The sequence below is a fragment of the Hirsutella rhossiliensis genome, assembly GCF_020360975.1.
Source record: "Hirsutella rhossiliensis strain HR02 chromosome Unknown scaffold00017, whole genome shotgun sequence".
Classification (NCBI taxonomy): Eukaryota; Fungi; Ascomycota; class Sordariomycetes; order Hypocreales; family Ophiocordycipitaceae; genus Hirsutella; species Hirsutella rhossiliensis.
In genome coordinates this window covers 654,997-928,062 of record NW_025408683.1, presented here as the reverse complement: position 1 = coordinate 928,062, position 273,066 = coordinate 654,997, and the positions used below count along the sequence as shown (strand labels likewise).

Genomic DNA, 273,066 nt, shown 5'->3' with positions numbered 1-273,066 from the left:
CGCTAACCGCCGCGCCTAAGCCTTAAGGGGTTTTAATAAGTAGTTTAATTATATAGGAATAAAGCAGAGCTCCTTCGAAACCTTAAGTTTAATATAGCCGCTTTTACTAAGTAAAAGTAGGATAATTATAGTATATATACTAACTACCGCGACCTCTTTACTAAAGAAGGATATAACCTCGATATAGGCTTAGTAAAAAACGGTATATACTACGCCCTACTATCTCTTTCCCCGTTTAAAGCCCGCGACCTACGCGACTATAACTAGCTATACTTTTCTACGCCTTATAGCGCCGCCGCCTATCGTAATACTACTATAACTCCCGTAACTACCTAAACTAATAAGAATATAACGTTAACTATCCGACTATAGTAGGTTAGCGCTTTCTATCGCTATAATCTTAGTACTCCTTTATATATTTACTTCGACGACTATACTTTATCGCTATCGAGCTTTAGTAATTCGTTTAGTAACTCGCTACTATCGGTCTCTAGTATTATAGGAAAAACCCCCGGCACCCCTTATAACGCCTATACGTAGTTCGCCCTATTATTTAATAAGGACGAGCTTTTCCCTCCGTCGCTATATAACCTAGACGGGGCTATCTTCCTTAATAAAACTAAGATAATAACTAGCGCCCTTAAAACCGCGTAGATCGCTACTATCTTAGCTAACGTCGTTAATAAGCTCCTATCTAAATAGGTCGCCTCTACGGACGCTAAGATACTCGAGATTATCGCTACTATTATTAGCGCGAAGTACCTTCCTACTTATTTAAAGATATTTAAGGCCGCCGCTATAGAGGAGCGCGAGGCTACTAGTATACTAAGAACCTATAAGTTTAAGGAGAGCCTTAAGCGTACCCCGGCTAAACCTAGAGGATCTAGTATAGTAGACCTTACCTTCGACGAGCTATTAAGAAACCTATTTACTAGACGCTTACTCGCCGCCGCCGCGGCCCCGCCCTCTACTCCTTTTAAACGGGCTAACCTATTCGCTAAGGAATAGGCCCCGATACCGGTCTAATAAAAGCTTAACCCCTTTTAGGTTCTAAGCTATAGAAAACCTAGACTATTCCTTATTATACCTTTCGTAGTATACTACGATAACCTAGCCGATATAAACGGCTATATAGGCATCGTTTACTTTAGGTTAAAAGTACTAGTCTATAGAGCCCTAGACGCGGCCGTAATTTAAGTAAATCTATTTACTACTATCTATAAGGAGGCTAACGCCGACCTCTCGCTCGGCTAGTACGCCGCCCTCGCTAAAGTGCCCGCTAGCTTTATCTATTAGTTTGCTTTCGCCGCTTACCTCCTAGATAACTCGCCCGAGCTCGCCGCGGTATACTAAAGAGCAGCCTATATCGGCCCCCTTCGTATACTAGTAGCGGCCCGCCCCTATATAGCTAACGTAATAGCTTATTTTAACTTGTTAGACTAAAAGTTTACTAATATATACCTAGGTAGGTTTTAGAACCTAGGCCTAACTATATAGGTACTAGTAGTAGTAATCTATAACTAAGTTCTAGCCTCTCGCGACGGACTAGCTATAATACTCCCGGTAAAACCAGCCCTAAATAACGCCTATAGCGTGCCTATCTATAGAGCCTCCGATATATAGGATGCCTTAGACGACGTGCCGGTAAGCCCCGAGGATCTAATAAAGGAGGAAGCTAAGAAGGAGATTACCCGCCCTACCCTTACCCCCGCGGCGTAAGACGGTCGGTTACTAGTTTAGCCTTATTATATCCTTAGTCTTAGTTATTTTTTCTACTAGCTTAGCTATAGAGCGCCCTTAGTTATAATTAGTTTTCCCTAGCTTAGCCGCTTTATACCCCTAGCCCTACTTATTTATTGCCCTAGCTTAGCTACTTAGTACCCTTAGTTCTAATAGTATTTTACTCCTAGATTAGCCGCCTCGCGCCCTTAGTATTAGTCGTACTAGGTTGCGTCCTAGATAAGTATAAGAAGGTATAAGTAATAAGCGTAGAATCGGGTAATCGATAACGTAAGTAGAAGGATCGGTCGAAGGAGTATAGGGTAGGATTTCGTCCGGAATTTATAACGAGTATATAAGGGGCTAAATAATATATTAAAAGAATAGCGTTATAAAAGATACTTACGAACTTACTTATTCTATCTACTACTCCTAGGGAAATCCTTTGTCTTTTATAGACTATTGCTCGCCTACTAGTAAACCAATTAGTTAGCTTTCTAGCATATTCTATAGTGCTTAAAAAGCTCTATCTATAGTATATCTTCCTAACTTAGTAGGTGGTCTAATTATAGCGTGATAGTTAACGTAAGACTATAGGTTCTAGCATAAGTAGTAGATTTAACTAGAATGTTCTATGCCCTACCTATTCTCGTATCGTGGATATCTTTGGAACCGCTAGTCCGAAATAGGCAATAGGGTATCCGTTCTGCTTATAATTAACTTATGCATTTTATTCATATTTTTGTTTATAAGGATAGGCTTATCCTAACCCGCTTTTCCTAGAGTAAGGTATAGATGTCTAGTAGAGGTCTTTATCTTTTAAGGGTTATTCCCTTAAACTATATTATAGAGCCTCTTTTTACTAGCTTATTCTATAAAGCCTCCCTATACCTATTATTTCTTTATAATAGTAAAATAGGAATATAAGGGTATATTCTTATAATAAGATATAAGTTATTCCTTATACTAACCTTAAAAATCTATATAACTTTACTACGATTCCTTATTAGCGCGACTCCCGCCTAAATACCGCGGGAGACTAATAAGGATATCGGTTAATTCTTTTACCCTAAGCATTTATTATAGGATACCCTATAGTCGATAATCTAGGTACCTATAACGATATTAGCCAACTCTCCCCTGTAAAAATTCTGTCCCCTGGAGGGCTGTTAGCGGCTTGCTAGCTGGGGCCAGATTTGCAGGCGACCCGACCGCGCTTCAGCTGCGGGGTCCATCGTGACCCTAACAACACAGAGGAAGACCTTAGGAGAGTTCATATTCCTCTGCGAAGCCGGTCTCGACAACACGTCCACTCGGACCTCATGGCTCTCTTCGGAACCAAGGAGCTGTGGGTATTGGAAGGTCCGCCCTTCTAAACAACGGTGGCCGGTCGCGGAGGTTTTTCTCCCTGAAGGCAAGCTGCGCGACAGCCTCTGATTCCTTCTGAGGGTTTTTCCCTGCCGCCGCTCCTCGCTATTTCCATCGCTTGGTTACTGGAGCATGGATGCGACAGCAGCCTTAGCAAAGGGCGAGAGAATTCTGACCGGAAAAACCAAGGGTTGACCATTGTGGCGATTGCCACGCGCCTGGAAGTCCCGCTGACGGGAGACAGGCTTCGACAAGGAGCGCCAAAGAGCCTATGAAATGCTGGATGGACATCTGGGAGGACTGGCCGCGGGGGCCCTGGTGGGTGGCCTTTCGGTGGCAGGAATTCTAGATAGTCTAGCTCAGCACGTCCTGTGCCCCGTCTCGGGGACCTGAGCGGCCTAAAGGCCGCTGGACGAAAAATACAACACACAAACACATAACGATATTAGCCTTTCCTAGGGAAGTTACCCCTAACTCCTTAAGGCTCCCTATAAAAGAAGGAACCTAGAAGCTACTAAGTAAACTCTAGGAAATTACCTAGAAATCCTAGAAATAATAACTAAGCGGATTATATAGACGTTTTATAAAGATTTCCCCTAAGGATATATTATATAGGGAATATACTATAATTTCCTAAGTAATAATAGCTCCTTAAGGATTATACTAATATTTCCTTAAGAAGTTACTATAAGAATATAGCGGGGAAATTATAGAGAAATACCTATGCCTACCTAGGGAAAATACCGGGAAATACCGCTAATATGCTATACTACTATCGTATAATTATAAGGTTAAGATATTACTCGGTTAAAACCCTAAGTAAGGTCTTACGCTTACTATAGTATATATAGAAGATAGAGAACCTACTAAATCTTAGGCGGGTAGAGAAGAATATAGATAGTTATTACTACTCTTACTTTAACTTATAAGACCGGTAGCTAGTCTATATTTAACGCGCGTAATAATATATAGTAGCTAGTCCGTATAATACGTTTAATTATATATAGAAGCTAGTCCGTTTAATTACCTATTAAACCTATATTAGATCTAGGTAGACGGTAAGGTTAATATACTAGCCTTATACTAAGGGACTAGTATATAATATAAGGCTTATAAGAATAGGTCCTTAAGCGTATAGAACGCTCCTTCCTATATAGGCCCCTAGTAAAAGGCGGTCTACTTTTTATTAATCTCGTTTAAGGGTATTATAATATAAGAGAAGCCCTTAATAAATATCCTATAATAGTTCGTAAACCTAAGGAAGCTTCGTATGCCTATCTACGTAGTTAGGGCAGCTTAGTCTTAAATCGCCTAGATTTTTATAGGATCCGCTTATATACCTATACCTACGTAGATAATAAAGCCTAGGTACTTAACCCTCTTAACCCTAAATTCGCACTTATCTAGGTTAAGGTAGAGCCTATAAAGTTAGAGGCGCTCTAAGACCCTCCGTACTTTTTATATATAGTCCTTATAGGAGCTACTTATATAGATAAGGATATTATCTATATATATAAAGGCGAACTTATCGAGGAAGTCCTAAAGTATATTATTAATATAACGCTAAAAGGTAGTAGGCGCTCCTAAGAGGCCGAAGGGCGTTATAAGCTACTTAAATAAGCTATAGCGTATATAGAACGCTGTTTTTTACTCGTTACCCTCTAAGATCTATACCTTATAGAACGCTTATTTTATATCTAGCTTTATAAACTACTTTACCTTTAAGAGGTTATAGAGCGTATCTAAGATTAAGGGTAAGGGGTAGCGGTCTAGCCTTATAATTACGTTTAGAGCCCTATAGTCGTAGTAGAACTATATCCCGCCCCTTAGTTTACGTATAAATAGGACTAGCGCTCTTACTTTAAAGCTACTTACTTAAATAAAACCCTTATCTAAGAGGTCCCTTAGCGTCTTCTTAAGCACTAGTAGCTCCGCGTATAATATATTATATAACGGTCCGAACGGTATAGGTAGTTCCTACCCCTTCTTATCGGTATAGAGTACGATCCTATAGTCTACCCCCGGCTTATATAGGTTAAGCTTATCCGCTTCCTAGGACTTAAATAGCGGTAAGAGGTCGTAAAAGCGCTCTAGGATTTACTACCGTAGCTCCGAGGGCGACTTTAGCTTTTTTGCCTAGAGAGCCTTATCGATATCCGCTAGGCTAACTACGTAGACCGCTACGTTAGCCGCTGCCCGGCCTTTCTCTTACTTTAACCGTCGTACGGTTCCTATAAAGATAAAGGCAAGGACTTCTTATACTAAGTATAAAGCTCGCACGCTTAGTCCTACGCCTATAGAACTATCGTCGTAGCGGACCTACTATTATATAGGCCTCAACTATAGCTTCTTTTAGTATAGAACTAAGTATAACTCTATATATAATAACTAGGGTTTCCTAAGTATTAAGGGAAACTTTAGTTAAGGGATTATATAGGCTACTATAAGCTTATAGTAACCGTCGACCTTTATAGCTAGCTACGTAATGCCCTTAATTACTATACCCTTTATTACGCTTAAGGCGCCCTTTACTTACCTTAAAGCGATCTTTTCTACTAGTACTTATATATCTTATATAAGCGCCTTATTAACTATAGCGTAGTACTAATAGCCCTCGTCTATAAGGGCGGCGATAGGTAAGGAGTTATTAACTATAACTTATATTAAAGTAGGCTCTTCTTCTATATAGGCGGATAATTCCTCCTTTTCCTTTACTAGTACTAGTAATTAAGGCTCTAGAGCCTATCTTTACTCCGGAGCTATGCTTTTTCCTCTAAGCCTATAAGAGCGGAATCCTCTTTATTATTTAAGGTAAGGAGCGGTTCTATCTTCGCTACTTAAACTACTATAGGCCGCTTAACTAGAAGGAAGGGGCATTTTAATATAAAGTATATAGACGCGCCGTAATATAAGCAGCGGCCGTTAGCCTTCTTTTTCCCGATTTCCTCGCTCGTTACTTACTTCGCCCGCTACTTAAAGGGCGGGATAGTATAAGGGATATTTAATAATAACTTCCTACCGCGTTTAGCTCGGTCTATATAAGTAGCTAATATTAAGGTATCTCCGTTAGTATCGATAGCTAGCTATTCCTCTTATAGAGGGGCGGTAATCCCGTTACCGCTATATAGCGTGCGCTTATAAAGCTTCTAGAAACGCGGCGTTTACTTATAGCCCTATACTACCTTTATTAACCGGCTTATATACTTACTATAGTTAGTAGGTATAATTATAGGGATAAGTAGCTCTTATAAGGCTAGCGTAATTAAGTTCCGTAACTATATAAGCTTTACGCTATCTTCTTATACTATAGTTCCCGCCGCCTATAAGAGCGTCTCTTTAAAGTTAAGGAGGAATTCGCTAAAGGTCTACCCGTCCCTTTACTTAAGGGTCTATAGCCTATCCTATACCTTCTCCCGCTCCTATATATTGCTAAACGTATATATAAGGTATTAAAAGAAGTCCTATAGGTCGCGTTTACCTCTAGGGCCGCCCTTATCTTAGAATCTAGAGATCCGCTATATCTAGGGCTCCGGTAGCATATAGAGGAGCGAATACCACGCTATATTATAATAGCTATTTAGGCCTTATTTCTCGTCTATTATAAACTTCGTCTATAGCCGGCTAAGGAAGAAATAGAAGGACTTAAGCTTACTATCCTAAGTCGGCTAGGGAAGCGGCTTCTATATTAATAGTACCGCCGCTATAACTAGTATTACTAAGGTCGTAGGGGTTAACGCTGGTCTCGTAGATAGCTCCCTTAGTATAGCGAGAACCTCGTTCTTCTCGCTAGCCGTCGCGCTTTTAATCGCTTCTAGGATAGCTATAATACTTCCTATCTACTTAGGAGGTAGCGGGGTGCTCCCTTAAGGGAGCGGCACCCTTTTTAAGGAGATATTTATTAGATCTATTAGTTAATAGCTTATACTATTACGGAGTAGGCAGAGGCGTATATATAGGTGCCGCCTATAAGATAATATTAATAAGCTATATAGAGCTCTTTTATACGCGGCTAGCCTACCTTTATACTTATAGGATCCGGCCCTTTATACGTAACTATATAGCTTAAGCCGCGGCCTAAGCTTATTACCTATAATAGTTAAAGACTCTTATAATTAGGAATAAATAGGATCTTATCTTTTATTTCTTTAGTTTCTTTTCCTACGTTAGCGGTAGTATTACTATCTTCTAGCCCTTTATCCTAGGTAAATAAGATCTAGTTTTATATTTCCTAGGAAAGATAGATCCTGCCTTAGTCGTTAGTTAGTACCGCTTAAAGCTAATAAGCGAGGTTAATAATAATTAGGTTTTCCTAAGAGCCCTCCTTTAGTTTCGAATCCTAAGGCTATAGTCTAGTTTAAGGACTAGTTAACTAGTTTAGTACTAGGCCTATATCTACCTAGTATAGATTATTCTATCTTAATATAGTTATTATATTTCCTTTCTATTAAAATTATCTTTATTCCTAGGGTTTCTAGCTAGTAGTTTTAGCTATAGATAGGGTAGAGTTTACTATAGTCTTATTCTTAGTTTTACGTAACCCGCTTTATATATATCCTTTTACTACGTTACTTATCTTCCCCTATAACCTAACCGTTAGCTTAGTTTCTAACTATAGGAAAAGTTACTTATAGTTATTAATCTAAGTATTAAATAATTCTAGACTAATAAGTTAGCGGAATAATTCTTATAGTAATATATTTAGTTATTAATAGACTAGTATAGTAAGGTACTCTTTTAAGTATAGTACTACTTTTGCTTTTTAGCGGAGCTTTAATATCTATTTATAAAAGTCGGCTCTATTTATAATATCTAAGGTAGTAAATCGTTCTATTTATAACGATCTTAAAGCTACTTCTAGCTAAATAGCGAAGCGTTTTTATAGTTTAGTATACTAGGTGGTATATCCTTAGTCTAGGGTATAAAATATAGGTTAGTTAGATTCGCTAAGATCGCTAGAATATTATTTAATAGCGGTTTTATAAAGTAAGCTAGGGATTAGTATTACTAGTTCGTTAGCGTATTTTAGTCCGCGAATAGCTACCTATTTTAGGGAATCGATAAATCGATTAACGCTTCTATATATAATCGTTTTCTTAGTTTCTTTAAGGACGTCGAATATTATATTAAAGGGGCTAGTAAGGTTAAACTTCCTTATATCTTTTAGTCTAATACGTACTAAGGGTACTTAAGGAGGGTTTATAGTAGTATTATCCTCGGTTTCTCTAACTATAGCTTTTACTAGTAGTCTTATAAAAGCTTCTTTTATAATTAAACTTATTAGCTAGTTTACTAGGGTTATTATTATAAACGTACTACTAAGGGTAGTATTATTTAAAGGTTCTTCCTTATTTTATTTATTATAGTTTAGCGAACTTCTTAGCGAACTTCTAAGGCTTTATCCTTTTAATAAAGGTAGTTAGGGCGGGGTAAGGGAAGCTATACTATACTAATTTCTATATAGCTCCGTTACTTATAGCTAATATTACCTTATTACTAGAACGTATTCTAGGTTATTAATTTATTCTTATAGGCTTTAACGATTAGCTAGGTAGGCTAGTAAGTTATATCGTAAAAGTTCTACTCTTAATTCCTCTAAGCGTCGTTCTTATTATTAGGGTAAGCGATCTAGCTATCTTTTATTTCTATAGGTACTTAATAGGAAATATCCTAGAAATAGGTATCTTTCTAACCGCTAATAAAAGCTCTATAATACTTTAGCTTTAATACGTTAAAGTTCTACCTTTATCTAGAGTTCCCTAAGTATTTCTTCTATAAAAAGAGATTAAAAAGCTAGTATTCGTTAGTATATAAGTAAGAGCTTTCTTCCTAAGAAGATATTAAGGTTTATAGGTCGAGGTTAACTTATCCCTTTCCCTATTCTTTATCTTTTATTCTACTAAATATAGACTTTAAGAGAATAAATAGTTAAGGGAATTAAAATTACTACTATTTATTATATACTAGTCCCTTAGTATAGGGCTAGTACGTTAACCTTACCGTCTACCTAGATCTAGTATAAGTTTAATAAGTAATTAAATAGACTAGCTACTATATATAATTAAATATATTATATAGACTAGCTACTATACGTTATTACGCGCGTTAAATATAGACTAGCTACTAGTCTTATAAGTTAAAGTAAGAGTAGTAATAACTATTTATATTCTTCTTTACCCGCCTAAGATCTAGTAGGTTCTCTATCTTCTATATATACTATAGCGAGCGTAAGACCTTACTTAGGGCTTCAACTAAGTAATATCTTAACCTTATAATTATATAATAGTAGTATAGCGTATTAATAGTATTTCCTAGTATTTTCCTTAGGTAAGTATAGGTATTTTTCTATAATTTCCCTACTATATTCTTATAGTAACTTCTTAGGGAAATATCGGTATAGTCCTTAAGGAACTATTATTACTTAGGAAATCGTAGTATATTCCCTATATAATATATCCCTAAGGGAAATCTCTATAAAATATCTATATAATCCGCTTAGTTATCGTTTCTAGGATTTCTAGGTAATTTCCCGGAGTTTGCCTAGTAGCTTCTAGGTTCCTTCTTCCGCGGGGAGCCTTAGGGAGTTAAGGGTAACTTCCTTAAGGGAAGTAGATATCGTTACGGGTACCTAGATTATTAACTATAGGGTGTCCTATAATAGTAGGGGTTAAAGCTAGTCCTATAGACGGCTCCCTTAGTATAGCGAGAACCTCGTCCTTCTCGCTAGCCGTCGCGCTTTTAATCGCTTTTAAGATAGCTATAATACTTCCTATCTATTTAGGGAGAGGCGGAGTACTTCCTCGAGGAGGTAGCACCCTCTTTAGAGAGATATCTATTAGATCTATTAGTTAATAGCTTATACTATTATAGAGTAAGTAGAGGCGTATATATAGGTGCCGTTTATAGGATAATATTAATAAGCTATATAGAGCTCTCCTATACGCGGCTAGCCCGTATATATATATATAGGATCCGGCCCTCCGTATATAACTATATAGCTTAGGCCGTAGCCTAAGCCTATAACCTATAATAGTTAAAGACTCTTATAGCTACGAGGGCTAGAGCGTTATAGGACTTAAGTATAATCGAACTAAAGCACCTTATAGTAATAGTAAGGGACTTTAATATCTATTACCCGCTCTAGGATAAATATAATAGAACCTTAGATAGTATAATATATCTTATAAGGCAATCCGCAAACAGTGTCTAGTCGCTTTCGAACGTGTTGGTCCGCTCCTATTTCCCATAGTGGCGACCGGGACCTGAGACGACATGGTTATCCAACTTGGTTCAATCTCACACCATGGCTTGACCACTAAATTCTTTTGCCCTCTCCTCGTGGCAAGCTCGCCCATCGCGCCGCAATAAGAAGCAATCCGCCCAAGACAAGGCATGCCCCTCCCCATATCTGTGCCCCCAAGTACGAGTGGCCGCCCCCGACCTCAATCAACTTGCCGGCCAGCGGTGGCCCCGTAAGCGCCGCGACGCTGACAATGGAAAAGACCATGCCTATCCTCGTCCCGTTCTTGCTCAAGTCCTCACTCAGCCCCGCCAGCGTCGACGGGAACATGCCCTGGATGGCGGCTCCGAAGAAGCCGTAGAAACACACCCAAACGTAGTCTGCCGCGAGAGAGTCGACGCCGACCCAGGAGAAGACGCAGATGGCGGCGCCGAAGATGATGGGGATGAAGACATTGACAGCCCCGAAGTAGCGGTCGGCCAGCAGCGCTGGCACAAGGCGTCCGGGGATGCCGACGGCATTCATGACGAGCAACATGGTCAAGGACGTGGACTGCGTCCCATCTAGAATGTCGAGAACGTACGACCGGGCCTAGAAACGAGGGAAAATGAGACCATCAGCCCGACACTTGATACCAAGTACGGCAAGTAGGTAGCTGGGTGACAGATCCTCGAGAGCTTACATAGTAGTATGCAAAGTACGTGGCCCACAGCGTAAAGAACATGCTGATGGTAAAGAGCAGGTAGCTTGTCTCCTTGAAGGCGGCCAGTTCGACAACAGGCCCGGCGCGGCGCGGCGGCATCCTGGTCCGGACAATGCAGAGGACGACGGCCGAGGAGGCGACAATCACGAGCCCCATGGCCCGCACCGTCCAGCCAAAGCCGATCCTCGGCAGCAGCTGCTGCGCCATGAGTGGGAATACGATGCCGCCCGTGGCGCCCCCGCAGGCCGACAGCGAGATGGCCATGCTGCGCTTCCGCGTAAAGTACGTCGACACGTTGGCCACGGTGGGCGCAAATACGATGCCGCACCCCAGGCCTTGGCACAGGCTCTGCGCCAGGAACAGCTGCCAGTAGGTGCTCGCGACGCTCGTCGTCATGATGCCAATGACCTGCATCAGGCAGCCCACCACCAGGGCCCTCCGGAAATAGCCCGCGTCAAAGGCCCGGCCTGCAAAGGTGCCGACGAGCAAGATGAGGCAGATCTGAACGCTGCCGATCCACGCGACGGCCGAGGGAGCGAGCGAGAGCCGTTGGGCATAGTAGGGCTGGAAGATGCCGAAGCTGATGATGTAGCCCCAAGTGCTGAAGACGACGAGGTGGCCAGCCAGCACCTGGAGCCAGGCCGTGAGGCCCCCGTCGGGGGGCACTTGCAGAGGCGGCTTGTCATCCCTCGAGCTGAAAGGCGAGGTTGGGGTCGGGTCTGGCGGGCTTGCAAGTTCGCTTCCGTCCGTCCTAGATGCCGCGGGCAAAGGCGACTTGACGGCGGCGGCATCTTGCGGCGACCCTGTGACTTTGTCTGCCGCGTAGCCTCTCGGCAGGAGATCTGACATGACGGCTTAGGGGCGTGTTCTGCCCGTTCAATGCTTCTGGGTTGAGCAAAGTATGCTGTCTAGGTAGCAACAGCAAGGAGATATCAAGATGCTTCGACAGACGGCATAGTTTTAAATAAAAACCCACTTGCTTCCAAGGCACCGCTCTGTTGCACTAGAGGGGACCGCTGGAAAACGACTGTGCCGGGACTTATAAGCGACCAACGAGTAGCCGAGTAGCCGAGTCGAGAGGCTCATAGGGCTCTATCGTGACGAATCACGGGCTGACTCGCGATCAACTTCGTGTATTGTAAAAACGTAAGAGTCACGAGAGAAAGAAAAAGTGCTGAGACTTGACTATAATGCGGGCCCCGACAAGCGGGGCCCCTGTTGCCGATCGAGGAGGGCCCGAGACCGGTGGCCGCGACTCCTCGACGATGATGCGGAAGAGCTGGGCCCGCGAAGCTTTCTTGTAGTTCCTTTGAGTGCGTGTGTTTGCAGGCAGCATGGATTGCTGGCCGATACGAGTGGAACCGGACCTCCGGCTCGCTCGGTCAACGACTCGAAGCGGCCATTGATGCCCATCACTTGCGGGATTCTCTCTGTATGCCCATTGAGCAGGCCCTAGCATTCATATTTACACTGCGACCTCCACGGCAGCCGCGTGGATGTGACTGTAGTCTATGCTAGGCGGCATTTGCGGCCTTTGCCCGAGCCCGACACCGGCGCGGCGACGCCCTTGGAGTGGATCAGTCAGGCAGTGGTTTGACTAGGCCACACGCAAGTGGTTAGAGGGCGTGGACATTATAAATCAACATTGATGTCGCGAATCTCACCTGCATCTAATAAGCAACTGCCGCAATGCAACACTACTTGCCTAGATAGTATACTTGCTTCTCTCCTCGGCACGATGCTGCTTTCCTTCTACTAACTACAGCATGTGGCCGTCGCAATGGGTTCGACTCAGATTGTAGCTGATCCGAAAGAAATGCCGAGGAACAGCTTGACCCTTTGGCCATGTTCACTCGTCTGGTTGCTGCTACACGCAAAGTAGAGAGAGTATTGCTGAAGGCCCTCCAGAGTAGAGACCGACTCAGCATGCAGGCTTTTCAAGGGAATCTTCGGGGAATCAGTCCGGGAGTGGCAGTGCGTGAATGATATCGGAAGTAGTATCTGTCGCCCGAAAGCACCTCGGACACCGTTAAGCATTGCAAACAGCGGCAACGAAAGAGAGCCCGACACTTAGGCCAAGCACAAGGTCGATTAGGCATTCAGCTCTCCCGATGTCGGGAAGCACTCTTGCCAGAAATGCAGTTGTAGGGGCAGAGCACCCGGACAATCATGTGCGCAGAGTCTCCTATGAGCATATCCGTAAAGCGTTCGAGGTGTCATTTTAACATGAAGTGGCAGTGCAGGAGGGCTGTGTGGGAAAATAGGACGTTGTCAAAGAGCTGCGTGAGCTTGAACCGAAGGGGTGACTTGAGTTTCTGCTCTTGCGGAACTAGCATATTGACCAAATGGACATGCGATATCTTCAAGTCGCTGCTTGGACCCGAGTCACCCGACATGCCAAAGACGCGCCCGCATTTGCCCTTCGTCTTCGACTCGATGACAGATCCATGTCAAAAACTGGTGGCCATCATCCGCAACACTGGCCAGGCGATAGTGTAAATTTTTTCAGCCTGAAGGGTAAAGTCGGCCCCGAAGCCTCGGCCATCTCGGGTCTGCACCCAGCCCTGCTGATGCGTGAGGGCGCCACTAGGAGTGGCCCAGCGCCACCCGCATCAGCCACAGCAAGGGCTATGGCTACCGCCTAAGAGAACGGATATTAGTTAGTCCGGGCCCTGGAGGCGCTATGTAAGAACAGCGCCCGCGATGGCCCTCTTTAATTAATCTATCCCTTTCTTTACTTTTTACTGACCCCCCAAGTGCACCACCTGCCTCCCCTCCAATCTTCTCGACACGGGCTGTCCGTGCTTCGAAGATTGCCGACCGTAACCGAGTATCATGATGAATGGTGCTACCGAGCTCAAGCTGGACGGCACGGCTTGCCAGTCTGGATTCGCCGACTGGCCGCCGTCCTAGTAGCCGGCCCAGGCATTCGGCGTTTGTAATTTCTCGTGGCCTATACCGTGGTGCTCGGGTGAAACAAAAGGTACCGCTGAATCAAGGCCGGGCAACTCGGAGACCTTCAGCGCTCGATCTTGATGTTCCCAAGGTAGGGACTAGGGAGTATGAATGCACAACTCATTGCCGCCACCATCAATGTCATTGCCATATTCAAGCTCCTCCCTCGACCTGTAAACTCTCCGCGGCGAAAGTTGTTTCTATAAAACCAACCAACAGCAGCATTAACCTCAATTTCCAGCCGAAGTCGCAGGACGTTGGTGATCTTGGGTGCAATTTTATCAGTTTCGTCTTGAGCTACAAGCTCCATAATCTCGAATGCGATCTCCACCCTTCCCCGATCAGCCAGCCGTTGATGCACGACGGAGGTCAAGAGGGTGTTGCGGCACCTGGAATCACCTGGGCACTGACCATACTGGCGTGCCTCGATATGTGCGAGACACAGCGCCGTGCTGGCGATGAAGGCTAGGAATTCGACGCCGCGGCAGTATATGGTTGCCGACCTGGATCTCCGGAACGATACAAACCGCGACAGAACCTCACGGCTGGCGTTGGCGGCCATTATCTTGTTATAGCTGTGAAAGGCTGGCCCGGAGTTTATTCAACAAGCAGGTGCCTAGGTGTTGTCTATCTAGAGCTAAGGAGGAAAAGAAGCTGAACTCGAGGCGTAGCCTCGAGTGCGAGCTTATATTACCCTTCTCGGAATGTTCTCGCAGCTTCTGGGTCCGCGGAGCGGGGCCGGTGTTGCCACCGGAGCACGACCCACCGGACCCGGTACAACCGGGTCCACCAGCCGGGCACAGCCCGTGACAATAGCCATATTTTTCATCGACGGGGAAGCGCAACAAGTATGGAAAATGCAGCCGCGCCTGCAAGTGGTGCTGAGTGAATAGCTCCATGATACGGACTGTCTCTCGCCCAAGGTCTCCACGTTGTCACTTGCACTGGGAGGAAGCCACCATATGGGAGGCATCGAGGAAGACGCTTCGTGAAGCATCCTATCAATCTCAAGAGTCGAGGTGATATCATCATTAGCCCCAGCTTGACTGGGCTGGAGGATGCGTCCGGCCGCGGCGCATTGGATGCGCTGCATGCGCTCTATGGGCGTACGGCGTTCCAGCGCCTTGGGTTCCGCGAAACCGTAGTCAAGAGATCCCGGCGCATTAGCAAGAGATAGTGATCCATTCGAACTAGACGAGACATGATGGCATCGTGATGGTTGGCACTCAGACCACCGACCTCCCAAGAGGAGCATTCCCGAGTTCCCCGAGGAAAAGAACTCGGAAACAAAAGTTTACACGCAATTAGAACCGGGCGGGATCCTGAAGAGGGCAGCCGCAACATGTCCCGTGAAAACGGTGCATTTCGGGTTGAGCATGGTGTGCAAGTGGAACATGATAGAAGCCCCGAAATATTGGCGGGAAGACTTGAGATGGACTCGAGGTCGCGTTGACCGGGCCACACTGCGACGAGCTGATTGGATGGGCCATGGTAGCCAAATGGTTCATGCGAGGGGGGTTGGGGTGCTTCTGTTGCTGCTGTTTGGGGTTTATCTTTCTGCAAGCTACTGTTGTTACTTGATGAAAAATCTTAGAGGTCGCTGCCATGCTTGGCATTGGTCGTCAGCTGCTCAATCATGGCTTCAACACGGCCTAGTCTGTCCCCAACCTTCTTCTGGAAATTCTTGGCTGATGCCGGCGGCTCCGCGGCATCTACAGCCGTCGCATGTGACGGCCGATGGTATTGCAAAGGTGCATTAAATCTTGCGTCGCTTGCACGCCCAGCAGCTTTGCGTGCCCTTGTGGGCCTTTCTTTGCTTGGGTTCCGGCTCACCAGCGGTGCTTCCGCGTGCCATACCGGTGCCTACGGATTCAAGGGGATGAAGGATCTGGGACTGTTGACCCGAGTCGGCGGAGACGGTGCTGCCAGGTTTAGGTCTTGGATGACTTGTGCCGAAATGCGGCGGACGAAAGTACACATTCCCGCGACGAGTCAGATAGCCGGAAGAGCCGTTCCTCCGCCTTGGTTATTCGGCGGCTGACAAGACCTAGGGCTTACCGCTCCAGGCCTCGGCCAAGAAGTCCTCGGCCTTTGTAAACTTGTAGTCTGGCAGCAGCCGATTCCATTCATCGGAGACATTCAAAGCCCCCGCTGATATGCCCAGCAAAATGCCAGACATGAGCATCGCCGAGATGGCGTCAAACTGCTCGCGCGGAAAGGCCGGGGGGCCGGCTTTAGGTCGCCACGAGGATTTGAGTTCCCCAGATGCAAGATCGTCGGCCTTGAGCCTCTCAACGGCAAACTGTCCGCCTGGTGATCCTCGTGTTAACTCTTGATACTTTTCTTGCGCCGGATGGTAGTAGAAGACGAACCACGGATCCTCTCGCCAAGAGAAATGAGTTGCCCAACCGTGAGCTCGGCGCCTTTGATGCCACCGACGACTGGCCACTCGCCATCATAGTCAATGGCTCGAGCTACCACATTGGCAAGATCTCGGACCGTCGTAAGGGTGATGCGGTCATTATCACCGCCTTCTACCACAAGGGCTCGGCGGTTGTTGAAGTCGATTGGGGTTTCGATGGGAGTAACGTGTTTGGCGGTCTTGTAAGGATTGGTGAAGTAATTCATGAACAAGCCCGGCTGGAAGAGCGAATATTCAAGAGCCTTGAGGTACATGTTGGTTGACTTGCTCGGCTCTAAAGTTGTGGATGCTACTCTGCTCTCAACTGACCTTTTTATCCTTATTCAACCTCTTGAGATATTTACGGATCTCAGTTTTGCCAGCATACCAGCTCATGTGCTCGAAAGATGATCTGCAAGTAGTGAGCAAGCATAATTTGAAGTCTTTGGCAATTGCTTAGCTCACGAAGCCCATTCGCTAGGCGCGAATCGCTTCACACCAGCCTGAACGGCAGCATCGATCAGGTGTTTCTGGGCCATGTTGCCTGTGTCCGAGTGCACAACGATGAATGAGAGCACCGTATGGACGCCCTGCAGTATTTCCGCCAGCTTCTGGGGGTCCTTGTAGTTCGTCTGGACCCATGTTACGGCAGGCGCCATCTCTTCAACGGAGGCATTCTGTGCGCGTCAGCGGTTTGAAGCGGGACGGTGTATGCGCGACTGAGAATCGTGCCCGGACCTTTCTGGAGAGGAGCAGAATCTCGTGCTTCTTGGTGGCAAGAAGTGTGTCAAGGATCTCCTGGCCAACGTCTATTGATATTCCAGTCAGAGCTGGAGCTGGGTGCAATGCGAGTAGTGAGAAGACGCACCGCCAGATCCGCCAGCGATCGCGATTTTGACCATTCTGCCTTTTCCTGGAATATGGGGGCTGTCCAGGCGCTTTTCAGCGACTGGAAAAAGATGCACGTGTCAAAATACAACGGCAGGTTGCCGTTGCCAAAACTTGATGAATACAACTGAAGCCGCTCGTTGACTGTTGAAGATTTGTGTGAACACAAGAGCTACTTATACACCAATCCATACAGTGTCCCCGCTTGGATCCTTCCTGTCTGCCCCAGGGATAGATTCGGCCGAATGCCATGTTCCCTCCTGACTGATTCGCCGAGGCTCGGCCCAATTCATAGCTTCTCCAACCGGGAAGATCTCCAGCCGGCGGAACACAAGCCGGGGTGGCATCAGCAGATGCGCCACGTCATGAAGGCGGGGGCGAAGCAGCCCAGGGCTTGCATGGCTTGCGGAATCCAATGAACGAATGATTTGCTTCGCCCGGTGAGGCTACTGTACTCTGCTTTGGTCAGCATTCGCCGGGCGGGCTCGCGACTTTCTGGTGTGCCACGCCTGGGCAACTTCATTAATAATTTAATACTGGTGCCCTCCACCACCGCTTCCCGCAAGGGCTGACTTCTTTGCGATGCCAAGGGCAGTCAGAACGGACCACTCCCGCTGTGACACACCATGTCTGACCCCGAATGATGGCTAAGTAAGGCGTAAATACATGCCTCCCGTTGTTCAGGTTAAAAAGTAGATGTATAGCCACAATTTTATCCCTCTTATATGTGGCCTTAAGAGTCTACGAGAGGAGAATCTTCGCATCAATAGTTGGTAAAGTTATAATCGAGATACATGCACTTAGTCCTTTTCCAATGGCTCCCATGTGCAACCCCTCCTATCCAGTTGAGCCATATCAGAGTGTGGAAAGCGAGGTGTAGAACACATGTGGTGACCTAGAACGCCTTCTCAGAGAGGCACCAACACTGAACCGTCCTCTTGAAGGTACTGCGCCACTTTATACCGCGTGGAGCTCGACATCCAACTTACCAAGCCAGCCACCAGCGCTCGGCAACTGTCAACGTACGTCCTCAGATCTCTCTTCAAGCTTTCGTGGTATTATAGAGGCCTCGAAAATTCCCTTCGAACGAATCAACCGATTGCTCGAAATCGTCCGTAAACTGTTACGTGATTACGTCGAGGTCTTTGCTGCTGCTGGCGAAAAACATGACCAGTATCATATTCTGGATCACCCCGTTTCTCTGTCACGTTGATGTTAGCTTCGGTGCAAGGTAGTTGATGAGCCCTTGGAGATGCAGACAGCCAACCAGTTCCTTTTGCAGAGAGCAAATGTCATTAACCCTTGGTAGTTCGGCATTTGTGCATAGGACTTGACGGAAGATGAGTCCCACATCATAAAAAGCTTTGTGGCTTCTCTCCGGAGATATTGTCTTCATTTCTTGACATTTGATGATGCTTTCCGGGAGCTCAACGTTGGTGGCGCATCTGCAAGCCTGAGCACCAAACCCCAATCCAAGGGCGGAAAAGGACCTGGGACCATCCTGAGGGTGCTTACTGCAAAAGTTCCATGGCTGGCGCTACGCTTGCCGTCCCGAAACGCATGTGCGTGTACTACTGCTCCAGAGTGGGGACAGCCTCTTGCCGTTGTCTGGCATGTTCGATTTGCACATGCAACATAAAATCTTCCAGCTGATGATAGAAACGCTGTCGCTGGACTAAAAGTTTCTCGGTGTCAGCTACACATATCGTCATTCCTGACTACTTTCTGGACCTAACCTGAGACGTACTATATGCTATCTTTTGAAGCGAGCTTTCAGCAAAACGGTTGAAGAGCCCCATACCGGGAACGGGGCACTCGGGAGGTTCCAGTCGAGGGACGTCTAGACCCAGTGCCCATTTGACGTAAGTTAGAGATTTTTCGACGTATGAGCGAACCATTTCGTCTGTCAGAGCGAGTTAGCTATCATTTTCGCCATGATCGACGTAATCATCCCACAGATAAATCCAAACCGTGTACGTTGCGGCCAAGTCGAGGTTGTCTCAATCCGAGTTCGGGTAGCAACTATTTGATGTATTAGTGAGAAATCTTTTCAGAGGTAGAGGGCTCAAATTCTGTACCAGGAAACCAGGAAGCCCTTCGGAAGTCACAAGCTTTAAGAGCTTTGAGTTTCTTCTCATCCTCGATGGTGCTATGAGAGGGGTAAGAATGTCCTTTCTGTAAGGTCTGAGATGACATTACCCTTCAAGCATCTGGTCCACGATAGCCCGGTCTTGGTTGATATGTTTATTCGGCCCTGTTAGCCAATCTGAAAGTATTGACTTGAAGTTGGGGATTCGAAGAAACTTGCCGCTCAACGCTGCGGCTAGGCTCTTTGCCCCCTTAACACTGACTGCGTCAGTCATCTTAAGAATTTATAGTCCAGCGCGAGAGGAAATGTTTGCAGCCAATGGGTTGAAATCTTCAACGAGAAGGTAATCGGTGCCTACTGCGCGACACTTTGCTTCCGCGCGCGTGTATTTTATCGCGGATATAGGGGTTCGGTCTATATACGCAGCCGCTTTATCTCTACGCGGCGACTGTTAAAACCTAGGTATATCTATTAATATATAATTAGCAATAAATATATATAGGGCAAATCTTTAAAGTTTTTTTCCTTTATATACTTTTATATAACTAATAATAAATATATATAGGGCAATTATTATTTTTCTTTTATATATATTATTATATAACTATATACTTTTATATTTATTTATTTTAGTTATATATCTATCATTAATATAACGAACTATAATTCAGCTATAGATCTAAGTATATCTATAGACGAAACAAAATCTAAAAATGCCTTTTTAACTTTAACATACCTATAGGCCGCCGTAGTCTTGGCCAGAATGGGCGCGCTACTAGACCCCCTCTGTTATGGAGGCCGACAGGATGCGATGTGACAAAGGAAACCAAATTCACTAAGCGACAGCTTTGTCAATTGATCACACATAAGAACGTTAGGTCTGCAACCAAACAACAACACAAGGGCTCGCCCCGTGACAGGTTTCGAGCAGATTTAGCACCTGATTGCCCGCCGTAGGCAAAAGGGAGACTCCAGTTAGTACCTAGAATGGTTAGTAAAGGTTATATTATAGGTATATGTCAGCTGCCACTGGCACCTCTACGAGTGATAGGATCTACTTGCTGGAGTGTACACTTCACTTTTGGCTGCACGCCATATTGGTCTTCTAGCAGGATATATATGGCATTTAACCTTTGCGATGGATATGAAGCCGATAAGTGCCTCGCCTGGCAGCTGAAATAGTAAAGACCAATAATGTTTAAGAGATAAGAGCACAAAGATGATAAATATATAATTCTACAAATATTAAGAGCCTTACTAGAAAACTTAATAGTCTAGGAAGGAATCTAGTCACGTGTGGAAGGCTGCTACCAGGACGCTCGTAAGACCAGGGAGACTTTCCCTCTGGCAAGCTTCAGTCTTGCTACAGAGGGAAGAACCTCCTACCATCTTTGCTACCTGACTGATCGTACCGTGACACGTGTTCCTTACAGCATTACGCCCCCCCTAGCCTCGAGTCCGACGGGAAGTAAGTCCATGTCACAACAGAAAGAGACTTTTAATACGGGTAAATAATAACATGTCTACTGGGGGTGACCCTATTTTTGCCTAATGTGGCGGTATTTTACTAACTTGGCAGTTCATGCTCCACCTCAACTGCCAAAGGGATCGTGGAGCATCTATAACGACCCACCTCCAGACATAACCCGTTGGCCTATAATAAATTACAGGCAAGCTCTGCCGATGAAGTCATTGATAATTAGTTCCCCGTCATAGTTAGGGATGGGTTGCGATAATTCCGGGTTTCAAAATATGGAATTACCAACGACTCTATGCTTGGACTGGGTGCTTATATTGGACGCCACGATAGGTCACAAGCGCTATGCACTCAGTATAGGTCGGGTGAAATTTTATAAATTCGTCGAAATAGAGGGTGTCAGGATAAGAAAGGGCCTATAATACGCGTTTGAAGCTTGCGTAGTATGTGGAGAGCATAAATCTTAAGGAATTGTAGAGTTTTTGCAGGGAATACACTTGGTTATAGCCGGGGGAGTTAAAACTTTGCACGAGTAATATATCTCTCACGTGCACGGTGGCCTATACACATATATTCCAAAACGTGGGTAAATAGGATTGGTGGCCCTAATTCTAGTAGACCTCGGTAATAACACTGCACAAGCGCTAATTGACCTATGTACAAATAATCGCTAGTGAATACTAGGGGTCTCAAAAGCGACCACTTCTCCCGCCCTTTTGGAACAGGGACGAGGGGTGTCTTGTTAGCAAAACCACGCTTGATTCGTAAATAACAAGCATGGGCTTCAGGCACCAGCGCGATTTTATTTTTTAGCGGGTTGTCGTCGTCGAATCACCCATCTGCTTAAAAGTTGGTCTTAGTAGGTATGACGACGAGGCCTTTGCGGATGTATGTCGCCTTTGACTTGTGGTGGCAAACGTGCGAAGTATAGCGTTTACCTTTCGCGAATTCACTCCGTAGCATGCCGGCCGGTCATTGCTGAAGCAATAAGTACCCGGAGTGACACGTGGGTGGCCTAGGCACGTTATGTCGTTGGCGAAGTATTTATCTTATAGCTGGTGATCGGCTCATAAGAGCTTCTCGCACAAACATAATGGTGAGGGTGGGATAGATTCATTACGCTATAGTCGCATGTCGTCAGAGGCCCTGTGCCAGGCGTGTATCCAGCAGGTATCTGGGTTACTGACGTGCATTTGCTATACCCGGCTCGGGTAAATCTGTGCCTATATCAAGAGCCAGCGATACTCAAGTGTTACTGGATGCATAATCCTCCAATTACCTTTACACGTCCCACTTTAGCTTTAACATGGATTCTTGATTCGGGAGAGAGCCGACGAAAACACTGCTGGATAGCAACGCATATATATTTAAGCAGGAACCGTGGCATTCTGTGGCTTGATTCATAAGACTGTTCATCTTCCTCGAAGCCTTTCAAGGTCACACACGCACCACACCGCCAACATGAAGTGCTTCACTGCCGTCATTCTCGTCCCAAGTGCGGTAAGCGCTTGGGAATTTCCATCTATTTTTAGTCCGGACACTAGCCTCGGGTCTACAACTTTCGGGGTCATCATGGTGGGACAAGAATGCCACTTCAACTACATTACCTCAAAGCCGCATGCTCGGAACTGGATCGGTATATACAAGACAGATGGTATCCCGGGCTCGGTGGACTCTTTAAATTGGAGATACGCACCCGGAGTGATGGGGACTGTGAAAATAGATTGCGTTGGGCGAGGGTCGGGCAACCATCGAGCGTATTTCCTAGAGGACGACGGAATGAATGTGCTGAGTGGCCCTATCGGTATAATTGGCGATTATGACCACAAGACATCGATTTCTTACTCGTCGACTTCTTATTCGTCGACTTCTTATTCGTCAACTTCTTATTCATTCACCGAACAAAATTGCGAATTTAGTTACTCTACCTCGAACCCGCAAACACATAACTGGATCGGTATATATAAAAAAGGCGATTCTCCAGGCTCTGTGTTGTCTTTGGTTTGGAGATATGCACCCGGAGAGACGGGGACAGTCAAACTAGACTGCGCCAGCCTGGGTTCCGGCGCCTACGAAGCGTATTTCCTAGAGAACGACGGATTCAAGGTGCTGAGTGGCCCTATTCCTCTGTAACGGGCTAGAGCCGAGGGGATTTCGGCTTTGGCCTTCGACTAGGTCCTGGACGGGCTCCCGAGCCAGGGTCGTCATTGATTTAATTGTATTATCTCGGCATTTACGTCGAGCTGCGCCGATGAGAATGACCGCCGGCCTTCTCAGCTGCATCGAGATGGTGTTCAGGGGTGTATATGGACGGAATCACGAGAAAGTCTGCCAGCAAAAGACACATAAAGGAGACAGGCGGGCCGGAATAACAGGGGAGACCTCATTAATATAGGCTGCCACGCTAGAATAAATCCGCTTCGCATAGTTAACGGACACTCGTAGAGCAGTGTTCCATAATTACCGGCTAGCGCGAGGCAGCTATTGGCAGTAAGTGCAGGAACGGCCGTGGTTTCGCATCGTAAACGCAATAGCAATTGACTCGCTACTAGCAACTGAAGAGGCGCGACATAGGTCCAATCCTCCCCCCAGAAGATCATCAGTAACCATAGCCTGGGCGCTTGCAGGATGCCAGCAACATCATCTCGTCACCTGATTGGTTGGTCCAAGCTGCTAAGCCATGAGCTAGCTCGGCGGTCTAGTTTACTCCCAGCCATAACACAACGCGAATGATCAGCCTCGTCATCAGTATCACGCGTCTCTGCAAATGAATCCAGCCGTTATTTCGGCATAGATTGAGGATACCGATAGCTTCACTGAGTGCGGTAACCGCTCAAAAGCCGCGTCTCCCTTCGAAGAACCCCCAAATTCAGCCAAGAGCCGACGTCTGACAAGTAGCGAAGATCGCGTCCTCCAGCCTGTTCACAGAAACCTCTGTGGAATATCAGATCAGCCACCATCATTACAGGCAGACACGGGAGTTTGGCAAAGAGAGCCTCGGAGAAATCAGAGGACAGTTAATCGCAAGCTTCAAGCGCGGCCTTCTAGCTTGTCCCCAACGAAGAAACATGGACTGGACAAAGGCACGCGGGACAGTGTGAGGGACGCGGGGGTAGATTACGGACTGGTCCGGAGTGATAGCGAAGAAAGGGAGGCTGAGGCCTTAACACCGACCCGGCTCAGTTCCAAAAGCGACGACCAACAGCCGCCCCGTGGTAGGACCCAACCGTCCCGAAGCGGACCTCCGCCCTCCCAGCGGTTCAGCGCTGCACTCCGGTCACTTCCCCCGACAGTCTCATCACCATCGCGCTCACAAGCCTCCTCTCAGGCAACCCCGAGCAACCGGTCAACAAGCCCTGTGAAGAACGCCCAGGATCTGTTGGTTACCCTCGAGAAACCTGTTGTCTTTCGGATGCAACCAGAATCCCAGGTCCGACATTTCATCCGCCGTTTGCACCAGCATGAGGCATTTCTCCAAGTTTTCGATCAAATACGCAGCATCAAACAAGGCATCGCCTTCATGCCGTCACGGCTAAAGGACATACTGGAGGACAAGCTCGAGCTGGGCCAACCTGAGCATGCGTATGGATGCGCCCTGCCAGCCTTGTCTCGCCTCGCAGTGGAGGACGACATCGTGACGTGCCAGCCTTCCAACTGGAGTTCGCTCAATTGGACGCTGAGTTGCATAACGAGCTCCGAGAGTTACAACGTGTTGTGCTGTAGACAAACGAGTTTCAGACAATTGAGCGCAACGAGCCGGCGTGGAACGCGCGTGTACACGATCCCCTGCTAGAACTAGCGGTACGACATTTCGACACTGTCGAGGCCGAGAACATCACCAAAGCAACGATTAACCGCGCGTGTGTCCCCGAGACTCGCGCTTCTGTGTCTCTGCCTGTAAGTGGCAAGATGGTGGATTATGCGTTGGTGTTGTGCCCAAGCACAGACGACCCCCTAAACCCATTGGCGGTTCGCCTGGCCGACTTCGTTCAATGCCAGATTGCAAGCAGCACGCTGCCATTAGCCAGCTTTAATCAGACCTCATACGCACCGCTGGCATACGCTCCAACCGCCGTCGTCATCGAGACAAAGGTCGACTCTGGCAGCCGCGCCGAGGGCCGTGTCCAGCTAGGCTTGTGGCTTGCAGCCTGGTGCAGGCGAATTTCATCATTTGGCCAAGGGTTATCAAGCTCCTTCCCGCCGCCAACAATCCCTGTCCTCCTTGTGACATCGGAGAAGTGGGAAATTAACTTTTCGTTTGACCTGGGTGATCGCATTGTAAGTCGCGCAAGCTCAACTCGTTCGCTCGTGCCCGACTGACACTGGGTCGCAGGATATAGTAGGTTCCATGGAGGTGGGCAGAACACGCTCACTGGAGGGAGCATATAAAGTGCCTGCTGTACTTAAAGTCCTAGCGGCGTGGGTAAAGGGGCCGTTTAAGAGTTGGGTTGAAGGAGTAGTTGCATAGTCTATCGACAAGGAATATAGGCTAACCGGCATCGTTCTGCTTTATAACAAAAGTGTAGGTTCACTATAAATTTGCTTTTATTTTTAGAGCAACTTAACTACGTAGGACTAATATATTAGCAGGGTATCGGCAGGGAATTATATATACCCCGCTCGCGAGTAATAGGTAACTTCTAAAGCTTCTTCTTTTTAGTTACCTAGTATAGATAGCTACTTAAAGAAGACTATATAACGCTCCTATAGCGCGACGTAGTAGTTAACTAGTTAAGGCCTCTTTTATAACGACCGGTGTTATTCCTAAGGGATAAACCTATCGAGGGGTTTATATTAGCAAATATAATAGGGCGTAGTCTAAGCAATAATAAGTATATTACGTTAGTAATAAGTTAGAGGTCGTAGACTATAGACTATAACTAAGTAATTAAGTAATCGGAATTAAAGATAAGATTATAATAGAGATCGTAATAATTATAATATATTAAAAGCTATCGAGCTATCTATCTAAAGGAGTAAAAGTAGGTAGCTATATATACCTATAAAGACTATCCTTAGATTATAGGCCTAGCTATAATCCCTAACGTTAGATTATATAGAGCGTAGTAATCTCGTTAATCCTAGATTACTTAGATCTCTACGATCCCCTCGATCCTATATCTATTAGATAGTCGTGCTAACTATTTATCTATTAGACCGTATTACGTGCTTAACGCGGACGACTATTAGCGGCCTAGTAGCCGTGGTCGTAATACGATATCTCCCCTCCTTTTAGTCTTATCCGTAAGACCTATTATAGCTACCTTAGCCGCTATATATAAATATACCCTTATCGTATTATATATAAGTATATCGTTTCTTATTTCTTTATCCTTTTAGGATATATTACTAATAGTATATTTAGTTATATACTAAAAAATCGTTCCCGAAAAGCCTTTAAGCGCGCTACTCTTACTAAATATATCGACTTAAGTAGAGATCCTACTAATATACCGTATACTTAATACTTTAAAGTAAAGAAGATAAATTATTAAATAGCCGAAAATTCTTTACGCTATAATAATTATATTATTAATAGTTATTCCTATTATAATAGTATTTTAGTAGCCTCTTCTTATAGGTATCTTTTAATTCTTTCTATACGTAGTAGCTAATATATTTCTTCTAGTAACTAAATTATTAACGGAGTAGCGTAGGCTATATTCTAAAAAGGAGGAAGCTAGGGAAGCCTTATTAGAGCTTTAGGTATAGCTTACGAACCTTTAGTCGTAAATATCTATTGCCGTTAATCGTTTAGCTTATATTTAGAAGATTTAGTATTATATAAAGGAAAAGAGTTCTAAGTTATTTCGTTATAGTATTTAAGAAGTAAATACTAAGGATAGCGTTTTACCTATGCTTAATATATATAAGCATTAGGTAGTAAATAACTAATAATTATTAGGCGTTCTTAATAAGGCGAATTAGTTCTTATTTAGTATTAGCGAGGAGTTTATAGATCTTAGTCCTTTAATCCCTTTTAAACCTTCTAGTAAAATTATCGAAGTAGAGAGCTATAGTAGGTTAAGTGCTTAAGTAGTTCCTAGGTATTTTCCTCTAGTCTATATCCCTTTTACTTAATAAGGTATTCTTATTACTAACCTTATTTTCTTATATCTAGTATTTATTTTACTTTATATTCTTAATCGTCGTTAATTTTAATTTTTTCCTATAGTTTAGTATTTTATAGCGCTAGTTTTAATAATAAGATATAAAATATTAGGTATATCTATATTATTATTAGTAGCGAAAGTTTATAGTTAACTTTTAAAATAGTTTTCTTAACCTTAAATAGTCTAAGTTTCTTAAAATCTAATTTATTACTTAGTTATTTTATTTTAATATTTCGTTATATAAGGTAGACTATATCTCCTCTTAAAAGATTAGTCCCTATAATCTTTTCTAATTATAGTAAGTAGATATTCGTTCTTTAATAAATTAAAGTTCTTATTATATTTCTTTATATAATTTTTATAGCTAATCTACTTATAGTATTACTCGTTTTACTTATAGTCCTTATTAAGTAACCTTAAATACTTCTAGGTTATATCTATAATTAGCGTATACTAGTAAGAGCTTAGTTATTTCTATAACTTAGCTATTATAAGCTAGTTACGCTATTAGTAGCTATTTAACTTAATCGTTTTATTTATAACTAATATAGTATTATAAATATTATTTAAGCGTTTAGTTAAGTCGTTCTATTTATCTATTTATTTATAGGTAATAAGCAATACTAAGCTTATATTTTATCCTTAATTATACTATAAGAGCTTACTAAAACTTAGCTATAAATATACTTCCTTTATTAAAGATAATCTTATTTAGTAGTCTATAATTACTAATAATTATTTATAGGAATATATATACTAGCTATTTTATATTACTTACTTCTTTATATAGTAAGAAGTATCTATACTTTATTAATTAGTCGGTAATAATAAATATACTATTATACTTAACGTTAGTTATATATTCTTTTAATTATAGTAGCTTTATAATATAATTAAAAGCTATTAAATCCTATAGTTTCTCTAGTACTAATAGCGGTTATAATTCTCTATATAGCTTATATCGTTTAGCTTTATATTTTATATAAAGTTTATATTTTTTAATAACTTATCGTACTACTTCCTTAAGCTATAAGAAGTTATATTATTATTTAATCCGTTTTATTATTCTTTAGATTCCTTAGTATCTATATATTAGATATTTATATATACTTTATATAACCTTATCTTATAACGCTAGTAGTATCTAGATTTTATTCTTATATATTAGAACTTCTAAATATTCTATATTATATCCCTTTAATAATTTATATTCTTTTATCTATTTTAGGATCTTTTAATATATTAAGTCGTTAGGTTATACTTTAAATATTATATTTAGCTATTATTACTAGTAGTTTCTGTTTTCGTTAATTTCTAGGAGCTATTCTTTCGCTATAGGTACTCTTATATTATAGTTACTTCGTCGACTAAAGGTCTTAGCTTAACCGTTTTCTATTCCTTTTTTATAGATTATTTTATAGTCGAATTTTAATAAATATTCGGCCTATTAGATCTATTATCTATTTAACTATTATATTATTATAAAGTATAAGATATTCTTATAATCTATATAGACCTTAACTTTATACTTACTTTTAAGAAGGTAGTATCGAAATTCCTTATAAGCTTAAATAATTATAAGGAATTCTTTATTATAGATAAGGTAATTAAGTTCTATACTATATAGCTTTTTTAAGTAGAATATAATTAGTTATAGTCTTTCTTTACTATCCTTTTATCCGATTTATACTCTTAGAGTAAAGTATAATATATTAGTTTTAAGTTTAATTTATTATTTTAGATAAAAGGTAGTTAAGACTAGTTCCTATATAATTATAGTCTTAATATATTTAAAAGCTTTATTAGCTTATCGTCCTATATAAATTCTTTCTCCTTTTTTATTAAGTTATATAATAGTACTACGATCTTTTTAAAATCTTTAATAAATCGTTAGTAGTAATATATAAATCCTAGGAAACTTTATATATCCTTAATATTCTTTAGCGTTAGCTATTCTTTAACTAAGTTAATCTTATCTTATTATATCTATATCTCTCTTAGTAAGATTATATATCTAAGGAAGTCTACTTCTTATATATAAAACTTACTTTTCTTTAGTTTAACTAATAACTTTATATTTTAAAGTATATAGAGTACCTTATATATATATTCCTTATATTCTTTTAAGGTATCTAAGAAGATTAGGATATTATTTAAGTATACTATTATAAATATATCTAAGTATTTATATAGGATATTATTAATTATCTATTAAAAGGTAGCTAGTATATTTATAAGTCTAAATAGTATTACTAGATATTTAAATAGTCTAAATTTCGTTTTAAAGGCTATTATTTATTTATATCCCTTTTTTATATATATTAAGTTATAAGCGCCTTTAAGATTAAGGGCTATAAACTATTTTTTACTATATAATCGATCTTATAGTTTAGATATAAGTAGTAATAGTATTTAGTCCTTTATTATAATATTATTTAAGCGTTTATAGTTAATAACTAGTTATAGCTTACTATTTTTCTTTAAAATAAATATAACTAGATAGCTTACTTTAGATATTAATATTTATATATATCCCTTTTATAGATTCTCGTTAAGGTAGTCGCATAGCGTTTATAGTTACTTTTCGTTTAAGTTATAGATTTTATAGAATATCGGCGTTAATCTATCCTTAAGATAAATTTTATAGTCTTATTAACTATATTTAAGTAACCCTATCTTAAGTTCTTCCTTAAAGAGTTTATTATATTTTTAGTATTCCTAGGGGATATTCTTTATTTTATCTTATAGGCTTTATTCTTTCTTTTAAGAGCTAGTTTCTCTTAACTTAAGCTCTTTATTAATTTATTTAAGGTCTTTCCTTTTAGTAGTAATAACTCTTTAAATCTTTATATTATATCCTTTATTCTATTTATATTAAATACTAGGTTATATAGCTATATTAGTTAGTATATAGGTCTTATTAGTCTATTTTATTATATCCGCTAATTTAGTTACTATTTTCGTTTATATCGCTAAAGCCTATAATAATTTACTTAAATAGTTATCCCCTTTATCTTATTTAATAGCTAAATTATTATAAAATTTTACTTTCTTTTAAATCTACTAGTCTTAGAAACTTATATCTTTATTTTAATATAGCTAGCTAGTTTTCTAGTTAATTAATAGGTTGCTCTCCTATAGCTATAAAAGTCCTAATATAAGGTTATATTCTTTAATATCTATAATATTAAAGTTAACTTATTTATTATAGCCTTAGATATTAATATTAAGGTAATTAATCTCTATATTAATAATTCTATTATTATAGTTAAAGGCCTCTCCTTTAATATTTATAAGTTTATATAGATCTTTCTTATATCTCTATATAAGTCGGTAATAATTAACGACTCTAGGTAAAACGTAATTACCTATTACGCTATAGTCTAAAAGTATATATATATAATATCCTACGATTTAGATATTTAATACTATTTAGTTACTATAGCTTACCGTTACTATATATAAGGTCCTTAGATCTTATTATATCGTACTAGTCTATAGCCCTTTTATAAATAGTATACCTTATTTTTTACTTAGTCTTTATTTATTTTATTTAGGTATTCTTCTTTAATTTATTATTAATATCGTTTCTTTATATTTTTATCGCGTAGTATTATATCGGGGCTTAAAAGACTAATTTCTTATAGCTAATTAAAGATTTTTTATTTCTTAACGCTATATCGTTTACGTTATACTACTTTATATTTAATTATATACTATACTTTATAAGTCTATTTATTTTTATATTAAAGGTTAAGTTTTCTTTTAATATCTTTTTATTTTTCGCGTAGTATTTCTATATTAATTCTTCCTTAATTAAATATAGCTTATAGCCTTTATATATATTACTAATAATCTTTTAGTATATTATTATATCGTTTATACTATACTTATACTTTTATATATTTATAAACTCTATAGTTTAGGTATATATATTCGTTATAATCTTCTTTATTATATTTAACTTATTATATAAGTCTTTAAATAATTAAGTGTTCGGATACCTTAGAGCGAGTAGCGTTATATTATTCCTTTATTTTAGCATATTTATAGATTTTATATATCTCTAGAAAGTATCTTATTAATAAACTATAATTATTATAGTATTTAAGTAGCGTGCTATAATTAGGTTCTAATAATATAACTTAGTTATTTAGGTAGCGTTAATTAATTTTCTAGTAGTTTAGTTCTATACTTAGGTAGGGTTTTAAAAGTACTTATCCCTTAAACCTAACTAAGAAAGCGTCGTATTATACCTTTATTTAAAAGTATATTATATAATCTAGTATTACGACTATAGCTACTAGGCCGCTAATAGTTAAACGCGTTAAGTATATAATACGGTCTAATAGATAAATAGTCGGTATAACTATTTAATAGATATAGGATTAAGGGGATCGTAGAGATCTAAGTAATCTAGGATTAATAAGATTACTACGCTCTATACGATCTAACGTTAGGAATTATAGCTAGGCCTATAATCTAAAGATAGTCTTTATAAGTATATATAGCTACCTACTTTTACTCTTTTAGATAGATAGCTTAATAGCTTTTAATATAAATCTTTATTACGATTCTATCTTTAATTTTAATTACTTAGTTATAGTCTATAGTCTATAACCTCTAACTTATTACTAATATAATATACTTATTATTACTTAGACCACGCCCTATTATATCTATTAATATAAACCCCTTAATAGGTTTATCCCTTAAGAATAATACCGGTTATTATATATTAAAAGCTCTTATTTAGTATAATACCGCGTTACTTTAAGTAATATCGTAACTATTAATATACCTATATAGTAAGCTAGATTAACTAACTCTAAAGCTACTATATTGCCTTAGGATATAATACGCGAGATTATTACCCTTTAATATAAAGTATAGTTACTTAAGAATAGAGAAGGTAATAGATAAGTTAGGGACCTTAGAAAAGTAATTAAACTAAAATAGCTAGGACTATTCGATAGTACCTATAGCACGCTTTAAGACTTTCTTACCTAACTTAAGGCCTACTATTAGTTTTACCCTATTAAACTCTTAGACCTAGTCGAAAAGGTACTTTATATAGGAAATTATTTATCTAGAACGGCACTTACTTAGTTTAGACCTATTATAAGGGACTTTCTTAATAACTAACTAGCGCGATAAGATCACGAGATAGATAAAGTCTTTACTAGTTTCTAAGGATTTAAAGAAGCTATTATATAGGTATTTAGAATAACTAACGAGGAATAAGAAGCTAAATAGAAACTTTAAGAACTCCGATAAAGGATCTTAGTATTAGATTATACTATAAAGTTCTATTAAGTTACCTTAAAGCTTAATTAGGATAACGAACCTCTTATATTACGATTCTATAATAAGCTTAAAGAAGAAGTTAAGGATAAGCTCTATAAGGAAAATCGACCTAATAACCTCTTAGACTATATTACTATAGTAGTATAAATCGATAATAAATAATATACGCGACGCTAAGAAAAGAAATAAGGAAAAGGAAACTAAAACCCTTTTTATAGGAATAACTTTAACTAACGCGCTAATTATAAGAAAAAGCGCGAAACTCCTATTACCTACGCCTATATAATTAACCTAGGTAAGATAGATCTAGATATAATATAGAAAAGTAAAGGAAAGTATTTTAACTATAGGAAACTTAGATATTACTTTAAAGAATATAAATAACCTTATAAGGAGAAGAAAACCTATTAAGTACTAGCCCTAAAAGGTAAGAAATACCTAAACGCTATTAATAGATAGGAACTAAAGTATAAACTCCTTAATTAGACTATATACTATAACGACGAATATATAGTATACTTAAGCGATAAGAACGGTACTAGATAGTTCCTAAAGCTATTAAAGAAGACCCTTATAATAATATAATAAAAGGATCTTAAAATATAGAAATAAGTTAAATTTATAGAACTAAAATACCCTTATCTTAAAGAAGTCTCTTAAAACTAGATTAAGAAGAACGGTAAACGATTCTAGGAAGATATATAAAATAAAAATCGATAATAATAATAAGTAGTCTATAAATAATATAGTAAAGAAGATATAAATATAGCCCTTATACTTATAAAACTTAGATAATAACCTAAGGAGGAATAACGAAGTATTAACGATATAAGCTTTAAAGGATAAGAAATACTTAAAGAAATAGAAGATAAGAACGAACTTATACTACTACCCTTATTACTAAGGGAAAATACTATAATTAAAGAATACGCTTTATACTTTAAAGAATTTAAAGAAATACTTAAAATTAGAACCTAATAAATACCTTAAATTCTTATAGAAAACTAATAAGCTATATTAATTCGATATTAACTAGTACTATATAAAGGAGACTATACTATAGCTATCGCTATAGTTAATACCTTTATAGCTTTATAATAAGAATAGTAACTATAAAGAGAATTTAAAGATAACCTATAAATACTACTTACTTATAAGTACTATAAGTATATTTTATAGATATTATACGTTTACCTAGATTATATAATATACTTCTAGATAAAGGCACGATATACTACCTTCTTAGTTAAGTTTAAAGGATAAGTACTTTTAAAACCCTACCTAAGTATAGAACTAAACTACTAGAAAATCGATTAACGCTACCTAAATAACTAAGTTATATTATTAAAACCTAATTATAGTATACTACTTAAATACCGCGATAATTATAGTTTATTAATAAGATATCTTTTAGAGATATATAAAATCTATAAATACGCTAAAATAAAGGAATAGCATAACGCTACTTACTTTAAAGTATCTAAACCCTTAATCTTTTAAAGACTTACGTAATAGGTTAAATATAATAAAGAAGATTATAATAAATATATATATCTAAACTATAGAGTTTATAAATATAAAAAAGTATAAGTATAGTATAAATAATATATCGGTATATTAAAAGATTACTAGTAATATATATAAAGGCTATAAGCTATATTTAACTAAGGAAGAATCGATATAGAAATACTATATATAAAATAGAAAGATATAAAACGAAAACTTAACCTTTAGTACGAAAATAAATAGAATTATAAAGTATAGTATATAATTAATAACGAAGTAGTATAATATAAATAATATAGCGTTAAGAAATAAGAAATCTTTAATTAGCTATAAGAAATTAATCTTTTAAGCCTTAATACGATACTATATAATAAAAATATAAAGAAATAATATTAATAATAAATTAAAGAAGAATACCTAAATAAAATAAATAAAGACTAAGTAAAAAATAAGGTATACTATCTATAAAAGGGCTATAGACTAGTATAATATAATAAGATCTAAGGACCTTATATATAGTAACGGTAAGCTATAGCGACTAAATAGTATTAGATATCTAAATCGCGGGATAATATATATATATACTTTTAGACTATAGCGTAATAAGTAATTACGTTTTACTTAAAGTTATTAATTATTACCGACTTATATAAAGATATAAGAAAGATCTATATAAACTTATAAATATTAAAAAGGAGGCTTTTAACTATAATAATATAATTATTAATATAAAGATTAATTACCTTAATATTAATATCTAAGGCTATAATAAACGAGTTAACTTCGATATTATAGATATTAAAGAATATAACCTTATATTAAGACTTCTATAGCTATAGGAGAGCAACCTACTAATTAACTAGAAAACTAGCTAGCTATATTAGAATAAAAACGTAAGTTTCTAAGATTAGTAGATTTAAAAGAAAGTAAAATTTTATAATAATTTAGCTATTAAATAAGATAAAGGGGATAACTATTTAAGTAAATTATTATAGGCTTTAGCGATATAAACGAAAATAGTAACTAAATTAGCGGATATAATAAAATAGACTAATAAGACCTATATACTAACTAATATAGCTATATAACCTAGTATTTAATATAAATAGAATAAAGGATATAATATAAAGATCTAAAGAGTTATTACTACTAAAAGGAAAGACCTTAAATAAATTAATAAAGAGCTTAAGTTAAGAGAAACTAGCTCTTAAAAGAAAGAATAAAGCCTATAAGATAGAATAAAGAATATCCTATAAGAATACCGGAAATATAATAAACTCTTTAAGGAAGAACTTAAGATAGGGTTACCTAAATATAGCTAATAGGACTACGAAATTTATCTTAAGGATAAAATAACGCCGACGTTCTATAAAATCTATAACTTAAACGAAAAGTAACTATAAATACTATGCGACTACCTTAACGAGAATCTATAAAAGGGATATATACGAATATTAATATCTAAAGTAGGCTATCTAGTTATATTTATTTTAAAGAAAAATAGTAAGCTATAACTAGTTATTAACTATAGACGCTTAAACGATATTATAATAAAGGACTAAATACTATTACCGCTTATATCGGAACTATAAGATCGATTATATAGTAAAAAATAGTTTATAGCCCTCGACCTTAAAAGCGTCTATAACTTAATACGTATAAAAAAGGGATATAAATAGATAATAGCCTTTAAAACAAAATTTAGACTATTTAAATATCTAGTAATATTATTTAGACTTATAAATATACTAGCTACCTTTTAACGGATAATTAATAATATCCTATGCGAATACTTAGATATCTTTATAGTAGTATACCTAGATAATATCTTAATCTTCTTAGATACCTTAGAAGAATATAAGGAATATATCTATAAGGTACTCTATATACTTTAAAATATAAAGTAACTAGTTAAACTAAAGAAAAGTAAGTTCTATATATAGGAAGTAAACTTCCTTAGATATATAATCTTACTAAGAAAGATATAAATATAATAAGATAAGATTAACTTAGTTAAAGAATAGCTAATACTAAATATAAGAAGGTATAAGTAATAAGCGTAGAATCGGGTAATCGATAACTTAAGCAGAAAGATCGGTCAAAGGAGTATAGGGTAGGATTTCGTCCGGAATTTATAACGAGCCTATAAGGGGCTAAATAATATATTAAAAGAATAGCGTTGCAAAAGATACTTGCGAACTTACTTATTCTATCTACTACTCCTAGGGAAATCCTTCGTCTTTTATAGACTATTGCTCGCCTACTAGTAGACTAATTAGTTAGCTTTCTAGTATATTCTATAGTGCTTAAAAAGCTCTATCTATAGTATATCTTCCTAACTTAGTAGGTAGTCTAATTATAGCGTGATGGTTAACGTAAGACTATAGGTTCTAGCATAAGTAGTAGATTTAACTAGAATATTCTATGCCCTACCTATTCTCGTATCGCGGATATCTTCGGAACCGCTAGGCCAAAATAGGCAATAGGGTATCCGTTCTACTCGTAATTAACTTATGCATTTCATGTATATTTTTGTTTATAAGGATAGGCTTATCCTAACCCGCTTTTCCTAGAGGAAGGTATAGATATCTAGTAAAGGTCTTTGTCTTTTAAGGGTTATTCCCTTAGACCGTATTATAAAGCCTCTTTTTACTAGCTTATTCTATAAAGCCTCCCTATGCCTATTATTTCTTTATAATAGTAAAATAGGAATATAAGGGTATATTCTTATGGCCTCCCTTAAAGAGTACTAGGTAAATAGTACTCTTTACTAGTTATTTCTTTTATAGTAGAATTATCCTTATTAAGAATAAGGTATATAATAGGAATATAAGGGAAAATTTTAAAACCCTTTCTAGGAAAAAACCTTAGTAGGAAAAATCCTAGTTATAGTTATAATTATTTCTCCTCTTTTTAGGTAAACCTTTATAAGGAAAAAGCCTTATAGAGTTATTATTATAGGAAACCTTTTAATAAGGAAAAACCCTATTTTTATAAGTTGTTTTTTACTAATAGGAAACCTTTTTAAAGGAAAAATCCTATTAGTTATATATAGAGGAAAAGCTAAGAAAGTAAAAGATAGCTAAAAAACCTCTATTAAGGGGATATAAGCTTTTCTTTTTAAGGCTCTTTTAATTCCCTAAGGGAAAGAAGCTCTTAGAACTTAAAGAATTTTTCTCTTCTTAGTTCCTTAGTAAATATATCGGCAATATTATCTTCGGATTTAATATAGAAAATCCGAATCTTCTTTTCCCTAATATTTTCTTAGGTATAGAAGTAGGCAATGTCTATATACTTTATCTTTTTATAAAATTCCGGATTTTTAGCTAATTTAATAGCTGCCTCGTTATCCGTTAAGATAGGAGGTATAGTATTAGGAATTTTAATAGATAAGCTATTATTTATCGTATAAAATAGCCGATTTAGATATAAAGCTTCTTTATTAGCCTCCCTAAGGGCAATAAATTTAGCTTCGTAGGTTAATAGGGCTATAGATTTTTGCTTCTAGCAGGCCTAACTTATAATATTTTTATAAATATAGAAATAGTATCCGGAAACGGATTTTCTATCTATAAGGTTAGACGCCTATCTAGCGTCGGAATAACCATTTATAAAATTATAAGTATAAGGGATATTGCAATAATAAATTATCCCTAGGTTAGGATATTTATTTAAATATTTCTAGATAGTATTTAACGCTTTAAAATACGTATTATCTAGTTTAGAAGCAAATCTAGCGTAGGAAATAATAGTATATAAAATGTCTAGCCTGCTTATTATAGCTAGATATAATAGAGCCCCTATTTCCCTTTAGTAAATAAGGATTTCTTTTTACGAAGGCGTTATAGTAGCCTTTTTAAGCTTTACTCCTACTATAATAGGCGTATTAAAAGTCCCTAAGTCTTCTTTATTATATTCTCGTATTTTATTACGAGTATATTTTTCCTAGGTTATAAATATCTCCTTTCTACTTTAGTTTATAATTATATATATTCCTAAGAAGTCTTTTAGTTCGCTTAGAGGCTAAACCTTTATATAATCTACTACTTTTTTAAGTAGACTATTTATTATACCTCTATTAGGCCCTATTATTAGGAGGTTATCTACGTAGATTGCTATCGTAATTTTATATTACGTATTTATAAATACCCCTTCGTCTATAGGAAGGGCCGAAAATCCTATCTTAGCTAATATAGAGCTAAGATAGTTATACTAGAGCTTTAGGCTTTATTTAAGGCCCTATAATACTTTCTTTAATTTTACTACTAGCCTTTTCTTTTTATATAGCTCTAGAAACTATAAATAGCTAATATTATACTTATACTAGTTTTTATTAAACCAGTCTTTAAGTATTAGCTCTTCGTAGCCTATAGGGATTTTTATATAAATATCTATATCTATTTCGGTATATACGAAGGCATTTTTTATATCGTATTATAGTAGAGTATAATTATTAGAAATAGCTATTATAAGTAGCATTCTAATAGATTCGGGTCTTACTATCGTAGAAAAGGTTTCTAAATAATCTAGGCCGTAGACCTAATTAAATCCTTATACTACGTAGCGGGCTTTATATTTAATAATATTATTATTATTATCCCGCTTTATTTTATAGACCTAACGGCCGCCTAGGGCCTCCCTATCGCTAGGAAGAGGCTTTAATTCCTAGGTATTTTGGTTTAAGAGCTCTTCTATTTCTAGAAACATAGCTCTTTTCTATTCTATAGCTTCTAAGCTATTTATAGCCTGTTTAAATGTTTTAGGCTCTATAGGATCCTTGTTTTCTAGTAAAGATAGAATAATCTCTTTACTTTTACTATTTAATATAGTATTTATTTCGGGGTATGCGATATAGTCTTTATAAAATCCGTTTAGCTTCTTAGGTATATTAATACGGATTTTTAGATCCTTATTTAATCCCTTTTCTAAAGAGGATTATTTCCTTTTATAAAAGGGTTATCTTCCTTCTCTATAGGAGGTTATCTTCCTTCTATAAAAGGGTTATCTTCCTTCTCTATAGGAGGTTATCTTCCTTCTCTATAGGAGGGTTATTTTCCTCTTCTAAAGAAGAGTTATTGCCTTCTTTATATATAGGTTCCCTTTATAAATAATTATCTAGGACCTTATTTATAGAAGGTAAGGTATTAAAGTCGAAGTCCTTAAGGTCTTCTTCCTTTTAATTTTCTATAAATTTATTTTCTAGGATAATAATATCTCTAGAAATTATTACCTTTCTTTTCGAAAAGTTATATATTTTATAAGCATTTTCGGTATAGCCTATAATAATACCCTTATAAGCTCTTATCTCTAGCTTATCTAAGGGGTCTTTATTTTTATAATAAATAGTACTTCTAAAGGTCTTAATTTTCTCTAAGTCTTCTAAGGCTAGAGATTTATTTTCCTTCTTCTCTATAGGAGTTTAAAAGCCTATTCGTAAGTAAGGGGTCCTATTATATAAATAGGCTGCTATTAGAACAGCTTCTTCCTATAGATATTTAGGCAGTTTTGCCGTAAATAAAATAGCTCGGACTTTATTTAAAATAGTCCTATTAATCCTCTCTATTACTCCGTTTAATTCGGGAGTCCTAGGAGGGCTAGTATAATATTTTATTCCCTTTCTTAAGCAGTAGGGTTTTATTTTATATAGGAATTCTTTTGCGTTATCCGAAAAGACTTCCTTTATAGTAATATTATCCCGGTTATTTTCAACTAAGGCTTTATATTCTAAGAATTTATCTAGGGCTTCTACCTTAGATTTTATTAAAGATATTTCTAAATATCTTATCCCTATATCTAAAAAGGATATAAAGGAGGTGTATTTATTATAAGTAGGGGTCTTTATAGGTCCTTAAATATTAATAGCAACTCTATTAAGGTAATTATATACCTTATTAGATAGGGATTTATTCCTCTTATTAGTTGCCTTTACTTTAATATAAGCCTCGCATTCTTTAATTTTTATAATATCCTTCTTAGGGATAGTTATATCTTTATTATATCTTTTAAAGGTTTCTAGTAAGGCTTTAAGACTTATATATCCTAGCCTTAAATGCTATAAATAAAAGTTAAGGTCCTTTATATTATTCCTTATATTATTAATATTATATAGGAATGTCTTCTTCTTTAAGAAAGGAATTTCTAAAGAGAAGATATAAAGGTTATCTTACTGTTTTCCTTTAGATATAATATTAGCCTAGTTATCTAGTAGGAAAATTTCCTTGCTATTAATAAAGGCATAAGTATTTTTAAAATACGATTGGCTTATAATATTTACCCCTAATTTAGGTATAAAAAGGCAGTTTCTTAAGATAAATAGCCTTTTATTTTTTAGAAATCTAAAAAGAAGATCTCCGTAGCCTTTAACAATTATATAGGATGCCTTTCCCTAATTAACCTTAGTAGAGATAGTTCGAAAATTAATAAGGAATTTCTTTTCCGATACTATATACCTAGTAGCACTAGTATCGTATATAAAATTATAGAAATTTCTATTCTCTAAGGTTTTATAAGGATTTCTTCTCTTTTCCTTATATATAAGGTCTTTAATTCGAGAGGAATTTAAAGGTCCTATTTGCCTATTATTAAATACGGCTTTTTTAAGGATATTCGAAGAGATATATACCTCTGCTTCTTCTTCGGAGCTTTTATAGCCTCTAGGGGTAGGAGGAGGAATAGAAAAATCGATTTCCGGTTCTTTATCCGTTTAATTATCGATTTCTATTTTTTCTACTTCCGATATATATAGAGAAGAGGGTTTTTTCGTCTTCTTATCGACGTGAGAGTCTAATTCGATAGGATTTCCTTCTATAGAAGTTTTTCTAGGCCTCTTAGAAGGTATTCCTTTCTTTTAATTTTTTAAATTTTTAGAAAAGCCTTTAGGGGCCTTTTCCGGGTAAAGATAGTAGTAATCTTTAACTAGATGCCCTTTCTTCTTATAGTAAGTGCATTGTAATGCAATTTTTATCTTTTTCTAGGGCTTCTTAGTAAAGAAAGCCTGCTTAGGAGGATTTTCTAGAGACTTAGTCCTCTTAAATTCGTCTATAAGACTACTAGAGAGAGACTCTAGATTTAAAAGCTTCCGAGTTATTTTAAAGAGCTTACGTTATATTAGTTGTATAGCTAGAAAACGAGCCCGAAAGGCTGTTTAAAATCTAAGCTATAATAACTACTTCCGGAATTATAATATTCCGTGCTTTTAGCTCTTTAAATACCTCTTTTACCTTATTTAGGTAGCCTTCTAGGGATTCGAAATCCCCTACCGAAGTATTAAAAAGCTCCTTTATAAGTAGGTAATTCGAGGTAAAGGAAATAGGGTTATATAGGTTTTTTAACCTATCCCACGCCTCTTTAGCATTTGTTATATGCTTTATTTAGGTTAAAGGACTATCTTTAATACGAAGAAAAATCAAAGTAAGTGCTTCTTCTATTTTCGAGTAATTTTCTTACTATATAGTAGTAGAAAGCTTCTCTCTAACTAGAAGAGCCTATATTCGAATAGCCTAGAAGGTATAGTTAGAACTACCCTTAAGTTTAGCAAATTCGAACTTGTCCCTAGAGCCTATTTTAGATAATTCGAGGTCGTATAGTTAGTATTAGAATTTCGAAGATTTTTCGAAGTTGTTACCTAACTTATAGAGAAGCTAGGCTTATAACCTATAAGAAGGTATAAGCAATAAGCGCAGAATCGGGTAATCAATAACGTAAGCGGAAAGATCGGTCGAAGGAGTATAGGGTAGGATTTCGTCCGGAATTTATAACGAGCATATAAGGGGCTAAATAATATATTAAAAGAATAGCGTTGCAAAAGATGCTTGCGAACTTACTTATTCTATCTACTACTCCTAGGGAAATCCTTCGTCTTTTATAGACTATTGCTCGCCCACTAATAGACTAATTAGTCAGCTTTCTCGCATATTCTATAGTGCTTAAAAAGCTCTATCTATAGTATATCTTCCTAACTTAGTAGGTGGTCTGATTGTAGCGTGATGGTTGACGTAAGACTATGGGTTCTAGCATAAGTAGTGGATTTAACTAGAATGTTCTATGCCCTACCTATTCTCGTATCGCGGATATCTTCGGAACCGCTAAGCCAAAATAGGCAATAGGGTATCCGTTCTGCTCGTAATTGACTTATGCAATTTATGCATATTTTTGTTTATAAGGATAGGCTTATCCTGACCCGCTTTACCTAGAGGAAGGTATAGATATCTAGTAGAGGTCTTTGTCTTTTAAGGGTTATTCCCTTAGACCGTATTATAGAGCCTCTTATTACTAGCTTATTCTATAAAGCCTCCCTATGCTTATTATTTCTTTATAATAGTAAAATAGGAATATAAGGGTATATTCTTATACTAAAGAACGTTAAGGATATATAAAGTTTCCTAGGATTTATAAATTACTACCGACGATTTATTAAAGATTTCGGAAAGATTATAGCACTATTATATAACTTAATAAAGAAGGAAAAAGAATTTATATAGGACGATAAATCTAACGAAGCTTTTAAATATATTAAAACTATAATTATATAAGAACTAGTCTTAACTACCTTCGATCTAAAACGATAAATCGAACTTAAAACCGATATATTAGACTTTGCTCTAAGAGTATAAATCGGATAAAAAGATAATAAAGGAAGACTATAACTAATTATATTTTACTCGAAAAAGCTATATAACGTAGAACTTAATTACCCTATCGATAATAAAGAATTCCTTATAATTATTTAAGCTTTTAAGGAATTTTAATACTACCTTCTTAGAAGTAAATATAAAGTTAAGGTCTATATAAATTATAAGAATATCTTATATTTTATAACGATATAATAGTTAAAACGACGATAGATCTAATAGGCCGAATATTTATTAGAATTTAACTATAAAATAATCTATAGAAAAGGAATAGAAAACGGTCGAGCTAATACCTTTAGTCGATAAAGTAACTATAATATAGGAGCACCTATAGTAAAAGGATAGCTCCTAGAAATTAACGAAAACGGGAACTACTAGCAATAATAGCTAAATATAATATTTAAGAATATAAAGTACTAAACGGATACGATATAGAATATTTAGAAGTTCTAATATATAAAAATAAAATCTAGATACTACTAAAATTACGAGATAAAGTTATATAAGATATATATAAATATCTAATATATAGATATTAAGGAATCTAAAGAATAATAAAACGGATTAGATAATAATATAACTTCCTATAGCTTAAGGAAGTAGTATAATAAGTTATTAAAGAATATAAACTTTATATATAAAGTAAAGCTAAACGATATAAACTATATAGAGAATTATAACCGCTACTAGTACTAGAGAAACTATAGGATTTAATAGCTTTCGACTATATTATAAAGCTACTACTATTAAAAGAACCTATAACTAATATTAAGTACGATAGTATATTCGTTATTACCGATAGACTAATAAAGTATAGGTATTTCTTACTATATAAAGAAGTAAGTAATATAAAAGAGCTAGTATATATATTCCTACGAATAATTATTAGTAATTATAGACTACTAAACGAGATTATCTCTAATAAAGGAAGTATATTTATAGCTAAGTTTTAGTAAGCTCTTATAGTATAATTAAGGACGTAATATAAGCTTAGTATAGCTTATTACTTATAAATAGATAGATAAATAAAACGACTTAACTAAATGCTTAAATAATATTTACGATACTATATTAGCTACGAATAAAACGATTAAGTTAAATAGCTACTAATAGCGTAACTAGCTTATAATAGCTTAGTTACGGAAATAACTAAGCTCTTATTAGTATACGCTAATTATAGATATAACCTAGAAGTATTTAAGGTTATATAATAAGGACTATAAGCGGAACGAGTAATACTATAAGTAGATTAGCTATAAAAATTATATAAAGAAATATAATAAGAACTTTAATTTATTAGAGAATAAATATCTACTTACTATAATCGGAAAAGATTATAGGGACTAATCTTTTAAAAGGGAGATATAGTCTACCTTATATAACGAAATATTAAAATAAAACGACTAAGCAATAAATTAGATTTTAAGAAACTTAGACCGTTTAAGGTTAAGAAAACTATTTTAAAAGTTAACTATAAACTTTCGCTACTAATAATAATACGGATATACCTAATATTTTATATCTTATTATTAGAACTAGCACTATAAAACGCTAAACTATAGGAAAAAATCAAAGTTAACGATAATTAAGAATATAAAGTAGAATAAATACTAAATATAAGAAAATAAGGTTAGTAATAGGAATACCTTATTAAGTAAAAGGGATATAAACTAAAGGAAAATACCTAGGAACTACTTAAGCACTTAACCTACTATAGTTTTCTACTTTAATAGTTCTACTAGTAAAATCTACCTTAGGTATTATAAAATCGCCTAATAAACTAATAGCATTCTAATTAATTATATTAAATCTATAAGAGTCTTTAACTATTATAGGTTATAGGCTTAGGCTACGGCCTAAGCCGTATAGTTATATATAGAGGGCCGGATCCTATATATATATATATAAGCTAGCCGCGTATAAGAGAGCTCTATATAGCTTATTAATATTATCCTATAGACGGCACCTACGCGCACGCCTCTGCTTACTCTATAATAGTATAAGCTATTAATTAATAGATCTAATAGATATCTCTTTAGAGAGGGCGCCTCCCCCTTAAGGAAGCACTCCGCCCCTCCCTAGACGGATAAGAAGTATCGCAGCTATCCTAGAAGCGATTAAAAGCACGACGGCTAGCGAGAAGGACGAGGTTCTCGCTATACTAAGGGAGCCGTCTACGAGACCGGCTTTAACCCCTACGACCTCTATAATACTAGTTACGGCGGCGATACTACTAATAAGGAAGCCGCTCCCTTAGCTAACTTAGGACGGTAAGCTAGAGTCCTTTTACTTCTTCCTTAGCTAGCTATAGATAAAGTTTATAACCGATAAGAAATAGGGCCTAAATAGCTATCGCGATATAGTATAGTATTCGCTCCTCTATACGCTACCGGAGCCCTAAATATAGCGGATCTCTAGATTCTAGGATAAGGGCGGCCCTAAGGGTAAATATAACCTATAAGACTTCTTCTAATACCTTATATATACGTTCGGCAACGTATAGGAGCGGGAGAAGGCGTAAGATAGGCTATAGACCCTTAAGTAAAAAGATAGATAAACCTTTAGCGAATTCCTTCCCGATTTTAAAGAGACGCTCTTATAGGTAGCGGGGACTATAGTATAGGAAGATAGCGCGAAGCTTATATAGCTATAGAATTCGATTACGCTAGCCCTATAAGAGCTACTTATCCCTATAATTATACCTACTAACTACGGCGAGTATATAAGCCGGTTAATAAAGGTAGCTTAGGGCTATAAGTAAACGCCGCGTTTCTAAAAGCTCTATAAGCGCACGCTATATAGCGGCGATAGGATTACCGCCCCTTTATAAGATAAATAACTAGCTATCGATATAAACGGGGATACCCTAATATCGGCTACTTATATAGACCGGGCTAGACGCGGTAAGAAGACGCCGTCGACTACCCCTTATACCGCCCTATACTTTAAGTAGCAGGCGAAGTAAGTAACGAGCGAGGAAATTAAGAAGAAGAAGGCTAACGGCCGCTACCTATATTATAGAGTATCTATATACTTTATATTAAAATGCCCCTTCCTTTTAGCTAAGCGGCCTATAGCGGTTTAAGTAGCGAAGATAGAACCGCTCCTCGCCTTAGACGATAAGGAGGACTCCGCCCCCCTAGGCCTAGAAGAAAAAGAGTAGCTCTAGAGTAAAAACGGGCTCTAGAGCCTTAATTACTAGTATTAGTAAAGGAGAAGGAAGAATTATCCGCTTATATAGAAGAGGAGCCTACTTTAATATAAGTTATAATTAATAACTCTTTACCTATTACCGCCTTTATAAACGAGGGCTACTAGTACTACGCCGTAGTTAATAAAGCGCTTACGTAAGAGATATAAGTACTAGTAGAAAAGATCGCCCTAAGGTAAGTAAAGGGCGCCTTAGGCGCGATAGAGGGTATAGTAATTAAGGGCATTACGTAGCTAGCTATAAAGGTCGACGGTTACTATAAGCTTATCGTAGCTTATATAATCCCCTAACTAGAGTTTCCCTTAATCCTTAGGAAACCCTAGTTATTATATATAGAGTTATACTTAGTTCTATATTAAAGGAAGCTATAGTTTAGGCCTATATAACGGTAGGTCTACTATAACGACGGTTCTATAAGCGTAGGACTAAGCGTACGAGCTTTATACTCGGTATAAAAAGTCCTTACCTTTATCTTTATAAGAACCGTACGATAAGTAGAGCGGGGGCAAGGCTAGGCAGCGGCTAACGTAGCGGTCTATATAGTTAGCTTAGCGGATATTAATAAGGCCCTCTAGATAAATAAGCTAAAGTCGCCCTTTAAGCTATAGTAATAGATACTAGAGCGCTTTTATAACCTCCTACCGTTATTTAAGTCCTAGGAAGCAGATAAGCTTAACCTATATAAGCCGGGGGTAGACTATAAGATCGTACTCTATACTAATAAGAAGGGGTAGGAACTACTTATACCGTTTAGACCGCTATATAGTATATTATACGCGGAGCTACTAGTACTAAAGAAGACGCTAAGAGACCTCCTAGATAAGGGTTTTATTTAAGTAAGTAGCTCCGAAGTAAGAGCGCCGGTCTTATTTATACGTAAACTAAGGGGTAGGATACGGTTCTATTACGACTATAGGGCTTTAAACGTAATTATAAGGCCGGACCGCTACCCCTTACCCTTAATCTTAAATACGCTCTATAACCTTTCGAAGGTAAAGTAGTTTATAAAGCTAGATATAAAATAAGCGTTTTATAAGGTATAGATCTTAAAGGGTAACGAGTAGAAAATAGCGTTCTATATACGCTATAGCTTATTCGAGTAGCTTATAATGCCCTTTAGCCTCTTAAGAGCGCCCGCTACCTTCTAGCGTTATATTAATAACGTACTTTAAGACTTCCTCGATAAGTTCGCCTTTATATATATAGATAATATCCTTATCTATATAAGCGGCTCCTATAAGGACTATATATAGAAAGTATAGAGGGTCCTAGAGCGCCTCTAACTTTATAGGCTCTACCTTAACCTAAATATGTACGAATTTAGGGTTAAGAGGGTTAATTACCTAGGCTTTATTATCTATATAAGCGTAAGTATATAAGCGGACCCTATAAAGATCTAAGCGATTTAGGACTAAGCTGCCCTAACTATATAGATAGGTATATAGAGCTTCCTTAGGTTCGCGAACTATTATAGGATATTTATTAAGGGCTTCTCCTATATTATAATACCCTTAAATAAGATTACTAGGAAGCGGACCGCCTTTCGCTAAGGGCCTATATAAGAAGGAGCGTTCTATACGCTTAAGGACCTATTCTCTTAAGCCCTAGTACTACTCTAGTAGGACTTCGACCGGTTTATATTAGTTAAAGTAGACTATAGCGGCTAGGCACTTAAAGGAACGCTCTCTTAAGAGGTAGATAAGTAGAAGTAACTAGTAGCGTTCTACTCTTATAAGCTAACCCTAGTAGAGCGGAATTACGCTATTTACGATAAAGAGATACTAGCGATTATTAGCTACCTTAAGTAATAATAAGTAGAGCTCTAGAGCTATAAGAGCTTCGAGGTTCTTATAGACTATAAGAACCTCGAGTACTTTATAACTCGCTAGTACCTCTTAGAGCGGTAAGCCCGCTAAGCGGAGTATCTCTTATACTTTAACTTCTCGATTAAGTACCGCCTTAAGCGGGACTCCGCGGTCCTAGACGCGCTTTCTTAAAGGGATTAAGACCGGCTAATAGGAGCGGATATCGAGGCCTAAGATCTATAGCTTATCCTATAAGAAGTACTATAGACTTATATAAGAGCTTCCCTAGTAAAGGAAGACGCGGTGCTAGCGAATAAGCTTCCCCTTACGCCCTTACCTCGGTCCGGCGAGGAGGGATAGACCGGCCTAAGGGCGCGCGCGGCGAGAGTATTCTAAGATAAGGCCCTTTAACGCTTATAGGATAGGATAGCGGCTCTAGACTATACCTATAAGGGCGTGCGCCGCGCTATTAAGTCCGGTACTCGACGCTTAGATCTAAAGCTAAAGCTAAAGGTATAGGTAGCCGACTACTATATCGACCTATAGGGGCATCTATACTAGCGGGGGAGACTATAAGTACTAAGCGCACCGTATACTATAGAAGCTAAGGAGAAAGAGGGACCGCCGGAGCTAGATAAATAGAACGAGCTCTAAAGGAGGCTAGTCTAACTTATCTATAACTCTAGCGTTATAGGTTACCTAGGTAGATAGGGTATAGTAGTAGGCCTTATAAGGGACTTTTACTAGCCCCTCCTATAGTACTACGTTTATTGCTTCCTCTATAACTATAATATTTATAGCTATATAAAGATCTAAAGGGCGTAGCTTAAGGGGCTACTTAAGTAGCTTTTAGTACCCGACTAGTTCTATATATATATATAGATAGACTTTATAATAGACCTCCTACTTATAAAGGGCGGCAACTATTATATATAGGTAATTAAGAACTAACTTAGTAAGTCTATAGTATTAAAGCCGATACTATCTATAAATATAGAGTCCTATATAGAGCGCTTCTTATAGTACTAGGCCTACTTATATAGCTAGCTAGCCTTTATTATAAGCGATAAGGGATCGAATTAAACTAGCTACTTTTAATAGCACCTATACTAGCTACTTTAGATTATATAGCTACTTAGTATAGTATATTACCTATAGACTAATAGAGGGCCTAAAAGGGTTAACTAAGAGGCGTAAGCTTACCTATAGGCTATTATAGCCCGTAACTAAGTAGACTAAGACCGGTAGCTCCCTATAGCCTAACTTATATTAAATAATAGACTATATACCTTTATTAAGATAGCCCCTTTCTTTATAACGTATAGCTTTAAACTACCTTTACTAGTTCCCTTTACTATAGATATAGTAGCGGAGTAGTATAGTAATTCGTTATTAAAGGGCTGCGCCTCTACGTTCGTATAAAAGCTATAAGAGACTATAGATTATTATTAATCTATAATAGCCGCCGCGGCGTAAGATTAAGAGCGGTATACTAATAAGACTAAGGCCCTAGTAGATAGGTTCGCGGTAAGAGATAAGGTATAGCTAGACCTCTATAACTATAAGTCGGTATAACTAAAGAAAAAGCTTAACTAGCTATACGCGAAGTTTATAGTACAAAGGGTTATTAGCTTATAGGTTATAGAGCTTAATAGTCTCCTAATAAGGGTTTATAATAAGATTAATATAGACCTCTTTTATAGAGCCTCCTTTAACCCGCTACTTAGATAAGAAGTAGCGGACGCTTAACCGCCTATAATTAAGGTAGAGGGAGAGGACGAGTTCGAGGTTAAAGAGATATAGGCCGCGCGCTAGAAAAAGGTCGGTAGGGGGAAACGCTAGAAGGTCCTCGTTAAGTAGCGCGGGTATCTTAACCCTATATAGGAACCTATATATAAGTTTATAGGAACTATAGCCCTTAATAAGTTTAAAGCCTTATTTAGAATAGTAAACGAGAATAATAGACTAATAAACTACTAATAGTAGCTTAAGCTAAGACTATAAAGTAGGTAAAGTAGAGTAGGTAGTTACGATAACGTAAGCGTAATTATATAAGCAGAGATAAAAATAGCGTTTATTTTAGGGCGGAGCCCTTAAACTACCTAGACCTACTCCTCGTCCTTATCGTCGTCCTTATCCTTATCCTTGTTATCCTCCTCTACCTTATTAGCGGCGGCGGCGCTCTCTAAGGCACTTAGGCGGCCCTCTAGGCCCGCGAGCTAGTCGGCGGCAGCGGCGGCTCCGGGGGCTTTAGGGGCGGGGGGGGCCCGGCTAGTAGTAGCGGCGGGGGCGGCGGCGGGCACGGCTAAGGGACCGCCGATAAAGCGACGGAGGTAGTATCCCTAGTACTAGGAGAGTTAATAGTAGAAGTAAAAGAGCTAGATAAGAGGAACTTACTTAGGGATAAGGCCCTAGTGCTCGAGGGCGCGGAGATTACGGTAGGCGGCGGCGGCGGCGGTAAGGCGCTTCTTAGTAGCCCCCTATACCTACCTATACGCGCCGGCCTTCTAAGCCGACGCCGTAGCGAGTAAGATAGGAGGCGCCGCCTTATAGGCGCGGCCGGCACGCGCGCACTAGTAATAACTACCGCTATAGCGGCGCCCGACTTAGTCGGTATAGGGGAGCTCCTATAACGCGCACCGTATATAGGGGGCCGCGCGGGCGGCTCCGGCCTATACTTAGCGTTTATACTTTAAAAAGTTAGCGGAAAATAGCTACTACGCTCGCTAGGTAGCGGACTTATAGGGGTAGTAGTAGCGGAGGTAGGGGTAGAGGGGCTAGGCGTTATAGCCGGCGGCGGGGACGGCGTCGTTACCTAGAAGGGCGACGTAAGGGCGGCTAGCGTAGTAGAGGCAGAGGCGGCGGCGGTAGGCGCGGTCGCGGGGGCGTAGGCAGGAGCAGCGGCAGCGGCGGAGCCGTTATCGGCCGTGCCTAGCACGGCGTCGATAAACGACTTTATACGCTCCGAAAAGGAGAAAGCGGGGGAGGGGGAGGTAGATATATCTATCGCGGAAGTTAGTATTACGGATTACGGCCTCCTACTTTATAGGGCGGAGAACTTACTAGTTAAAGTTATTATTATTAGGGCTATTATTACTACTATAGCTATTACTATAAGTATACGTTAATTAGGCGGCCTATATAGCTAGGAATAAACTAATGCCCTAGGTAGAGCGGAACTTACTTATTACTATTACTACTACGGTTAAAAAAGGAGGAGAAGGAAAGGAAAGAGGAAAGGGGGGATGCCGCCTTATATACCCCTAGGTAAAGGAGGCTACCTAAGGCCGAGGGGACGGGTAACCTAAGGCTTACGTAGGTCCGGGCCGGCCGCCGGCTACCTAAGGGCGTATATAATAGGTTACGCCCCTATTTAAACGGCTAGCTAGCTAATAAGTATAGAGCCCGGTTCTAGCTGCCTAGGCTAATAGGCGCGGGGATAATAGGGCTAGTAGGGCTAGCACGATTAACGGAAGCCGTTAATAAGGCAACGCCGCGCCGCGCTTAAGGGAGGGTATTATATAAGAGTCTTTAACTATTATAGGTTATAGGCTTAGGCTACGGCCTAAGCCGTATAGTTATATATAGAGGGCCGGATCCTATATATATATATATAGGCTAGCCGCGTATAGGAGAGCTCTATATAGCTTATTAATATTATCTTATAGACGGTACCTATATATACGCCTCTACTTACTCCGTAATAAAATCTACCTATAAACTAAATATCGACTACTACTTTAGATTCTTAGCGCTTAGCCTTATTAAGGTTATCTAAGGAATAAAGGCCTTAATAAACTATCTCGGTACCCTTTATCTTTAGCTAGCGCTTTTAACGGTAAAGCTATACTAAACGGGCTAAGGCTTTATTTAAGTCGGCTTAAGCTTTTAATATTCGCTCCTTAGTAATTTCTTCTTTTTTATTTAATCGATCGGACTTTAGATTTATTTAGGATACTAAGAAACACGTTAGCTATAAATAATAAGTAGGATAATAAAGTTACCTATAGGAGCTAATCGCTACGCCCGATATATTATAAGAACGACCCCGCTATATATATTCGGTATACTTAGAAGATTTCTCTAGTATTTTATAGTAGAAGCCGCGCGACGAATAAAAAGAATATAGTATAACGTCGAAACTAAGACGATTAATAGACTTAGCTAAACGAATACGCTTAAGGGTCTTATAAGAACGATCCTTTAATACGCGACTAGATATACTATTAGTAGTATATCCTAAGGGATAGAAAGGACGAAACGGGGAATATATATATACGCGATAAGGGTATATTTATATACGGCGGCTAAGGTAGTAGTAGGTCTTATAGATAAGACTAAAAGGAGGGGAGACATCGTATTACGACTATAGTTAGCGGGCTATAGGAGAGCTAGCTATATTTACGTAATAAGGCGGCTCGGAATAATAGTTAGGATAAGAAGTTACTTAGGCTTAGCTTACCTAAAGTATATATAAGCTAAGTAAGCCTTATATAGATAGATTACTACTTAGGAGCATAGCTTATAAGTAAGCTATAGTAAGCTATAAAGGGGATTACGGCTAGGACTATAATCTAAGGATAGTCTCTATAGGTATATATAGCTACCTACTTTTACTCCTTTAAATAGATAGCTCTCTAGCTTTTAATATAGACCTTTATTATAATTCTATCTTTAATTCTAATTACCTAGTTATAGTCTATAGTCTACGACCTCCGACTTATTACTAACGTAATATATATATTACTGCTTAGACCACGCCTTATTATATCTACTAATATAAACCCCTCGATAGGTTTATCCCTTAGGAATAACACCGGTCGTTATACTTCCTCCGTTTCCTTATCTAGGACCTCTTCTTAAGACTATTAAGAAGGGGGGATTTAAATCTTCTAAATTAGCTAACGTTATAAGAGTAAGAGGGGCTATTAATCCCTCTTTCTATCGAAGAAGCTAGATTCGTCGAAAATTATATCCCTAGTTAAAATAACCTTCTATAAAAAAGGAATCTAGATCTAGAATATATTTATAGAATTATAACTAATAAGGTAACTAATAAAGGCTCTAGGATTAAGCTTTCTTTTCTTCTTCCTTTTTAGCTATATATTAGTAGTTATAGCGTATACCTTATAGCTATAGGCACGAAGGTAGGCTAGCGAGGCCCTTTTCTTTATAAAGAGCTCGAGGGGGGATTTCTAGTCTATTCCTTAGTTTAGTTCCCTAGGGTCCTTAAGGTCCTTAGGGGTCCGGTTCTATAAGTAATAGGCGGTCTTAACGACTTCCCTTTAAAGGTCGTATAGAAGCCTTATAGTAAGTCTTATTATACGGGCCCTTTTTATTATAGCACCCCCTAATCTTTCTGCCCCTCCGTTCTAGGCCTAGGTATTTAGTACTAACGGGAGGGGTAAAATGCCCCTTTTTCGAAGCTAATTTAAGATATCCTTCGTAAATAGCTCTCCGTTAGACCGTATCTTCTTTACCTCGTAGCTAAAGTAGGATCTTATTTAGTTAACGAAGTCCTAGAGGGTAGACTAGTTATACTTACTTAGGTAGGTCTATAAGAAATAAGGGAAAACTATCCCTAAAAAAGCATCTATAAAAAACATTACTCTAATAAAGCTTTCCTAGTCCTTAGAGACGTCGGTCTAATCGACCTAAATTTCCTTATATAGCTAGTCCGGCCGTAAAGGCGTTTGTCTAGAAATTCGTCTCTTAGTCTTTCCTTAGCCGTAGTATTCGTATTCGACGGTCTTTAGGCCCTTTATTCGTATGCCTTATTATTATCCTAGCTTATATAAAGCTAGGGGGCCCGGGTAACTAAGTCGTGCGTGCTAAAGAATGCCGTCTCCTTAAGCTACTAGAAGAAGGTCCTTTAAACCTACCCTCCTTTAAGTAGGGAAAGCTAACTTCTTAAAAGATTCCTTCCTAAGGATAGGTCGGAATTCGAGAATAAATTAACCGAATTTCTCCTCGATAAGCCTAATAGTCTAATTCTTCTAGACTAGCCTTATAGGCTTAGACGTCGTATCTTAGAAGATTCCTTCCTCTCTAAGAAGGCAGAAGGAAATTAGGCTCGTTAAAAATCGAAGGCAAAAAGCTACCCTTTTTCGTCGAAGAATTCGTATAGATCCGTTAGGTAATTTTATCGTAAAATTCACCCTTCCGTATCCCTCTATCTATACGGTTAATTCCCCGTTAATAAGATATTCCCTCCGTGCCTTCTTAAAGGACTAGAATCGTAAGAGTATATTATAGATATTAAGGGAAGCACCGGAGTCGAGGATAGCTAATTTTCGTAGGGGATAGTTAAAGGGTCTTAATAGTTAGTCTTACTAATCCGTAGGGAAGATAAATACCGGATTTACTATACTAACGATTTTTCCTTAAATTTATAGCTTAAATAAGGGCAGCGGCGTTAGTTGCTATTTCTTAGTAACCCGAATCTCGTCTATCTTCTTCTATAATAAGGGGTCCTCCTTAAGAGACTATTATATCGTTTCTTATAGCCTCTTTAAAGGGTTAAATCCTTTAGGTCGGTTTTCCTCGAAGACCTACTAGTATTATAATAATCGATAACCTAGGGATTTATATACTAGGCAGCTGTTTCGTCGTCTAGTCTTCTATTTCTTCGAGGAATCCTCGTCCTAATCCGGAAGGTCTACTTAAAAACCCCCCCTTTTTACCCCTTATTGCTAATTTTAACGAGGTTCGATTTCGACTAGTTCCCTAATTTTTCGACTAACGGACTAAAAGGTCTATTAGGGGACTAGTCGGGCCGGTCTAACTAACGGGACCGGGGCCGGGCCCGGAGTAAGAGGCGGAGGCGGGGCCGGGCCTAGGGCAGCCGTTAAAGACGGTGTTAATGCTCTCGAGGGAGGAGGGGCTAGAAGGGCAACAGCCGCAGCAGCAGTAGCGTAAACCGTAGCAATAGGGGCTGCAGTAGCTGCAAGGGCAGTAGGTCGAGCCGTCTAGGTCGAGTGCTAGCTACGAAGGAATAAGACTACTTACTATTATACTCTAGTAGCCTCTTTATCTAGTTCCTAGCTAGCTTCTTAAAAGATAGTCGAGTAACCGTTACTAATAGGCTTTATTAGTAGAGATATATCCCGTAGCTACTAGCCGGAAAGAGCTTCTATAAGGAAGTATTAGTTAGCTTCCTCTAGGATTTCTTCCTACTTAGCTAGCTATAAAGAAGCTTATAGGTTCCTAGTAGAAAAGGCTCCTAGGTATACCGTATAGGTCTTCTTAATACGGTTAGTTATATAGCCCCTTAAGGGAGCTATTAAGGTCTCGAGCTTTAAAAGCCACTGCCTAGGAGTCTCTTCCTCTTAAAGAGTAATTAGCTTTACGGCACTAACGGATTCCGTTATCGCCGTACGTATAGTAGTTAGCAGCTTCGTCTCGTAAAGGTATTCCTTACGATAACTCTCGTAGTTACCTAAGGTAGTAGAAAACGCTCTCTATTATATAGAGGTTAGCTCGGAGAAGAGGGAAGCTCCCTCTATAAATTCCGTTGCCCTAGGACGAAGAGGGGGCTCGAGAGGGTCCTGCTTATTAAAGAAGACTAAATTATAGATAGTTCTATCTATATAAGCCCGTAGCTCCTTTACCTACTTATCCTAATCTTAGGGCTCTATAAGAATCGTCCTATAGACCGTAGGGACGGTAGAGGAGTCGGTTTTCGTTATTATTATAGGGAAGGGTAGAAAAGTTAGGTAAAAATCGGCTTTTTTAGTAAGAGGGGTAAAAGGAAGCTATAAGGGATATAAGAAAGGTGCCTTTTATAGTAGCCGGAAGGTATAGGAATTCTATTCCTCCCGGGCTTATAACTCTCGCAAAGAGAGATATAAGAAGTATATATAAAATATATAAAGGTAAAAGTAAAAGTAAAGGGTCCGATAGGCAGGGCAGAGATATTTAATTCTTATAGGAGTAGTAATTACGGTAGGGGAGTAATTATTATATTGCCTTAATTATCCTTCTTTCCTCTATCTAACGCCCTTCTTTATACCTATCTATTATCTTAATTAATAAAGAAGATCTTACTTAAAGAAGCTACTAATATCCTTTTAACTACTAAGCTTTTTGCCGGTTTTTCCCCTCCTTTCTAGCCGTTGCCGGTATATCTATCTTATCTCTCGCTACCTCTATAGGAAGCTATCGCTACTTTTGCTTCCCCTTATGCCCCTACCCTCTTCTCTATACCTCTTTTTAGCTCCTTCTTCCTTCTTCTATACCGGGTGTTTTTTAGCTTCCTAGGTCCCTCGTACTAAGGGATATCTCTAAGAACTACGAAATTAAGCTACGCTTCGCGATAGAATCTTAGCTATTAAGGTATCTAAAAGGGGGTTTCTCTATAATTATTAAGTAGCTCCTAAGTTATCTTTTTTAACTTCTATTACTAAAGCCTAAAAATAAATTTTAGGAGCTAGGTAGCTATTTCTTATATAGTTTCCTTAAGCTTTAGTCTTTTATATATATTTTTATTAACTATTAAGGTTATAGCTTAAAAGGATTTTACTATATTAACTTTATTTAAAAGCTCCTATTTAATAGCTCCTACTATTAGCGTAACTACTTAGATAGTACCGATTTAATATTTAACTTATATATTACTATTTTTTAGGGAATAATTAAATAATATACGTATAGCTTTAATAAATAATATGCTTAAGATAAAGGGGACTAAGACTTTATTTAGCGTAATATAAAGATAGATTAATATCTAAGTTATACCTAGATAGAGATTAGTCTTTACCTTTCTAACTATATCTATAAGGGACCTAGTATATACTATCGTTAATACTCTTATTAATAGGATTTTAAGCTTATATACGTTAATATATCTTTTAGTATTAAGGTTTTCTTTAAACTTAATATTAATTAAAGCGCTTAAAACTTTAGCTTTCTAGCTACTAAGATATACTTAAATATAAGGTAGGTTTTATATATACTTAAGCGAGCGGAAGGGTATAAGGACCGTATTTATATATATTATAGGAATTACTATAAGGTCCTTTAAAGTTATTTCTTAGTATCTTATTAAAAGTACTACTTCTTATATAATAAATTTATCTTTTCTTAGTCTTATTACCTTTAAAGTTTATTAATTAAATAGTCCTTAAGCTAATTATATTATACTAATTATATTAGTTATAAACCTAACTTTTTTTAGTACTTATTAAACTTTAAGGTACTTATAATCCGATTCTTTATAAGTAAGGTAAGTAAGCTTAATTAGTTTAACCTAGTATTCTTTATTTTATTCTTTAACTTATATTAAAGCTACTATAAGTTTTCCTTATAAATATTTAAGGAGGAGTAAACTACTCTATATATTATCTTTAGCTACTTTTATAACTATTATTATAGCTTTATAAGGTCTTATATTACTCTTTACTTTCTTTAAGGTCTAGAATTTAATATTTTCTATACCTTAGGCTATATTTATATACTTTATACTAAGTTTCTTACTTAGTTAAGGAATAAAGTTCATTAAGTAATTTAAAGGGATTAAGATTCTTTTATATATAACTTCTTTAACGATTTTATCTATAAGTCTATTAAACTTCTTATCTAGATCTACTTTATATCTATAGTATATAAGAATAATCTTTAAGCTAGTTTTTACTATTCTTATTATCTTAATTTCCTTTATATCCTCTTTAACGTTTTATCTTTTCCCTTTATAAGTATTAACCCTTATTATAGTTATATAGATTATTTAATTATATATATCGCTTTATTATATATTATCTATAATTATAATAACTAATATCCTTCTTACTTTTTTTCTTATATCGCTTACTTTTAAATTCCTTTGCTTTTACTTATATAAGCTTTTATATCTCTAAAACTAGTTTAAGAAACTAAATTCTCTTTTACTAGTAGCTTAATTTAAGTAAGATAGTATAACTATAGCTTTAACCTATTTTATAAGTAGTAATATAAAGGAGTTTAGCTATATATCTACTTAGTATATAATAAGCTTTTAAATATATATACTTATTTAAGAGAACCTATTAATAAGTACTAAGGGAATTATACTTTTATTATCTTTTCTTTTAAAGTAAAAATTCCTATTTATTACTTTATATATTATAAATCTAATCTTATAGTCCTAAGAGTATACCTTATACTTATTAAGGTAGTATCCTTCTTTACTATAATAAAATTATCTCCTAGGCCGGTTAAAAGTATTAACCTAAATCTATATTAATTAATTAGATAGGTAGTAAAATCTAATATTATTTACGCTACCTCTTTATCTATAACTTAAAAAGTAGCTTTTACTATTAACGCGTTTTTATTTCTTATTAAGCTAGTTAAATATCTACTCTTACTAGTAAGTAAGGTTAATCTTTATATCTTTAGAGGCTTTTATTAGGTCTAAGATCTTTTTTATAGGCTATCTAGGTTTCTTATTTATTTTCTTTAACTCTTTAAGAAGTTTTTCTTTACCTTTATTAGATTTAGCTTTCTTTATTACTTTATTAATTTCCCTAAAAAGCTAGTCTTTCTTTAGGTTCTTAAGCTTTTAATTATAAACTTTAAATACTATATCTTATCGCTTAACGTCTTAGCGAGGTACTAAGTAGTTATTAATTATATAGATAAGGCTTTTATATAAGAGTTTTAAGATAACTTTAGATATCTTCCTATTTCTCTTTATAACGTTAATAATAAGTTCCTTTAGTATTATATAGTAGATAAAGTATAACTAAACTATAAATTCTTCTTAGCTATTAATTTATACCTTATACTATAGGTATAAGTAGAGACTAGGCTATTCTATAACTTTTATAATAGTCTTAGGCTTTTTAGTATTATAATAGTTTAAGCGGTCGTTAGTAGTTTCTAGTTATTTAATATTATATATATAGTAATATTAAAGGAGTTTCTTTTTTTCTTTTTTTTAGGTAAGTCCGTTTATAAGAATTTTAATAGTAAGGGTTTATATAAAAGAGATATAAACTTTAAGCTAGTTTATTTTATCCTTATCGTAAATAATATTAACGTATATCTCTTATTTAAACTTCTTAAGGAATTTAGTTATATTTTTACTATTAAATTTACTAATAGGTAGGAGTTATAGTTAATAGAGTCTTTTTATAAAGTTATCTTAGCTTTTAGTAAGTATATCTCTAAGTCTATTAGTAATCTTATTAATATCTACTTTAATTCTTTTTATATTACTAGTAGTAAGATTAAATAATCCCTTTTAATAGCTAGCGTTTCTAAATATAATATACTTATAGATTATAAGGTTATAAAATTTAAAGTTAAAGCTTTTAAAGTTAAAGGATATCTTATTATAACTATCTTATTACTTACTTTCTTATTTATTAAAGGGAAGTAAGCGTTTTTTATAAGCTACTATATAAAAGAGAGCTAAGGTTAAGGTTATTAAGGTATCCCTTATTAATACCTATATTAGTATTATTAGTATATATATAAGTAAGAGGTCTTAGTAGGGTTCTAGAACGGTTTAGATTATACTATTATCGTTATTTATATCTTTTAAAGCATTATATAAGGATTATAGTTTCTTAACTAAGTCGCTAGTATTAAGGGTTATAAGGTTAATAATAAGAGCTTAGGGGTTTTTAGTATTAGCTTATTACTTTTCCTTTACTATTAGCGAAGGTATTATCTAATTATTTATTTCCTAGTAAGCCTATCGCCTTATTAGGTCCTTAACTCTAGCTATTAAAGTAGTTACTACTTTAATTATTAAATCCCTAGATTTTATTTTTTCTAAATAGTACCGTTATCCTCTAAGTATTCTTAGCTTTATAAAGCTACTCGTCGCCGTATAAATAAAACGGAATAACGAGTTTACGCCCTAGAGACTAGTTTTAATAGGGATAAGGGTATATACCTAAAGCACGCGTAGTATATAGCTAAGGATTAATAGAGCAATTAACTATATAATTATTTAATTATCGGTCCTATATATAGCTCTAAGGGTCTTAGGTTATTAATATAAGTCTTAGAGATTTCTTTACTCTATGCCTCTTTATCTTTACTAAAGTCGCGTAACTAACGACCTTTACTTTAAAAGGGAGAAATAAATATTTAAATTAACTATAATTAAAGAAGATATATAATTAGATAATTTAAGCTTTTATAAAGCCTTTAAGTATACTTAAGAGGGAAGTTAGATAGGGAGCGCTAAGGGTCTTATCCCTTTAATAGGCTAATATCTATAAGGGTACGATCTTACTTATTAAAGTAGCTTAAAAGTAAAGGGAGGAATAAATAATATAATAAAAAAGGATTATAGTAAAAGGGAAAAAGTTTTATTAATAGTTTATTTACTTATTTACTTACTTACTTACTTAAGAGAAGAGCCCTTACCTATTATTATCGCGCCCTTTCTATTAGTATCTTAGGTTAGAAAGCTATTAAAGAGGAGTTTAATAAGTAAGATTATACCCCTTATAAATATTAGCCTATTAAAGGGATAAGACCCCTAGCGCTTCCTATCTACCCCCCCCCCCCCTTAAGTATACTTAAAGGCTTTAGAAAAACCTAGATTATTTTATTAAGGTATCCTTTTTAATTATAATTAATTTAAACGTTTATTTTTCCCCCTTTAATAGTAAAGGCCGCTTATTATATAACTTTAGTAAAGATAAAAAGGTATAAAGTAAAAAAATCTCTAAGACTTATATTAATAACCTAAGATCCTTAGAGCTATATATAAGACCGATAATTAAATAATCGCGCGGTTAATTACTTTACTAACCCTTAGCTATATATTATATATACTTTAAGTATATACCCTTATCTTTATTAAACTAACTATTATATTAAATTATAATATCTCCTTATTATAGTAAAGTTAATAATTACTAAATCTTAATAATAAGAGTACTACTATATATACTAAGATTAAGGGATTTTAATAGTATAGTTAGATCTTAATTTAGTTAATAAACTATAAAGATCTAAGGGGTAAAAGTTAGCCCTATTTATTACTAAGAAGTAAAGCTATTACTAAACTACCCCTTAAATAGTATAATACTATAGCGCTTAAACTTATAATAATTATAATAGCTTTATTAAATTAAGACTTATTAATATAAAGAATATATTATTAAAAAGCTTACTTTTAGGATTATTATTATTAAGATTATACTAGTAGCCTATCTAAAGGTATCTAAAACTTTAGTATTAAATATAAGGGAAAAACTAAAGTACTTAAAGGAAAACTATCCCTTCTTTTATAGCTAGTCTACCCTTATACTAGGTCGCGGTTATAATATATAAGAATCTTACGCTAGCTATCTTAAGTATCGTTATAGTTAGTTAGAATTATATTAGCCCTACTATAAAGTAACCTTAGAAAGTAACTCCTTTATATATATAGGGTATATAGTATTAATTAGTAGTATAAGCGTTTTTAGTTAATAGTTAATTATATAATTATCCTTAACCTTATCTTATAATAATATCTTCCTAAGCTCTACCTTATTTTTCTATTATAAGGCTTAGCGGGCTATTTTTTATTAATACTAGCCTTTAGCTAGGCCGGTAGTCGGGTTATTATACTAGCTTCGCGCCGTACTTATCGAGTTACTAGTATCGGCCCTAGGTTTTTATTTTCCCGGTCGGGGGGCCTAGACCAGAGTTAAGGGGAGGTCCTAATAAATTTATAGCTAGGTCTAGGTAAGCGAGGTCTAGGCCGGCCTACTTATAGCGGGGCTAGACTGCTAGTATACTTATAGGCGCTTCTAGAAGCGCTAATTAGCTAATTAATAAGTAGGTTAGCGTAGTTTACTAGTCCGACTAAAAATTAATCGTGCCCTTAGCTAGATTTAAACCGACTCTAGTATTATAGCTAGTAGGCCTCCTAGGTATATAACTACTATACTACGAGGGTTTACTTTTAAGATTACTTTTATCTTAAAGGGTAATATTACTAGTAAAGGTATTATAGTACCTAGGCTACTTAAAGGGATGCCCTACTATACCCCTCCTTATAAGGAAAGTTATAAATATAACTTATAACTATTAGTTAAATAGTAAGAGTAGGTTATATAACCCTATTAATCGTAAGTTTAACTTACCTTAGGGTAAAAGAGTAGGTTATATAACTACGCCCTAGGGGGGGGCGGGCAATAAACTTAGGGACCTAAGGGGAGAGGAAATAAAGGGCTTCTCTTTATATCCTCTCCCTTAGGTCCTAGCTTTTATTTTTTCGCTAAATAAACTTTCTTTTTACTATATTTACCTTCCCTTTTTTATAGGATATAATTAGGAGCCTCCCTTATTTTTAGATAACCTCCTTAAATAGATAATAAAGTAGCCGAATTTAATATCGGAATAGCCTTATATTTATTAAACTAAACGCTCCTCTACCTATTGCCCTACTATCTAGAAGCTAGAGTAGTAAGGGGGTATATTAAGTAGAGTAGGTATAAGAGGCTATAGTTATACTTAATAGACCTAATAGTTATATATAAGGAAGCCTGCCTAACTAATATAACTCCCTTAGCCTAAGGATATTATATAGGCCTAACTTAGGTATAAGAATATATTAATGCCCTCTTTTAGCTAGCTATATATAGTTACTATACCTATATAAGCCCCTCCCTTATCCTAATATATAGACTAAGATATATATTACTAAATTTACCTTTCTATGCCTCTATTTCTTTTACTATGCTCTTAAGCCCCTACTTAAGACCTACCTTATATTCCTATTAGCTAAAGTTAAGGCTAATGCCTTAACCTATAATAAGGGTAAGTACCCTTATAGTATATAGACTTAAAAATAGAAAATAGTTTTATAGGATTTTAATAGCTAGTTTATATAGATTAATAAAGTTATTAAGATAAGGCAGCAGCTTAAGCGTATTCTTAAGCCGGCTACTATTACTATAGCTAATTAGGATATAGAATTTAAAGCTCTATATAGTAGCTAGTAGCTTAAAGAGCTAGAAAATACTATAATTAACTATCGTAACGTTAAATTACGGCTTTTATTACTGTTAGAAAGTGCCTGCCTTAGTGTTGTGGAGAGTGCTGGTGTTAAGGTGTGCCGGACTTTAGATAGGCTGACTTATAAGACCGTCTCCTTCTAGGCGCGCCGACGTCTCTTTATTGGGACAACATCCCGTTGGGCAAGAATATATCCCCGACTTCCATGTCTACATCGACGACGGCAGAGTCAGGCCAGGCGACGGGAAGGCGCAAAAACGCCGGCCCCCTAACGACCGCCTTTCACGCGCCCTCGCGATGCTACGACTTGACGCTAGACACAGGCGTCTTGAGCACGCTGGACCAGGGAGGATTCGAGTATGCCCAGGACCTAAGCATGTTTGTCACCGACTTTAGAAGGGCGCACTCCCTCTGCCCGTCGGCGCCCTTCATCCCGTGCTTGCCCCACTACAGCAAGATGCAAGGCCGGGACAATTTCTTCTCGCCGGGCCTGATGTGTCCAACGGGCTGGCAAACAGTCGCTGGGGCAATGAAATTAGGCATAACAGGCGAATACCTCTACGACTACGGCATCGATGTCTTGACGCTTCTGCCTGACGAGAGGGTCTATGTGTGCCGTCCCATGTAAGTTGCTTCGAGTTCCCAGCATTTAGCTGCCATCACCTGCCTTCTTTAGCAGCTCGCGTAGTAATTAACCAAGTGGCTCCGACTACATAGTTACCGTATCTCCGTCTCCGTCTCCTCTGTTCGGCTACTGCAGCTCAGTTATTAGCACATTTGGTGCTATGCGCAAGCAATGGACCTGCTCAGGCAACTCAACACTCGAGGAAATGCCCAATGCCATGATCTCTTCTACTCGGAATGAGCGCATGAAGCAAATGCCCTTCACCTTTAAGAACATAAGCCTACACGCATACGCGCCGACAATCCAGCTAAATTGCTGGCCTCAGGATAGCTTTGCTTCCCCAACGATATCGGCATTGGCTTCGACGACGGGAGGAACACAGAGTAAAGGCCCACACGGAAACAACGCGCAGGTACCAGTTCTTCAGGGAGGCGCGATTGCTGGCATTGCGGTTAGTCTCCTCGGGTTGAATTGTGTGCTAGGGGTAGCTGTTGCCCTTATCTGGAATAGGCGGAAGAAGCGCTACAAAGAGAAAAAAGCGGTTCCAGCTTAACACAAGCTTGGGTTTGATAGGCAGCAATACCACTTTCAAAATATTGTAAACGCTAGCTTTTACGGTATCGGCGCTGAGGATTGTCAACTGCTAGCATAATTCCTCTCTTTAATCTGGAGACCGACTAGAATTGGATCGCCGCTGTTCCACCTCCTCCGCCTGTCGGAGGATATCTTTCAGGAGCTCGGGGTCGTCTGAGTCCCATTGACGCTCACGTTCCTCGTCCTCTGGAGTTTGATAAACCGTACGTTCTGGACCAAATGAGACAGTTTGGCTCGGCTGAGGATCCGGGTCTGGCTTCCCCTTTCCTGGCTTCGTGCTGTCTGGGCTTGTTTCCGGCTCCGGGGGGCCAGGATAGCCGGGACCGCCGGGACCGTAATAGGCTTGAGAAGTACGGTAGTCCATGAATTGACGCATTATCGCCATTTGTCCCTTGGTGAAGTGGGTTCTGCAGTCACTATTTGCTTGACTTAGCACTTGGTCGGGGAAATAGAGGCAGGAAAGGACTTACTCGGATGTGTAGACCATGAAGTTGTGGACAGGGTCGAACCCGTCCTTGTCTGGGCAGGTGTCGAGATTATCGTTGCACTCTTGAGGCTTTTCCGAATCATAAGACATGGCAGGTGTGTCCGCAACCGAGTCGCCACCGGCTTCCTCTGCACAACCCCCTTGAAATGGATGCCGGAGGCCCATCCAATGTCCCACTTCGTGGGTTAGCGTCTTCCCTTTGTTATTGAATGTTTTGTCTTGACCGCCCAGCACGACCCTCGAATTGACTATACAGCCGTCGAGCACGATGGTGTCTGGGAGATTTGTATCATCTGGCACGGGACACCAGCCCCCGGTTTCTACGCCAGTTTCGTCTTTAGGTTGCGATAAGAAGTAAACGTTAAGGTCGTTGTAGGTGCCTTTGCGCAGCTGCCGCTTCATTGTCCGTTCCTCCTGGCTTCCGAGCCCGACCACCGACCAGGTGTCATTCACCGTCTGGTCAATGTCGACGAGGTTAAAACGCGTGTTGGACGGAGCAAAAGTCTCGTCTAGAACACGCATCTGCGCCCGGACAGTCTCGTTCTATAAACCAATTAGAAACTTTGGTCAAAATAAAGAGGCATTTTCACGCACGTTTAAAAACGCCGTCTCGGTTTTGTTGCCCACGACCACGTGCGCATAGACGTCGATGTTAACGGGGCTATTATCCGAGCCTGTAGGAACTTGGCCTTGGGAGAAGTTCTGCACCATGGCCAGGTATGCCTCACTAACATGCGATGTGCCACAGTCCCCAAAAGTCACGGGCGTGTTAGGATTAGGCTGAGCCGCGGCCATGGCGGCCAGGAAGCCGGCCAGCAGTGTATATCTTGAGCCATTGGAGCGAATGATTGGCAAGGGAGCGAGCGACTGGGCAACAGGATGCATTATAATAATGCGTCTTGGATTTACGCACCGGATTGTTCGAGGCAGAGGCATGATGGACATCTATAGGTTTTATAATTCGTTCGACTTACACTTGAGCACGGCTTCGCGGTCCCAACCTGGCTGCTGACATTCTCGTAATTCCATCCTCGGCTACTACCCTGACCCTGCAAGCACAGCCTGAGACGTTTCAGACACTTTATGCTTAATCTATAAATCATCAATCTCACTCCCTGACTCAATCCGTGATCTTTTTGTTCCACACATCAATCAGGGCATTAATCGGCCTAAAAAGGCATCACTCCCTGTTAATAATACACTACAAACTCCCCTACTCAATATCCTTTGTATATTGTTTGAAAATGACTCCGCATAGACAAGCGCATTAACGTCCTCCCCTGAGAGGAATATGCTCCGGACTTACAGTACTGTCTAAAAGATTCCAAAGCTATTAATTTATATGCCCGGGGTTTTGAATCGCGATTATACTGGGCTATGCTGACCAATGGGGCGTAATCGCGGAGAAACGCTGACTGACCTTGTCTTTTCCGGCATGGGAGAGGCTCGGTGGTTATAATGGTGTCTGACCTTGCTAGGCTAGTGACTGACTCTGCTTTTCTCACGTGTTGGAGCTCCGGTCTTGTCCTCAAGGTAAAACATCTACATCGGAAAGAGGCGACGGCAAAAATCCGGCTGGATCATGTGCCTCTTCCACGTGGTGATACCGTGCTCTGCCCACGCGTCTTTTATCCTTCCTCAACGCCACCGTCTCCAACTTAGCCTCCATCTAAGCTTCCCCGCATAAACCCCGCCGACCCCGCATCCTAGCCAACTTTGAGGCTTGAGGCCAAATGGCAGGCTTGGCAGAGGACTGGGTTCCCCGCCAACAGTCTGCCCGCTGAACATAAATGGAGCTGACTGATATAGATAATAAACTCGACAAGGATAAAGGCTACCTGGTGGACCCCAGTGATCCCCTCAACCATAATGTCCTACGGCGCCAGGCCAATATGATCGTCGATGTAAACTACGAGCGTAATAAACTCGTCCAGGCCTGCATCGAGGCAATCCTATTCTTGCTGCTTCACACCCTCTGCCACCACATAGGGAGCAATACTGCCGAGTTTCTCGCACGTTTCCATAAACTCACGCTCGGGATCAGACAAGGCCGTAATCCCAGCCCCAGCCTGCAGCCACCGACGATTTTGATCCTGAAATACGGTGCGGAGGACAAGTGTCGCTTCGAAAAACTCGGCGCCGTCCAGCATAAGCACAACCCCGCAATAGAGATCTCTAGGATACGGCTCAAATGATCGAATGGCATCCATGTTTGCCTGCGTCGGGAGACCCGGTACCGTGATGTTGGAACGGATAGAGTCCCAGCCGGTTTTGCAGAGTGATAGTTGCCCGGTGATGCGAGAGAATATATGATGCACGTTGCCGCGGGGTATAGTCGTCATAAAGTCCCTAACGGCGATGCTCTCTGGCAAACATAGACGTCGTAGCCTTCTGATTGATCCTTGCACCGCAATAGCATGTTCCATGACTTCCTTGGGGTCATTGAGCAGCTTTTTGCTGATGGTTGCAACGTCTGCTCCATCGGATAGCCAGGTGCCGGCCAGGGCATCTGTGTAGGCAGTCTGGTTGTCTATCGAAAGCACAATCTCGGGGCTGAAGCCCGTTGCTTGGACTCCCCGGTGGCTGAGTGTAAAGGCGCGCGCCGGGGTGTTTGCCCGGCGACCACGGAGGAGGGTAGCGAGCATGTCCACCCTGCTCGGGAGGCGTATTATGCGGGACGCTATGGCCTTTGTGTATTTGCCGTCTTGGATGTCGGCTATTGCCCTCGTCACCCGGGCCTTGTAGTCTTCCGAGTCGGCCTGGAGATTAATGGCCGGATACCACCAGGACGGGGCCGGGCTGGTGGCGACTTGGATCAGGTGGGCACCGATGAGATCAAATACCGCCCGAGCCTCGTCTTCTACATCACCTGTGACGGTGACTCTGCTGCGAGAAATGGCGGCGTGGATACAAGGTGTCATCAGACTCAGCATAGGCCACCGGCCGGGAATGTATGCCTGGCCAGAGATGTGAGCCGAGTAATTGAATCCGACCTGGCCAAACATCTTGCCGCGGGTTGAGTGTTCGGCGGCAAAGGCTCTCGCAATATCGCCCAGCGGTTCATTGGCTGGATAAGTCTGCTGCCCCCCGTGCTGGTCGAACCGAGTCACTGCCCTGCCGTCCGGGTCAACGACCAGGGAAGCATGACTCCGCAAGCCTATATACCAGGTATCGCCGTGCTCGTATGCGTAGTAGTCGTCGTCTCGGTAGCTGTTTAGCAACGCGACGGTGGCTTCTAATGGGTCTGCCGAGCCAGGAAGAGCTATCGACTTGTGAAATCGGACCATGGCGAGCTCTGGATACCGAAGAACACTGAGACAGACTGGATACCAAGTAGCCTACCGTGGTTGATATTTATGAGCGCAGCAACCAGCGTGGTCCACAATATCCTTTAGGCGCCTGCGTGCACCCCCATTGTCCGTACATGCAATGCTACGCACACGTCTGGTACTATTGAACCAGCCTCCGAAAGTGGAGGCACTTCGGCCGAGATAACTAGTGGACTTGGATGTGGCCGCTTCCTCTTCACGTGCTGCCGGTATCGGTGACTTTGAGTCGTATCAACAAAAGGCCAAAAGGGAGGAAAGGGGCCCCGGAGGCAGTATATAACCAAACTGCATTCCTCATCATCTCTCCGCACTAGTCTCTCCTCCACCTTGCTCAAGGCCTGGCTTTGCAGACACATCCGTTCTACGCCGCTTGAATCAGACACCGCCCCCCCGAGGGAACCAGCAGAACGTAAATCTTGGGCTTCATGTCGCTGTCTGACATGCCCTCAAGCGATGATACTCGTGCTTCTGGGAAGGCAAGGAAGAAGCGGGCCGTGGCCAGACGTAGCTCGATTTGCGCGAGATGCAGTCCGAGACAGACTAGAGCCGACATCAGCAAGGCTCGGCCCTAAACTTGAGAGATTCTTGCACAAGCCGAGTCTCACCCCGCGGTCCTCGACCAAATGGCATGTACGCGTTCCTCATGGCCTCGGTGGGCGATATCCAGCGCGAGGGTATAAACTCGTCGGGCTGCGGAAAGATGAGGGGATCCCGGTGCATGCTGAAAGCCTGAGCTGAGACAACTGTGCCCTCGTCGAACCAGTGGCCAGCAAGCCTCACGCCGCCGGGAGGCACAAGACGTGGCAGAGTAGACGGCGCCGCCGAGTATAGACGCATCGTCTCGTCGATGACATGGTTTAGGAAGGGCAGGTTACGCAGCTGAACCTCGGTGAAGTCCGGGGGGAGCGTCTGTAGCGCCGCGACCAACTGCGCTCTGATATCTGGATTACGGCAAACGGACCAGGTAAGATAGGTCAGGGAAACGGCCGTCGTGTCAGTGCCGGCGGTGATGTACGACTGGGCCTCATCTCGAACTTCGCAAAAGGCTATTTTATCCTCTCGTTCGGCTTTGAAGAGATTGGTAAAGAGCGTCTGCTGCACCTGGCCGGGATTGGCCTCGACGAGGCGTCGATAGCGCTGCAGTGAATCCACGGCATAGTGCCTCATGTTCAAGTCGTGCTTTAGCGCCTGCTTGAACATGGGCAACGGGATTAACCTGCTGACGTCCACCATGGACGGGAAGGTGGCACGGATGGCGCCGACGCGCGCGACCTGTTCTAGATCAAATGAGTAGTCGTTCTTCTATCGATTGCATCAGCGCATGTTGTCCGGGTTCGCGGTCAGCGGCACCAACATGGCCCAGCTCCAACATACGGAACGAGTCTCCAAATGTGAGTTGTCCGATGGCATCCGTCGTCATAAAGTGCCACCACTTGAAGACGTCTGCCGAGCCCCGAGACAGCATCTCCTGGGCCATGCGCTGGATGGCACGCTTTACGTGGGCGTCGATGGTGGGTATGGTGGATTTCAACGACGACTCCGACATGGGCCCGGCCAAGAGTCTGCGGTGCCGGCGATGAAAGTCGGCGTTGACGGTGGTGAAGAGCGATTCCTGGCCCGGGGTGGCCAGGCGCCGATAGAAGGGGGACTTGAGGAAGGGATTCTTGATGCCGTATATGACCTTGACGGCCTCGAGGTCCGTCACGTCGACCTCGTTGGGGCCAATGCGGACAAGCGGGCCTGCCAGCAAACCGTTAGTGTTTCCACCACAGGCCAGGGCGCCTAGCGACGGACCGTGTTGCGCATGGAGCGCATGCACGTAGTGGCTCTTGGTGCCGGCGAGGAAGTGGAAGTCGAGGACGACGCGCGTCCACCTGGAGTGCCACGGCCCCGGCAGTCGCCCAGTCGGCGCGCGAAGCACGCGGTGCGCAAGCTGCGACGACGGGTTACGAAACGCGGCAGTGCGTGCGCATGGGGGGACATGGGCTCACCCGGGCGAAGACGAGCGCGAGCCCCACGGCGACGGCGACGGCGACGACGCGGACGGCCATTGCGGCGGGGAAGTGGCCCGTCCTGGAAGAGGGTTGCGGTGCAGCAGGACGGTGGGCGACGGAGGTACGGTTTATATCGATTCTTGGCCGTGACGGACTTACATACGTACAGTCGGTTGACAAAGGTTCCGGCCGACCCCGCCCGCAGAGGAAGTCGCCGCCCTAGGGCACCCTTTTTAACAGCGCATTATATAGCTAAATAAAGGTTAATTATAAATCTAAAAAATGCATATTATCTAGTATTAAGAGGATATTCTTCGCATTATAGCTAATACTTAGTATACCCGTCGCGGGCGGCTATAACGGCCTAAAGGCACTAAGATATTAATTCTATTAGATAATTAAGGGTATTATCTTTAAGCTCTTCCTACGCCCTAACCGCTATATAATAAAGCTTTTACTTAGAGGTATAGTTCTTTAAAAGGTTTAAGAGCTTAGGGTAACTCTCTATAATACTCTCTTTAAGTAGCTTCTATATATTTTATAAGGTTAAGGTTAAGTAAATATAGTTCTCGCGAAGAGAGATGCGAGAAGTGCATGTAAAATGCACGAAGGTGAAAGTGGAATAAAGGGGTCGGATAGGCAGGGCAGAGATGTTTGAATCTTGCGGGGGCAGCAATTGCGGCAGGGGAATATTATTGTATTGCCTTAATTGTCCTTCTTTCCTCTATCCAACGCCCCTCTTTATACCCGTCTAGCATCTCAATTGACAAATAAGATCCTGCTTAAAGAAGCCACTAATGTCCTCTCGACTACCGAGCTTTTTGCCGGTTTTTCCCCTCCTTTCTAGCCGTTGCCGGCACATCCGTCTTATCTTTCGCCACCTCTATAGGAAGCCATCGCCACTTCTACTTCCCCTCTTGCCCCTACCCTTCTCTCTGCACCTCCTTTCAGCTCCTTCCTTAAAACCTGTTTTTCAGCTTCCTAGGTTCCTCGTGCTAAGGGATATCTCCGCGAACTGCGAAATCAGGCCACGCTTCGCGATAATAGTAGCTAGTTAATTAATTTTACCTTATTTTCTTTAACTTAAAAGCTAAGCTATACTAATATAATACTTACTATATAGGTTAAGGTATTATCTTAAGTAAATATATAACTAGGCTCTATAATTATAAGTAGGCTTTCTTATAGTATTTTAAGTATATAGTATATAGTAATACTACTATACTTTAAGTTAAGGTCTTTAAGTATTAGTATAAAAGAAGTCTATTAGTTAAAGGAAAAGCTACTTTAAAATATTTTATAGTAGTAAGTAAGCTTTAGTTTTACTTTTATATCTTTTAGCTTTAGTTTATCTTATTAAATATAATTAAAATAAGTATTACTATTTACCTAAAACTAAATCTTTATTTAGCTAATACTAATAAAAGTAGGGTACCTTAATATCTTATACTAATATCTTATAAGTACTATCTTTTTACTATTCCTTTAGCGAAAAATCCCTAAAAACCTCTAGATAGCTCTAACTATAAAATAGCGTACTCGAGCGCCCGAGCTAGTAAGGGAGGGGTCCCCCTTTAGGAGGGGCCCTACTATATAGGTTTACCCCCGCGCGAGGTAAGCGCGACGTATAAGACGAGTACTTAAAGATACTTAAGATTTTTCTTTAATAACTAAGACGTAATATAGCTAATTAAAAGAGGGGATTTTAAGAGACTCTTAGCTAAATAGAGATTTAGTCTTAGGTAAATAGTAATACTTATTAAAATTAATAGTTAAAGTTAAAGTATCTTAATTTATAAGCTTATAAAAAGCCTATTTCTATTTCTTACTATCTTTATTTATAATAAAAGTTTTCTATAAGAAATCTACTTATATTAAAAGAACGCTAGCTTTTAATAATACTATAATATAAATTTTAACTTTTTTATAATCTATTCTTTAGTTAACTTTAAGTATTAAAGAATATATATATATTAAGTATTATAGTATTAAAGGTATTATACTAAGATATATATAAATTAACTAAGAGAAGTCTAGTAATAAAGCTTAGTATTTAAGATAAAAGGTCTTTTATAATATATTAAAAGATATATCCTTTTATTAGGCTTTAGTAACCTACTAGATCGCGGTTAAGATTTAGTATTTAACTATATCTAGTAGTACTATATAACTCCCTAAATTACTTAGGGAGAAATATCCTCTTTAATACTAATAAGGGCCGCTAAGAACCCGCAATTAAAGAGGGTAATAATCTTTATTCTCTTATAAGGGCTTTAGTGTTTTTATAGTATAATTAAGCTTATTTTAAAGGCATAATAGTTGTTTAAAGAGGGAGGGTTAGAATGTGGAAGACGCGAGAACGCGCCGCGTAGGTGGGTCCGGCCGGAACTTTTGTCCTCCCACTGTAGTACAATACCACCCCCCACAATACAGGGCTGGCGCGGGGTCGACAGCGGAAGCGGGCCGCAGACAGCCACCATAAAACCTGGCTGCCACTTCTCCCCCCCCTCCCCCCTCTCCATCCATCCATCCATCACTCCGACGAATTCTTGAGCCAACCAGGATGGACGGGCCAGGCGACTGGCGCGCCATCTGGGCCAGGCACAGCCCCGAGTTCGTGTGGGTGTGCCACATGCCGTACAACGGCGCCTGCTGGACGCGCATGTTCCCCGCAGACGAGCTCGCCGCCATGTCGGAGCGAGGCGAACGAGCAAGCATCCCGAGCGCAGCCATCTTCGCCACACGGCAGTTCCGCCTGGCCAGCGGCGGAAGCCCGAGCGGCGCGCTCTACCTGCAGCCCGACTGGTCCTCGGCCTACGCCCACCCGAGCGGCGGCGCGCGCCGGGTCGAGGTCATGGCATCGTGGGTCGACGAGCAGGGCGAAGCAGCCGCCGAGTGCGCGCGCAGCACGCTGGGCCGGCTGGCTCGCAGCGTCGGCCTGGAGCACGGGCTGGCGCTGCTGCTGGGCTTCGAGGTCGAGCTGGTCTTTCGGCCCTGCGCCGGGCACGTCGCCTCGGACGAACAGACGCTCTGCATGGTCGAGGCGGCAGTCCGTGCCCTGCGCGAGGCGGGCGTGCCCGTGAGGCAGTTTCACGCCGAGGCCGCGCCCCGTCAGTGGGAGTTTGTGCTGGGCGCCGTGCCGCCTCTCGAGGCCGTCGATGGCCTCGTCCGCGCCCGCCGAGTCCTTGCCTTTATCGCCCGCGCCCATGGCGCTCAGGCAACCCTGCACCCGCGGCCCGTCGCCACCGAGTTCGGCACGGGCGCCCATGTCCACATCTCGGCCACGCCCCTGAGCCCGACGGCGACGTCGCCCGACAGCTTCTTCGCCGGCATCCTGCACCACCTCCGCGCCGTCGCTGCCTTCACCTTGCCGCTCGACGTCAGCTACCATCGGGTCCGGCCCGGCATCTGGAGCGGGGGCGAGTACGTCTGCTGGGGGTGGCAGAACCGAGAAGCGCCCCTGCGCCGCATCTCGGCCACTCGCTTTGAGGTCAGGACGCTGTGCGGGACCGCCAACCCCTATCTGGCTCTGGCAGCCCTCCTGGCCGCGGGCTTGGACGGCCTGCGCGGCCGCATGGCATTCACCACGGCCGACTGCCAGCAGGATCCCGCCAAGCTCTCGGATGCCCAGCGCCAGGCCCTGGGCATCCGCCACCGCCTCCCGACCAGCGTAGACGAGAGCCTCGAGGCCCTCGAACAGGATGCGCCGCTGCGTGAAATCATGGGCACGCGTCTGGCTGCTGGATACTCTGCCGTCACCCGCGAGTGGAACGACGACTTGCGTGCCATGGACGAGCACGACCGGCACGAGTTTCTACTGGCCAACTACTGATTGCTCACATGCACCAAGTGTCACACGCAGTCGGTACCCAAAAAGGCAGTTGGACGAGGCTCGGTTGTTTGCCCGCTGCAGGCCTCGCTGCCCGCGTCAATAGTCTGCCGGCTGCATTGGCCTCGGGAGGGGGCAGCCCCGAAGGCGAGAATAATCATGAATTTTACTCTGCGGATAGATGACTGCTTGGTCATGGTCAAGGCACCTTGGGGTTAATTACCAGGACACCTTCAAGGTAGGCCCGAGAGCCAGATGGACTGGCAAAAGAACCCCCTTTCTCGGATGCATCTTGGAAAGCAGATCACAACTATATTCTTGTTGCTCATCATCAGCCATAGCAGCCCGCCTCGGCCAACACTCCAAGGCCAGGGCATGATACAACTTGGCTGGGGGGGCTGCGGCATTTCACTCTCAAGGCCCAAGCCCGAAAGACACAATCATGTCTTCAGTGGCCGCTCTACACGTGACGCATCCTTACGACGCAGCCAGCCTGTCGCTCACAGACCGATTCATCGATGAGCCACGGCGTCTACGCCTTGCCGTCATTGGCGGTGGAGTTGCCGGCATTCTAGCTGGCATCTTGCTGCCGGCCAAGGTTCCTGGTTTGATGCTGACCATTTATGACAAGAATGAGGATTTTGTAAGTTCCGTCACCATGGGTCCAACCAAAACGCGCTGACGCTTCATGGCCAGGGAGGAACGTGGCTAGAAAATGTGTATCCGGGCGTGCGCTGCGATACGCCTGCTCATGTCTACCAAGCCACATTCGCTCCCAAGACGGATTGGTCCGAACCGTTTCCGCCGGGAATCGAGATTCGGAATTACTGGCAATCCGTCGCGCGCAAACACGACGTGTACCGATATGCCAAGTTCAAGCACAGAGTCGAGGCTGCTTCGTGGAACGCCCATCAAGGGAGGTGGCTCCTGAAAATACTCAACACCGACACGAATGGTGCCGCCTGCGAAAAGTTTGACCTTGTTCTCACATGCATTGGGCGGTTCAACGCTTGGAGGCTTCCGGATATTCCGGGCATTGCCGCCTATCGAGGCGTACTGCGCCATACTTCAAACTGGGACCCATCCTTCGATCCAAGAGGGAAAAGGGTCGCCGTCATAGGCAACGGGGCCAGTGGTGTCCAGATTGTTCCCAGTCTGCAGAAAGTCGTGAGTCGTCTAGACCATTACGTCCGAAGCAAAACCTGGGTAGGTTCGCACGACGACAAAACTCGCCAAGCTCGGCAGCTATGGCAAAAACACAAAGAGTCGCTTGATGATCCGGAGAGCTATGTAGCATTCAGGAAGAGCGTCGAGGACAAGTCCTGGCGCGGGTTCCGGTCTATCCTCCGCGGATCCGAGGAAAATGCGAGCCTCAGAGAGAGCTTCATGGGCATTATGAGGGAGCGCCTGGCGAAGAGGCCAGAATTGCGCGACGGCTTTGCCCCGGACTTCTCGCCAAACTGTCGCCGGCTGACACCGGGCCCTGGCTATCTCGAAGCCATCGTGGCGGATAACGTGACTTACACCCAGACACCCATCAGGCGATTTACTGCCACTGGCATCGAGACGCGCGATGGGATCCACCGAGAGGTTGATGCCGTCTTTTGTGCCACGGGCGCTGATACGGCCGTGGCACCCCAGTTCTGCATCTCGGCCAACGGGCAGAATCTGCGTGACCTGTGGAAACCAGGCGGCGAGCCCGGATTCCCATATACCTATCTTGGATTGGCCACTCCCGGCTTTCCCAATCTGCTCTTTGTCCACGGGCCGAACGGAATCAGTGCTTCGGGCACTGTTCCGCATGCTTTCGAAACCCAGCTGACATACGTTGCAAAGCTGTTGCGAAAGGTCTCGAGGGAAGGCATCAAGTCCATCGACGCCTCTTGCGGGGCGGCTGACGACTTCGTTGCGTATTCAGACGCCTTCTTCAAAGAGACGGTGCTTACCGATGGATGCAACTCGTCGTACAATGGCGGTCGCCCAGGCACAAGGATCCATGGTTTCTGGCCCGGCAGCGCGGCGCATCTGGCCATGGTGCGAAGAGAGCCGCGGTGGGAGGATTGGAACTATCGCTATCTATCCGACTCGGGAAACAGGTTCTTGTGGTACTTGGGCAATGGCTTGACCAAGAAAGAGGGCGATCCAGACGCGGACATGACGTCGTATCTGCAAACCCCGGAACGGACAGACCTAAGAGACATTCATGAGAGTTGGTGGCGGATACCGTAGCGTCTGTGAAGAGAGCCATCCTCTACGGGACCTTAGCCATGCAGGTATCCTTGCATTATCTTCAACTAGGCTTGCTTAACGTAGTCCAAGACGCTTGGATAATCCTTGTACGACCAAATACGTGCCGTCCCGTCGCTAGAGCCACTGGCAAAGCAGCCGCCGCGCGGGCTCGCCGCGACGGAAAGAACCAAGCCCGTGTGGGCTTGCAGCGACATCTGCTGGCGTTGGGTGTTGGTGTCCCAGAAATGAATGTCGCGATCCTGCGATCCGCATATGACCCAGCTCGCGTCTTGAATCACATCCACGCTGAGCACGAGGTCCTACAGGAAAAAGAGTGAGCGGCCATGCCGAGCATCGTCAGCAGCAAGACACGGTTCACGCACCTCGCAGCCTTGGAAAGTCCTGACACATCGACTTTCCAAATCAAGGACGTTGCGCGAGCAATTGAGCTCCCACATCTTGACCGTCATGTCCCAGCTGCCACTTACCAGGCGGTGGCCATCCGGCGAAAAGGCCACGCCGTACACGCTGTTCTCGTGGCCGCCGCCAAGGGCCGCCTCGTTGAAGTGCTCCACGATGGCGCCCTGTTGCATGTCCCAGACAGATATGCTGCTGCCAAAGGTGGCGACGGCGACGAATTTCGAATCGGGAGAAATGGCAACGGCAGTAACGCAGCCGCCGATGCTGAGGGTTCCAACGTGGACGCCTGCCTCGGGATCCCACAGCCGCACCGTGCCATCGCCGCCGCCGGAAGCAATAATGCGGCCATTGCGGGCAAATGCCAGTGCGTATATTTCCGCCTCGTGGCCGTATAATGTCCAGTGGGCTGCGGCCTGTTGAATGTCCCAGACCTGTAACCAAGCCTCGGTGAAAACATGCACCCGCAACGGGCTGATATGCCACTTACTCGAAGAACCTTGTCATCACCAGCAGTGGCGATATAGTGTTCATCAGGACTGAAGCAGAGGCTGCTAATATGCACATAGAAATGCGTCTCATGTAGCAGATAGCGATATACTTCTCCAGTCTGAACGTCGTAAATCTGGACCGAATGGTTGCTGCTGGTCGCGACGTATTTGCCGTCGGGGCTGAAGCAGACAGACAAGACCTCGTCATTGTGGTGAAACGTGTGCATCAAGTCAATGTCAAGCAGGCGGTGAGCGGCCGCGTCTAGCGTTACAGTCCATCCGTGGTCCTTTGCTGTGGTGCTCTGTGATGATTCGCTGCTCGGTTGCGCGGGCTTTCTTCCACTCACAAGTTTCTGTTCCGATGAGAGATCCCCGATGGCCTTGGCAACTTCGACATTGCCAGCTTTCTCTTCACGCCTTCTGCATTCCGCCAGGTCTAACTCGCTGAACCTCAGCTTCGAGCCAGACAGTATCGCCCTTGCTACCGAAGGCTGCCAAGCCACCATGGTCGTCATGACGAAGGAGGCCGATTTGATCTCGGTATTGCCCGTTGATAGGAGTAATTCAATAACCTTGGACCTGCTTTCACCTGTATGACGGAGGGCCGCGAAAACACACGACTGGTCAGCCAATCCATTGAAGCCATTTTGTAAAAGATATTCCACCAAAGCCACATGTCCGGAGGCGCAGGCTTTGCACAATGCGTTGGCATTTTTTGGGTAAATGTCGACCTTTCCAGAGTTAAGCATCGATCTGACTACATCGAGATGGCCGTGCTGGGATGCGAGGGTAAATGGCGTTTGGTTGTTTATGTTCGTCAAGTTTGGCGAGATTTCATCCTGCGTGAGAAGCAAGTTGACCGCATCCAGCTGCCCGGCACCAGCTGCAGCATGGAGTGCTGTCGGTGCCGGCCATCGCCGGTGACCAGTTTCGTTAATATTTGCGCCTCTCGAAATCAAGAGTCTGCAAACACCAACATGACCTTCCCCGGCCGCAAGATTTAACGGGGCCTTGGATTTTGTGCTTGGTTTGGTGATATCATACCCCGAGTCTAGAATGTCCCTAACGGCTTCCACGTCTCCTTTCAGGGAGGCCGAATAAATACTCGTACTCTTTGCTGCACCCATCCTTGGAAACCGAATACCATCGTCTTGCTCGTCGTGGTAGTTCTTTTTGTGCCGATTTAGGTTCGCAGGCGAGCTAAAACCTAGCTGCGACGCAAAGCAGCCGTCGGAAGTGCAATAGAATGGAAGATCATGGCGGCTGACGTGGTTTTTCCGTTCCTCAGCAGTTGCAATGCCTCCCATGAAGAATTTGCACCAGGGTTTGAAGCACTTGTAGTTTGATCCGACTCCATGGAGGTTCTCAAAGACATCATCCACAGCCGAAGTGGGAGGCCCGTCCTGGATCTTCTCGATTTCTCGACGGATCAAAGTTGTTCGGAATTCGATGCTGAGATGGCTATTTCGCTCCCGATCATCCTCCGAGAGACGTTTAATGGCTTCAGCTGCGCCGCCATGGTTCCCCGTTTCGTCGTTGCTGTTCATCATGTACGACTTGAGGAAGGTCTGTGCTGAATCAAGAGAGGTTTGCAACCAAACTGGATCCAGCATCTCAGAAGACTGCACACATCCGTGAAGATGGTGGAACCAATATTGAACCGTATAGTCTTGAAGGGCGTAGCAGCCCCGGGTTGCATGCAGCTTAATTTCATCCTGTTCGATCCCATTTTTGAATGGCTCCGAGGTAAGATACCGGGAGCAGAAGATTGAGAGCTTGGCGTTCTCAAGTCTTGTGTCAATCACGTTTCTCGAGATGAGATAGCTAGAGCAGGAGATTGATTAGTCTTCGATCTTCTAGGCAACCGGAAATATGTACCATGACTTACTGCCGAGCTGTCTCGTGCACAATGTGAATGACGGCCTCGGGCCCCGTAGGAGTGCCGCCGACATGATGCGCGTCGACAAGAGAGCCGCAAAGTTCCTTGAAGCCGACCTGTAGGCGCTCGTCATAATTGACCTCTCCCTTCACCGGATCGATGCAGAAGAACGCCTGGATCTCCCTCCACAAAAGCGCTCTCTTGGTACAAGTGACCAAGGCCAAGATCCTTTTCGAATCCTCACGCTCTGCCTCGGATGACTGCTCGAGGACGCGGGAAACGACTCTCTCGAAACTGCCGTATGCCGATAGCATGAGTATCAGCGCCCATAGCAGCTGCTGAAAGTCAAACATGGGTTCGTCAACGTACGCCTTTTCAAGTCCCTGTGGAAATGTGCCGGGTTCGAGCTCCTGTTTCAAACGAGAGAGCCTGGTTTGGTGTAAAAGATTGTCTAGCACCACCCGAACATACAAAAACATGCCTAGAACTACTTAGCGCTGCCAGAACTGGGGGGAGACTGAGTGCTTACCTTTTGCTTCGTTGATGACGAGAGAGAGGATCTCCTGCCTCATCGACGAGGTCATCTTGAACTTGTCTTGAATCTGATTGCACATCTGCTGGCAGTACTCTTGGATGTCTTCCTCATGAGCGGATGTCTCCAAGGAGATGGAGGCTTGAGACGAGAGCAACGCGTCCAGCACACCGTCCCGTTGACCAGAAAATATGATTCGCAGCTTTGCGTATTCCTCACTGAGACCCGAGTTGGTCATGGAAAGCAGCCACTCAACTGATCTCTGCGCCTCTCCCTTTGCACACTCATCCAGGCCGTCTATAATCAAGTACGTGGCGCGGTAGCCTCCCAGCGTTGTCTTTACCAGCGTCTCAAGTGTTTTCGTAGATCGGAGGTTGACTTCGGCAGAAGACGAAATGCTGTCGAAAAAATGGTTCGAAATGGCCGAGTCCTGGTTGATAAATTGTTCCAAAAGAGCACGCAGGAGACTGTTGAAGTCAGTGTTGCTAATAATATAAACAATACGTATATTGGCAATATGGACCCCTCGCAATATTATTGTACTGTCAAGAGGTGCGTATTGTATTGCGCAATATGGCATTGGTCCATATTGTATTGTATTGCCAGTGACCCAATATATTGCCAGTAAAACAATATATCCCGTATATCCCACGTGACCCTCATTATTCAACCGTCGTTGCTGAAATATCGTCACCCTGAAAATCCTGTATCCCAAACCATGACTTCAAGCACTCCAATGCCTGAATTACATCACTCCCAAGTCGATTTCGACGGTCTGTGATGGTTATTTTTGCCCCAGAGAAGAGTCTTTCGGGCTCAGCAGACATTGCGGAATTGACAGTATATCCACCGCCATTTTGCTCAGGTATGGGTAGTTCTTTTGCTGTGTTTCCTCCAGCCACCATGCGAGGGCGCTTGTGAACCCATAAACCCGTTCAGACTTACAATATCGCTCGTACTCGTCTGTGATAAGTGCTGGTTGTAGGTGCTTGTTTCTCCAATTCAAGAACTCGTTCGTGGTCGTCAACGGAACCTCAGATAGAAGGCGGCTCCACAGGTTTATAATCATCCCACAGTGTCTCCATCAGCTTCTTTGACGAGTCAGCCCACTCCTTCTTCCAGTTTTCGTGTATGTAGTGCCATTTATGCGAAGGGTGAAGCACAATCGCAGCGACGTAGGCAGGCGATTCGTCAGTAAGACAATAGTACTTATCCATCTTCGCCCAGCCCGAGTTATACATTGGTGCCATAATCGGATCGTCGATATGTGCCTCTTTTCCTGCTTCAAATTGCGCCAATACGAAGTCCATAGCCAAGAGAACATTGTCAAGAGTTGCAAACGATGACTCAAGGGCCTTTGTCGTCATTTTAAGCTTCTCCAAGAAAGACTTGATCTTCTCGAGGATGACCCACTCCTCGGGAGAGAGCTCGTCTCCGGCACAATCTCCTTCCACCCATTTGTTGAATATCCTCGACTGCGCCTCTAAGATGCAAGGCCGCTCGTAGCATGGTGTACCACGAACTCCACCTCGTGTCATTATCTCGCGCAAGCTTGCGATTATGGCTGATGGCCAGAAACTTTTGGCGACGCTGAACACTACTTTGGACGAAAACCACGAAGTTGTGGAGCTTGCCAAGGGACCCTTTTCCGCCACGCCTCGATCTCTTTTAGTGTCACATTATGCCCATCACGTTCGTCGTCTTTGAGCTTCTCATTATCGGTAACGAAGAGGAAAGCTTTGGCGGCAAGGTTGATAATGTGACCTTGGCAGCGGAGTCGGTGAGATTTGGGATCGTATCGAATGTCATATCGACGTAGAAGGCCTGTAGATGTTAGGGCCAGTCAGAAAAAACAGTGCGCCGTACTTACCAAGGAAAGAGATCTCATCATTGTATCGTTATTGCCTGCATTGTCCATCACAAAATATCCAAGGTTGGAAGCAAACCCCAGTCATCAACCACTTCCAAAATTGCCCTTGCCAGGTGATATCCGTCGTGCTCACTGTCGATGTCTTTCAAAGCCAAGACATGGTGTTCCAACTGACTGTCTTCTGCAACGTAATGAGCAACTACGCCTAAGATGGCCAAAGAGTTGGGGGAAGTCCATAGGTCGCAGCTGATATGAATTTTTGACTTTGCTGACTGGATGCGCTGCTTGACCTTCTCCTTCTGACCTTCGTACTGCCGCATAATCCATTTCTTGATGGTCTCGTGTGTATCTGGAAGCCAAGTATCGATATCGGCGTTGAGGTAGGCTAAGAATGCTCGGAATTCTGGGCATTCCACAAGCCTAAATGGGAGAGAACAGGACGTAATAAACCTTACGTATAAAGCTTCGAGCTGGTCTGGGTCGATCGAGTCTCCGGATTGATCGTTGAGCCGACGGCGTTTTCGGGGATGTTCTTTGGCCATAACACGAGCTATCTCGAGAATAGTTCGTATATTCGTGACTTTGGCTGTTCGTGGCGCGCCTTTTGGGAGGCCGTGACCGTCAGGAGGAGGATCCGTAAGGTGCTTGGCTGGGGCCGCAGTTCCACCGGAACAGCAATACGTTTTGTCACAGTGTTTGCAGCGCCATTCTTCTTTTCCGGTCCGCTGATTGTAGTATTTCGTCTCTATGTCCTCGTCTGGCATATGAGAAAAGACCCATGATGTTCTTGGCTTGGCCGAAGGGTTTATGGAGGCCGTGCGAGGTTGCGACGATTGGCATTCAGTGGTTTGGGTCTCATCTGGATCATGCAACCGTGGGCTGGAAATCTCCGAGTATTCGTCTGATATTGACGAATCCCGTCGCGGCGATGTTTGAACAAAAGGCAGGCGTTGTTGAGGCATCGAGATTGCTTGTAAGTCCTGGGGTGGGAAAGCGGGGTTGAGGAGGAAAACAGTGTTTGGACGGCGAGCCGCTACCCTGTAGGTCTGGATTTATACATACATTTACGCGTTTCCGTGCGCCAATAGGAAGATTTTACGTCCTGGAGGTCCGCCAGACGAAAAACAATACATAGAACATGCTTATATTTACGCGTGTATTTTGACGCGTCATCATATTGGCGCGAATTGGGAACGGAAAGGCGAATGACCACCAACCAATACAAACAATACAAGCCATATATTGCCAGTATGGAAGGCGCCATATTGTATCGTCACAATATGACGGCGAGCATATTGTATTGGTACAATATGAGAAATCGCGTATTGTATTGTATATACTGCAGTATACTACTTTATTGTCATATTATTAGCAACACTGGTTGAAGTTGTCCTTGTCCGGCTGCCCCTGCTTGAAATAAAAGTAAGCAAATGATTTCTGAGCGTCGTCGGGATGAATCTCATCCAGGAGCCTCTCAATGACGCTTGACATCAATGTCGTTTTACCTATCTTTCCATGAGCATTGTCAGGCTCTGATGAGCGTAGCCGGCATCTCACCTGCACCTGGTATCCCATTGACGTATAAAACCTTGTGGCCAGGAGAGCTGATGTCGAGCCAAGACCGGAACTCAGGCTCCCTGAAGATCCACTGGCCCGACTTACCACCGTATCTATCTTCTGTGGAAATCTCTTGATCGAGGTGATAGTTTGGTGCTTGCAGCTTTTCCTTGATCCGGGATACTCGGGCATGGTGCCTTTCAAGGTTTTCGATTGTTGCCCGCTGTTCATGTTCCTTGTATAGGGACCGGATCTCGTCTCGCAACATCTGAATTCCGTCTAGAGAGGCCGAAGCCTTCTCGCTTTCCAGCAAGTCTCTACGTCTGATGAGGCTCTGCAGAATGGGATTGAATCGGGTGCCAAACGTTTTCCACGTTGCATCGAAGACAGTTTTCCATCCTGCGAATCTTAGCATGCTACTAGAGGGGAAACTGGAGAGACATGCGCACTTGGTCGGTTGAAGACGGACAGCGCCTCATGGTGAAGTCTCAATATGTCTGAATAGTAGTCCTCGAGCACGGCTGCCAAGGTCGAATGGCGCTCAAAGGTGGCTTTGTAACGCACAAGGCCAGGAATGGCGTCTCCAACCTGGGAATAGATACCAAGCAGCTTGTCGAACGAGTCGAGATGCGAATTTGTAGTCTAGGCCAAGATTAGCCCTGGTCAGACAACACATTCGAGTGGCCCGGCGTATTTTCAACATGCAGGGCCACTGACGACGAGAAAGAACTTTATTGGGCCCTATAAGCGATTAGCAATCGATGGCAAGTAAAATAGGATGCGAATATATACCCAGATGAAGCACACAAACACATTCGCGTTCAGAAATACTTCCATCACTTGACCAAGCTGCTCCATGGCCTCAACAAAGGCCTCGAGCCGCCGCATGTAGCGCAGCTTGCCTTCTCTGCCCTGTTTCAGCTGTATATCCCGGACGACCTGGCGGACATCTTGCAAGGTGCAGACCGAGAATTGCTGCGCCAGCGATGGTGAGAGAGATGCCTTGAATTTCACGAGCGCGCGCTCAAAGCTGTCTGGGTTCGGGGCAGGCATTGTCCACAGAGACAGGTGCGACTGGAGCACAATCACCTTGCTCGGATAGTCTGCAAAAGGAAATGAAGTCGGGTATGAAGTCAGTCACGGCTGTGGTTGAATGTGATGGCGTCGGACGCCAAGCAAGGCAGAATCTGTGCTTCGAGATACTGTCATGATTATGTCAACCTCACTACGAAGTACGAATACACCCTCCTCACACAAGCTCTTAGCTAGCCCTAGCTTTCCTTGGTGCCCAATGCACCCTGTGCCGTGCCTACAACAGATACCATGTGTTAAGTCACCCGTGGCTGTTGGCCAACTGATGAACCCCTAGCAAAGGTACGGATACATGTACTCGCTAATGCCTCTTCAGCATCATCACCATCGACATATTGTGGCTGCGGCTGAGCTTCGGGGCGCAGTGAGCAACCATGACAGTGCTCCGCCACCAGGTGAGCCGCACATATAGTGATGGGTATCCTCTGCCGCCGAGCCTGCCGACTTCTCGACAACGAGAATAAGAGGAATCCATCCCAGCAATGCTGCCGCCAAGTGTCAAGCGACCGCATGCCGAGCTCGCAGAGGCTCCTCTGGAGAGCACAGCTCTGCTACGTGGCGGCTCACTCGAACTCGAGTCAAGCTCCCTCACAGAACTGCCGTCTCTATTTGTCTCGCATGCCGCGAATCATCGTGTTTGCTACGGCTCGGTAAGTTGGCGCCGCCAGGGTCAACCGCCCAACCTCTCATTCTGCATGTAGTTGTACGAGGTGGCTGCTGCGTATTTGGCCGGTGCCAGGATCCCAGACGACACGTCTAGAAACACACGCGCCGACCCATTCATGACTTGCTCGGTCCTGCCCAAAGACAAGCACCATGTCCTCCGGCTCGGCAATGGTCCCGATTTTGCGGTTCTGGACACGCGCACCTCCGCCAAGTTGAATTCTTTGAACGGCATGTCTTGTCTTCGTTTCGAGGCTATAATCGACTCTAGCACTGTTTCAAAGCGGCACAAAGGCGCAAAGCGGAGAGTCACGTCGTTTAATCTGTCCATCAACATCTCTGGTCCCAAGTCGGCTGCCGACGAGGTTGCTACTCGGCTTGCAAAGGCCTCAGCGTACCTCCAGCACCCGCACACCCTGGATGCAGAGAGCGAGTACTACAATCCACAGCTGCTCAGCTTTTCCGATGATGCTACAACCATGAGAGACTTGATAGGTATTGGCAATGACCTCTCCTGGGCAACTAAGCGCAGAATTTCCGACGAAATCGGAATCATACTAGACTCCCTGACAGATGTGGCCACCGAGTGCGACCTACAGCCGCCTGAAGGACTGCTTTCGAGTTTGACAAAGTTAGGATGCTCATTATAGAGACTGTCTGTGGAGAATACGGCTGCTCACACCAAATAGGCATCAAGAAGACGGTGTGCGTTTCATCCTACAGCGCGAGACTGAAGCGTTCAGCCAACAGTTGACAGACAAGATGTGCCCTGGGACCTCGACAAGGTACGTTGTTATCTTTTTCCTCCCGGGAGGCTGTCATCTACCAACACTTCGCAATAGCGAGGGGCCTCAGGACAAATGCTACGGCGGCTTGATTGCGGATGTTATGGGGCTTGGTAAAACTCTCACCATGCTCGCAGCGATTCTGCAATCCCTACCGTCAGCAGACTTGTATGGGAGCTTTTACGATGGTTCCGCTGCCGGAGACGGCTGCAAAGTCCGCACCAAGTCGACCTTGGTGGTTGTATCATCTGCTCGTGAGTCCGAAAGCTAGACATCAAGCCCCGGGAACCAAAATAACGTCGCTACGGCAGAGCTCCTTGAAAGTTGGCTGTTAGAGATGCAAACGTTCGTGACCCAACTCCACTCCATGTTCAGGAATTGACTCTAGATAGCCACTTGGTCCCAGGGGCCTTGGACGTGGTCACCTTTCACGGACAGCACCGACCCCAAGATGCAAGCGCTCTCGTCTCAGCCCACCTGATCTTAACCACTTATGCAACGCTTGCAGCGGAGCACAACGGGCTTGATGTTCTCCATAAAATGGACTGGTTTCGTATAGTACTGGACGAAGGTACGCCGGCCATCTATCTCGTTCACTCGGTACGACCAGTTCTTTGCGTAGCTGGAGTCAAGCTCGGACAAAAGGTAGCTAACCAGGGAAAGCCCATTGGATTCGAAGCTCGAGCACCAAGCAGTTCCGTGCCGTCTCGAGTCTAACTACAAGTAGGCGATGGTGCTTGACGGGAACTCCCATCCAAAACAAGCTAGACGATCTCACGTCCCTGGCTGAGTTTCTCCGACTACGTCCTTTTCCGACCAGGGCCGCGTTCCAGAAACACATCCTGGGCCCGCTTTCTCAGGGCGGGCCGGATTTTGCGAATCCCCTTCGAACTTACTTGCAGGCATTTTGTCTAAGAAGGACCGAGAAGCTTCTCGATGTCCCAAAACCGTCCCAGGATATCGTATTCCTCGAGTTTTTGCCCGAAGAGAAGAACCTTTACGATCGAATGCTTGATCAAACCAGGCGTGAAATCGATGACGTGGTCAGCAAGAGCGATTCCATCAAAAAGCATAATAAGCTTTTCACGGCCAATCTGAGAATGCGCATGCTCTGCAATCTCGGGACTCTATCGCCTGCCAAGCCAAGGGCAAGTCGTCTCGGGCAGCGAGAAGACACGGGATGCGAACGTTGCTCAGCAACCGACGACGACATTTCAATGCTGCTGAGCTCATTCTTGTTTTGTCCAGACTGCGGCCAGCCACTCCATGTGTCGAGCCCCACGCCCGATTTTTCCTCTACGAGACGTAGCAGTATTGACACGGCTCTCGAAGACACATTTGCATGCCAGGCGTCGACTCCTGCATGGAACGAAGACTCCCCCCCGCAGAACCTCTTCTCAACAAAGCTATCGGCCGTGATGCAGAACGTGGCAAAATGTGGACCAGATGTCAAGCAGTGAGCAGCATGATTGGCCATTTAGCAGTGATATACCCCGACTAACTGTGTGAGCAGCATTGTGTTCTCGTATTGGACATCTACGCTGGACCCTCTGGCTCAGCTCCTAGACGAGGGAGGGGTCGCCTACGTTCAGATTGACGGCCGAACGAGTTATTACGCGAGGTCGAACCACCTCAAGGCGTTTCGAGAAGAGCCTCGGTTGACTGTTCTCCTCATGTCCATCGAGACTGGCGCCCTAGGGTAGGCGGACTACAGTCGAACAGTTGGCAAAACGACATATTCTCACAAGCAAACAGTCTAAACTTGACAGTCGCCAATCAGGTTCACATCGTTGAGCCGCAATGGAATCCGTCGGTAGAAGAACAGGCTGTTGCTCGAGCCTTGCGCATGGGCCAGACCAAGGAGGTTACCATCCTGCGGTACATAATGAGGAACACGATTGAGGAGGTAAATGCAGCAGCAGTCTACTTTGGGCAGCGACAGGACAGGGCTGACGCACGGCAGAACATTGTCCAGCTGCAAAAGAAGAAGAGAACACTCGCTAGATTCGCCTTCGATTCAGGAACCGAGGACGCTTGGGGCAAGAAAATCGAGGTGAGGGACGAATACGTGTAACCTGCCGACATGGCGTGAGCTGACACTTGGCAGGAGCTGAAGTTTGTCCTGGGCGTGGAGTCGGTCTAAAACGGCACGGTAAAAAGCTGGTAGGAGAAGGCGACCGGCTGATGTTTGCAAAATAGTCGTGATGTTGGACAATATATAAGTCGGGGACGCAACACGCCCTACCGACCTGGCCTGCACTAGACCCCACGACAGATCCATCTCGTTGTCGGCATCTCTGCAGCGAAGAAATGAGGAAATTGATGTGGATAGTCTTTCATCGAGCCTGCCTAAGGAGTAACGACATCGCCCACATCTATCTATCCGTGCCACGCCCCATTTTTTTGGAAACTATTAGAACTCGCAAGCTCCTACCTAAATTTAAGGCGGCGAGCCTTCTACGCCTTGGCTTATTGGAGTATTATCGCCGGCAGCTTAACTCTATAGCCGTCTCGGTTATCAGCACGTATTCCCCGACGAGCTTAAGGGCCTTACGCCGGTAGAGGAGAAGCTAATCGCGTTAAACTCGTCTTATAGGTTCGTTATAAGATATAACGTCTTAGGCGGGCAGAAGTAGACGTTAGGATACCCTAAGCACGTTAAAGGTTATATCACGGTGTTCCCGAACAACGTGCAAGAACTGGTGACGAACGTGCTGCCATACCCTCTCTTGCAGGTAATGGACGAGATCCATATCTCGTGGCAGGGGGCGGCAAGGCCGACACCGAGCGACTTGTCAAGTCTCCTGTCGGTGAGGTGGCGAGATCTAACAAGTAGTACTCAATAGCCCCCCTGGCCTGTGGCACCCGCTTGATGTCGCGTCAAAACGCAAAACGCGTGTATAGTCAACATAACGAGTCGAGTTTCCATAATTCTTTAATTTTTCAGTTGCCTAAACGATATCGGATATCGTCGACTGGCGTATCGCGTATCACGTACCGTATGTCGCCAAGTTATCGGATAACTCATGGGCAAGACATGCAGGTAGATGGGCAGGCATGTCTGGCATTCTGCTATGCTACCAGAGTAACTTAAGTAGGCATTACACATCGTCGATATGTCATTCAACATTAAGAGCCCAAAGCCAATCCACCCAGGCACCGACTCGACCTAGCCCCGGAGAAGAGCCATCAATGCCGCTGCTGCAAGCGAATGTCCATTTGCCTAAAAGACTCTGTGGGGTTGGCGACGCTGCAATATTCCTTGCCAAAGTCAACGAAATATCTGTCCCAGCCCTGATTGTTGACGTTCTGGGCCAGCGCGACGGCGCTAGCGATTCCAAAGAAGTCGAGGCCCTTGCCGTCTTTGCTCAAGTCGGCACACAAGCAGGTCTGCTCCTTCTTCAGATTTGCGGGCTCCCGTTCATGTTCTGGCGGAACGTGGCAAAGACCGTGGATGTGATCCTTGACCCTCTCCAACAGGGCCTGTCTACTGTCCACTAGTTGAGCGGATGTGCCATGCAGGCAGACGGCAAGGGCGCTGATGATGACGGAGGACTTCATGGCTGCGATGGATGTGGTTTTACCGCCTCAAGAGTTGGATATGTGTGGTCGGATGGCTTTCAGTGCGGATGAGCAAAGGTATAGAGAAACTGGTTCACGAGGAGGATAGATGCAAGCTAGACGAGGCCCAGGGAGGATATATATATTTGGTGGCCATGAGGTCGACTTGAAAAACACCACCGCCATTGACGGCTCGGTCATTTGCCGGAATCCGGTCACAGTCGAGCGTCTAAAAGAGTTCATTTATCACGACACGGAGCCGTAATGCCAAGACGGCATTTATGCGTGGAGAGGATAAGCCGGGGGAGCTCAAGCGAGGGCTCAACGGCTTGTTTTTTTATACGTAACGTATATGCTCGAAGCATGAAGTCATCGTGGCCCACTGCATGACGTGGAACATTCATGGCAAGGCGTGTATCGCACCCCGTGATTCTGGGGCCACTTATGGGCTGAGAGCATGGCCTCGAAGTCGGGAATCCGTGGAGGATTGGGCGGGGGGGTGTGCATTCGAAAACCCCACATGATTCCATCCAGCTGAGGGTCTACTGGATTTATACGGCAACTCTCCCCTGTAAAAATTCTTCTCTTCTGCGGGCTGTTAGCAGCCTGTTAGTGGATAATTATTTTCAGGTCACCCGACCATGCTTCTGCCTCTCTAGCCCTAACGGGGCTCTAGCAAGCACCAAAAGGCAGACTTTGGAGAGTTCGTCTCCTCTTGGGAAGCTGGTCTCGAATAACGGCATGCCTCGCGCTGCCTCGCCTTCTGCCGCCTCGCGGCATCGCCTTCTTCTGCCGCCTTTACTGGCTGGCCTCGACTTCTGCCGCCTCGCGGCCCCGACCTCTTCTGCCGCCTCGCGGCCCGACTTCTTCTCGCCCTTCCTGGCACGCCTCGCGCTGCCTCGCCTTCTGCCGCCTTTACTGGCTGGCCTCGCCTTCTGCCGCCTTGCGGCTCTGCCTCCTTCTGCCGTCTCGCGGCTCCGAACTTTGCCGCCTTGCGGCCCTTTCTGCCGCCCAGCGGCCACGACTTCCTCTGGACTGGTGGGCCGCGGGGCCCTGAGGAGCTACAAGAGCCTAGAGCTCAAGGCCTCACCAGGTGTCCCCGGAGCTGCACACCAATCGACAACACCTCCACCACCTGCTTGCTACGAGGAGCAGGCACGGGGACTTCGCCGACTGTCATAACCACGAAGTGGCCCCGGATCGAACGCTCCTGCGGGAGAAGACAATCGCCATCGGGGCGAATCCCCGACTAACATTGCTACACTCTCTGCTTCCTTTTTCTTTTCTTTTTCTTTCTGCCCCGTAGGCCCTCCTCGAGGGGGCTTGCGGCCGGCCCATGACTTCGTGGGCTTTCTCAGTCACCCGGCCTCGGCCAAAGACTGACTACTATTACGGCTTCACTGCCGTGCCTGGAACCCGCTGACGGGGGAAGGGCCCCGAATTTCCGACCGGCCTCAGAGCCTCAGAATTGCTAGATGGAGTGGTTAGGTGCTACACACGGTCCTTAGTCCAGGTACTCGGGATATTCTATGTATCTAGTCTTCTCTAGCCTAGCACGTCTTTTGCCCTTATAGGGATGTCCCAGACGGTAATCAATACTACTACTACTACTACTACTACTACTGGATTTATACGGTAAACTATAATAGACCGGGGTGGTGCCATCGCCTAGGACTTGGCACTTGGCACCTGAGCCTGGTCACTATTAGTCTTTAGGATGCGAATACTCTATACACATGCATCCGCGGAGTTACTGTACATACTGTATGTAAGATCTTTGCAAGGACCACTCAACTCCCTGGGTAGAGGGGACTGGAAATCGGTTCCTGCCTGGACCTAGTTATTAGCAACATTCTCGATAAGCCAATTGCGTGTAAATGACCAGATGGATACTTTTACGTAAAAATGGTGAATAGGCCTTTAAAACATGGTAATTGCTTGTTAATTCCGTTCATGCTGTTGCAAGGATATCCTGCGAAATCTTTACCATACATGTCCAGATGCGAGAGGATACTTATCTACCAGAAAGTATGATAAGGGGGGCAGAGCGGAAGCTACCGCGAGCTGACTCCGGCTCCGGTGGTGGCTGACTTGAGGATCTTGCAGATTCTGTTCCGGTCGTGCGGTGCCCACGCGCAGTCGACACGCCAGGAAGCCGGTAATACTACCAGGATAGCGCCGAGAACAGCCAGCCTGCAAGGCGGGAGACTCGCATTCACCGCTCAGCCCATCGTCTCCACCGCCTCCTCCTTAGAAGTATGTAGATACTCGAGGATTCGGATATGGCATGATTTAGAGCAGATGCATCTGCGGCTACTGGAGCTAAACGAGGTGGTGCTGACAGGAAACTACGAGACGTGAGTCAATACTGGACAGCATCACACCGCCATCCATGTGTAGGCTAGCAACGCTCCCGCTATCAGCTCCTGTCCGCGATTCTAGAGTCCTGGATATTCTCCTCCTTATACCCGCCCAGGCACCTCAGCAGCGGCGTTATCGAATCGCACTCGGTACTCCTCTTCATCACCAGCGGCCTCCCATCCTTATCCAGCCGCGGATAGAAATGGCACCGGCCGGGGCCCTTCCAGTTGGCGCCGTGGCAGAGCGTCTCCTCGCCGCGGAGCCTGGCACACTCGGCCAAGCTCTTTTCCTGGGGAAAACTCTTGATGGTGTCGTGCGAGCTGTGCTAGCAGTGCCTGCAGCGCAAGCACGACTGGTCGCCGCCCGCGACAACCAGGTTACCGTCGTCCTACCGGCAGCGCATCCTCGTTGACCGTGTCGCAGCCCTTATTGCACAAGGACCAGGCCCCCGCGCAACCGAGCGAGTGCTCGCTGAGAAAGGCCCCGGCACGAATGGCCGGGTGGTTGGCGCTGGTGCTGAGAGACAGCGCTTGGTGCGCGGCTCGTAGTCGACGCTGCGGCACTCGGGCATGACGGCGCAGGCAGTTATGCATGTCTCGTAGGATTCGCGGCGGTCGTCTCTGAGGTATTTTGAGCCGTGGCGGTGGTTGCAAGAGATTAGGAAGTTTTGCATGCAGGCCGACGTTGGTCAGTTAGCCGTGTAAGTGGCCGCAACTTCGCCCCTGACTGACCTCTCCCGTCACCCCTACGAAGAGCCGGCCATGGGCATACGGGCACTCGGTCGAGCACATTTTAGAAGTCGCAACGGCGTCTTCTTGGCGGGGGAAGCGTGACAAAGACATAGTGCACCCGGTCAGCTTTTGTGGTGGAAAAGCCGCCGTTAACGTACATGCTGCAGTTATCCTTAGGCGTCGTGCTATCGTACGAGACACTATATTCACTATAAGCGACCGAATCGTATATTTAGGGGATAAGGATAACCGATCTTCTGCACTTCTTATTTGCATCGCATATCTCGACGCAGTTCTTATAGCTCAAGGCAGTCCCCTGCTCGACAATAGTAGCCGCGCCGGTATTAGGGCGGCATAGCGGATAGCACCAGGTGTCGTTAGAGCCCTCCCAGGTCTTGCCGTTGTCTGATAAGCCAATGTCAGCGCGTTTCTGCGGTTATTAAGCATACCCTGCCGCGGGACCTACTGGATGGGCAAGCCAGGTCAGAAGCAATCTCCGGGTCCTTCTTGGCCTAGGTCTCGCGCACATCGGGGCACAGGGCCGGATACCAGGCATCTCCCTTAGTCCAGGCCATGTTCTCGGACGGGGCCTTTTTAAAGAAGCACGTTTTATCCTAACGCTTCCAGTCGCAGCTATAGCACTCTAGGTCCTTAGCACAGCGGTCTGCACACTCCTTTAACGATAGGCAGGGCTCGCTCTTCTAATGGCCCCTCCTGTGTCCCGTGTCACACCGCAGCTCGTAGGTAATGTCGTTGCTAGACTGAATGTCAGTGATTCGGTCCCATCACCTAACCAGCAACCGGGCCATACGTTGTGTATTTCTTATTCCGGTCGGCCGGACACGTATACGGCGTCTAGTCGCCGTTGCCGCCAGTGATGGGCTTCTGGGTGTTTCCGCCCGGGATTTTGCTAATTGGGGGGGCTGCTGGTCCTGGACGTTTTCCACAAACAGCGGGGTTAAGGGATCGGGAAGGTCAAAGACATCACCAGTCTTCTTCAAGGCGCACTTCTTGCTCTTTCCTACAAAGATGCTATGCGGACATTGCGCGCTCTGCGCATACCTCTCGGCGCACTGGGCAAGACTGTCGCACGGCTTCTCGTCCTCTATGGGCATGCCTCGACTGCCTTTGCCGCATCCAACTTGAACTTTCTGCCGCCTCTAGTAATCATCGGACATGTCAGCCAGGCCTCTGATTCAGCAATTCTCACTGACATACGTAACAAAAGTCTGTCCCTTGTCTCCAGGGCAGGGATATTTCGCTTGGGCGGCAACAAGGACGGTCCATTCGGCCGTAAATAGCACGGTCAAGACCGAGAGAACTACGACCTTCGTGTTGGCTCTTGCAAAGGGCAAAGACTTAAGAGGAAGATATGTTGCGCGATGACCAGGAAGATTGTTGGAGTCGGAGGCGAAGAGTACGACTTCAAAGCAAAGGCGTGGTCATATCACGGACTCTCTCGGTTAAGAGAACTTCAGACAGGAACAACCAGTCGTCGCCTGTGTTTACTTTTGCCTATATAATATAGCAGTTTCCTTATATAATAATACTTCCTATTGGCAAAGGCGCCAGGGATTTATTAGTCCAATTGGCTCTTTTGGCCATTTCTCGCTGAACTGAACCCGTGACCTGCAGTAATTACCACACAGGTATTGCAGAGTATCTCGGAAGAAGCTCTGCACAGAACCTGCGGCCACGACACAATGACAATCGAAGCTATCTAAAAGCTGGGGAAAGAAAGGGAAAATGGAACCGGACTTGGCCAGGCTTGGGCCCAGTCGGAAATTCTATCGCGACCCTGGTCCTGTAGGTCCGAACGTCCTCCCGAGTGCGTCTTCACGGGCATAGTCCGTGGAGCTCTATCGGCGCAGCCCGTTATATTTTCAATGGGAGCACGAAAGTTTGTATACCATCCGATATGGAGCCTCTGGAGGCAAGCGCCTATGGCAGTGTCCTATATTTTAACGGCCTTCCAACGATGCTGAGTCGTGAAATCCGAAGACAAACCGACTGCTAAGATTTGCTCGACCCAGACTGGATTTCAAGCCGGTGCTGTTCAAGGATCCTGTCCATTAACGTCAGGTCGCTAGTTTTTGCCAATCCCACATTATCGCTCAACCATAGCTCTTGGCTTTCCCAGAGTGGTACCCTGTGCCACTGTCTCCGTGATATATGTTCCCGCATAATGCTGTCAAACCGTTCAGGGTGGCTCTTTAACCACAATCTCTCTTCACGTGAGATATTCTTCCTGTATTTGATCTTCTGGAAGACCATGTATCTCATGTGCTCGTTCCATTCCATTTCATCCATCTCATCGCGGAGCTCTGATGTCGTTTTGCCAGGTGTCGTTGGGGTTATCCTTTTCTGCTTGAACGGAAGGGTTCTGATGTAGTTTTTGAGATGCGTCCCCACATCCCGTTTCCTCCTATTCGGTGTTAGTTAATGGCCTTATGTTATCCGCGGATTCCTATGACGTACATGGTCTCCCCGCTCCAACGGTATGCGAGAATAGGAATATCCTCTTGTTTTGTGCAAGGCTGGACCGTCCCAGTATCTAGTAGGAAATCTACTTTTTCGCCATCCAGATGAGGAAATCCAGTAGTTCTTATGAAATCCATCCCTTCATCCATATTGCGCCCCCATTGATGCTGGCAGATGAGATTCCCAATTGTTGTCACTCGCTGGCCTGGTTCTCCAGGGATCTTATTGGAGATGCACCTCACAGCAATCCGAATTGGACTCGCCGGGGCTGGACTGGCAATCGGATTTGCAACATAGTCTGGATTGTTGGAAAGCGCTTGTGGTTCAGATTCGTTATCTTTGTAGCGAAATCCAGCCTTCATAGTCATCTTTGGTTAAAGGGCCGTGAACTTTGTGAGGATTAGAAGGAACTGTCCGGGGGGCTCCTGCACAATATTCTTTATTCTTCACTGGAGTCACCGGATGAAGAATCATTTGAAGTTGGCGGTGTGAGATATTCACACTCTTGACACTTTCTGGGCTCCTCCCGAGTTTCGTGGGCCGCGTCCTGATCGAAATTAGGACAGTCCGTCTCGTTCTCCCCCTCAGTCCAGTTGTCGCAATGGTTCCAGCCCGCTTGGTCGTCCCGAGCTGGTATAATATGTCCGCAGGTATATCGATACCAAATCTCTCGGCACATTATTTGCATGTGGTCTCGAGGCTTGTGGTTATGTAGTTAGATGGAAGATGGGCAAAGCGGGGCAGTAATTTGGATCACGGGCGGGTACGTCCGGCGGCTGATGCGGATGCGGATTTTATTCCCCCCGGAGGGAAGCCTAATTGAGTCCATCCTCGTCCACCTCAACCTCTCCCGTCGCCTCACCCCGGCGACTCAGCGTTGCAGCTCACGACATCTCACCATGGCTGGTTCCGGTGTGCGCCAGTGTCTTCGCAACGTCACCGTCTACCTGTTGCTGCTTGTCACCATCTCCACGCTCGGCCCGCTGCAGTTTGGCCTCCACCTCGTGAGTCCCTGTCAACGCCCACCATTGTCTTCCATCGAGGCATCACCAACTGATTGTCGCCTCTAGGCCGAGCTCAACGCCCCGCAAGATGTCATCACCTGCCGCAAAAAGTCCGTCTCGATCGCTGCCCGCCTCTCGACATGGGTCACTTCGTCCCGCCCCGGCAAGAACAAGAACCCGTCCCCCGGCCTCCTCCCCGACTGCATCCCCATGAACGAGGCCGCCTTTGCCACCATCTCGTCTCTCTTCACCCTTGGCGCCCTCGCCGGTGCGCTCGCTGCTGGGCCCCTGTCCTCCAAGCGCGGCCGTCTTCCCGCCATGCGCGCCACGGCTATCCTCTACGCCGTCGGCTCCCTGATTGAGGCGGTCGCAGCCAGTGTCTGGGTCATGTCCCTGGGTCGTCTCATCTCGGGCCTCGGCGCCGGCGCTTCCACCGTCATCGTCCCCCTCTACATCAGCGAAGTCTCTCCTCCCACCGAGAGGGGTCTTTTCGGGGCCATGACCCAGGTCTCCATCAACGTCGGCATTCTCTTCACGCAGATTCTCGGATACTTCCTGAGCTACGGACACGAATGGCGCTGGATCCTCGGCGCTGGGTTGTGCATCGCCGCCATCCAGGCTACTGGCTTGCTTTGTGTGCCCGAGAGCCCGGTATGGCTGGCCACTCACGGAGACGTGGCCGGAGGGAAGAGGACGATGCAGCGGATCCGGGGCAAGAGATCCGATATCCAGGGCGAGGTGGAGACGTGGGGTTCCGAGGGAAGCTCTCCGGCCCACGCGGAGCATGAGGGTCTGCTGGCCGAGGCGGATGCAACGGAGCCGCCTTCTCACTCGTTGACTGCATCAAGGACGCCGGCCCACCTCGGCTTCGCGCAGGTGGCCAAGGACCCTCGCTATCGGCCAGCAATCGTTGCTGTTGTCGGCGTCATGTTTGCGCAGCAGATTTGCGGCATAAACTCGGTCATTATGTACTCCGTCTCTCTCTTCTCCAACATGTTTCCGACCTCCTCGACCCTCCTGACTATTGCCATTTCGGCCGTCAACCTCATCATGACGGCTTCCTGCGCGCCGCTGCCGGACCGTCTCGGCCGCAAGGCCTGTCTACTTCTCTCCATTCTGGGACAGGGCACCAGCGCTCTCGCCCTCGCCTTTTCCGTCGTATTTGGGGTCAGGATTCTCTCCGTCATCGCGGTGCTGTGCTTTGTCGGCTTCTTTGCCGTTGGGCTCGGTCCGGTACCATTCGTCCTGGCCTCCGAGCTTGTGGGCCAAGAGGCCGTGGGTGCGACGCAGAGCTGGGCCCTGGCGGCAAACTTCACGGCCACCTTTCTCGTCGCGCAGTTTTTCCCCATCATCAACACGGCGCTGAATAATGCGCTCGGCGGCCACGGCTGGGCTTTTTTTCTCTTTGCTGCACTGGCCGCCGGGTCGGCCTTGTTTGTGCTGCTCAAAGTGCCCGAGACTCGCGGCAAGAAGGACATGGATGAAGTTTGGGGCCGAAGTCGACGCGTGGATTAGCAAGCAGATTGAGACTCTTCTCGCCAGCTGCACCACTTCTGTTGATTGCAAGCACCTGGCTCAACGGAATGTGTATCTGCTGTTGATGGTCTGATGCAACTGTAGAATGCCGGCTTTGACGCCGTCAACAACGTAAAGCTTGTCCGCTCGCTCGTGGCCGTAGACGTCTCGCGCGGCAGAGCGGATAATGTCCTCCAGGCCAGCCATGCCGCCGCAGCCCATGACGACGCACGCCACGTTGCCTGCGCGGACCAGCTGCGTCGTGGCCGCTCTGAGCTTAGCTCGAATTTCGTCTGGTGAAACGGTGTGAAAGTCGCCGGCGGTGAGGCCGGTGGAGTAGACGCCGCAGAACTTGCGATCTTGTGCGTTGCCGTCGCGGCCGAGAAACTCACTAACACCGTCTGCGAGGTGCTTCTCCCAGAAGTCGCCCGTCGTGAGGATGCCCCACTGCTCTCCGGTGGAGTCGCTCGAAACAAGGGACAGGGCAGATAGGATGCTCGCCTCGAATATGCCCGTGACGGCCAGGCGAGGGTGGCGGACCGACAATTGGGCCACTAGGCTGTGGACACTGAAGCACGCGACAAGCACGGCGTCATACTTGTCGAGGTTGAGTCCGCCCATGCCGTCCAGGATGATGGTGGTACTGGCCTTGATGTCTACATCGTCATTGATGCTGGCGGGTGCCTGGGCTGGGGCCGTGTAAGTGTCGATTTTGATGGTCTGGGTCCAGTATTAGGTATGGGGGGCCTTTAGAGGGTAGTTTGTTGCCGGCGTACCTGCGAAACGGGAGTTTCTTGAGCTGCGAGGGCCATGGACTGGGTCATGGTGATGGATGAGTTGGGGTTGAGCAGCAAGATTCTCATGTTGCCGCCGCCCGTGGATGTTGCTGCCGCCATGGTGGTGATGATGGGATGAGGTCCCTTTTGTGTACTCGAGGCGTGACTCCAAGGAGCAAGGTACCACGCATTGTTGAGCGCGGTTCCTCGAGGTCGACGTTCCGAGCCCTGGATTGCTCTCGCGGTCGAAGAAGCTGCGGGGTATCACGTGACGGGCCGCGGCATGACACTTGAGGCTCTAACAGCAACCAACCCCACATCAACCACCGTCCATCTCCATCCACCCATCCATCCACCTCTTGCTGAAGCCGACGGACGCCATCTCGCATCGGAGCTGTTCGACGCCGACCAAACCACCGGCCTGGGCTCCGCCGGCGCTGTTCCATCCGCAGCTATTTGTTGCTTTTTGCTGCAGTCATGGGTAATCCACCGCCCATTGGTATGTTGCTTCTCTCCACGACCCCGCCTTCGTCGGCCACCGTCTCGTACACGTAAGCTCCGAGTCGCTGACAGCCTCTTCCTACACGCAGTTCTTGACGGCGGCACCGGCTTCCTCAAGGTCGGCTACGCGGCGCAAAACTTTCCCGAGCACCAGTACCCGTCCATCGTCGGCAGGCCCATCCTACGATCCGAGGAGAAGACGGATAGCGATGTCGTCATCAAGGACATCATGTGCGGCGACGAGGCCGCAGCCGCCCGCACCATGCTCCAGATCAGCTACCCCATGGAGAACGGCATCGTCAAGAAGTGGGACGACATGCAGCATCTCTGGGACTACACCTTCCACGAGAAGCTCAAGGTCGACACAAACGGCCAAAAGATTTTGCTGACGGAGCCGCCCATGAACCCGCTCAGGAACAGGGAGCAGATGTGCGAGGTCATGTTTGATCGCTACGGCTTCGGCGGTGTCTACGTCGCCATCCAGGCTGTCCTGGCTCTGTACGCGCAGGGTAAGTCCGCGTGGCCAACATTGCGACATGCAATCGTGCAAGGGGCCCGCCCAGCCGGCATATGTGTTTGACATTCAGACACTGACGTGTGGTCAGGCTTGAGTTCGGGAGTCGTCGTCGACTCTGGCGATGGCGTCACGCACATTGTCCCCGTCTACGAGTCCGTCGTCCTCAACCACCTCACCAAGAGGCTCGACGTCGCCGGCCGCGACGTCACGCGCAACCTGATAAAGCTGCTCCTGCGCCGCGGCTACGCTCTGAACCGTACAGCCGACTTCGAAACGGTCCGCCAGATCAAGGAGAAGCTGTGCTACGTGTCGTACGATCTCGAACTAGACAAGCGGTTGAGCGAGGACACGACGGTTCTGGTGGAAAACTACACGCTGCCAGATGGGCGAGTTATTCGCGTGGGAAGCGAGCGCTTCGAGGCACCCGAGTGCCTGTTCCAGCCCCATCTCGTCGACAGCGAATCGCCGGGGCTAGGCGAGTTCTTGTTCAACACGATCCAATCCGCCGACGTGGATATCCGCTCGTCCCTTTTCAAGGCAATCGTGCTGTCTGGCGGCAGCAGCATGTATCCGGGCCTGCCATCGCGGCTGGAGAAGGAGCTCAAGCAGCTGTGGCTGACACGCGCATTGCAAGGCAACCCGGAGCGGCTGAGCAAGTTCAAGGTGCGGATAGAAGACCCGCCGCGGCGGAGACACATGGTCTTCCTCGGCGGCGCGGTGCTGGCCAACATCATGGCGGACAATGAGAGCATGTGGGTGACCAAGGCCGAGTGGGACGAGCAGGGACCGCGCGTGCTGGAGAAGCTGGGGCCGCGGTAGGCGCCAGACGAATGGTCATGTTGATGTTAACGAGACAAGTCGAGACGAGGGGATGGACGGTGCCTCACGGCCCACAGGTGCATTAACTAAGCGCCCAGGACACCAAGGGCGGTGCGTACTGCCATGCTGGGAGCTCCCTCACGGAACGCTAGAAGGATCATGGCTTAGTGACGAGTTTGTTGTCGCCGGCCTTGGGTGCTTGTTCCTCGATAGAAAGTCTTTGGTCTGTATTCGGTGTCAGTGGGCGGCAGGCATCGTGGATAGACTCTCAAGGATGACGCGCACCGTCGAGCTCGAAGTGTCTGTAACCAGCTGCACCTGGTGCTCCGCTCTACTGGCTGGGGCGAATCAACCCAAGCTCCAGCATAGTCCAATGGTGAATTGAGACAGTTCGAGGGACGTTTGACGTACGACTTTCCCGTGCATCGAGTTTTGAACCCTTGGGGCTTTTGGAGGTCCAGTTCTATTCCTTGGCTCTCAAACAATCGGCCCACTGCCGCAGCTCGTAACAGCAATCCCCCACAACTGCCGACAGAGGAAGATTCTCGTCACAGTTATCTCCAACCCCCGGCCAGGCAGACCTACTCTGCCTGAAGCCCAAGCTTTTGCAGGAGCACCAGGGCCTATAGCCGGTTCCGTTGATACCGGTGAGGGTATACGTCGATATGCAAGATGAAGGCGTTTGCGAAGTTGGACGGGGATCGCGTGCGGAGCATCCTGCCCAACTTGAGGGCTTGATTGACATGCTTCAAGGAAAGATTTGTGTTGGCTGATATACTCGTCGTCGCTTTTGCTTGCCCATCGCTCTCATGAATTCTCGTCGACCATGCCTTCGAGGGGAAAAGGCCAGCGGCCGATTGGGAGTTTAAGGCAAAACCGCTCAAATCGTGAGGTCCACTCCACTTAGATAGATCAATCCGTTTGAGTTGGCCATTTTGCTGAAAATGACTCACAAAGATACACTGTATAGTGACGAAAAACTACAGGGTGGGATTGCTCAGAAATTATTGCTCAAACCTCATCGGCTTGCAGTGAGCTACGAAACACTGGGCGAAAGCTTCGAGAGACCAGGAATGATTCTACAGGTTTTTTTTTTCATAATCGTCCGGCATCGTCGACGAGCCCAGCTTCTTTGACGAATAACCGTTACGGGAAATATCGCAGCAGACCGTATCTCCGAACCTCTCCCCAACCACACTGTTTGATTTGCGTTACTTCCGAGAAAACTCTCAATCCTCGGTCCTGCCTCTTAACATACGGGTAATTATCATTGCCTGTTGCTTGTTCATTGCTGCTTCAAGCATGGCAACGTCTACGATAAGGCAGAAGCCAGGGACTATCACAGTTGACGGCTTGAGGGTTCGCAAAAGCGATTCAGCTCCCACGACTCACGTTGATCACGTCGAGTTCCAGCTTACGCCGATCAACAGCAAGAAGCAGCTCGTCTGGTAGGCCAGAATCTAACTGTTCCAACGCCGGACGAAGTAGCCAGTTGCGGAGACTCCTATGGTTTCTCGCTACTTTCCGTCTCGCACACGATTTTGCGTTGGCAACCGAGCAAAACGCCCTTGTCGTTGGCAGCGTGAAAACGGCGAACTCGTTTGCATCGACAAATTATTCACTTCCCTGCTGTGCTCACCTTTATTCTTGGAGCCGTCTCTGCCTCGTCTTCTCCGATAAAGACGCCGAAGCCTCGACTGGATGTGACTTGAGAACGCGGCGCCAGAGCTTCTCCGGCCTGTGTGCCATTTTCTCCCCCGTCCCTTTCCTTTTCCCTACGCGGCTTTCTCGTTTTCCGAGGAGCCTGTTTTGGGCTCTCCTCCCCTCTCGCCAGCACCTCTCGACGAGGAGAAGGCGTGGCTCACACGAATAGATTGTCGTCAATGTCGGTAATGGCGGCCGTGATAACGCGCAGCCTCAGGGCCTCGGACACCGGGTCTGGCCGGAGCTCACTCTGAACGGCGCCCACAACAAGCGAGACCTAGCCAACCTGCGGCTCGTGAACCACCGGTTTTGCACCTTGGCCACCAATGTCCTCTTCTCGCACATCGGGGTGTCGTATGACGTGGATAAGTCGGACGAGGCCAACGCCGCGCGGCTCAGAAAGCTGCTTTCCCTCAGCGACGACATCTACCATAGCAGCAACCGCCGCGTTCGAGTCAACTTTAACGTGCCGGCCACCCCGCAGCAGCTCGACCAGATCAACAACTAGCTCGCGGACCTGACGGTGGTGCTGCCCGTCGATATGGCACGGTGCGTCATCTGGAGACGCTGGCGCTGCGCAACGTGGAGGGATACGCGCAGCTCGCCATTGACCAAGCCATGACCATGTAATTATGCATAGTAATTAGTGTGTTCATGTCTGGAGAGCCAGCAGTTCGCACCGTGTAGCATACGCCTGCAATATTGACTACAGCTCCAGGCTGCAACTCATCCTCTTCATCAACCCTCCTCACTCGTCCACGCTGAACTTCGAGCTGCCCATCAAAGAATAGCAGCCGCTTATGCCTGTCATGACGGGTGACGCCCAGGACAGCAGCTGCGGCGCACAATGGACTCTGGCCCAAAGACTGCGCTCCCGCAGATTCATCGGCCAAGATGCCGTTACCGCCATCCACGGACGAAAGCTGCCTCTCCACCCCGGGAGGCACCTGTTGCGATTCAGTATTGTCCGCGGCATACGGCATCACCTTGAGTTTGCCACGGGGGAGGCTGCTGTCTTGAAGGGACTTTTGCCCGCCTTTACCGCTGCCATCAACGCCAGACTCATCATGAGCAACCGGATCCCAGAGACGAAGGACTCGCGAGAAATGCCGTATTGCATTTGGCATCCCAACGTGCCCTCGGAGGAGACTTTGCGGCAGTTGGCTGTGCGGTATCCTGACATGCGCTACCATGTTGGCAGAAGTTGCGCCGTCGCGGGCTACACGGCGCTGCACAAATCTCTGGATATTCTGCCAGAGGTCGCCATCGCAGAGGAGGCACGCGAGAGCGGCAGCCTGGAGATATTCGAGCACATCATGAAGCAGCTGGTAAAGTGGAAAGTGTTTGACGACTACACCGGCACGCTCTCGGCACCAACGCCTTCTCCCCTGAATGGCGATACTGTGGTGCGCAGAGAACTCGACTACACGCAAGGCTTCCGGAAGCCATCTGGACGCATTCACAGCTAAGACGGCGATGCAGATCGAGACGACCCATCAGAGGACGACTTCTTTTCCATCATGTCGCTCTTTGGCGAAGCCTACGGTTACCATCCTCTTGCTCATAATGTCACGGGAGACCAGGGCCTAGACGCCCCTGATAGCTGCGCCGATATGACCGAGTTTCTTGCCAACAAGCCCGGGTCCGCTTTTCCAGTCTCCAAGACCGCGCTCGACCTCCTGAGCAACCCGCTGCCTGCAGATCTGCCAACTTGCGACAAAGACGTCTTGATCGTCATGGCGGCCTACCGTGGCGACCTGGATCGATATTGCCGTTGCATCTGGTCCACGGCGAGTTTGAAGCCATTGTACGCGGCGTCTGTGAGTCCACCTTGAGCCTCGTTACTCGGCTTCGCTGCTAAGACCCATCCCCAGACCACAACACTCAGTTTGCAAAATGGTGGTCAACCCAGCCGCCGCCGGAAAGGGGGCACGTCTCTCGCATAGCGACGGCCATCGTCGCCCGCTTCATTATGAATGATGACATCTCTTGGGCGTTAACGGTCGGCAAAGGCGGGTTTGGTCATTGGGAACCGGACTACCCGGGCCTGATTTTCTTCCCCGACATCGCCAACTCGGATTTATATGAGGCTCTGGCGCGGGCAGTCCCCGCCATGAGACCGGCCGTGGCGCGCGCGGCCATATATGCCAACTACAAAGCCCTCTTTGACTTGGTGGTGACGGGACACAACGACGACTTTGAAACAGTCACGCCGAATCCTGCGCTCTATGCCGAGGCGTTGCAAAGCCCAGTACCACACTACCGCAACATTCTAGAGCGCATCGCCCGGGAAAGGGGTGTATTGGACACCATCAAGGAACCCTCACGAGATGTTTTTTCGTGGGAGCAAGCGTCTTTGCGGAGATGGGACGTCCACGTCAAGCATAATGTTCTCTACGCGGAAGTTTACCGCTGGCGAGACATTGTGGTCGACTCCCAACCCTGCGACATGGCCATTTATGACGGCGTGCGTTGCAATGCCATGGGGCTTGAGCGATACCTCTCTCCCAGAGGAATGGCGACCTACGGTAAAGGACGTGGACGAAGATACGGGAGAAAGGGAGCTTGACTACAAGAGTTGACCGCCCGGCTTTCCAGAGCTGTTGAAGCGGGAAAGCAAGACTATCAAGGGCCAAATACAGTGACAACTGTCTAGGCCCTTCCAAGTCTGCCGGCGTTCCATGTCTTGGGTCTAGGACCAGGGCAATAATAGACAGGAACGAAATAGCAAACGTTGAGCAGCACTTCATAAATGGCGGCGGTAGGCATCTATCTTTGCGTGAGTACTTGCACATTTCCAGATAACCATCTAGACATGTGTGAGTTCGAACATTCCGAAACCCCGAGGAGCAGCTCGACGTGACGAGCCATCGATCAACAGGCATGGAAACCCTGCCACAACGGACATGCAAGAAATATTGGAGTTCAATTTCGGGTTTACGAACACGGCGTAGCAAGTAGCCGCATGCAGGCTGCGGTGATACAATCGAACCCCCTTGACGTTACATGGGAAGTGGCATGAAGTGGTAGTGGCCTGCATTGGGCTGTTCTCGGTCATTCGAATCCAAAAGAGGACGTTATTTCCGACAAGTTGATGTTGGGTAATGGACCGGAGGCTCTGTCGAACAATTGTTCCAGACTGTTGGTAAGCCAAATGCAGGTGGTGCAGCAGGACTATTGCTCATCGGGCTGATGCCAACGTTGGTATCAACAAGGTCACTTGAGTTTCCCAAAGGCAGCAGCCCGCGAGCCATGACTGCTCGGGCGGAACAAACGGCAACACTGTGTGCTTCGGAGCGAGAGGTTAGATGACAATTCACTCAAAGAAGCAGCTAGTATGTATGATGCACCGCAAAACTAACCTCGAGCAGGCCCGGGCTCCGGAGCGGGCCGTAACACCGGGAAGAGCATGAGTGATGACTGGAGGGCGGGAGAATGGAAGCTACTCGTTGCCCGCAGCCTGCTGGAATCGATACATAAGCAGTTGGCGTGCGTGTGGAAGCACCCAGTTCCGCAGAGCCATCCTCGTCACATCAACGGCAGTACTCGAATCGGGCAACAACGTGATGCGGTGCTTTGCCCAGCTGTCTCTCTTCTTTGCCCTCGCCGCCCCCGCGGTGGCTGTGGCAGAGCAGCATGAGGCCGTGAGCCGCCCGAGAGCACGCGGACTATCACCCGAGTTGCAACATGACCCTGCCACCACCAAGTAATGCTCCTTTTGGTACGACAACATCGATGGCAGCATCAAGTGTCAAGACGTGCCTGCTAGCTTTGGGATAAGCGAGGATAAGTGGAAACGCTGGGTGACTTCTGCCGACAGAAGATGGCGCTCATGCACATGATACTAACGGCCGCGATGCAGAACCCATCCATTGCCAAGTCTTGCGACAACTTTGCCATTGATAGGTCTTACTGTGTTGAAGCTGAGGCGGAGCCTGTAACCACGACGACCGCGTCCGCCACTTCAACCACAACCACCGATTCACCTTCTACCACAACGGCAGCGAAGCCTGACAAGTAAGCACGCCATTCACCTTTTACACGGTGAAAACTAGACGCTAAGCAAGCGGCATTAGTGGCATTTCCACCCCGACGCCTATCCAGCCAGGCATGGTTGACAACTGCAACAAATTCTACCTTGTCAAGAGTGGCAACACCTGCCAAAGCATTGCCCAGGGGAGTGGGATCACGCTCAAAGAGTTCATGGCCTGGAACCCAGATGTTGGAGCAACCTGCACCAGCCTGTGGCTTCACGCACACGTCTGCGTGTCCATCAGCGGCTACACGCCCAGCCCGACCAACCCAGGAAACGGCATCGAGACGCCGACTCCCATACAGCCCGGAATGGTTGGCAACTGCAACAAGTTTTACCTGGTCTCCCCAGGAGACAACTGTGATGGCATTTCTAGGAAGAGTGGCATCACGGCTGATGACTTTCTCAAATGGAACCCCGGCGTTGGCGGCAAGGCTTGTACCAGCCTCTGGTTGAATTCATACGTTTGCGTGTCAGTCGTTGGGTATAAGCCCACTCCGCCAACTCTGCCCACACAGCCCGGCATCGTCAAGCCATGCGACAGGCTTTACCAGGCCATCTCTGGCGATACTTGCCAGGGCATTGTGGACAAGCACAGGGGTTTAAGTCTCGGCGATTTGAACGTTCCCCGCGGCACCTCGGCATATGGAACACATCTCTGACCATAGACAACAGCTACAAGTGGAACCCTGCCGTTCATAGGGGTTGGTTTCCATCTCCTTTGCTGCACGGCATCTTATACCCCTCGAACTAACCTAAAAACTAGACTGCACTGGACTCTTGGCTGGCTACTACTACTGCGTCAGCGTCCCGAAAGCGTTCCAGCTCGAAACCCGGTACCATGCGGGTTGCACTGGCGACGTGCACAACAGGGTCACCGTTGAGAACGGCAGCGATGGCCTATGCATTGACACTCAATGTGCGGCTGCGTCTACGAATATGGCCGTGGCGGGCTCGTGCCCAGACGGACAGGTTCAGTTGAGTTACTGGGAGAAGCCGGGTTGCTCGGGTAAGTGGTTTGGCTACGGCTATACCAGTAGGGGTACGTGCCACAAGCTATGGACAGAGGGTTGGAAGTTTCAATCGCTGCATGTAAGGTGTGCCAGTCGGAGAAAGAATTGTGTCACTAAGGGGAAATGCACTTACGACCCAGAGCCAGCCAAGGGCGTGTGCCAGAGGTAGCAACCCTAACTGACAACTTGTCATCGACCCCCACAGGGCATCTGCAAGAATAGAGATTCGTCGTCCAGAGAGGGCCGAAGCGGAAGAAGATTCGAGTGGACGCCAGGCTGGCGTTTGAAAAGGCTGTCGAACTGGGCGGCTAGGCCCTAGATTATAACTGAAGGGGCACTATGCGGACTCTCCTCGGCAACCACGCCGATGCTATGGAGGACTTTGATAAGAGGCGGGGATATATGAGGGTGCCGTCGGGGTCATTCGGGGGCGAAAAGACCGACTGGACAGTCGCGGCCTTTTCGGGAGTCAGGCACTCGCCGGTCCGAGTCTCGCTGCAGGCGATCTACTTGGGGCAATGCTTGCAGAGATCAGGGTCCTCCGAGATGCCGTCCGTCACTCCATCCAGGGCACCCCATTGCCGCAATACTCCATTGCCAGTCGACGAGGCCATGTGCACCGAGCGGTACGCAGAGTCTTCAAGTATGCCATCTTTTGTTCGGAAACGCCTCGCCCTTGTCCCCAACGTCTCCGTTGCGTCGTTAACTGGTGTATAATAGGGCGATGGACGGATCTGCCAAGGCCACGGAGCAGGCTACGGAGCAACCAGGTCATCCAAGGCACTGCCATCGCGTATGAGCCTTAGAGCCGCCTCGAGGGCGCTACGCCCACGCCGTGTTTGTATCCAGACACCATTGGCCTGTCTTTCAAAGGATCCAAAGACTCCAGCTTACGGGGTAGCGGATGTGACTGCTGTCGCCGAATTCTCCTCCGACAGACTCCTGGTTGGACTTCCCTGTTGAAATACAGCTCAACACGTAACCGTGGCTTTGGGAATACACTCTGGCAAGAGTAGTCAGATGACTGAATCAGTCGTCAGATTCGGGCATTGCCATCCCCCGTCTTCCCTCCTCGCTCGCCCATGCTAGCCGCGCATCAACCCACCGTTCCACGTCCTCAGAGCCCCAAGCTTCCACCCCAAGCTCCAAATGGTCTGCCCACGCCCGGAATGGCTTTCCGCCTTGGTACGCTTTCCTCCACTCGGCGTCACATCGAGCCATGGTTGCATGGAACGCGCCCCAGAGCCGGCGCTGATCAGCAGGGCTGCCCCCATACCACGATGCCGTGTCGCCGTCTGGATCAGGGATCCACTGCGGTACCGTCGCCGCATACCAGAGTGGTGCAGTCGAGGTGCCCTCAAAATCGATATATCCATTCACCTTGCCAGTGTACTCGTCGATCTGCATGGATGTGAGCACGAGCGAGCGGGCAGTAGCGAAATACTTACGAGAATGTTGACGAGTCGAAAGTCGTCCAGTCTCAGTGTGAATGGCTGCTCTGGCGTCGAGGGGCCCCCGGGATACACGGACGCGTCGCCCGGATAGACGGCACAGAGTTGGATGCCTTTGCGGAGTGCCCGCTCTGCCCTTTGCAATGTTTCACGCTTCTGTTCATTATCCGGCTCTTCCTTTGGCTTGTCCTCGTCATCCAACAGCCTCATAGTCTCTTTGGGAAACTCGGTGCACTTGAATAGCAACGCCCGGAGATGGTGCGCAAGATAGTCTCCAGCGCCGGTGAAGGGACCACGTAGGGAATGGAGACGGGTAGATGACGAGGATGGTAGGGTGTGCAGGTCTGTGGTGGGATAATCGAGAATACCGTCCAAGGAGTGAAAGAAAGGGCCGGTGACGATGGGGCCAACCTCGTAGCCGTCACTGGCAGTCGACGAAACGGATGAAGACGAAGATTTCGATGCAGAGGGAACACAATATAGAGACCCAGCCTTGTCGAACCGGATCGAGAAGAGAGCAGCGAGGTGCTCTGCGACCTGGACCACGACGCTTTCCTTGATGTCCACTGGCAGCGTCTGCCAGTTATCAAATGCCGGGACACCGGGTATCTGTCCCATGTCGTCAGCCTCAGTGTTCCATTCACGGCGAGAAAAGGGTCAAAAGGCATACTTTCTGCATGATCATGTATTCAGCGCCAACCGGGTTCGAGGCATCGGCATTCCAGACTGACACCGACGGTACGGGGACTGACGTGTGCGAAGCGATATATCGCAGCGTCGCAACCTAGCCGGGTGTTGGCCAGTGCACGTTAATGTTGTTGTCATGGTTAAACACGGACCTCTGACTTTAACTTATCCCTCGGAAACGCAGGCGACGCGACTCGAGCGACAGCATTGAGACTCTTGCCCGGGTGCACACCGTCGCCTGCCTCGATGATGTCGTAAACCTGGAGCAATTGCCGTGTTAGCAGTGACGACACGAAACACGATCTGGCGTTGCCTTGAAACCAACCTTGTGATAGCCGCCCTCTGCCAACTTTACCAACTCGCACTTGACACCGAAGTGTGCGTCCACGACGTCGCAGAGGCGGGTGAGACTGAATTCCTCGGGCGCGCCATTCTCGTAGGTCCATACCGAGGTCGTCTTTGCGTGCATGATGAAGCCGTAGCTTCGAACTATGCGTGATGGATGTGTGTGGCGTGGTACATGGATCCAAAGAACTGGCCTGCCTTATCCTGCCTGTGGCTATATAGGCTGTAAGAATACCAAGCGGCAAAGTGGTGAGATAGAAGTGAAATGAGCTCGAGGAGTCACCGGATAGAAAAGAAACTTGTCAGTGTATTGTGACGATGAAGAGAAGAGGTCCGTTAAAGAGGGGCTAAGAAATGCTGGGCTTGTCATGTGACCAATGCTTACGCAGGGCCTATCAGGCTGCAACATCCAACGTTTATATCGGGGTAAGGTCTTTTTCAACGGCAGAACTCAGTGGCACGCGCGAAGATTATAACCCAACACTTGGCCATTGCAATTTGGATTTCAGCTTTCCGATCCATGCGAGCAAGTAAGTAGAGAGTAGAGACAGTTGTGTTTGAGTTTACAAAAGATACATGTCAGGACTCAGGAGACAGCGTCAGTCCTTCTCGATGGCCGACCTCACCGCATCACATTGGACACAACTCTCCGTCAGCATACGAACCCATTTCGAGTGCGTTATTGCCTGCACCTTGCCCGATTTGGTCTTCGCTGTGCCCGCGCCCGCACAGACTGCCTGGTGCTCGGTACAGTACCCTTTGGCGGCAATACGCTTCGTGGATTTTTTGCAGGTAGGGCAATGGTGTTTGCTAGGCCAAGGAGGCATCGTAGTGGGTGTGTTGACCGATGACGAGTTGCGCTTCCAGCACCTGGGGAGATTATAGAGAAGAGTAAGGTAAGGCACAGGCCCAAGGACTAGGTAGTATGAGTCTTGCTGCCCGCTTCAGGAACACAATAGTTGACAGTATTTACATTGGGCCTAATGCCCTTATGAATGTTGCCAAAAGAGGGGTCATCGTCAAAAGAGGGGTATGCCATCTGTTGGCTTGTTCCCGTCCAGTCGATTCAGGCAGTGTAACGGCTGGGGAGAGACGGCGGGATGATGAATGTGATGTGTACTATATGATGATGTCGAATAACCCCCGCCAAAGAGTCGCACGACCTTCTATCAACATACAATGTCGTGAAAAGGGAACCATTCACGTACTTGAAAGGTATCGACGCATCATCACCGGGGAGGAAACATCCAAGACTCCAGTATGCTCAAGCCGCCCCTGTCGCACGATTCATCAACCGACAACACACTACGGGGTCAATACCCATGCAGCACGCAGTGTCGCACTGCTAGAACTGGCTGTGCCCCCTGTACTGTACAGTGCTGCAGCTACGTTGAAGAGAGAAAGCAGGAAGTGCGTGGCACCGCTAATTATCCTTGGACCAACATGTGTCTAATGAGCTCGGAGATGGAGTTGTCAGTTGTATCGAAGTCCGCAACTGCCAAGCAATGCACTCCAAGAGGAACTGTAGACAGCCTACTTCGAAATAGAATCTCTGCTGACAGGTCGGTATGTAGAGCATGAGTGAGACTAGACTACGAGGCTATATACATACACACACCTCTGGAAAGATTCTATCCCACAGACGTAATGTTTTTTAAGGGTAAAGGACGGCCAACGACCTTCCAGAGGTTTGAAATGGCTTAGAGGCGGTGGTGCTGCGTCTAGTACGAGGAACATCTGTCCGTCTTACCGAATCGGTAATGTTTGTTATCCCTCCCAGCATGACGAGCGACCAACTGCTTCGTCCGGCTATGTACTTCTTGATCCATGGAGTCGTTGCGCGCTGGCACGATGACACTGCTCGGCTTGATGCACGGCAGGGACAGGTACTCCAAGGGGCCCAACGCCTAGCACCAGGCCATGGATGCAAAGGCCAGCCCTGAAAAGCCGTGGTAGTCAATGGAGCCCTCGTCCGCATGGACGTGCAGGTCGCGGTGCCAGGTGTCGTCTGTTTAGCTAAAACTGTGTCCGGGCCTGTTGTCAACTTGTCTCGACTCTCGACTCTCGAGATTTGGACGGACAAGAGATTGCGCTGGAAAGGGGGCTTGAGCTCAGCGAAGCCAGGGCGCCCTTCTCGGCATTGAGAGTCGGAGTAGCGGCCCTGCCAATAGTAGTCGGCTCTCTCCGTCATGGAGGTTGGACCTGTGCCATCTTGCCGAGTCAAGTCGGTCGGTTTAGACACCAAGATAGGAGGTAGGTAATTAGTCATCTGACAGCTCGGAGGCTAATTACTTGTCTGGCTGGGGTGAGTCAGCCTCAGCTCGCTTTAGGGAGCCAATAGAGGCGCGGACCCCCGCGCCTTTAAAGTCGGCGCGGACGTCCGCGCCTGTTATGTAAGCCCAGGCGGAAGATAGTCGGGCCGCCCCCTGACCTGTACTCTCCTTTTCTATTGCATGTGGCAAACTGTCGCACAGAGAGCCAGCCTCATATAGCATACCATCTGCGCTCAGAGTAGTTGTCCGCGGAAGCGATGCTATAATCCGCATATTAAGGTCGAGCGCCTGCATGCGTGGTGCTTGGACCCCATTGAGGCCAAAGCTCAAACGCAGGCTGCATTAAACCTCGCAGGCGGCCTCGGTTACAAGGGTTCTGCACCACGTCCACAAAGCAGGAGTTTCCTTTCCTTTGTGTATAAAGAGCTGCTCACTGTCGTGCACTACAGCTAGCTCTTCAAGATAATTCCAATATGGGGCTTACTGAATTCCCTGACGATTGCCTTCCTCCTGAGGGCCAGTTCGACTCGCGAGAGTCTCTTCTTGCCTCAATTAATGCGTGGGCGGCTCCAAGAGGCTATGCCTTCACCACAGGCAAGTCCACGAGAGACCCGAGATCGGAAGACGCACAGTCATATTTGCCTGCGATCGTGGAGGTAGACTTGGGGCTCATACAAGCAAGGACCAGAAGCCAGCTGATCGGCAACGGTCTACAAGCTCCCGTATCACTGGATGCCAGTTTTCCATCAATGCGAAAGAGAGCCTTGATAAGTCGTACTGGTATGTCAGGCATCGCCCAGGCGAGGAGAAGTCGGTCCACAACCATGAGCCCAGTCTGCATATTACAGCACATCCAGCTCATCGTGCCCTCTCCTCAACTGACCAGTCAGCTATTGGGAACCTCTCAAGCGCTGGCATAGCACCAAAGGATATCCGGACATATATGCGCCAGAGCTCTCAGACTGCCCAGGAGCGACACAGCAAGACATATATAACTGTATCGCACAGCGCAGACGAGAGCTCCTTGCTGGCCAGAGCACAATGCATGCCCTTGCCAATGAGCTTGACAACGAGGGGTTCCAGAGCCGCATACAGCTTGATCATGATGGCCGAGTCACAGCAGTCTTATTCGCACACCCAGCGTCTCTAGGATACCTCAACGCATACCCAGAATTACTACTGCTAGACTGCACATACAAGACGAACAAATATAAGATGCCACTGCTCGATATGATCGGCGTTGATGCCTGTCAGCGGTCATTCTGTATTGCCTTTGCCTTCCTCAGTGGTGAAGACGAAAATGACTATATCTGGGCACTGGACCAACTCCAATCGATATACGAGTTATATGACATTCGCCAGCCATCGGTTATCCTGACAGATCGCTGCCTCGCCTGCATAAACGCAATTTCCCGGTGCTTTCCTGCGTCCAAGTCTCTGCTTTGCATCTGGCATGCGAATAAGGCGGTGCTTAGCTATTGCAAACCAGCTTTCGACCGTGACGATGAGGACTCTAATAGTGATGAGAGGTGGGCTGAGTTCTTTGGGTATTGGCACTCAATCGTGGGCTCGAAAGATGAGAGACATTTGATCAACAAGTTGAAGAGCTCGAGAAGCGCTTTGTGCCACGATACGTCAAGGAGGTTAGCTACATACGGGAAACCTGGTTGGACCCGTATAAGGAAAAGCTCGTCAAGGCCTGGGTCGATCAATATGCTCACTTCGGCAATGTGGCTACTTCCGGGTGGAAGGCATCCACGCATTATTGAAGAGTCACCTTAAGAAGTCAACATTAGACCTCTTCGAGGCAACGAGGGCAATCAAGCAAGCTCTCCTCAACCAACTGGCCGAGCTACAAGCCAACCAAGCCAGGCAGCATATACGGATGCCAATTGAGCTCTCTGGAACCGTATATAGCACGGTACGTGGCTGGGTATCACACGAAGCCTTGCGACAGGTTGCAAAGCAACACAAGCGCCTCAACGAGAAAAACACCCCATCTTGCACAGGCAGCTTCACCAAGTCTCGCGGTCTCCCTTGTGCGCACGCATTACAGTCTCTCATAGTGGAAGATCTGCCCCTCCGGCTACAACATTTTCATACACATTGGCGCCTTCGACGGGATAACAAAGAGATTGGTCAGGTCCTCATAGAGCCTCGTCGGCGACTAGACCAACTTGTCGCCGCATCAAGGATATCACAGTCATCCACACAGCGCGAGCCAAGTGCATTTGAAGCCATAGAGTCAGATCTACGGCCAAAGGCGCCGCCTACATGCAGCAAATGCCACCAGCAAGGGCACATCATGACATCTCGCAATTGTCCTTTACGCTATAGCGACATACTGCAGCGGGCAGAGGCACGGGCGGCACAGACTGCAGAGACTGCAGCAATTGCAGGGACTGCACAGACTGCACAGACTGTACAGACGGTAGCAGTTCCAGAGACTGCGCAGACTGCAGCAGTCATGGAGAAAATGACAGTTGCAGTCACTACGGTCTCTACAGTCTCTACAGCAATTGCAGAGACTACAGAGACTACAGAGAATCTATTATATGATGACCCACGAGCCATCTATCAGAGGTATGTCAGGAAAGAGACTCTTGGTATAGAGCACAGCCTCGCGGCAGTCTCAAGACCAACCAGGCATACCGAAAGGCAATGGGCTTGCCATTGCGCTACAGCAAGACTGAATATGACTGGTGCCTCGACTGGAAGCAAATGTCAAGGAGCTGCGGCTCGAGGCAATGGACCAAGGTAGAGATGATGGCATACCTTGATTGGGATAAGGCAGAAGAAGAGCGATTAGATGCCCGGGTGGCCGAGGAAATTCAGGTGCAGCCTTTCTCACGAGAAAGAGGTACTGCAGGTATATGGGCTGACTGCGAGAGAGACTCAGAGGAACAGCAGGCATTTTATTCACATATATAAGTGGTGATGATGCCGGCGATGCGAAAATGTGAGGCAGATCGTGAGATCACCGACATGCACCGGCGTGTAGCACTGTAGCTGGCCAATTTTAAGGCGGTGAACTTCCCGCGCACCCTCCCTTGCCACGCAACAGCGGCGCCCTTTGCGTCACGTCAATCTACCAAATAGGGAAGGCTATGGGTTCGAACCTAAGGGATATCCTCCTTTGCAATTAATTGAAGCTATATGTATGCAGCAAGCATGCTGTATCGGTGAGGCCGACTGCGAGCGCAGTTGGCGGCGGCCCAAATGGCCTGCCAGGCTTACATAACAGGCGCGGACGTCCGCGCCGACTTTAAAGGCGCGGGGGTCCGCGCCTCTATTGGCTCCCCTCGCTTTAGCACGCATTTTCAAGGCAGACATGTGACTTGCTCGCTGTACCCCACAAAACAAGCCCAACCAGCCTCTAGGTAGTTACAGTGTGTACTTACAGTAGTAGGTATTAGCTAATTAACGGCCCATCAACCAAGGAAGAGGGACACAGAGAGAGACACAGAGAGAGACACAGAGAGACACACAGAGAGACACACAGAGAGAGACACAGAGAGAGGCGGCCGAGGGAGAGAGGGAGAGGGAGAGGGAGAGGGAGAAGGAGAGAGCCGATTTGAGTTTTCTGGCGCGCGCACTCGACAGCAGAGCCAGGAACTCTCTTCAGCTACTCTGCTGTCTCTTCATGACATATACATGCAAAGCGACTGCGTGTTTCATCCCGTCGCTGGCTCTCGGACGTCTGGTGGGAAAGGGGGGTGAATCTTCATCATCTCACCATCACTATCGGCCTCACCACCGCCTCTACATACATCTCCTCTGCTCTCTTCACCCCTGTCATCCCCCCGCACATCATGAGCCTGACGAATCCGCCGTCGGGGCCCGGTTCCGTGAGCGCTGGTGGAGCCAACAACAGCAGCAGCACCTCCAAGTCGCTCAAGCGGAGCGTGCAGGCGGCGTTTGCTGGTACGTTCCTTTTTTTTGGCCCGTTATCCAAAACGTCTCCTTTGTGCAGTACATAATCCCCAGCCTCGTGATCTATCTTGTCAATTTTTTCCCTTTCTCTTTCTTCCCTCCAGCACCCAAATGAGCGAGTGAGTGAGCGAGAGAGAGAGAGAGAGAGAGAGAGAGAGAGAGGAAGGAGGGGCGACAAACGGCCACTCGCTTCCTTCCTTGCTCCCCATCACTCTTCTTTCCCTCTCCTCTCTCCCCATCTCCTCTCTCCCCGTCTCCTCCTCCTTCCCCGTCTCCTCCTCCCTCACCGTCTCCTCCTCCAACCTCACTTCTGCATCGCTCCCCCATGGCACCGTCATCATTGCCGAGTCTCCCCCGACCACCATGCCGCTTCGCCTGCGCCAAGGCGGCCTCGCCCACCACAACAAGCCCTCGTCGTCGTCGGCTCACCGTCGCTCGCCCCCAGATCATCATGACCGCCCCCCCGGCTTCCAGCCCCGCGCCCGCGTCACCGACTGCTACCGCATCGTTGGCTTCATCAGCAGCGGCACCTACGGCCGCGTCTACAAGGCCGTCAGCCGCAGCCCCGCCTCGCGCAACCCCACGGCCGCCCCCTCCCCGTCCCCCGCCGGCGCAGAGGTGGCCATCAAGAAGTTCAAGCCCGACAAGGAGGGCGAGCAGGTCAGCTACACGGGCATCTCCCAGAGCGCCATTCGCGAAATGAGCCTCTGCAGCGAGCTGCGCCACGCAAACGTCATCCGCCTCGTCGAGATCCTGCTCGAGGACAAGTGCATTTTCATGGTCTTCGAGTACGCCGAGCACGATCTCCTGCAAATCATCCATCACCACACCCAGCAGCCGCGCCATCCCATCCCCCCCGCCACCGTCAAGAGCATCATGTTTCAGCTGCTCAACGGCTGCCAGTATCTCCACACAAACTGGGTCCTCCACCGCGACCTCAAGCCCGCAAACATCATGGTCACCTCGGCCGGCGAGGTCAAGATTGGCGACCTCGGCCTCGCCCGCCGCTTCGACAAGCCCCTGCACTCCCTCTTCAGCGGCGACAAGGTTGTCGTCACCATCTGGTACCGCGCCCCCGAGCTCATCCTCGGTTCCTACCACTACACGCCCGCCATCGACATGTGGGCCGTCGGCTGCATCTTTGCCGAGCTGCTCTCCCTCAGGCCAATCTTCAAGGGCGAGGAGGCCAAGATGGACAGCAAAAAGACAGTGCCCTTTCAGCGCAACCAGATGCAGAAGATTGTCGACATCATGGGCCTGCCCACCCACGACCGCTGGACCCTGCTGCCCACCATGCCCGAGTACGGCCAGCTCAGCACGCTCCAGGCCCCCGCCTCGCACCACCTCGGCCTGCACCCCCACCAGCAGCACCACGCCCACCATCACGCCCACCACCACCACCACTCGTCGTCGTCGGCACGCGCCGCCGCCGGCTCCAACCTCGAGCGCTGGTACTACAACACCATCTCAGGCGGCTCCTCGAGCGCCGCCTCGTCGTCGGTCCCGTCGCTGACGTCGCTCGGCGCCGAGGGCTACAAGCTGCTCGCCGGCCTGCTCGAGTACGACCCCGTCAAGCGCCTGACGGCCGCCCAAGCCTTGCAGGCCGTCTTCTTCAGCACGGGCGACCGCGTTAGCACAAATGCCTTTGAGGGCCTCAAGGTCGACTACCCGCACCGTCGCGTCAGCCAGGATGACAACGACATTCGCACCAGCAGCCTGCCCGGCACCAAGCGCAGTGGACTGCCCGACGACTCGCTGCTGCGGCCCTCGAAGAGGGTCAAGGAGTGATTGTTCCCGCCTCGTTTCTCATCACTATTTATTTCTGGGTCGCCATGTATATTGACTCTGGACATTGGCGCGGGTGCCTTGGTGTTTGACATTTACGGCATATACTGGGCGGGATCGGCGTTGGGAGTGCTTTGGTCTGGACAATAGTCTCGTGTTGGAGCGAAACAAGAGGGCTACTTTTCAGTGAGGCAAGCGAAGGGTTACCTTGGAGTGAGACAAAGAGAAGAGCTGCATTGGAGCAACAAGAACAGGCCCTCTTTGGCAAAAACAGGCGACGAACGCGCCGCGCCAGACGTTGGCCTAGTATTAGCATCTGAAGGTAAATAGAAAAAAAGTAGCTCCTCGCGCCTCTCCGTCAAAAACCGCTCTCTTCCGTCTACTTGCTCTCGCCTTCTCTTTATCTCCTCTTTATCTTTCCGCCTCTCTCTCGCTTGGTGCCTCGCCCTTTTTCGGAGACCACTACGCCTCCGGCACGCTGTCAAAATATCGTCCTCGCTTTCTTCCCCGCCGGGACGGGGGAGGGGGGCCTTTGAATGGCCTGCCTTGCCTGCTCTGCCTGACCTGACTCTCTGCGGGTATTTTCAGACCAAGGAAAAGGTTGGGGGGGGGGAGTGGGGGGGGGATTCAAACAAAAGGAAAAAGAAAGGGAAAACGGGGGAGGGTTGAAAAGGGGCGGCGGAATGGAGAAGGAGAGAGGAAAAGAGAAGACGAGGGGAGGGGGAACAGCGCTTGAGATGGCGGGATTTCCGTGCGAGACCGCGCCCACCCAACGGAGGCAGCCGCCGAGCATGCCTCTGAGCGGCGGAAGAAGCGCATGGTTGGTTTTTGTCCTTGGTCTCGATGCGGATGGGAGCAGCGGTGCCGTCGCAGGGTCGAGTATAGCGCCGAGGGGGGGCTGGAGAGGTGTGTCGCCAAGGAACCGCTTTGGGCCTGGACGGGCTGCGTCAGACGGGGCAACGTCTCGTCTGGTCCTTGATGCCTAACCGGCCGCGTCATTGGGAGAAGGGTCATCGCTTGGGTATCCCGTAACGGACTGGCGTTGCTCTCCCGGGATATATGGAGGGGAACGAGGGGGGGCAGGCTCGCAAGACGCTCCATGTCCCCTCGTGTCCCTTTTCCTTGCTTGTTTCGTCTATTTTTCAAATTCCCCTTATCTTTTCTCCTCCGTGCACGCCCGTGTCCCCCCGAACATCGCGGCGCTACTTCTTGACGGGCGTAGGCGGGGCCTTGACATTGTTGGACAGCCAGGCGAGGCCTTCGAGCAGGCCCTCGCCCGTGGTGGCGCAGCTGGGCACCACGTACCAGACCTTATCCTTGAGCTTGGATAGCTGCAGGGCCTCGGTCACCTCCTGGGGTTTCATGGCCTCCTTGAGGTCCTGCTTGTTGGCAAAGACGAGCAGTAGGCTGTCCTTCATCTCGCGGTCGTTGATGATGCGGTGCAGCTCCTGGCGGGCCTCGTCGATGCGGTTGCGGTCGGCCGAGTCGATGACGAAGATGAGGCCTTGGGTGCCTGGGGGTAGGAAACAGAGTTAGCCTCGCTTGTCACGCCAAACGGCACACGATTCTCGCACAAGGGGGGGAAGAGACGACGCACCGCTAAAATAATGCCTCCACAGAGGACGAATCTTGTCCTGGCCGCCGACATCCCAGACGTTGAATTTGACGTTCTTGTACGTGACCGTCTCGACGTTGAAGCCGACGGTGGGGATGGTGGTGACGTCCTGGCCGAGCTTGAGCTTGTAGAGGATGGTTGTCTTGCCGGCGGCGTCGAGCCCGAGCATGAGCAGGCGCATCTCCTTGGAGCCAAAGATTTTGCCCATGACCTTGGATAGCTGGCCACCCATGACTGCGGCTGAGGTCGTTGTCGACCCTTTTTCTCTCTGCGCGCGCGCGTGTGTGTGAGTATGCTTTGTATGTCTCTTTCCGCCTATCGACACGAAGCGACTGTGCGCGAGGGCGCGCTCGTCTGCGGACGGGGGGGAGGCGAGAGGAATCGCGCTCGCGGGTAATTCGTCACCCAAGATTGGTCGCTGTAGTTTTGGCAGCGCGGTGGCTGTACGGAACTCGATAGGGGGTCTCTCGAGGGATCAGACCAGGAGGAGTCACGGATTGGGGCGGGGACGAGGTAGATGGGAGGATAGAATGGCCGAGACGGCAAGCGGACGAGCAAAGTTGAGGGATCCTTCTTGTGAGGGAAAGGGGGTCGACGCGCGGCGAGTCGAGGCAGGCACGGACGGAACAGAGGTGCAAGCCAATGCGTGCGGGTGCGTGTGACGAGGAGGGATTTTCTCCGGTCGTGGTGGATGGTGGATGGTGATGGTATGGTGATGATGGCGGTGATGGTGGTGGTGGTGGTGGTGGTGGTGGTGGTTGATAGGAATTTCCAGGGGGGGCCAAGTGACCACGGGGTTCGGCCAGGGTACCTCGCCGAGTACAGCACCAAAATTCATGGATGGGCCCCGTGTGTTTCAGATGCGTCTGCGTTTGAGATGTCCTTCTTGCCTTGCGCAGCTTTTTTCTTCCTATCTTCGTCGTTTCCTGTCCTTTACATTTTGAGCTACCGAAACAAAAAGAACGAAAAAGCGCCCTTTCGAAATGGGCTGGTCTGGTCGTATGTAAGGTACGGGAAAAGGGAGGCATGCCAAGTGCCATGATCCCTACACAGGTACTCCGTACTGTACTTTGCGTACAGTACACTGGCGCTGTAGCAGCGGGAGCATGAGCCCTGTAGCGAATGGATGGGTACCTGCAGCCAGGGGCGCGTCTCCATTTCAGCCACTCGTGTCACACCCGAATCTAATCCCATCGCCATCAACGATACTCGGCACGGGCCAGACCAAGGCCCGTCATCAAGGGACGCTGTTCAGACTTGAAAGTGGAAATGCCAGTCAGTCAGTCTCGCAGCGTTCGACAGGGAGTCACGCCTCGTTCGACCCCTATCATATGCAACACGCGCGCCTCATCACGGTGCCTGGTCTGATGCAATGCCACCCGCTCATACATACAAGTACCGAGCACGCAGCTACTCAAGGCAATCAGGGTGCCTTTGCATATGCCCCTGTGCATCTGTAATTGGTTGCCGTCACCTCGCCGTCTCTATACTTGCACTGTACTCCCAACGCCCGCATGGCTTCTGCCGCCGACAACAGACCATCCCAATCCTGCAAGCAAGCCCCTTCATTTCAAGCAAAGGGGACGCTGAAAAGTAAAGAAAAAAGTAAGCAAAAAAAAGATCGACTTCACGCCCGGTATTCAATGACAAACCGCCGTTCCACCTGCTGCAGCGTCGTAGAGTCGTTTTCGCCCTCAAATTTGAGGTTGACGCGCCCGTCGCCGTCCATGCTGTGCACCTCGGCCTTGTAAAACGTCGTCGTGTTGGGGTACAGCGCAAGCACCACCTTGCCCGCCTCCCAGTCGCGCAGCGTCGCCGCCTGACTCTCGGCCGTAATCGCAATCATGTTGCTGGCGCTCGAGCGATACTCCTTTTGCTTGCTCTGGTCGTCAGGCTCAATGTCCAGCACCCGGTACCGCCGGCTCTTGCCCTCGCCTAGCACCTGCGCCACCTCACCCAAGATCCAGTCTGACGACGACTCGCCACTCGCCGCCTTAGGCTTGAACGCCACCGCGTCACCCTTGGAGAAGACCACCCGCGACCGGTTGTTGTTGTTGCCGCCGCTGCCCCCGGGCCCCTGCGGCTCCACGCTGTCTGCCTTGGGCGGCATGCTGTCGCGATCGCGGTTGCTCGACCGGTCGCCGTGCTTGCGCGTCGACGCCGACGAGCCGCCGCCACCCATGGGGCTCGGCACGGGCGAGTCGCCGCCGCCATCAAAGTCATAGAGCGATGCGGTCGCCGCCGTGGCCGCGGCGGCGCTGTCGCGGGCGGCGGCCCTCTTGCTGGGCCCCATCGACGTCGCGGCCGACGCCTCGGCCTGCTCCTTGGCCACGACGACGGCGCGCAGAATCTTCAGCTGCTCCGTGACGGCCTTGAGGCTGCTCATGTTGGCCTCGGAGAACTTGACGCCTTTGCGGCACAGCTGCTCCATCTGCTTGAGGGAGTCGGCGGGGACCTTGTCCGGGTCCGTGACGCCGACGCGCTTGTCGAGGTCGACGAGCTCGGCGAGGCTGTCGTTTTCGGCGTTGATGCCGGCGACAATCTCGGCCATCTGCAACTTGCAGGCGTCCCAGATCTGGGCCTCCTCGCCGTGCGAATTGTTGCCGTTGTTGCGGTTGGAGCCGCGGCCGCTGCGGTTGCGCTGAGACATGGCCTGGTCGTGGCGGGCGCTTGGCGTGGGGGGGTTGCTGCTGCCGCTACCGCTGTCAAGGCCTCCTCTGCGCGGCGGCGTCTGCTGAAAGTAGGGGCCCAGTTCCTCCTTGAGCTTGTCGAGCTCCCTGCGGAGCTGCTTGTGCCTGTCAGCCATGCCGCTTTGCCTGCCCCGCCTGCACGGTCCGGGTCTCGGAGGTGGTGGGAAAATCAAAACAGCGACAGAATTATGCGAGGCAATTCTCAAAGGATAAAAAAAAAAGAAAGGACGCACAAGCCGCAGAGGAGCCTCGGCCCTCAAGCCCGGGCGCCTGGCTCTTGCGATGGACGAGACATTTTCGGAAAGGGAATCACGGCCGAATACAATACGACTCTGGACAGGGGCAGCAAGTGCCAAGGCCATGGAGGGGAAGGAAGGAAGCAAGAGCAAGAGGATGGAGAAAAAGAAAGGAAGACGCAAGTCGAAGAGAAAAAGGAAATAATAAACAACTCACGTACTGATTGAGCCTGTAATGATGGTGAGGACGAGGGTGAGGGAGGAGGAAAGGGGGCGAGAGGGAGAGAAGCAGCGAGGGAGCGAGAGATGGTGCCCTCGAGCAGACGTCAACCCATTTTATATGTGAACCCACGACGCGAGGCTGCAGGTAAAAATGGCGGCGGCGGCGGCGGCGGCGGCAGCAGCTTTTCTGTTGGGGAGAGAAAATGTATAAAACCCTTTTGAAGCGCGCCGCCCCGGATTGTTGGCGGGACCAGATCAACAAGGAGGTTCTTGGTGGTTCATCCGAGACGAGCGCATCGACGCCCCGAGTGTCGGCAGAAAGACGTCGCGTGACCCGACTCGGCAGAATGCGGGCGGTGAGCCGGCGGCAGGTACATTTCACTGCCACAGGTACTTGATCGGAGCTATGAGAATGGTGGATGCGGCGGGTGCCCCAGTGTTGCATCATCTCGTCGTATGTACCTGAGGACCGTCGTCATGTGACTTGTAAGTCTGCCATCCATCCGACCTACTCTCGTCAGCCTCATTTTCCATCTGCCTCATCTCTTTGTATGGTTTCCACGGCCCGTCACACAATCCTACAGCCTCTGCCTGTCCGATGCGTCGTCCACCTCGCAAAATGCCTTGAAGGTCGTAAACTCGCCGTCGTCCCCCACCGCCCCGGCCTCGAGCACGCACTCGGCCGTCGACCCGACAAAAAACACGTGGCCCTCGCTCACGTCGAGCCTCGTCGTCCCCACCGCAATGGTGCCCTTTCCGCTCGTGCACATCACAATGCTCGGCCCGTCAATGGGCTCAAACGTTGCCTTGGCCCCCTCGCCCCGCAGCAGCGTCCGCACCACGGCGAACTCGTCAATTGGCGGGTCGTAGAGCACTACGGCCGACCCGGAGCTGTAGGCGATGCGGTTGAGCGTCGCGTAAGGATACGCCGTCGGGACCATCTTTTGCTCCTCAATCGGCGCGTAGTTGTACGTCAGCATGTCGACGAGCGTCGCCACGTCCTTGAACTTGGGCGTCAGCCCCGCCCGCACCACGTTGTCCGACGCAGCCATGCACTCCATGATGTCGCCCGACACGTAGGCATGGATGTCATCGGCCCCGAGGAAGAGCGCCTCGCCCGGCTGCAGCGTCACAAAGTTAAGCAAGAAGAGCACCGCTAGGCCAATGTCGTGCCCAAACTGCCCGTGCAGCCGCGTCACCAGCTCTGCCAGCGTCTCGCCCGCCGTTGACGCAACGCCGCCCCCCGCAAACTTGGCGCCCTCCGACTTGGCCAAGTCGACGAGCTGCGGCAGCTCGCGCTCGAGGCTCTCTGCCGACGACGACATGAGACCGCCAAACGCCGCCTTCAGCGCCGCCTTGCAGGCCTGCTTGTCCTCGCCGTTGTCCTTGGCGGCCGCCCGGGCGAGGCCGCTGGCCTTGTCCTCCCCTACCAGCCGTCTCAGGGGCGGCAGGGTGTCGAGGAAGTGGGCCACCTCTGCGAGAGGGCGAAAGCCGCACAAGCCCTCAAAGGGGGTGATGGCAATGGCCATTTCGGGCTTGTGGTTGTCGTCGGGGTAGTTTTGGGGGTCCCGGGCGTGCAACTGCTCGGCGAGCTTCTTGTTGGGGTGGGCCTGGATGGAGAGGGCCTTGTTGATGGAGAGGACCTTGAAGAGAAAGGGCAGCCTGTCGCCGTAGCGTGCCGAGACGGTGGTGGAGAGGAGGGCCTTGTTGCCTGTGAAGAGGTCGACGAGGGTGCGGCCGGTGGCGAGGTCCTTGGATGGGTTGGAGGGGTGTGTTCCCATCCACAGCTGCAGAAACGACGGTCAATCTTTCTCCCCGTCTCTGGAGGAAGCGCGCGTACCTCGGCGTAGGGCTTGCCCGGCTCTATCGACAGCGGCTCCGAGGGCGTGGCGGCGGCGAAGCGGGCGACGGCCGAGCCGGAGCCCTTTTTGCCCCATTCGTACGAGTTGACGCCGCACCCGAGGCGGAAGAGGGGGACCTGCATGGCGGGCGCTCGCTCTCTGGATGTTGATGGCTGCTCTATTCGGATATTTCGTTGGCGTCGAGGTTCTTCTCACCAGTTGATCAAGGACGAAGAGAGAGAGAATCGCCGTCTGTTGTTGATGGGAATTGGAGCTGTGCCGGCGGGAGAGGACGAGAGGTCTCGGGCAATGGAGGGTTGAGAATGGCCGTGGTTGTCCAGCTGGCTGAAGCTGGTGGTGACAGTTGAAGCTACTACCACCTACCCCGCTATGTGGAAATGACCCCGCCGCCACTGGCCGCTGCCGATTTCCCCACCGGCAGCGAGCTACCCTACACCCACGAGAGCTCCCACGAGAGCTCCCACGAGAGCTCCTCCAAAGCTTCATCTTGACCTTGACCAATCGCCCATTTTCGGCAGGACGACATCTACAGGACAGGCCCGGGAGACTGTGAATCGAATCTTGCAACAGAAGCCCTCAACTCAAGTGTCCAGATAAAAAGAGCTGCCCTCTTCCTCGGTGAAAACCAGTTTACCTCCTCTATCTCACCAGCCTCCTCACCTCCCCCCTCCCCTATCCCGTCCATCCACCCACCCCATCTCCCATCTCCCTCACTCATCATCGCCTCGCCCCGCCTCCCGCGTTGTTGGCACCCGCACCCGCCCTTGCAGACCGCCTTTCTCCCGCCTGAGCGTCACCGACGGGCACGTACATGACACCTCACGCCCCTTGCGGGTGGCTGCCGTGCCAGATCGGGACCGGAGCCTCGGCCTCGGCAAGACCCCCGTCCGTCCCGTCTGTCTGGGGTCCAACAGGAGGGGGCAGGTTTGCGTCCAACAGCCTTGAAGGCGGGCCGTCGAGGCTCCCGCCGACGTGCAGAGGACGATGGAAGAAGCATCAGACACGAAAAGAAGGAGATTGCAAATGCATGAAAAAAGGGAGAATAAACACACTCAAAAGACCTGGCGGTAGTCTCCGTAGAGGCCTGGACCGCAATAAAAAAGAAAAGGTCAAAAATAATGACATAAAAACCCCTTATCCCGTTGGCCCTCCCCCTTGTTGGCCCCGTCACCCTTGCCCTCCCGCCAACAACAGACTCAAGCCCGCATCTTGACCGACGACGGTGGCTGTCTGCCGTCCCCTGCAGCCCCTCCCTTGTCCGCGCCCGCATCTGCGGCAATGATGCACCCCTCGTGGGCGCTTCCGCTCTGCTGCTGCTGCTGCTGCTGCTGCCGGCGGTGGAAGATGTACGACGGTTGGCCGTTGTCGTGGGGGGGGGGCATTCTCGTCGAGCCGGAGTCGGCTGTCGAAGCGGACTGGTGAGGCTGGCGAGGACGTTGCGGGTGTTGGTTGTGATGGTGATGATGGTGTTGATGGTGTTGATGATGGTTGTTCTGGGGGAAAGCCGACTCCGAAAGCGCACTGTATCCCGTCTCAGGTCCCGACGACGCCCGCAGAGACCCCTCGGCGCCCGGCAACAGCCCTGACGACGCCGCCGTCACAAACACGTCGCCCGCCCGGCTCATCTGCCCGGCCATGCTCTGGCTTCCATACGGCAGCTGGGCGCTTTCGAAGCCGTGGTATCCGCCGCTCACCGCCGACGACGATGAAGACGACGAGTCCATCGCTGCTGCCGCCTGCTGCGGATTCCTCCTGTAGTCTGCCGATGCCGATGCCGCTGCCGCCGTGGCGCCGTCCGTCGAGTACGGCGAAGGCGGCGGCTGCGGACCGGGGCCGGGGCCGGGAACGGGCAGCCCTCGAGCTTCCCCGGGCATCCTATGCGTGCCGGTGCCGTTCAGCGAGCGAGACTGGCCCGGGCTGGCCAAGCTCTGAAACGCTAAACCCCCCGTATCCGCACCGGGCCGCTGCCGCATTCCCGCCACGGCGGCGGCGGCGGTCGACACGTTGCCGTACGCAAAGGGGCTCTCGGCATCCACGAACAGGAGCGGTCCGCCTGGCTGCTTCGCCGAAGGCGTGCCAGAGGCCAGGCGGTAAGGCGTCGCCAGGTAGGAAGTGTCGGCCACGGTCTGGAACGACGGCGGGCACATGGTGTAATCCACGCCTGGATCGTCGGCATACCCGCTGCCCCATCCCATGGTGGAAGCATGATAGTGCTTGCTGCCGCCGCCGCTGCTACTGTACGAGCTGGCCGCACAAGCGCCGCCTCCTCCACCAGCTCCACTGCCCGCTCCTCGGTAGCCAGACAAGGCCGTGTTCTCAGCAAGCCCCAAGCCGCCGTCCGTGTAGGCACTCAGGCTCAGAATCGGCACGGCCGAGGACCCGCGGGCCTGGACGAGGCGCGAGGCGTCGAGATTGTACGAAAAGTCTCCCTTGGCCGGAACTTCTTCAGATAAGACCTTAAAGGGGGGAGAGAGGTAAGCTTGTAATTCCTCACGGCGTCTTGTCCCGCCATAACGAGTGCAATGGAGATAAGGCAAGGAAAGGGTAAGCAAGGCATCGGACGCATACACGTAGGAACCGGCAAGACTCGGAGCCGGCATTTCTGCAGTTGACGCAGGGAATGCCGTTTCCTGCGTCTCCGCTGCATCGAATCTTTCTCTTGCGACAACGGCCACACTATCCTCGCCCACTTCCATTAGCTCCCGTCATCCATTTATCAGGGTTGGGCGTTCCAGAGGGGGAGGAAAGGGGGAGGGTCAAGCAACAGCGCAGCAAGACGACGCAAGCAAGACGGGATATCTTCTCACCGCAACAGAGATCCGCTTCCTCTGGGACGTCGTGTCATCCGCCCCGTCAGGCATCATGGCAGTGCAGTTCGGTTCGCGGTGCTCAATCGCCCTGCTGCGCTCCACGTACGACGGGAGATATGGTGTGCGCGGCTGGTATCGCCTGGCGGCCGCGCTCGTGGGGAAACAGGCCGTGGGGACCATGGTGGCGAAGTAAATGAAAAAAAGCTGTTGCCGGGTCGATAAATTTCGAGCCTTCGCCGCCCAAAGGCGTTTGCAGGGCGATGAGGCTGTGCGGGGGGTCAAGGGGACAGTGAAAGAGGACGAGGTAAAAAGGGGGGGCACGAGCTGAGGGCAAGCAGATCACCGATCAAAGCTCGATAAACAAAAGGCTCTTTCTCTCTCTCTCTTTTCTTATTTCCCCCCTCCCCTTTCCAAAGGCTCGTTCACTCCCGTCAACGGCGGGTTTTCCCTTTTCAAGCACGGGAAGGCGGACTTTAGTACTCGTTGTCTGCGTTTGCTTGCGAGCCCGCCAACTCTCTCTCCCGCCTTAATCGGTGAGGAGGGGGGTGGGGGGTGTTTATCAACTGACAGGTGTGTGTGGTGTCCATGTGTTGCCCTCACCAGAGACGAACCGTGTGTCCGCCGCAGGGCTGCTGCTGCTGACCAAACGACGAAAGGGGGGGGGGGGGTAGAAGTAGAAGAAGAAGAAGAAGAAGAAGAAGGTCCTCTGTTGCCTCGTCTGTGTGTGCCCCCACTCTCGCTGCTCTCTGCGCATACGAGTGGCGTGCCAGATTGGAAACGACAGGGGGAGGGGATCACCGCTGGGCTCCTCGCAGTCGATACTTGAGGAACCGGAGAGACGGGTGCTTGATAGACGTCAAAGGGGGGAAACGCAGAGAGAGGAGACGTACGGTCGGCTCAGGGCAGCATCTGGTAGCTCCGTCATGTCGTTGCACTTGCTCCCCCCCTCGTGTACGACTCTGGCCGCCCCCGACCTGAGCCTGTCCGTTGCAGTCAGTCCGATGCTCCGGCTCTGTTTGCATAGACATCTGCTTTCCCGCCACACCCCCCACCCCCCTGGCTCTGGCGCTTTGCCGGCGATTTGCAACGGTTCCCGTCTGTCGTCCGTCCTTCCTGTATCCCCCCCTCCCCAACTCTAGATTGGACAAAGAGACCGCCTGTAGATAAGCAAAAGTGACTGGGTGTCTGAGAAACGGTGCCAGCTCTCTGAACGTGCCTCCCGGTACACGGCATACGTCACTTGCCAGCTTCTTCTCCTTGCCCCGGGACCCCGACCCCCTTTGCTCACACCACGATTCACATCCGCCACCCTGCGATTGTAGCGGGGAGTTCACACATAGACACAGACACCCGTTGAGGGGGAGTAAGTATCCTCGTTGGTCCCCGAGGCCTTGTTGGAAGAGGAAAAGACGAAGAGGGGGGACGAACAGGCCATGGTCGTGTAACTGCAGGGAGACGAGGGTCCGGCGCATGGCATCCAGACATACAACGGACAGGGCAACTCGGCCGAGAAGATTGCTTGGACGTTGGATTCGGTTGACGCTTCATGCCGCCGGCCAATCTGATTAAAGTTCTCATCGTCTCAGACATTTTGAGACGGCGGCCCTGTCGAAACAACACACACGCGCACCCCTCCCCCCAGTCTCTCCCTCTCCCTCCCCCCACGACGATCTCTTCTCCTCTCTCGAGCGATTACCACAGCCGCAGTTCGCCGCGGCTGACTAGGAGCATATGCCCCCTCCCCCCCGGCTCCTCGCCTGAGCTGGTCGGCACTTCATTGGCCCTGACAATCATCACTCCACTCTCTGAAGCTCCGTGGCAATCATGGCTCCACCCTCCGAACCTCGGGCGGGTACACGCCTCATCCCGGCTGGGCACTTGTGGGAGACACCGCCTCGATCGTGTAGACTCGTCTGTTGTGCCTGGAGACGTCCTGCCTCCACTTCGGCCATGCCCTCCGACTCTCCTTCAGTCTCCTGCCTCGCCGCCGTCTGCTCGTTTCAGCATCACCACGAGTCCATAGAGTAAAGGCCAGTATCAAGATAAGCTCCAGCTTTCAGCACAGCTCGCCAACGGCCCATGTGAAGCCAGACGAGCAGGATGCAGCACACCACCCTCATCGTCATATGTATGACGGCCGGAGGATGCCCCTGTGGACTGCACGCCGTCGTACGAGATCGCGGCCCAAGCAACACACGCCACGCCCCCCTGCAAAGGTCCTGGCTGGACCTCCAAACGCACAAACGTCAACAGGTGTCATGCACCTCAGGGCTCGCTCGTCAGGGGAGGGGGGGTATGCAGCAGCAGATGCCTCCGCTACCTTTTGCCGTGTAACCGAGCCCAACAGTGTCGATTTCGTCAAGAAGAGGGGAGACGAGAAGACAAACCCCCGTGCGGATCTTCATGGGCTGCATCTATGGTGTGCGGCCAAACGCCCCGGCATGTCGGCGAGATAATAACCCCCCCAAGACGGGTATAAAAGGAAGAGGGTGGGTCATGTTGCTGAGTCGTTTACACGCTAAGTGGCGCATTCGTCGCCGAGCGGTCGGTGCGAGGTTGCAGATGGGACACGTGCTGCTCAGACAAACGGCGGAGGCTTTGCCCTCTCCTCCGTCAGGGCCAGCCTCCAAGCCCTGCCCCGGGAGGGACGTTGACAGCCGACTTGCACCGTGAGAGTCCTCTTTGTCGAGAGGATCAGCGGTGATGAGCCGCATGGGTAGAAACACGAGCGTCTTGCTCTCAGCGGCGACTCAGGTCTCTGCGAGTTGGTACCTAAGCCGGGTCTGAGATGCTTGGCTGCGCATCTTTCAGCCTCAAGTCCCTTCAGTGTTCTCTCGACGCTTAACTCCGACCAGCCCAGGGTCAAGACCCAGTAAGAAGAGGAAAAGGGCACACGGGGTTTGTCACCCCATGGCCTTGTTCGACGGCTAGCCCAAGCCCGACATCTCGCGGTCGTACAGGCGCAAAGGCGCCACCCAAGGTTGGCAGCTCGCTCACTCTGGCCCTGCCCTCGCGTGTAGCAAGGCGTGGTGCACTGATTTGACGCCACGAGTTACGCCAGGAGCAGCGAGTTGTTGCTGCGTCCGAATTCTGTCTCGACGCAATCTGGTGCGCAACACCAAAGGTGTTGTGCCCTCGCCGACGCGTGAAGGGCAAGCAGCCGCAAGGAACTACTGGCGCCATGTTGTAATTTTAGCATCGTCGTCGACCGATTACCGGTGGTGCTCCGTCAAACCGGACGCCAGACGCTTCTCGGCTCCAACACAGTGTCGTCACTGACGATACGGGCTGCAGGCCAAGCAGGCTAGCGAGCCCTGCTGCACGTTACTGAGTCCGCCACCTGAAGACGGAATTGGGCCCTGCAGCGATATCGCAGCCTTGGGTTGGAGGACCCCCATCCTTATCACTGGACAGCAAGGGGGGTGTGCTGTTGTTTATCCCTTGATGGTCGTTGGAACAGAGCGCTCGGTTGCCTATCCAGCGGCCCGTTGGTGCTTGGCTGTTGGCTCCGTCCGATGATGAGCATCAGCCACATAAGCTCAGACTCGTAGACGACCAGTGATCTCGTCAACGCGGCCCACAAGGCGCCTTACGCTAAGGATTGCCTGTTTGCCTGAGCACGTTCAACAAGACACCCGCCCCACGACGAGTCCTGTCGTGAGCGGCCTCACATCCTTGGGACGACTTGGACAACCGTCTCTTCAAGGCAGACAGACGGGTCTTGACATGGGAGGATGCTTGCCTGTAGGTGTCGAAAGCCCCGTCCGCCTTACAACTGTCTCACCTGCCGGTGAGAGCGACGCCATGCCCATCTTTTCAGCGACTCATCGGGTTGGGTCGCCCGGATCGACCAGTGGCAGCGTTGGGGTCTCTGCTCGCCTAGAGCACATAGTGGCTGGATATTGACCCTGCCCTGATCAATCACACCGCGCTTCTCGGAGCATCGGGAGGGACGCACTCGACATGACGCTTGCTGCGTAGTCGGGTAGCCAGCTAATGAATTTGCTTCTTGTTGGTGCCTCTGCCAACCCAGGCACGGCGTTTCGCCGCGTATGACCAGTGAGAAGTGTCGACGGCACTGTTCGTCTGCGGCGCAGTGTCGAAGCTCCGCCAGAAAGCGAGGACCAGGCCGCCCGAGGACTCAGGCGTCTGCCATGGCGTGACGATATACGTCGTGTCTAGCAGGCGGCCGGCGCAGAATGCCTCTCCCCCTCCCACTGTCCCTTCTCTCCCCCGTGGATTTACAGGCCGGCTACGAGGGACCCGAGCGTCCGACTGGCCCGCGTTTCGTACCACGCCGACTGCGCAGTCAGCCGAGGTGCAACGTCTGCGGTACTGGCGATTGGGCCGAGGATCGAGGCTGCCGGGGGGCACATCTGGCTCCCCCTGCGCTAAGGCAAGTCATGGCGGCATTACTGACCTGCGCACGGTTCGACGACGTGGTTTGGGTCGCTGTCTTTGTGGTGAGGCGAGGGCCTGACGCCGATGCAAAGGAGCACCGGCTCCGGCTGCAGCAAGGAGACACCGACGGCGCACAGAGTCCCGTTGCCTGGCCCGACGCCGAGGTCGGATGAGAGATGGTTGAGTTGCGGCACGTCAAGTTGGCCTCAGTCTGCCAGGGAAAGGCGGACGCCGCAGTTAGTGACACATGCAACGATTCGCAAGCGAGCACCGCCTGGAGCCTCTGAGGTGCGTTACTCGGCCCTGTGCAACGAGCGCAGCGGCTAGCCTTTGCCAGCATGCCTCTGCAGATGCCAAACTCATTGATACGTCGGGAAACGGTGACGGTTTCAGCAGCACGAGAAAAGTAGCATTAGTCTGTATCACCCGTTTCCCAACGGCTGGCGTCTTCCTGTTGAAGATGACCGCGGTGCTAGATGCGTTACCAACTCGGAAGAGGCACCGTTCATTACGCTTGGACTAATAGAAAAGATCCTCGAGCCCAAGACGATGAGAATCATGACCCGTTGCCGAAGTTCGTTGGTGGCGCCCACGGCGCAGCCCTTGGCTTCATGACCCTAGACGCACAAGAAATTTGCCTAGAGGGCAAAGCAGATTCATCGACGGCGCCGGGGGCGCGATGGTTTAGAAGCGAAGCATTCGACGCAGCAGCGGGATTGCAGCGAGATCCTGAACGAGAGGGTTGCAGTTACACATTGGCCCCCTTGCAGGCTGCAGAACATAGTGCTAGACAGCTGGCAACTTTCCTTTGGCACGAGAGCCGGAACCGTTTGAGCGCACGGCGTGAGGAATGAGACAGCTGTCGTCCGACGAGCTTCTGCAGTTCCTTGACCCGTGAGGGATTGGACGAGTGCAAGACGTGCCATACGAGTAATGTGCGACCATGTCACCAGCAGCAGACACAGCTTTGACTCCGTACCCTGGTGACGCCCGCCAGCCTTGCCAGATGCCTTGAGCAGTATATCATGAACAGCGGATGGTTTGTGCTCCACCTGCCTGTGATGTCAACAGAGGAAGGGAAGGGGGGCGAGACAATGGCTGTCGAGGCGCCGTCTCCTTTGGCCCTTGATCTCGTGGTCCAGCACTGAGTCGGCGAGCATCACCGTGTCGACCGATACGAATCATTGCGGCGGCGGTCGTAGTGCCGGTCCCTGTCTCTGCGATCCAGATCGGCCTTTTCGCCGTCTCTCCTTCTATCGTTGCTCCTGTCTCGCCTTGGCGGGCTCCGACTCCGACTTGGCCGACGTCTCGTGGTTCCAGAATCCCGTTCTCCGCCGCGTGGACGTTGGTCGTCCCCTTGTCGGTCACGGCCGCCACGCTCGTGCCGTCCCTTCATCTCCTCTTGGCCGTAGACCATACCATACTTGTTGTCCGTGGTCCTGTCTGCCTGAGCGCGGTACTGTCGTCGCTTCTCCAGTTCCTGCACGCCGCCCCAACCCCCACGTGAGGCATTCGTTTTGCGCTTGTTGTTGGTGTCCTTTCTCCACACATCGCTCAGTCTGCTGACGCTTTGCGAGAAGTCAACGTGTATCCTCCGGTCGTCAATGAGGACGCCCTGCATCTTGAAATAGGCCCCTTCACACGACGACTTGTCCTGGTACTCGATGAATGCATACTGCAGGCTGTCGCCCGTCTTTTGATCCCGGATGACTTCGCAGCTGAGAATCTTGCCGAAGCGTCCAAAGATGAGCTCCAGGTCCTCGTCCGTCGTGACGGGGTTCAACTTGCACACGAAGAGAACGTTTTCCGGCGGCTTGACCTCGGCAAAGGGCAGATCGCCCATCATCTCCAATGTCAGCGCCTGGGCCTTGGCTTCTCTGTCGCGGCGCCGGCGCTCAAGCTCCTCTTCGTCGAAGCCGTCATCTGCGTGCAGAGCTGCCTCGTCGGCGATTCGAATCGTCTTGGCCTGCTCTGCCGTCGGGGGCGGACTCGAGCTGGGCTCTCTCAAGCCCGGGGGGTCTGGATAAGGGTCGTCGAGCACGACGGTATGCTTGATGCGGATGTCGATGAGGGGGTAGCCCTTGTCGTCGACGATGGCCTCGTTGATCTTCTCCAAGGCATCGAAGCCCTCGACAACCTTGCCGAAGATGGCAGCCCTGCCGTCCAAGTAGTCCGTGTCCTCGCCGAGGGTGATGATGAACTGCGAGCCCGCGACACGCGTGTCCGGGTCTGCGGTGAGCGGGGCCGTGGCCATGCTGACGGTGCCTCGTTCGAGATGCTTGAGCTTGGGGTGGAAGAAGGCGGGAAAGGTGCGAAGGGATGGGTCCGTAGAGACGTGGCCCCAGATGGAAGAGCCGCCGTCTGATTGTTGGGACAGGGGGCCGAGAGGATCACCCGTCTGGAAGGAAAAGTTCTTTTGGACCGAGTGCACGGGGGAGAAGTTGTAGTATTTGGCCTTGCACAGCTTCAGGAAGCTGGGGCATGTGTTAGCCGGCGGAGTGGCGAGGGAAATTGAGGGGAGGCGTGTTTACTTTTCGCATAGCTTCGGCGCATGGTCGACGAGCAGGTCGATGACGATGTCGCCGACGCTGGTCTCGAGCAGGACTGACATGGCGGGCGTCGGCTGCGAGCAGTCGTTTCGAGGCGCGTTTTCAGGCAGTCGTTCGTGACAGTCGTTTGGGGCAGTCGTGTGCTAGCAGCCGGTGATGACGGGTATGCCGACGAAGAGGTCGTCGAGATGAGCAGAGAAGGACGACTGCCGACAACGTCTGCAAGTCGATCCCTACCAAGCTAGCTTTCCCACGTGCGCCGCAGGGTTTATGCGAGCGCGACGAGGAGACGACTTGCCGGCGCATAATAGATATTCCGACCCGAAGGGCTCTCCGTCTCCTATCGGCAGATGGAATGACGACATGTTTTAGCTTGCGGCCAAGTGCGGCAAGACACGGCATATGCAAGCCATTTCTCGCGCAGCCTCTTCACTGTCTTGATTGTCAATCCCGTCAGCCGCCATGTGGCCTTTGTTGAACCCGTACCTCACGACGTCGCGCCCGCTCCGGGGTACTTTGATGGTCGCGTGCCCTTGTGCCTGTGCCTGTGCCTGTGCCTGTGCCTTGCCGCTGTCGCATTTTCCGGGAGCAGATCAAAGATCAACGAGGAACCCTACAAATTAAGCAGAAATGCATCATGTGAAACCGCCCACGGCACATATACCTAGGTCGGCACACCCGCCCGGAATGCCCTTTGCCGGCAGAGTGCCTGCTGCAAGTATCGATTTCGCCACCCATTACAGGCAGCTGGCGAGGCACCGAGGGCATCCAGCGCGCCTCCCCACCAACAGAAAGTGGAGCGGCAAGGTCATTGTGCAAAAGAACCAGGATACCATTCCGAGGCACTCGCACCTCCTCCGCCTAGCCATATGTAGTCTGCCGAGCGTTCGTCCTGTCACGGCGGGAGTAGTAGTTTGTGCGGGGGAAGTGGCAGAGACCAATGGCCAAGGTCCGTGGGCAGTCAACGGCACACATCCCCGTCTCTTGGCAAAGGCTTGACGCCGGAGCCAAGGTTGACGCCGGAGCCAAGGCCAGGGTCCCGTCCGACCGACGAATGACAGGGAGACACGCCACACCGCAGTGCATCGGGCGTCTGGGTTCGCGAGTGTGTCTGTGTGTGCGCGTCTCGGGTCCTTTGTGAAGCCCTCTGTACATACGGATGCTGCATTGAGTGCAACGCTCTACAGACTACACCCAGGGCTTTCATGTTCTAGAGCCACAATCATGTCTGCGGACGTGCATGCGGGGCGACAGATAAGGGCTGCCTCGTGTGCCGACGCGTATGTGTGCTCGCATGCGTCTTCCATGCTCGCTGGCAGGCAACCCGTGCATGGAGATATTGGAGGGAACATTACAGAAACTTCGCAGCTGAATTGCGCTGGTATCGATAGATTTTGCTGCTCCACAAGCGTGAACAGCGTGCTGTATGATTCAGTACACCAAAAACCATGACGGACTCAACGCCTAGTCGCCTTTTCCCAGCCGCTTTCATGCTCGCTTTCTGCAGACAACCAGCCTCTCTCCAGGCTTTCCGTGCATGATATGCCCAGGATGTGCATACGGTGCCGACGAGTGACCGAGTGAGAACAAAAAAAGTACATGAAACATGCGCCGACTTTTGCTCATGCCAGTGGTGATTATGATGATTATGGGAAAGGGAATAAGATAGTAAAACGCTTTTTGGGCTTGCTCACGCCGCGCTCGTCGTCGACAGTTAACTGTCGTATCAAATCACCACTCAGCCCCGGGACAGCCCCGTCTCCGACGTCCGGACCGGAGTTCTTTTTCCGTTTCCATCAGGCGGGCCTGGGCCCACATGCGCATTGAGTTGTCGCCGCGGACCGTGTCGGTGTTGAGGAGCTCCGTCAGGGCGCGCTTGATGCTCTCGTTGAGGGCGAACAGGCGCTGCTCCTCGGCCGAGATCTCGTGCAGCGTCTCCTCGTCGATAATGGTATCGAGGGCGACGGGGCCGCATACAGGTTTCCGCCACCCGCTGCAGCGCGCCCTTGGCCTTGTGTGGTGCCGCCCGCTGGTGCGGGACGGCAGGTTGGGCGATGGTGGGCTGTAGGAAGACGAGGAGCTCGAGGAGCGGGTGGAGATGCTGCTGACCGAGGACTGGCGGGGACGTATTTGCTGGAGGTGGGTGGAGAGCTCCTCGTGTTGTTCCTGGAGAAGCATGTATTCTTCCAGGGCAAAGACGCATTCGGGCACCTGGTCCGGAGACAACATGTTGGCTAGATGTGATGAGGGGTGGAGAGTAGAAATGCCCAGTGTTTGGCGTCGAGATGGCGGCGGTAGGACACAGAGCATCTGTGGCGGGCAGTTGAGGCGCCGAAGCCAAGGCCAGTTCGAGCTGTGCAAGTTGTGAAAGGCTGAGAGAGACAAGTTGGAGTTGCTTAGCGATTGAGAGACGGCAGCGAATGTTATGGTCTTCTGTTGGTGTGGAAGCGGGACGGGATGCCGACGTCAACGGATCGATCAAGCAGGCAGATGGAATCGGCGCCGTGATGAGACGATAAATGTTTGTGAAGATTGCGGAGGAGAAAGGCGGAGCAAGAATGGCAGGACGATGCAACGGCAAGAGTCTGGAGGTGTGGAGAGGCGGGGAATAAAAGAGGAGGAGGAGGAGCAGGAGGAGCAGGAGCAGGAAGCTAGCGCAGAGGGTTAGTTGCAGGCGCGAGTCGGCGGCGACGGGAAACGAAGGCAAGTCAACCGGGGGTGGGTGATGCCGAAAATAGAAGAGGTCGAGGGGGAAGAGTGGATGGAGTTGAGCTGATAACGTGGAGGAGTGAAGAAAGGAGAAGGAAGATGATCCTTTAGATTGCCTTATTTCTTGCTGAATGAAGGACGGTGACGACACGGGCAAGGTGGTTGCGCAATCAAGGCCACGACAAAAGGGCAAGGACAGGGGGCCGAATTCGGACGATTGGGTGATTTCAGTTTGTTGGGCGCTTCGCCGAAGGAGAGGATTTGATTTTGGTCGTCCACAACGTGCACAACGTGGTGGAGAAGACGATGGATTTGGCCACGGAGCAGGAGGGTGGCATCGACTTGTTGAAGTAACTGCAGCAGAGCAAATAGCGCCCTCCCACGTCGTTTGTAGTGGATGGATGGCGCCGGCGGCACCGGTGGGTGGCGGAGAGACGGCCGACAATGGGTCCACCTCCAGGGCAGTCCGTGGGGGCTGTGCCGCTGTATCTGCTGTCGCCACCAGGGCTTGAAGCGAGATAAGGCAGAGGTACTCCGTACCGCGGAATGCTCTTGACGCCCTCTCGACGCCCTCTTGACGCCGCTGGAAGGCGAAAGCTGCGCCAGAGCCGATCAATTGGCGGTCGGGCACAAGTCGTGCAGCACAGCGGAGAAGCAATGGCTGTTTGCGGCGCTCGTCCCTATCGTCGTCGTAGCGTGGCAACGTGCAGGCGAGCAGGAAGAAAGTTTGACAGATGATATCGCCGACCATTCAGGAGTCTCGATGCAGCTGCGCCGAGTCGGGTGCGGCAGGCGGATGTGGCGCTGAATTGACTTGACTGACGGCCCGGTCTCTTTGCTTCGAGCAGCAGCAGGAACAAGATAAAGGTCGATTTCTCGAGAGACGCCGTAACGCAGCAGGCGGCTTATTAACAAGTCCCTTTTTTTTGTTTACCTCTTCCCACTCCTCTCCGACGAATGTGCTTCCAAAGGCGAGGTCCCCCTGGCCGCGAGAGCTTAATAAAATGGAGCCTTTTCGGACTGTTGCATGTAACTCGACTGCAAGGGGCGGTGGAGGCGATACCGTGGATGATGATATGAGCAGATTGCCAATTTCAATGGAGGGGCCTGATTTGTTTTGGGCAGAGTGGAAGGTATAAGTCGACGGTGACTGAGAGACCGGATTGCAAGTTGAGGCCATCTCAGTTCTACAGTAAAAGCCTTTTCCGGCGGACTTGGCACTGCTATTTGTATGGCTTTGCATCTGCTAGGCCTTGTGCAGCAGCCAAATGCGGGGGGGGGGGGTTCAGAGTCAAAATCGAGATGCAACCATCGGATTCCTTCCTTCCTTTACCCCAATGGAGTAACACTGCCTTTGCTGAAGCTTCAAACGCTCTCCTCCTCCAGCCGCCCTCAAAGCCATCGCCTCCTCCTCCTCTTCCAGGGGCACTCACCCTCTCCCGCGCGCTGACGTCGTGCCGTCTGCCAGCCCGCGCACGGAGCAGCATCCACCACCGTCCTGCTCGTTGCTTCATCCCTGACAGGGCCCTGACAGGGAGGAGGCACTTGACAAGATTGCTTGATCGTCCCCCGCACTGTCCGCCCCGTGGTGTGCGTGCTGTGTTGCGTCTTACCTGGTGATTCATCCGGAGTCGCGAGACAAAGTCTCGCCATGACGACAATGCCTTGCTGAGTAGCGAAGTCGACATGTACAGTATTTGCTCCTTGATGGTGCAGAGATGCGCATACCTATTGTGATAACTCACTTCGCACCAACAGCACCGGCAACCCAACCCAATCCGACGCAAATTCATGTGGCCTTCTGACGTTCGGCAGTCAATGTACAGTGCCTACAGTATCAACCAAGTCGTCATGTCCACGTTCCGGGCACAGAAAATGGCTACGGTAGGCCGCAACAAGCCTGTCTCGCATGCAAAGAATGCGCCATCTCAAGCTTCCGCAGCATCGGATAATATATTACAGAGTATTCATTTGTACAGTACAGCGGCCCAAACCATGGGTAAATGAAAAAGAATCGAGACCATTCTTTGCCTCCTCGACTTTTCCCCACCACCCCCCCCCTTCCTTCAACTCTCCCCGTGGCCACGCCTCCCTCCTTTCCTCGCGCAGAGGTCGGACCTCGAGCCCATGACTTCATCCGCTCAAGCTTCTGCTCCACCGCCGGGAGTCCGTGCCACCACGCTTTCCACCTCATGGCTCCCCCATCACGATTCCAGGGCGTCTTTAGGCTGAGTTCTACATGTGCTGGTGCTCGTACAGTATCGACATACGGTATAAAGACATTCTCTCTGTGCAAGGGAGGAAACATTGGCCTTAATGCTCTCCGTTGGCTTCATACTGTGATCTACTGCACATCTGTACGCAGAGTCCTGCGGCTTGCTTATTCTGCTACGTCTCGTGTCTCCGCCAAACGGGGCCCCGCCGAAAAAGCCCCAGGACAAGCCAGTTTGCTGGACCAGACCGCTTCGTACCGGATCTCGCATGCATTCATCGCCAGGGGGGGCCCTCACGGTGCTTACGCAAGCCCGTCGAGCGGCACTTTAGATGAAGTCCAGTCGTTTTGCTATGACGACACGCGTCCTAGCGGTATGACCTCACCCGGCCTCGCGTAAGATGCCCTCCTCGATCGATTCCCGTGCGCGCGCCCAGGCTCTTTTGCGGTGGCGAGGCTGCTCGTCGGCGAAATCATTGGCTCGCGCTACGCCGGCCCAAGCAGCTTCGCGGGAGTGTGATACGGGGCCAGGCACGTGCACGCATATGGATGCAAACAAGCCAATTTGAATCAAGCCCTGGATACCCTGCAGATTCGAATGGCAACCTGGTCGGCGTAGAACGGCCCGTCTTGCTGCTGTCTGGGCGGCACCGGGAACCGCAGATCTTCGACGTCGAGGCTGTTGCCGTGACAGGCACCCAGGAACACCGCAGAGGTGTGCTCGTTGCGTTGTGTCGCCGATATGTACGCCTCGACGCCGGGATACAGCCCCAGGAGATACATCAGGGTCTCGACCAGCGCTGGGATCATGCTCCGGTCGTAGGTAATGTCGGCGCCGAGTATGACATCTACAGGCGGCCCCCCGCTCACCTGCCCGTCCTCGTGGCCCCACTTGATGTTTTCGAGGCTAACGCGCGCCGTGTCTTGAACGTGGTTAAGGGCCATGTTGTCGGCAAGGTTGCTCATGACGTCGTCAGACCCATCCGAGGCGATGACGTGAGCAGACGACAGGTACTTGGCACACAGAATAGACAGATAGCCCGTGCCCGCGCCCAGTTCCAGGACGCGTTTGCCAGCGACAACGCCTGGATTCAGGCACAGATACTGGCCGAGGTGAAGCGCCGCCTCCCAGGTGCGGAGCCCCGTCGTCCCGGCCGCGGATATGAGCGCGCGCTTCTCCAGGAGGGTGATGCCGGGTGCGTTGCCGTCGCCACAACGGGATGCGCAAGCCAACAACGGAAGACGGTAGGTGACGTGGCACCTTTCCTGCACCGACGCCTCCTCGGGGGGCAGCGGGTTGGCGAGGAGCAGCGCGAGAGTGGACATGAGGTGGTCAGAGACAGCCTTACGAGCAAGTCAGAATCAGGGCATGTCATGAGGCCTACGGTGCGGACCGGGGCGCCAGACTACGAGACACTCACATGCTCGTCCCAGTCGTCTATGGCAGCCTCGATCCGGGTCACTAGGTCCTTGAGTGTCTTGGCCCGGTATCTCTCCGGCGGCCCGCACCGCACCGCACTGTCTGCAAAGAGGCTCGCGTAAATGGCATCTTGCACCTCGGCCAGCCGTAGAATCTGGTCCGGGGGGTATTCCAGCTCTGGTTCCAGTTGGAAATATTGGCGGCAAAAGCGATCCACGAGCTGCGCCCAAGAGGGGGTCATCCCGGGCAAGGCGGGTGAGATGGCATCGTGAGGCGGCTGTTTGGAGCGGGATCGAATGTTGGAGTTGAGTCTTCGGAGAGGTACCGGGAGACAAGTACCCTCGGAGAGCGCCCGAGGACGTCCCGGAGCCGTGCTCTAGTGCACGTGACTGGGGCCAGCCAGGAAGGGAGAAAATAATTGTGCGGCCCCACCTCGCACCGTGCACCCACACACGTGCACGCTTCTGGCCACAACCGCTTGTTAGGGTTGGACCCAGTTAAGCGACACGACGGGTCGGAATTTTCGCTCTCCTGGTCAGCAGCACTTCGCGGCAAAGCCCTCTGCTCCCATCCACGACTTCAGACAACTCCTCCTCGTCACCACCCCCGGACGCACCAGCGCAACACCGCAACCATGGCGGACAACGACAGCCCCGTTACCCTGCGAACCCGCAAGTTCATCCGGAACCCTCTGCTGGGCCGCAAGCAGATGGTCGTGTGAGTTGCAGCCCGTCCCTTGAAGCCCGCCCTTTGCTCCACGACGCCCGCCGCCTCGTCGACCGTCTGTCAGCCGCAAGCCCGTCTCGCTCCACGAATTCTACATTGGCTGGGGGAAATAGTCACAATTGGATGGCTCTCGTCGCTTCTCCCTCGCTTCTCCCTTGCTCGAAGACGAGAAGTTGATGACTTGGCCATCGGGCAGGCGGCCGGCAGACGGTCGCGGGCAAACTCAGCAGGCAACGAAGAGGTGGCCAATCGGCAAACCAGGGCAGACTGAGAGCGGACGAGTGCTGACCCGCCGTGATACAGCGACATCCTCCACCCCAGCCGGGCCAACATCTCCAAGGAGGAGCTCCGGGAGAAGCTGGGCGGCATGTACAAGGCCCAGAAGGGCCAGGTCCAGGTCTTTGGCCTGCGCACTCAGTTCGGCGGCGGCAAGACGACGGGCTTTGCCCTCGTCTACGACTCCCCCGAGGCCATGAAGAAGTTTGAGCCTGCATACCGCCTGGTCCGCGTCGGCATGGCCACCAAACGCGAGCGCGCCAGCAGACAGCAGCGTACGTCCACTACCCCGGCCCTCCCACAGCCCCCGTGGCGCATGTCGTCGGAGTCTCTGGGTCGTGTGCTGACGGAGGTGGCGAAACAGGCAAGCAGCGCAAGAACCGACAAAAGACGCTGCGCGGCACGGCAAAGGTCAAGGGCGCCAAGGCGAAGAAGGAGAAATAGACGGGGCAAGTCTGCTGCTGGTCGTTGTAGAATCCATGGGTTTGGGCATGGGGCTGTGGCATTGGGCATTCTACGGTCCTACGGGTGCCGGTATGCCGTCGGCGCACGCGGGCTGGCCGGCGAATCACCTCTGAAAACAACTTGGGGCAGGGAGGGCTCGGGTCCCACGGTGTTCCTCGAGTACGCTAGCATGAAATCAAGGTGTCTGTTTTTCCTCGGTTTCCAGAGCACGACAGGTCCAATAGTATCTTGCCAGGAGTGCCGTCGGCCGTGACACGCCCGGGATGGGAGGGGTGTGAGTCGAGGTGGACGTGAGGGCACTCTGGTGAGGCCGGACTCGCAACCGGAACGAGAGCTTGTGTAAGAAGATGCATGTTGGTATGTTGCGGCATGCACTGTCAAGCAAGAACATGGCGCAGTGCCGACCAGCAGCTGGGTATCAAACTATCAAAGACGAGGCGAGGGTTGCCCTCTCCCGCTACATGCGTCTTTCCCGTAAACCTTATTTCTCCCCAGCCCGTGCCCTTCTTTTTCTCTCTCACCCTCCGACTCTCCCGAGCCGGGCCTTGGGACATGTAGGTGTCGTTTACCATCTTTACGCCCACTCCCGTCTATAAAGACCATTGCATTTCATAAGACATGTCATCATCATCGTCGTCTTCGATCATCAAGCAGCAGCAGCAGCCGCCGGTTCTTCTTCTTCTTCTTCTTCTCCTTCCTTGACAAGCTCAGGTCATGCCGAGCGCAAACACAGCCGCCAGACACGCCACGCCCACGACAACAGCCGCGGTGCTCGCCGTCTGCGGCGGCGCGGCGCCCCCCGTGCGCACGAGGGGCACGTGCCAGCCGCAGTGCGCCGAGGCGCCGTCGCCGCCGACCGTGTTGCAGGCGTAGTACGTCTCCTGGCGGAGGCCCTGCCTGGCCAGCACGGCGTCCTGGTCGGGCGCGGGGGTGACGATGGGGACGTACGGCGGCGGCGGTGCCGAGTCGCGCGCGAGCATGTGGTGGCGCGCTGGGTCGTGGGCGGACCCGAGGGCTGCCGATGCGGATGCGGGTGCCGGGTCGGGGGCCGTGGTGCTGATAAGGGCGACGGGTCCGGAGCCGGGGACGAGCCGCGCCGCGCCGGCGCCGGCGGCTGCGCAGAGGAGGAGGAGAGGCGGGACGCGACGGCGACGCATCGTGGCTGCAGGCTTCGAATCAAACAAACAGGCCCCAGCCTTTCTTTCGAGTTGCAAATAGGCGAGTCTCGGTGGTGCGAGAGTCAGGGTCGGCCAAGGCGCCATTTAAAGGCTGCAAGCTCGTGGTCCAACTTGCGTCCCTTTCTCGCCCTTGTTTCGCGCGTCGCCGTGGATGGCTGGTATCCTGTACTAGATTAACCGCCTCGACTGCGGCAGGACTCGATGCCGGGGTGAGTCAAAAGAGAGGGCGATGTTGCTCCGGCAGTTGGACGAATATAGCCGGGCATCGCAGCATAAATACCGCTCGCACACTACAGTATATATATATTATGTGTGTGTGTGCGTGCGTGTGTGTGCCGTGAGCCAGTCATGTGGCCGTCAACTCTAAAAACAGGCCGGATGGGCGCACCAGACATGACGCAACCCTCTTTGTCGCCCTCTCTGCCCTTTTCCCTTTCTTTTCCGGACCCTTTCTTTATGCGTCTCCACACCCTCGCTCTCTGTCCAACGTCTAGACCAGAGGGCGCGCGCACTTGGCGGCCAACCACCATGCATGCATGCAGGGTCATTCCGACGCAGAACCATTGGGTCGGGAGGCATGGATGGGGTGAGGCGCAGAGAAGGAAGCGGGAGAAAAAGAAAAGAAGGGCGAAGAAAAATCCAGATTCTGGGGCGGATGCGTGTCAGTTTCAAAGAGCTCGAAGCACCCACTGTGCTACTATGCTACTATGCACTCCATCGATAGGTGGTTCCGGATGCCGTACGTCCCTGGGAAGCTACCTAAGCACCGTAGGTATAGTTACATGGGAAGCCGGCTGTCTGTAGCGCCTGGTGGCCAATCCTCGCCACGCCCCATACGAACCCATCCTCTCCCGCCCCTTGAGTCGTTTGAAACCGAACATCCGAAACGCCTTCTCTTGGGCCCGCCGTACATGGGACTCTGTATAGCGTGCATAAAGCCAGCAGCATCATCATCAGGCCACACAACTTACCACCCGTCAGAGCGAATCATCCAAGAACAAAGCAGGCAGATGTCTTTGCAGCACTGTACAGTATCAAGCTGTGCGGCTCGTTGCGTGACAACAGGCCTCTCCAACTGCTCCATATGCTGCCGCTCAAGCCAGCACAAGCAATCATGACGACTCGCACGATGATCATCTACCGCCAGTAATACACGGCCAAGTCGGCGACCATTCCCCTGCCCCGTCAGTCTCCCCTCTCCTCACCCTACTTCTCCTCCGGCATCCGCACAATCTTGGGCTCCGTCATCTCCGCCCACGAAACCATCCTCTCGCCATCGTCCTCACCCTCGTCGCCGCTGTCCGCGTCCGGCATCTCGAACTTGTCGTAGATTCGCTTCCCCGCCTCGTCGAACATCTTGCTCCTGTCTTCGCGGTCCCGCATCGCCAGCAGCACGTAAAGGTTCGTCTCGTCGCTGCCGCGCAGCACCGTGCCCGTCTGCTGAACTACCATCGGCTGCCACCTCGTCGCCTTGGACATGACAATTTGCTTCCACGTAATCACCATGCCGTCCTTAGCCCCGCCAGCCTCCAGGTCGGCGAGGCTGCCGACATCGGCCGGCAGCGAGGGGACATCATCTGCCTGGGCCGTGGTCCCTGCGGCGTTGCGGCCCTCCGTCTCCGAACTCGGCGTCTTCCCGGGCGCCTCGTCCTCGCCCACTGCGCCCAGCCCAAAGTGGTCGCTCATCAGGCTCTTGATCCTCTTCGTCTGGCCCACGTCCTCCTCCATGTAAAGCCCCGAGTCGTCGTCCCCGTACCAGTCTTCGACAAACTCTTGCGACGTGCGCTTCCGCTTCCGGCAGGCTCTGCCTCGTTGTTGCGGGTCCCAGCGCTGCTCAAACGGAAAGGGGGGCTCGCTCAGCACCATGCCTTGGTGGCTGCACTCGACGGCGCGATACGTCACCCTTTGCCGCCAGTCTTCAATGTCGCAACCTGATGCAACCGAGGCATCCTCACTGGCCTTCTGGCCCTCCGTGAGCCGCATGTTGTTCAGCGGCCGAACGTCCTTCATCAACCCCTGCTTGATTTTCTCCTCATCGGCCCGCGTCTTGGGTGCCTTGAGTCCGAGAGAACCAAAGAGCAGTCGCCGACCGGCGCCCAGATCGACACGCGACCGCCGTCGGTCAGGTGTCGTGCTGGGAGCGTCCCCATTCTTGGTCTCCTCTGCGCCGTCGTCGTCTTGGGTCGCCTGGACATGTTGGCTGTCTTTGGCCAGGTCCACCTCATCATCAATCCTGCGTAGGAGCTGCTGTTTGCGTACTTCAAACGCAAAGGCCTCGTCCCTCTGAACAGCCGATGCTTGCCGGCGCTTGTCAGCACTTATCCGGGCCATGCTCCTCCTTCTGCGAGCGTTCCGTTTCTGCGTCTTTGTGCGGCCAGATGGCGCACCAGGCGGCACGTCTGATGCTTCCTTGTGACCTTGCGCTCCCTCGCGGCACGTATTTTGTGTCGCTTGCCGGCTAACCGAAGCGCCAGTGCCGTCGTTGCTCAAGTCGAAATCGCTTTCGCTCCCGTCGCTGCTGCTAGAGTCACTGCTACTCTCGTCATCGTGGCTCGACTGCGTGCCGATCGGAGCGCCAAGGTTATCCTCACTGGAATCGGAATCGCTGTCGCTCTCGTCGCTGCTACTCTCGTCATCGTCACTCGAGCTGGATAAGTCGCTGGACGAGTCCGTGCCATCTGAGGATGTATCGTCCGAGGCACCAATGTCCGAGGCAGTATACTCCGTGTTTTCCGTGCCCCTATCTGCATCCTCACCAGTTGAGGAATCGCGTAGCCCCTGGTCTGTACCAGCGCCCAATGGCGGATGGGTATCTGGTGGTGCCATTGCGACGGCTGCATCTTCTGGCCCGTCGCTGCTCTCGACAACCTGAATCAAGGGTCGCGAGGTGATAGACATCTGGCGAGCGGATTGATGGTCGGGGCTTCCCGAGCTCGGCTGGTGTCCGGGAAAGAAGAGCCTGATGACGGCATTTGCCATCACGTCGTCGAAACCAAGAGCGGGCTCGTGAGAGCCACTCAGAGCGTCGTACGCCTTGCGGAGGTCTTTGTGTTGCCGGAGAAGCTCTGCCTCAATGGCAATAACGGGTGTCTGAGGAAAGGCTGCCCTTAGAGCCACGATTCCATCCAGTGCTCCGAGATCTAGGCCGTTCGCAGTTGGGGCTGGCGCCTCGATGACCTGACCGTCCGACGTGTTTCCCGGACCATTCGCAGGCATGACATGGCCGACAGCCATGTTGTCGTTTCTAAGGTGACCCAGTTCCTCGGCTACCTCGTCCTGGTCCTCGCCCGACGCATCATCGAATTCTTCGTCCACATCCTCGTCGCATTTTTTGTCCAGACCTTGTTCGAGCTCTTCGTCTAGATCCTCGTCGAATTCTTCATCCAGATATTCGTCCGAGTCATCTGAGCCCTCTGCAAGCATGTCGTCACTGCTCATGTCTTGCTGGGCACGCTCCAGAAGTAGCCGTGGCTGTGGAGTATCAGGTAGTTCGTCTTGGTCATCGAAGTCATAGTTGCCGCCGCAGTCGCGCGCGGTACGAGCTCGCTTGCGAGGAGGCAGGTCGAGGGCCGGGCGATCTCGCGGGGTCCTGAGCCAAGGCCTGCCAAACACGAGGCCGTCGACGAGGTGTCTGCCGTCGGCGGAAATTTGATGGCGGCCACTGAGGCGGCGTCGCTTGAGATCTTCGCCGTGAAGACAGCGAATTCTAGGACCAGCAGCTCAGTTTCAATGCTTTCTCATAGGGGGTTATGGAATCTGCGCACAAGATGTGGTCATCATTCTTCAGGATGTGCGGAACGGGTTGAAAATGAAGGCATTCGTAGCTTCCACCAGTGCCGTCGGCAAGCTCCACAACGTAATCTTCGAGGCCCCATTCGCCGCTCTCGAGCGGCATCACCTCGTTGATCTGGGAAAGAAACTTGGAAACGGTCAAGTCGTGGGAGCGGGCGCAAGGCCAGATGAGCTTGACCTCGGGCACGCCATGGCGCTGCACGGAGACGCGCAGGCGGATGAGGTCCTGCGACGACATGAGGGCGGCCCTAGGCGCGATGCATGACTCTGTTGTCGCTCGTGGAGAGAAGGAATCGAGAAAGGACGCAGAGATGTCGAGAGAGGGTGGGCGAGGCGAGCGGCAAAGACGGAGGCGAAGATGGGAGCGAAGGGGGAAGTAAACGAAGGGAGGAGAAAGGTCATGAAAAAAAAAGGCAGTTTGCTAGCGGGTGGTGACGCGATGCAGCTAGCAAGTGCGCCTGGCTCGGCAGGTGCAGGCACCAAGAAGCACACCATGTACCCGTGGCCCCGCCAACAGGTACCTCTAAGTAGCGCTCTTTTTTTGGGCCGCAAATTCAGGCCCTGTCTGGCCGGCCATGTGGCTGGTTGCGGCCTTGTAGAATTTGCATCAATGCTCCCTGTATCAACCCGGCGCCCAAATTGAAGCTATTCATACCGCGTTTTTTGCTATACGCCCTCTTTGCAATGGAGTCTCTTCTCTCATCGACCTTTTCATCCCTCCAGGCTGCACAAGCAGCTTGTGATGGGGTTGCAAAGGAACAAGGCTACGCCCTTGTTGTGCGTACGAAGAAGCCCAATGCAGCCGCCCCGGACTACGCCATTTTACGCTGCTCAAAGGGGCGTAAATACGTGAGCAGCCGCAAGGAAGATATCGCCAAGCGCCGCAAGACGCATACGCAGAGGACAAACTGCCTTTTCCGGCTGATTTTGCGGCTAGACCAAGGAACAGGCCTCTGGTCAGTCTCTTGCCCCCCTAACAGCCAGCACAACCACCCGGACGTTGCTGCAATGGCCCAAGCAAAATATTGGGATAAGGTGGAGGCAGCAGTCGAAGAGGAAGAACGGGCACAGCGGGAATTATATAGGGCGGGCCTCCTTTAGAGACACGGGCATCACAACGCCGTCGGGGCGCCTGATACATAATTTCCTTTATATCGCGATAGCTTCACTTTCTTCTGTGCATTTGGTGCAGGCGGCTCTTGCCTGGGTGCGCAGCGTAGGCGCCACACTGCCCCACCAGGCGAGGTGGCCGGTTAGTCTGAGAGGTGGCCGGCTAGACAGGACCCAAATTCACACCGTATATAAGTACCTAGGTACCTACATAGGTACTCCCAGATGAGCCTGAGGTAATTACTTTGCAATACATAAGCCCCCGATTTACCAACCTCACCGCGCTCACCGCGCTCACCGAACCGTTCATCATCAACCCTGTCGAGAGCAAATCATTCTTCAGGAGAGTGACCGCGAATGCTCGCGCATCCTTAGTCTGTACATGAAATCTGTCTCTCGTCGTCAACTGTCCTCACGAGCAGAATATCCAGTAGCCTCGCAGGCATTAGCCTCTTGCACACCTCGAAATCTACCGCCCAGTATCACCATCGCCAACCAAGCAGCCAAAGAAATGTCAAGCCCGCAGCGCTCCCAAGCAAGATGCAAACCCACAGACTCCACCCATGTGTTCCTCAATGTCGTCCATCTATAACTCTCGCCCCATGTCCAACATGTGGCCCATCTTTTCAATCTGCAGGTATTGCTCCAGTCAGCACGGTAACGGCAGAAACTCAAGTACAAGAGAGTGAGGGCTCTGACCTTGGTCTTCAAGTATCCTTCCACCTCCTGGCTTCGGAACCCCCCCTGGCCCTTCCACGACAGCGGCACCATGGCCACCCGCTCCTTGACGACAACCTCTCTGTTGGGGCCCTCGACGGCGCGGATCTTATCCGGGTTGTTGGTGAGGAGCCGCACGTCCGTTTGGCTCAGGTCGCGCAGCATCGCCGTGGCCAGCCCGTAGCTCCTCGCGTCGGCGGGATGCCGCAGCAGCAGATTCGCCTCGACCGTATCCGACCCCAGGTCCTGCAGGTTGTAGGCCTTGAGTTTCTCCCCGAGACCGATGCCCCGACCTTCTTGCCGCAGGTAGATGATGATGCCGCCGCTCGTGTTGCCCGGCAGCCCCATCAGCCGCGCCGCCTCGTCGAGCTGCTCGCCGCAGTCGCACCGTGCCGACCACGCCGTCTCCCCCGTATAGCACTCGGAATGGATCCGCACCAGCGGCGGATCTGCCGGACGGGACGCCTCCGCCTCGTCGCGTGACGCGTTGGCCGTCACCATGCCGCTCGTCGTCCGCCCGGGGTACAGCCTTCCGGTATATGCGCCTCTGACCATGCGATCCATCTCCGTCTCGCCCTCGCGAGGCGCATCGAGGCTGCTGCTCCGGATGTGATTCCCAAACACAATGGCGAGGTGCTCCTTGTTGTCGACGTCGTTGGTGTACAGGTGCAAGAACATTTCGGTCCCGGTCACAGTGGGGATCCGGGCGCGGACGATGCATTGTACCGTGGGCAGTGTCTGGAGCAGGCGCGGCTTGTTGGGCCCGCATCCGCCCGAGGGGATGGAGCTGTCGACGGGCACGCCTCGTGGACCGGCCGTCGTCGGCGTGCGGGTGCCCGGCGTCTGGGGAGGGGTGAAGGCCGGAGACAGGAGAGAGGGCGGCGGCGGGGGCTGCGCTGCGCTGGGGGCATCACGACGGCTGTGCGACGATAGTGATAGGTCGTCGTCGACGTGCTGGTGGCCTTCGACGGCCGATGTGCGAGGCGAGTAAAAGGACGGCAGCTGGCTCGGCTCGCCAGCGTCGGATGGAGACCCGGACGGCATTTCGGAATTCTCTTGTTTCACTCTTGTCCGGTCTTCTTTTTCCTGCACCGTCGGAGCCGAAGGGGGCAATTCAATGGATGTCGTCGGCGCCTCCGAAAAGGCAATGAAAGCGCCGCTGAACGCTCCGGCCAAAGACTGGTAGCGAATGGATGCCGTTGCGCGGGGGATTGTGAGCAGGTCGTCGGGAGGCCAGAGGCGGTTGGCTGGTCTGAGAGTACGGATAGGCGGACGTGTGTTTGTATGCATGCAAAGCGATCCATCGTCAACCGTCAACGAGGCCAAGTCATGATTAGTCACCCGTGGGATGATGCCGACTGCGCTGACCGGCCGGGCCGTGGTGGACACCTCGGTTCTCGGCTCGGGATGGCGTAATACTAAGTACATACGTACCGTCCCCGCCTAGCACTCAGTTGGCACCGGAATTTGTAACCATCCGAACATTGACGACGTCTCAACCTCTTTTCCACTGCCATCTACCGCCCCGCCTTGTTTCCTCCATCCTGGCCTCCATCATATGCCCGCCTTAACAGACTGACCAACGTGATCAGCTGTGTCCTTACCGTCGTCGTCGACGCCGGACTCGATGTGTCAGACGGATTATTCATCGTCGCGCGCGGCTGCGAGTCATGGCTGGTCAAAACACCAGACCATCGTCTTATGGCTTGCTTGGGCGACAGATGGGACACCTGTTTGTGCTTTCCTGATTGACGTCGTGGAAGCACCTCGCTTCTGAATCCGGGTTCCCTCGGACCGTCCGTGCCATGACGTCCGCGCCGGGCAACGGCGGGTGTCACTCTCGCTCGACGTCGTCTCCGGCCAGAAACATACAACAAGTCTGGTGACTCCCTCACACTCGCACGCAGGTCGACTTGTCTCAACTCTCCGGGTCAACTGGCTCTATTCAAGTAACACCCGATCACACAAATATCTACACGACAAAAAGACGGCTGGTCCAACTCGTCACCAAGGGCTCACAAGCTTCCCTTGAGGCTATTGTACGGAATGTCCTTGATTCCCGGCCCCTTGACCGGAGCGTCAGATGCTTCCTTGGGGCAATCCAACTGCTTTGTCTCGAAGTTATACGTGCACGGCTTGCCAGGGCCATTATCGCACCTGGCATCCTTATAGTTGAACAGCTCGTAGTTTTGGCTTATCCAGTTCGGGCTGTTGTCTTCCTTTTCCTTGGCGAGACACCGCTCTGGGTGATGGATGCCGGCATCGAAGATAAAGGGCATCTTTCCGTTGTGGAGTAAGTCACCACACGCCGTCATGTCGGCCCACTCCCAGGTCATGGGCTCTCCTCCTCCCGCGGCCTTGCCGGTGAGCTCGTTCCAGGCCTGGTATGAAATGTCACGGGCACCTCCGGACTTGTCTATCCTGAGAAGATGAAGGCTCTTGCCCGTCGTGCTGCTCGTGACCTTGATGCAGATGTCATTACACCCAGGAGTGAAGGGCCAGTAGGCGACGCGGTTGATGTTGATCATGCAGCCCAGGACGCCTTCTGACGACGAGTATTGCTCATGGGGGGTGACGCTGACCGATCCCGGCTTGTCGGGTACTTCGCTGCCCAAGGTCCCCTTTGTTCCGGCGGTCGGGTTGGAAGAAGCCGACGGGGCAGGGGCGCCAGGCTGACTGGGCGCAGCGTCGCCGCCCGTCTTCTTCGGGCTACTCGACGGTTCAGTGTCGTCACCGAGGCGATACTTAAGAGGGTCGGGCCCCGAGGCGGTGTCAACGTCATCTGCCTTCTTGGGAGGGTCATTCTTTTCGACAGGGCTGGTGGAAATGGGAGACCCCTGGTCACTGGCGGGCGAGGGGAGGCCGCCACCGACCGGCTTTGGCTGCTGCGGCTTGTCGGTGGAGCAGGGCTTCTTTTTGGGACCGCCCTGGCCGGGGCCGGCGCCCGGCTTCTGCACCGCCGGAGGCTCGGGGACAGGCTTGGGCGCCTCCGTTGCGCCGCTGCCAGTCTTCTTGGGGCAGGGTGGCTTGGAAGCAGGGGAGCCGCCCCGTACGGGCGGCTCAGGCCGGTCCGCACCAGCAGTCTTGTCGCACTTGGTGCACGGCTTAGCGACATCAGGCTGCCCAGCCTGCTTAGGACCAGGCTTGTCGCCGCCAGAGATAGGGGCTATGTCACCCTTAGATCCGGGTCCGGCACCAGCAGTCGTGGTGGCGCCTTTAGGGCAGGGCTTCTTGCTGGGAACGCCCTGGCCGGGGCCGGCTCCCGGCTTCTGCACCGCCGGAGGCTCGGGGACAGGCTTGGGCGCCTCCGTTGTGCCACTGGTAGTCTTCTTGGGGCAGGGTGGCTTGGAAGCAGGAGAGTCGCCCTGACTGAGAGGGGCCGGGCCCGTGGCGCCATCCTGTCCGGGTCCGGCACTACCAATCCTGGCGGCGCACTTGGGGCACGGCTTAGAGGCACCGGCCTCTCCGGCGCGGTCCGAAGCCAAGGCATTCTCGGGAGCGGGTCGGCCCCCGGCACCGCCAGACTTGTTGGCGCACTTGGTACACGGCAAAGCGCCGGCTTCGTTGCCGTCGACTCCCCCCTTGACCTCGGGTCGCCCGAGCTCCTTGGGGTTGTCCTGAGGTCCGGCGGCGGGTGACTTCTGGGTTGTTTCGACACCGGCGGGCTTCTTGGTGCACTTGGGGCGCTGGGACGGGACAGATTGCCCGTCAGCGCCGGCAGGTCGGACCAGGGTGCTGACGGCGGGCACGTTCTTGTTGGGGGCCGGCCCCTGAGGACGCTCGACTGCAACGGCCGAGGGCGGAGGCGGCGACTGACGCTGGGATTCGGATGCAACAGCCGAGGACGCGTGAGAGGGGGCGCCGGAGGATTTGCTGCACGGGACGGCTGCGACGGGGACGACGGCGGCCGAGGCGGCCAAGACCGTGCCGAGGACGGAAACGAGCATCATGCTGGGCCAGAACCGAAAGTTTACGTGAGGCGAGTGTCTGCTATTTTTTTATATCTGTGTTTCTTGAAAATATTGGTTTGAAAGTGTCGGGGGAAAGCATCCAGGAAGAATGGCTGGGAAGTGAAGGACACAAACAACGTATGTACTTGCGAATTGTACTGTTGATGGAAGGAGTGGATATGCTAACACCAGTAGCACTTGATGGGAGAAGGAGAGTGACGAAAGAGAACAAAGGAATGTGGGTGGACGTTACGGAGACGGCGAGCTCATCGTCGGGTGGCCAGGTCAACGAGAAGGCGCGGCGAGGGCGGAAGGCGGCTCACGGAGGTTACTTATATGCATACGACGCAGCCGTCAGGGCGGTACCGCGTCCATCCGCCCACTTCCAACCACCCTGGGCACCCGTGCGTCTGGTCAATGGGCGTGGAGCAGACGTAGCAAGGCAGTGGAAGAGCCAAGGAAGGGGACAAGGAAGTGGACAAGGTTATGGGCCGGGCACGATTGCCAGTTCTGGCTGGGCCATCGTGGGTCTGGAGAAAAGGCCGCAAGAAAACAAATCGTTTGGAGCTGCGCGTGTCAAGCAAACGCCTGTTGCCCAAGAGGGTAGAAATCGGGAGATGTTTTAGCACAGTGGGAGAATGGGGCCATCGCCTCCCAGGGAGAAGCCTACGGTATGGTAACGGAGGTTGTCGTTGGCGAGAAAACCCTGGCACAGAAAATTGAAGGGCCGTGACATAAAGGGGTCATTGGCAGGGCGGGACGTTGGGTCCAGGAACAAAGGTAGGTGCCGAGCGTCTCTCCACCTTGTGACTCGTGCTGGTGTAAGCGTTTGCGTTGGGGCCCGCCAACAATGGATGGGATGGATGGATACCGACATGGATGGATGGATACTGGATGGGTGGGTGGATGGATACCCAGATGAAACGGCTAGCAGGCCCCAAAGCCCGGACTTCCTGAAAGGAAGCGGCAGACGGTGAAAGGTTCGATTTTGAGCTGATGCTGTCTAGGTATTCGATGAGCCTGTATTTTGTATGTTACGAGATGCTTCGAAGAGAAGAGGCATGCGCGGCTGAGCATCGATCTACCTCACTCACTGCTCACTTGTTGCGGGACTGAACAGTGAGGGCTGGATCTGCGTGGAGACGGTGGATGGGCTTCAGGGTTCCGGGATCATCTGTGAGCCTCTTTATTTCCCTTCTCTCTCCTTTTTCTTCACCGTCTCCGTCGTGTGTTTGCAGCGTAGATTGGCGCCCGTTCATCGATCAAAGGCACCGATCTGTAGGTTACTTGCTCGGCAGAACAAGCTGGAATGCAGTTTGTCTCCTTTCCAAGCCATGGAGTGGCTGCCTCTCTGCTGACTCGGCATGCACATACCGAGGACGCGGCACGTCCCTTGCAGTGCTCGAGTGCCGGATATCTAGGGAGTGCTTATTAGTGTCACCTTGCGAGGAATCTCTGCCGAGTCACAATGCGTGAGCAACGTGTCCGAGACCCTCATGGCAGGAAATAAGCAGGCCTTGGAATAGGGAATGAGGTAATTCATGCAGCCGCAGATGCAGGAACGACGGAATCACACGTCTAATGAACCTCAGCATACTGTATAACCCCACGAAGATCCCCTTCGGTCCATCCCACGCACAAACTCCATCCATCCCATCTCCGACGAACCGCCACAACGGACGAACACGCAAGATGCTGCGAGTCGCGATCCCCACCTCCGAGCCTGGAGAGCGCTAGCATGCGGAAATGGCCATTGAATCATGGCCCTTTGCCTTTAGCTCTTGTCAATGCGCCAGTTCATATGTTGCCGCCAGCCGGAGAGATGCTGCTCCGCGGCCGGCGTCGACGCCTCCCTTTTATAAGGAGAGGAGATGGGGGAGGGGGACAGATCTATACCCCGAGGACGGTCGGGCCGGCATTCAATCTGCACCCAGGGGCTGTTGCCATGCTCTACTGTTTCGAAGCTGCCCCGCTGCCTCGTCAGTCTCCATATATATTCGTGTGTAGCCCTGCTTGGCAGCTTGGCACACACTTCTCCCCCTTTGTTAAATGGCACGAGGCTCTCCCACCCAACCAGCCATTTGCCAAAGCATGTTTCGTTCGGGATGGCGCCCATGCGGCGTCGTCTGACACGTTGCAGCCCTTGACGCAGCTTGAGCTTGGCGACCGTACCGGTGGTTTCCCATCAGCCGGGGCCGGGGCCTCGCCGCCCGGCGACACGAGCGTATGCCGAGGGCTGCGAGTCTCCGGGCCGTATGTTTGTATGTGCATGGCCCGGGTGCCGGACGAAAATATTCCATGGCCAACTCTACAGCCCCAATATCGCGAACTCTAACCCCAAAACTAACACTTTAAACCTCTACTAATCCAGTGAGTTAGTAGGTAAGATGGTCAACTTGACTTTTAGGTACTTTAGTAATTTACCTGACCTGACCATTTAGTATTCATTATTATTTATAGTTATTTATTATTTATGGTTGGCTTGGCTACTACACACGGTCCGGTACCAAGCGAGGAGCGTCGGCTTGTCCACATACTCGTGCCGGACCGACGGAGGATGACCAAGTCGGCGAGGTCGCGGTATAGGGTAGCCGCAGCGCAAAGTGACTGAAGTCGAGGGCACGTCAGGGATCCTTTGGACTGTTTGACATGTCGAGAGAACTGAGAAGGAAATATGTAAAAAAAATTGAATGCAGCTTTTACCTGTTCGATTTCCACATCAAAGTCTGTGTCGCGCGTGTTCCTGGAGTTGAGGCGACCGGGATGCCACACGAGACTCTCGGTGACTCGGTGAGTAGCGAAAAGGCCCGGCCCCACCTCGGTGAACGGCATCTCTTATCGATAACGGCCATCGAGAAAAAATCAATCCAGGCGAACCTCATTCTCGACCTCGCAAGAAGCAACCCCCGTTGTCGCAGACGGAGCCGCCACCATGACCGCCTCCGCCACATCACCGGCCCCCTCCAAGGCCGAAAAGAAACAGCACAAAAGGGACAAGAAGCGCGCCCGGGAAGAGGACGCCCACGCCGACGCGGAGCGCAAGCTCAAAAAGTCAAAGAGCGTCTCCACCGACCTCAACCTCGAGGATGCCGCCGCCGCCGCCAGTCCGGAGCAGAGAAAGGAGCGCAAGCATAAAAAGGAAAAGGATCGCAAGAGAAAGACCGCCGCCGGTGCGGATGATGGACCGGGTCATGGCGCAGGTACACCGTCCGCTGCCCCAGACGTCGAAGCTGTGAAGAAGGAGGACAAGAAGAAGAAAAAGGACAAGAAGAAGCACACAGACCACCAGGACGGAGACGCCGAAGCACACCCTGTAGCCGCCGATAACAGCACGCCGCAAAAAAAGCACAAGAAAAAGAAGACAACAGCTGCGGTTGTCCCGGACAGTGGCCCCGTCGTCGAGGAGAGCAGTCATCGGAGGAAGAGCAAAAAGGACAAGAAGACCAAGTCCAGCAACCACGCCGACGACACAGCATCCAAAATCGCCGCCAAAAGCTCGCAACATGTAGCAATCCCGTCCCCGGCAGACCCCGACGACGCCATGGACATTGACCCGCAACCGGCCTCCTCCATCTACCAGCCGCCCGACATGCCCGCCAACCCGCACTTCCCCTTCTTCTCGCAGACCGTCTCCCTCTACGAGCCCCTCTACCCCACCGGCTGGGCGCAGCCCGTCACAAACGCAAAATACCAGCACCTGCAGCACCTGCAAAACAAGTACGTCCCCGCGCTGCGCGGCGTCCTGCTCGACTACAGCAACATCACCCTCGGCCCGGCCCCCGGGCGCGGCAATGGCGCCGCCGCCGACGACGACGCCCCGACGACGGTCATGTCGCGCGGCGAGTACGCCGTCGGCTTCGGCTGGATCACGGCCGACGTCGAGCTCTTTGTGCCCAGCCGCGGCGCCTGGATGGAGGGCAGCGTCAACCTGCAGACCGAGGGCCACATCGGCGTCGTCTGCTTCGGCAGGTTCAACGCCTCCATCGAGGCCCGCCGCCTGCCGCCCGCCTGGAAGTGGGTCTCCAACGACTCGTCCGACGCCCAGGGGTTCGAGGAGACGGCCTCGGTCATCACGGCCGACGACCACGGCGTCGTCCGCCAGATCCACAGCACGGGCTTCTGGGTCGACGGCGCCGGCGCGCGCGTCAAGGGCAAGACGCGCTTCCGCATCCGCAACTTTGACGCCGGCACCAGCGGCGACACGAGCTACCTGAGCCTTGAGGGTACCATGCTCGACAAGGACAGCGAGAAGAGACTGGTCAAGGAGGAGGCCCGCGCCGCGCAGGCGAGGCGGCCCGGCAAGGGCGGGCAGAGGGTGGCGCGATACAGGGCGCCCGACTTTAGCATGACGCGGTTCGAGGCGGAAGAGGCGGAAGCGGGCCAGGAGCAAGGCAAGGACCAGGCCGGCGAGGCTGGTGCCACTGCTAACCTAGAGCCGGAGCCAGAGCCGGAGCCGCAGGCTGGCGGGGAAGGCGAGGATGGGGTGGAGGGAGAGGCAAGCATCGAGGACTAGTTTCTGCCTTTATTATCCTGCTTACACACGTGTCAATGGCAGAGCTGCTTCCACGACTTGAGAGAGGGGGCGCTTCTTCCTGGATGGGACTAGAAGGGGCGAGAAGATGAATGACGGGGAAATGGGAGTTCCATGAGACCAGTATCCCTCTTGATGTCCGCCGTGCTCTACGAAGACTATGGCCTGCGCGCTCACTGCGACTGAAAGCGCATCTTGACGCCCAGACAGGGCTCTCAACTCCCATCATCGCTGGCCAGGCATGACATAAACCGCTCCTCAAATGTCACGGCCCCATGCGCAAGAAACAAGAAGAAGTATTGGAATTTAAAACCGCGTTGAGTTGCGCGACTCCGGAACGTGATGCTGCGGTAACTAAGTGGTAAGTGTTGGAGTCTGAGGTGGCCAAAAACAGGAGCCTGAAATCCAAGGCGCCCAAATCCGCCGACCCCCACGCCCGGCCTTGAGCCGAACGAGGAACCTCATCCCAGCACCGCCAACCCACCACAGCACCATCCCAACCCATCCGTCAAGATGGCTTCCGACACGGATTCAGAGCCGCGGCGTACGCCCACCCCGCCCAGCCACGCCCTCCGCTCGTTCAATCGCTAACCCCAGTTCTCCAGGAGCCACCCGCGAGGAGATGCGCGAAGCCCGCCTCCCGCTCGCCTACCGCGACAGCTGCGCCCACCTCCTGATCCCTCTCAACAAGTGCCGGAAAGCGACGTGGTATGCGCCTTGGAAGTGCACCGTGAGTCCGTCCACACATTGCTGCCGCCCTCCCCATCCTGTCACGCCAGCCCCGGCTCTGACCCCCGAGACTAGGACGAGAGGCACAGCTACGAAAAGTGCCAGTACGTCGAGTTCAAGAAGCGCGTCGCCAAGATGGACGAGCTGCGGGAGTCGAAGGGCGGCGCGAGGTCAAACTAAACCGAGCACGGCCGGGACAAGCGGGAAACATAAAAAAAAAATGTACATATCATCTCTCCCTCGGTGCCACGAGCAATAGAGGACTTGCGGCCCCCCTGGGCCATTTGGGAGTGGCAGGGCTTCTTTGCTTTTGTGACCCGGCGGCGACGACTAGTGAGTCGATGATGGACAGCAGGAGAGGCGACGACTCGGTAATCGACAAGTCGATTCGGACGACACCAACACCTCGAAGCACCTCATTGGCGAGGAGGAAGCTACCAGCCGGCTACACGAGCGCACCCTTGATCATCCTTGGCCACCCGGCATGGCTCCCAAGCGCTGGCAGCTGGATGTTGATGTGGGCGGATATGCTGCCGATGACGACAGCCGAGCCAAGACCTCGACCCTGATATGAGTAGGGACCGACAACTCTGGCGCAGTGAAGGGTGCGTCGAGATGGACATGAGCCGCGTACTTAGTTGCAAGGGGGAGAGGCCACTTGCTGTCTTTTGTAAGTCCTATTTCTGCGTAAAGCAAGCCATGCTATTCCAGATTGCGATGCGCGCGCTTAGTGGGCAACAGCTCATCCACATCAGTCTGCCAGCAAAATCTCCCATCCCAAGCAACGCCTCGCCCTCTCTTCCAAGAGCCACGCCACACAGGCCCTATCTCTGCCGCGGCATCTTCTTGTCCTCGAGCGCCTCAATGTCCTTCTTCTTGTGAAAGTGCGGCGCCAGCTCCGCCAGCCACCCGGGCTCAATCGGCATGACGCTGCGCATGTACTCCTTGGTCGTCTGCACCAGCTCAAAGTACACCACCATCTTCTCGGGCGGGTCTGCCGCCATGAGCACGCTGCTCGGGTGGATCCACACGCCCGTGCCGTTCTTGACCGTCCGGTACCCGTCGCCGCTCTTCTGCAGTCGCGCCGCGTTGGGGAAGAAGCCCGCCGTGATGGCCCGCTTGATGGGCCGCACGTTGCTCGCCCCGCACGACGACGGCGCCACCTCGACGCGCTCGCATAGCTTGGCCAGCTGGTCGCGCACATCGCGCGCCCGCGTCAGCGACCGCTGCTGCAGAAAGTTCTCGCGCGCCCACACGGGCGAGAAGTCGCTCTCCACCCACTGGTTCCACACGTTGAGCAGCGTCACGTGGTCGCCGCCCTCCTTGACCGTGAAGCGGTTTCGTGCGCTGTCGGCGTGGATCTTCTTGTCCTTGGGCCGGAAGAAGAGCGCCGATGCCTCGCCCAGCATCGACACAATCGACAGCACCTCGTCCACACACCCCTCCTTGTCGGCCGCCAGCACCGCCTTGGCCAGCATCGGGTCCGTGGGGAACTCGGCCATCTGGCGCCCCAGTTTGGTGAGCTCGCCCTTGTGGTTCAGCGCCTGAAGCGCAAAGAGCTGGTTCAGGGCGCCAATCAGCGCCTCCGTCGGCGGCGGGTCCATGAACTCAAAGTCGAGGAGCTCGTTGATGCCGAGCGACTTGAGCTGCAGCACCACGCCGTTGAGGTTCGTCCGCTGGATCTCGGGCGTCGTCGACTCGTCCATCTCATTCATGTAGGCGAATTTGGTGTAGAGCCGGAAACACTTGCCGGGGCCGACTCGGCCGGCGCGGCCGCTCCGTTGGTTGGCCGACGCTCGCGAGCAGGGGACGGCCACCAGGTTGGACATGCCCGTCGCCGGGTTGTAGATGTTCTCCTTGACATAGCCAGGGTCAATGACGTAGACGATGCCGTCAATAGTCAAACTCGTCTCGGCAATGTTGGTCGCCAACACCACCTTGCGGGCGCCGTCGGGGGTCGGCTCGAAAATCTTGGACTGCAGTTCAGACGGCAGGTTGGCATAAATGGGGCATATGACCAGTTCCTTGACGCGGCTGCCCAGCTTCCTCGCCGTCTCGGAAATCTCCAGCTCCGCGGCCTCAATCTCGTCCTGCCCAGTGAGGAAGATGAGAATGTCGCCCTTGCCCTGCGTCGTGTGGATTTGAAAGGTGGTGGTGATGGCTGCTGCCAGGTAATTTGCTTCGGGGGCGGGCGTGTAGTAAATGTCGACGGGATAGCGTCTCCCGGGGATGTTGAATATTGGCGCGTCGTCAAAGTACTCAGAGAACTTGGTCGCATTCATGGTGGCTGAGGAAATCAGCAGTTTGAGATCGCGCCGCTCGCGGGCCAGATCCTTGACAAGGGCAAGCAGAATGTCGGTATGCACGGTCCGCTCGTGGGCCTCGTCGATCATCAGGGCCGAGTAGCCGGCTAGGTCTGGTTCCGTCATGAATTCTCGGAGTAACATGCCGTCCGTCATGTACTTGAGCGTCGTCTTGTCGCTCGTGCAGTCCTCGAACCGGATCGAGTATCCGACCTCGTTCCCGACCTTAACGCCCACCTCTTCGGCGACGCGCGCTGCGACGCTCATGGCGGCCACTCGCCGGGGTTGGGTGCATCCGACCTTCATCCCGTTCTTTGTGTAGCCGGCCTCGTGGAGGTACTGCGGCAGCTGCGTCGTCTTGCCGCTGCCCGTCTCGCCAACGATGACGAGAATCTGATACTGCTCCAAGGCCTCGAGGAACTGGTCGCGGTACTGGTAGATGGGCAGGCTTTTCCTGGTTTCCTGAATAGACAGCGCCTTCTTCTCGGCCGCGTCGATCTGGGCGTCGAGGAACAGTTGCTCCTTGGTCTTGGCCAGGGACTTGCCCTCGCCGGCCAGCTTCGAATCGAGGCTCCACTGGATGTACTGGGCATCGTCCAAGACGTAATCGTAACTGTCGTTTTCCAGCTCTGTGCGCTGAATCTGGGCCTTTGCCTTGGTGGCCTGCTCCCTCTCCCACTCCTCGTGCTCCGTGACAAACTTTTCCTGGCCATACTCGTCCCTGTCGACGTATCGCTTGTAGAGAGCCTCTTCCTTTTTCTTGCGGTCCATCTTTCCCTTTTCTGTGATGTAGTCCTCGGGCATCATGTAGCCGTCCCTGTGGTCGTCGATCCTGAGCCGCTCCTCGGCTAGCCGCAAAATCTCCCTGTTCTTGGCAAACTCGGCCTTTTCCTTGTCGGATAGCCGGACGCCGCTGCGCAGCTCGGCAGTCTCCTCGGCGACTTGCTTCCGCAGCAAGGCCAGGCGTTCCTGTTCCCGCTTCTTGAGATACTCTTGCCGTGATCTCTCGCGCAAGTCCGGCAGGGCGGCCTCTCTTGCGTTGGCGTCGTCGGCAATTCTCCGCCTCGACGAGGCCTCTCCGTCGCGGAGGATCTTTTTTGATTTCCCATCGTCCTTCTCTCTCAGCCGCTTGGCAAAGGCCTCGCGCTCCTCGATGTCCTTTTGCCGCGCGAGCTCTTCCTTGGCGCCATCTGAGAGGTCCTCTTGCGGTGGAGACTGGTCCTTTTTGTCGTCGTGGCTCAGTTTTACCCGTTTGCTCGCAGACTCTTGGAACTCCGGTGCACTGGCATCGTCGCCTATATCATCCGAGGGCGGCGCCTCGTCTCCCCATCGGTCGTCGAAGTCTGCCCCCGCATCACGTCGACGAAAGGTCTTGGACTGGCTGGTATGGTGGCGGTGTCGATCGGAGCGCGGGGATCTGCATCTGGAGCGGCTGCGATGGCGCCTCGTCTTGGACTTTTCAGCGGAGGGCTTGTCGTCGCGATCTCGGCCACGGTCGCGATGGCGGTGGCGTTGCTTGTGCTTCTTGTCCGCGGCGACCTTTTGAGGCCCGACCTCTTGGTCGTCCATGGGGAGGAAGGCGTACTTTTTTGAGCTCATGCTGGGCAAGACGACGCGGCGACTCAGGATGACCAGGCACGGCTGGCAAAGTGGTTGCTCCTGTGGATGAGGAGAGCAAATGGGAGTTGACTTTGACTCACCCGCGACCTTGATGTTAGCCAGGCTGCAGGACGACTGATTAATACCTATCTACCAAGCACGTGCATGGCACAGAGTGCAAAGAGGTACCCTAGCATAGTCTCATTGGTGTGGGGGTACGGAGTAAGTACATGTGGCAGTAGTTCCCCGGCCTAGCATCGAGTTAGTTAAGTTAATTCGGCTGCTGATCCTCTGGTCCAATCAGAGCCTCTCGATAAGCGGCCGGCGCAATAGCGCTGGCAAGGGGTCCTGATGCGACAAGGTACCTGGATTGTTAACACGCTGGTAATAACCAAGTCTCCAGTAATAACAGCTTACACGTCGGCCTCTAGCCACTCTTGCCTCTCTACCTGTCTTCATTTTTCCAACTCTCCATCTTCCAACTCTTTCCGCCCTTTCATTGCGGATTGGAGGACACTCACTCCTATTGGACGCCTGTGTCTCTGAACAATAACCGCATCCGTCCCTTCTCGGCTTCATCTGAACGGCAGGTCATCCTCTTAGGCCGCTCTTAGTCCGGGCGCCTCAACCCGGCGGCATGCTGGTCCACCGGCTCAGCTTGCTCCTCGTCGTCGCGCTGGTCGGGCTGGTGACTTGTGCCGAGGACTACTACAATGTGCGTTTTCGTGGAAATGTCTCTGTGACGCCTTGCATGTTAACTCGGTCATTTGCCTCCAGGTCTTGGGAGTGGGCAAAGATGCCTCGGATCGCGAGTTGAAGTCGGCCTACCGGAAACTCTCCAAGAGACATCATCCTGACAAGAACCCGTACGAGCCCCCTTCTTCCGTCACATCTCCCCCAAAGAAGCAAAACTGCGCGCCCGGACTAACATTCAGCCACGTCCCAGCAACGACAAGGAGTCGCACGACAAGTTCGTCGAGGTCGCCGACGCCTACAACGTCCTGAGCGACTCGGAGTTGCGCCAAGTCTACGACCGCTACGGCCACGACGGCGTCAAGTCGCACCGGCAAGGCGGCGGGGGCGGGGCCGACCAGCAGGATCCCTTCGACCTCTTCAGCCGCTTCTTCGGCGGCCACGGCCACTTCTCGTCGCGCGAGCCGCGCGGGCACAACGTCGAGGTGCGCGTCGAGGTGACGCTGCGCGAATTCTACATGGGCATCGCCACCGAGTTCCGCTGGGACAAGCAGCACATCTGCGAGACGTGCGGCGGCTCCGGCAGCGCCGACGGCCATGTCGACACGTGCGAGACGTGCGCCGGCCGCGGCGTGCGCATCGTCAAGCAGCAGCTGGCCCCGGGAATGTTCCAGCAGATGCAGATGCGCTGCGACGCGTGCGGCGGCCGCGGGAAGACTGTCCGCACCAAATGCCCTGCGTGCCAGGGCGCGCGTGTCGAGCGCAAGTCGACGCCCGTCAGCCTCAACGTCGGCCGCGGCGTGGCGCGCGATGCCCGTGTCGTCTTCGAGAACGAGGCCGACCAGAGCCCCGACTGGGTGGCTGGCGACCTGCTCGTCACGCTCGTTGAAAAGACCCCCTCGCTCGACAACAACCCGGACGGCGTCGACGGCGTCTTCTTCCGCCGCAAGGGCGACGATCTGTACTGGACAGAGGTGCTGTCTCTGCGCGAGGCTTGGATGGGCGACTGGTCGCGCAACCTGACGCACCTCGACGCCCGCGTCGTCCGCCTCGGCCGGCCGCGCGGCCAAGTTGTGCACCCGGGCCACGTCGAGACGGTCGCCGGCGAGGGCATGCCGTTGTACCGCGAGGACAACGACGACGGCGGCGGCGGCGAGCTCAAGTTCGGCAACTTGTACGTCACATACGAGGTGGTGCTGCCGGACCAGATGGACTCGGCCATGGAAAAGGACTTTTGGGCCCTGTGGGAAAAGTGGCGCGCGAAAAAGGGCGTCGACTTGCAAAAGGACAGCGGCCGCCCAGACCCTCCGCCGCCCTCGCCGCCACGGGACGAGTTATGATGCGATGGGGGGTCAATTCTGGGGTTCTTTATTTCTTCTCGTTATGTTCAAGGGTGGGTTTCCGGTGTCTAGTTTCGTCCGGGACGGAGGGATGGGGTTCGCAGCAGGGCAGAGCATGATAGACATGAATGTAGACTGGGGCGTCGAATGAAGTCTGGGCTGGACAACACATCCATGCTCATTAAGAGAGTGAAGAGTATCACGAGGCAGAGAAGGAAAATGTTCACCATAGAAATAAAAAGAAAGAAAGCTAAAAACTGCTCTCAAGATAAAGGCAGAGAGTCATTATGACCATCTCTTCGTGCGATGGGAAGTCTTTTCTACACCGGCTTCTCCAGACATGATAAACCCCCAAAGAAGCAGTCTATCAATTCATCATGTTCATTATGTCTCCTCCCCATGTGTTATCAACGAGCTTGCACCCTCGTCGCTGCAACGTCCATTCCACCTCTGCTCACGACAGGCTTGGTGGACAAATCTTTCCTGCCAAGCAAGCTGCTCGCCTTAAGAGCAAAAGAGCCAAATAGAGCTGCCGCAAAGAAAAAACACCTGTTTGACGGAATGTTCAAACGAATAAAAGGAAAAGATGGACACGAAAAATAACCGAAAAAGGAGAAAGCAAGAGCATAGGAGAAATCATAACATTCATCACACGTTCCTGGTCATCGCCGCCTCCCCCGCCGCGGCCTCTTGTCGTCGCCGTCATCATCGCCACCCGCGTCACGCCGCCTGGCCTCGTCCTCAGCCTGCGGCGGCAGAGGCGGCAGGAAGCCCGCGCCGCCGAGCACGTCACCAAGGACGCTCATCCAGCTGCGCCGGCCCTCGAGCGCGCCCGTCACGTTGTGCACCAGCCGGTCCACCGCCTCCCCGTCGGTACCGCCCACCTGCCACGCACCCCTAACGTCCCAGTCCCCGGGTTGCCGCGGCTGCCGCTCAAACGTGCCCTTGCGAGTGGTCCACCTGTCGCGAGCGGGGCGGCCGCCAAGGGGTTTCCCCTGGGAGTCAAACCTGTCGGGTAGCAGCTCGACGTCGTCTTCCGAGTCGGAGTCGCTCAGACCCTGACGCCCTCGAGGGACGACGGGCCGATCTGAGGAGGGATCGGAAGAACGCCGCCGACGGAACGCTGGTCGAGTGCGGCCGTTGTCGAGCGGCTCGTCATCGTCGTGCTCGGGCGAGTCGTCATCCTTGTCCGACGCAGCGGCATGGTGTCTCCTGTGCCGCTCCATGGTGCGGGAGCTCTTAGGCGACAGCGGGATAAAGGACACCGACTTTGTGGCCGAGGGCGGGCCCTTGCTCGAATACGCCGAGTAAGGCGAGGTTACACCATCTACACAGAAGTTAGTCGCCGGCTCTTCCCCATCGCAACATCCCCGGGTGGAGCCCGGTAAAAGCACGATTTCACGCACCCTCTGCTGCGCTTGCGGCGCGGCGGCTGTGTCGGCGTCGGGAATGGTCACTCACTTGGTCTGGTGGGCGCCCGCCACCAGGAGGAGGCGCAGGTCCCGGTGGCCCTGGCGGTGGTGGTCCTGGGGGGGCGGGAGGATATCGTCCGTCGATGCTCGGCTCAGGCCCCGGCGGCTGGCCCGGCGGTGGTGGGCCCGGAGGCGCTGGCGGAGCGTAGCCGGTATAGTCTTGGGGTATATACGGCTGATACTCACGTGGCGGGGCTCCCGAGTGGTCTGGATACGGTGCGTAGTCGGGCCCGCCCGGGGCCGGGCCGGGGGTTGAAGGGTATGGTGGATAGTAGGCGCCGCCAGAGGCCATGGGGGGGGACTGCGCGCGGTGACTGCGACGGTTGTCAAAGTATCCTTCTTCCCTCCGCTCTTCTGGATGTCCTAGATTCGTCCTGCGTCAGCTCATGGTGGTCTGGGTTGCATCATCGACGGTCGGACTTACGTCTCCCATCGCCGTTTCTCTCCCTTGAACGCCGCTCTCTCTTCTCCTGGTCTCGCCTGTCTTTGAACTCCTTGATTCCAACCGCCGCCGCGCCGGCAGCTGCCATGTTCCTCAGCCTACTCCTGCTCCGCTTCCGCTCTTGGTCCGAAGGGGACGAGGACGGCGTGCGGTCGCGCCGCCTGCGTCGTCGGCGCCTTCTCTCCTCGTCCCGGGCATCATAGTCCCGCTCGACGGCAGACGAGGGCTCCGACGGCAGGGGTCCGCCTCCGTACTCAACTAAGCCTAGCTCAGGATCAGCCCCAGAAGGTGAGACAGGGGATCTGGCCATGGACCTGCTGCGGCTCCGACCCCAGCTCCGGCTCCTGCTCACGCCCCGGTCTCGCGATCGGCGATGGCGACCGCGATCATCCTCACCACTGACGCTACGGGTGCGAGCCTCCTTCTTGTCCTGATGGTCCTTCCATAGCTTGTTGGCAACGCCGGCAGCGGCAGCGACACCGGCGATTTCTGCTCCGCGGCGGATCTTGGACTTGCTGCGGGAGCGGGAGCGGGAGCGGCTCCCATGGCGGGACCGAGACTTGGACTTGTCCCTGAAATGTTTGACGATGCCCGCCGTGGCCGCTGTGCCGAGTGCTGCCTTGGCGACGGTGGAGAGGCTGCGGCGGCGGCGGCTACGTGTGTGAGATCGGGAGCGAGAGCGAGAGCTGCGTGAGACTGAGCGGGAGTAGTTATCACCGGAGTAGTAGCCGCCACGGGTTAGGCTCCGGCCGCGATGCGCCTCCTCCTTATCGACCTTGTTGGACTGGTAATACTTGGCGGCGCCTGCAGCGGCCAGGGCAACGGCAGCGAAGCCAAGACCCTTTCTCAAGCGCGAGTGATGGTCGGGCGACTCGCGACCGTCCCCCCAGCGTTCCCCATAGGCGCTGTGGGCGCGGCGGAGGGCTTCGGTTCCCAAGGCGCCGAGGGCTGCGCCGGCAAGCACCTTGCGACCCCTGTTTTCCGGGAGATCGCCGTACCCGTCGCGGCGGCTGGAGACGAGGGCGGTGAGGCCGGCGCCGGCGAGGGCGCCCTCGGCCAGCTCACGCTTGTGGCGGTGGGCGCTCTCGCTGCGTTCGCGGCGGACAACGGTGCGACGGACGTAGTAGTCGTCGTCGTCGCTGTAGTAGGAGTAGTCGTCATCCCTGCGGCGGCGCTCGTAGCGAGAAACGGTGTAGTCGCGGTCACCCCGGTAAGGGCCAAGGTCGCGCCGCTCGTGGCGGTAGTAGTACTCCTCGTCGAAGGGGTCCCGCTCCCTGCGGACCATGTTGCGGTCCTGCTCCCTGTCACGGAGGACGACGACGCCCGGCTGCTGGCGAGGGACGACGATAGGAGCCGGGGAGGGTGCCTCCTGGACGATGATCTTCTGGGGCTCCTGGGCCTGCTGGCGGATGATGACGGGGGCAGGAGCCGGGTCGGCGGGGACGTAATACTCGGTCTCCTTGCGGTAGCGCTCGACCTCGTGGCCGAGGTCATCGTCTATGCGCTCCTCGATTTTCCTCTCGACCTTGATCTCGTCGTCGTGGCGGGGTTCCCGGGGGTCCCGATAAGAGCGGCGGTCCCAGTCGTCGTAGACAGACATGCGAGACCGGTCGGGCTCGCGGCGAACGTCACGCTCAACGTCGCGCTCATAGTAGAGGGAGCGGGGGCGGTCGGCCATGGTGGGCTCATACTCGGAGCGGGGACGTTCCAGGGCAGCCTGAGAGCGGCGTTCATCGAGAAAGTCGGGCGAGGGACGAGGGGCGGAAAAGCGGGAGCGACGGTCGTCGTCGGCTGGGTCGAACCTCTCGCTGCGTTCGTAGCGATCGCCAGCTCGGCTGGGGGCCACCTTGTAGCGGGTGACGGTGGTGCTTCTGAAGCGGTCGTCTTCGTCGTTGTCGTCGCGGTCCCGGTAGGCGCGGGATCCCCTGTAGGAGTCACCCATGGCTAGGACTCGTTTTTTCCCTCTCTCTGCGTCTAGGTCCTTGCTGATGACGACAGGTGCGGAGGAAGGGCAAGGCAGTCCAAGGCGATAGAGGCGGGTGCTTGATGTTTGTCGGGACTAGACAACTGAGGATGATGTATTGGGAGGAAGGATGAGCAGTCAGGCAAGGCAGCAGGATGGATGACGGGAAGATGACGAAAGGTGTCGTGTTGCAGAAGAGGATGCTGACGTGTGGAGGCAATAAGAATGGAGGTGAGGGGCGATGAGAAGGGCGACTGGCTGGCCACGCACACACACACACACAGGCAAGAGACTTCGGGCTTGGGCTCGAACAGGGCAGCGAAGGGGCGTTTAATCGAGGGCGAGGCGAATGAGCAGAAACTGGGGCGTCAAGATACTGTTCGCAGTGCGATGGAGGAGGGAGAGTCACCGGTGAGTGAGAGGTTGTACACCCCCAACATGCGCTGGAGGGGAGGGGAAAAGGGCTGATGATGGGCGGCTTACGGCGGGCGTGTGTGCGTAACCAATCATGGTACCTCGAGGGCGGCGATGAAGATAGCCGGGGCCAAGCGGGAGAGCGAGGCGGTGTGGCAGAGTTTGAGCTGGGTCTATCGGACCGCACGTACTCTCGCGTACCCGCAAAGTACCTCGGGTCCCTAGGACTGGGCGAGGGCGGAACCCGACGGCGGTAAAGATACTGGCGAGGCGAGGGGGGGGTTGGTCAGTCAGCTGCCTCGCTCCCTTTTGGCTCGTGACTGGGCATCACGAGAGGGACAAGAGCTGATGAGATGGCCCAAGCCTTGCTTGCTTGCTTGCTTGCTTGCTACTGGTATTAGCACGCAGGATAATGCCCGTGCCGCTGAGCTGGAGGTACACGGAGATACTTTACCTGTCCTCTTCAGCTCTTCATCGGAAAGTGCACGTTTCTCGGGCGGACGTCGCCTCCAAAGTACCTTGTACCTCTGCAATCTCTTATCCTCGTCAAAACGTGTGACCCCCCCACATGTCGTCATCACCCAACTCCCAACTTGGCTTCCATTGTGTCGCGACATCATGTCGTGGACTGCGTCAAAGTTGCAGTCTGCCCAACGTCCGCCCAAATCCCCGATCCCTTTTCTATGCCGTACACCAGCGCCAGCGCCGACGTCGTCTCGTCTGCCTCGGCTCGGCCCGTGCCTCCCATCGGGCCTACCCTAGACCGGGATCCTCCGCGTCGAGTTTACGCCTCGACGGACTATTTCGACCAAACTTTAAAGTCCGCAAGTGCCCCCAGCAAGGCATCCTTTCTCACTGCGGACGAGACTCTCCGTGCCGGGAGGCTGCCAAACATGGTCAGTGTTGTAGCTTAGCTCACCCAAAGCCCGGCGATACTGTCTACGTGACCTTGATGACAATCTCGCCTTCTCCCGCCGGCTTCTCGAACCCTATCCAATATCGTTCAAACGTCTTGTCGTCGACGTCAAAGGCCGAGTCCCCATCTCGACCCTCATCATCCACCCCCAGCGCATCTCTCCGAGCCCTGCGTTCGGCAATCCGCCTCCGTATGACATGCTCCTCGGCGTCGAGAAACACTAGTACCCGTCGTCCGCCGCTGCAGCTCACAATCTCCTTGAACTCGCACCGGGAACTCTCTGTTCCAGAACGAGAGGTCCAGCACCACATCCTGCCGCTCCGTCCGCAGAAGAAGCCCCAGCTCGTCAGTCAGGTACTTCAGAGCTTCGGCTTGGTGCGCGGCGTACTCGTCGGCCGGGTAGTTGATGGCGTAGAGACCGTGGCGCTCAAAGATGATGGCGTCGATGGAGAGCCGCGTCAAGTGAGGCAGGCGGTCGATGATGCCCTTGGCGAGTGTGGACTTCCCGGCTCCTGTCTATCCATGAGTCCATGAAACTGGGGCATCTGCACGGTTGATTTTTCCATCCAGGGTTGTTGACCGCGTGCTCACCGGACAAGCCGCAAGTCATCACCACGACCGGTCTTGGATCTGATGCCGTACGACGGAGCAGTGGAAGTATCTAGTGTCGGTCAGCATTCATTCGGAGAGCCGCGGGCACGACAGCGAACCATGTCCACGGCATCCAGTCGGCAGTGCTCCGCCATCTCAAAGATGCCGCGGTTCGCAATCGCTTTCATGTCGAGGCGGAGGAGACAGGGACCCCAAGGGGGCTGAGTCACTTGCCGAGACCGGTCGACGCAAAGCCGTGGCGCCAACCTGGGTGCGAGGGCGAGTCATATCTAGCCATCCTCCGTACTGGCACGGCCTTTGGGGGCAGGGCCATTCTGCTATTGCCTAGTTCAACGGCCATATTTCCACGTCTCAGACATGTTGTTGGCGACATCGACTCTGACCTACCGTCCAACAGACGTGGGGGGCGGCCGTCTCGCCGCATGTGCCTATCTGTAACATAGATGAGTCGCTTGGTGATTCAACCACCCTTTGTCCACCCTCATTCGAACGCTTACGGTCATGCTGGTGCGATGATGTCTTCGACGTCGACGGAGTTTGTAAAGTAGACGAGGCCAGGCGCCACGTGACTGATGAGTCTGGACAGGCTTCACCCTCTCTGCCAGCGCGCTTGGTAATATTTCTTATCTACCCTAGACTCCCGGGGGGATCTGACCAAAGTAATTACCGCAACTCTCCCCTGTAAAAATTCTTCCCCCGTCAGAGCTGTTAGCGGCTCGCTAGCAGGGGGCCGGATTTGCAGGCCACCCGACCGCGCTTTTGCTGCCCGGGTCCATCGTGGCCCTAACAGCACAGAGGAAGACATTAGGAGAGTTCATATTCCTCTGCAAAGCCGGTCTCGACAACACGTCCACACGGACCTCACAGCTTCCTTCGGAACCAAGGAGCTGTGGGTATTGGAAGGCCCGCCCTTCTAAACAACGGTGGCTGGTTGCGCAGGTTTTTCTCCCTGAAGGCAAGCTGCACGACAGCCTCTGATTCCTTCGAGGGTTTTCCTGCCGCCGCTCCTGCGCTATTTCCATCGCCTGGTTACCGAAGCATGGACTGCGACAGCAGCGTTAGCGAGAGAGCGAGAGAATTCTGACCGGACAAAACCAAGGGTTGACCATTGTGGCAATCGCCACGCGCCTGGACGACCCGCTGACGGGCACCAGGCTCCGACACTGAGCGCCTTAGAGCCGATGAAATGCTGGATGGACTTCGGGAAGGCTGGCTGCAGAGGATAGCCACGGACACTTGTATTGACGGGCTTAGCGACAACCTACCGGTGGAGGGGGTAGGAAAGCCGTCTCCGGGGATTGAGCCCGACAGCTCGCCCTTGCGAGGCCTTGCAAGAAGCGCTGGGTGAGGCCTACTGTGGCAGGATTTTCTCGATAGCCTAGCTCAGCACGTCCTGTGCCCCACCGGGACCTGAGCGGCCTTACGGCCGCTGGACGGAAAATACACACACACACACACAAAGTAATTACCGCATATGCGGACGACACTGCCATCCTTTGCGTCGGCGATAGCCTGGATGAGACGTCCGCCGAAGCATCTCATCATGTGCGTGAGCTTGTATCGTGGGGCGCCGCCAACGGGATCTCCTTCGACCCTGAGAAGACAGAAGTGATGCACTTCTCTCGAACGACGCCCAAGACGGCGCCGCCAGTGCTCCATGGCGAATTTGAGAAACGGCCGGGCCGGGCGATGCGTTGGCTCGGCGTCTGGCTCGACAGCACTCTGTCTTTCAAGACTCATGTCGAGAAATGGACGGCCAAAGCGCAAGCAGTCGCCTTCCATCTCAGGAGACTGACAAACACCAGGCATGGTCCTCTACCGAGCGCTGTGCGACGAGCGGTCTGCGCTTGCGTCATTCCAGTGCTGCTCTACGCGGCGGAGGTCTGGTATCCTGGTTCTACGCGCCCGCGCTGGACCAAGCCGGGCAAGGAAGGACCGTCCAGGATCGGACACCTCGTAAAGAAGATGAGCAAGGCACTCTACACATCTCTTCGGGCTATCCTGCCAGTGTGGAGAACTACACCAACGAATGTTCTGCACCGGGAGGCAGGGATACCGCCGGTCCCTCTGCTGCTCGAGGCGCGCCGGACTGCATTTGCTGCGCGTCTCAAATCCCTGGACGAAGCTCATCCGCTCGTGAAGCGCACGTCGAGGCCAAAAGCCCTATACTGAATGAAATGATCAAGCTGAAGTACCAAAAGCAGCCAAAACCCTTCCGGACTAGGCTGCGGCGCTCGACAATTGCTACCAAGCTGCCCAAGGCCTGCCTTGCTGCAGCGCGGATTTGTCGAAGAGCAGACTGCGCCTCTGCAGAGTGCATCGAAAAATGAGACGGCGAAGAAATTTCGCGATTGGCTCCAGGCACTATCGCCCCGAACTCTGGTCGTCTATTCCGACGGGTCCCGTTCTACCGAAGGCCACGCCGGATATGGCTATGTTGTTCATCGGGACGGATCCACCGTCTTGCGCGACAAGGGCCGTCTCGGGCCCGCCGAGATTTTCGACGCTGAGGCGAAAGGTGCGTTGGAGGGGTTGAAGGCTGCGGTGAGCCTTCCAGAAACTGACCGCATCTTTGTCTGCCTCGACAACCTCGCGACCGCAACATGCTTACGGGGCACGCCGAGCGACTCCTCGCAAGAGGTCTTCCTTGAGTTTCAATCTTTGGCGCGAAAATACGGAGCTGTGGAGGTCCATTGGATCCCCGGCCATGCTGACATCCCAGGCAACGAGGAGGCTGATGCTCTGGCAAAGGCGGGAGCATCACTGCCAGAACCCGCTGATAACGTCCCGACGCTAGCGCACCTGCGAAAGATTGCCCGACAGCAGCCGGAAGAGGCTTTCAAGGCCTGGTGGGAAGCCTCTGCGCCGGAGCGATACAGAGACCTGAGGCTTAAAGCCACAACCAGCTGCCCGTCAGAATTGGCGCTCTCGGCCCCTGCTTCGTAACTTGCTTGCAGCAAGAACCCACCATGGGGATTTTGCTGACTACCACGAAAGGTTTGGTCACGACAATGCGCGACTGACGTGCTCGTGCGGAAGACGAAAAGAGCCAGCACACATCTTTTACTGCAGAAAGGTTGCGCCACGGCATCGTATGCGGCTTGCACCTTGGCCGGCTGCAGCCATCAACCGCGCAATCGGCAAGGACTTTGACAAATTCGTCAGGCTGGCGAAAGCGAGCTCCTTCTTCGGAGGGATCTGCCCACGCCACTAGACGGTCATCATTCTCCTCTCTCACCCTACCTTTTCCTCTCAATCCTTTCTGTTACCTGCTCCGATCTCGGGCGGCGTCAAGGTCTCGCGACCATGCGATCGCCGAGGTCATCAAGGGCTGCAAGGCCCCAGAAGCAAATTGGCTGATCTGACCACGGGACAGCTTTCTCTTCATGCCTGGACGTCCCGCTGACGGGCAACAGGTTTGTCATGAGCGCCGTTGAGCCGATGAAATGCTGGATAGTGGGTGAAGTGTACGATATGTAGCATGTAGACACCTGCTAGCTCAGCACGTCCTGTGCTCCCCTGCGGAGACCTGAGCGACCAAAAGTTGCTGGACGGAAAATACACTAAACTAAACTAAACTAAACTAAAGTAATTACCGCATGACGACTGACCTAGCATTGTGCGGGATTTAATTAGGAGGACAACCTAAACCAAATTGCGTCGACCTCTTAGGCGTTCCACCAATCTTCTTCTTAACAGAGAGGAACGGCATTCACAACTCCGTGCCCACAAGGCCTGACGGCGGAGAGGCCTCATGACACACGGGCCTCATGACGAGGCCAAAAACTCAAAGCCTGATTTCACCGGGAACCAAGGCAACCAAGGCCTAGCCCAGCAGACAAACAATCAACCAAATTCCAAGCCTCGTGAAGGAGCGCCGCGGATAGAAGGCCGGTGGAGCTTGACCCGGATGTCGCCGAAGTCTTTTCCTACGCGTGCAAGGCGAATGCAGGCCGCAACCCCATGTTACTGTGGGTTTGGCGAGTGTAACCGAGTACCGGGTATGGAACCTCTCAAGTGCCGTGTGCAAATTTCGGTTTCCAAAGTGGACTGCAAGACCCTTGGGTGTTCATTTCTTCCAAGGAGACCGAGGGCAAGTTTGTATGGCATCAACAAGTTTCCTGAAACCTGGGGAAACGTTGAGCATTAGTTCGAGATGTATATACCTATCAAGCCCTGCCAAACGCCGGCACTTACATCTTCCTTCTTTCTTTGCTGCGCCTCGTTCGGAGAGAATCGCTCGCTCCTGGCTGGTCGTTTTTCGCTGGCGACTAATAGTAGCGGTACATCAGTGTATGTGGATATGGTTCCATCACTGGGTATATGTGAGTGCACCTCTGGCTCCACGTGCGTGGCTTTGTCCCCATCATTCATCTCTGCTCTGGGGTCCACATTGTGACCTGGCCAGAGTTTCTTGGCCGCAATCTCCCTCTTTCTATTGTACATACTGTATGTACATTAATTACTGCGCGAGTTGCTCCGTGCCGCCAAGTTCGGAGAGGCATGCTCTGCCACCGGTTGCCATGTCTCGGTATTGATGGACAGGGCATTTGATAGGTGGACACGTAGATGACATGGACACTACATGTACAGTGTATGCAAACCAACTTCAATGTACCCCGAGCCAGGTCATAGGCGGATTCGTCTGCATCGGGTTGAACAGGAATGCCCCCATGCGCACCCTCAGCTGGCCTGTTTATGCAACAACAAATGAGGGTAAATGAGTTTTCCTCTTCCAAAGATGGACAGCCTGCCTGTCATGCCGTAGCCGTGCGGGCCACCAAATTCAAACGGGTGAGTTCGAAGCTCAGACGTCGGATACCGCCCCGGGCCGTTTCCGGCGACCAAGAACTGCGGCCTGCTGGGAAAGCATTATATACGAGCACAGGCCCTGGGCCGATTTAAACAAAGAAGTGCGGGAGAGCGGGCGAATGAAGAGGGGGATCTACTGCGCCATGACAGCGAGGGGGAAAGTGACGGATAGAAACAGCATCATGGAGGTCTATCCAGGAACCCTGGACTCTGTCCTTTGCCGGCTGGTGGGCGTGTGGCTCGTAGGGTGCAGCCCGCAAGATAAAAGTGAATATTGTCTGCATACAAGTTCCAGTCTCCTGGAGCTTCCATCATCTCCCCTACAGTCCAGTAGCAGACCCTAGACGCTACAGCCCCGCGGATACCGACTGCCTGAGCAAGGGACCGAATGCACAAGATTGTAAGTACTTGGAGTTTGGACAGCACCTTATATTACGCCGTCTTATGCGTGGATGGGCCAAAACAGGCAAGCACAACAAGCATTGGGGAGAAAACTCATCAAAGGAGGTGGGGAGGAAGCGCACGGCTACGGATGGAAGATTGCTAGAAGACGGATCCGCGGGGGATGAGGTCACGGGTTGGCACAAATACCGGGTTGATATACGTAATGTACACGACATTATCAATGCATATAGTGGTAGTCGGTGAGTCACATACATCCAGTACACACAAAGGGAGAGATGAGGCCGGGATATGATGGCATGGGCCCCTCAGGTCGTGCCACACTCTCTGCGTGGGTACCGGTTTGTAGGCTCACGTGTCCACTCGCCGGTCAACTCGACGAGCCTTGGCTCAGGCAATTGCGTGCCTGACGAGACCGGGGCAATGGCCGCGAGTCAGACAGGCCTCCCGAACATCCCCCCCGGGTGTACGGAGTATGCGCCCTTTAAGAACAAGAGAAGCGTCCATCGTCTCTCCACACGCACCGGCGCTAGGGGCCTGTGCGTAGGTATTGCTGACTGCCCTGCGCGAGCGAAGCAGCGGTTTAGCTGCTCACGCCTTGCTCACCCTGGGTACGTGTGTAGAGACGATTCGAAGTGGTCCTGGAGAGCCTGGTTGCCGAACAGTTGAGCCGCACGCTCATGTCAACAACGGGTGCCTGTTTTGGGTAACGAGCTTCAAGCTGGAGTTCCTGTAGGTACATGCATCCAAAGTCAGGACTTGCGCGGAATATGCCCCCGGGTCGGAGAGGAAGTACGGTACGGTAGGCAGACATCCCTTGCGAGAAGCTAGCTGAACCACCGTTTATGTATGTTTAAATTTTACTCGATCGTGCGAGTTGACATGCTTGCACGGTGGGTGGGCGCTGGACTCCGTGGGCAGGATGCGGCATTGGGCCGGGGACCCCGGGCTGTAAGTTAAAACGGCCGCTATGACCGGATGTGGGGCCGGATACATGTACATTGTACTCGGCCATCCTCCGGTAGCCGACGGGACCTCGATGGAGTTTTTCGTCTGCCTCGTCTTCGCGTCTATGGCTGCAGCCACATATACATGTAGGGAAATTACTTGCAGGCCTTTGATTGGGGCAGGCTGAGGCGATCAGGAGTAGAGTATAGGTCTACTTTGTACCAAGGAGATAAGGTATAAGTTATATCGGTGCTGGTGCTGGACAGTCTGGCAGATAGCGGCCGGGAATGGTGCACTGCTGCTAGATCCAGTTATAAGGTCTGAACTCTGCGTGGGCCCCTGACCCTGCACTGCACGACAGCAGTGCAGACTGCGCACATGATTTGCTGACGAAGGCATGCGACAAGAGATGCATGCCATTTACCTGTCTACCTAGAAAAATGGACGTTACACCGTGTATTCATATCCGTTGGTAAGCGTACCCGGCCGGGGACGGCGTGTTGCTAGCACACGACACTGTGCGCCGGAACTCGTGAGCTACTCGTTCGCGCATGGATTTTCAGTTACATGTACCCAGAAAGAGTACAGTATGTGTTCATACTCAAAGAATAAGAAAAACAGAAATCTCCGTCCCGAACTAGATTTGTCCATCAATATAAAGCCAGACTCAACTCTGCACTGCAGGACTAAGCCAGCAAGGTTTCGATTATATGCACTTCAAAGCACCCATATGTTGGTTCCTTTACTTTGTATCGCGCCAATCCGCCCTTGGCCTGACTTACATAACTCATCGGGCAAGTCACCAACAATACCGGGGCACTTGGCTCTCAGTACGGAGCCTTAATCTCGCACTATCGCGACAGTGTATATCCGGTACCAAACCTTGAGCAGTGGCCCCCACGGGCAATATGCACATCGGCGTATACCGTGCATACACCATTCGCACTGTGACTCATCTCCTTCCTCTTCCACATCGTCAACGTCAACTTCTCGATATCGCAGTGGGAATCATGCCACCGCACACTCTCGACGAGCCCCGCCCAGACCGGCCGGTTTGGTATGGCCCACGCCGTTGCCCAATCTCCGTCCCCCCCCCCAAGCTCCTCCTGCAGTGGGGGGAGGGGGAGGTCCCGCGAAATGAGGGCATACCGACACCCTCATGGATATCATGGCCTCTCTGCGCGCCCCTGCCGGCGGGCAAACAAACAACAGGCCGGGGCTGCCCACTCGACTATTTATGTCCTCGCCCCCGTGCAGATGTCTCCTCGCAGCCTTCCTTTCCGAGCTCCTTACATACGCCTCCCAACCGGTCTACTCTTAGACCATTCCACTCGTTTTTACCACCCTCGCTTGCGACTCTTGACATATATACATATCGTATATACACTCGCAATCGTCCACTCGCTCGCTACCACTGAGAACATCCTCCGCAATGGCCAAGTACGCTGCCGTCCTTGGCGCCCTCGTCGCCGTCCAGGGCGCCGCCGCTCTGCAGACCCGCGTCGTCCCCGAGCGCCAGTTCCCCCCTCCCGATGCCTGCCACCCCATGGGCACCATCACCTTCGACACCACCTATCCCCCGTGCCTGTCGCAGGGCGAAATCGAGGGAAAGTGCACGCCTGCTACAAACGACAAGGCCGGCTGGGAGTCCCAGCGGGACTGCCTATGTAAGGGCAGCTTCTTCGAGGACGCCATCGGCTGCGGCGCCTGCAAGCAGTGCAATTCTCTCCAGGGCCACAATGAGACTGCCCACTGGGACAAGATCTTCAACGACATCAAGGCCAACTTCTGCCAACGGGCCACCCCCACCAGCAACTTTGGCAGCTACTGGACCTCTGCCCTGGATGCCCACGGCACTCCTGTGCCCAACCCCGGCGACAAGCGTGACCGCTGCGTCTCTGTTGGCGACACCGTCGTCGAGAACTACTACAAGGCCACCAAGTCCCAGGGCCCTGGCCTGGTTGCTCCCACTGCCACCTCCGCCGAGGCCAAGGCCACCGACACCCCGGCCTCGGCCGTTGTTCCCAGCGGAACCGAGATCAAGCTGCATGCCGCCGCCTCGGTCCGCTATAGCGTTGCCATGATCACCGGTGCCCCGGCTGTTCCCAACGGCCCCAAGTTCCCTCTCAACGCCACCAGCTCCGTCAACATCGACGTCAAGGCCGAGGTCCACTTCGCCATCGCTGCTCTGCCCTGCCAGGCCGTCTATGTCGGCGGCTTTGTCCAGCCCTCTTGCGGCGCCTTCGAGCTTGTTCCCAACTCCGAGGCCATGGTCTCCTCCAAGATTGTCCAGCAGGGCGCCGTCGACTTTGGTGCCTGCGTCTGCGCCGTCGAGTACCTTGCCCCCAAGAAGCTGCGCCCCGTCGCCGGCTCCGTCTCTGTCGCTCCCTCTGCTTCCACCTCCGTCACCGTCTACTCCTCCGTCGTTGTCAACGTCTTCAGCCCCCAGGAGTGCACTGGCTCCTGCTACGTCCCGGCCCCCGCCACCAAGGACGACAAGAAGCCCACTCCCTCTCAGCACAAGAAGCCCTGCACCACTGGTGTCCCCAGCAAGGGTGGCAAGCCTGAGGACAAGAGCAGCCCTTCTGGAAACTCCCCGTCCAAGGGTGGCGACAGCCCCTCTGGCAGCTCTCCGTCCAAGGGTGGCGACAGCCCCTCTGGCAGCTCTCCGTCCAAGGGTGGCGACAGCCCCTCTGGCAGCTCCCCGTCCAAGGGTGGCGACAGCCCCTCTGGCAGCTCCCCGTCCAAGGGTGGCGACAGCCCCTCTGGCAGCTCCCCGTCCAAGGGTGGCGACAGCCCCGCTGCCGGCTGCGTCGAGAACTGCACTCCTGCCGCCCCCGGCACCAGCCCCAGCAACGGCGGCGCCAAGCCCGCTCCTCCGGCCCCTGCTGGCACTGGCGCTCCCGTCCGCCCTGCGGCCGGCACCTTGCCCGTCACCGCCGGCGCCGGCTCCACTCGCGTCTCTGCCGCCGTCCTGGCCATTGCCTTTGCCGTCTATGCCCTGTAGCCGGCCTCTCTCAACGATTTATGTTCGTTATGAGGGACGCACGCTTCACTCAGTAGCCATTCGTGCCCGGGTCTGCACTAGTGGCCTAGAATCCTCCGGCTCGTTTTTGGAGGGTTGAAGGGGGAGGCCTTCTCTTCGATACTGGGAGGTTAATATATAATTTTGGATCGTCGTTTTTATACCTGCGCATGAAGCCGGGCGTTGTACTATTCTGCCACCAGGAGCGGGCGCTTGCCCGTAATAATACAGCTTCTCATCTGTACCCACCTGTGCTGTCTTGTTGTGAAATCCATCAAGTTTGGTGTCGATGCTCTGGATGGCTCGATTTTTCTTCGACTTCTAGAGTTTGACTTTCCCCGAGCGAACATGAGCCCGTCCTTGATTCAACGAAGAATTTCACCAGCACCTCAAGCACACGCTCTCCATCGGAGTCTTTGGACCGAGACCCCAGTCGAGACTCGTTGGCAATGGCTCAGAGTCTGGATATCTCTACCAGTCACCCAATGGGCGCATACCGGGAGACCGACAAGCCAGGCAAGGCCAGAAACCAGATCGAGCGGACTACCTGCAGGAACAGCACTTGATTTGCTACCAAGTGCCTGCCATCGCGGATTATCTCTACCTTTTCGCTCTTGAACTATCCTTCATCCGCCAGTAATCCCTGAACCTTGAGGAGCTTGCCGCTTAAGCATGCGGCTGGTTGACGGCGAGAGAAGACTGGCAAGGAGAAGCATATACGGATAAACCGCGCCTCGCAGGTTCAGGGGCAACGGCTGCCGAAGTCCGTATATCGGCCCCGCCTCTCAGCACTGCCGCCCGGTGCAGATGTCGTTTGATCCCAACGAGGGCAAGGAGCCTCATACGCCGACGGCAGATCGTCCTGGCCCAATCTGCAATGGAAGCCGGGGCCTCGCCGACGTCATAATCAAAGCATTGGGAAAAGCCACGGAAGCCGAACCCGCCAATCACCACCCGCTGGATGGCGAAAGACCACCTGACGTGACTCCCGGGCACAACCCCCTGCCCTGTCTCTATTTGTTCCCCCCTGAGATCAAAGGTCGGCCTCGCAGTCATCGGTTCAGAGAGAGAAGGGGAACAACTAGTTCCTGACTCGAATCTGTCCCCGTCGGGCTTTCGATCGCTGCTCCCGGCGCCACCATCTCGTCCTCCGCCCGGCGAGTCCTCGCAGCCTCCGGTGCATGAGCGGACGGCGGCAGTCTCGAGGAGGGTTACAATTACCGCTGCGTATGAGTCTTTCCGGCGGCGAAAGATCAAGGTACGCCTGACGTGCCATACCAGGTGAAGCGTCTCTTCTAGTCTTCACCGCGCCCACCCCTCTTGTCCGCCTGACTATCCGCAGCATCTAGGGAGCTTCGGCTGCTCAGCCTTCTCCCGCGCTCAGGCTACAGCACGTACGCGATGCCCCCTACCACTCATCGCAGCTCATCGGACCCCGGCTGGGTTAGGTCAGGGCCTCTGCTTGGACTCTGGTGACTCGGCCGACGGGCTGGTGGCCAAGCGGCTGGGCATATACTTTCAGTGGGAGTTGCCCATATTCCAGTTTTTACAGAAAAGACCTCGTCCTGGACGACCCAGTCGTGGGCAGAAGCACTTCTGTTCTTCACTCCTTGCCATTGCCATCCTTGCCTCCGCCTCGGTACGACGTATCCCGAGTCACTATGCTATGCAACAAGAGGAAGTTTGTTGTTGGCGAACGAAAGCCCAACAACACGGCCTCGCCGAAGATCCAGATCGTGTCCGTTTGAGGCCCCCGGGTACATGAGACAAGCTGTGGCAATGACTGAGGCCATCGTCCTCTTTACCAGGAAGGCGCCTACTGACAAACGAACGAGCTTGGCACGTGCCGTCACCGCGGGGAGCGAAGCATAAGCAACCACCTTGCCCTGATAAACCTGTTTAAGCCGTGGGCTGCAACGCCGGAAAGCGAGGAGTTGGCCCGCAATGGTCCTGACGGTCCAGCCCAGACGGGTTTGACGTCGCGAGCACGCCTCGATAGCCTTGTGCGACTTTACTACGTCCGCCACGGCTTTGACGGCCCCGACATCCTTCGGAGTGTGGCCCATATACGGATGGATTCGCACGCACGACGATGGACAGGGCCAAGAGTTCAAAACCGTGAAAAGACCTTCGACTTGAGATGGAGGGGGCGTTGATCGGTCCAAGTACATTTCCTGACAGGCATCTAACACAGACTGAAGATACTGCGTACGCCTAGAGTGAGGAAGAGTGACGCAAGTCTGCCATGAGGTCGGATGGGACTCGGCGAACTCGTGCCTGTCCTCCGAAGCGGCGGAGGTTGGCGTCCCAGAGTGCCCATGGTAAGGGGCGCGTTGAGAGGCCGTTGTCACAGCGCGGTGTCAATCAAGGGCTGCCGTTTAGGATTTCGGAGAGGTCGAGACACGGGACGGGTATGAGGCGCTGAAAACTGATGCTTATCCGTCGGTAGGCGTCGGCGTGCATGTCTTGACATTGAGCATGGCCTTGGTGTCAGATGATGGTAAAACCAAGACCTAGCCGCTCCTTTCTGTTTTCCTATTGTTCATTCCACACCGCACTAATCTTGACTCTCCCATTTGTTGTGACCAAGTTACTCTGTCTCGGGGAACAGTGGTAGAGGCTGCAAAATAATGGGATGGCCTCTCCCGTGCTTGGAGAAGGCGAACCGGGGGCTCGTTGTGCACACTGATGGCAATGAATATACCGGAAGCACATATGGGCATGCATCGGCATGGGCTTGCCGGGGGACAGAACTGAGTTTAGGGGACGAAGATTGCCTGTAGTCCGTCGAGGTGGCATGCTTGCCCGGCTGTTGGGGCCGAACGTGTGGAGCCGGGGGAACTCTGTGCATGTGGAATGTCAAGTGCTTCTCCATCTCTGTCCTCCCAATTCCCCACTAACCATATATCCTTTTTTCACGAGGGAGGAAGAGTGTCACTGTGGTTGATCAAGAGGAGAGGGAGGAGAGGGCGGATATTCCCGGGGGCCGGGCCGAGTGCACGCCCCGGGGCCGGACCCCCCGGCCGGCGGCAAAGACGGCACAGTGTCCCTGGAAACTTTGTTGGACATATCTTGAGAGACCCTGATGTTTACGTACTAGTTGCTATTTATATCCCCCTGACGGGAGCGGTTGCCAGACGATATCCTCTGGGGCACTACGAACCTTTGGCCAGGAGAGGATGGCGAGGGTGGTGAGGGTGTGCTTCTCTTTGATTCCCTTTCGCCCATAAACATTGAAATGTGGGAATGTGGATGGCATGGATTGCATATAACTTGGATGAGCATCTCGCATCGATACCAGCACCGCTTCGGCATCTCATCATCAGTCGTGAACAGCCTTGCTTTCTCGCTCTGACACAACGCACCATTCCCTCAACACCCCCTTTTCAATATCCATTCATCTACCAATCACGCACACACACATACATACACAAACATCAGAATGAAGCCATCCTCGCTCCTCAGCAAGGCCGTCGCCGCCGCCGCCACAGCCCCCAGCCTCGCCCACGCCCTGCCCTCCCCATCCCCGACGACCACGGCGCCGCCCTCGGGCTCTGCCACCCCACGCCACGAGCCCCTGCCGCTCGCCACGCCGCTCAACTGGTACGCCGGCCGCACGCTGTTCCCCGGCCAGATCCTCGCGGGCTTCGGGGCGCCATACGCGGACCACACCATGGAGACGTGGGCCGAGCACGTGCTCAGCCAGTGCAAGGCCAATGATGAATGCAACTCGACAATCTCGTTTGCCGGTGCGTGGCTGTCTTTCCTTTGCCCGAGACTTTGATTTCGTGATGGGGCCAGGGAGGACGGAAAAGAAGAGCATGATGGTGAGGAAGAAAGGCTGACTCTGTTGTACACGTATAGCGGTCGACGAAAAGACGGGCAAGACATGCTGGCACGGGTACATCTTCTGGGGCAAACACACCACCCGTGACGACTACAGCAGGTCGAGCCGCGTGCACGGCTCGGTCGCCTATAACGTCCTGCGTCAACCCAAGGCTTGAAGGAGGGGGGGTAGGCGCTGTGAGAAGAGGTGACTATGGGAGCTTGATCACGAGCCGGGTGACGGAGCATGGGGCCTTGTAGTTGGCTTGCATCATACAAGGCGTGCCGTGTAAACAAACATTGTATTTTCCGCGCCCAAAACCTGCGCAACGCCCGTCATCGACAAGTCTGTCTCTTGAAATCCCGTCTATAAGATGTAGGACCACCCGCCCCGTCCCCTGCCAACACGCATGGAAAAATGACCTCGCTACTCGTAGGCATCCTTGTTGCCGAGCATGCCCTCGCCGCCACTGACGCGCCGCCTCTTGCCCCGGACCTCGCGGACCCACTCGGACAGGGTGAAGCCCCAGTGGCCGGCGACGAGGACGCCGCTGAGGACGTTGATGAGCTTGACGAGGAAGGCGAGGATGCCGTCGCGGTGCTCGTGGACGGACAAGAGGATGGGCTCAATGTCGTACTTGAAGAAGATGCCGGGGACGGAGAACTCGCTAATCTCCTTGGACTGCTCGGTGACGGCGTACTGGTTGGTGAAGATGGAGCTGGAGCCGACGCTGTAGACGGTGGGGACGACGGAGAGGTAGTACTGGAACTTGTGGAAGTGGGCCTTTGCGCCGTTGACGGTGCGATCGAGGGGGTTGACGAGAGAGGGGTAGAAGGGGCCGTACGACAGCTCCGAGATGATGTGGGAAAAGTTGAACTCTGCGGTGGCGGCTGTTAGCAGTCTGCTGTTTCACACGGCAAGCCGGGCTGACGGCAGGGAATCAATCATACTGCTGTGGTCCAGGTGGTCGAGATCCTCAATGTAGCCGTGGCCGCGGGCGGTGATGTGAAAGTCGCCCTGGACCTTGTTGAGGTCGAGGCTGCCGTAGACGCGGCAGCTGTCGGGCGGGCCATGGACGCGGGGTGTCTTTGCCCAGCGCGCCCTCTTCTTGCCGGCGGCGACAATGTCGTGGACGTGCTCCTCGCCGAAGCCCTCCTCGCCGTGGGCCAGGTTCTGCCAGCCGGCGCCGGTGACGACGCGGCCGTTGCTGTCGCGGCCGAGGCGGTGGACGCCCCTCGCGTTGACCCACTGGACCCAGCTGGTCTGGTCCGTGTGCAGCCTGGAGGCGGCGTGGATGCGGTCGCCGGCGGCGTCCTGAACGTTGACGTGTAGGTCGCCGCACTGCATGCGGACGACGATGTCGAGGTTGATCTGCATCGAGTGCGAGACGCCCTTCTCGACGGCAAAGGCGTGGGCCTCGGAGCCGCGCCACCAGCGAGCCATTTCGCTCCAGAGCAGGACGAGGGAGACGACGGCCATGGCGACGGTCCACTTGCCGCCGCCCGAGGTGCGCGTTACATATTGGGGTTTCGACTTGGCTAAGGAGACGTCGTCAGTCAAGCCCTTCTTCTCTGTCAAGGGGGGGAGAGAGGAGACGTACGAAAGGCGTCAAAGGTGCTGACGATGCTGCCGTTTGCGGCAAAGTTGTCCTCTTGGAGGCCGTGCTTCTCGAAGCCGTTCATTTTCAACGGTCGTGGGGGGATGGCCGAGCTACGTGGAACGGTCCTGTGACTGCTCTACCTCGGGCCGGCGATGGATTTCGAAAGCTGCCATGCGCCCACGTGGTAGGAGAAATCGGAGCGACCCAGGGGCGAGGCAAATGGGCGACGTCGCGATGCGATGATTTGCGCAGTCCTTGTTCGGCAAGCAGGCTCGCATGCCCCCCTCCCCGGTTTGTTGTTTGCGCCTGCTCCTCTTTTCCTATCACCGCTGTCTCTCGACCAGAGGATATATATATACGTATCTGTATGGGCGTTGATAATTGGTATTTGGCTGATTTTTTGCTGTCGCTGGTTGGCGCCCTTCTCACGATTCGTGCGACTACCCTTTGGAGAGGACAGCTTGCGATTCTGTTCAGGGGTCTTGGGTTCGCGGGCGCTGATTGGCGGGCTGGAGCGCATGCAGGATCAACGTCGGCCCGCTGCGGATGCCGGAGCAGGCCGGCGCTGTGGGTCGTCCCGGAAACCGGGCAGCGGAGGAGGTACTTGACACTTGTACCCCGTACTCCGCACTTTGCACCAGGTGCTGGAGAATGCCCAGCCACGGGGGCACGCCATCTCGACTCGACGGCCAGGCGGCGCACCAATCAGATTCACAGACTGGGAAGTTCCGAGGGTTGCAGAGGGGGAAATTATCGTGTCCGTGTGGCAGTGGCAAGGCCCGGTAATGGCGGCGGGTGAGATGGGGTGGTGGAGAGACGGGGTCAGCTGGCAACTGACTGTGTGACACTAGGCGAGTTGGCGGGCGGTGGCTTTGCTCTCCAGCTCTGCCGATGATCCGGGCCGCGCGCGCAAAGACCGTTTTAGGACCTGACGAGCGCGCTTCTTTTTTTTTCCCCTTCCTTTTTCATCGGTAAACCACGATGGCGACAAGGATGCGACGGACGACGAGGGTCAAGCTATGTTCTGTACTGTACAGTAATGCACAGATGCAGGGAAGAAAGACTCGCAACGGACGCTCTCCCCCGGGCTGGAGGTCCAAGTACTCTGCAGAGCGGAGCAGGTCGCGGCTGGGCGCGCACGGGCTAGGTGGGTACATCCGGCTTCCGGGGGGGGACAAGCGGCGACGCACAGTGGATGCCCCCAAGCCGCGTAAGTGGGTGCGTTGGCGGGTCGAGCGGAGGATGATGATCCAGAGGCGCCGCCGTGGCCGGTCATTCCAGCTGTTCTACGAAGCACGCTTCTTCTGCGGACCATTTGAAATCAGCTCGAATTGACGAGAACTATTTCGTTTCTTTTTCCGTCTCAATCGTGTAGCTTGCGTAATTATATGGCGCCTGGAGAGGGGGGCGGTGCCGGTAGATCTTTGGGGCGCCCTGCGTATGTTCGTCACCAGAAGGCACATCATTGACTGTGTCTGGTGTTGTCGCCGCGACCGAGCAAGCAGCTCAAAGACGGAAGCAGAGACGGAAACAAACAATCGCCATTCATCGCCAATCATCCAGCGGCAGACAAATCAAATATCCCTGTACCTGCACCGAAAAGTGGACGCGCTGCATCTGATGCCGATTACTCCGTACGGGGCTTTACGTCACCCCTAACCGCCGCCAAAACGGCCTGCAGCCCCAGGCGTTTATTGGCCTGGCGGGGCCTGAACCACCGCGGGACGGCTCTGTAAATCCACCCCGTTTTAGGGCTGTTTTCCGTTAGCCTGCCCCCTCTCACTTCCCTCCTCGACCCACCCTCGCTTCCCCATTCCTTCATTCCTCGTTCCTCAAACATAAACACGCCTCGCCCCCCCTTTCTCCTTCAGACCCGTTCCCGCCCCGACCCAAACATCCCGTCGTTCGGGGCCATCGTCAACTTGTGGCCTTTCTCTCTCTCCCTCGTCTCCTGACTGTCTTCGCCGCTTTTGCCGCCTTCGCCGCTTTCTCCCCCTTGTCCCCCTTGTCCCGCGACCGACGACGACGACGATCCATCGCAGCAGGCAAACTTCCATCCACCGCTCCTATAGCCAGCCTTGTCTGCGCTCTCTGTCGCTATATACCCTCGTCCTCGCCGTCGCTCGCTTCATTGTATTCGCCCTTTCGCCGTACTGCGCGCGCGCGCGCTCGCCTCTTCGCCCATTCCCAGCCTCCGCCTTTAATCATGAAGTCCTCATTGCCAGGCGTCGCCACCTTGCTGGCGGTCGCGAGCTTTGTCCACGCCCAGGGCTCATCTTCCTTCTCCATTGCCTCTGACGGTGCGTACACTCCCACGGAGAGGCCACCGTTGTTGCTGACTCTTCGCAGCCGCAATCAAGCAGACGGCCAGCACCCTCGCCTGGGACATGCTGCAGTACTACAAGGGAAACCAAACGGGCCAGACGCCCGGCATTCTTCCCGGTCCTCCTCCCGCCGGCGACTACTACTGGTGGGAGGGCGGTGCCATGTGGGGGACCCTCATCGACTACTGGGCCTGGACGGGCGACTCGACCTACAACGACGAGGTCATGGAGGCCATGCAGTTCCAGGTCGGTGAGCACAGAGACTACATGCCCCGCAACGTCACCGCCTCGCTCGGCAACGACGACCAGGGCTTCTGGGGCATGTCGGCCATGCTCGCTGCTGAGAACAAGTTCCCCAACCCACCCTCGGACAAGCCCCAATGGCTGGCCCTCGCCCAGGCCGTCTTCAACACCCAGGCCAGCCCCGACCGCCACGACGACACGTGCGGCGGCGGCCTGCGCTGGCAGATTCCCTTTTCCAACAACGGCTACAACTACAAGAACAGTGCGTGACCCCGGACTTGATGCTGACGTATGTCGTGGCTGACCCACATCAGGCATCGCCAACGGCTGCTTCTTCAACCTCGGCGCCCGCCTGGCCCGCTACACCGGCAACGCCACCTACTCGGACTGGGCCATCAAGACGTGGGACTGGATGGAAAAGATTGGCTTCATCGACGCCGACACGTATGCCATTTACGACGGCGCCAACATCAACACCCAGTGCAAGGAAATCAACAAGGCCCAGTTCTCGTACAACAACGGTGTCTTTGCCCAGGGCGCGGCCTTTATGTACAATCACGTATGTCTTGCCCTCGACCATGGCGCCTCGATTACTGACACTTGTCGTTGCAGACCAACGGAGCACAAATGTGGAGGGATAGAACCGAGAAGCTCGTCTCGCGCGGCCTCCAGACCTTCTTCCCCAACGGCATCGCCGTCGAGCCGTCGTGCGAAAACATCAACACGTGCACGACGGACATGATTACGTTCAAGGGCTTTGTGCACCGGTGGTACTCGGTCATCACGCAGCTCGCGCCATTTACGGCCGAGATGATCAACCCGGTGCTCAAGAAGTCGGCCGAGGCGGCCATCAAACAGTGCACCGGCGGCGCCCTCGGGCGGCAGTGCGGGTTCAAGTGGGCGTCGGGCACGTACGACGGCAAGACGGGAGCGGGCCAGGAAATGGGAGTGCTGTCGGCCGTGGCGTCGCAGCTCATCGGGAAGGCCAAGGGGCCCGTCACGCAGACGTCGGGCGGCACGTCGAAGGGCGACCCAGACGCGGGCAGCAGCGGCGACGACTTCCAGAAGCACGGCAAGGTGATTACGGCGGGCGACAAGGCGGGCGCCAGCATCGCCACCCTGGTGGTGCTGGGGGCGGCGTGCGGCATGTTTGGCTGGATGAGCCTGGGCGCCTAGGGGGTGACGGCGACGATGACGAGGCAAGGGAGCCACGGCTGGTCATGCTACGTGCGATACGAAAGCGGGAGACGGGCATGGATGCATTTGGGCGTTGCAACGGGCGTTGCACCGGGCGTTGGGGACGGGGCAAATGCTGTTTTCTTTTTGATTTACAAAGTCGGTGGAATCTCCATGGCTCGAATTTCACCGCGCGGGGGGTGTGCGTGGGCTCGAGGAGCGTGGGCTCGAGGTGCGTGGGCTCGAGGTGCGTCGGACAGTTGCCGTTGCATCTTCGTTTGTCTTTCTTGTCATACAGAGGAGCTTGCGTCAGCCTCGGCGACTAGGGAAACGGGGAATAAGCTATTTAATAAAAGGCCGGCCGAGCAGGACGGTGCTGTAATGGCCGGTTAAGCATGACATGCCCCCCCTTCGCCCCCCCCCCCGGAAAAGTCCCCGGCGGACTGTTTCTTGTCCCAGCTGCGTTTCATCTCCACCCTCGGCGCTCCGCTTTCACGGCCAAGCTTTGCCGGTGGAGTGTGGAGAAGCGTCCAGCCGGCAAGTCTGGATGGACAGCGGGCATGACGCTCTAGAAGGCGGTTCACGCACCGGCTCGAGCCATGTGTGTAGGTAGTTCGATCAAGCCACGCCGTGCGCAGGGCCGCAATTGCATGTCCAGAGTGCCGTAAAGACCGGACGTTACCCCGGAGCTCGGCCCGGAGCCCCGGCCCGCCCTGGCGCTGGGTGTCGGATAGAGTTAATTCTAAACCCAGCTCTGGTATGCCCGGGCCCCTCGGGCCTTTCCGCAGAGGACTTGCATATAGCAGCGAGCTGTGCCGAGCCCCTTGAACCTTTCCGAGCCTCGGCGCCTTCCGAAACCTCGGACGTCGAGCTGACGCAAGCTAACGTGTAATTGACCGGCGGCATTTTCACGGGCCTGGCGCTCCATCCATGCCCGAATCTGGACGAGACTTGCATGTCGAGAAATGTAGATGATTGAGTTGCTTTTTATCTCTCGTCGACTTGTTACCCCAAGCACTGGGAGCTGGCCGTAAACGTGAAAGAGCACACGCAGCTGTAGACGCCGTGGAGCAAGACGCTGTTCCCAGAGGGCGGCAGCGTCGACGGCTTCGGCGCCACAGCCCTCTCTCTACATGTCCACCCTCTCTGCAATGTGCTAGCGCAAAGGCCCGCCTCCGCAGGCTGACGGAGGGCGTCTGGAGAAGCTCTATGTCTATGTGGTGGGCTGCGAAACGCCCTGTCCGCCCGTCGAGACGGGTGTTGAAGCGCGTGTTGATTTGAAAACCCTTGGGAGCCCGGCCGTTCACTGGCGAGACGGGTAGAGAATCTGGGGCTCTGGCTCGGAATTGGCACTGCGGCCAACGTGGCCGGCTGCCATGTTGAATGACAGGTGGACGCACCCTTTGCGCGACGATGCAATGCCGAGGCCGTCACACCACCATGACCTCGAGCCGTGGGCGGGTGGGAGCGCGGCTTGGTATCCTGGTCGCTGTCCCCGTTCGCCAAAGTTCAAACGCATGTGTGTTCTGCCCTGGCGGATTCCTCCGATGCAGAACCCGTTGCTGGCCCGTTGATGGACCGGCAGATATGCTGATTCGTGCTCAAACGCACCGCCCGCCAGGCCTGCCGTTTCACACCCTGACGATCTGCGTCTCTTCCGCCTGCTTTTTCCGTATAGCTTTGTAATTGAGCTCTTGTTGGCCGTCGACGTCGAATATCAACTTGGGGCTGTCCGCTGTCGACGAGACCCTTTTGGCTCGTCAGCGTTGAATTTATTGTCATTTTCTGGTGATTTCGTCTCTTGTTTGATTTTCTAGCCGGTGACTATTTCCATTTTTCAATTTACACAGCGCGTCTTGCTTGCTTTCTTTGCGTCTTCTCCACGCCGTCCAGGATGAACAGCGCCACCGCCTATCGCCGGTCGACCATCGCGCCCCCCGTCTTCCGCCGCCCGGACCTCGAGGACGGCACCGGCGCCCGGCGTCGGACCTTCAACCCGGTCGACTGGCCGGCCTTTAAGGAAAACTGCGATCTCGAGCGGGCCTCGAGCGCAGAAGCCGTCCCCTACGACCCCGACTGGGACAACGACGGGCCCGGGTCGGCGGAGCCGGACAACATTGGCTTCGCCGAGGGCCTCAGGAGGATCCTCAGCGTCTACCCGTGCCGCGACGCGCAGTGGGTCGTGGCCGTGCTGTTCATCGTCGGCAGCACATCCTTCACGGCGAGCTCCTTCTTCGCCCTCATGCCCCTCGTGTTTCCCGAGACGGCCTTCCCCGGCGAGATGGAGGTTGCGTTTCCGACCACCATCACCATCGGCGCCGGCATGTTCTTCCTCGGCGGCAACCTGGCGACGATTGCCTCGTTCAACGTCAACCGGGGCCCCGTCTCCGACGACGACGCCCTGGACGGCGAAAAGGGCTACGCGCCGCCGCCGAGGTACAACCCAGCCCTGCTCGGGAGCAAGGAATGGGTCTGGTTCCCGTCGGGCGCCGAGTTCCGCGCCGTCTTCCTGCCCAACCCGGCCTTCCGCGCCGGCCTCGTGTCCATGTCGGGCGGCCTGATCCTCACCACGGCGGCCGTCGGCGGGAACCCCGTGCTGCTGGGCTCGCCCGAGGACCCGGCCTTCCCCGACAGGCTGCGCAACTTTGTCCTCATCCCGCTGACCGTCGGCGGCGCGCTGCTCGCCGCGGGCGGCTTGGCCCTGACCATGCTGGCCCAGGAGCGCTGGTACAAGCCGGCCGTCATGTCCGTCGCCTGGCACGCCTCCTTCTGGAACATGCTCGGCGCCCTGTCGCTGTCCCTGGCGAGCCTGTACAACATCGTGGTCCCCGAGGACATGCTGTCGCCGGCCGTCGTCAACTTTGTCGGCACCTGGCTGTTCTTTCTCGCGGCGTATCTTCAGTGGCACATGGTCATGGTGTTTTATCCTAGACGGGTTAAGTGATGCATATAGAGTTATAGACCATAGACATGGAACAGAGACAGATTTCCGCCCCGTTGCTTAGACGGGCTATTGTAAACCAGCCAGAGTGCTTTTGCCAGGTTAAAGTTAATACTCGAGTCAGTCCTGACGCTGCCCGTCGTCTTTAGAGTACAAATCGAGCCAAACAACCAGTTCCGAGTTGAAACGCTCACTTCTTAGCTGGCACCAACAGTGTCCAATACCCCCCCCCGGCCCTACTTTACACATAACTAAGCCCGCCCCGAGCGCACTTGGCCTTGCTAATCTTGAATCCCCCCGGCATCAGGGTCTGGAAAACGCCGTGCGGATCGTATTTCTTGGCAGTCTTGTTCAGAAACGCCACGCTCTCGGCCCCGTAGCCGCAGAGGGGCTCCTGGGAAGGGGCGGCAAAGTTGATGTAGAGAAAGGGAGAGTATGTGCCGTGCTTCTTGGCCACGGCCTCGGAGACGTCGATGAACTTTCGGCGCGCGGCTTCCATCATGTCGTCGAGGCTGGGGTCGGTCCATCGCGATGCCAGCCAGAAGACTAGACGTGGACATCACTTCAGTCAGCTTCGTCATGGTGCTACGCATGACGTCTTGTGCTGGATCTTACCGATTTGGTCTTCCTTGACGTTGGCCAGGCCGAGGCTGTTGCCACCGCGCTTCTTGGCATACGATTGCTGGACCTTGGGCTGGGGGATGAGCTGGATGATCCAGTCCACCTTCTCCTTTTGCGGAAGATCGTTGTACACCTTGTCGGTGGCATCCCAGATCTCACGGAGAGTCTGGTAGTCGTTGGCGATGGTCAGGCTGGCCGTGACTTGACTGTCGAGACTGTCAGGGCACGATGCAGACACGCGAGGCAGGCCAGCATGCTCACCGGAAGCCCTTGGGCACAAACTTGCTGACCTCGTGCACAAAGTCGGCAACCTTGGTGCGACGAGCCGCGTTCGACACTTGGTTGGGCATCTTCAGGAACGGCCGGGCAGCCTTGGCGTTCTCCACGCCGGCCGTGTTGGAGAGGGCCAAGTCGACGAGCTGGCCCTTGTTGCCGCTGAGATAGGCCGTGGCGACCTGCAGCCCCGTGTCGAGATCGTTGTTGTTGTTCCGGACAAAGTCGACGGTGGCGTGGCAGATGCGGTCGAGCATCTCTGCCCGGCTGGCCTGGGGCCCGTTCAGACTGACGCGGACCTCGCCGCCCCAGATGTCGTCGAGGTCAAAGGCGGCAAACTCGACGTGCGTGACGATGCCGAAGTTGGTGTTGCCGCCCTTGAGCGCCTTGAACAGGTCCGGGTGCCTCGTCTGGCTGGCGCGGACCACGTCCCCCGACGCCAGCACCAGCTCGTAGCTGAGGATGTTGTCGACGGCCCAGCCCCTTTTGGCCTGGAACAGCGACTGGCCGCCGCCCAGCGAGGGGCCGCCGACGCCGACGTCCTCGCACACGCCGCCGGGGAAGCCAATGCGGCTGCTGTTGAACCGGTCGTACGCCCGGCCCCAGCTGAGCCCGGCGCCGAGCGTCACCGAGGCGCGGTCGCGGGCGAGGCGCGCCGAGTCCAGGCCGCCGAGGTCGATGGACACGCCGCCGTCGATGCTGTTGGCCCCCGGGTTGGCGTTGTGGCCGCCGGCCTTGACGGCGAACCTGCACTGCTTTTTGGTCACCATCTTGATGATGGCGGACACGTCCCGGGCCGACTTGGGCGTCACGACGCAGCCCGGGTGCAGCACCGCCGTGCCGGACCAGCGCGCCTTGATGAGGTCGTCATAGTCGGGCGACGACGGGCCGTGGTAGATGGGCCGGAGAGCGTGGGAGAGGGCTCTGCACTGGAGACGGAGGGTTATCTCGGCCAAAGCTCCCTCTCGGACCAAGAAGGGGGTCCGGACTTACACAGCTTGCGTCATTCGAGCCTGCTCCATCCCCCTTTGCAGTCCCGGCAGATGCCAAGGCCAAGGCGAGGCCGACAAAGGACTTCATGGTGATTCATCAAAGAAGGATGGCGAGAGACAGACGGAAGGAGCATGGCCAACTAACGGCTCTGGCCTATTTGTACCGTCGGCCCCGGGGAGCAGCAGGAGCTTGTGTTAACTGGCATGACGACTAACAGAGACAGGGCGGCGAGCTTGGGGGCCTCCGCAGGGACCCCTTGCAAGACATGTGCCAATACACCTCACCCCAAATCGGCAGCGTGGATGCGAGCCATGCTCCCCCGTTTACCGGAAAAGGCAGGACGCTGAGAGGTCGCATCAGCCGGCAGCACAGTGAGATCGGGGACACGCGGACCCGGTCAGCTTGCGAGGAGGCTGAGCGAGGCCCTGCAAGGCACCAGTCTCAGACAGGGATGTCGGGGTGAGCACAGTCATGAGACGGAGCCTGGTGACGTGACATTACTGCTCTCGTCAGACGGCTTTGTCCAGCATTTTATGCTAAGACTGCCGATTCGCTTCGGAGACGGGCTTCGCCGCGGCGTGGGCTCGAGTTTGGAGCATGTCTTGAGCCGAGGCTTGGGCCGAGGTATAAATCAGATTGCTGCCCGTATTATGGCTCAAACCGGTCACAAGAATGGTTACCTTTGAACAACTCAAGGGCACAGGAAGAGCCAAGACACGCCTCGCTTGCGTCTCCGTCCGGCCGGGACCGCTGTTGCTCTCCAAGCTTGCACCACACTCCAACGGCCTCCTTGTCCATCAGCTGGGAACGGGGTCTTGCCAATGCATCAAGACCAGATGGACGTTTGATGGAACCGTGTGTTTTTATTTCATTTCTGGCGTCCTCATGTCTGTCTATCCGAGCATCAGATTGGAGCAGTATTCAAGGCGGAGATGGCCTCAGCCGGTGAGCTTGACCAGGTCTTGCAGCCACCCTGTCGTCGACGCTTGGAAACCCAGACCTCGGCCAACTCAGCTCTCCTCGACGCCATTGTGGCCCGCGAGAAAAAAAGTCACGCCGAGAGAGCGAGGGAGGCCCTCCAGCAAGCCGCAAGTTGGTGCTACTGCCCAGACTCCTCCAGAGCTGCGTGACACCGTCGCAGCCAGGCAGGGCCACGCTGCTCCAAGATGCTGCTTTGCGAAATGTTTCTCGAACCGAGGACGCACGAGAATGCCGCTGCCTCGTGGAAATATTCAAGTGGCCGGTCTCACAAGAGGCTGATGAGAGGTCTACACGCAGTTCATCTCTGGCGTGAAGAGCGACCATTTCCATCACGCCCTTGTCCAGCTGATGAAGGTCTTCGTAACATCGTTCGTACGGAATACAGCCCGATACGACGTGTGATGCGGAGTCTCACGGGTAAGAGTATGAGTCGCGTCTCCGAGGCCACGCATGTCGAGTCCGGAGAGACGAGCCCTCCAGCGTGGGTCCGGAATAGACCGGTAACAAGTATTGTGTTCCGCCGAGCTGTTATACTTCATGAGGCTTCTCTGCTCTGATTTTGATGAAAAACTCGTGATCATGTCTCATCGGTCGACGACAGAGAATGAGCCATGAGAAACAGGCCTTCCCAAGTGAATAATCACCAAAGACTCGTTCAGAAGATGCTCTCTATCCCAGCCCGGAGTGTCAATCCCCTCCTCCGGGATCACCGCGTGGGCCGGACGTGACTTCATGGGGATATGTGCATCCGACGGCACCTCAATCAGAACCTCCCCATGCCAAAGTCCCTTCCTTGAGGCGGAGATGCGCCGGATATGCACTCAGGTCGGTACCGCGTCTTCACGCGACATGGCCGGAGAGAGATCCCGAAAGCATTCCACAGGCTGGTCGGGTGCCTAACCAAAGGTTCGACGACGAAGAGGCCTTTGATTTTCCCCCAATGTATATACCAATGCAGGGCGAGAGTCTGGTTACACAGTTTGAGCACTCAAGCACCAGTCTCAGCAGGGATCCTCAAGTGAATGGCTCGCTTGCGTCGTCGGCAAAGGGGGCGCGAGGCCGACGTGAGCCCCCCCGAGACAAGCAGCCCTTGCAGAGTTCAACGAGATGTGCCTGCGTGCATTCCAGCTACTCCCGAGAGGCACGGCCTTTTCCAGGCAAGGGGCCATAGCTGGCTTGGTTCAGTGTTTAACGTCCAGGCCAGAGTGGCTCGAACATGATTCAGAATGGGATGCAAGGATCGTCCTGACACGGCAATGGATGGCGAACTCGTCGTCCACATCTTCCTAGAGCAGCCCGGCATGCAAGCCCAGTCGCACGACATAGTCACTTGCCAGCATTTGACGGCACAAGCACGGCTGCTCCCGTCATCGTCTGGCGGCCACGCCGGTAGGACATGCCGAATGGCCCCCCCCCTCACCGAGACATTCTCCCCATGTCTCACGCCACGCATGACCCGCGAGCGGCATCCGTTCAGCTCTGCAGCGAGCCAGAGGACTGTCCGATTCGGCAACCCTGGCCGACGATCTGGAGAGATGGACCGGCTCTCCAAGTCTTCCCGTGTTTCCAGCAGGGCTTGTTTTCCACCTGGCTTGGGCGGAATCCTCCATCATCCCAGAGTCGTGGGGTTATTGCGACGTGGGATTGAAAACAAGGTCAATCTTTGGCGCGAAAGGTCTTGTAATGGAGACTTTGCTCAGCGTTGATGTCGCCAAACTAGATACAAGGCACCGGGGCTTCTTAAAGAAGTCAAAGGGGAATTCCCCTCTCTTTGTTTCCGCACATGAATTCCATTTCCCGGAGTTGTCTCCCTCGCCGGGCTTCATTCCTGTCACCGAAAACACACACGTCGGTGCATGGATTCATCTCAAGATATATATTCCGTCGCCGCTCCTCGCGTGACGTGCTGCGTCCCATTGTCATCACACATTCCAAGATTGACAAAGGTCGCCGTGGCCATGCAGCTCGTCGCCGTCCTCGCGCTATTGTCCGTCGGCGTCTCGGCGCTGGTCGAGGTGGCCCCCAGGGGCAGCCAAATCAAGATCTGCGGTTCCAAGCTTCCGTTCTGCTGCAGACACGGCCGGAACCGGTCCAGCCAGTGCTCACAACGTACGTCCCGGAGGGTACCAGTCGCTGGCGGGCGTGGCTGACGATTTGCCCCAGTCAGGATCATGCCAGAGGGATACAGGCGTTTCAAGGAGCTCTGTCAGCAGAAATCGCCGACGTGCTGCAAGACGGCGCCGTCCATCGAGGGACCGGTAAGTAGGCTGGCGGGAGCTCCAGCACGAACGCAGACTGATTCGCATAGCTCTATGCAATTGTGGGCGGCATCTTGGGCACCAACTTTGGAGGCAGCGACTGCTCGCTGGTTTCACCAGATGAAGACTAGGTAGGACCCTGGGTGGTTCGAGTTGCCGAGGGACGGCGTTTCGATTGCTCAAGCGAGACGGCGTGGTAGAATAGGGCGATCCGGTCAACGACAAGGACTCCTTGTGACCTTGTGAATGGCGACAGGATCATGGCCATTTACATCATGTTTGAGGGGCTGAGATGCGAGTTATGATGCACACACCTGTTTCAACGCCATTGAGGGACCCCGTCCCCTACCTACCGTCTGGCGAGAGAGTTGTGTTCGAGAAAGAGGGATAGACGTTGTTCGAGAAAGAAGGACAAACGGTATTCGAGAAAGAAGGATAGACGAAACTATGCCATGTTGAATTTCGCAAGGATGAATTATAATCCGTATTACCTCGCTCGGACTTATCTGTACGTACCTGGCACGTGCACTGTGGGTCTCTGTCCATATTAAACACCAGCCGCCCCCGCGTCCAACAGGCCTCAGCTGACCTGGCGAGCAAAGGCTGTAACTGTAACTACAGTACGGAGTACGTACTCCGTACTTTGCAACTTACTACCTTACTGTAGGTATTAGGTACTGCCTGTTTGTGCTTCGTCCTTTTGCCTCGCTCAGGATTCTTGTACGTAATGGCAGGCGCCACGCCCGCATCGCCTGGTCTGGTGACTGCCCAAGCCTTTCCAGCCGGCGGGAGTTAAAAGGACAAAAGGGCCCGGTTGGAGCGGTGGACAGACAGTTCAGACAGACAGTCAGTCAGACAGACAGTCAAGTCAGTCAGTCAGTCAGTCAGTCAGTCAGTCAGTCAGTCAGTCAGTCAGTCAGTCAGTCAGTCAGTCAGTCAGACAGTCAGTCAGACAGTTAGTCCATCCATCCATCCATCGGCCCTTGCATCACAACTCCAGCGCCGCTGCATCATCATCCCCCCAAAACAATGCGCGGCGCCCTCTCCTTGTTCGCCCCCAGAGCCGCCGCTTCCTCCTCCTCCTCCTCCTCCTCCTCCTCCTCTCCAACCCCCTCCCCCCCCGTCCGCTACGGCCGCGGCGGCGCCGGCAACATCACCACCGTCCCTCCCCCCCAGCGCCCCTCAACCGCCCGCACAGCCACGCCGCCCAACCCCTCGCGGCCCTTCTTTACCGGCGTCGGCGGCGCAGGCAACGTCCGCCCCGCCGCCTCCGCCGCCGCCTCCGCCCCGGCCCCCCCCGTCCTTCTGCCCCCGCCCGCCCTCAGCGGCTTCTGCGGCCGCGGCGGCGCCGGCAACGCCTATTCCCGCGACAGCCTGCTCGCTTCCGCTTCCCCCGCCTCTTCGTCTGCCTCGTCTGTCCGCAGCGACGCCGCCTCGGCCAGCAGCGCCCGCAGCTTCCTCGGCTCCACTTCCAGGCTGTTGCCCGTGCGGCTCGGGGGCCGCAAGACGTCGTTGGAATGCATGACATGAGCGGGAGCAATTCACCCGAGATTTGAGCCGGCTTAATTTCGATTTCGCTCCCTTTCTTTTGAAGCGAAAAGGGTCTGAGGCGTTTGACCCATTCTCTACATAGTTATCCATTTCTCATAAACGGTTGGGAAGCAGCCTCGGACAGGGTCTTGAAACTATGAAAAGAAAAAACACGGCTCGATTTTCTTCTATTCTATCCGTAGTTCATCATAATATACCCACTCCGATATGCATCCACCCCGTCTGACGACGTCAGCTACAACCCATTCATCCATCAATGCCCCATGCACCACCGCAACGCCTGCAGTCCTGTGCATATCGACATTGTAACCGCATTTCAACCCAGCAATTCATCTTTGGCTTCGTCGACATGGTCCGATTCGAGAGCACGCAACCATGTCGCCGGCAAAACGCACACAGGGGTATCATTACGCTCGCTCTTTCTTTCTCTATCGCGCAAATCGTCCCATGACCCCGACCTCTCCATTGCCCGTGTCTCGACTCCGGCGACGTGCCTGAAACTGAAAGCCAGCAGCTGCCCTTGTCAACCCCTCCCGTCGTCATCGTCCGCCGGCCGGCGCGGCAGCAGGCACCTTTGCCTGCGCTCATCACGTAAACTTGGTGTGGATAATGTCGGGGTTCTCGTGCCAGTCGTCAACGCTCACCCACATCTTGCGAAACGTGCTCAGGCCCGCGAGGATGCTTCCACCAATCCACGTCGAGTACTTGCGCTCTGGCGGCGCAAAGATCTTGATCCTCATGTCCTTGACTGCCAGTTTCTGCAGCTCCGTCAACAGCCGGTCGCCAAAGCCCTTGGTCAGCGTGCTGCCGCCCGACAGCACAATGTTGCTGTACAGCGACTTGCGCAGGTCCAGATCCGTCCGATTGATGGCGTCGACGACGATTTGGTGCACGCCGGGGTACTCGAGCCCCATAATCTCGGGGTCGAAGAGGATTTCGGGGGCCCTGAACCGCTCGGGGCCAATCTGCACGCGGCGTGTTAGCGTCTGCCAGAACACGTAACCGGCAACAACATCTGACCTTGAGCTTATGCCCATCCGGCAGCGTATACTCTGCAAACTTGCTCTCGTTGGGCTTGACGCCGATCCAGTCCCTCTCCTCTTTCCTGGGGTCGTGTGCCACGTACGAGACGCTCTCCTTGATCAGCCGCACCACCTCCTTCTCGGCGCTCGTGTGGAAGATGTAGCCGCTCTTGCGAAGCAGCATCTGCAGATACTCGGTCACGTCGCGCCCGGCAACGTCGATGCGGCGGATGCTGCTCGGCATGGCAAAGCCTTCGTACACGGGAACCGCATGCGACACGCCGTCGCCCGAGTCCAGGACAATGCCCGTTGTCCGTCCGCTGGCGTACAAGGATAGCACCGCTTGGATGGACGTGTGCAGGGCGGGCACGTTGAAGGTCTCAAAGAGGATTTGGGCCGCCGTGTCACGGTTGCTGCGGGGGTTTAGGGGGGGCTCGGTCAAGAGGACGGGGTGCTGCGCGGTCGACGTCAGCTCGAGTTCTGCGGAACATGGGCTTCTGTGCAAACCTCTTCGCTGAGAGTCTTGAGACCCTCTCCGTACACGTATTCCCATATCCTCTCCATGTCGTCCCAATCCGTGACAATGCCGTGCTCCAGGGGGTAATGGATCTTCAGCAGCCCCCTCAGCTCCGTGGCCGCCTTTTGCCCGATAAAGACATCCCCCTCGAGGGCACCGGCCAGTACTCTGAGATGCTTTGGGCGGCCGACCCACGAGGGGAAGAAGCACTTTGGGAGGTCGTCGCCTGCGAAGCCGGCACGGATGGTGCCGGAGCCATTGTCGAGCACAATGGGTGCGTTGTGCAGCGATTCCGTCATGACTGAGAGCTGCTCGCGCGAGAGGTAGGCTCACCAAGCTTCCGAGCCCACCGTCAACGCCTATCGCTCTGACTTTGTGTCGGCCGCTGCTCTGCGTCTCGAATACGCCGTCGCCGCCTCTTGTGGGTTGCTGTCGGGGGGAGGGGAGGGAGCTCAGCGCAGGGACAAGATCGGGTGTTGGGGGGGAGGATGCGGCAAGCTACTATGCTGCAAGAAAGCTCTCGGTAGTCTCCAAGGGGTCGTCAAGGGGTGAATATCGGCGACGTCTTGGGGCCAGAATGCTGTGTGGAGAGCTTGTGTGTCTGCATCCAAGGAGTCGCGATAATGTGACGCGCTGGCTTACTCTAGGAACGTACCGACCTGTCCAGGCCGAAAGGTACCTGAAGGGGGGTACCTGCCTAGATACCTACCTACCGGAACTTGGGGCGTGGATATCACGTGCGCCCAGCCAAGGGCGGGACGCGGGGCCTGAGGCAGCAAAAACACTTTAAGTCGCGTCTCCCTCCGCCCAGACCGCGTCGCTTACGTGCCACCTGCTTCCCTGCGGCTTTGCCAACCCTGCAACGACGCTCGCAAATCCCCTCCCGATCGCTCGCACCGGATACCTCTCTCTGCCTGGCCAGACGACACGATTTCCTTCCTTCATCATCCGACGCCGACTTCTTCTCGTTCTAGCACATCTCGGACAGCTCGTGGACCACCAGCTCGCGGCGCGACGCCAATATCCAGTCTCATCTCGCCTGTGTTTCAAGGCTTTTCATGGCACTATTGACCGCTGCCATCCTCTGAGCCGCCAGCATGGTCAAAGGCGCCGCCGCAACAGGCCCGGGTGTCTACAGTGCAACGTACAGTGGGGTAAGCAAGACGCCCATGCCGGCATGCCTCTGCAAACGTGCCCTACCGAAGCATCCTCTGCCCAAATATCACACACTTGCCACCTTCAATCACGCTGACATGACCCAGATACCAGTGTACGAGTTCCAATTCGGAGACGATTCAAAGGAGCATGTCATGCGGAGGCGGCATGACGATTGGATCAATGCCACACACATCCTCAAGGCCGCTGGCTTCGACAAGCCCGCCCGCACACGCATTCTCGAACGAGACGTGCAAAAGGACGTACACGAGAAGATCCAGGGCGGCTACGGCAAATACCAAGGTTCGCTCCCACCCGCATCTCTCCGTCGAGACTTTGCGCATTGATGCCGACGCCCGCTTCAACAGGTACATGGATTCCCCTCGAGGCCGGCGAGGCCCTGGCACAGCGCCACAGCGCCTACGATCGCCTACGCCCCATCTTCGAGTATGTCCCCGGCGACGAGAGCCCGCCCCCCGCGCCCAGGCACGCGACCAAGCCAAAGGCCTTCAAGGCCCGCGCGCCCGCCGCTCCCAAGTGGACGGCCCCCAAACCTCTGCCGCCCGCTGCTGCCATGATGCAGCCTGCCGCGCTTACGCCGTCGGGCTCCGTCATGATGCACGACGACTACGACAATGGCGACACCATGATGGGCGACGAAGACACACCCGACAATCTCACCGTCGCCTCGGCCTCGTACATGGCCGACGATGACCGCTACGATATGGCGCACATGTCGACGGGCCATCGGAAACGCAAGCGCGAGGAGCAGATGCAGGATCTGACGGAGCAGCAGCACGCCGTCTACGGCGACGAGCTGCTCGACTATTTTCTCCTCTCTAGAAACGAGCAGCCAGCAGTCAAGCCAGATCCGCCGCCCAACTTCCAACCCAACTGGCTCATCGATGCCGAGAACCACACGGCTCTGCACTGGGCGTCGGCAATGGGCGACGTCGACGTCATCAAGCAGCTTAAGCGGTTCAACGCCGCCGTCGCCGTCAAGAACATACGCGGCGAGACTCCCTTTATGCGATCTGTCAACTTCACAAACTGCTACGAGAAGCAGTCCTTCCCCGCCGTCATGAAGGAGCTCTTTGAGACGGTCGACGCCAGGGACAACGCGGGCTGCACCGTCATCCATCACGCCGCCGTCATGAAGAACGGCCGCGTGTTCAGCCCCTCGTGCTCGCGCTACTACCTCGACAACATCCTCAACCGGCTGCAGGAAACGCTGGACCCCAGCGCCTTCCAGCAGCTGCTGGACGTGCAGGACAACGACGGCAACACGGCGCTGCACATGGCGGCGCGGCGCAACGCGCGGAAATGCATCCGCGCGTTGCTCGGCCGCAACGCCTCGTCAGACGTAGCCAACCACGAGGGCGTCCGGGCCGAGGACCTCATCATGGACCTCAACGCGGCCAAGAAGCAGCGCGGACCCCAGCGCTCGTCGTCGCCGTTTGCGCCCGACTCGCAGCGGCACGCCTCGTTCCGGGACGCCTTTGCGGCGGACAAGGCGCGCAAGCCGCCGCCGCCGGCGACCATGGCGTTTCAGTCGGCGGCGGCGACAACGGTGCAGACGCGCATCTCGCCGCTCATTGCCGAGAAGTTCCAGGACCTGGCCAAGAGCTACGACGACGAGTGGCACGAGAAGCACGTGGCCGAGACGGAGGCGCGGCGCATCCTCGGCAACACGCAGGCGGAGCTGGCGGCGGCGCGACAGCAGATTGCCGAGCTGGAGGCGCGCACCGAGCCCGACGACGTGGCGGCCCGGATCCTCGGCGAGGCAAACCTGGCCAAGCACCAGGTGCTGTCGCTCATCTCGCACCAGAACCGGCTGCACATCCAGCAGGCCGTCGACGGCGAGCTCAGCCGCGGCGCAAACGGCGACTCGTCGTCCTCGGGCGGCGCGGACGAACCGTTTGAGGGGCGCCTAGGCCTGGCGCGCCAGCTGCGCCAGATGCTGGCCGAGCAGCGCCAGGCAGAGGTCGACTACGTCGACGCCCTCAGCATGGTGGGAGTCGGCGACAAGATTGAAAAGTACCGCAGGCTACTCAAGCGCTGCCTCGACCCCAAGGACGGCGAGAGCCTCGACACAAACCTCGACAGTCTCATCGAGATGATGGAGGAGGAGCGCGATATGCACGACATGGACGGGCCGACACCATCGGGGCCGCCCGAGCCCATGGACTTGGCTCTGCGGGTATAGCGGCATCCACCACCACCCTCATTTCTTCAACTCTTTCTCTCCGACCCCTTTTTTTTACTGGATACCTGTCCCTCGCAAATCTTTATCCTCTCACTACCCCCTCCCCCCCTTTGTACCCATGTAGCTTCCCCGGCTTCAGCCCGGTTATTTATCTCCTCCCTTTTCACCGTCCGTTTGGGATTTTTGTCTATTCCGAGAGGAGTTATCCGCGTTACGCGTTGAGGCAGATATAGCAGAGACAGGAGTATGCGTGTGTGTGTGGGTGGTGGCCCCGCAGGGGGGGGGGGGCGGGCGGATACAAAAATGACACGAGCGGTGTGGGTAGATGGATCATGATTTCTTGACGTTTTTATGTTTCGTCTAACAAAGGTGTACGGCGAAATATACATGACGGGAGGCGCCAACCTGTGGGCGGCCACGAGCAGCTTTCCTTCACCCAATATCTGGCGCAGTGAGAAAGCAGGGAGAGACGGGGTGTGCGTATGAGTGTTTGCGGCTGGCTGACTGGCTGGCTGGGCTTCATTTGTATTATCTCGGTCTCTCTCTCGTCTTGACCCGGCTCCTCCACTCCCGGGCCCGGTTGCGCCTCATGGGTCTCACTGCACGGCTTACAGCCGCATAGTCACGGGTAAACGGGGCAAAGACGAGGCTTGACTTGGCTTGACTTGGCGTTGACCTTGCGCAGGCGCTGAGCGGCCTCGAAAGCACGCCGCGCCATGTCACTGGGGCGTGGGGGCGTCTCTGGCCCCGGTCCGCAAGTCAAAGAGGGTTTAGCGGAAGGCTCTTGGGCTGGCTGTCACCTGTGCATGGCATCCAAACAAGATCGTTGCATCTTGTTTGGACTGGCTCGCCCAGATGAGGAAAAGAAAAAGGGCCGCGGGGAGTCCCGAGACTGCGCGCGCCTGGTTTGCTCGGCCCATTCCTTTCTCCGGCATTCAGGGGCAGCGTGACAACCCATCCTCTCCCCGGGCCGAGACTTGCTGTGCCGGCAACATGTCGCATAGCACACTTAGAAAAGGTATCCAGGGTCAGCTTGCCTAGCAGCCCTGTCCGGGACGCCACGATTGCCGCTTTCGAACAGCGATCCCGTGTAGCAGGCCTGCAGGACGCGGGCATCAGGTGAGCGGTGAGATGGCAGATCTCGGCCGCCTCTCGCTGGTTGGCCTGGCTGGAGTGGGTATTCAACAGGGGCCAAGCCGTCACGAGGCTCGCCAAGGGGTGCTGAGCGCTCGTGGGCCGACAGACAACCAGGGCCCGACGCGCCCGGATGGTCGGATTACGGCTGCCGGGACGAGGACGAGGTAGCAAAGCTCCACGAGGTAACACCAACGAGTGTCCGAATGCCAACCATGTCTTGGGGGGCCGCGGAGACACGCGGGCGGCGAGCGGTTGAGCCAAAGGCGCCTTCCGTACAGACCATGACGACCTGTAACAAGCTCGGCAGTCCCTCCGGTAAGTTACGGCGGATGTACCTATGTAAGCATCCCGAGAATGGCGATTACTTCGGGCCCGTGACTCGGCCATCCCTTCCCGTCGCAGCACATCTGGCCAACAAGACGGGACCACCGGTGAGCCAAAATAGCAAAAAACCGGGGCTGCTGGTGGGGGGCTCTGGGGTGACGAAGCTAGGTAATTATGGTCGGCAATGCGAGAGCTTCTCTTTATGACTGAGAGAGGGAAGACGGGCGAGCGGGCGGGGCCGATGCGAGGAGCAGGCCGAGCGACCGAACAGCCAGCGGGGACTGCGTACTCTCAGCATCGTGGACATGCTGCAATAACAGAATAGATTGCATGCGGACCGGGTACTTGGACCGACAGGATGAAAAGTAGCCGCCATTTCGATGGCCTCTATGCGAGCACGGGGCGACAGTGGGACCAATCAGGCTGGCGTCGGCCAACCATGTGCAGCGGCCAGAGGCGGAGGGGTGCGAGTAAGGACGTAAGGCTGACGGAAACCCCCATCCAAGTGACGATGGTGATCTCGGATGCACCCTGGCTTGCGCAGCTTTGCATCCCACATGCTCTAGTCTGCTTGGCGCCCGGCCGACGCGACTTTCCACATCGGGACGAGTTTTGGCTTGTTCCGTGTTTCGAAGCCGCGTAACAAGGAAGAGGGATAGGCCGACGTCATGTTGTTGCGCCGTGTTAGCGAGTACTAGAGTAGTATGGACCTAGCATCTCGGCGCAGGTTGCGGTCTGTTCGGCCTTGCTTGGCCTCTTGAGGAAAAGGGGAAGAGGCCGAAATGTGCTCGACGGGGTCGGAAAGGCCGGTTGCGAGTCGTGCGAAGGCAAACGAGATAAAGAAAAAGGGCGCCACTGTCGCATTTTCAGCATGCAGCCAAGCATGAGTGGCGAGTACGGTATGTACAGTAGGGAGTTTGGAGAAGGGAATCAGGCTCGTCGGGCAGCTGTCTGTCACCTTGTCATTGGGGCAACGTAGCGCCTAGGTGGAGAAGAGACATTCTAGAAAGCTGAGGGTGTGTCGGCCCCTTCAGCTGGGCAGGGTTGGTGTGGGCGGCCGTTGTGATTGGCTACCAGCCCTCTGGAGACGACCTTGGCCACGACTGCTTCAACAACTCTTCTGCTGGCGGCGTGGGCGAGGGACGAGCCGCTGCTGTGCAACGGTAGCAGGCGGAAGGCAGGGGTCTTCCGGGCCCGGCAGCGTCGTCGCAACCCGGGTTTTGCTTGTTGCACGAGAGTGAGTGGTGGTGGTGATGAGGGCGGCACGTTGCACCAGTCAGTTGCTGGTGTTTTCCAGCTGAGGCAGGCGATAAGTGGCGGGCAGGACGGCAGACGGTTGAGCAGGAGGAGGAGGAGGAGGAGGAGGAAGCTGGACGATGATGCAGGTGATGATGATGCGGATGGCGTGGTTGACACGGATGCGATGCGATGCGATGATTGATCCACGAGATGATTTGATTGCCGTTGAGAGATCTTCGCGGGTGGCAAGAGATAACAAGACGACTGCATCCCGTGACTGACGCGTCACTCCACGAGCCTGCCTGTTCTGCGCCTGCCTGTTCTGCGCCTGCCTGTTCTGCGCCTGCCTGTTCTGCGCCTGCCTGTTCTGCGCCTACAGTACCTATAAGGTAGGTAGGTATAATTACAGCATGTACCAAAGTATCTTCCATCGTCACCATCGCCATCGCCATCGCCACCACCACCACCCCCATCCCCATCCCCTCATGCTCTCACCGACATGCTCCATCAACAAACGGCCCACCATCATCAGCCTCTGGCCGGCCGTCACTTATTGACCCCGTCCATCGTTGACCTCGACAGGCCCCACATTTCGACCCCGTGGGAGCCAACCAGCAGGGCCCCGGGCGGCTTGGCTGCACGGCTGGACGAGGCCAGCTGAAAGCACGACAATCATGGCCCTAACCAGCGCCTTCGTCCAACCTGCGTGACCAGCGCCACAGCACCAACGCTGGGCCTCTTCTCGCCTCATTCCCACACGCACCCCCCCTAGACTTGGTATGTGACTGTGTGTGAGTGCGGACTGACAGAGTTCAACTCGTGGCGAATTGTCGGCGTCTCGACTGTCCATTGTCGCATCTTGCTCGACTGCATCTGCCGCCCACAAGCACATTTATTACACGCGTGTCGGCAGTCGACCAAGGGGGCTTGTCTCGAGACAAGCGGGCGTGCGACTATTAGTTGCGGGTGGGCTTTGCGCCCTCGCTCAGCTGCAGACTCCTCGCCCGCCGTCCCTCCTAGCGATTGGCGGACCCGGATTTTGCTGGGCCTGGCTCAGGAGTCTCGAGCAAAGGCTCTCAGGCCAAGTCAGGAGGCGCCGGGCTCCTCGCCCTCTGACCTCGCTGTGATGAGCTCCAGGGTCCGAACCGACATTCATCGGTGCGGTCATGGCCATCTTGGTACCGGTCGCAAACTATTGCTGGCACGAGCCGCCCGTTTTTTTCCTTTTCTTGTCTTCCGAGCTGAGAGGCTGCTCCATGCGGATGCTTCATGCTCCACCCCACCGCTTTTTGCCCCAATGCGTCCGATGCGACGCAGCAACCCGCTTCAGTATGTACGTCCCTGGCTGGGCCTTAATATTAACGTGGTCCGGCATGAACCCTCCTGAAAAGGAGGGCGGGAAGGGAGACCGGGGGGGGAGGGGTGTGGCGCTACCAACAAACAGCGCCCCCCCCCCTTCCTTTCGCCCTGCTCCAGCACGAGCAAGCTAAAGGTTCTCCTCAAGGGGAAACTGTGTTGGCAGCTCTAGCTGAGCTTGTGCCGCCCATGGATGGACTGGACGCACGCGGCCCATCACTGGGTTGGCGACAAGTGGGTTCTGCCACGGCCTAGTGAGCTGGGCTTGGATCCTTTGATTCTCGTCATTGCTAATTCTCGTCTCCCATAAGAAGCTTCGGCGCCCCGGACTCCCGCTTTGTTTGATGCTGTCATGTGTATATCTCCGGCTCGTCTCGGTTCGTCTGCACTGGGTTCCGCTTCGCTTGACACACGTCTTGCTCCCATCCGGTCGAAAAACAGCCGCTCCCTAGGTTTCTTCCTTGACTTGCTACACCATCGACTCGAGATCGCGCATAAAGACACCGAACTACCACTGTCCTCGGACAATTTCCAAAAGAAAAGGGCGTCCGCATCCGCGACTTACACAGACGATCGTCGTACGCGACCAGCTCGGGCGCCGGGATTGACTTTCGCAAAACGCGCGCATTTCCACTAGGCTGAACGGTCGGTCGTCGTAGGGCAGACAAAGGACGCCCGTCTGACGACAGAAAGTAGCGCGACTTGTCAGGGACCCCTGCCCCGACGACGCCTGCTTTCCCGAAGCAGACACGGCCGACAGCCATGCCGGCGACCAATATGACGCCCGCCGATGCCAGCTCGACGAGCACCGTCTACTTGAGGACCCAACCGCCCGCCTGGGCAATGCTCCAAGCCGGTCTCTCCGTCTTTGCCGTCTTGATCATCGCTCGTCACTGCGTGCGCTGGCTCTGCCTGCGGTGGTGTGGTTCAGCCGACAACCGGCTTACAGTCCAAGCATTTACCGACGGTCCACGAGACCAGCGCACTCAGCAACAGCGCCCCCGTTGGGAGGTGGTAGATGAGAAGCCGTGGTACGCGCCGAGCCTCACCACCACCATGCCTTCGGACCAGAAGACAGTTGTGCCGGAGGGAGGGCAATTGGGCAGCGGGACCGCCCTGCCAGGTGATAGGAATTGGAAGTGTGGCTCAGACTCACTGCCGAGACCGTTTGTCTCACGGCTGCCCCCAGCACCGCCTTTGACGCCTCCCGAGCTGAGCCCTGCCGTCTTCACAATCGAGGACGCACCGCACAGGCAGGACAGCTTCATCCACCAGCCAAATCCAGACTACATGACGTCGACGTCGTCCTTCTCCGAGACGAGCCCGGAGCCCTCTTCCCGGCCGCGGCGGCGTTCGTACCACCGGACCATCCCGATCGGCACCCCTGCGCCCCGGCAGGCCTCATCGTCCGAAGCCGATGTCGCCGACTTGAATTTCTCGCCGAGCTCATACCCCCCGTCAAGTCCGCTGCTCCCGCCGCCGCCTCCAGGCGCTTACGGGGCGGAGGGCCTCGGGCAGGCACGACGGGGGGTTGACGTCAAGGGAGAGATAATCTCGGTCCTAGACGGCGGCGGCGGCGGCTGGACGCGCCACACCCGTGTCTATGGCGGAGGTGTATGCCTGGCTTGCGCCGCGTCTGGCGGGCAGCACGGAGGCGGCTTCTACGGGGCGACTGTGGCTCCCGAGGAGATGCGATGAGGCTTGGGAGATGATGCATTGGGTTTTGCGCATGCATGGCGAAACGGTCGCCCCTCCTTGTTTTTACTTCCCCTTCGATTTGGAGCTTTCTTGCTTGGCAAGCTAGTGGCCGGAAGCATATCCGTCCATACGACTTTATGATGTATCACGAAAATCAGAGCTCGTTGCGTTGTTGAGGATCTGCCCAATGGGCGCGCCTTTGCTCTTTCTGGATGGACAACTTGTGTTGTCGTCTTGGACACTTTTTATTGGCCTTTTACCCTTGTCTGGCGATGGTGAATGTCCCAGGAAAGGGGGGGAGGGGGTTGGGGGCAAGGCATAATCAAGATTGGAGAGGATAGATGGCCGAAGCCGTGGGTGTGTCTGTGCAAGGCAGATTTCACTGCGCTCCATCGGCGAACATAACAACGTGCCAGTGGCACAACGTTGCTTGAACATCCCCGTCTCTACCTTTTGTACTCGTGACTCGTGGCTTGGAGTGGAAGCTATTCACACGGCCGGCTGATTGCGAGCCCGAGTCTGACTGGCCCTTTCTCTTGAGGGGGCTGCAAGGCAAGGCAGGCCGGGGACAAGGTTCGGCCCTGAAGGCCCATACATCTCGCTGCCCTCTTCCCTGATCGGCAGAGGCGGGGGAGACGCACGAGCGGTCATACATACATACACGAGAGCATCGAACAAGGGAGAAGGGGGCATCGCCAGATGGCAAACAGGGCAGGCGACCTGCGCCCGCATCAGCGGGGCGTGCACGGCACGAGGGGGTCCATCTCTCCCTGCACCTCGTCCCCAGGCCCCTCTCACCCCGCTCGTGGCCGCGGCGGCTGGGGAGAGAAGCGCGAGAGGGGAGGGACGAGTTCGCTCGGCGAGACGGGGAAGCCTGGCACGGAGACTTTTGAATGGGGGGTCACGAGGAGTTCCCAATGCGAGGTGAGTGAATACGTGCGTGTGGGGAGAGAAGGAGGCGCACTCCGGGGTAGAGTTCTGACGTGAGAGCGAGACGGCCGTGGCTCGAGATAAGGGGGCTCCTCTCCCGGCAGCGCGGAAGGGGGCTGGAGGCGCGGTCGGACATATCGCGCCCTGTAGTATTTCCATATTGACTGAAGCTGAGTCGGATGCATGCCTAGGAGGTCTTTGCAGGTGCGGGGATGGCTTTTTGGGGAGGGGGGCCAAGGCGGTGATGCTGAGATAGTTGGACAGAGATGAGCCAGAGAAGGAGGCTGTGCCGACAGGGCCGGCGATGCATGTGCCAAGCCATGCATCATCGCCTGACGATCACTCCCCGGGGGGCCAGCCCTACAGACGCGTCCAGATAGACGAGCTTCATGTCTGACACTTCCCCTCAGCATTTCTTTTCTCTCGTGTTCTCTCTTGGAGAAGAGAGAGGGAGGAGACAGAGGGAGCGGGCATCGTCCCCCGCCGGCGAGTGCCGCGCCCTGCCTAATCCTGCTGACGGCATCTGTCATCGTCTTTGACTCACCCCTCCCTTCTCCGATCATGGCGAGAACGGCGGGCTGCTTCGCCTCCGGGTCTGCTCCGAGGCCACGAATACAACGCTATGCGCCTTGGCGGGCGTGGGCCGCAGGAATTGTCCTGGAGACGACCTCGCTCTTGCAGCTAAATATCCCAATGCCTCGCACGGGGGGGAGAGCGTGCGGCGGTCAAGTTCTGTCAAGTACGCGGATAAGGTGTGCCCGAGATTCTTCACCCAGCAGGATGGGTGGTTGAGGAGAGGTAGAAGAGCTGCGGGATGATGCGGCTCTGTTAAGCGACCAATGAGCGTTGGCTCAGCGCAAGCCTAGATGAGGCTGAGGGCGCACCGCCCACTCCGAATACCAAGCCCACCAATCAGCTCGCCGTCAGCCGCCGTTTGGTCGTGAGGTATGGAGTAAGCGCCCGGGTCGAGAGATGTAGCGCACAATCGCGGGGCGAGGGAGTTGCCTCACGTCCTGAAGCCTTTCGTTCGCCGGGCAACTGCCCATGCGATAATGCGTTGGAGCTTTATGCGTTAGGGGACACGCTCGAAGGACAATGAAGTTGGCCTTGCAATCACCAGCCTTCCCTCCGGCGGCCCGTCGAGGGTCTGAAGAGCGTCACGGCAACTGCGTCACGGCGCCGGGTTCCAAGGACTAAGCTTGTTTCCAGCTAAGAGCAGTCGAGACGCAAGTGTTAATCCCGCCCGACTAATTCCACATCATGTTGCAGAAACCCGGTACGGCCGCGGTTCACCGGCGTTGCGCGTCGCGAGGAAGCAAGGTGCAATTGTGGTGGCATTTCGTGATCGAAGACGGGGACCACTTGGCAAACGGTGTAGGGATCCAGTAGCAAGGCGGCGGGCTCTTGAGTAAGTCCAGAATATCTGCGATAAGTCCAAGTGATGGTGTTGTTGATCCAGCCATCTTCAACTAGGGGCTGATGACGGGACCAGACAAGACCGGCAACAGACTCGGCATCAGGTGCATTTGCCTTGCCACCTTGGAGTCGGCAGAGTGCATCCAGGGTCGAAGCCGACAAGTCAACTAGCAATGAAGTCACCACCAGTCCACGTCTCTGTGTACAGTCATCGTCCTCGGGGTCGAGGGCGTCTCCCATCCTAGCGGACACACAATCTCTGAATGCCTTAACGGGTGCTTTGCGTTTGGATGCGACGCGGGTTTCGAGTCGGAGCAAGAATGCCAGTTGACCTGCCCTGGCCACCACTTGGGCGGGCGTCTTGCTCATGCTGAAGGGTGCTGTTCTCACAAGTTGCAAGCAAGCGTTGACCGCATCGTCGCACGGCCAGCTGAGGCCCTTTGACGGGGGCGTGCATTGGACAGAGGCATCACGCGCGGACAGGGCGTCGGCCGCACAGTCCGGGGCAGGCTTGCGATGCCATCACCGGTGGACGCTCCATGCCGAAGTCCAGGGGACGTGTGCACCGTGCCTTGGAGCTCATGGCTGTTGGTCGTCGTCGGCGTGGTCCTGAGGAAGAGATGAGCACAGTGCAGCGAGAGATGGCGGCATACTGTAATACTCGTCGGCTCATGCCAGGCTGGCGGGTGCAGTTGGCCAAAGTCGAAAGGCTTGCGGGCACGGTTGCTGTTTCTCGAGGAGCTCCAAATGCCAAAGTTCTTGAGGAGCTCCAAGTGCCAAAGTATGGACTGTCTTGGCCGGCGGTCTGTGCCCTCGGAAACGTGACCTCTCACGAGCCAAGTGGGCGTGGAGGTCGCCAAGTATTTCTTGGTCGCGGAGACGTGGGCTTCGGCACATGGACGCGCCTGTGCTTCCCCAAGGTATCGACCGCCAAGGACTTGCACCACACGTGGTCGAGTGAAGAGGCGAAAAATTATTCCAAACCCGAGTCCCCCCTCGCGGCGACAGAATGCCCGTGCACCTGAGACGGCCCAAGTCTTTAAGCGCCGCGGGGAAGCAGCCGGGCGCCGCGTCGACGCCTCTCCGGTTCGTCCGTCCTGGTGTTGGGGCCGACGGGAGAGGAAGAAGAAAAAGTGCCGCCCGTCGGAGCCGGCACTGCACACACAGCACCTAGGCGCCGACTGTGTCAAGTTTGAGTCTGGGTCGGATCGTGTCACCTGCGTGCCTCGGCATATGCAGGGCCACTCGGACACTCGAGTCAGAAATAGACCGGGACGAGAAAAGCAAAGCAACAATAGGGGTACAGTAGCTTCAACCAACTAATCCCCACAGTGCAGCAGCGCGAGCCACATGGCAGGCAGCTCGTTGGTGTGCGTTGTATGGAGTACTCTGTACGCTTGCCGAGGTGGAGGCGGAGTGAGTCTTCTTCTTTCGCCTTGTTAGAGAACAAGTCGGCAGGGCAGACCCGCAAGGCAGCGTCGCGACGTTTCCGGCAACAGGCAGTCAGTCGGCAGAAAGGCCAGTCATGTATGCCCGTCATCGTGTGCCATGTGTGCATATCCGTACTGTCTGCACATGTCGAGAGCATGCAAGACACACAAGGCTGCGCCAATGGAGCGGACCCTGACCCTGGCCAGCCCTGACCCTGGCCCTGGCCTTGACCCTGATCCAAAATAGCCCCAGCCAGTCGTCGGCTTTTGCCACCTCGCCAGCCGCGGACAACTGTTTTCTTTTTCCTTTTTTGGGCCCGGGGAGTTTTCGACGTTTGGCGAGGCATCCTAGGGCCTGTTACTGGAGTCACCGCTTGGCACTAACTAGCAAGGGCGAAACAGGGCGGGAGAAGCGAAGACGGAGAACGTCGACAGGCAAAATGAGTGAGTGCAAATGGATGACGCGTGCATGAGAAGCTGCCTGGGGATTGTCTGGGGTCTGGCAGTCTGGGAGAAGCTTCCCCGCGCGCGGCATGCCACCACAGAGGGAAGCACCGAGACGGACACGCACGACGGGCGACAACCGGGAATGTGTGAATGCTGTGGCTTTCGGTGTTTTTTTCCTTCTCCTCCTTTGTTTGTACTGTATCTCGTCGGGTCTCCTCGGAAAAAGGGGTTCGGTGGTGCAGGCTGGGCCAAGTTTGATGTCCATCTATTACTCGAGACTGGAGAGAATGGCGAGGAATTCCAGACGCATAAAGCGCATGGAGGCGCCTGCTGGAGGGTCCAGTGGTGTCATGACTTGGGAGATTGACTTGAAACAGCGGCTCTCCGCAGAAGAGGTCGAGGAGACGGGATGATGGACAGGAAAGAGAGAAAAGGGCTTTGGGCAGGTACGTACCTGGAGATCTGTCGCTTGTCGTTGCTTCCTCTCTCTCTCCTATCTCGTGCAGTCTGGGTGCTGTAGGTAGAGCGAGTTGTTTCTGTACATTGCACTAGTAAGTTACCTGCTGAGCGCATGATGCTACTAGTAATGCGGGGTGGCCAGGCAAAGACCCCCGTACCGTATGTGCCTTGTACAGTTCAGTACAGTATCTCGGTGTCCAGATGTCCTCTGTTCCGTAGCACGGGCTGAGGTGTGCAGCTTGTACACAGTACCTACATATATACACACAGTACATACATAGGTAGGTACATAAGCATGCACAACGCAGGTGCATAAGCTGATGACGCACAACTTGGCGCGCTGGTCGCGCGCGTGGTCTGTGCGTGTCACAGCTCGGACCGGCGCGTTGTCATTGGCTCGTTTCCCCTTTTGCCTCCTCCCACGGTGGCCGAACATTCTTATCAATCCCGCACCAAGAATTCCGGCCTGTTCCAGTGCATTAGAGCCTTTAGTACCCTTATGTATTGTGCACTACAATGGGTCTCCACCACCGCGGCAAGGAGACGGGCGTCCATTGTGACAGGTGGAGGAGTCGAGACCGTCGCCTTTGCACGCATTGCACGCACAGCACACAGAGGCACGACGTAATGCCCCAAGCTGTTATGCCCACGAGTCGACCGCTGTACAGTACGCAATTACAAGCCAGGGGCAACTGCGGCATCTCACCACGTGCAACGGCGATTGAACAAGACGGGCAACATGCGTCATGTCTCCTTTTCCCCCCTTATCGAGTCGACGAGCCGCAAAACAAGCGGCACAGTCATCAGGTCGGTGCTCATAATTAGGCGTGATACGGAGTTATTATACCTTGGGCGGGCAAGGTTTGGTAGTGCCAGGCAGGGGGCCGTTGTAACAGACTTCAAGTACCTGGACGACCGGAGCCGCTGCGTTTTCCCCTCAGACAGTACAATCCCCCTGATAATCGCCCCCCTTCTTCAGCGCCTCCCGTGACTCTTGTTCCCACTGCCACTGGACACGCCAGAGCGTGGCCCGCAGACGCCTGATTGGCTGCTGGTGCCGGGCCCCGCCCACTCCTTGCCTCGCCCACCCCTCTCTCCACTGCAGCTATTGGAGCGCCTTTATGCGCCTTCTGGTGCCCGCTAAAAACAACGCATGGGACGAGAGGTTTCGAGGGTCTCCGTCCACTCCCAGGGACCCTCCCGTCTCCAATTCTCTCTCCTCTCACTCACTGGCATCCCCGTCCGTCACTGGCCGCTTTTTTTTAGTCCTATTTTTTCCTTCTTCCTTTTATTCTCTCCCTCTCCCTCTCTCTTTCACTCTGTCCACCCTCCTCCACCCGGTTCCTGGCCATATCCATACACACCGCCTTCTTTCTCTCTTTTCTTTCTCTCTCTCTCTCTCTCCCTTCTCTCTCCTTGACACATCCCCCCTCCCCCCCCCACCATTCCCTCGTCGTCGGTTTCCCATTCCTTCTGTCCGCCTCGGTTCGCAGGTCGTTATCATCGTCGTCGCATCGCTTCTTCACCCCGCAAGACTGATCTCTACAATCCTGGTTGGAGTTCGAATGCAAAAAGGAGGGGAGCAGAACAGGAAAAGAAGAGAAGAAACCCGACAAAAAATACACGCGCACGAGGAGGAAGCTCCAAAAAAGAAGGGAACGAGAGGTTCTGGATATCCGGCTCGTCGATGATTTCGGCTTCGATCGTGTAACTGTCAAGACCTGCATTCGCCATCAAACGCAAGCGTTTTCGCATCGCCGGCCACTCAGCCATTTCGCACCCATCGCCGCCCAGTCAAGACTGCAAGCTCGGGGCATTGCCTGGATCAAGGCCCTCATTTCACGTCGTGTGAAGCCTGGTCAGCAAGCTGTGTGAGTTCTTCCACCCCTTTTTTTTTTTACACATTTCGCGCTTCGCCCTCACCATCGCGTGACCCGCCTGCCCAGGGCATCGCGACTTAGTCATCCCTGTGCGCTGACTCGTCGCTACTGCAGCCAACCTCTCCCTCGTTCCTCGACCCTCTGTCCCTCTCCTCCTTTCCGCCGTGGGAGCATCGCTGCTTCCTGCATCGTCCGCCGTTGTTTGCGCAGCCTCCATCCTCCTTGATCTCGCTCCATCGCACACATCGACCACTTTTAATTTACGTTACTCTCCGTGCTCAAGCATCTCGGAGACTCCTCTTTTCTACAGTCCATCTTACCCTTGGCTTGCCGCCCCTTTCTTCGGCTTTTCTTGACGACCGGCGCACCGTCTCGCGTATAAAGACTTCCTGGGCATTGTTTCTTGTGTGCCGAGTTCGCCATCATCAGCATCTTTCCACTGGGCCCCATCTCTTCTTCCACTCGTGTTAATCGCAGCATCTCATCCGCATCTTGGACGCATTCCAGCTTTTAATACCCCATCCTCTTCTTCTTCTCGACCGCGCCCCTCGGCCACCCGTCATCCTTCCATCCTCCTTCTCCTTCCAATCTGAGCCATGGACGCAGGCGGCCTCGCTCAGATGCCCTCCAGCAACTTCCCCCCGCCCAACGGCATGGCCATGCCCGGCAACTTGGCCACGCGTCGGGGGAGCCAGAACATCAAGCCCCTGTCGTTTGACGCCATTAAGCAGAGCAGCAACAAGGAGGGCGGCATCGCCACCCCTCGCACGAGTCGATCTCACCTGCTGGCGGGCTTGAGGACGGCACCCAAGTCTGCCAGTACCCCGTCCTTCAACGGGGGTCCCGCGTCGCCCACTTCGGCCATGTCTGCGCAGCAATATGCCAGGAGCAGCATGGCTGCCAACCTTCACGGCTACGGCCAAGATAACATCTTCCGCCACGCCGCCCAGACGGCCTATCCTCAGTACGCTGTCCAACAGCAAACCGGCTACCAAGGCATGATGAGTCACCAGCAGTACACTGTCGACCAAGTCCTCGCCCCGCCTGAGATTGCCATGGACGAGCAATCCCAGGAACACATGGATCCTAACCTCTATGCCCAACTCGTCGCCACAAACATGTACCTGGCTCAGCAGCAGCAGCGTCTGCAACAGCAGCTTAGGAGCGTCCAGGCCGCCGCGCAGCAGTTCCAGCAGCTCAACCTGAACAATCCGCAGCTCACCCAGCAGCAAATGGCCATCTTCGAGCAGCAGCAGCAACTGCGGAACCTGCAGCAGCAGCTTGGTGTCCAGGCCGCCATGGGGCAGGGTCAGCAGGTATATTATAGCCCCGTCACCGGCCAGTACTATGTCGACACGCCCGCCGCAACCCCCATGAGCCCGGGGTACGCCGAGCAGCCCATGTCGCCCGGATTCAGCAGCCTCCAGCAGCAGCAGCAGCATGCGCCACGTGTGCAGGTGTCGCCGCCGCCCGAGAACAAGCTATCGACGCCAGGGCACCGAAACACTTCGCCGCCGAGACGCTATGACTCTCCCGTGGACGTGACCCCGCTGCCGCCGCCTTCTGCCAATGCCTTCCGTCGCGGCCACAAGAAAACGTCTTCCTTGGTGCCCGGCAACCCAGGCGACTTTGGCTTGGACACCCCGAGATCGGCAGGCCCCAAGACGGCATCCTTTCCGCTCACCCCCCTTACTGGAGGCTATGGTCCCGGCCAGGCTCGTGCGGGCGAGCATCCGATTCGCCAGCCACGCGGTCCTCCGTCCTTGGATGAACTCAAATCGAAGCCGACCGCCAAACACGAGGGTAGCAAGAATTTTGCTACCCGGACCCGACGATCTGCCGTGCACAACCTCGTCCGGGCTGGCTTGGAGCGGCGCAAGGGAGCTGGCAGTTCGACCGGTAGCATGAGCCCGACTTCCGAGATGGCCGAGGATTTGGCAACGCCAATCACCGACAACGAATCAGACTCGGGGCATAGTGGCTCGGGCATATTGGCCGGCGAGTTGGAGTGTGGCACCTCGCGCACGCCCGTCAGGCGTACCTGGGGCGCCATCGGCTCCGATCGACCTAGCTCGCGGCAAAAGGCTCGCACCGGCGTCGACAGCCTGGGCAATGCTAGGAGCGCTTCTGCCGTTGACGACTCCTTCGCCGCCGTCTTCAAGAATGGTGCTCTGCGAGCATCCAAGGCACAGGGTGGCGCGGACAACCAGCGCAAGTCTTCGCGGCTTGTTCTTACAAGCGTCGAGAAGCGCAGGGCCTCCCCGTCGGCTTAATCCCTCGTCTTCGCTCTTCAAATTTTCACGCTTTATTCTCTTCCTAGTCGTTACGACTTGACGCGACCGCATCTTCCCGGCACGATTGCGCAAACTGGTAGATTTGGCCATCGACACGGTTTCTGGTTCTTGGATTCGATCGGAGGGTGCCGTTCTCTTGCATTGCGACTACGACCGATCCACGAGGTGTTGAATTGTGAAGGCTGAAAAGCTTTCTTCGTCTTTCCTTGAAACATCTTTTAATAGGCACCGCGAACCCCACGGGGCATGCCCCGAAATGTATTCGCTTCTTGTCTTCCCTTGCTGCCCAGAGAATGGGAGAGTGCAGCTGATGGCTAGCGGATGGGAGACAGGACTGAATGTTCCACTGGAGGAAACGGATTAAGAAAATGGAGACACTGGGTCTGGCGTGTGTTGTCCCGCAAAGGGGAACTTAATCGGCAGGCAGCGCTTGTACGAAGGCTTCTTCCTGGAGGGACCACGTTCTTTATGCACCACCGGGTACTCGTTGCTTACGTCTCGTTGCGAGGGCTCACCCCGGCCGGTTTGTGTGGCAACGCGGCCGCATCTTGCCGACGGGGCACGGTGGGTATCATGATGGGAGGCTGCGCGCCGAGGATGTAGGGCCCGGGGCCATGGCGGTCAAGATGGACGCGGCGGCCGGTATTCTTAACATAGGGCACAATACAAATTGTTTGCCAACCAAAAGGGTACTACTCTCTGCGACTGCTCTGACGAGTGTATCTTGTGTGCGGCCATGCGTATCTACGGCTGCGATGCGTGTTGGAAGAGCCTACGCATCACGAGACGCGGGAATCGAAGCAAGATTGGGCTAAGCGAGAGGGTCTTCTACCCAGGTAGTCAAGGAGAGAGACCTCGGGCTACGTGACACGGCCACCAAGCACGATGAAAGCGAGACTGGCGAGGGAAAAGGTCGGAGAGTTTCTCCTTGTTATATAGGTAGTCAGCCTCTCGCTTGACTGCCCTCCTCCCACCCCAGCCTCCCCGGCCGCATGCCCCTTTTACTATACCCTCACCACCACGAAGGCCCCATTGTGCCCTTGCTATTTTTGTGAACCCGCCCAATCCCCGCTGCGCGCCCAGAACATGCATGTATCCATATCCCTACAACACATCCATGATTCCCGCCCGCGGCCGCATGTTCGCTGAGCGCAGGGTTCAAAAAAGGGAAAAGAGAAGACGAAGGGGGTGTCACGGACGGGAGCAAGAGGGAAAAGCCAAGCGCGAAAAAGAAAAAGACGGGGGAAAAGGACTGCATGGTGGTTGTACACGCAAGACGCGCCGAAGTGCAGGCAGGGAGCATGGAGCAGGCAAGAGCCGGGGTCCTGTTTTCCGCCCGTCGGGGGAGTGGGATGCCTTGCGTGCGTCCACCCGCGTCCCTGCCTCTCGACATCTTGACCCTTCACAGGTCACGACTTGGCGTCGGCTGGGGTTCTGGTCCGCCGCTTCGCGCCCGGGCCGGCCGTCGCGCCCCCGCTGCCCTCGCGCGGCGTCCTCCTCCCGCCGTTCTCCTTGTTGCTCGTGCTGCTCTCGCTGCGCACCACCACCGGCGGCGCGGCCTCGCCTCTTGCGCCGGCACCGGCGCTCCGCCCCGCCATGCCCGGAGCGAGAGACGTGCGTGGGAGACGACTCTTGACGCCGCCGCCGCTGCCGACCGAACTCGCGTCGCCACTCACACGTCGCGGGAGACCGGTTGGTCCGTCGCGGCTGCGAGGACGGTAGACGATGCCTTCCCGCTCGAGGGCTGCGGCGCGTCGCGGGCTGGCGGCGACTTCGATGTACGCGCTGCCCCCGGAAAGGCCCTGCCTACTCCGCGATGTTGGCGTCTGCGGCACCGAGAGGGACGTCTGCAAGGCCGGCGGCGTGTAGCTGTTGTTCCGCCTCATCCTGAACGAGGACGCGGAGCTGCTCATCTGCGACGACGACGATGACCCGTCGTGCCGCATCATGTGTGCCGCCGGGGCCGACGAGGCCCCGTCAATATGAGACCGCAGCAGCTCCGCCGCCAGGTTGCGCACCAGTACAGCCGAGTCCGTCTCGGCAAGCGTCTGGATCGAGTCCATTAGCGACCGCACCTGCGCGCTGTTAAGTGTCTGCGAGCCGTCCCCGGCGCCCATCCCGGCGGGCTCGCAAGCGTCCATGATGGTCCGGACAAGCCTGAGTAGGTTGAGCCGCACGACGGCCTTCTTGTGGCCCAGCCGTTGAGCGATGCCTGCAAACATTTCGGGCCTGGCCAGCGACGCCGCAACAGACGGGCTCAGGCGGAGCAGCTTTAGGAGCGGCTCGAGTAGATTGGAGTCAAAGGCGTTCAGTTTGTTAGTGCCGAAGCAGCTGACAATGGCCCGAGTAAAGCTGCCGTCGACCAGATGGCTCTCAACGTTGGCCGTCTCCTCCTGCAGCCACACCAGGATCGCGTCCAACGCCGTCACCTGCCAGTACTGGTCGGTGAGCAGCGACACGTAAAAGTCGAGCCCCTTGTTCTGCCAGAGATATCTCCGCCCCTTGGACCCCGAGTGCGCCATGTCGCACAAGATCGGCAGCGCAAACTCCTTGGGCGGGCGGTCCGTCTTCATGATCCTCAGCAGCAGCGGGATGATGCCCCCGACGGCCGCGTCCTCTTGCCGTTCCTTGCTCAGGCGGCACAGGTTAAACAGGGTGTTGAGGACCTGGTTCGAAATTTCGCGAATGTGTGTCTGGCCCCTCTTCATGCCGTAGCTGAGCAGGTCGATGAGAAACTCGATGGCGTCGGCCGAGTGCAGCGACTCGATGGTCGTCGACAGCATCGACAGGTTCTTGATGAACTTGAGCATCGTGATCTGATGCAGGGGCGTCATCCGCCGCAGGTCCTTGAGGACGCTCTTGAGCACCTGCCGATCCGCCACCACCTCCTTGACGTAGTTCTCCGCCTGGCTGAAGAGATGAAAGATGTTGACGATGCGGCCTTCTATGAGCTCGTCCAGCTCGTCCTCACCCTCCTCGTCCAAGACTCGGTGCAGGACGAGTGCCAGGGGGTACAGAATCTTGCTGCGCGAGAAAATCCTGCAAAAGTCGTTTTTAGGCGTCGGACCCTGCAGCTCAAAGACGTTCCAAATGCCGTTGACGCCGATGAGAACCAGGTCTCGAGCGCTGTCGTAGTCTTCGTCAAGGAACTCGACCAGTACGTTCAGGCCACCAGCCGACACAAACATTTGGAGCGTCAACGTCGAGGTTTGGTACATCTGCCGGACAAACGCCGCGGCCTCGAGCCTGATCTCGTTGGAATATTGACGGGCGGCAAACTTGGTGATAATGGGGATGCCGCCCACGAAGCAAAGATTTTCCTGGATCTCCACGTCGTCGAGGATGATCTGTGGCACGGCAGGTTAGAGCAGCTTGGCGAGCGAAGACAGAGACTCAGCACATACCGCGTTGACCACTTTGAGGAATTGCAGAATCATGTACTGCCTGCTCTTGACTGTGCAAGGCTCGAGGATCTCGAGGATGGGCAGCAGCCCATGAGCGCTGATGACGAGATTCTTCACCTCCTTGTTCTCCCAGAGCAAGGCAAGCTGGATGGGGAAGAGGAAAAGGTTAGAGCGGCGAGTACACGTGTGTTGGAGTCGGGCCTTCGCTCACCAAGTCTTCCGAGAGCTCGGATAGTATGTCCTCGCCCTCTGTCATCTTCAACGAGCCTACGAGAGCCTCCACTCTCTCCGCCAGCCGGGCATGCCGGTCTCTGGCGATGTTGGCCTCCAAGTCCATCTCGTCCCAGCCAGGGTCCATCAATGCGAACGGGTCGTACTCGTCTTCCTCGTCGCCGAGCCACGAGTTGTTGGAAATCTTGGACAGGAGCATCAGCCCGCCATCCTCGGAGCCGCGTTCGCTCTCCTCCTTTTCGCCCAGAGACTCAGAGGTCCCAAATACGTCTGAGAAGTCCTCGTCGTCGTCCTCGGCGAACTTTTGAATCTCAATGGACGAGCGGGTGCGCCGCATAGGGCGGTCAGGAAGGACAGACGGTCTCGGCTGAGTCTTCTTCTTTCGTATGCTGCCCTCGGGATCTTGCATTGATCTGGGCAGGCTGGTGAGGTCGGATGGATGGAACAGCTGCGGAGCATCAGTCGCTCGAGCACCCTGGACAGCACGTCAGCAAACGATGTCTCTCTCGAAGCCAACCGCGCCCACGTGACGTACCTTTTTCACAGCCTGGTTGACTCTGTGGTCGAATACGCTGTCATTGTCGGCGAACAAGTCTGAATAGTCCTCGACGCCCTGCTCGCGATACACCACGTCGAGTCGCGGAGGAAGCTCAAACTTGCTCCCGAGATGCGACTTGGACGGAGACCTCGGCGCGGCCCAGGAGCCAGGACCAACACTGCCAGCTGCAGAGGAGGCAGCCGGTGCCAAGCTCCCAAAACTCGACTCGGCACTTTGTGGGGGCCTCGGGGCATCCGTTGCCTTCGCCGCCGTCTTCTTGGGAATGGGACGAATCGTTTGTTCTTGCGAATCGAAATCACGAGAGCGAGCACTGGGCCCCTTGATGGTCAACAGTTCTCCCTCGAATTCTTCGAAACTGCAACTGTCGCTCCTCGAGTCCGTTGTCGACGCGAAGGCTTTGAGCTTTTCACTGGAGAGGAGACCACCAAAGTTGTCCTGGGGCTTGAGACGCGGTAGTTGCAACGCGCTGAGGGAGATGGTGGTCGCAAAGTCGTCATCCCAGTTGTCGTCATCTACGCGCGGTAACAGTCAGCCTCCGCTCAAGGGACCTTGGACCGAGCCGGAGTCCCCAAAGTTCACGGGTTCCACAACGTACCGTTCAATTCAGGAGACCTAAACGCCTCTGCACCCGGCCTGGGCTTGGCGAGCGTCAACGGGCCCTTGGCGGGGGTTCCGCTGGTGAAGCGGGACGAGGGCCCTGTGATGTCTGACCCAGTGGATGAGCGGAGGGCTGAGTCGGAGTTGAGAGCCTTGTTCCATTGCTTGACCTCCTCAACGGCCTGGTTGAAGTTGGCCGGTGCCTTCGAGACGGGCGCCTTGGCTCGACGGGAGCCAGCTATCCAGGCGTGACGCAACAGCTTTCGCGCGGAGACTCTCAGGTTGGGGTCTTTTTGGAAGCATTGCATGAGAAAGTCCCTCGCGGCCTGCGTAGCTCCTGTCAGAGAGTGCTCATGGGTCGGGGACGGGGACGGGCGCATACAGCAGAAATGCCCTCGGGCAGAGGAGGATGGTCATCGTTGACAATGGCGAACAGGGCAGGCATGGCCGCCAGGTTGTGATAGGGCGGCTTGCCCTGCAGCAGCTCAATGACGGTGCAGCCCACGCTCCATATGTCCGAGGCAGAGCTGGCGCCGGAGAGCTGGATGATTTCGGGGGCCATCCAGTAGGGGGTGCCGACAACTTGTGCCTCCTTGTCCTGGCCGCCCGCCAGGGTGCTCGTCGAGACGCCAAAGTCAGCAAGTTTGACGGTGCCATCCTTTGTGGTGAGGATGTTTGCGCCCTTGATGTCGCGGTGTATGACGCCCTGGTCGTGGAGATAGTGCAGGCCCTGGAGGACTTGGGTCATGTAGACTCCGACGAGGTTCTCGGGAAACTTGCCGTAGGCCTTTAGTATCGAGTGAAGGGAACCATTCTCGCAGTACCTGAGAGGTGTGAGCCTTCGCGCGCGCGGGGTGGGACAAGCAAGGACGTACTCGAGAATGATGTTGAGACAGTCGACAGACTTGACGAAACCAATGTACTTGACAATGTTGTCGTGCTGGATTTCCCAAGTCAGTGTGGCCAGGTCTGCGCAGAGGAGTGTTTGATCCGGGGCTCCTCACCAGAAGATTCTTGAGAAGGTCGATTTCACTCTATGAGGGATGTCAGCATCTTGCGAGGGCACCCCGTTGGACCGTCTGCCCAGCTTACCTCTATCATGCGCAGCTCGCTCTTGGGCAGATCGGCCAGCTTGATCTGCTTGACGGCCACGGCCTCGCCAGTGCTCCAGTTGAAAGCCTTGTACACGGACCCAAAGGCGCCCTTGCCGAGACACTCGCCCAACCGCTGCAAAAGCGTGGAGTCGGGTCAGCACTCTGCGCCTGCTTGCCGCCACCGTATGCGGGAATACTTGGGGGGGGGAGGCCGAGCACAGATCCAGGCACAAGCAGTAAGGGGGGGGCCGGATTGGGGAGCGTGTACGCACATAATCCTTCAGCCCGGGATCCTGCAGCGCCGAGCTCTCGCGCTGCCTCTCCTTGCGAGACGGGGTACCAGGCATGGCGGCGACCCTTTCCCGCGAGGCCACGACGGCGGCGGCTGGGCCATTGTTTGCGTGATACTGGCGGCCGGGCGGCATCGCTGAGTGGCGTCGAGGGTCGTCGGCACTCGCTGGCGGTGCGGAGGCTTCACGGCGCGGCGCGCGCGCGCAGGAGGGCCAAGGGCGGATTTGGCGAGGGAGGCGATGGGCAGAGGTCGATGAGGATCAAGTGGTGACGACGGCGGCGGCGGCGCTGGCGGCGGTGGGGGGGAGAAGCAGCTCGTCGTCGAGTAGAGATGGTCGTCGCATCTCCGGGGCGGCGGCGGCGCGCTGCTGTCATCCGCGTGGATCGCACGCATTCGCCCCCGTGAGTGGTGCCTCTAGCAGCTGGCGGCCAGGTGTGCTGTTCCTGTTGCTGTTGCTGTCGTCGTGTTCAAGGGAGGAGGGAAGAGCGGGAGGACGGATTGGAGGGGAGGGGCGGGGAGGGGTGAGGGGAGAGGGGGTAAGCGGAGCGAGCGCTGGACCAGGTTAGAGGGGCGGGCACAGTGTTGGCGGGCGTGTAGGGGGCTCGTCCAGGCGGGTTGCCCGGTAAAACGGCCTATCTTTACTGTGCTGGAGCGCTATAATGGTGGTTTGACAGAGAAGGCATGCAAAGCGCCCGGCTCAAACAAGAGTAAGTAATAAAGAAGACGACGTAAAAAAAGAGGCCGAGTGCCAGACCCCGCCTGAAACAGGTTGCCATGTGCTCGCTCAACCGTCCGGACAGACTGACTCTCATCCGTAGCGAGAAGCTGGGCGTCACCAACCTGCTACTGCGCTACGCTGCTTCGTGGCGTGGTCGATTGGTGCCTGCACGCGGAAGTGAATGACGATGAACCAGTGGAACTTCAAGCCTAGAAGGGCGGAAGAGCCTCTCGTTATCTTCGAGTGGGTTGCGGCTTAGCGCTTCCGATCCGACCATGAAAGAAGTAATAAGTAAAGAGCACGAACCTGCATACCTGATTATGTGGGTAACCCAAGTGGAGACGGAGTTGGGATGGCATTTGGGACATACAGGGCAGCAGAAGAGTCACCAACAGCACTCGAGGGCCCCGTTGATCCGGCCAAGCACCCGTCAAGAGAGTCTCATGCATCGTGTGCCGGCAACAACGAGGGTCATAGCACCGCGAACCACTGCTCCGCTCAGACGTCTCGACTTTTCCCCCTCGGCCTCTCCGTAGACCAACAGGCAGAAACCCTCGGCCACCAAAGCATTCTCCCGCCAACAACGCAGGGCAAACCGACTGGCAGCAGAGACGTTGGCGGCTCCTGCATAACGTCGTGCATGACTCGGCTTTCCCCAATTGATTCTCTGCAGTCTACTGTTAAAGGTACATAGGCCCGACTCAGACGAGAATGCCCTCGTGTCGCCGTCCGTCCACGCTCACTGCCACACAAACCCTGGATGAGTTCATCATCGTTGCGACAAAACCCTTGCCCTCTGCTGTTCCGTGCAAGCGCCTGCCGATGCCACCGTGCTCGGCACTAAAAAGTACAGCCCAGTCAGTTATACAACAAAGACACATCTCATACGCTTCGACTCCTCCCTTGCGCCAGTGCAGCCCATCTCGCATTAGACAAGACCCAAGTCTCCGTCTCCTCGCGGGTGCCTTCTTCAGCAGCGCAGCTAGGACCGGAAGAGACTCAACAGCTCCAGGCGTCGCGAGACCTCGCTCTACTGATTCGTCGCGTCGTCCTGGGGCAGAGTCCGGCTGAGGCCCACTTCGGCCCACCACTCGTCCGGTATATCCTCCCGCCGCGCGAGGTTGCTCATGATTCGCTGCATCCCCGACCATTCCTCCTCTCCGCTGAGCGTCGCGTTGTGCGCAGGCCCTGTCGATTCTCCGCGGCTGGCTTGTTGCAAGCCATCGCCGCCGCTCTCCTCCTCCGAGGCTTCCTCAACTGACGCCTGGCTCCCCCAGCCCTCGGCACGATTCAGGAGTCGGGCCAGAGGCATGCCTCGTGGGACCCCATCCGTGTTCTCCGTTCGCGCGCCCCGTCTGCCCACGTCGCTCAGCGAGTTTGAGTCATCCGCCGGCGACTGCAATGCGCTTCGTCGGCCGTCGGCCGTCGTTCGCGCGGCATGCCGACCAACCGGGCCGTCAGTCAGTCCGTCCGGGTTGTAGGGGGGGAATCGCTGGCGGCCGTCGCTCGACAATGGTCCGCGACGGCGCCCGCCCGCCAATTCGACGTTCTCCTCGTCTTCCTCCTCCATGTTCGCGTCCGAATGCTCACATCCCGAGTCGCATTGCGCTTCTGGCGGTTGTCCGATAACATCTGGCAGTGACAGGGGCGTGCCAGACGACGGGCCAGCGCTCTGAGAGACTTCCGTCGAAGCAAATGACGAGCCTGCGCTGGGCTGCTGTGGGTCGGGAGTCAAGGTGGACAAGAGCGTGTCCCAGACTTCGGGGCTCAGGCTCCTGTCGCGATCTCCGAGCCCGTCGAGCGCGAGAGAGTGACGAGCAGCCGGGCTTCGGCGATCGCGCACGCTGCGCAAGGGTCGAGAGTTGTAGCGAGGGCCGGCACGGCTGGGGTTGGCGGGCGCCGAGCTCAAGGGCGACAAGCCACCGGTTCGCAAGCCTCGGTGGCCGTGGGGCGGGCTGCCGCGGTATGGACGCGGGCGATCGGGGCTACGGTCGAACCGTGATGGAAGCGGTGCAACCTGGCGCAGAGGAGAGACGAACATGGTTAGCAGGCCATGCCATCGAGGAAGAGAGATTGCCGAGCAGCCGGCTTCTGCTCTCGGGCACTCACGACTTGGGCACGCCTGGCTCGTGATGACGACGAACGGGCCTCTGCCGACCACCAGCGCTCATCTGGATCCCTCGACTCTGTCTCGCGCTGCGGTGCAGCCGTCGTCGGGACCCTTTCTCGCCAGTCGCCGGCAAAGATAGACTCGACCTGCTGCTGGAAGTTTTGTCGGTTCCGAAGTATCGTGGCAGGGTTGTTGGAGCTCAGCCATGAGTCCCGAGCTTCCTGGAAAGCAGGCCGGGACCTCGGCTCTGGCAAGCTGGGGTCGAGTGGGCCGGGCGACTCGACCCAGGGCAAGAGACCGTCCTGGTTGGAGCGAGGCAAGCGTGGCTGGACAGCGCCGTAGATTCTGACACTGGCATTCCTGGCAGGGTTGCGGCTTTCACGAGAGACTGGGCGACTCGAGCGCCGAACGCCGGAGCGGCCGGGGGACGCGGTAGCGCCCTTGCTGGCGGCCTTTGACGGGAGGTCCGACTCGACAGGGGTGACAAAGAGTCTGTCAGGGCAGACGGAACATCAGCAAGCGGGCACAGGGAACGGACAGTTTAGGAGCGATGACGAGATGAAAAGAGATGGCCGGCCGAAACGCAGGATCCAAAGGCACGTCATGAGCGGGGGCGATTGCCGGCAACAATGCATTGGCCTTGATGGAGCTGGCGGAAAGTGGCTTGTGACGCGCAGGATGGCCAGCTGACGCGCATGGCAGGGCCAGCTCGGGCGCGAGAAGGCATATGGTGAGGGAGGGGAACTAACGGGAGGCCCATGATGAATGGACGCAGTCTGAGTTGGCGTGGCAATGGTGGTCTGGGAAACGTCTTTTCCTCTTGTTGTTTCAAGGCCGCGATGGGGTTGAATTGCGCGTCGCGTCGACCGTCAGCGGTGGGATGCGAGTCGATACAAAGCGAGCGACGGAGCGAAAGCGGACCAAGGATGAAGAAAACGGGCGGGAACGCCTCGTGGGTCCAACAAGTAGAGAGCGATGCTCCAACAAGGATTGTTACCGAGGAGGTAGGGGGAAAAGACGAGAGCCAAGGTGCCTGGCTATTGCTGGCGATGATGCACGCGCGGCGGGCGGACAAGGGAGGCGGAAGCTGCACCAAGCGGCGACGACGACGCGCTGCCAGATTGATGAAGGGGGAGGGAAAAGACTGGGGGGGAGCAAGGGATGGATGGACGGTTTGAGTTGGTGAGGTGGTGGGTGAGTGGGTAAAAAGAAGTACGGGGAGAGGGAGCGACGGCTTCCGAGACAGCAGATTTTTCGGGGCCTGGTGGCTTTGACGGGAACGTTGCCGGCGGCAGGTGCCTCTCAGCTCCCCTCTGTACCCCCTCATGCCCCTGTGGCTGGTGCGAACACCCTCCCGTGGCGGGTGCTACAGCCTGCGCCACGGATCCCAGAGAGAAGAAATATTCAGGCTCGAGATCCGCCTCTCTCGTCCGCCGGCCGTCGTGGCTCCATGTGCCTGCGATAACGCCTCGCAACGTTCCCAGAGACGACGACGACAGGACTACCTGCTACTTCCCAGGTCGAGGAAGGTCGAGGAATGTCTCCCTCGCCATGCCAGCCTCCAAGGATATCAAACGAGCCCTGGCTCGCGTTCGCGCCGCCTTGCCCGTCGAGAGAAAGGTGGCCGTCGCCCGGCGCGACATCCGCCTTGGCCTGGAGCGCATCAGCCGCATCGTCCCCGACCAGCAGAGCTGGCTGGGCGTCCATGTTGGCGGAACAAACGGCAAGGGCTCCATCTGCGCGCTGCTGGCCGGCATGCTCAAGCGCGCCGGCATCAGCCACGGCCTCTTCGTCTCGCCCGCCATCCCCGAGCCGCACAACGGCGTCATCGTCAACGGCCGCTTCGTCAACAAGCGCATGCACCGGCTCGAGCTCGTCGACGTCGACGCCGCCTACCGCCGCGCCGCCTCGGGCTGGACCTTTGCCATGGGCGAGGACCCGGGCGACCCAACCCCCTTTGAGCTCGAGACGGCCGCCGCCTTTCGCATCTTCGAGACGATGCGCGTCAAGTACGGCATCGTCGAGGTCGGCATGGGCGGCGCCACCGATGCCACAAACGCCATGAGGCAAAAGTCCGTCACCGTCATATCCAAGATCGACCTTGACCACCAGAGCTATCTCGGCAACACCATCGAAGAGATCGCAAAGGTCAAGGCCGGCATCATGCGGCCCGACGTGCCCTGCGTCGTCGATGACTCCAACCCGCCCAATGTCATGCAAGTCCTCAGGGAGCAGGCCCACATCATAGGAACAAACATCAGTCTCTCATCCAAGGCCGAGCCCTTGCTCGCCGACCTCGACCTCGAGAGGTTCAGTCTTGAGCCCTATGAGCGAGAGAACCTCCTGTGCGCGGTGCTCGCCTTTCAGCTCCTTTTTCCCAAGCTCGAGCTTGACATCGGCAAGCTCCTGGCCTCCAAGCCGTACCTCTCGGGCAGAAAAGAAAAGGTCAGGGTGTCCGCGCTGACCGGCGGCACCCGCAAGCAGCCCCTGTTGGTCGACGGCGCTCACAACATGCTCGGCGTCGAGGCTCTGCACAAGCACGTGCAGGGCAAGGTGCGCCAAGGTCGTGAGCCCGTGACCTGGGTCATGGGCCTGTCGGCCAGCACGACCAAGCCCTTTGCCAAGATGATTGAGACCCTCGTCCAGCCCCAGGACAACTTTGCCTTCATCGAGTACGCGCCAATGGCAAACACCCCACCGGCGGTGCCAGCCGAGATTGGCCGAGACGTTGCCAAAGAGGTGCTCTTCGACGAGACTCAGCTCTACGACGGCGACCCGAGCATCTCTCCCGCCCTGCGATGGGCATGCGAGAAAGCCGGCGAGGGCCCCATCGTTGTGACCGGCAGTCTTTATCTGATAGGGGAGCTGCACAAGCTAGAGGGCGTCGAGGCTCAGTGGAAGATTGGGACCAGGCGCCCCGGCCCCAGCCAGCTCTGGCACTACACACGGCTGTCGCAGGAGCGAGCTCTGACGCCCGAGGAGGCGCGCGAGTTCAAGCGAGCCCGGAGACATTGGTACTTGTCTCCCAAGAGGAACGCGACGTTCAGGAGCGCGGCCGACGGCACCAAGCCGCTGCCGTGGGTGGTACCAGACAAAGTCCGCCAGCACCAGCGGACCGCGGCGCTACACAAGACGCAGGCGGACGAGTGCGCGGCCGCCATTTCCAGCATTGAAAAGGTGCTCCAGGCGGGTTCGCTGGACGGAGGCCAAGTCGCCGCGGGCCCTGCAGAGCTCGGCCAGAGCGTCCAAGAATTGAAGAGACGGCGGGACGAGCATCTTAAAGCGTATAACCAAGCCATGTTCAGGACGCGCGGTCACGAGGTCGATCCGGATATGAAGACGCTCAGCTATGAGCAGATTTTCGGGAAGCCAGACAAGGCCAACAAGGGACAGGTGGTTTCCCTGCTGCACAAGCATGGTCTGGACGAAGCAGACATAGGAATCGCGTCGACGGCGGCGTCAACCCCTGAATCTGCGGCCCCCGAGGCGCCACAGCCTTCTCAAAACACCACTACTAACGACGCTCGGCAATCACAGCCGCAACCAAGGGCGGCTCCCTCGGACCGATGGGCTGAGAACGAGATGCTCAAGGGACGACGCGGGAGTTGAGTAGGGAAGCCCCAAGTGGCCAGGGTTTTGCGGAGATCAGTGCGAGAGGAGGGCAGCAGAGTCGACGAAACTACGCATGCGGTCCAGAGGAACTCGCGACGACAACGCATAAGAGGCGGATGGGATGCCGGCCGCCGCGTTACTACCTTATACCCACTCGCATATAGACGGACGGGAAGCATAACCTTTGTGGCCTTGCATGTCACGCCGGCGGACCGCGGCAAGGAGGAACGACGGAATATAGAGGGAATATTTCTGGATCATCAGCTGCTCTCATCCTTTCTGCTCCATCTCCACTCCGCGCCATCCAATCACATTGCATGGATTTCAACCTCCACCTGGCCTGGGACGACCCATCACCGTCACCATTCACCAACGCACCTCACAGCCAACACCTCGCTTAAGCTGTTTTCCGCCCGCAAGGCCAACCAGACGACCAATCGCCGCCCACCAATGGCGCCGCCAACGCACCTCATCGTCGTCTGCTGCCACGCCATCTGGCTCGGCGGCCCGTCCAAGGGCACCGACGAGTCCGAGTGGCTGCTTGCGCCCTTTCAGCGCGGCGAGACGCCCACCTTTGTGCAGCACGCGCAGGCCGGCGTGCGGAGCTTGGCCGAGGCCCGCCGCGGCGCCGTCCTCGTGTTTTCCGGGTAAGTGGGCTCTCGAAGAAGCGGGCGTCGAGGAATTCCATTAGATGGGTGTGCATGGGCTGAGGATAAGGGGACGGTGAGAAGAGGCCCGACGCGCAGGGAGACGCGCCGTTCCGAGGCGCAGAGCTACGCAGACGTCGCGGCGCAGAACGAGTACTGGGGTCTGCTGCCGGAGCCAGACCACCGAGAAGAGGCGATACTGCTCGAGGAGCGCGCGCTCGACTCGTACCACAACGTCCTCTTCAGCCTGACGCGCTTCCACGCACGCTTCGGCGCCTGGCCCGCATCCCTCACGCTCGTCGGCCACGCCTTCAAGCAGCCGCGCCTCGAGGCGCACTGCCGCGCCATCGGGTACCCTCCCGACCGCGTGGCGTTTGTCGGCATCAACCCGCCTGGCATGATGGCGGCGGCGGCGGCGGACCCCGGGCTGGAAGCGGCCGACGATGGCCGGGCTGGGCGGCAGGCGGCATGGCGGGGCGTTGCGCGGGCGGCCGAGGAGTGGGAGGCGGATCCGCACGGCCGTGGGGCCGGGCTGGCCGACAAACGAAGGGCGAGGAACCCGTGGCATGTGTGGCAGGGGGTGTTTGAGGCGCAGTACAAGGACAAGGGCGGGTTGGTGACGAGGGGAGGCGAGGGGGAAGGGGAGACGTTGGACGAGGATGCGCCGAGGCCGTGGGTGTGATTTTTGGCTGTCATGTCCTTTGTGGACATAGCCGTTCATTATATGATGTGATACATATAACCTGTAGATGATGTGATATGTTTCTCTATATAGATACTGCATGAAGGCCATGTCAGGAAACGTAGAGGCGCTGATCGTAACCTGGTGCTTCCCCCTCAAATCCTCGCCTTCCTCTCCCCTTCATCTGCTCCTCCCTCCTCCCCCCTGGGCCCCTCAGCAACCGCCCCGACCAGGAACGCGACCGCATCCCTCACCATATCGGCGCTGAACCGATGGCCCACGCCCTCGTACACGCGATCCTCGAGCACCAGCCCGGCATCGCGGTACCACCCGCCCGCCGCGTCCGCCAGCACCGCCAGCAGCGGCGCCGACCGCGCGTACGGCACCAGCGCGTCGTCGGCGCCCGAGCACACCAGGACCCGCTTGCCGCGGAGCCCGCGCGCGTCCAGGATGGCGCGCAGCCGGGCCTGCTCCGCCGCCGGCAGCGGGGGCGTCGGCAGCGGGGGCGGGGAGGTGGCGCCGAAGAGTATGGCGCGCGGGTCGTGGGCGTTGCAGGAGGCGATGAGGTCGGGGGGGAAGTACTTGCTGCCCAGGAGAGGGGAGGAACCCGTGTCGAGGTCGGCGTTTTGGGCGCGATGGGTCATGAGTCCTGGTCGTGGATAGAGTCAGCGAGCACGATGTCGACCTCAAGATGTGGATTCAGGCTTGGGAGCGTGTGTGTGAATGTCAGTTCCGTCGTCCGACCATCCGCCATGGCCAACGGCCAACGCCACTCCGCCCAGGCAGGATGTCGACAAACCCCCTCGACTCGAGACGAGACGCGGGTAGACGCAGACAGGCACCAAACTCACCCAGATAGTCGGGACATCCCACCACCACCACCACCGCATCCAACCTCTCCTCGCCAAAGACGGCCTGCCACGCCGCATGCCCCCCCAGGCTCCAGCCCAGGGCAACGTGCGCGTCCACCTCCCTGCCCAGGTACCCACCCACGAGGTCCATGAGGCCGCTCATGTCGCCGCGCGCAGCCCTGACGATGCCCGCCATGTCGATGGCGTGCCGCTCGTTGCCCCCCTTCCACGTCTTGTTGGCCGTGTCGCTGACCAGCCGGCTGCCGTGGTTGGGCATGTCGAACGCCAGCGCCACCAGGCCCCGCCGTGACTGCTGCGTCTGGCTCTGCGACTGATGTGTGTTCCATGCGTGGACCGCGCGCCGCGCCACGTCGTGCATCCGTGCCCGGGTTCGGGTCCGCGGGTGAAGGAGCCAGAGACACGTCACCGGCGCGTCGTCGCTGGGTTCAGGCAGCTCGTCGAGCCCAAAGACGTCGACGAGGAGGCCGACCATGGCCATGGTTGTCATGGATACGGCCGGCGCGGGCGGGAGGCCCTTTGTGGTATAGGCCGAGTCTGACATGATGGGATTGCGGTTACCCCCAAAGTGAACGAGTGTGCAGGAGAGAGCGGTGAGGTCGGTCGTGGGTGTCATCAGCAGCATGCAGAAGGTGAGGGAGTGGTGTAGGGTAGCTCATCAGGGCCAGATAGATGCTCGTCTCGACGAGCTCAAATCATGGATGGGCTCGACGGCAATCAAAGCTCCTGTATATCACTGGTTCTACGTTTCGGGAACGAAATCAGAGAGCTGCGACAGAAACTCGCTGTGAAATCTAGCCGTCGCGACTCATTAAGTCCTCGGATCGTCAGCCCAGATTTGCCATCTCCACGCTGTTCCCAACAGGCCACTTCCAACCTATAACAGTCGCAACAGGACCGGAGACAAAGGAATAAGCCTATCAATCAATATCGCCATGCTCTGTAAGACAGGTAGGGTATGCTTGCCACCCCAACGCCGATCCGCGCGACCCTTGCCTGCCCTCTGCCCTTGGCTTCAGACCGCAGCAAATGATGCATGCCATCGTCCTTCGACATGCTTGCCGACGTCCATACTCATGAGTTACCAAGGCGCCTAGTGGTACTAGATGCCGTCACCCTCCCTAACTTGGTCTCCAGAGCAGTCCCGGCCCCGGTTTCCACGCATCCAGTCACTTGAAATTAACGGCGCGCGCTTCTCTGACCTCCCCATGTCGGACCTGTTTCACCTCCATACGCCGAGCACGGATGGAGATGACTCCTCTGCGCCTCAATCTACCTTCCAGTGGTCCTGCTCGTCGGAGCCCAGATACATCTCCACGCCATACAAGACCATGGTCAAGCCGACGTTGATCCAGCGCCACGTGCCACCTCCGACATCGCCGCCCCTGAGCGTCCAGCCATCCGGGCCATCGCTGGTGGAAAAGTGCTGTAACAGCAGGCTCGTGTACACCGCCACCAGGATCGAGGGTGAGAACCAGCTAAGGAGGCCGAGGACCTTGTTGGCGGTTTCCGAGTCTTCAAAGTCGGGCTCGTGCATCAGTGCTCGCGCGCCAAGGTCCCTCACCGAGGGGATGATGCGCGTGGCCGAGTAGAAGACGAAGAGACGGTAGGTGAGAGAGATGATGACGGACGGCGTGATGGTCTGAAACGCGGCGTAGAGCAGGGCCAGCGAAGAGTGGATGGCCGAGGGGAGAGAGCCCAGGACGTGCAGCAGCGTCGAGTACGAGGCCATGATGATGGGTGGCAAGGGCGGAATGTCCGGCTGCGTCGCCGTCTGGTCGTCGTCGGTCTGGCTGGCTCCGTCCGAGGGTAGGTAGTCGGTGAAGATCTGGTACACGCAAAGCACGATGTAGGCAAAGAGCAGAGAACTCTCGACGGGACTGCCGCGGCCGCTGCCGATTCCGTAGGCGCAGAGGAATACGGCCGTGGTCATGGTCACACCGATGAGCGTGGCGTCGAGGTTGCTGATCTGGGGGAACTGCGCGATGCGCCACAGGAAGTAGACGGCGCTGGCCATGACGGAGCCCGAAAAGGCGAGGAGAAAGATCTGAGGGCGCCCGGATTAGAAACGGGGTCATTGAACTGGGAAAAGAAGGGAGCCGGCGTTCCGACTCACCACCCAGGTGTCACTCCTGCCTCTGTTGACGAGCCAGCGGGTGATTTGCCCGGCAGCCTGGATGACGAGCAAGGTGCAAAAACCCTCGAGCAGCTGGAACATGGGCCCCGAGTACTTGAGAACGCTATCCCAGCTGCCCAGCATGACCGTCTCCAACACGCCGTCCTTGCCAAACACCCACTCGGTCCAGCTCGTGCTCTTGGAGCGAAAGACGCCGCCGAGTGTGCGCTCCACCCAGTTTGTGCTTCCCGCGTCGACGGCAAACTGGCCGAGGGCCCAGATCATCAGCGTCGGGATGACGATCCATTGCGACAGGCGGAGGGCGGTCGAGACGGTCCAGCCGAGGCGGGACCTTTCGGGGGTCAGGATGCGGACGGCCGAGTAGAAGAGGTAGTAGTTGAAGAGCGAGAGGCTATAGGCCAGCCCGCTGTCGCGGCCGCCGACATCGAAGGCGACGGGGATGGAGAGGACAATGCTGAAGAGGAAGACGGAGCTAAGGATGATGCTGAATAGCCACCACATCGGTACGGAAGGGCGGCTGGCGAGAGGCCGTGCCGACGATGAGGAGACGAGGAGGGCGCGATGGCGAAGCTCGGCGAGGAGCGGTGTGAGGAACAGCAGCAGCAAAACGAGGATCCACAGCTTCGAGGAGCGAGCTCAGGACAGCTTGCCCGCCCGAGTGAGACGGGCAATGGACGAGGTCGGGTTAAGCGCCAGCGGCAGGGCTAGGGATATGATACTCTGCGAGGAGCGCGCGCCTGGAGGTTGGACGGACGCGGGCCTAGGTCTGACATGGGGTCTCGGCCGCGTTTCTTGTTCCCTCCTTGGCTGGCTGGACGGATGAGGTTGTCTGCCGCACGCACACCCATCACGGTGAATTATTGGGGGTAGGGCCTTGGCCAGCTTATCGGCGGCTTATCAGCACGTGCACTCTGCCTGTGTCATCATGCATGGGTCTCAGCTGGACAGGGTACGGAAGGTGACACAGGCAGCTCTGCTCAGCCAGGTTTCATGCAGGCTCTCTCCGTCACAGAGACGGGAAGACCTGGGGAGGGCCTGATTTCTATCATTTACGTGCTGAATTCAGAGCGGACGAACATGGGCTTGGAGTAGCGAATGCCAAGCGGGATAAAGTACGCATAATGATGTAGATGAGTCAGAAGCCCGCAGCATGCGATTAAGCGAGGGCCGGTCAGCGCCCCAAGCCAATCAGGTTGGGGTCCGCCCTTGGGCACTAAGACCGGACCTCCGCCCGCGTCTGCCGGAGAGGGGAAACGCTCCTCCTCCATCGCCCCAGACCATGAGGCAAAATCTTTTCCCTTGCCTAGCCATGGCTTGGCTCTCTATTTGCGCACTCTGCAATGCCATTTGCATCGCATCGATGCCTTTGCGTTTGTCTTTCAGTTCTTCCACCAGCACCCTCCCTCACTTATACCCTGGCGCTGCGTCATGGCCGTCGCTGCTGTCCAGTGGCCTCTGAACAGCTTTCCAGCCGCCCCACAAAAAGCACGACGACAGCCGAGAATCACCCGGAGATTGACTGCACCCCCAGTGCACTTCCACGGAGACCATGTGCTGCTGCGCATGAACACCGAGCGTCGCTCGCGGGCGCATCGCGAGGAGCCTCAGTGCTATGAAGCATGGGCACGTCACGCTCCTCTGGAGCAATGCATCAAGTGATGCGTCGTTGCGCCGTCCACACAGCAGACTACTACCTACTGGACGCAATGCACCATCATGGCCTGTTCCTCATTCTTCCATCGTGGAATATGACTCCCGTGTTTTAATGACACCATCTCGATCTACTCATACCTTGCGGCTCGGTTGTTGTGTCGGCCGTTGTCAGGAACATCGTGGCTCCCTCGCTGGCCCTCAACACAATGTTGGCGGATCACAAGTGTGTCAGCATCTGGAAAGAGACAGGCCGAGGCGCGGGCAAGTGTCCTGCACCTCGACGTATGCGCCTCGCACGTGCGCGCACCGGCCCAAGGGTTATATACGATAAAAAACTGACCATCTACCGGGAGAGCAGGGGCGCCGCAAGGAAAGCGGTCAGGTCAAACTGCTCGGGGAAATGGCAACATATTACCCGATCGAGCGAGCGAGCGGAGGCAGCAGTTCGATCCCCCGAGGGAGCAACACCGATCAGCAGAGATGTAGGGGCCACCGACGGGCCCCGAACTCTTTTGCCAAATTTTCAAATTTTGCTGGGACTTTTGCTCGTGCAAACCCTCTTTTTGGCCTTTTTGAGTGCCTGAAGTTGATGCGCGAGTGATGCTGCTGCCGAGGCTGTTGATAATGCGGTGCTGAGGGAAGATGCAGCCACTGGGGAAGCGTGGCGGGTGAATGCCACGCGCAGCAAGTTGCTGTTGGCAGAGCATGCTGCGGCTGCTTTTTCTCTGGCGCACGCGTCAGGAGTAGTCTCCAGAAGTCATGGCAGAGTAAAAAAGGCGATTAAGAGAAGATGAATATAGGAAGATTAATTTGCGATAATGGTTCCCTGTCCAGTGTTGTTGTGACTTGCATTTGGCCACGGCGAGCATTCACGAGCGCTTCAATCCAAGCAGCAGGAGCCGACTACGAACCTAAACGCGTCAATTTATTAGAGGCGAGGGCGGGCTGCCCAGCTCTTTTATGCCGTCTAATATGGGCAAGCATTGCCAAGGCGATTTGGACGACTTGATGGACGGGCTTTCGTTTACGAAGGAGGCGTGAGAGAAATCAGGGACACAGTGGCACGAGCGCAGACACGCTGCAACATAGGCACATACTGTGGGCGAGGGTAATCAGCTTGGGCTTCCAACGAAGTGCCGAGCTGGTCCTGTTTCAGGGACGAGCATGCAGAGAAGGAGCTGGGAGGCCGAGGGCGAGGAGACGGGATCATGAGGGAAGGAAAAGGCCTTGGGAGTGCGTGGAGGGTGCCAAGAGATGTCTGTAGTCTCGTCCTCGGCGCCAATGCAGCAAAGCAAAGATGGCACCAAGGGGCACCAAGAGGCACCAAGGAGCACCAAGGAGCACCGGCAGAGACGAGGCAGGCTGGCAGGACACGGGCCGGCCGAGGGGCGTCGATGGACGGCTGACGTAAGCCGCCAATGGGGAGCTGGAGGAATTGCACTGTAGGAGTCGAGGTCCAGTGGACGGCAGAGGCGCGGCCATGTGCTACAGCAGACGTGATGACGATGAGGCGTGGCCATGTGCAGCAGCAGGCTTGATGTCGTCAGGAGCAATTGGCGGCTCCTCCGAGGTAGGTGCTGTACGTGCAGCATGTCTGCTTATGTAACCGGTCCCCCGATGGTACCCCGCCTGCTTCTGCAAGGGCAAGGGGAGTTGCGGCTCTTCCAGGGTCCAGATTTCAGTTGATGCTGCTTGCATTCACGTGTCAGAGCACGATTCGACGTGCCTTTTCTTTTCTTTTTCCTCGTACCAAAAGTCGAGCGCTCTTGGCCAACGTCCAACGTTGGGGATTCTCCGTGCAGCGCTGGTCCTTGCGGTGCGGGGGATACGTAGATACGCGGGTACCTACGAAAACGGAAGCAGGACCGGGACGCCGGCGCACAAGCAGCAATAAGCGCTAGCGCGGTACTTGCCGTCTGCATCTGCGCCGTCTTGCACTCGTGTCTCATGTCTTGTCTTTTGTCTCTGCTCATTACCCTAGGTACCTTAGTTACCTACTAGGTAGCTATTTGGCGAGAGAAAGGCAGGCAGGCACCTGTACAAGCAGTGCATTGCATGTGCATTGGCGTGCGCAAAGCCCACAGCAGTCCGTGTGCGCGATTACCGAGGCCCAAGGCCAGTATCGCTGCTACTTGCAGCTCAGTACTTGCTAGTCGCGGTTCGTCATGATGAAATGATGGTGTGCTCGAGCCGCCTCGCTCCCATTCGGCCGAGGGGCGAGATTGAAGACTGGGCCCCCTTTGCTCGTACTCTACAGTACAGTTTTTGCATAAAGGATACTCCGGCACTAGCACAGCCTCTATGCGGCGGCCTCCACCGGAAGCATCTCTTTGCCGTAGACGTCATTGTGCGAAAGCGTCCTCGTCTCCAGCTGTACTCCAGCTGTAGCCGGCCATTGTGTGCTTCCATGTTACGAGACAGAGGCTAAATCAAGCATCACACCGTCGGTAAGAGGGATGTAGCCGCATCTCGACCTTGCTCGCATCCTCTCTTCTCGGGTCCTGCCCTTGTTTCTTTTCTTTTCTTCCGTCTCGTTTCTCCCTCGTCTTCGTCCTCGTCTTCCCTTTCCCTCCCACCCCCACACACATTGTTCTACCTTCGCCTCACCCCCAAGGCCCCCCCGCCCCCGGAAGAACAAGGTTGATTGCGCCAGCGCGCCCTACAGCACATACAGCACACACCAGCAGACCGCCGACCGGTGTTTCAATCCATTGGTGGCCCATCATTATAGCTCGCCTTTGCTTTGGGCACGCAATTTGACCTCACTTGCGTGCAAGCCCTCAACTACAAGTTACTTCAAGGCAGCCCGCCGCCCCATTTCCCGTCCCCGATCCTGCATCAACTACAGGTCCATGAAAAACCGCAGTCCTGCGATAACAGCAATTCAGTGGTTATACCAGCAAGGGACCCGCAGGACAGACACCCTCTGCTCTCTTTCTCCTTTCCCTTCTCTTTCTTCTTCCAGCCGCACCACTCGCCGCCATGGCCGGGTCGGAAACGCTCAAGTCGGGCCTGCCCGCCAAAACGGGCGCCGACCACCTCCACGATGATCCCGAGTTCGCCGCCGAGATCAAAAAGGCCAGCTGCCTGGCCTCCGTCTTTGGCGGCAAGGCCGTCGCCATCGGCCCCCGCATCGCCCCGCTGCCCGACTGGCTCAAGGACGACGCCGGCGTCATGTCCGACGACGGCGAGGACTCGAGCGCCGCCATCCTCGAGAAGCAGCTGGCGTCGGAGAACGGCGCGTCCATCCAGTACCGCACCTGCAGCTGGCAGAAGACGGCCGCCCTGCTCTTCAGCGAGTACATCTGCCTCGCCATCATGAGCTTCCCCTGGTCCTACAGCTTCCTCGGCCTCGTCCCCGGCCTCATCCTCACCGTCGTCGTCGCCGGCATCGTCCTCTACACCAGCCTCGTCCTCTGGGAGTTTTGCCTGCGCCACCCAGAGGTCCGCGACGTCTGCGACCTCGGCCAGATGCTCTTCTGGGGCAAGACCTGGGCCTGGTGGGGCACCGCCGTCATGTTCGTCCTCAACAACACCTTCATCCAGGGCCTCCACGTCCTCGTCGGCGCAGAGTACCTCAACACAATGACCCGGTCCGACAACGTCGCCGGCTGCCGCACCGTCCAGTTCTCCGTCGCCGTTACCGTCATCTGCTGGCTCGCCTCCCTGCCCCGCACCTTTAGCATGATGTCCAAGCTCGGCACCGCCTCGGCTCTCTTCACCTTCATCTCCGTCATCCTCGCAACCGTCTTTGCCGGCATCCAGGGCAGGCCCGCCGGCTTCACCCCCCTCAAAGGCGAGCCTATTGTCACCGCCATCCCCGTCCACAGCACCACCTTTGTCCAGGGCATGGCCGCCTTTCTCAACATCAGCTACACCTTCATTGGCCAGATCACCCTGCCCAGCTTCATCGCCGAGATGCGCGACCCGCGGTTAGTCTTACTCCCTGTCCTACCCTGCACCATGGCTGACGAGTCCGCAGCGAGTTCCCCAAGTCCCTCTGGGCTTGCACAATCGCAGAAATCATCACCTTCAGCATCGTCGGCGCCGTCATCTATGCCTTTACCGGCAACCAGTACGTCAAGGCGCCGGCCTTTGGCTCCCTGGATGAGCTGTACAAGAAAATCTCCTTTTCCTTCATGGTCCCAACCATTATCTTTTTGGGATGCCTCTATGCGTCCGTCACGGCGCGCTTCGTCTTCTTCCGCGTCTTCCGCAATTCGCGCCACCTCAACGACCACACCATTGTCGGGTGGGGGTCCTGGGGCGGCATCCTGCTCGTCACCTGGATCCTGGCCTTTATCATCTCGCAGCTTATTCCCTTCTTCTCATCGCGTGAGTCCTGGTTTACTAGACGAACCCCACGGGAGCTGATGGCGAGGCGCTAACACCCAAACACAGTCTTGTCCGTCATGTCTTCACTCTTCGACAGCTGGTTTGGCTTCATCTTCTGGGGCGTCGCCTACTTCCGCATGCGCCGCGCAGATCGCGACGCCGGGCGCAAGCGTCGCCCCATTGTCGACTACCTGTCCATGGCACTCAATGTCGTCATCATCCTGACCGGCGTTGTCTTCCTCACCGTCGGCACGTACGCCAGCGTGCAGGGCATCATCGACTCCTTCCACGCGGGCGAGGTCGGGGGTGTGTTTTCGTGCAAGAGCAACGGGTTATGATGAAGACGAGACTCGATCACGTGTTTGTATTCCAGTTTTCGTGCATATTTTTGTCGCTTGCGCACCCGATACGGGCATGGGCGCCATCGGGGCAATTGGTCTGGAAAGGTGGCGACATTCCACAGCGACGCCCGCGATTCGGTTCATGACATGGGAAGGGAAGCCCGGATTCATCAAGAGATTGAGAAGACGGGCACCAAAGAAGGTGGAGGGAAAAGAGGGAACCCGGGGCCCAAGGCGGTCCTCGAGATATCTTACACTTCAGTGGCAGTCGTTGCTGTCGATGGCAACGACGACTCAGCTCAATCGTATATCCGGCAGCGGCAGCGAGCGTCAGGGCGACCAAGCTGCCGCGCCGAGATGTACTCGGCGTTCTCTTCCACGCAGCCACGGCATCACTCGGCAGGTTCCGCAAGGCGGCACTCTGCGCGAGGCCGTGACGTCCGTCGACTGCCCATGTCTGCGATGGACTCTCCCCCTCCCCGAAACCTTGATCTGTAGGACCGTAGCACTTGTGGATTTGTAGACTTGTAGGTTTCCGGCGTAGCGATGACAGGGTTTCGACGTGCACGAGACTGGCTTCCCAAGACCAGGTGGCATCGATCCGAGATGCGTTGATTCGTCTTTCTGCTGCTGCTGGCTTTTTTGTTGGCACCATCGGTGGCCTGACCGCCCCTCCTCGGCACGTAGCTTTCCCGTTGCTGCTCGCATTTCCAACAAGTAGCTGGTACGAAAAGTGTACCTCTTGATCCCTACTCTTTGCTGTACTTCGGCGCCTGTCTCTTACATCGAGATACACCAAGGACCCAGAGCCGCCGTTCGTAGTACACGTACAAGATAACCAGCAAAAGGGCAGTAGCGGCCGCTCGCTGAGCCACCGAGAGCCCCTACCCCTCTTGAGTCCGGTCATGTACATGTACTTTTGAAAGCTTACAAAGAAGCAGGCAATATATGTACTGTCTATCCAGGTCGACATTGCCACTCGAGGAAAACGTGCCCCTCCGGCCCCTGAGAAATCCCCACCTACATTGTTCAACAGCAGCGCAACCTTACTGTGCGCCTCCAAGAAAAGTCACCACCCGTCTCTCGCTCCCATCCGCCCTTTTCCCATCGACATCTCGTGCCTGGCTGGACCAATGCGACAGACGCTCTCCATAGCCAGCAGGCCCGTCGCATCTTCTCCCCCCAAGCCTTGATATCCGGCACGACAAGCCGTTTGGGTCCCCTCCACTCTCAATCGACGACCATCGAGCGTGGCGGGTAGACAAGCACCATGGCCTCGTCGTCTTCTGCCACCGTCACAAAGCCGCCCAAGCCGGCTGCCAGGGACGACGCCGGCTCCAAGCACGACTTCTTCTGGACGTATACCGAGGAGCCCCATCGGACGCGCCGCCTCGCCATCATCAAGGCCCATCCCGAGGTGAGCCGTTGCTCTGCCTCCCCTCGCCCCCCTCGACCTAGGAAAGAGCTAATATTTCCTGCTCCCAGATCACAAAGCTCTGCGGCCCCGAGCCTCTGACAAAGTATGTCGTCGCCGGCGTCGTCGCCCTCCAGGTGTTGCTCGCCTGGGCTCTCCACGCCACCCCCTTCTGGTCCCTCAAGTTCTGGGCCGTCGCCTACGTCTTCGGCGCCACCGCCAACCAGAACCTGTTCCTCGCCATCCACGAGATCTCGCACAACCTGGCGTTCAGGAGCCCGCTCGCCAACCGCCTGCTCGCCATTGTCGCCAATCTGCCCATAGGCATCCCCTACAGTGCTTCGTTCCGGGTGCGCTCTTCTGATCCGATGGCGTTGATTCCTTCTTGCTGACAGTCTACAGCCCTACCACCTCACCCACCACAAGTCTCTCGGTGTCGACGGCCTCGACACGGATCTTCCCACCGCCCTCGAGGCCTTTGTGCTCGACTCGATCCTCGGAAAGGCCTTTTTCTGCACCTTTCAAATCTTCTTCTACGCCATCCGCCCCATGGCCGTCTACCGCATCCCCTTTACCTGGGTGCACTACCTCAACATCCTCGTCCAGGTCTCGTTCGACCTTGCCCTCATCCGCTTCGCCTCGCCCACCGCCTTCGCCTACCTCCTGCTCTCCTCCTTCCTCGCCGGTAGCCTCCATCCTCTGGCCGGCCACTTCATCGCCGAGCACTACGTGTACGAGACGGTCACCACGTCGCAGCGCGACCCGGACAACCGCATCCCCGTCCCCGAGACCTTTTCCTACTACGGGCCCCTCAACTGGTTCACGTATAATGTCGGCCTTCACAACGAGCACCACGACTTCCCCGCCGTGCCCTGGACCCGCCTGCCCGCCGTCTACGAGGTGGCCAAGGAGTTTTACCAAGACCTGCCCCGCCACGAGAGCTGGTCCTACGCCATCTGGCGCTTCATATGGGACGAAAACGTAGGCATCAGCTGCCGCGTCAAACGCAAGAACGGCGGCCGCGTCGTTGGCGGCGCCGTCAACTGGAAGGAGTCGGAGATTCAGGCCTAGGTGGGCACCCAACCAGGGCCATGGCCTTCTTGCCCGCCATTTTTTGCTGTGCTTCTGCTGCAACAATGCCGCAATGGCATGGCCAGGGTAAAGTTTTATTCTTCTGTGTTCCTCGCCTTGGGCACACGGCCCATGTCATCAACTCGCCACCTCGATCAATGCAAAGGCGTGCCGTGGTCGACTGTCGTACATCTTCTCTCCCTTTGATCATGAGACGTCGTCGGCGTTTGGGCAAACTTTGGCCGGCAGAATGCAAGGATGGCGAATGCAGGGAGGACGCTGTCTGATATGCTTCTCGGTCGCCCATGTAAAATTAGATTGGACACGGCCTTGAGACGCACAAGCAATCACACTGCAAAGAATCAAGACAGACGAATTAAAAGACTTCTCTAGTTCCCTATAATGCAGGAAAAACATAGACCTAAGACGATTGCACAATCAGCGCGCGTATGTAGCTGTTACACGGCACCACAAGACCGCTGCGGTGCCCGCGACTTGCTGTTGTCCGCGAGGCCGGTGCCGCGTGCGCGTGCTCATGCTGGCCTCGTCTTTCTGCTCGACGGGGTCTCGAGACACGTCTCTGCGCACCGCGCCATCCTACATACGTTGCTCAAAACAAGCTCATCCAAAGCGCCGTCCAAGCCCCATCAGGTCCCCGTCCTCTCACCCCTTGCTTTTCTTCTTCTTGGCGGGCCACGGCCCACGCTCAAGGTGGTTTCCAGTGTGCCCCCAATCCGCTGGCAATCCCTCGTCAAGTACTCGTTGTGGCTCTATTCCTCATCATCAGAAGTGCAGTGGCGACGATGAGCTCCATTTGCCGCTGTAGTTCGGAGCTCCAACTGTCGCTCGCACTTTCTCTCGTGAAATGTCGTGTAGCTGGGTCGCCTCAAACTCGATCCGATTGGTCTCAAAAGAAAAAGTAGGCCAGGAGAAAGCTCAGCAGGCAGAGAATCGCCACAATTGGTACAGGCACACCGTCGGCCTGCTTGACAGCCTGGGTGACGGGACCGCTCGCCCGCTTCTCGTCGCCGCCGGCTGTCTTGACATTGCGCTGGCGAAGCCCGCTGTCCTTGAGCATCACTACCTGAGCCTCGGCTTGGGCCAGCTTCGTCTTGAGCTCCTCGTAAGTAGCTTGGGCGGAGTCGGACACGGCCGTGACGGCTTGGGAGACGGCCGATTTGGGACGGTCCGACTTGCCGTCGTCATCGTCTCGGGTGTCTTCAGGTGTGTACGAAGGCGGGGCAGAGCCGGGCGTCGAGTCGGCATTGGTTTTGGGAGACGAGTACGTGCGCGATGCCTCGGGGGTTTCGTTCATTCGCTGGGGGAGTCAGCGTCGGCTGGTACGTGCGGCACTGCATGCGCAATGCCGGCGGTGACTGTGTGGCGACTTACCCCGTTGACGATCGACTGCCTCTTGGGAGTTGCCATGACGGGCTGCGCGGTAGCGGAAGCTTGGTCATGGCTGCCGTTGGCGGCCATCCAATTGACACGGATCTTTCGCTCTTGAATATGGCTCTTGTCCGTCGATTCGAGCTGGGGGCCATTGTCAGCTTAGACATGCGACGGCGTGGGAAATCGAGCGACATGTCACTGACCACGGAAGCGATGCTTGCAAAATCTTTGTCGGACGTAATGGGCGCCGACTGGACGAGGAACTTGTCTCGACATTTGGTATCATGCGGAGGATCCGCCTTCATCGCTTGCAGGAGGACTGTCGCTGCATTAGCCACGAAACGTTCAAGGAGGAGGCGTGGTGGATGAGCGTACCCGTGACGTCAAAGTCCTGGCCTGGCTCGATGCGGCCGGCATTGGGTCGAACGCAGTATCTGGGAAAATCGACAGTCAGAGCACGGACACGCAAGTTGAAGGCACCGAGGCAAGGGGCCAACGAACTGCTTCGGAGCCGTCGTCTTGACCTATGGATGGTGTCAGCGCGAGGTCGAGGAACAGCAGCGGGGAAGTTTGATTCAGGAGGGCCGACCTTGAAGGCAAGAGGCGTCGATGTCGGGTTCTTAATGGTTAAGGTCTGCGAAACCTCGACGGTGAAGGGACCTGCGGTGGGGGAGCCAGCGGGCGTCAATTCAAGGCGCTTCTTCTGACTAGGGGATTGCGGTACAAGTCAAGTCAGGTCGGGCACACGTACGCCGAAAATTAAGCTCCTGAGGCTCAATGTTGACCGACATGATGGGCGCAGCTCGCGATGGTGGATATGACGAGGAGCGGAGTCGTGGGGGAACGTAAGGGGTGGTGGACGAGGATGGGTGGTCGAGGCCCAATGGAGAAAACGGCAGGACGGATAAAGCGGCGACAAAGGGAAGGCAGCGACGAAGCAAGAGACGTAGGGGATGGCGCCTGCCGGGTTGCGCGCGGTCGAGGAAGAGTTGAACAGGAGATTTTGAGGATAGCAGAGGATAACAGAGGATAGTTCGGTATCTGAGGCGGAGAGGTGGAGAGGGCGACGTGTGCGAAGTCAAGTCAGGCTGAGCGACGAGGTGCGGATTGAGGTCCAGGCCAGGCCAGGTAGGCTGCCACGGATCATGTACATGTACCTTCAGTTGCCACTGGCCAGCCAGGGGGGAAGATGGAAGGGCCTGTGCTGCGCCAGAGCTCGGAGCGGCACAGCGTCAAGTGCTACAGGCGCTAAAAGCCAACCACTAGTTCCAGGTGTCACAGCAGGTTGTCGGGCCACGACGAGGGGGGAAGTCCGGTGTGTCGGCCACACCGCAGGGCAGCAAGGGAGCTGCTGCCATGGCTGGAGGCCAAATGTGACCAGTACCTAATATATGCAAGTACCAGTACCAGTACTGGGGGCTTTAGTAATGGATAACCGCCGTGCTGAACCTGTCGTAATCCCGGCACAAGGTAATGAATGAATGGCATGGTGCTGGCCGCGTGGACGAATGCCTCATTGCGTCTGTCTGCTTGCTCCAGAAGTCAACCCAAGAGACATTTATAATCTACTGTCGTGACGCTTTGTTGCAAATGCCCTCCGTTCGAGGCGCTGGCACGCCCGTACTCCGTAAGCACACTTGCGAGGAAACGCTGGGATGACGTCGCCTGCCTGCTTCGACCTTCAGAGGCCGCAGTGCTGTATTTTGTCCCTTCGTATCTACCGTCAACGACCTTGCCCTCCAGTTCCATTCTGCCTCACCCTCTGCGCTGTTCAACGCTGCCTGTGTCTTCGCCATTGAACCATCCCCCGCTGCTTCCGTCGTCATCCCGCCGCTAGGGCGTCGCTGATGCTGTTCTCCCGTCGACCCCACCAGGTGTCTGCTCCCCGCGCCGTCCGCCACCTCACTGACATCAACCGTCTCTGATCCCGCAATCCCCTACGCACATTGTCGCCACCCCCGCCACGATGCCCTCCGACTTGGAGCAGCTGCTCGACATGGGCTTCGAAAAGGCCCGCGCCGAGGTTGCCGTCAAGAAGACGGGCGGTCGTAGGTTTCCCCAGCTCTCAGCCACAGCTTTCATGCTCACAGCGTCGCCTTCCAGTACAGGGCGCGCTCCAGTGGCTCGAGGATAACCAGGACAAGCCGCTGGATGAGATTCAGGCCGTCGAGGCAAACGACGAGGACGAAGACGAGGCTGAGACCAAGGCCAAGATTGCGGAGCTCGAGACGGGCCAGGCTCGCTCGCTAATCTGCAACGAGTGTGGCAAACGCTTCCGCACCCCCGACCTGGCCAGCTACCATGCCACGAAGACGTCCGTTAAAAATCCCTCTCCCGAGAACACGCCACTACCATGCTGACACCCCCGTCACGTAGAGAACATACCGACTTTTCAGAATCGACCGAGGAAATCGCCCCTCTGACTGACGCAGAGAAGCAGACAAGGCTCGAGGAGCTGCGGGAGCGGCTCAAGGCCAAGAAGGCCGCACAGTCCGTCCAGGACAAGGAAGAGCAGAAGCGCAACGAGGTAAGCCTCCACCATCATTATTACATCCCTTAGCCCTGTCTCGAGGACTTTTTCGCTGACTCGGCCGCAGAAAATCCGCCAAAAAGCCACCAAAGAGTCTCAAGAGGCCAAGGAAGAGGTTCAACGCAAAGAGCAGATCAAGGAGGCCGCCCGGAAGCGCCAGGAAAAGCAGGAAGACATCGAGGCCAAGAAGCGCATCAAGGCCAAGATCGAGGCTGACAAGGCCGAGCGTCGCCGCAAGGCAGAAGAGGCCAAGGCCGCCCGCGAAGGCAGGGCCCCCGAGGCTCAATCACCCGCCTCCCAGCCGGCAGTCGCGGCGCCCCTCAAGCCCAAGAGCGACCGCAACGAGGCCCGATTGAGGCTCCAAACCGGCTCCGGCAACCTGACCAAGACATTGCCGGCCGAGACGACCCTGTTTGAGCTGGCGCAGCTGGTGCAGGGCGAGACGGGCAAGGCCGTGTCGAGCTTCTCCACCACCTTTCCCAAGCAGACGTTTGAGGGGGATCTAGACATGTCCAAAACGCTCAAGGAGGCCGGGCTGGTTCCCTCGTCGGTACTCATAGTCAAGTAGAAGTGGGAACAATGGACGTGGGTGACATGGAGTGTGGAGAGACTCTATTTGCTCCCGTCCTCGGAGGTTGGGTGAGCAGACACCACCGCTTGGTGGCCGGCATGGCTTTGCGCGACATACACAAATCCATGTGCGTGAAGCGCTAGTGGCCGACATAAAGGCGGCTGCGTCACTGGGTAACTCATCAATCCCCAGGACCTTGGGACGATGACCGTTCGCGTCTCGAGAAGCAGTTCACCAAGCCCCAGGAGTTTGGCAGTCATCACTGTTCACGTCTCAAGAACGCCTGCCAGCGACCCTGAGACAACTCCTGTTCGTCGTATGCATGGTGCCCGTTCATCTTCATTTCTTTTCTGGTTTCCCCGAGCCGATTCCTTGGACTAGCAGCCTACCCGCGTCAAACGCCCGTCATCGAGTGCATTCATGATGCAATTGTACCAACGAAGCGACTCTGCCCAGGCCGCAGGAATGCATCGCGCCTTCCCCACCCTGTATAGTCGCTCGGTTGTGAACCCCAAAGCCATGCAGCTGAAGTACAAGAAGCAAGAAAACTGTCGTCGTGGTGATGGGTGTTTAGTCGAAGAGACCGAAGCCCATGTCCTCGTCCGACTCTTCTTTCTCTACTTCCGGATGTCAGCCAAGTCCGAGATTCAATACCCTCAACGGGGCGCAACGGGGGCCGGAGCGACGTACCCTCTTCCTTCTTCTCCTCTGCAGCAGGGGCGTCTGCGCCACCGGCGGCAGCGGCACCACCGGCAGCAGGGGCAGCGGCACCACTGCCAGAGCTGACGTTGACGAGCAAGTCCTTGATATCCTTGCCTGCCAGAGCCTGTACCATAGTGTTAACACTCATCCATGGGCGACACCGCTCCCAATGTCTCGCCGAGTTTGCGCTGCAAGTGAGGGTCGTACCTGGGCGAAGATGGAGGTCCAGATGGGCTCAACTTCGACGTTGGCGGCCTTGATCAGGCTCTGCAGCTTGTCGGCCTGTATTATGTGGAATCCCAGTTAGCGAACGGGACGTCCATCATCAGAAGAGTCCCCTATTTCCGTTGCGTCACAAGAAGAGGAAGCGGTCGTCATGTTTGTGGACAATGGGCGCAGCTGTCCCACGGGTGTTCGACGTCGCGCCGCCGTCGGAGTATCTGGAAAGCCGAGACTTACGGTGACTTCAACGCCATCGTCGGCGAGGATCAGCGCCGCGTACGACGAAGCGAGCTCGGGAGCAGACATTGTGACTAGAAGTAATCTGTGTCGAGAGGCGTGCCTGCGTTGATGGAAACGGGTCGTTCGTGGTGGTTGTAGTTCAAATGTCGACTAGAGCGGGCAGGCCACAGAAAATTCCCCCGGCACCCAAAATTCGCCTGGAGGGCTTCGAGACCTAAAGCCCAAAGGGAAAGGTGGAACTGTTTTTCCGAACTCCGAGGACAGGGGGAGGGGCATGCGCCGGTGATTCGGTCTTTGATTGGCTATTCGGCGTTGGCCAATCAGAAGATTCGAGCAGCATCTGCGACTGCTGCCTACGTAACGGAAGCATCCAAGCAACCCCACCTCCCCCACCTCGGCCATCGCTGTGTCGGGTTGGTGCTTCAGACTCGCAGCACATCACTGGTCAAGCCCAGCCTGTTCCGGCTTGACACACATAACCTTGCGTGTGCAGCATCCAGTCGCCGCGGCTCGACACCGTACCCCGTTGCTTTATTCTGCAAGCTGAATCACTTGGGCTTGGCGGCATCCCTGTTTCCTCAGCCCTCCTCTCGTTGCGCTGCACCTGCGTTTCTCCCATCCGTCAGCACCGCAACACCGTCGAGTTCTCGGTCGAGTCGGCCAACTGGAACCCCCCCGCGCCAGTACTTGCCTGGAACGCATCTCCTCGGGAGGCCGGAGAAGGTCGGATCGCCTATCATTGTTCCCCCGCAGCCACCTGCTTCTTAGACGACAGACCAAGAAGTTTTCTGCGCAGCATCTTGACCTCGTTTCAGCCCTACCCACGCGACATAGACCGTCGCTCAGTCCCGAAAAGCGCTTCGAGATTTCACGGGCATGGATACGCCATCAGTGCCGGCGCCGAGAGACGCGCGGGAGCAGGCCATTTTGGAGCGCCTGGTGCTCATCCGCGACCAGCTCATGCTCCTGAAGCAGGACCGCACAACATACATTCGCAGCCAAGACATCATTCCTCTATACGACCAGACGATTGAGCAAGTCAAGGAACTCACCGAAATCCGGTCCCAATCTGACCAACAGGAAGAGAATAGATGTATGGCATCAGTTGTGCCCTGGCTTCCCTTGTCCTCGAAGCTAACGTCATACGCGCAACAGTGGACAGGATCCTGGAGAGTTGCTTCCAGCTGCTTTCCCTCTTCTACCTAACCATCGGCCGAAACAACGAGGCGCCCGCCGCCTACGCGCTGACCTCGACCATCAAGCGACTCCTCGACCATCTCACCGAGGTTGAGCTCTACTCCGCCAAGGACTTGGAGAGCATCAAGTCGACGCTGAGCAGTCTAGAAAAGAGCATCAGCACGGCCCAGAACGGCGATGATTCCAAGTCCCAGCACCCTCCGTACTTACTCACACTCCTGTCCAAGCGAGTCAAGCTTTGCCAGGTGACGCTAGTCAATCTCCTCAAGCGCCTGGAGCGAATCGGGGAGCCCCTTCTTGAGATGCACGAGAGGTTGATATGCATACTCCGCCAAATTTCTCTGGCAAACACCAAGACAAAGGTGGGCAATGCATCACCAGAGAAGGCGCCATGTGCGACTTCGGGAAGCCACAAACTGACGACGCCCTCTGTCTATAGTTTTCCACGACCGAAGTCCAGAAGCTGCGAAAGGAGTTGTTGGAAATTGGCGAGCGGCGCAAAGACGGCAAATTCACGGCAGAGGATGGGTCTGAGCCTCAAGGAGCCGCCGAGATTTGCGAGCTGTATACTCGGTGTCTCAGTTGGTCCGACCTCGTCTTGGAGCGGTACGTATCAGAGAGCGGTGGTTCACGTCTTGGTGTATCGCCAGTGTTTTCTGACAAGGCTTTAGCAAGGGAAAAGTGGCCGACCAATGGCGCCCAACATACGATGTCCTGGTCGGGATCCGTAACGACCTGGAAAAGCTATCTCTGACCCAGGCCTGGTCCTTGCGCGAGACCGACCTTTACGACTTCCAGCGCCAGCTTGACAAGATTGACGAGAGTCGGCAGAATGGAAACTTTTACGACGACAAGGGCAGGCCAGCGGACCTTTGGACGCAGCGGACAATGCTCTACCTGATTCGCCGGAGCTACGCCTACATCTACTCGTTCATGCTCGCCTCGGAGCCCGTCTCAGAGGCACTTCTCCCCATATACAACCAGCTCCAGACCCTGAAGCGATGCTTGGTTGAGGTGAAGCACAACGGCGGTGTCTCGTCAGTCCGAGAGCTGTACCCGTACAGCATGAAGGTAGGGTCGTCACCCTGCAGTCTCTGGCTGTTGTCCGATAGGGTTACCCGTCTCGAAACCATGCTAACTCGGCTCAAAGCTCAACTCACTCGACAACATGAGAGTAGACGGCAAGTTCGTGGTGAATGGCGATATTCCGGAAGGCCAGGGAAGCGTCAGCAAGCTGCTGGCCGAGTGCTTCGACATCAACTACGATTTGCGAGTAGCAGCTGAAGAAGCCGCCGAGGGTGACGGAAACTAAGATTTAACATGGATGCCTGGATTGAGAGACGCAACACGCCTGTGTCACAGCACATGGCTACTTTCCTTCCACATGGCATTTTCTTATGATAAGGGGTCAGCCAGAGATTGGCCCGACCATTGGGGACCGATGGATTGCAAATTTTAGATTTGAAAATTTTGCGTTTATTCATGGCACGTCTTGGACGGCGATTTGCCCCGGGTTTATTTCAAGAGTTGGGCCTTTCCAGCGATGGGGCGGGGTCAGCTGCGCTGATGCTGCTGAAGCTACAAATACGGGTGCGCGGACGACCGAGGAGGGCGTGTGTAATTGAAGGGGGGGGGGGACCGGCACGTATAAAAGGTGTCGCCCGCAGATGAATTGATACCAGTATATTGTCACCGTGCACGACGCGCTTTATGGGTTCCTGAAGACGCACTTGAAGGGGTAGATTTGGGCCTGCCACGGAAGAGTAAGTGACCGGGGCTACATGTACAGGGGCGAGAAAGAGGCTGACCTTTTCGGTGTCCCAGACGCCCGAAGTGTTGTAAATGTCCTCTCTCAGCTGCTTGAGGACATCCTCCCTGGATTCGGCGAGGCAGACGATGGTGCTGCCGGCGAAGTCAAAGTTGTTTGGGTCGTCATCCACGGGGAGGGTCTTGAGCAAGGCGCCTTGTGGAGATCAGCATCGTGGCCAGAGGCTCGAGCAAGGGAAACGTGGCAGACCTCCCATCTTCCAGTTGCCAGACTCGACGAGGGGAGCCATGTTCTTCAAGTGCAGCCTACAAGGCAGTCTGGTCAGTCAGGCGCCACGCATGGAGACAGGGCGGCAGCAGCAGCAGCAGCGTACGGGCGGATCTCGAGGCGCTTGGCGTGCATGCCGGGCTTGTCCGGGACGACGACGAGGAACTCGTGCTTGCGCGCGGCGGATGAGGCCATGGTGCGGAGCTGGATGCTGTGAGGCCGGGAGAGGAGCAGTCTCAGGCGGCAAGCGGCGGCCATGCGTGACGGAGAAGCAAAGACGGGAGGGGACGGGGCTTCTTAAATGTATTTTTGCTATACTGGACTTCAATGGAGGTGTAACGTTATACCTGGCCGGGGAGAGGGACTGCAGATGTCAAGCCGTTGCTGCGCGCCCTTTTCGATCGCCGGCTTCGCGGATACAAAGCGCCGAGTGCCGACAACGCTCCCTGGCCGTACCCTGCAAGGCACGTGGGATCGAATGTCACGTCGTCATGGCTCCCCACACATTTTACAGTGTGACACCGAGTCAACCAACGACAGGCATTGCAACAAGTCAACAACGCAACTCCAGCACCCGAGAAAGCCAGGGAGAGGAGACCGACCCAAAGCCCAGGGAACTGGGCAATGGCCTCGGCAAGAGGCACCCGCACCGTCTACGTCGTCCACAGCGACAACGCCGCCGCCACAACCATCCCCGGCGTCTTCGCGGCCCTGGGCGCCGCCAACGACGAGCATCGCAAGCGGGCTTCACCCCACGGCACATGCCCACGACGGCAGGTGGTGGCGGAGGCTCGGTGCCGGACAAGCCTCGGCGGTGGGATGCGTCCGAGGGGGTGTCGTGCTGGGTCGAGGCGCACCGCGTGCGGCCTGGGAAGGAGTCGCGGGGTGTCAATGGGGGAGAGGGGGCTGAGACATGATGGACGGGCTGTGGCGGGCGCAGGGTCTTGCTGTCCCGCTGCTGGACACGTTAATTGGACAAGTGGGCTAAGACGGCCCGACCTCGCGGGTGTCGACGCGGGTTATCTTGCAGCGTATCGGCCCGCCAGCTCGGAGAACCACAGCACTTTGGGCAGGCGACGGCATCTATCATCAAGTGCCCGAACACGTGGAAAGGGCGGGCATCAACGTTCAGTGACCTCTCCAATCCCTGTTTGAATAGTGTGCCCGGGCTTGAGCTCTGCTCGGTACCACGACACCCATGTAAACACCCCACGGAAAGCTGTGTCGGCCTGTCATACCATCCCTTTGAGTGTGCGAAGGCAGCCCTCAAGTATAAAGCATGTCTATACAGATAGCTGCAGCATGTAAAGAGATTTGCTCAGGCTGCTTTCTGAGTGGCTGGTAGTTATCACTAAAGTTATAGGTCCTTCTCAAACAGGTGTTAGAGAGCGCATGTGGAAGTGACCCTGGGCAGTGTAATTAATGTAGTAACGATGCATGCTCTCTTCTAGCTACTTTGACGGGCAAGATCTCACCCCTGTGGGCACTTCCCCTAACGGAGGTAGATAACCCCTAGCTCCCCTCCCTAAGTATACTTAAAGATTCTAAGGGAGCGCGGTTTATTTAATTAAATATATATTTCTTAATACTAATCTATTTAAACATTTATTTTCTACTTTTAAAGTAAGGACTCTTAATTATATAGCTTTAAAAAATAAGAAATATAAAGTAAAAAAGGATTTAAATTTATATCTATAATAAGAAACTTATAATCTTATAAAGAAAGATATAAAAAGTATATATAAAATATTTAAAGGTAAAATTAATAGTAAGGGGGTCCCCCTTATAGTATAGTAGTTATATACCTAGGAAGTCTATTAGCTATAACGCTAGAGTTAGTTTAAATCTAGCTAAGGGCACGATTAATTTTTAGTTAGACTAGTAAACTATACTAACCTACTTATTAATTAGCTAATTAGCGCTTTTAGAAGCGCTTATAAATATACTAGTAGTTTAGCCCCGCTATAAGTAAGCTAGCCTAGACCTCGCTTACTTAAACCTAGCAATGAATTTATTAGGACCTCCCCTTAACCTTAGTCTAGGCCCCTTAACTAGGAAAATAAAAACCTAGGGCCGATACTAGTAACTTAATAAGTATAGCGTAAAGCTAGTATAATAACTTAACTACTAGCCTAGCTAAAGGCTAGTATTAATAAAAATAGCCCGCTAAGCTTTATAGTAGAAAAATAAAGTAGAGCTTAGGAAGATATTATTATAGGATAAAGTTAAGGATAATTATATAATTAACTATTAACTAAAAACGCTTATACTACTAATTAACGCTATATACCCTACGTATATAAAGGAGTTACTTTCTAAGGTTACTTTATAGCGGGGCTATATTACGACTACGGTTAGCGGGCCATAGGAGAGCCGGCCACGTTCACGTAATAAGGCGGCTCGGAACAATAGTCGGGACGAGAAGTTACTTAGGCTTAGCTTACCTAGAGCGTACGTAAGCTAAGTAAGCCTTATATAGATAGATTATTACTTAGGAGCATAGCTTACGAGTAAGCTATAGTAAGCTACGAAGGGGATTACGGCTAGGACCGTAATCTAAGGACAATCTCTATAGGTATATATAGCTACCTACTTTTACTCTTTTAAATAGATAGCTCTCTAGCTTTTAATATAGATCTTTATTACGATTCTATCTCTAATTCTAATTACCTAGTTATAGTCTATAGTCTACGACCTCCGACTTATTACTAACGTAATATACTTATTATTACTTAGACCACGCCCTATTATATCTACTAATATAAACCCCTTAATAGGTTTATCCCTTAGGAATAATACTAGTCGTTATACGTTAAAAGCTCTTATTTAGTATAATACCGCGTTACTCTAAGTAATATCGTAACTATTAATATACTTATATAGTAAACTAAATTAACTAACTCTAGAGCTACTATATCGCCTTAGGATATAATACGCGAGATTATCGCCCTTCGATAAGAGGTATAGTTACTTAGGAACGGAGGAGGTAACGGATAAGTTAAGGACCTTAGAGAAGTAGTTAAACTAAAGTAGCTAGGACTATTCGACGGTACTTATAGCACTCTTTAAGACTTTCTTACCTAACTTAAGGCCTACTACCGGTTCTACCTAACGAAACTTTCGAACTTAGTTAAAAAGGTACTTTATATAGGAAATTATTTACCTAAAATAGTACTCGCTTAGTTTAGACCTATTATAAGGGACTATCTCGATAACTAACTAGTATAACGAAATAGCGAAATAGATAAAGTCTTTACTAGTTTCTAAGGATTTAAAGAAGCTATTACTAAGGTATTCGGAATAACTAATAAAGAATAAGAAGCTAAATAGAAACTTTAAGAACTCCGATAAAGGACCTTAGTATCGGACTATACTACTAAATTCCGTTAAGTTACCTTAAAACTTAAATAAGACGACGAACCCTTTATATCGCGATTCTACGACGGACTTAGGGAAGAAGTTAAGGACGAACTCTATAAGGAAGATCGACCTAATAGCCTCTTAAACTATATCGCTATAGTAGTACGAATCGATAATAGATAGTATACGCGACGCTAAGAAAAGAAATAAGGAAGAGGAAACTAGAACCCTTCTTATAGGAATAACTTTAACTAACGCGCTAACTATAAAAAGAAGCGCGAAACTCTTATTACCTACGCTTATATAACTAACCTAGGTAAGATAGATCTAAATATAATATAGAAAAGTAAAGGAAAGTATTTTAATTATAGGAAACTTAGATATTACTCTAAGGAATATAGATAACCTTATAAGGAGAAGAAAACCTACTAAGTACTAGCCCTAAAAGGTAAGAAATACCTAAACGCTACTAATAGATAGGAACTAAAGTATAAACTCCTTAGTTAAACTATATACTACGACGACGAATATATAGTATACTTAAGCCATAAAAATAGTACTAGATAGTTCCTAAAGCTACTAAAGAAAACCCTTATAATAATATAATAAAGGGATCCTAAAATATAGAAATAAGTTAAATTTATAGAACTAGAATACCCTTATTTTAAAGGAGTCTCTTAAGACTAGATTAAGAAGAATAGTAAACGATTCTAGGAAGATATATAAAATAAAAATCGATAATAATAATAGGTAGTCTATAAATAATATAATAAAGAAGATATAGATATAGCCCTTATACTTATAAAACTTAGATAATAACTTAAGGAGGAATAATAAAGTATCGACGATATAAGCTTTAAAGAATAAGAAATACCTAGAGAAACGGAAGATAAGAACGAACTTATACTACTACCCTTACTATTAAGGGAGAATACTATAATTAGAGAATACGCTTTATACTTTAAAGAATTTAAAGAAATACTTAAAATTAAAACTTAATAAACGCTTTAAATTCTTATAGAAAACTAATAAGCTATATTAATTTAATATTAACTAGTACTATATAAAGGAGACTATACTATAGCTATCGCTATAGTTAATACCTTTATAGCTCTATAACGAGAATAGTAACTATAAAAAGAATTTAAAGACAATATATAAATACTACTTACTTATAAGCACTATAAGTATATTTTATAGATATTATACGTTTACCTAGATTATATAATATACTTTTAGATAAAGGTATAATACGACGCTTTCTTAGTTAGGTTTAAAGGATAGGTACTTTTAAAACCCTACCTAAGTATAGAACTAGATTACTAGAAAATCGATTAACGCTACCTAAACGACTAAGTTATATTATTAGAACCCGATTATAGTATACTACTTAAATACCGCGATAATTACGGTTTATTAACGAGATATCTTTTAGAGATATATAAAATCTATAAATACGCTAAAATAAAAGAATAGTATAACGCTACTCGCTTTAAGGTATCTAAACCCTTAATCTTTTAAAGACTTACGTGATAAGTTAAATATAATAAAGAAGATTATAACGAATATATATACTTAAACTATAGAGTTTATAAATATAAAAAAGTATAAGTATAGTATAAACGATATAACGGTATATAAAAAGATTATTAGTAATATATATAAAGGCTATAGGCCGTATTCGACTAAGGGAGAATTAATATAAAAACACTATATATAAAATAGAAAAACGTAGAACGAAAACTTAACCTTTAGTACGAAAATAAATAGAATTATAAAGTATAGTACGTAATTAACTACGAAGTAGTATAATATAAACAATATAGCGTCGAGAAATAAGAAATCTTCGATTAGCTATAAGAAATTAGTCTCTTAAGCCCCGATATAATACTATATAATAAAAATATAAAGAAACGATATTAATAATAAATTAAAGAAGAATACTTAAATAAAACGAATAAAGACTAAGTAAAAAACAAGGTATACTATCTATAAAAGGGCTATAGACTAGCACGATATAATAAGATCTAAGGACCCTATATATAGTAACGGTAAGCTATAGCGACTAAATAGTATTAGATATTTAAATCGCGGGATATTATATACGTATACTTTTAGACTATAGCGCGATAGGTAATTACGTTTTACTTAAAGTCGTTAATTATTACTAACTTATATAGAGATATAAGAAAGATCTATATAAACTTATAAATATTAAAGGAGAGGCCTTTAACTATAATAATAGAATTATTAATATAGAGATTAATTACCTTAATATTAATATCTAGGGCTATAACGAACGAGTTAACTTTAATATTATAGATATTTATAAGAATATACCCTTATATTCTTATTTTACTATTATAAAGAAATAATAGGCATAGGGAGGCTTTATAGAATAAGCTAGTAAAAAGAGGCTTTATAATATAGTCTAAGGGAATAACCCTTAAAAGATAAAGACCTCTACTAGATAACTATACCTTCCTCTTAGAAAAGCGGGTTAGGATAAGCCTATCCTTATAAACAAAAATATATATAAAATGCATAAGTTAATTACGAGCAGAATAGATACCCTATTGCCTATTTTGGCCTAGCGGTTCCGAAGATATCCGCGATATAAGAATAGGTAGGGCATAGAACATTCTAGTTAAATCTACTACTTATACTAGAACCCATAGTCTTACGTTAACTATCACGCTATAATTAGACCACCTACTAAGTTAGGAAGATATACTATAGATAGAGCTTTTTAAGCACTATAGAATATGCTAGAAAGCTAACTAATTAGTCTACTAGTAGGCGAGCAATAGTCTATAAAAGACGAAGGATTTCCCTAGGAGTAGTAGATAGAATAAGCAAGCTCGAAAGCATCTTTTACAACGCTATTCTTTTAATATATTATTTAGCCCCTTATATGCTCGTTATAAATTCCGGACGAAATCCTACCCTATACTCCTTCGACCGATCTTTCCGCTTACGACTTCGATTACCCGATTCTACGCTTATTGCCTATACCTTCTTATAGGTTATAAGCCCGGCTTCTCTATAAGTCGGGTAATAACTTCGAAAAATCTTTAAAATTCTAATACTAACTATACGACCTCGAATTATCTAAAATAGGCTCTAAGGATAAGTTCGAATTTACTAAACTTAAGGGTAGTTTTAACTATACCTTCTAGGCTATTTAAATATAGGCTCTTTTAGTTAGAGAGAAGCTTTCTACTACTATATAGTAAGAAAATTACTCGAAAATAGAAGAAGCACTTACTTTAATTTTTCTTCGTATTAAAGATAGTCCTTTAACCTAAATAAAGTATATAATAAATGCTAAAGAGGCGTAGGATAGGTTAAAAAACCTATATAACCCTATTTCCTTTACCTTAAATTACTTACTTATAAAGGAGCTTTTTAATACTTCGGTAGGGGATTTCGAATCCCTAGAAGGCTACCTAAATAAGGTAAAAGAGGTATTTAAAGAGCTAAAAGCACGGAATATTATAATTCTAGAAGTAGTTATTATAGCTTGGATTTTAAACAGCCTTTCGGGCTCGTTTTCTAGCTATATAACTGATATAATATAAGCTCTTCGAAATAACTTAGAAGCTTTTAATCTAGAGTCTCTCTCTAGTAGTCTTATAGACGAATTTAAGAGGACTAAGTTTCTAGAAAATCCTCCTAAGTAGGCTTTCTTTACTAAGAAGCCCTAGAAAAAGATAAAAATTTTATTATAATGCACTTACTATAAGAAGAAAGGGCATCTAGTTAAAGATTGCTACTATCTTTACCCGGAAAAGGCCCTTAAAGGCTTTTCTAAAAATTTAAAAAATTAAAAGAAAGGAATACCTTCTAAGAGGCCTAGAAAACCTTCTATAGAAGGAAATCCTATCGAATTAGACTCTTACGTCGATAAGAAGACGAAAAAACCCTCTTCTTTATATATATTGGAAGCAGAAAAAATAGAAATCGATAATTAAACGGATAAAGAACCGGAAATCGATTTTTCTATTCCTCCTCCTACCCTTAAAGGCTATAAAAGCTCCGAAGAAGAAGCAAAGGTATATATCTCTTCGAATATCCTTAAAAAAGCCGTATTTAATAATAGGCAAATAGGACCTTTAAATTCCTCTTAAATTAAAGACCTTATATATAAGGTAAAAGAGAAGGAAATCCCTTATAAAACCTTAGAGAATAGAAATTTCTATAATTTTATATACGATACCGGTGCTACTAGGTATATAGTATTAAAAAAGAAATTCCTTATTAATTTTCGAACTATTTCTACTAAGGTTAATTAGGGAAAGGCATCCTATATAATTGTTAAAGGCTATAGAGATCTTCTTTTTAGATTTCCGAAAAATAAAAGGCTATTTATCTTAAGAAACTGCCTTTTATACCGAATTAGGGTAAATATTATAAGCTAATCGTATTTTAAAAATACTTATGCCTTTATTAATAGCAAGGAAATTTTCCTACTAGATAACTAGGCTAATATTATATCTAAAGGAAAATAGTAAGATAACCTTTATATCTTCTCTTTAGAAATTCCTTTCTTAAAGAAGAAGACATTCCTATATAATATTAATAATATAAAGAATAATAAAAAGGACCTTAACTTTTATTTATAGTATTTAAGGCTAGGATATATAAGTCTTAAAGCCTTACTAGAAACCTTTAAAAGATATAATAAAGATATAACTATCCCTAAGAAGGATATTATAAAAATTAAAGAATGTAAGGCTTATATTAAAGTAAAGGCAACTAATAAGAGGAATAAATCCCTATCTAATAAGGTATATAATTACCTTAATAGAGTTGCTATTAATATTTAGGGACCTATAAAGACCCCTACTTATAATAAATATACCTCCTTTATATCCTTTTTAGATATAGGGATAAGATATTTAGAAATATCTTTAATAAACTCTAAGGCAGAAGCCCTAGATAAATTCTTAGAATATAAAGCCTTGGTTAAAAATAACTAGGATAATATTACTATAAAGGAAGTCTTTTCGGATAACGTAAAAGAATTCCTATATAAAATAAAACCCTACTACTTAAGAAAGGGAATAAAATATTATACTAGCCCTCCTAGGACTCCCGAATTAAATAGAGTAATAGAGAGGATTAATAAGACTATTTTAAATAAAGTCCGAGCTATTTTATTTACGGCAAAACTACCTAAATATCTATAGGGAGAAGCTATTCTAATAGCAGCCTATTTATATAATAGGACCCCTTACTTACGAATAGGCTTCTAAACTCCTATAGAGAAGAAGGAAAATAAATCTCTAGCCTTAGAAGACTTAGAGAAAATTAAGACCTTCGGAAGTACTATTTATTATAAAAATAAAGACCCCTTAGATAAGCTAGAGATAAGAGCTTATAAGGGTATTTTTATAGGCTATACTAAAAATGCTTATAAAATATATAACTTTTCGAAAAGAAAAGTAATAATTTCTAGAGATATTATTATCCTAGAAAATAAATTTATAGAAAATTAAAAGGAAGAAGACCTTAAGGACTTCGACTTTAATACCTTACCTTCTATAAATAAGGTCCCGGATAATTATTTATAAAGGGAACCTATATATAAAGAAGGCAATAACTCTTCTTTAAAAGAAGAGGAAAATAACCCTCCTATAGAGAAGGAAGATAACCCTCTTATAGAGAAGGAAGATAACCCTTTTATAAAAAAGGGAAATAATCCTCTTTTAGAAAAGGGATTAAATAAGGATCTAAAAATCCGTATTAATATACCTAAGAAGCTAAACGGATTTTATAAAGACTATATTATATACCCCGAAATAAACACTATATTAAATAGTAAAAGTAAAGAGATTATTCTATCTTTACTAGAAAATAAGGATCCTATAGAGCCTAAAACATTTAAATAGGCTATAAATAGCTTAGAAGTATAAGAGTCTAGGCGTTGCCTAGATAGTTAATAAGTGTGGTTAATTAATAAGCTAGGCAGCTTAGTTAATTCGTTACCTTTTATCGCGTACGTGCAACACGCCGTACGTAGCAGAGGGGGGTAGTAGCGCGACCACAGCCTATGCCCTCTTAGGTCTACTCTATAATAAGAAGCTATAGAATAGAAAAGAGCTATGTTTCTAGAAATAGAAGAGCTCTTAAACTAAAATACCTAGGAATTAAAGCCTCTTCCTAGCGATAGGGAGGCCCTAAGCGGCCGTTAGGTCTATAAAATAAAGCGGGATAATAATAATAATATTATTAAATATAAAGCCCGCTACGTAGTATAAGGATTTAATTAGGTCTACGGCCTAGATTATTTAGAAACCTTTTCTACGATAGTAAGACCCGAATCTATTAGAATGCTACTTATAATAGCTATTTCTAATAATTATACTCTACTATAATATAATATAAAAATGCCTTATATATGAAATAGATACGGATATTTATATAAAAATCCCTATAGGCTACGAAGAGCTAATACTAAAGACTAGTTTAATAAAAACTAGTATAAGTATAATATTAGCTATTTATAGTTTCTAGAGCTATATAAAAAAAAAAGGCTAGTAGTAAAATTAAAGAAAGTATTATACGGCCTTAAATAAAGCCTAAAGCTCTAGTATAACTATCTTAGCTCTATATTAGCTAAGATAGGATTTTCGGCCCTTCTTATAAATAAAGGGGTATTTATAAATACGTAATATAAAATTACGATAGTAATCTATATAGATAACCTCCTAATAATAGGGCCTAATAAAGGTATAATAAATAGTCTGCTTAAAAAGTAGTAGATTATATAAAGGTTTAGCCTCTAGGCGAACTAAGAGACTTCTTAGGAATATATATAATTATAAACTAAAGTAAAAAGGAGATATTTATATCCTAAGAAAAATATACTTATAATAAAATACGAGAATATAATAAAGAAGACTTAGGGACTTCTAATACGCTTACTATAGTAAGAGTAAAGCTTAAAAAGGCTACTATAACGCCTTCGTAAAAAGAAATCCTTATTTACTAAAGGGAAATAGGGGCTCTATTATATCTAGCTATAATAAGTAGGCTAGACATTTTATATACTATTATTTCCTACGCTAGATTTACTTCTAAACTAGATAATACGTATTTTAAAGCGTTAAATACTATCTAGAAATATTTAAATAAATATCCTAACCTAGGGATACTTTATTATTATAATATCCCTTATACTTATAATTTTATAAAAGGTTATTCCGACGCTAGCTAGGCGTCTAACCTTATAAATAGAAAATCCGTTTTTAGATACTATTTCTATATTTATAAAAATATTATAAGTTAGGCCTACTAGAAGTAAAAATCTATAGCCCTATTAACCTACGAAGCTGAATTTATTGCCCTTAGGGAGGCTAATAAAGAAGCTTTATATCTAAATCGGCTATTTTATACGATAAATAATAGCTTATCTATTAGAATTCCTAATACTATACCTCCTATCTTAATAGATAACGAGGCAGCTATTAAATTAGCTAAAAATCCGGAATTTTATAAAAAGACAAAGCATATAGATATTACTTACTTCTATACCCGAGAAAATATTAGGGAAAAGAAGATTCGGATTTTCTATATTAAATCCAAAGATAATATTGCCGATATATTTACTAAGGAACTAGGAAGAGAAAAATTCTTTAAGTTCTAAGAGCTTCTTTCCCTTAGGGAATTAAAGAGCCTTAAAAGAAAACTTATATCCCTTAATAGAGGTTTTTTAGCTATCTTTTACTTTCTTAGCTTTTCCTCTATATATAACTAATAGGTTTTTCCTTTAAAAAGGTTTCCTATTAGTAAAAAACAACTTATAAAAATAGGGTTTTTCCTTATTAAAAGGTTTCCTATAATAATAACTCTATAAGGCTTTTTCTTTATAAAGGTTTACTTAAAAAGAGGAGAAATAATTATAACTATAACTAGGATTTTTCTTACTAAGGTTTTTCCTAGAAAGGGTTTTAAAATTTTCCCTTATATTCCTATTATATACCTTATTCTTAATAAGGATAATTCTACTATAAAAGAAATAACTAGTAAAGAGTACTATTTACCTAGTACTCTTTAAGGGAGGCTATAAGAATATACCCTTATATTCCTATTTTACTATTATAAAGAAATAATAGGCATAGGGAGGCTTTATAAAATAAGCTAGTAAAAAGAGGCTCTATAATATAGTCTAAGGGAATAACCCTTAAAAGACAAAGACCTTCTACTAGATAACTATACCTTCCTCTAGGAAAAGCGGGTTAGGATAAGCCTATCCTTATAAATAAAAATATGCATAAAATGCATAAGTTAATTACGAGCAGAACGGATACCCTATTGCCTATTTTGGCCTAGCGGTTCCGAAGATATCCGCGATATAAGAATAGGTAGGGCATAGAACATTCTAGTTAAATCCACTACTTATACTAGAACCCATAGTCTTACGTTAACTATCACGCCACAATCAGACCACCTACTAAGTTAGGAAGATATACTATAGATAGAGCTTTTTAAGCACTATAGAATATGCTAGAAAGCTAACTAATTAGTCTACTAATAGGCGAGCAATAGTCTATAAAAGACGAAGGATTTCCCTAGGAGTAGTAGATAGAATAAGTAAGCTTAAAAGTATCTTTTATAACGCTATTCTTTTAATATATTATTTAGCCCCTTATATGCTCGTTATAAATTCTAGACGAAATCCTACCCTATACTCCTTCGACCGATCTTTCCGCTTACGACTTCGATTACCTAATTCTACGCTTATTACTTATACCTTCTTATAATATTAAAGAACACGACCTTATATTAAGGCTTCTATAACTATAGGAGAGCAACCTACTAATTAACTAGAAAACTAGCTGGCTATATTAAAACGAAGACGTATGTTTCTAAGACTAGTAGATTTAGGAGAAAGTAAAATTTTATAATAATTTAGCTACTAAATAAGATAAAAGGGATAACCGTTTAAGTAAATTATTACGGGCTTTAGCGATATAAACGAAAATAGTAACTAAACTAGCGGATATAATAAAATCGATTAATAAGACCTACGTACTAACTAATATAGCTATATAACCTAGTATCTAATATAAATAGAATAAAGGATATAATATAAAGATCTAAAGAGTTATTACTACTTTAAGGAAAGACCTTAAATAAATTAATAAAGAGCTTAAGTTAAGAGAAACTAGCTCTTAAAAGAAAGAATAAAGCCTATAAGATAGAATAAAGAATATCCCTTAGGAATACTAGAAATATAATAAACTCTTTAAAGAAGAACTTAAGATAGGGTTACTTAAATATAGCTAATAAGACCACGAAATTTATCTTAAGGATAGAATAACGCTAACGTTCTATAAAATCTATAACTTAAATAAAAAGTAACTATAAACGCTACGCGACTACCTTAATAAGAATCTATAAAAGGGATATATTTAAACGTTAATATCTAAAGTAGGCTACCTAGTTATATTTATTTTAAAGAAAAACGGTAAGCTACGACTAGTTATTAACTATAGACGCTTAAACGATATTATAATAAAAGACTAAATACTATTACCGCTTATATCGGAACTATAAGATCGATTATATAGTAAAAAATAGTTTATAGCCTTTAATCTTAAAGGCGCCTATAACTTAATATATATAAAGATAGGATACGAATAAATAATAGCCTTTAAAACGAAATTTAAACTATTTAAATATCTAGTAATACTATTTAGACTTATAAATATACTAGCTACCTTTTAATAGATAATTAATAGTATCCTATACGAATACTTAGATATCTTTATAGTAGTATACCTAGATAATATCTTAATCTTCTTAGATACCTTAGAAGAATATAAGGAATACGTTTATAAGGTACTCCGCGTACTTTAAAATATAAAGTTACTAGTTAAACTAAAGAAAAGTAAGTTCTATATATAGGAAGTAAACTTCCTTAGATATACGATCTTACTAAGAGAGATATAAATATAATAAGATAAGATTAACTTAGTTAAAGAATAGCTAATACTAAAGAACGTTAAGGATATATAAAGTTTCCTAGGATTTATAAATTACTACCGACGATTTATTAAAGATTTCGGAAAGATTATAGTACTACTATATAACTTAATAAAGAAGGAAAAAGAATTTATATAGGACGATAAAGCTAACGAAGCTTTCGAATATATTAAAACTATAATTATATAAGAACTAGTCTTAACTACCTTTAATCTAAAACGATAAATCGAACTTAAAACTAATATATTAGACTTTACTTTAAAAGTATAAATCGGATAAAAAGATAATAAAGGAAGACTACGATTAATTATATTCTACTTAAAGAAGCTATATAGCGTAGAACCTAATTACCTTATCTATAATAAAGAATTCCTCGTAATTATTTAAGCTTTTAAGGAATTTTAATACTATCTTCTTAGAAGTAAATATAAAGTTAAGGTCTATATAGACTATAAGAATATCTTATACTTTATAATAATATAATAGTTAAACGGACGATAGATCTAATAGGCTAAATACTTATTAGAATTCGACTACGAAATAATTTATAGAAAAAGAATAGAAAACGGTCGAGCTAATACCCTTAGTCGACGAAGTAACTATAATATAGGAGTACCTATAGCGAAAGGATAGCTCTTAGAAATTAACGAAAATAGGAACTACTAGCAACGATAGCTAAATATAATATTTAAAATATAACCTAATAACTTAACTTACTAAAAGATCTTAAAATAGATAAAATAATATAAAGTATTAAACGGATATAATATAGGATATTTAGAAGTTTTAATATATAAAAATAAAATCTAGATACTACTAAAATTATAAGATAAAGTTATATAAGATATATATAAATATCTAATATATAGATACTAAGGAATCTAAAGAATAATAGAACGGATTAAACGATAATATAATTTCCTATAACTTAAAGAAGTAGTATAATAAGTTATTAAAGAATATAAACTTTATATATAAAGTAAAGCTAAATAATATAAACTATATAGAGAATTATAACCGCTACTAGTACTAGAGAAACTATAGGATTTAATAGCTTTTAACTATATTATAAAGCTACTATTATTAAAAGAACCTATAACTAACGTTAAGTATAATAGTATATTCGTTATTACTAATTATAAGAATATACCCTTATATTCCTATTTTACTATTATAAAGAAATAATAAGCATCGGGAGGCTTTATAGAATAAGCTAGTAAAAAGAGGCTCTATAATATAGTCTAAGGGAATAACCCTTAAAAGACAAAGACCTCTACTAGACATCTATACCTTCCTCTAGGAAAAGCGGGTCAGGATAAGCCTATTCTTATAAATAAAAATATGCATAAAATGCATAAGTTAATTACGAGCAGAACGGATACCCTATTGCCTATTTTGGCCTAGCGGTTCCGAAGATATCCGCGATACGAGAATAGGTAGGGCATAGATCATTCTAGTTAAATCCACTACTTATGCTAGAACCCATAGTCTTACGTTAGCCATTACGCTATAATCAGACCACCTACTAAGTTAGGAAGATATACTATAGATAGAGCTTTTTAAGCACTATAGAATATGCTAGAAAGCTAACTAATTGGTCTACTAGTAGGCGAGCAATGGTCTATAAAAGACGAAGGATTTCCCTAGGAGTAGTAGATAGAATAAGTAAGTTCGCAAGCATCTTTTATAACGCTATTCTTTTAATATATTATTTAGCCCCTTATATGCTCGTTATAAATTCTAGACGAAATCCTACCCTATACTCCTTCGACCGATCTTTCCGCTTACGTTATCGATTACCCGATTTAACTCTTATTCCTTATACCTTCTTATATTAATAGATTAATAAAGTATAGATACTTTTTACTATATAAAGAAGTAAGTAATATAGAAGAGCTAGTATATATATTCCTATAAATAATTATTAGTAATTACGGACTACCGAACGAGATTATCTTTAATAAAGGAAGTACGTTTATAGCTAGATTTTAGTAAGCTCTTATAGTATAATTAAGGACGAAATATAAGCTTAGTATAGCTTATTACCTATAAATAGATAGATAAATAGAATAACTTAACTAAACGCTTAAATAATATTTACGATACTATATTAGCTATAAATAAAACGATTAAGTTAAATAGCTACTAATAGCGTAACTAGCTTATAATAGCTTAGTTACGAAAATAACTAAGCTCTTACTAGTATACGCTAATTATAGATATAACCTAGAAGTATTTAAGGTTACTTAATAAGGACTATAAGTAAAACGAGCGATACTATAAGTAGATTAGCTACGAAAATTATATAAAGAAATATAATAAGAACTTTAATTCGTTAAAGAACGAATATTTACTTACTATAATCGGAAAAGATTATAAGGACTAATCTTTTAAGAGGGAGATATAGTCTACCTTATATAACGAAATATTAAAATAAAACGACTAAGTAATAAATTAGATTTTAAGAAACTTAGACTATTTAAGGTTAAGAAAACTATTTTAAAAGTTAACTATAAACTTTCGCTACTAATAATAATATAGATATACTTAATATTTTATATCTTATTATTAAAACTAACGCTACGAAACGCTAAACTATAAGAAAAAATTAAAGTCGATAATAATTAAGAATATAAAGCTAAATAAATACTAGATATAAGAAAATAAGGTTAGTAATAAGAATACCTTATTAAGTAAAAGGGATATAGACTAGAGGAAAATACTTAGGAGCTACTTAAGTACTTAACCTACTACGGTTCTCTACTTTAATAGTTCTATTAGTAAAATCTACCTTAAGTATTATAAAATCGCTTAACGAACTAATAGCATTTTAATTAATTATATTAAATCTACCTATAGACTAAATATCGACTACCGCTTTAGATTCTTAGCGCTTAGCCTCGTTAAGGTTATCTAAGGAATAAAGGCCCTAATAGACTATCTCGGTACCCTTTATCTTTAGCTAGCGCTTTTAACGGTAAAGCCGCGCTAAATAAGCTAAGGCTTCGTTTAGGTCGGCTTAAGCTTTTAATATTTACTCCTTAGTAATTTCTTTTTCTTTATCTAATCGATCGGACTCTAGATTTATTTAGGATACTAGGAAACACGTTAGCTATAAATAATAGGTAGGATAACGAAGTTACCTATAGGAGCTAATCGCTACGCCCGACGTATCGTAGGAACGACCCCGCTATATATATTTAGTATACTTAAAAGATTTCTCTAGCATTTTATAGTAGAAGCCGCGTAACGAATAGAAAGAATACGGTATAACGTTAAAACTAAGACGATTAATAGACTTAGCTAAATAAATACGCTTAAGGGTCTTATAAGAACGATCCTTTAATACGCGACTAGATATACTATTAATAGTATATCCTAAGGGATAGAAAGGATAAAATAGGGAATATATATACGCGCGATAAGGGTATATTTATATATAGCGGCTAAGGTAGTAGTAGGTCTTATAGATAAGACTAAAAGGAGGGGAGATATTATATTATAACTATAGTTAGCGGGCTATAGGAGAGCCGGCTATATTTATATAATAAGGCAGCTCGGAATAATAGTTAGGACGAGAAGTTACTTAGGCTTAGCTTACCTAGAGCGTATATAAGCTAAGTAAGCCTTATATAGATAGATTACTACTTAGGAGCATAGCTTATAAGTAAGCTATAGTAAGCTATAAAGGGGATTACGGCTAGGACCGTAATCTAAGGATAGTCTCTATAGGTATATATAGCTACCCGCTTTTACTCCTATAGATAGATAGCTCTCTAGCTTTTAATATAGATCTTTATTACGATTCTATCTCTAATTCTAATTACCTAGTTATAGTTTATAGTCTATAACCTCTAACTTATTACTAATATAATATACTTATTATTACTTAGACCACGCCCTATTATATCTACTAATATAAACTATTCGATAGGTTTATCCCTTAGGAATAATACCGGTCGTTATAGGCTAACGCGATTCTAATTAACTAAAATAATACCTATAATAGCTAGTATAAGATTCTTATATATTATAACCGCGACTTAGTATAATAGTAAACTAGCTATAAAAGATAGGAGGGTTTTCTTTTAAGTACTTTAGTTTTTCCCTTTTATTTAATACTAAAGTTCTAAATACCTTTAAATAAGTTACTAGTATAATCTTAATTAATTTATAGTAAGAAGGTAAATAAGTAAGGTAAAGTTATTTAAATATTTTAAAGGTAATAATTATAGTAAGGAATTAATTATTATATTATCTTAATATTAATTAACTAAGATTATACTAGTAACCTATTTAAAGGTATTTAAAACTTTAGCGTTAAATAAGAGGGAAAAACTAAAGTACTTAAAGGAAAACCCTTCCTTCTTTTATAGCTAGTCTACCTTTATATTAAGTCGCGGTTATAATATATAGGAATCTTATACTAGCTATCGTAAATATCGTTTTAGTTAATTAAAATTACGTTAGCCCTACTATAAAGTAACCTTAGAAAGTAACTCCTTTATATATATAAGGTATATAGCGTTAATCGGTAATATAAGCGTTTTTAGTTAATAGTTAATTATATAATTATCCTTAACCTTATCCTATAATAATATCTTCTTAGGCTCTATCTTATTTTTCTATTATAAGGCTTAGCGGGCTATTTTTATTAATACTAGCCTTTAGCTAAGCTAGTAGTTAGGTTATTATACTAGCTTTACGCTATACTTATTAAGTTACTAGTATTAGCCTTAGGTTTTTATTTTCCTAGTTAGGGGGCCTAGACTAAGGTTAAGGGGAGGTCTTAATAAATTCGTTATTAAGTCTAAGTAAGCGAGGTCTAAGCCGGCCTACTTATAGCGGGGCTAGACTACTAGTATATTTATAAGCGCTTTTAAAAGTGCTAATTAGCTAATTAATAAGTAGGTTAGCGTAGTCTATTAGTTTAATTAAAAATTAATCGCGCGCTTATTAGAACTATAAGATCGACTATATAGTAAAAAATAGTTTATAGCCCTCGATCTTAAAGGCACCTATAACTTAATATATATAAAAAAGGGATATAAATAGATAATAGCTTTTAAAACGAAATTCGGACTATTTAAATATCTAGTAATACTATTTAGACTTATAAATATACTAGCTACCTTTTAATAGATAATTAATAATATAGTAGACTTCCTAGGTATATAACTACTATACTATAAGGGTATTATCTTAATATTATTTATTTCTTTTATTTAATATTTATTAAAAAAAACCTTTATAAAACTTTATAATAGTCTTAAGCTAGCTATAATATATTAAAATTAAAATAAATAATCTTATTTAATTCCTTATACTTAATTACCTTTTTATTAAGATAGTATTATAAGATAGAAATTATATAATATATTACGTAATATATTATATAATATATTTCCCTTATATAAATTATTTAGCTAAGAGAAAGAGAGATTCTTTTTTTTTCTTTCTCTTTATCTAACTATAGTTACTCTTTAGCTATGTTTTCCTTATATCTTATTAAAAGGTATAAGTAATAAGCGTAGGATCGGGTAATTAATAACGTAAGCGGAAAAAGCGGTCAACGGAGTATAGGGTAGGATATCGTCTAGAATTTATAACGAGTATATAAAGGGCTAAATAATATATTAAAAGAATAGCGTTATAAAAGATACTTATAAACTTCCTTTTTCTATCTACTACTCCTAGGGAAATCCTTTGTCTTTTATAGACTATTACTCGCCTACTAATAGACTAATTAGTTAGATTTCTAGTATATTCTTTAGTACTTAAAAAGCTTTATCTATAGTATATCTTCTAGACTTAGTAGGTAGTCTAATTATAGCGTAATAGTTAACGTAAGACTATAGGTTCTAGTATAAGTAGTAGATTTAACTAGAATGTTCTATGCCCTACCTATTCTCGTATCGTAGATATCTTCGTAACCGCTAGGCTAAAATAGGTAATAGGGTATCCGTTCTACTCGTAATTAACTTATATATTTTATATATATTCTTATTTATTAGGATAGGCTTATCTCGACCTGCCTTTCCTAAAGGAAGCTATAGATATTTAATAGAGGTCTTTTATCTTTAAGGGTTATTCCTTTTAGACTATATTATAGAGCCTCTTTTTACTAGCCTATTCTATAGAGCCTCCTTATACTTATTATTTCTTTATAATAGTAAAATAAGAATATAAGGGTATATTCTTATATATCTTAGACCGTCTCCCTTTATATCTCTCTTTCTTTTACTTTAAGCCCCTTACTTAAGCCGACCTATCCGCCCTACCTAGCTATTATATAATAGATAGCGTATTAGTCTTAAGTATTATAGAGTAAGTAAAGGTATATATATAGGTACTATCTATAAAATAATATTAATAAGCTATATAAAGCTCTTTTATATATAGCTAGCCTATATATATATATATAGGATCCGGCCCTTTATACGTAACTATATAGCTTAGGCTATAGCCTAAGCTTATAACCTATAATAGTTAAAGACTCTTATATAATACCCTCCTTTTAGTATAGTATAGCGCCTCCTTATTAATAGCTTTTATATAATTAAGCCTTAGGCCCCTTATACTATTAGCTTTACCTTACTCTCTTTTATTAATCGTACTAGCCTTACTAGCTTTATTATCCCTATACTTATTAACCTAGGTAGCTAGTACTTAACTCTATACTTATTAGCTAGCTAGCCGCTTAAATAAAGGGGTACTTTATTATATATACTCTTAAGCGGCCGGCGGCCGGCCTAGATATATATAAGCCTTAAGTTACCTATCCCCTTAGCCTTAAGTAGCTTCCTCTACTAAGGGGTATATAAGGTAGTATCTTTTTTTTATTCTTTCCCTCCTTTTTCTTTCTTTTTTAACTATAGTAATAATAATAATAAGTAAGTTTTACTTTATCTAAGACGTTAGTTTATTCTTAGTTATATAAGCTACCTTATTAATAAGTACTTATAATAATAGCTATAAGAGTAATAATAGCCTTAATAATAATAATAACTTTAACTAGTAAGTTCCTTACCTTATTAAGTAAGAAGCTATATTTTATTATACTAGCTTCCGTAATAAATATATCTACCTCCCCCTTACTTACCTCTTTCTTTTTAAAGTATATAGAGTTATTTATTAACGCTATATTAGCTATAGCTAATTATAACTCCGCTACTACTACTACTCTTACCTATGCTCTTACTATTATACTTACCGCCGCTGCTATTACTTTTACTATACTAGCTACCCTTATATTGCCTTTTAAGGTAATAACGTTATCTTTACCGCTACTTATAATACCTAGCTACTTAGCCCCTACCTCTATCTCCGCTACCCTTATAAGTCTATAGTTAAATAAGTATAATAAATATTTCCCGCTAACCTCTTAAAGTATAAGCGCTAAGTATAAGCTAGAGCCGCTTACGCGGCCCCTTATATATAGTATATATCGTAAGAGCTCCCTTACGCTAACTAAGTTAAGCGCTACTATAGTAGTAGCTATTACTAGTATATATATACTAGCTATACTTATAAGGCAGCGCCTCCTATCTTACTTATTATAGAGTTAGCTTAAAAGGCTAGTATATATAAGTAGGTATAAGGGGCTACTAAGAAGCTCTTTATAGCTGCTATAGCCGCTTACTATAACCTTTATACCTTAAAGCGCTAAGGGCTTATCTTTAAGTAAGTTCTTTCCCTTTTACTCTCTTACTTTTACTACTAACTCCCTTAGTACTAAGGATACCGCTTTTATTACCTTATCGGCGGTCCCTTTAGCTATAGCTACTACCGCTACTACTACTACCCTAGCTATTACCGCTAAAGCTAGCCGCTGCCCCTCTACCCTTAAAGCCGCCGCTACTACTAACTAGCTCGCGGGCTTAAAAGGCTAACTTAGCGCCTTAAAGCGCGCCGCCGCCGCTATTAAGGATAAGGCTAATAAGGATAATAATAATAAGGATAAAAAAAAACTTCTTATAAAACTAATATATACTTATAGCGGGTATATATCGCGACTAAAATACTAACTAATACTAAGAATTAATTTAATAGTATTAATTACCCTTAGTAATAATACTATACCGAGGCTAAGGGGTATATAGACGCGGTAGCGGCCCTTAATATACTAGGCTTAACTAAAGCGTATAGTATAAAGAGACGCCGCTTAAATTTATATACCTTAATAGAGCGAGTTAATAAACCTAAGGTAGCGATACGATACCTTCTTAGGCGCTAAGTAACCTTATAGAAAAAGTAGTATATAATAAACTCGCGGGCTTTATTCTTAGTATATAGTTCGGCAAGGTATAGGCAATAGTTAAACGGCTCTTTAAGGTAAAGAGTCGCGGTAGTAGTATATTAGTAATAGTACTTTATATAGATAAGAGCTTTAAGATAATAATTAAGGAAGTAATTAAAGAGGTAGTTAAAGAAGAACTCCGCTTAGCTATCGCTTTAAGCTTAAGGGGCCTAAAGCGAACCTAGGCCGCGATCGCGGCTAAGACTAAGAGACTAACTTAATATAAAGCCGCGGTAAAGTAGGTCCTACCGCGCTATAAATATAAGATTATTATAGTCCTTATTAAGGCACCGCTTAAAATCCTAAGCCGCGAACTAAAAGATATAGTAAAGGTAGTAAATATAGCCTTAAATACTACTTACGCTATAACGGCGAGGCGCCTTTAAAGTAAAGATATCGCGGTTATATTTAATACCTTAGCGAGAGCTTATTAAAGGGACTAAGGCTAGGTTAAGGCTATATTTAATCTAAAGGCTATAATTACCTACTATATATATATATATAAAAGCGCTACTAGGAGGTATAGGCTAATAAAGTACTTAGGTATATAGTACTAATATATTAATAGGGTATTAGTAGGGAATCGTGCCTACCCCGCTTATATATTATAGACCTCTTACTACTTTAACTAAAAAGGAAAAATCCCTCTTTTAGTAAGCTTTAGTCTTACGATAAGGAGAGTATAATATATATAGCGTAGTACCTCTAGCTATCTCTACTACCTAACTAATCGTACCGTAATACGTATTCCCTTATAATTTCTAAAGCTTCCCTTTTTAGTTACCTAGTAAAGATAGCTACTTAGAGAAGACTACGTAACGCTCTTATAGCGCGATATAGTAGTTAACTAGTCGAGGCCTCTTTATTACGTATATTAGGTATCTACTTAGGAGATAATAAACCGGAAGATATATCCTTAGAATAAACCCCTATTATAGATAATATTCTAACTATATCGAAGATATCGCTACTTATAAGCGTAAGACTATTAACTTATAAAGAAAAGCTTACGGCCCTATAAGCGCGTATTAAGTAGCTAGAGGAGACGAAACGCTTATAAGACCGCGTTATATAATTAAAGGAGGAAATTACTAAACGTA

General features: G+C 51.3%; 67 protein-coding genes across 67 annotated transcripts; 31 read left to right on the top strand and 36 right to left on the bottom strand.

Moving 5' to 3' along the window:
* Nucleotides 1-10,399: 10,399 nt before the first annotated feature.
* Nucleotides 10,400-11,876, bottom strand: HRG_10844 (major facilitator superfamily domain-containing protein; the record flags this gene model as incomplete). Its single annotated transcript, XM_044869314.1, has 2 exons — nt 10,400-10,915; nt 11,007-11,876. 2 exons carry the CDS (start codon nt 11,874-11,876, stop codon nt 10,400-10,402), a joined length of 1,386 nt encoding a protein of 461 aa, XP_044715663.1.
* A 3,696-nt stretch (nt 11,877-15,572) lies between these two features.
* Nucleotides 15,573-17,285, bottom strand: HRG_10843 (nmrA-like family domain-containing protein; the record flags this gene model as incomplete). Its single annotated transcript, XM_044869313.1, has 8 exons — nt 15,573-15,694; nt 16,041-16,088; nt 16,155-16,292; nt 16,355-16,646; nt 16,714-16,795; nt 16,849-17,060; nt 17,122-17,192; nt 17,252-17,285. The coding sequence occupies 8 exons, from the start codon at nt 17,283-17,285 to the stop codon at nt 15,573-15,575; spliced, it is 999 nt and encodes a 332-aa protein (XP_044715662.1).
* A 7,461-nt stretch (nt 17,286-24,746) lies between these two features.
* HRG_10842 (uncharacterized protein) lies at nt 24,747-25,252 on the top strand (the record flags this gene model as incomplete). Its single annotated transcript, XM_044869312.1, has 3 exons — nt 24,747-25,115; nt 25,171-25,176; nt 25,229-25,252. 3 exons carry the CDS (start codon nt 24,747-24,749, stop codon nt 25,250-25,252), a joined length of 399 nt encoding a protein of 132 aa, XP_044715661.1.
* Nucleotides 25,253-63,644: 38,392 nt separating this feature from the next.
* HRG_10841 (pregnancy-associated plasma protein-A domain-containing protein) lies at nt 63,645-64,949 on the bottom strand (the record flags this gene model as incomplete). The annotated part of the gene is made up of 4 exons (XM_044869311.1): nt 63,645-63,993; nt 64,048-64,261; nt 64,319-64,607; nt 64,659-64,949. The coding sequence occupies 4 exons, from the start codon at nt 64,947-64,949 to the stop codon at nt 63,645-63,647; spliced, it is 1,143 nt and encodes a 380-aa protein (XP_044715660.1).
* A 1,067-nt stretch (nt 64,950-66,016) lies between these two features.
* Nucleotides 66,017-67,351, bottom strand: HRG_10840 (chorismate binding enzyme domain-containing protein; the record flags this gene model as incomplete). The annotated part of the gene is made up of 1 exon (XM_044869310.1): nt 66,017-67,351. One exon carries the CDS (start codon nt 67,349-67,351, stop codon nt 66,017-66,019), a length of 1,335 nt encoding a protein of 444 aa, XP_044715659.1.
* A 403-nt stretch (nt 67,352-67,754) lies between these two features.
* On the bottom strand, nt 67,755-69,444 carry HRG_10839 (cytochrome p450 domain-containing protein; the record flags this gene model as incomplete). Its single annotated transcript, XM_044869309.1, has 5 exons — nt 67,755-67,933; nt 67,999-68,695; nt 68,748-69,133; nt 69,188-69,326; nt 69,385-69,444. The coding sequence occupies 5 exons, from the start codon at nt 69,442-69,444 to the stop codon at nt 67,755-67,757; spliced, it is 1,461 nt and encodes a 486-aa protein (XP_044715658.1).
* A 2,506-nt stretch (nt 69,445-71,950) lies between these two features.
* Nucleotides 71,951-73,219, top strand: HRG_10838 (glutamine synthetase, catalytic domain-containing protein; the record flags this gene model as incomplete). Its single annotated transcript, XM_044869308.1, has 1 exon — nt 71,951-73,219. The coding sequence occupies one exon, from the start codon at nt 71,951-71,953 to the stop codon at nt 73,217-73,219; it is 1,269 nt and encodes a 422-aa protein (XP_044715657.1).
* A 439-nt stretch (nt 73,220-73,658) lies between these two features.
* Nucleotides 73,659-75,445, top strand: HRG_10837 (flavin-binding monooxygenase-like domain-containing protein; the record flags this gene model as incomplete). Its single annotated transcript, XM_044869307.1, has 3 exons — nt 73,659-73,859; nt 73,913-74,383; nt 74,462-75,445. 3 exons carry the CDS (start codon nt 73,659-73,661, stop codon nt 75,443-75,445), a joined length of 1,656 nt encoding a protein of 551 aa, XP_044715656.1.
* A 65-nt stretch (nt 75,446-75,510) lies between these two features.
* On the bottom strand, nt 75,511-79,002 carry HRG_10836 (WD domain, g-beta repeat domain-containing protein; the record flags this gene model as incomplete). The annotated part of the gene is made up of 9 exons (XM_044869306.1): nt 75,511-75,765; nt 75,829-76,296; nt 76,353-76,655; nt 76,701-76,942; nt 77,498-78,177; nt 78,242-78,526; nt 78,602-78,642; nt 78,700-78,713; nt 78,762-79,002. 9 exons carry the CDS (start codon nt 79,000-79,002, stop codon nt 75,511-75,513), a joined length of 2,529 nt encoding a protein of 842 aa, XP_044715655.1.
* A 3,000-nt stretch (nt 79,003-82,002) lies between these two features.
* Nucleotides 82,003-83,244, bottom strand: HRG_10835 (zinc finger protein; the record flags this gene model as incomplete). The annotated part of the gene is made up of 6 exons (XM_044869305.1): nt 82,003-82,139; nt 82,192-82,388; nt 82,440-82,590; nt 82,641-82,833; nt 82,909-82,932; nt 82,984-83,244. The coding sequence occupies 6 exons, from the start codon at nt 83,242-83,244 to the stop codon at nt 82,003-82,005; spliced, it is 963 nt and encodes a 320-aa protein (XP_044715654.1).
* A 521-nt stretch (nt 83,245-83,765) lies between these two features.
* Nucleotides 83,766-86,874, top strand: HRG_10834 (type III restriction enzyme, res subunit domain-containing protein; the record flags this gene model as incomplete). Its single annotated transcript, XM_044869304.1, has 11 exons — nt 83,766-83,933; nt 83,985-84,577; nt 84,636-84,731; nt 84,789-84,985; nt 85,043-85,076; nt 85,124-85,302; nt 85,395-86,187; nt 86,245-86,430; nt 86,487-86,637; nt 86,695-86,784; nt 86,839-86,874. 11 exons carry the CDS (start codon nt 83,766-83,768, stop codon nt 86,872-86,874), a joined length of 2,523 nt encoding a protein of 840 aa, XP_044715653.1.
* A 1,046-nt stretch (nt 86,875-87,920) lies between these two features.
* HRG_10833 (uncharacterized protein) lies at nt 87,921-88,292 on the bottom strand (the record flags this gene model as incomplete). Its single annotated transcript, XM_044869303.1, has 1 exon — nt 87,921-88,292. One exon carries the CDS (start codon nt 88,290-88,292, stop codon nt 87,921-87,923), a length of 372 nt encoding a protein of 123 aa, XP_044715652.1.
* Nucleotides 88,293-89,033: 741 nt separating this feature from the next.
* Nucleotides 89,034-89,474, top strand: HRG_10832 (uncharacterized protein; the record flags this gene model as incomplete). Its single annotated transcript, XM_044869302.1, has 1 exon — nt 89,034-89,474. One exon carries the CDS (start codon nt 89,034-89,036, stop codon nt 89,472-89,474), a length of 441 nt encoding a protein of 146 aa, XP_044715651.1.
* A 1,237-nt stretch (nt 89,475-90,711) lies between these two features.
* On the bottom strand, nt 90,712-91,246 carry HRG_10831 (uncharacterized protein; the record flags this gene model as incomplete). The annotated part of the gene is made up of 2 exons (XM_044869301.1): nt 90,712-90,978; nt 91,046-91,246. 2 exons carry the CDS (start codon nt 91,244-91,246, stop codon nt 90,712-90,714), a joined length of 468 nt encoding a protein of 155 aa, XP_044715650.1.
* Nucleotides 91,247-94,764: 3,518 nt separating this feature from the next.
* Nucleotides 94,765-96,384, top strand: HRG_10830 (sugar transporter domain-containing protein; the record flags this gene model as incomplete). Its single annotated transcript, XM_044869300.1, has 4 exons — nt 94,765-94,869; nt 94,936-95,520; nt 95,572-95,745; nt 95,812-96,384. The coding sequence occupies 4 exons, from the start codon at nt 94,765-94,767 to the stop codon at nt 96,382-96,384; spliced, it is 1,437 nt and encodes a 478-aa protein (XP_044715649.1).
* A 60-nt stretch (nt 96,385-96,444) lies between these two features.
* HRG_10829 (hydantoin racemase) lies at nt 96,445-97,280 on the bottom strand (the record flags this gene model as incomplete). Its single annotated transcript, XM_044869299.1, has 2 exons — nt 96,445-97,104; nt 97,161-97,280. 2 exons carry the CDS (start codon nt 97,278-97,280, stop codon nt 96,445-96,447), a joined length of 780 nt encoding a protein of 259 aa, XP_044715648.1.
* Nucleotides 97,281-97,637: 357 nt separating this feature from the next.
* Nucleotides 97,638-98,997, top strand: HRG_10828 (actin domain-containing protein; the record flags this gene model as incomplete). Its single annotated transcript, XM_044869298.1, has 3 exons — nt 97,638-97,659; nt 97,751-98,170; nt 98,267-98,997. The coding sequence occupies 3 exons, from the start codon at nt 97,638-97,640 to the stop codon at nt 98,995-98,997; spliced, it is 1,173 nt and encodes a 390-aa protein (XP_044715647.1).
* Nucleotides 98,998-100,299: 1,302 nt separating this feature from the next.
* HRG_10827 (uncharacterized protein) lies at nt 100,300-101,209 on the top strand (the record flags this gene model as incomplete). Its single annotated transcript, XM_044869297.1, has 2 exons — nt 100,300-100,356; nt 100,871-101,209. The coding sequence occupies 2 exons, from the start codon at nt 100,300-100,302 to the stop codon at nt 101,207-101,209; spliced, it is 396 nt and encodes a 131-aa protein (XP_044715646.1).
* Nucleotides 101,210-101,501: 292 nt separating this feature from the next.
* On the top strand, nt 101,502-102,170 carry HRG_10826 (uncharacterized protein; the record flags this gene model as incomplete). Its single annotated transcript, XM_044869296.1, has 2 exons — nt 101,502-101,860; nt 101,903-102,170. The coding sequence occupies 2 exons, from the start codon at nt 101,502-101,504 to the stop codon at nt 102,168-102,170; spliced, it is 627 nt and encodes a 208-aa protein (XP_044715645.1).
* Nucleotides 102,171-102,221: 51 nt separating this feature from the next.
* Nucleotides 102,222-103,346, top strand: HRG_10825 (uncharacterized protein; the record flags this gene model as incomplete). Its single annotated transcript, XM_044869295.1, has 4 exons — nt 102,222-102,521; nt 102,576-102,588; nt 102,648-103,229; nt 103,300-103,346. The coding sequence occupies 4 exons, from the start codon at nt 102,222-102,224 to the stop codon at nt 103,344-103,346; spliced, it is 942 nt and encodes a 313-aa protein (XP_044715644.1).
* Nucleotides 103,347-104,267: 921 nt separating this feature from the next.
* Nucleotides 104,268-105,969, top strand: HRG_10824 (lysM domain-containing protein; the record flags this gene model as incomplete). The annotated part of the gene is made up of 8 exons (XM_044869294.1): nt 104,268-104,345; nt 104,451-104,504; nt 104,564-104,718; nt 104,778-105,048; nt 105,253-105,346; nt 105,403-105,438; nt 105,501-105,776; nt 105,953-105,969. The coding sequence occupies 8 exons, from the start codon at nt 104,268-104,270 to the stop codon at nt 105,967-105,969; spliced, it is 981 nt and encodes a 326-aa protein (XP_044715643.1).
* An 807-nt stretch (nt 105,970-106,776) lies between these two features.
* Nucleotides 106,777-108,354, bottom strand: HRG_10823 (phosphotransferase enzyme family domain-containing protein; the record flags this gene model as incomplete). Its single annotated transcript, XM_044869293.1, has 5 exons — nt 106,777-107,148; nt 107,196-107,807; nt 107,869-107,982; nt 108,038-108,145; nt 108,211-108,354. The coding sequence occupies 5 exons, from the start codon at nt 108,352-108,354 to the stop codon at nt 106,777-106,779; spliced, it is 1,350 nt and encodes a 449-aa protein (XP_044715642.1).
* Nucleotides 108,355-114,315: 5,961 nt separating this feature from the next.
* On the top strand, nt 114,316-116,224 carry HRG_10822 (kinase; the record flags this gene model as incomplete). The annotated part of the gene is made up of 3 exons (XM_044869292.1): nt 114,316-114,427; nt 114,882-115,010; nt 115,053-116,224. 3 exons carry the CDS (start codon nt 114,316-114,318, stop codon nt 116,222-116,224), a joined length of 1,413 nt encoding a protein of 470 aa, XP_044715641.1.
* Nucleotides 116,225-117,423: 1,199 nt separating this feature from the next.
* Nucleotides 117,424-118,068, bottom strand: HRG_10821 (ADP-ribosylation factor family domain-containing protein; the record flags this gene model as incomplete). The annotated part of the gene is made up of 2 exons (XM_044869291.1): nt 117,424-117,734; nt 117,819-118,068. The coding sequence occupies 2 exons, from the start codon at nt 118,066-118,068 to the stop codon at nt 117,424-117,426; spliced, it is 561 nt and encodes a 186-aa protein (XP_044715640.1).
* A 1,395-nt stretch (nt 118,069-119,463) lies between these two features.
* HRG_10820 (SGF29 tudor-like domain-containing protein) lies at nt 119,464-120,642 on the bottom strand (the record flags this gene model as incomplete). Its single annotated transcript, XM_044869290.1, has 1 exon — nt 119,464-120,642. One exon carries the CDS (start codon nt 120,640-120,642, stop codon nt 119,464-119,466), a length of 1,179 nt encoding a protein of 392 aa, XP_044715639.1.
* A 920-nt stretch (nt 120,643-121,562) lies between these two features.
* HRG_10819 (phosphomannose isomerase type I domain-containing protein) lies at nt 121,563-122,968 on the bottom strand (the record flags this gene model as incomplete). The annotated part of the gene is made up of 2 exons (XM_044869289.1): nt 121,563-122,771; nt 122,825-122,968. 2 exons carry the CDS (start codon nt 122,966-122,968, stop codon nt 121,563-121,565), a joined length of 1,353 nt encoding a protein of 450 aa, XP_044715638.1.
* A 1,074-nt stretch (nt 122,969-124,042) lies between these two features.
* On the bottom strand, nt 124,043-125,836 carry HRG_10818 (uncharacterized protein; the record flags this gene model as incomplete). The annotated part of the gene is made up of 2 exons (XM_044869288.1): nt 124,043-125,302; nt 125,654-125,836. 2 exons carry the CDS (start codon nt 125,834-125,836, stop codon nt 124,043-124,045), a joined length of 1,443 nt encoding a protein of 480 aa, XP_044715637.1.
* Nucleotides 125,837-131,216: 5,380 nt separating this feature from the next.
* HRG_10817 (cyclophilin type peptidyl-prolyl cis-trans isomerase/CLD domain-containing protein) lies at nt 131,217-132,668 on the bottom strand (the record flags this gene model as incomplete). The annotated part of the gene is made up of 6 exons (XM_044869287.1): nt 131,217-131,274; nt 131,332-131,364; nt 131,443-131,537; nt 131,607-132,257; nt 132,318-132,531; nt 132,589-132,668. The coding sequence occupies 6 exons, from the start codon at nt 132,666-132,668 to the stop codon at nt 131,217-131,219; spliced, it is 1,131 nt and encodes a 376-aa protein (XP_044715636.1).
* A 1,669-nt stretch (nt 132,669-134,337) lies between these two features.
* HRG_10816 (uncharacterized protein) lies at nt 134,338-134,835 on the bottom strand (the record flags this gene model as incomplete). Its single annotated transcript, XM_044869286.1, has 1 exon — nt 134,338-134,835. The coding sequence occupies one exon, from the start codon at nt 134,833-134,835 to the stop codon at nt 134,338-134,340; it is 498 nt and encodes a 165-aa protein (XP_044715635.1).
* A 3,262-nt stretch (nt 134,836-138,097) lies between these two features.
* Nucleotides 138,098-139,188, bottom strand: HRG_10815 (lysine methyltransferase domain-containing protein; the record flags this gene model as incomplete). Its single annotated transcript, XM_044869285.1, has 2 exons — nt 138,098-138,871; nt 138,949-139,188. The coding sequence occupies 2 exons, from the start codon at nt 139,186-139,188 to the stop codon at nt 138,098-138,100; spliced, it is 1,014 nt and encodes a 337-aa protein (XP_044715634.1).
* A 393-nt stretch (nt 139,189-139,581) lies between these two features.
* Nucleotides 139,582-140,393, top strand: HRG_10814 (ribosomal protein s24e domain-containing protein; the record flags this gene model as incomplete). Its single annotated transcript, XM_044869284.1, has 3 exons — nt 139,582-139,664; nt 139,977-140,224; nt 140,314-140,393. The coding sequence occupies 3 exons, from the start codon at nt 139,582-139,584 to the stop codon at nt 140,391-140,393; spliced, it is 411 nt and encodes a 136-aa protein (XP_044715633.1).
* A 728-nt stretch (nt 140,394-141,121) lies between these two features.
* On the bottom strand, nt 141,122-141,571 carry HRG_10813 (uncharacterized protein; the record flags this gene model as incomplete). Its single annotated transcript, XM_044869283.1, has 1 exon — nt 141,122-141,571. One exon carries the CDS (start codon nt 141,569-141,571, stop codon nt 141,122-141,124), a length of 450 nt encoding a protein of 149 aa, XP_044715632.1.
* A 1,227-nt stretch (nt 141,572-142,798) lies between these two features.
* On the bottom strand, nt 142,799-145,622 carry HRG_10812 (transcription factor atf21; the record flags this gene model as incomplete). The annotated part of the gene is made up of 3 exons (XM_044869282.1): nt 142,799-143,825; nt 143,895-145,298; nt 145,357-145,622. 3 exons carry the CDS (start codon nt 145,620-145,622, stop codon nt 142,799-142,801), a joined length of 2,697 nt encoding a protein of 898 aa, XP_044715631.1.
* Nucleotides 145,623-147,080: 1,458 nt separating this feature from the next.
* On the bottom strand, nt 147,081-148,255 carry HRG_10811 (GTP cyclohydrolase II domain-containing protein; the record flags this gene model as incomplete). Its single annotated transcript, XM_044869281.1, has 2 exons — nt 147,081-147,125; nt 147,194-148,255. 2 exons carry the CDS (start codon nt 148,253-148,255, stop codon nt 147,081-147,083), a joined length of 1,107 nt encoding a protein of 368 aa, XP_044715630.1.
* Nucleotides 148,256-149,226: 971 nt separating this feature from the next.
* HRG_10810 (uncharacterized protein) lies at nt 149,227-151,161 on the bottom strand (the record flags this gene model as incomplete). Its single annotated transcript, XM_044869280.1, has 1 exon — nt 149,227-151,161. One exon carries the CDS (start codon nt 151,159-151,161, stop codon nt 149,227-149,229), a length of 1,935 nt encoding a protein of 644 aa, XP_044715629.1.
* A 2,932-nt stretch (nt 151,162-154,093) lies between these two features.
* HRG_10809 (DNA-dependent RNA polymerase I subunit A43) lies at nt 154,094-155,674 on the top strand (the record flags this gene model as incomplete). Its single annotated transcript, XM_044869279.1, has 2 exons — nt 154,094-154,331; nt 154,383-155,674. 2 exons carry the CDS (start codon nt 154,094-154,096, stop codon nt 155,672-155,674), a joined length of 1,530 nt encoding a protein of 509 aa, XP_044715628.1.
* A 531-nt stretch (nt 155,675-156,205) lies between these two features.
* Nucleotides 156,206-156,601, top strand: HRG_10808 (NADH-ubiquinone oxidoreductase b18 subunit (NDUFB7) domain-containing protein; the record flags this gene model as incomplete). The annotated part of the gene is made up of 3 exons (XM_044869278.1): nt 156,206-156,236; nt 156,298-156,422; nt 156,497-156,601. The coding sequence occupies 3 exons, from the start codon at nt 156,206-156,208 to the stop codon at nt 156,599-156,601; spliced, it is 261 nt and encodes an 86-aa protein (XP_044715627.1).
* A 644-nt stretch (nt 156,602-157,245) lies between these two features.
* On the bottom strand, nt 157,246-160,323 carry HRG_10807 (oligonucleotide/oligosaccharide-binding (OB)-fold domain-containing protein; the record flags this gene model as incomplete). The annotated part of the gene is made up of 3 exons (XM_044869277.1): nt 157,246-159,903; nt 159,973-160,105; nt 160,181-160,323. The coding sequence occupies 3 exons, from the start codon at nt 160,321-160,323 to the stop codon at nt 157,246-157,248; spliced, it is 2,934 nt and encodes a 977-aa protein (XP_044715626.1).
* Nucleotides 160,324-160,960: 637 nt separating this feature from the next.
* Nucleotides 160,961-162,356, top strand: HRG_10806 (dnaJ domain-containing protein; the record flags this gene model as incomplete). Its single annotated transcript, XM_044869276.1, has 3 exons — nt 160,961-161,038; nt 161,101-161,189; nt 161,270-162,356. 3 exons carry the CDS (start codon nt 160,961-160,963, stop codon nt 162,354-162,356), a joined length of 1,254 nt encoding a protein of 417 aa, XP_044715625.1.
* A 662-nt stretch (nt 162,357-163,018) lies between these two features.
* Nucleotides 163,019-166,212, bottom strand: HRG_10805 (uncharacterized protein; the record flags this gene model as incomplete). The annotated part of the gene is made up of 3 exons (XM_044869275.1): nt 163,019-163,683; nt 163,763-164,191; nt 164,346-166,212. The coding sequence occupies 3 exons, from the start codon at nt 166,210-166,212 to the stop codon at nt 163,019-163,021; spliced, it is 2,961 nt and encodes a 986-aa protein (XP_044715624.1).
* A 1,374-nt stretch (nt 166,213-167,586) lies between these two features.
* On the bottom strand, nt 167,587-168,342 carry HRG_10804 (AAA domain-containing protein; the record flags this gene model as incomplete). Its single annotated transcript, XM_044869274.1, has 4 exons — nt 167,587-167,636; nt 167,815-168,075; nt 168,155-168,224; nt 168,274-168,342. 4 exons carry the CDS (start codon nt 168,340-168,342, stop codon nt 167,587-167,589), a joined length of 450 nt encoding a protein of 149 aa, XP_044715623.1.
* Nucleotides 168,343-175,769: 7,427 nt separating this feature from the next.
* On the top strand, nt 175,770-177,344 carry HRG_10803 (uncharacterized protein; the record flags this gene model as incomplete). The annotated part of the gene is made up of 1 exon (XM_044869273.1): nt 175,770-177,344. The coding sequence occupies one exon, from the start codon at nt 175,770-175,772 to the stop codon at nt 177,342-177,344; it is 1,575 nt and encodes a 524-aa protein (XP_044715622.1).
* Nucleotides 177,345-180,804: 3,460 nt separating this feature from the next.
* On the top strand, nt 180,805-181,366 carry HRG_10802 (uncharacterized protein; the record flags this gene model as incomplete). The annotated part of the gene is made up of 2 exons (XM_044869272.1): nt 180,805-181,111; nt 181,227-181,366. The coding sequence occupies 2 exons, from the start codon at nt 180,805-180,807 to the stop codon at nt 181,364-181,366; spliced, it is 447 nt and encodes a 148-aa protein (XP_044715621.1).
* Nucleotides 181,367-181,614: 248 nt separating this feature from the next.
* On the bottom strand, nt 181,615-182,870 carry HRG_10801 (endoplasmic reticulum vesicle transporter domain-containing protein; the record flags this gene model as incomplete). Its single annotated transcript, XM_044869271.1, has 3 exons — nt 181,615-182,066; nt 182,139-182,726; nt 182,789-182,870. 3 exons carry the CDS (start codon nt 182,868-182,870, stop codon nt 181,615-181,617), a joined length of 1,122 nt encoding a protein of 373 aa, XP_044715620.1.
* Nucleotides 182,871-184,994: 2,124 nt separating this feature from the next.
* HRG_10800 (glycosyl hydrolase family protein) lies at nt 184,995-186,531 on the top strand (the record flags this gene model as incomplete). Its single annotated transcript, XM_044869270.1, has 4 exons — nt 184,995-185,088; nt 185,138-185,617; nt 185,670-185,914; nt 185,968-186,531. The coding sequence occupies 4 exons, from the start codon at nt 184,995-184,997 to the stop codon at nt 186,529-186,531; spliced, it is 1,383 nt and encodes a 460-aa protein (XP_044715619.1).
* Nucleotides 186,532-188,425: 1,894 nt separating this feature from the next.
* Nucleotides 188,426-189,475, top strand: HRG_10799 (uncharacterized protein; the record flags this gene model as incomplete). The annotated part of the gene is made up of 1 exon (XM_044869269.1): nt 188,426-189,475. The coding sequence occupies one exon, from the start codon at nt 188,426-188,428 to the stop codon at nt 189,473-189,475; it is 1,050 nt and encodes a 349-aa protein (XP_044715618.1).
* Nucleotides 189,476-189,713: 238 nt separating this feature from the next.
* On the bottom strand, nt 189,714-191,446 carry HRG_10798 (FAD binding domain-containing protein; the record flags this gene model as incomplete). The annotated part of the gene is made up of 4 exons (XM_044869268.1): nt 189,714-190,018; nt 190,088-190,308; nt 190,355-191,295; nt 191,360-191,446. 4 exons carry the CDS (start codon nt 191,444-191,446, stop codon nt 189,714-189,716), a joined length of 1,554 nt encoding a protein of 517 aa, XP_044715617.1.
* A 2,852-nt stretch (nt 191,447-194,298) lies between these two features.
* Nucleotides 194,299-194,729, top strand: HRG_10797 (uncharacterized protein; the record flags this gene model as incomplete). Its single annotated transcript, XM_044869267.1, has 3 exons — nt 194,299-194,449; nt 194,504-194,598; nt 194,649-194,729. The coding sequence occupies 3 exons, from the start codon at nt 194,299-194,301 to the stop codon at nt 194,727-194,729; spliced, it is 327 nt and encodes a 108-aa protein (XP_044715616.1).
* Nucleotides 194,730-195,627: 898 nt separating this feature from the next.
* HRG_10796 (uncharacterized protein) lies at nt 195,628-196,128 on the top strand (the record flags this gene model as incomplete). The annotated part of the gene is made up of 1 exon (XM_044869266.1): nt 195,628-196,128. The coding sequence occupies one exon, from the start codon at nt 195,628-195,630 to the stop codon at nt 196,126-196,128; it is 501 nt and encodes a 166-aa protein (XP_044715615.1).
* Nucleotides 196,129-196,736: 608 nt separating this feature from the next.
* HRG_10795 (actin domain-containing protein) lies at nt 196,737-197,987 on the bottom strand (the record flags this gene model as incomplete). Its single annotated transcript, XM_044869265.1, has 3 exons — nt 196,737-197,114; nt 197,170-197,625; nt 197,679-197,987. The coding sequence occupies 3 exons, from the start codon at nt 197,985-197,987 to the stop codon at nt 196,737-196,739; spliced, it is 1,143 nt and encodes a 380-aa protein (XP_044715614.1).
* A 798-nt stretch (nt 197,988-198,785) lies between these two features.
* Nucleotides 198,786-201,049, top strand: HRG_10794 (ankyrin repeats (3 copies) domain-containing protein; the record flags this gene model as incomplete). Its single annotated transcript, XM_044869264.1, has 3 exons — nt 198,786-198,842; nt 198,951-199,146; nt 199,212-201,049. 3 exons carry the CDS (start codon nt 198,786-198,788, stop codon nt 201,047-201,049), a joined length of 2,091 nt encoding a protein of 696 aa, XP_044715613.1.
* A 4,818-nt stretch (nt 201,050-205,867) lies between these two features.
* On the top strand, nt 205,868-206,803 carry HRG_10793 (uncharacterized protein; the record flags this gene model as incomplete). Its single annotated transcript, XM_044869263.1, has 1 exon — nt 205,868-206,803. One exon carries the CDS (start codon nt 205,868-205,870, stop codon nt 206,801-206,803), a length of 936 nt encoding a protein of 311 aa, XP_044715612.1.
* A 2,163-nt stretch (nt 206,804-208,966) lies between these two features.
* On the bottom strand, nt 208,967-209,518 carry HRG_10792 (uncharacterized protein; the record flags this gene model as incomplete). Its single annotated transcript, XM_044869262.1, has 1 exon — nt 208,967-209,518. The coding sequence occupies one exon, from the start codon at nt 209,516-209,518 to the stop codon at nt 208,967-208,969; it is 552 nt and encodes a 183-aa protein (XP_044715611.1).
* A 5,220-nt stretch (nt 209,519-214,738) lies between these two features.
* HRG_10791 (uncharacterized protein) lies at nt 214,739-215,638 on the top strand (the record flags this gene model as incomplete). Its single annotated transcript, XM_044869261.1, has 1 exon — nt 214,739-215,638. One exon carries the CDS (start codon nt 214,739-214,741, stop codon nt 215,636-215,638), a length of 900 nt encoding a protein of 299 aa, XP_044715610.1.
* Nucleotides 215,639-217,068: 1,430 nt separating this feature from the next.
* On the bottom strand, nt 217,069-221,969 carry HRG_10790 (kinase; the record flags this gene model as incomplete). The annotated part of the gene is made up of 11 exons (XM_044869260.1): nt 217,069-217,546; nt 217,592-219,006; nt 219,064-219,207; nt 219,275-219,769; nt 219,830-220,365; nt 220,449-220,787; nt 220,844-221,274; nt 221,326-221,390; nt 221,455-221,484; nt 221,543-221,677; nt 221,817-221,969. 11 exons carry the CDS (start codon nt 221,967-221,969, stop codon nt 217,069-217,071), a joined length of 4,221 nt encoding a protein of 1,406 aa, XP_044715609.1.
* Nucleotides 221,970-223,584: 1,615 nt separating this feature from the next.
* On the bottom strand, nt 223,585-225,424 carry HRG_10789 (uncharacterized protein; the record flags this gene model as incomplete). Its single annotated transcript, XM_044869259.1, has 3 exons — nt 223,585-224,571; nt 224,664-225,156; nt 225,414-225,424. The coding sequence occupies 3 exons, from the start codon at nt 225,422-225,424 to the stop codon at nt 223,585-223,587; spliced, it is 1,491 nt and encodes a 496-aa protein (XP_044715608.1).
* Nucleotides 225,425-226,215: 791 nt separating this feature from the next.
* On the top strand, nt 226,216-228,273 carry HRG_10788 (mur ligase middle domain-containing protein; the record flags this gene model as incomplete). The annotated part of the gene is made up of 1 exon (XM_044869258.1): nt 226,216-228,273. One exon carries the CDS (start codon nt 226,216-226,218, stop codon nt 228,271-228,273), a length of 2,058 nt encoding a protein of 685 aa, XP_044715607.1.
* Nucleotides 228,274-228,726: 453 nt separating this feature from the next.
* Nucleotides 228,727-229,605, top strand: HRG_10787 (uncharacterized protein; the record flags this gene model as incomplete). Its single annotated transcript, XM_044869257.1, has 2 exons — nt 228,727-228,923; nt 229,008-229,605. The coding sequence occupies 2 exons, from the start codon at nt 228,727-228,729 to the stop codon at nt 229,603-229,605; spliced, it is 795 nt and encodes a 264-aa protein (XP_044715606.1).
* A 155-nt stretch (nt 229,606-229,760) lies between these two features.
* On the bottom strand, nt 229,761-231,099 carry HRG_10786 (alpha/beta-Hydrolase; the record flags this gene model as incomplete). Its single annotated transcript, XM_044869256.1, has 2 exons — nt 229,761-230,254; nt 230,457-231,099. The coding sequence occupies 2 exons, from the start codon at nt 231,097-231,099 to the stop codon at nt 229,761-229,763; spliced, it is 1,137 nt and encodes a 378-aa protein (XP_044715605.1).
* A 642-nt stretch (nt 231,100-231,741) lies between these two features.
* Nucleotides 231,742-233,112, bottom strand: HRG_10785 (ICE2 domain-containing protein; the record flags this gene model as incomplete). Its single annotated transcript, XM_044869255.1, has 2 exons — nt 231,742-232,521; nt 232,591-233,112. The coding sequence occupies 2 exons, from the start codon at nt 233,110-233,112 to the stop codon at nt 231,742-231,744; spliced, it is 1,302 nt and encodes a 433-aa protein (XP_044715604.1).
* Nucleotides 233,113-237,246: 4,134 nt separating this feature from the next.
* On the top strand, nt 237,247-238,937 carry HRG_10784 (transmembrane amino acid transporter protein; the record flags this gene model as incomplete). Its single annotated transcript, XM_044869254.1, has 3 exons — nt 237,247-238,196; nt 238,247-238,599; nt 238,666-238,937. The coding sequence occupies 3 exons, from the start codon at nt 237,247-237,249 to the stop codon at nt 238,935-238,937; spliced, it is 1,575 nt and encodes a 524-aa protein (XP_044715603.1).
* Nucleotides 238,938-240,210: 1,273 nt separating this feature from the next.
* HRG_10783 (fatty acid desaturase domain-containing protein) lies at nt 240,211-241,425 on the top strand (the record flags this gene model as incomplete). The annotated part of the gene is made up of 3 exons (XM_044869253.1): nt 240,211-240,357; nt 240,426-240,704; nt 240,757-241,425. The coding sequence occupies 3 exons, from the start codon at nt 240,211-240,213 to the stop codon at nt 241,423-241,425; spliced, it is 1,095 nt and encodes a 364-aa protein (XP_044715602.1).
* Nucleotides 241,426-242,332: 907 nt separating this feature from the next.
* Nucleotides 242,333-243,608, bottom strand: HRG_10782 (MSP (Major sperm protein) domain-containing protein; the record flags this gene model as incomplete). The annotated part of the gene is made up of 7 exons (XM_044869252.1): nt 242,333-242,743; nt 242,818-242,958; nt 243,021-243,142; nt 243,193-243,251; nt 243,319-243,341; nt 243,407-243,477; nt 243,569-243,608. 7 exons carry the CDS (start codon nt 243,606-243,608, stop codon nt 242,333-242,335), a joined length of 867 nt encoding a protein of 288 aa, XP_044715601.1.
* Nucleotides 243,609-244,783: 1,175 nt separating this feature from the next.
* HRG_10781 (UBX domain-containing protein) lies at nt 244,784-245,915 on the top strand (the record flags this gene model as incomplete). Its single annotated transcript, XM_044869251.1, has 4 exons — nt 244,784-244,865; nt 244,921-245,131; nt 245,194-245,344; nt 245,415-245,915. The coding sequence occupies 4 exons, from the start codon at nt 244,784-244,786 to the stop codon at nt 245,913-245,915; spliced, it is 945 nt and encodes a 314-aa protein (XP_044715600.1).
* Nucleotides 245,916-246,488: 573 nt separating this feature from the next.
* Nucleotides 246,489-247,148, bottom strand: HRG_10780 (60s acidic ribosomal protein; the record flags this gene model as incomplete). Its single annotated transcript, XM_044869250.1, has 4 exons — nt 246,489-246,535; nt 246,609-246,744; nt 246,828-246,902; nt 247,080-247,148. 4 exons carry the CDS (start codon nt 247,146-247,148, stop codon nt 246,489-246,491), a joined length of 327 nt encoding a protein of 108 aa, XP_044715599.1.
* An 810-nt stretch (nt 247,149-247,958) lies between these two features.
* HRG_10779 (UPF0662 protein C30C2.08) lies at nt 247,959-249,591 on the top strand (the record flags this gene model as incomplete). The annotated part of the gene is made up of 5 exons (XM_044869249.1): nt 247,959-248,175; nt 248,238-248,641; nt 248,719-248,885; nt 248,951-249,350; nt 249,430-249,591. The coding sequence occupies 5 exons, from the start codon at nt 247,959-247,961 to the stop codon at nt 249,589-249,591; spliced, it is 1,350 nt and encodes a 449-aa protein (XP_044715598.1).
* Nucleotides 249,592-249,987: 396 nt separating this feature from the next.
* On the bottom strand, nt 249,988-250,509 carry HRG_10778 (YCII-related domain-containing protein; the record flags this gene model as incomplete). Its single annotated transcript, XM_044869248.1, has 4 exons — nt 249,988-250,029; nt 250,088-250,242; nt 250,297-250,352; nt 250,421-250,509. The coding sequence occupies 4 exons, from the start codon at nt 250,507-250,509 to the stop codon at nt 249,988-249,990; spliced, it is 342 nt and encodes a 113-aa protein (XP_044715597.1).
* Nucleotides 250,510-273,066: the final 22,557 nt, after the last annotated feature.